This window comes from Microtus pennsylvanicus, chromosome 2, assembly GCF_037038515.1.
Source record: "Microtus pennsylvanicus isolate mMicPen1 chromosome 2, mMicPen1.hap1, whole genome shotgun sequence".
Taxonomy (NCBI): domain Eukaryota; kingdom Metazoa; phylum Chordata; class Mammalia; order Rodentia; family Cricetidae; genus Microtus; species Microtus pennsylvanicus.
The window spans coordinates 138,857,350-139,122,864 of NC_134580.1; the positions used below are offsets into that span (position 1 = coordinate 138,857,350).

Sequence of the window (265,515 nt, forward strand, 5' to 3'; positions counted from 1 at the left end):
ACCGAGTAAAGGGGGACCTGAAATACCACCAACTGGTTCCACTTGGGGAGAGAGAAACTGAGGCCCAGAGAGTGCCACATGGCACAAGTGGGCAGAACTGTGGAAACACAGAGATTCATCATGATCCAGGTCACCTGGTCAACTGACATGAGTCTGGGGCTCCCAGTGAGGAGCACAGGTGAAGCTGACTGTGGAGAGGAAGAAAGGCGGCTCCCAAGAACCTAGTCTGGGGGCTGACAAGATTGCTCAGAGTGAAAAAGAAAGAATCCCTGTCCTTGGTTTCTAAGAATGCATTCAAGATGTACACACCCCTCCCCCACCATGTGCACAAATTGATTTTTCGCTGGCTGTCCTGGGACTTGCTCTGTAGACCAGGATGGCTCTGAACTCAGAGAGATCCACCTGCCTCTGCCTCTCAAGTATTGGGATTCAAGGTATGCATCATTATACCTGGCTCTGTTGTTTTTATTATTATTATTATTATTTTTAAAGAAAAGACAGTCTCGTTAGCCTTCTCTGTGATTTTTCCTTTCCAGGTTAGCTCATGGTTAAAATTCCAGGAATAGGGTTTGGGCTTATAAACCTAAATCTTTGACCCCTTATAAATATGCAGTTTCCCTGTGGGAAGCCTCATCCGGTGGCCTCTTGGACCTGAGGGTAAGTGAGGTTTGAGGAACAAATCTGAGTGCAGGGAGGCTTGAGTTTGTGGGTGGAGACTAGCAGAGCTGGACCCCGAAGAAAAGTCCTATGGGGAACCTCAGACAAGCTTCTACTTTGGGACCAGTAAAATGCAGAATGCCACAGAACCGGCAGGTGGAACGGATCTGAAGAAGCATTGTCTGGTGAACTTAAACACCCATCCTTATCTTGGATATGTAGTCTTGGATGAGTCCTTTCAGAATTCTCCATTAAGAAGTAAAGGTAAGGAGTCTGGATTGGCAAAGTGCTTACCGCACAAGCTTGAGGACCTGGATTCAGATCCCCAGACATTTGCCTGTAATCTCAGGACTGGCGAGGTGAGGACAGGAAGGTTTCTGGGGTCTCACTAAGCAGTGATGCTAGCCAAATGGGAGAGCCTGTCCCGAAAACTAAGGTGGAGAATGACTGAACAAGACAGCCAAGGTCTGGCCTCCACATATGCGGGCACTAGCACACACATGCGGGCACACACACATGCGTATACACACACACACACACACACGCGCGCGCACACCAGAGCAAAATCGGTTATATAGAGTAGGCATGACATTTGCTAAGTTCACTGATGGAAGTTCTCAGTGGCTATTGCATACGAGTCTGTATCAAGAGCTCAAAATACAGAGTGGACTAAGACAGGCCTGGCCCCTGCATTTGTGGGGTTTATACTATGCCAATGATTACTACATTATGTAACAGTTTGATTGGGACGGATTTAATTGCAACTGTGAGGAAAGATTTGTAGCATAGTTCTATTTTATAGTATTATAGGGGCTAGGGGGTGGCAGACTATAAGTCTGCCAAGCGTTCATGAAGTCTGTCCTGAGGAAGTGATATTCAAGCTGCAGATGTTACCTACTAGGAGCCTGGCACTGTTTTTGATCCCGATGTTGTAACAATAAATAAAACAAAGTCAGTGGCTTCCGGCTTACAGTTATTTTATGTGCATGGATGTTTTGCTTGCACATCTGTCTGTGCACCACGTATGTGCCTGCTGCCCATGGGGATTAGAAGAGGGCATTTAATACCCTGCAACTGGAGTTTTAGACGGCTGTGTTCTGCCACGTGTGTGCTAGGAACTGAACCCAGGTCCTCTGGTAGATCAGCCAGTGCTTTTAACTGCTTAGCATCTCTTCAGCCCTCCCTGCCTTAAAACAATCCTGAGGCTTCTCTGGGGGGGGTGAATTGGAGCAAATTCAGAGAAAGCACCTTCCGCCCCTTCTTAGCAGCTAAGTCTTGGTTTGAAACAAAATGCCATCTCTACAAAGGCAGACAGCTGAGATAGAATGTCCCTTTGACATGTGACATGGAAGGCCATATGGAAGGATGTGGTCAAGACTGGTACGGGAGACAACCAAGGCCCAGGCTAGGAGAGTATAAATGGGAACAGGTGGCATATTAAATTAGGTAAGAGATAAAGATATGACCAGTTTTCATGAGACAAAAAGGACATGTTGGTGGAGGCCCTCTTCTTCATGCCCCTTTGCCCTAAGCTGAGGCAAGAAGCCCTTACGTTCTACACCACTCACAAAATCCAATATCTTTTTCTTAGGGAAACCGAGAAGAGGCTGCAGTGCAGCTAAGCCCAAGGTGGGCCTGTGTGCAGCTAGGTCAGCAAGAAAAAGATGGATTTTGGCTGTGTCTGTGTTCTGCCTGCTGGGGTAAGGATGTGTGTACGTGTGTGTGTGTGTGTGTGTGTGTGCATGTATGTGTGTGTGTGTGAGAGAGAGATCTCCACTTATGCAGACCTATGTCCTCGTCTGTGTAGCAATGACCTTGTCTCTGAGTCTCTGACTATGTTCTTGCAAGGTGTGTGCTCTTGTGCTAAGAGCATTTAGTTCAGTTTTAAATGCAGTGTACACCTTGGCATTTGTATGTAGTGTGTGTGTGTGTGTGTGTGTGTGTGAGAGAGAGAGAGAGAGAGAGAGAGAGAGAGAGAGAGAGAGAGAATCTGAGGGCATATATGCCATGAATCCTGGTCTGTGTGGTTCCTTGTCTCCTTGAGTGCCTCCTGATGGCGTGTCCTTTTCGATGTCTGCCTGTCTCTAAGTGTATCAGTGTCTGTGTGGGTGTAACTGGCTGGGTTGGCTATATTTATGTACAGTGTAAGATTCTGTTCTTGTCTCTCTGCATCCTGGTTGATGTAAGTGCATCCTAAACTCTGTGTGAAAGCTGTTGTGTGTGGCCTTGACCATGGAGGCTGATAGCTGGAGAGGAAACACTTGTATTTTCTTGGTTAAAATTTGCCTTCAAAATGTCTAAAATATAGCTTAAAGATGTATAGAATGCAGATATTAAGGACTTTTATAAACTCAAATTCTAGCTACTTACCCGGTGATTTATTTTTTCACCCATCCATTCATCCATCCATCCACTTCATAGATGGTTATCTTTGTAGTTCTCTCTCAGGTAAATTACTAAACTCAGTGCCTCAGTTTTCTCAGCTATAAAATGGGGTTGATGCAGCTAGAGATGGCTTAGCAGCTAAGAGTACTGGCTGCTCTTCCAGAGGACCCAGTTCAATTCCCAAAACCTATATTGTGGCTCACAATCACCCTTCACTCTATTTTCAAGGGATCCAATGCCCTCTTCTGACCTCCAGGGGCACCAGGTACATGTGTAGTATACAGACCTATGTTCTAGAAAAACACTCATATGTACAAAACAAAATCACATAAAATGAGGGTAAGAAAGGCAGAGCTATTGATAGGGCTGGGTACAGCTGTTGATTGATAGAGCTGTGTACAGTTATTTATTGATAGGGCTGTGTACAGCTACTGATTGATAGAACTGGGTACAGCTATTGATAGAACCAGGTATAGTTATTCATATGGCTGGGTACAACTATTGATACAGCTAGGTACAGCTTTTGATACAGCTGGATACAGCTGTTGATACGGCTGGGTACAGCTATTGATTGATAGTGCTGGGTACAGTTATTTATTGATAGGGCTGTGTACAGATACTGATTGGTAGAACTGGGTACAGCTATTGACAGAATCAGGTACAGTTATTGATATGGCTGGGTACAGCTATTGATAGGGCTGGGTACAGATACTGATTGGTAGAACTGGGTACAGCTATTGACAAAATCAGGTACAGTTATTGCTAGGGCTGGGCGCAACTATTGATACAGCTGGGTACATTATTAATAGGGTTGGGTACAGCTATTGATATGGCTGGGCACAGCTATTCACAGGGCTGGATGCAGTTATTGATAGGACCAGGTACAGTTATTGACAGGGCTGGGTACAGTTATTGATAGGGCTGGGTACAGCTATTGACAGGGCTGGGTACAGCTATTGATAGGGCTGGGTACACAACAATACATATAAAACCGCGTGCTGCCTGCTCCCTGTAAGTGTTCCCTGTATTTACGTTTTGGGTGTGCTTGTGTGTTCCTGTGGAGGCCAGAGGCTGATGTCAAGCATCTTCTTAGATCACTCTCCACCTTAGTCTTTGAGACAAGGTCTCTCTCTGAACTTGGACTCATCCATTTGACAAGGACGGCTGACAAACGAGCTTCAAGTATCAGCCTATCTCCACCCCACAGCCCGTGCTGGGGTTGCAGCCAAGCTGCTATATCCGTCTTCTCACATGGGTGCTCGGGATCGGAACTCAGGTCTTCATGATTGTGGTTTACCAGCTAAACCATCTCCCCAGCCCCTTACTGACCATAGTTACCACATCGTTGTGGTTAGGGCATTTCAGCAAATCATCAACAGTTCACTCAATGCCATCTCTGGGCTAGAAGTTGGTCAGGTCACCACTCCTGGTGTGATCCTGGATAACTACCTTCCTAGGAGATTCCAGGCACACCTGCACTTTCAGATGCACCCAGAGCTGTGCAGTCACAGCAGTCGAGAATGCTCCAAAGCCTTGGTGTTGTGGAATAATCTTTTTGTATACCATGAAGATGTGTCACTCTGATTGGCTTAATAAAAAGCTGAATGGCCAATAGCTGGGCAGGATTTCTGGGCAGAGAGGCCACAATGGGGAGAAAGCTGAGATGCTGTGAGATGCAGAGCAAGCAGGATGGGCTCTACAGAGATGAGGTAATAAAGCCAGGACATAGAAAGTAAATTAATAGAAAGGGGTTAAGTTATAGGAACTAGTTTAAAACAAGCCTAAGCCTATTATAAATAATAATAATAAGTTTCCATGTCATGATTTGAGAGCACATCAAATCATGTGCTTTAAGAGATGGCACAGAGAAGGACTCACGGCCTCAGACTGGCAAGGACTATATAGTCATTTAGATGGTCAGGCCCATTCTACCGCAGGGCTCAGTCTGTTGCCTCCAGCTGCCTCCAGATGCCTCCTTCCTAACACTCTCCATCTCTCTTCTCCAGCATCCGTGAGATGCCACAGGCGAGGACACAGTTCCTCCTCATCTCCAATGCTGGAGTCATCACTTCCCATTTGATGAAAGGAATGGAGTTAGGGTCACTGCAGACTCGGTGGTTCCGGGGCACAAAGCTCCCCCAAAAGGATGGCCACTGTGTCCAGGCCATCTTCAACCGACACACACACTGATGCATGTGAGCACACACATGTGCTCAAACACATCCTTACATATGCCCTCAAAACTATGCCACACAAACTCACAAGGTGGAGGAAAAGGTCTAGGTTCAGAGGGGGTGGCTTCTGTCCTTGGGTACACTCCAGTGTGACTTTAGGCTATGCTAAATCACATCCATTTTGATCTTAGTTACCTCATATGGACAATATGCTCAGAGACCTCATTCTGTGGTGTCAAGACTAACTGGGATCATAAATATAAATGTTTTAGGAATAATGGAAAATTTTGGGAAAGAAACTTTGCAACCTAGAAGAAATATGGAAAAGTGGGGTTGTGGAAAAGAGGAAGAATAATGAGGTGATCACCACACATGGCAGCTTAAAAAGTTAAATTCTCTTAATATAGATACAGCTCTTAAAAACAGTATTAAAAGGCCTTGGTGGCCGGGTGTGGGGATGCACGCCTGCTCTTTATCCTAGCACTCCAGAGGCTGAGGCAGTAGGAGGATGAGTTTGAAACCAGCCTGAGGTACACAGTGAGACCCTGACTCCCAGCCCTCAAAGTCCCTCTTCAGTTTGGAGTGGGGCCTGGAAATCATCCACTTCATCTGTGCAGAGTGTAGGCTGGATTGGTCTTGTACAGGTCTTGGGAGGACGACCCTCTTGGCAGTGAGTTTGTAAGGGACTGGGTCATATTTCACTGAAGACATGTATGGATTCTTAAACATAAAGAAAAAATTTGAATGTTCTTGCCACTCTGAAATACGAAGAGAAACCTGAAAAAGGTTGGTTATCATTACAGCTAATGACTTATCTGTGTTCATTAAAACAAGAAAAAAGTGAGGCATTGTTTTAAAAGCATCTGCTCTTTGACATTGTCATTCGTGTATAAAATGTATTCAGGTCATTTTCACACACCCGCTCTGCCCTCCACCATCCCTTCCCCACCCCTGCTGAACTAACCTTCTTCCCAATGAACCCCTCCAACTCTCATGTCTTTTGTTGCTGCCGTTTTGTGAGCCTCTGTGTTTGATTAAGGTTGCTTGCTTGAGCATGGATTAGGTGTTACTGGGGCATAGGCAATTTACCAGCGGCTATGTCACTGAAGAAAATAATCCCCCCCCTGCTCCAGCAAGCATTCACTGCTAATAGTTCTTCAGGGAGGGGGTCAGGGCCTCCTGACTCCTCCACCTTCCGTGATAGACAGTTGAAGGGCCTGGTCTTGCTCAGGCCTGTGCCGCTGGCCACTGCTGCCGTGGGTTCGTGAGTGCCAAGGCCGCAGTCAACAGCATTCCACAGCACCCCTCCCCGTCCTTGGTCCTTACCATCTTTCTGCCCTGTCTTCCACAGACTTCCCTGAGCTTTGGAGGGAATGGAAGAGATGTCCTATTTAGGGCTAAGGACTCAATGTCATTTATTCTTGGTATTTTATGAGCATTAACTGCTATCCTCGACAAGCAGAAACTTCTCTGACCAAGGCCAAGAGCGGCACTAATCGATTACTGGCTCTTGCCTGAGCTCCCTTGTGCTCCTTCCTCACCACTGAAGGATCTTCTGCTCATTTCCAATCCTTCATCCTGAGAAAGAAGAAATGACTGGCTAGCAAAGAGCAGTGAAGTCAAACCGGTCTTGTTAACATTTATCAAGATACTTAAATCTACACGCCACTCACCTGAGCAATTCGCCATTGAACGCAGTGACTTCCAGGAGCTTATTCTGCATTCTATAGATGCGCTTGCACATGTGCACAAAGATAGTTCATACACGTATGTTTCTGTGGGGCTGGAGAGATGGCCCAGCCGTGGAGAGCAGGTACCGCTCTTCCGGAGGAGCAGGCTTTGTTTCCCAGCACCTATTTTAGACAGCTCATAACCACACATGCGTGCACACGCAGCAAGTAGTCAGTGTCAGTAATGACTGAATAGCTGAGGGATTTTGTTAGATCGTGCTTGGTTCTTGCACCCTATTCCATATGGCATAACCCACTGTATGTGCGTATAGATACATAGGGCCCACAAATGTATGTATTATGTACTTATATACTTTTAAGGCACGTTTATAAAATGATCTTTCCCTATGACTTTTTCAAACACCCTTAGTGTTATTTATTTATCCTCCGTTCCTCTTCTGTATTAGCCTTTCTCTCCCTCCGTCTTAGTTAGGTTTCTATTGCTGTGAAAAGGCACCATGATCACAGCAACTCTTATAAGGAAAACATTTAATTGAGGGTGGCTCACTTACAATTTCAGAGGTGGAGCATGGTAGCATGCAGGCTGGAGGAATAGTGGGGAGTCCTACATCTTGTAGGCAATAGGAAGTTGAAGGACAGTCACACTGAGGGAAGCTTGAGCAAAAGAGACCTCAAAACCCGCCCCGACAGTGGCACACTTGCTTCAACAAGGGCACACCTCCTAAAAGTGCCACTCCCTTTGGGGGTCATTTTCTTTCAAATCACCACACCCTCCCAATTAGCCCATGTCCTGATATTCCCATTACCCCTTTGCAGTACCTGTTGCCTGATCTGGCTAATACATTTACTCCTGAGTACTGAGGAGAAATCCCCCTGAGATGAGGAGCCTTGTCTGGGACACACAGAGTGAAGGAGGAGACAACCCAAAGAAGCAGGAGTATGAACAGCACAGAACAACGGCTTGACCCTGCTACTGGTCCCTTTCTGCTTCCTTCTCTGTCCCATGATGTGATGGAGAGAATGGCTAAGCTGGAGGAAAGAAAGTCATTTTTGTCATATTACCCAGAGAACATTGCTGGAAATGTCACATTTTCTCCACTACTGTCCCCTGCCCTTTATTTTTCTTCTGTCCATCAATCATCTAAGGAGACATTTAATGACAGCATCCTACTAGGGTCTCGTGACCCATGGTTTGTTTTTTTTTTCCCCACCATCCACCTTTTCCCACAGCAAACACACCTCCCTGTCACTGTTTTAAATTATTGAATAATTCCTTGTTATTTAGCTCACCTGTTACTATTGGATACTTAGATTATTTCCAGTCTTTCGCTCTCCCGATAACATTTAAAAAAATAGTCTTACTTCAAGGGTGCTGCCTACCCTGCAGAGCAACCGTGGGGCCAACTCGATGACTGTATTGAAGGCTTTTCATAAGCGATGACGCATTTCCTTTGCTAATGGGAACCAAGCTTCCCTCTCTCTGGGGGCAGATGACATTGTTCCTCATGCTCACTCTCAACGTCTTGCTGTTTTGCTTTGTGATTTTCCTTTTGTCTGTCATCAGTAACCCCATGACTTGGTACTTTTCATTCCCCACCGAGAGACACCCACACACTCTTGATCTATTAAATTCGTGAATTTAGACAATCCAGTCTAAAACCTTTATTTACACAGGTGTATCCATAAACAATGTATAATATTGCTTTGAAAGAAACGTGTGTGTGTGTGCCTGCATGCGTGCGTGCATATAAGCGCTGATATGTACATGTGGAGGTCAGAGGTCCGTGTTTAATGTCTTCCTCAATCCCTGCCCACCTTATTTTTTAATTTTTGAAAAATTTACATTTGTTTATTTATTGTAAATGATGTGTTTGTGAGAGTGTGGGTATGTCCATGCCACCGCACGTGTGGGGACCAGAGGACAAGCTGTAAGAGTCGCTTCTCTCTTTCCATTATGCAGACTGCAGGAAACAAACTTGAATCATTAGACTTGGTAGCAAGTGCTTTTCCCCACTGAGCTATCTTGCCAGCTCTCACCTTATTTTTGAGGCAGGGTCTCCCACAGCATTTGGAGCTAGCTGTTGCAGCTAGAAATGGCTGGCTAGGCAACTCCAGAGTCAACCTGTCTCCGACACCCGGTGCCAGGATTGCAGGCGCCTGCCATCACATGGGGCTTTTTTCATGGGTGTGCAGGGGACCAACTCAGGTCTTCAGACTTGCAGAGTAACCACTTTACCCACTAACCCGTCTTACATGCCCTGAAAAGACATTTTCAATGTCACATATGCTATTGCTATTACACTATAGAATTTATTCTGCTGCTTTTTGTTCAATCGATACCATTTTTTAAAGATCTATGTTAATTTACATAACGTGGAAGTATTCACTTTGTTATTTGTTTCACTATTGAAAGTTATTTTCAGACTGCTGTCGTGTGTTGCCAGCACTTGCTATCGCAAGCAACAGCACACTGATCATCCTCATACCTGTGTCTTTGTTTCAGACAGGGTCTCTCTACACAGCCCTGGCAGTCCTGAAACGCACTGAGTATACACCTGTATCTTGAATTTTGCTAGAGTTTCTATATAGAAATTGAACTGTTTGGAGGGCAAGGATAGCACTCATTTCCTAATTACTTTATTCAAAATTTATATTGTTACCTTCAATAAGAAATTTGTTTACATTATCATCTGGTAAGGTTCCCTACACACACACACACACACACACACACACACACACACACACACAGAGGTAATTTTTTTTTCATGAAATAATCACCCTTATGGCAAGAAGAGCCTTGCAATGTGTCTCATTTTGTTGAGTTCAACTTCACGTCAATTGAAACCACTGGTTACTTCGCAGTGTCAGAATGTGAGGAGGGATGGATGAAAATTAATTTGGTTTTACTGAATACGTTAAGGCAGCTTGTCAGTACACTATAAGACATTAGATTCTCGTCTCTCTACATCGCAGGCATCACTGTGAAGTCGTCCATTTCAAACCTCAGCAACATCACAATGATATTTCTCATTTCTACAGGCATGATAGTTTCCCATTTGTTTGGCTGTTCTGCCTTATTCAAAGTTTCCTCTGGTGCTTAATACTTTCTGGGTGATTCCTTTTTTCATCCCTCCTCCTCGTATTTGTGTTCTTTTGGTTTTTCAATACAGTGTTTCTCTGTGCAGCCCTGGCTGTCCTGGAACTCCCTCTATAGACCAGGTTGGCCTTGAACTCAGATCTTCACCTGCCTCTGCCTCCTGAGTCCTGGGATTAAAGGCACGTGCCACCACCATGCCCAACTATCTACTCTTCTTTTCTAAGAATACTTTTTTTCCAAATAAAAGGTGGGAGTATCTTCTTGTGAAAGCGATAGATTCTAAGACACTTAACTGTCCTGGCTCACGCCTAGGTCTAGATGATCCCAAGTACCTCTGAAGCGTGGATTCGACAAGGTCAAGGCAGAACCAGGAAGACACGGGTCAGAAGGGCAGTTGCCAAGAATGTCAGACTACGGCAAGTGTCAAGCACCTCTGGGACTGGAAAACAACTTGAGAAATAAGATGAGATTCAGAAAACCATATTGACCTGACTTTTTCCCAAGGCTATCGCTGCACACATTTGAAGATAAAGCTTTTAAACACTATGGGAGAAGATGGTGTCAAACTGCACGCTGAGGACAGCATGCGTGCATAACCACAGGACTGGCTCCACCGTGCCATTATGTGAGCTTGGAGCCAGAGCCGAAGTACTTTAAAAGAATGCTAAGCGTCGACCCAAGTCGTCTTCCTTCTTGGTTATTTCTCATGCGCCACTCAGGCTGTCTTCTAAACACTACGGAACAAACATTTAGAGCAAAATGAGTCACCCGCTTATCAGTCACTCTGGAGACCGGCCTGTCTTAGGATAGCGAGGTCTGGGGTGGGCGGGATGATCAGACAGCTCTGGTGAGAACAAACCTGGAGGCCCCAGGAAATCATGTAGAATGCTGTGGCAGAAACTTGAGGCCAAGGCCAAACAAACCCCATCACAGGAACAATAGGCCATGCCGTTAGTCCAGTGAGTATAGCATCAGCCCACATCCCAACAGGGAGACGTGGGAGAAGACCTAATCATCCGACACCCACACGGAGAGAAACAAACAGCCAGTGTGAAGGAGGAAAGCAGGTGACTGCACCGGCAAGCTAAGCAACAGTCAGGGAATGTCTCCTGTCCACTTAGCCAGGGCTGGGTTTCCCCCTCCCCTCGCCTCCTCTCTCTTCCCTCTGCCTCACTCCTTCCTTTCTTCCTAGATATTCACTGTTGAGAAGATGGTAAGGGCACTTCCAGGCGCAGCTGGTAGTTCTATGAGTTGGCACAGCTTTTCTGGAGGGCAATTTGGCAGACTATTAAAAAAAAAATCCTGAAGACAAGCTCTCTTTTTGATCCAGCAATCCTGCTTCTAGGAATTTTTCCTAAGGAAATAATTAGAAGTGAACACAAAGATGATTCTAGTGGCGCCACAATTACGGAGAGTTTGCGCCCCACCACGCGATATGTCAGCGCTTCGCTCTTAACTCTTTCAGCCCTTATAGCAACAGATGACATGACATGTACTGTCAGGTCTGTGTCTACGTGTGGAAACTGAGGCGGAGATGAAACAAATGGGGAAACTGAGGCTGTGATGGTGTAAATTGCTAAGTTCAAGGAGCTTGGCCTGGGATTGCACCCTGGTCTCTTTAATCCCCAAACTGGAAACCCTATATTCTGGATCAAGTTTTTGTCCTGTTTTCTGGAACATTGAACTCAAAAGATGCTGCACCCAGTCTTGTTTAAAATACCAGCCAATCAGAGATGAGTACAACATGCAAGAACCAAGGATGGTTAGATAAATGGTGTAGAGTCATATGGTTAAAATGCATGATTGGTGGTAGAGTGCTTTCCTGGAATGTGAGACCCTGCGCTGGATCCCCACCGCGGCAAAATAAAGTACCTTGAAGGAATGAAGACTGTAGAAATTTACCTGAGTTACTGAGTAAAGATGATGTAAAACACCTGCATCCTGTTTTAACTTTGTGCATGTGTGTGTGTGATGAACATGTATGGATGGACATCCATGCTTGCCAGAAGACAGTGTTGAGTGTAGCTCTTTGGGAGGACCAACCATCCTCCTTATTTTCAGACAGGGATTCTACAGGTAGGCAAGTTTGGTTGGCTGGGCAGCAAGCCAGGGATCTGCCCCGGTCTTCCCAGCACTGGGAATGCAAGCACACACTGCCACAGGCAGCTTGGCTTTGGGGGGGGGGGCTGCAGAGAGAGAGGTTTGGGTCTTTGTGCTTGCAAGGCAAATACTTTGCCAACTGAGCCATCCCCCTGGCCCCAGCCACAATCCCATTCTTACTTTTTAAAGATTTACTTTAATTATGTGTAGGTGTGTGTGTGTGTGTCAACATGTAGCTATGCACACATGTGGGTGCCCATGTATCCCCTATAGCTGGAGTTACAGACAGTTGTGAGCTACCCACTGTGGGTTTCTGAGAACTGAATTGGCATCCCCCAGAAGAACAGCAAGTGCTTCTAATGGCTGAGCCATCTCTCCAGTTCTCATCCTCATCTTTTAAATGCCTACTAGTCATTTTTACCAAGTTCAAAAATCAGAATGCCTGGTCAGCGGAAGGAGGATGTAGACCAGGAAGCTACTGGGTATTTGAATATAATGACTCTCCAACTGGGTTGTCATCACATGGGTGTCTACACAGTACAAATGAACCCAGTCGTATAGTTACGTGTGCTTTATATAGGCTTACATAATTTATATCTCCCTAAAAGAAGTGCTGAGGTGTATAGAAATACCCCGGAAGCAAAGAACAGAACAGTGTCAGCCATGATGAATTCCAAGCACAACACAAATTACATTACCTTCCATATACTGGCTGATATTTTTCTTTTCTTTTACAGTGAGCTGCACTGTTCTCGTATTAGAAAAGGATAGCGTTGGGTTCTTGAGAACTGGGTGGGGGAGGGGAGTCATGCACGTGAGAGCCAGTTAATCCTGGAACCCTGGAAGTGGTCAAGTCTGCTCAAGGTCTTCAGCACTCTGTGAACTAAATGTCAGGGTCCATGCCTGGAGAAAAAAAAAAAGAGGAGAGAAGGCCAACTCTGGCTGGCTTGGTAGGGAAGGCTGCGGGAGAGGCCCTGGGCATCAGGGAGTGGACATAAAGCAGCACCCTTAACACGTTCCCTCCGACATTTAAGTCCCACTGTGCAGGTGCTGTGTAGAACCTTCCTGGCCGAGGAGACAACTCACTGTTCAGCTGCTGGTTGGATGGCTTGTTGCTCACTGGTGGTGACATCAGGCCTCCTGGGAGCCCTTGGCTGTCAATCAAAAGGCTTTCCGAGGCAGTGAGCCATCTCTGCTCCTCTCTCTTTTAAAGGGACAGCTTCTCCCTGGATGAGGGTGCCAGGCTTAGGTCACCTTGATGCTCTTTCTCGGAAGAGTCTGATTCCAGAATAGTGGAGACACCAGAGAGAGATGGGGGAAGCGATTAGCATAATTCCCCAGAGCCTGGTGTTTAACCATGGCTCTACAATGCTGACAATGGAGAGGAAGATACAAACAAAAACAAAGTATTTAGAAACAACCAGGCATAGCGGCACACCTGTGATCCCAGCACTCGAGAGGCTGAGGCAGAATTATGAGTTTGAGACTCTGAGACATACGGTGAGACCCTACCTCAAAAAACAATTAAATAGTCAGCATGCAGAAAGATTTAGCAGAGCTTGGAAGTAGCTTAGTGGGTAAAATCCAGGCTGCACGGGCCCAAGGACTAAAATTCAGATCCCCAGAATCCATGGAAAAGTTGGGTGGGTAACAGCTCACTTGAAATCACAAGCGGGGACTGGGCATCACTGGCAAGTTAGCTAGACTAACCGAATTAGTAAGTTCCAGGTTCAGAGAAACCCAGACTCAGTAAAGCAAGGAGGAACATGATCACAGAAGACACACAGGGTCAACCTCTGGCCTTCGCATGAACAACGTGTGACATACATGCAAACACACAAGCAACACATCACAGAAAATGAGGAATTACAAGACTGGAAAGGTGACTCAGCAGTTAAGAGCACTGGCTGCTCTTTCAGAGGACCGGGGCTCAATTCCCAGCACCCACATGGCAGCTCACAACTGTCTATAATTTCTATCCAGGGGATCTGACACCCTCACACAGACATACATGCAGGCAAGACACCAATGTACCTAAAATACAAATAAATAAATTATAAAATGAGAAATTACAACTGTGAGGTTTAACAATTCTTTAGCTATTTTTAAAATCATTTGTATTTATAGATATAATTTATGTGTATCTAAATGGTCCTGAATGAGTATACGTGCGCCATGCGCTTGCAGAAGCCCATAGAAGCCAGGACATGGCATCAGGTCCCCTGGAATTGGAGTTATGGATGGTTGTAAACCACCATGTAGGTGCTGGGAAACAAACATCTCCGAGCCATGTCTCCGGGCCCTGTGCATCTTCCTAAGTAATAACAATGTTAGAGCCTTCAAATGTATCTAATTTGGAAGAAAAATGCATTCCCTAGCCTCTGCTGCAGCTAGAGGCAGCATATAATAGCTACGGTCAAGAGATCCAGGCTAGGAATTTGTGGGAAACTTTCCTTTTCTGATATGGTAATTTTTCTCATTATTCCTGAGGAAAACAAGACCATGCTGGCTGGAGGTAGAATGCCGGCCGGTTTTGCACTAGGGAGGAAAACCGAAGAACTGCAGAGAGCCTGACATTCTCAAGGTATAGAAACAGCGTCCGTGTGTGCTGGCTGGCTTTATGCCAGCTTGACACAAACTAGAGTCATCTGAAAGGAGGGAACCTCGATCGAGAAAATGCCTCCACATGACCCGGCTGTAGGGCATTTTCTTAACCAGTGATTGACAGGGGGGAGCACCTAGCCATTGTGGGTGGTGCCATCCCTTTGCCGGTGGCTTGGGTTCTATAAGAAAGCAGGCTGGACAGGCCATGATGAGCAAACCAGTAAGCGGCAGCCTTCCATGGCCTCTGCATCAGCTCCTGTCTGCAGGTTCCTGCCCTGACTTCCTTCAGTGAGGGACTATGATGTGGAAGTGTGATCCAAATAAACCCTTCCCTCCCCAACTTGCTTTGAGTCCTGGAGTTTCATCACAGATATATAGCCCTGACTAGGACACCGTGATCACCTGAGTCATTCTCATTGCAGCCATAGTAACCCTGACTAGGACACCATGGTCACTTATCTCACCTCTGTTCCATGTTTATTTGTCACAGGGTTGCTGGCTTTTCTATAAGCCATGGCTAATGGCAGCCTTTAACGGAGTCACTCAACCATATAAAAATATTAATGCAGTTGACAGAGAATAGGAAGTTTGGAGACAGATGAAAAACTACAGCGCAGCAACACCAATGTTGTGTTGAAGGTAGTCACCACCTGAAACCGGAATGTACACCTTAGGGTGCACGAGGCTCTGGGCCCAGTCTCCATAGCTGAGAGGAATGAAAGAGAAAGAAGAGAGGGGAGAAGATCGACAGTTAAAGCAGGGTCAGCTGCAGCCTGTTAGTGTATTCTAGAAGCATACTTAACTGCTAGCTCCCTGGAGAGGTAGGGGTGCAGGTTTGTGGAAGCCAGATTTGGGTATCGCCTTCCATGACCCTCCACGTTACCATTCTAGGATAGGGGCTCTCCCTGCACCCAGACTTGACTGATGGATGCATTCCTGAGCTCTGTCTGCCTCCACCAAGCCACACCCTCATGTCACATCCCCATCCATGTCCACTCCCACACTCCACTCCCAGGCTCCAAGCGGGGGTTACAGATGTGAAAGGCTATGCCTGGTGATTTTATTTTGATTTGTTTGTTTGTGTGTGTGCACGGGTATTTTGCTTGCATTTATATCTGCATCACGTATGTGTCTGGTACCCAGGGGGGGCAGAAAGGGACATCAGACCCCTCAGATCTAGAGTTGCGGGTGGTTGCGAACTGCCGTGTGGGTGCTGAGAATCAAACCTAGGTCCTCTGGAAGAGCAGCCAGTGCTCTTAACAGTTGAGCTGTCTCTCCAACCCCAACACCAGGCTTCTCGACATGGGTGCTGGGATCCAAACTCAGGTCCTTATGTTTGCATGTGAGCATGTCCTGACTGAGCTGTCTCCCCAGGGCCAGACTTTTTGTTTGATTTTGCTTTTAAAGTCCAAATTTTTAAGCAAATGTGGATTTACAGGAAAGTTACAAAACAGGGCCCAGAGTTCCCATCGGAAGTTGGCTCTTTAGTCCTCCTGCTAGGACATTAACATCTTACATAAGCACTGTACATCAGTGACGATTAAAAGATGGACTTGGTGATCAGATTGGAAGTCTATTATTAACCATTCTACATATTTAATTCAGATTTTCTAATTTTTTTCCAGTGATGTCCTTTTCTCTCCTAGTTTCTTAATTAGAATGTCATCCTGTGTATAGATGTCCATCTCTTTGGCCTCCTCTGGCCTATGAGCTTCTCAATTAACTTGGGTTTCAACCCTTGACGGTTTTGAAGGGTAACGGTCGGATCTTTTCTAGAATGTCTCTGATTTGCCGAGTCAGAGGCTGGGAACGAGACTCCCTCCACGGGAGCCACAGGCTCGCCTCATCACATGACCTGGGAGGATGCGCAGGGCACACGGGGCTCTTCTCAGGCCACGTTTCTGTCTGGCTTTCCCATATTGCTTACCACGAGTTTGCGAAAAGAGAAAAGTCTGGAGACTTCCACCAAAGTGGGAGGCGAATTTTTTATGTGAGAGAAGGAAGCGATGTTCAGGGCTTGGCTGGAGGAGCGAAGGGGAGATAAGTATAGCTATGCTATCAAGGTTTAATCGGTCTGGAGTCTGGCCAGGGTGCGGTGGAGATGACCTTGAGAATTGTGTGACTGCCGCCAGAGTGAAGAGGGCCTTCTGGAGATATTTTTAATACCATGTTATTTTCCTTTGAACTCATCTCCCCGAGTGAGAGTGGAGCTGCCCGCGCAAGCTCTTTAGCTTTCAGCTGACTCCACTGTAGAGTAAGTCAGGTGGGCCAGACACGGAGCATCATGGTCTCTATTGCAGGTACCTCTCCTTGTTTGCTGTGTCTCCACAGTTCTGCTACGTAACTATAGCAACCCTCTCTTTTTCATATGGAAACAGACTCCAAAAGGCAAACGATTTGCCCCAAACCAGACGTATTTTGGCAAGTGGGGATCCATCAGACCGTGATCTGGGAGGCACAGCAAAGTCACCAGATGTCTGTGACATCACACCTGTGCTATTCCTCTCCCATGTCACACCGCACGCTTCCCAGGAAGAGCTGCGGGAATCCAACCATGGGCAAGGACAGTGAATCCGGACCATTCTCCCAGCTAGAAGAGTCTTTGCAATTTCTTGGCCTCTCCACAGACACCCCTATCTACTGGAAATCTTAGAAGCTACAACCAAAGAACCCCGCGAAGCTGGGACAACTTTCCCCTGACTCTTCTTGGCAGGACACCACTGTGCAGGGAGAAACTCAGAAAGGAGGGTTGGGCCAGTGAGATGTTTCAATGAGTAAAAGTACTTGCCATGCCCAATCCCCAAACTCAATGTGGAAGGAGAGAAGTTGTCCTTGTAAAAGTTGTCCTCCTATGACACACGTGTGCCTGAACTCACACACACATCCTATACACACAATAATAACAATAAGTAAAAGAAAGAAAAAGCAGGTGGGTGGAGAGAAAGAGAGACACAAAGATAACACTTGGCTTTCAGATTCCTCCTTCTGCTTAGCCCAAAATCCAGGTTGCATTTTGTGCCTGTAGGGCTGGATTTTAGCTAAAGAAACAGCCTTACTTATTGAAGCTACTTCTAGTTCGGTTTTTTTGTTTTGTTTTGTTTTGTTTTTTTGGTTTTTCGAGACAGCGTTTCTCTGTAGCTTTGGTGCCTATCCCGGAACTAGCTCTTGTAGACCAGGCTGGCCTCGAACTCCCAGAAATCCACCTGCCTCTGCCTCCCAAGTGCTGGGATTAAAGGCGTGCGCCACCACCGCCTGGCTCTAGTTAGGTTTTTGCAACTTGAAACTGGCATCTCCTGATGGACACTTTCTGCCCACTCCGGTCTCTTCTCTCCCAGGGTGTCATCATTCCTGTGGGCTTTTCCTGCCTGGACCCCCAGATCTGTCTCATGAACGCAGCCTCTGGAGTGAGGGATTGGAGCCCAGTCCAGCTAGATGGCCTTGGACAGACTTCCACTCTTTGAGTTTGTTTCACGTGGTAAGCGATTACTGCAAGACAGACATAAGTATGAGACAAGGTAAGTGCACAGCGTGCTCCAAATTTAGCTGAGCATTGACTGTTTGGTAGCCATGATTAATATTCAACTCTCTTTGCCAAGTGCCTGTAATTTTCTTATTTCCCAATTCCATGAGACATCTGCTGACTGAGGCCATTTTTTTCCCCTATATGATTCATATACCACTGGAAGCTTCTAGAGAAGCCTCTCCAGAACGAGGCTTTGTGTAGTCAGGAGTAGAACTGTATGGTCTGTGCCCAGCTGTGTGTTGGCAACTATTTTTCAGAGATAGCATTCTCATGCCATCTCATACCAATGAGTTATTGAGTGACTTCTCGATCAACACCATAGAGTTCCTTTTCTTGTCACTGTGGCAAATTACACAACAGAAGCAACTGAGGGAGGACTTTATTTTGCCCAGAGCCTGCAAGTTCAGTCCATTGTGGCAGAGAAGGCACAGCACCCAGAGCAGAGTGTCAGGAGCATGAGGCGGCAGGCACGGCATCCAAAGCGTCAGAAGCTTGAGGCCGCTTGTCACATTGCATCCTTAGCCAGGAGATGACTGTCAGCAGAGAGTACTGGTGTTCACCTCACTCTTTCCGTCTTCTTCAGTCGGGGTTTCCAGCCCAAGGTTGATGCTACCCACTTTTAGATGGGCCTTCTAACCTTAGTTAACGTAATCCAGAAACTCCCTCGTAGACATGTCCAAAGAAAGGTTTGTCTCCCGGGTGACTCTGGGTCCTGTCAGGTTGGTGATAAATATTAATCAGCAGAGAGATGGAAAAAGCAGTGAAGGACAAAAGAGAAAACATGATTTAAAAAAGTCCTGCTGTTCCTGCTGAGTCCCAACCCCACAGAGGGCACCACGTCCACTAACCTGACAGGGTTGCCTAGGCGTGAGACAAAGGAGCTATGAGGAGTGGGGAGGAACTTCTCAGCCCTACTCAGTCAGGGCACAGGCTGCCTTTGGGGATGAGAGTCACAAGAAAGTTCCATTGGCTGAGGGGAATTCTCAGAAGGGGACAGCTGGAACCTCTGAGTTACCAAGTGTGACAGAAGCTGGGGGCGGGGCAGGCCATGTGGGGAAGGCCATCGAGCCAAGGCCTTAGTGTGCGTCAGTCTCTGGCGGTCACTACTCTGATGACCATTTTCGTGGGGAAAGCGAGAGAGAAAGAGATGTCAGATGTTCTGCTGCTGTTGGGGCTGGTGTGGCGGAGGGAGTCTGAGGCACTACGGAGGTGGTGCTGAGAGTGACGATGTCTACGGCTACGTGCTGGTTACGGGTGGGAGTAAAGGTCACAGCGCCCACGTCCCTGTTTCCTCAAGGTTTGCCTCTTTCTCTCATGCTTTGTGTTTCTTCAGTGGCCCCGGGGAACAAAACGACTTAACATTTCCTCTTATCAAGACACGCAGATGAAAAACATGACAGAGAGAATAGAAACACATTCACCCTTCCTGGGCAGACCTGCTGTGTGTATTTTTTAAAAAATAATGCACACATTCCCAGGGCTGTCATTTATTCTATTTGCTACTGTGTGTCATGGTTCATTGTGAACTATAGGGGGCGTGGTGACTTCAGGCTGCTTAACATGTCAAACCTAGGGGTGGAGTTTAACATGCTAACATTGTGCAGGGAGCCCTGGAGTTGCTGGCATGCACCTGCCCCACCTGAGACATTAAACTATGGGTGTAGCTGCAGTGGTTTTCCTGGGAGTATGAGAGCTATGGACTGTACCTGTGGGTCAGCAAGTCAGCATGCTAACGGGGTATGTTTACAGTGTAGGCCACTGTGCCTCTCTTGGTGTGTGCCAGGGTCTCTGCTCCCTTCCCTTCTCCCTTCCAAAGTGATGTCGCCAGGCTGGCTACCGCTCCAAGAACCCACCACTGGGAGATGCTCTAGAAGAGTTCTCTGCACAGGAACTATCCTGGGCACTTGTAAAGTTCATCTGTTCGCACAACTGAGCACCAGTGGATCAGTGGGGAGCCGGACACTACGGGTGGGGCTGGGGTGCAAAACTCCCTGCCCTCCCAGACACACAGGCTAGTGGGTTTTAAATATGACCCATTCAGGCCAGCGGTGGTGGTGCGTGCCTTTAATCCCAGCATTCAGGAGGCAGAGGCAGGGGGATCTCTCTGAGATTGAGACCAGACAGGTCTACAGAGTGAGTTCCAGGACAACCAGGGCTATACAGAAAATCCCTGACTCGAAAGACAATAAATAAGTAAATAAGTAAATAAATAGATAAATAAATAAGACCCATTCTGATCATAGGTGGGGAAACTGAGGCTTAATGAATCTGATAAAGGTCAGGGAGCAAAGGTCAGAGCTAAGATTGTAACTGGGGTCAGCCTCATCCCAAAAGCTCGGCATGTTAATTCTGTACTGGGCAGTGGACAGTGTGTCTGCCAACATGCCTGCCTGCCTGTCTGACCGTCTGTTTGTTTGCTTGTTTTCTCACCCCCACTTCCTCCCTCCATTCTTCTGGTACTAGAATAATTAGTTGCTTTCAGAAACCCACTCTCCACAAGGCCATCTACAAAGTACCAGCTGCCTTCCTTCACTGAGGCTACACGGTCTAATACAGCTTCCACTTGCGAGACTTCCCAGAGCTGGGGCTTCCGGTGAGCCCGGCTCTGTCTGCCAGCTTTGCTTATGGTTCTGTGCACCTGCCTGAGATTCTTCCATCAAGCGATATTTTCCTCCAATTATGTGGACTCGGTTGCTGTCGCACATAATGCAGTACCTGGGCTAACAGAGTATGCACCCTCCATGCTCCTGTGCGGGTCCCAAACAGGTCTTGGCATTGCCTCACTCTTTGCCCCTGCCTCACGGAAAAGACCGAGGAAGGAGAGCCTGTTTATGTGAGCCAGGCATTGCCAACATCCCTGCTCTCTAGCCTCGTCTTCAGATTAGAACCTTCCGAGAAATGCTTCCTAGTTCTGCATGACAGCCTCAGGCATGCAATGCGGCCCACTAAGCAGGAGTGGCGGCGAGGTCTGAGCTGTTTTTGAGCTTCTCTGCTTACACGCAGGCGCAGCGTCCTGTGCTCTGCTTGACGGGGACGGTGCTAATTACTGCACTCTTGCTCATAGCTCAGCTAGGACAGGTGATAGCTCAGCAAGTTCAGGATCACAGCCCCAGCCAACTCTTCCTCCCTCGTGTCTATTTTTGGGTCACCCCAGGTACTTATTAATGCCACATGCCAGGGCTATAGGTCAGAAAAGAGACATTTCTGGGATAATATATCAGTCAGGATTGCACTGGGTGGCAGTAACAGAAATCTGACCAAGTAGTAGCTTTCACCTTCTCACCTCATGAGACACTCTGGGCAGGCTCAGAGCCTGAAAGAAATCCTGTAGGACAGAAGTTCCTTCTGCTGCTGCCACTACCTCAGTCCTTAGGAAGGGGGTTCTCCTCCTCCCCGTCACAAGATGGCTGCCTCGCTTCCAGAAAGCTCACCTAAATTCCAGGCAGAAATCAGAGCAAAAGGAAAAGGGAAATGGCCTGTGCTGGCTGAGGAGTTATCATAGGCATTGTGTCATGTAGGGTCATCCCCTCGCCCCTAAGGAAGACTGGGCTTCCCAGAGAGCACCATCATGGTGCCGCTGATGTCTCTTTGTGCTATGAGGGCCTCTCAGCTCCGTGAGGGAAAGAACTCAGACAAAAGACAGACAGTTTAAGCAGCAGTTTATTTAGAAAGCAAACAGCCAAAGAGAGACTAGAGGGGGCTGCCGGGGGCTCTGCGAGACTGGAGTGGGCTGCCTCAGGGAGCAAGCATCCCTGGGGGCTCTGTAGTGTGGAAATTTTTATGAATATTTATGAGATGGATGGTAGGCTTACAGGGTAAGGTCAAGTTTTTGCCATCCCAAATCATGGTGGTATTAACCCGGGATCAACAGCCTCATTGGTGGACATTAAAGCACATTTTATGAACCTGTTCCTATAGCCTGGGGTAGAAGTTTGGACCTTAGTGTTTTTGAAGTTTTCAGTATGCCAGTACTTCAGATTTACAGCCGTCTGTCTCCTAGACCAGAGCTGTGAGGCAGGGGGGGTTCTCAGTGCCAACAGAATGTTGAAAGCCAATATTGACGACCAGAAATAGTTGAGTACACCTTTAATCCCAGCGCTCAGTAGGCGGGGCAAGCAGGTCTCTGAGTTCAAGGCCAGCCTAGTCTCCAGTCCAACTAGAGCTCAACAGCGAGAGAAGGAGGAGGACGAGGAGAAGAGAAAGACAGAAAGAAATCCAGGAATGGAATTTGTCCACCAGAGGTTTTGATGAAACTAGGTGAGGCTTGGAGGTATTATTTTTAATATCTTTTAATCTCTATTTTTAAAAAACAAAAGATGAAATTTTTATTAAGTGTGTGGAGGGTTGTGGGGTGTCTCTGCAACCACTACAGGCAGTGGAGCAGCGATCCGAAGGAGGCAAGAAGGCATTCAGTTCAACCCAACTCAGTAGATGGTATTGGCTCATACTCCAAGGGTCTGACCCCAAGTCATTCATTTTAGGCATATTTAAGCACAGCAGAGTTGGGTGAGAATTTTGCTGGTGATAATTAACTCAGCCTCACGTGCAAAACAAAGCCAAAAAAAAAAAAGGAAAAAGAAAGAAAAGACCCGAGAAGAATAGAGAAAGGACTGTATTCTGTTCCTTTGACTTTTGTTCAAGCAGAGTTTTTACAGAGGCATCCCTGAAGAGAAGAAGTCAAAATAAATGAACAAGACAGCAAAGCACAGCCCTTAGTTTTGGCACACAGGCCTGTGCCAATGTTCCCCTTTGATGTTGAACTGGGCTCTCCAGAACTCCGTCTCAGCCTTCAGACCCAAGAAGCTGCTTTCCAGCTGTGTTTTCTCGACTTGTCGTCCACTCAAGTACTGCAGCTGTGGGAACTGTCGACGATGTTCTGGGGTTCTGGTTCTAATGTTCCTCGCTGTTGCTGTGGAGGAACGTGAGATACACTTGCTCCCACAGACACCGGCCTGTGTGACACTTCCTTGTCTCTGTCGTGGATAGTGCTACCACGGGAACATGTGTCTGTGACAGTCTGGCTCTCGGGACTGGGAGATGAATTAAATCCTGGATCTGACCCCACGGAATTCTCTTTTGTGGGCCTTCCATTTGAATCTTCTCATCTCCTCCCATCTCTGTAAGCCCAACTGGATGACAGGTCACCCTCAGTGTGAGTGCACATGGGCCCCACGGTGACACCTAGTGGTGAGTTCCTGTCTTTGTGCTTAGTGAAATAGTCCATTGCTCTCATAAAAAAAAAAAAAAAAAAAAAAAAACCAAAAACGTAACAGCAAGAATCCAGATTGCTGCCTCTGACAGGCATGGTTCAGAGGAAGTTGGACCTTAGTGTACGGACTGGATGCACCTGAGTTGTAAATTCTCTACAGTAACCAAGGCTGCCGGCCTACAGGTAAACATAACAGAGAAAGGGGAGGCTGCTCATCCCGTCTACACGGCAGGGTTTGACACTCTCTGAGATGCTATTCTTAAAGATGAAGTTCTGGGCTGCAGTCACCTGCCTCTCAGCTCTCTTTCCTGTGCATTGAGAATAGCTAATAAATAATAATAATAATAATAGAAATAACCTGCTTGAGTCCCTATTATTCATTTGAAAGGTCAAGACAATGTTTTGATTAATTACAAAATTAAAAAATAACTGTAACAAATGTACAGTTTGGGAGCTGAGAAGATGGCTCGGCGGGTAAGAATGTTTGCTGAGCAAGCATGAGGATCTGAGTCCTCACCCTGCACTCAGGTCAAAACTTAAATCGAACCACATAAGCCTGGAGCCCTAGAGCTGTGGTGGAGGGCGGTGGAGACAGGGGAATGCTGAGAGCTTGCTGACTGACTCCCAGCCTAGCTCCACATCCAGTGGGCACTTTCTCAAGTGACAGAGAAGGACACCTGATGTCCCCCTCTGGCCTGTACATGTGTGTGCACAGGCGCATACGTACCTCCACACACTGTCAACTACACCACACACACGTATGCACACACATACACACACGTACATGCATGCACACCACATTTTAAAAAGCAGATGTGCAGTTTGACCCTGTTTGTTTAAAGTTAATTATGTATGTATCCTTACACAATTGTCTCAAGAAGATTACAACCCTGTGTATCTTTTCATCTGAACATCTCCGTATCCATTCAGGCCTTCTAGAACGTAGTTTGAAAGAAGCCAGAGAGGAAGAGTGGGGAGCCTTGACTCGTACCTGTTTGTGGTGTGAAGCCCCTGTCTTCTGCTCTGTGTGGTGACACACCCTTCTTACTCACCAGAGCTGTGCTCTGCAGTGTGCTAGCCACGAGCCACGTGCAGATATTTAAACTAGGGAATGTTCAGTTCACATCCATACTAGCCACATTTACAGTGTTCGGTGGCCACACATAGCAGTGGCTGACTGCCGTACTGAGCTGACTGCCGTACTGGGTAGTGTATGATATGCCCCACGTTGCATAGAGATCTGTGGAATAGGGCTGCTCTCGAGCAGGTGTTGGCAAACCCTGCCGGCCACAAGGTCTCTGCTGTGTGTGTTTGTCTCTGTCACTGTGGCAGAAGGGCAGCCACAAACAATGCATGGAGCACCTGCTGAGACATGTGGCTGTCATCCAAAGAGACTTGATTTAGGAGCCCTAAAATACAAACCTTACATCATTTTCAATGTCATAAAATATTACTGCCCTTTGGAATGCTGTCCCAAAGCCATTTGAGAATGTAAAACGATCCTCACCCTGTGGACTGCAGATAAATTAGCAGTAAGCTAGACTGAGGCCACGGGTCATCATTTGTTGACCCCTGTCTTAGTAAATTGTCTTTCTACAAGATCTATGGCTGTTATTCCAGGGAGTTCAGCGAGGAACCAAAGGCTAACATACGCAAGGCCTTTTCCCTTTGAACCCAGAAGTCTGTTCATCTGGTCAGGGCCTGCCTTCCCCTGCACTTGGGATGGATGGGCGAGGACCCGTCCTTCCTAGGCATTCTTCTTCCTGTGTCCAGGACATTGTTAGAAATCTGGCAGCTCTCAGCTGCCCCTGAAATAGACTCCTGCCCACCAGCCACCTCCTGAGCATCATTTGACTTTTCCCTTGGTTCTGCCTTCAAGCTGAGGAGACGACGCCTGTCTGCTCAACCATTTTATTTCTCGTTATCAACAAACACATTGACATTCCAATTTTCCACTAGAGTCCCAGGAGCTCGGCTCCTGTGCTTCCACCTCTGAGAAATGACAGCAGCTCTCATGCTCTGCGGCATCCTGGTCACAAAAGCGTAAGCTGCAAGCGGATGCGATAAGGAGATGCTTGAAGAGAGGGGATGCGACCTGGAGAGTGTCAATACCTGGAGAGTGTCAATACCTGGAGAATTTCAACACTGGAATCGCCCTCTCCAAGGTGAAGATGAGAAAGCTTCATAGAACGTTAACGTTTCCATGATTCCAGGAGAGAGAGCACTGCACGGGGCTGGAAACCAGTTGAGCGGGACAATAGCCACAGGCTATAGTGAAGATACCCGTGCTCCTGCAGCACGGTTACCTGGGAGGGCTGCTGACTAGGAGGAGCAAGAGGGAAGCCTCTGGTGCCCTGGGGATGCTCCAGACCTTCATCCATTAGTGGTGCCACATGTGGAAACCACTTCCACAGCGCTTCATCTGTGCTTGTAACATAAGGCCCTGTCCTGCGTAGGAGCTGTTTTCTTAATTTTAAAAATGGAACGAAGCTGGTCATTATGGAAATGAGAATCAAAACCACAGTGGGTTCACTTCATGTGGATTAGGATGGGTGACTGGGGAAAACCAAAGAGTGGGTGGGGAGACGCTGGTAAAAGGCTTGACGGGAAGGCGTGAGGACCCGAGTTCTGCTCACAGGCACCCGCAGTTACCTGGCATGACACACACATCTGTAACCCCAGACGAAGAGAGGTAAATGCTTCAAGTTTTCCAGCCAGCTAATCTAGCTGAATCAATGAGCTCTAGGTTCAGTGAGAGACCCTGTCTTAAAAAACAAGGTAGAGAGCAATCAAGGACTGCAGCGAATACCAGTCTCTGCCCTCTATACCCATAGTGCACATTTGCACATATGTACACATGCACTCCCCATACTACAAACACATAAACACATACACTTACATACAACACATGCCCAGCCAAAAATAAAACAAAATAATAAAGGTGTTAGAGAATGTAGATAAAGTCGAGCCTTTTGGCCCTAGTGTTGGAAATGGAAACAGCCACTAAAGACAAAGTAAAAATAGAAGGACTGGAGAGACAGCTCAGCAGGTAAGAGCTCTTACTGCTCTTCCAGAGGACTCAAGCTCAGTTCCCACCCTCAGAGGGTGGTTCCCAATTGCTTAGAACTCCAGCTCCATGGGCACCAACCCATGCGTGTGCGTGTGCACGCGCACACACACACACACACACACACTCATTAAAGATAGAGTTACCATATAATCCATCCATTCCCATTCTGAAATTGACAGAGCTGAACTCAGTGACTGGAGCGTTAGCTCACTGGTAGAGCAAGCACTTGCCCAATGTTTGGTCCCAGCAATGAAAGACAATTACAAGGGGAAATGAAAGCAGAGGTTTGTTTTTGTTTGTTTGTTTGTTTTTAGTTATAAACTGATTGGCCCATTAGCTCAGGCTTCTTATTAACTCTTACAACTTATATAACCCATTATTCTTATCTATGTTAGCCACGTGGCTCGGTACCTTATTCAGCGGGGCAGTCACATCTTGGAAAGCAGAGGTTTTGAAGGAATACTTCTCCCTACACGTCCAGCAGCATTGCTCATGATGACCAGCCGTAGAAATGGCCCAAGCGTTCACGTGGGATGAATGAGTGACCAAGCCTAACATAAACTCACAACAGGATAGATGCAGTGCAAAACAGAGGGGAGAGTGAGGAACAGCTTGCATTTGCCAACTTTATGAGAAGAAACGGAACTACAAGTAAGTACATAAATATCAAACGGTCAGAGATGAGAAAACTGTGCGGAAAAGTGAGCTTTAGGGTGCAGTCAGAACTTCTTGCCCAGCGTTTTGTCTAGGTCCCTTTAGGCTGCTCTAACAAACTGTCATGAACTGCACGGCTTGTAAACAAAGGACTTATTTTCACAGATCTGTAGACCAGGAATCCAAAACCAAGCAGAAAATCTAGTGTCTTGTGGCTTACCTTTGGGTATGCAGACAGTGCCACATGGTGGAAGGACAATTTCTAGTGGTCCTTTCCTACGAGACCAGTTCCATTTACAAGGTCTCCACCCTCATGACCTCATTTCCTCCCAAAGCCCCAGGTCCCCAATACCCCACATTGGCTCTAGGATTTCAACAGAGGGATTGATGGGGCGGGGGTCCACAAGACTCAGACCACAACACTGTGATTTATAGCAGAAGTCAAAATGATTACCAAGGTGTCCCTGAGGGGTGGAACTGGAGCTGGGAAGATGCCGAGAGCTTTTCACATGAGAGTCTCCCGTGCTGTTTAATGTGCTATTGTGTATGTTTAGCAGTAGGGGGTGATAGGGACTGGACCTAGAGCCTCGTGCATGGTAAGCTATGCTCTGCCACTGTGCTGTATCCTCAGCCAACTCTACACTTTTTTAAAATCTTGAGACAAGTTCTCATGAAGTCATCCAGCTGGCCTTGAACTCTGAGTTCTCTTGTCTCAGCCTCCCCAGTAACTGCGACTGCAGGCCCGACTTCCGATTGTTGTACAGATGTTTGCAACCGTCTGTTTCAATCAGTACAACTCTGACTCACATCTGCAAGCCTTGCCGTAGCAGGCAAGTGTCTTCTTTACTTCCCTGGTTTCCTCTTCCTTGCGTACAAAGCAGAGCAATGCCCTTTATCGCCTGGACCCTTACAAGCAAGGTGTGATAGTTAACTTCATTGCCTTGACAATATTTATAACCACTTAGGAAACAAGTCTCTGGGCATGCCTGTGAGGATGCTGAGGTGGGAAGAACCTCCGTGGACATAAACTGCACCATTCTATGGCTTCGAACTTCAGCTAAACAAATAGGAAACAGCAAGGGAAGAATAGGAAGAGCAAGCATTGTCTCTCTGCTTCTTGATTGTGAAGCAAAGTGACCAGCAACCTCACATTACTGTACTGTGACCAGCCACTCACTCTTGTGTACTGTGACCAGCCACCTCACACTTCTGCACAGTGACCAATCACCTCACACTTCCACAATGTGACCAGTCTCTTCACACTTCTGCTGCCACACCTTTCCCGCTGTATCTTTAAGCCATGATAATAACCTCTTGCACTGATTTTTTTCAGGTAATTATCACAGCAATAAGTAACTAATTCAGAAAATTGGCATCAGGAGTAGGGTTGCTGGTGGTAGACCTGGTCAGGTTTGCAGGCCTTTGGAACTGGTTTTGGGGAGGAATGTGTAAGATTTGAACCTACAAGCCAGCAAACCACCTGAATGCCCTAAGCAAATCAGAAGGCAGACTAGACTACTGAGAGAAATGTGGACAATTGATGTGGGATTCCCCTCTGTATGCTGTGAATACCATTGGTTAATAAAGAAGCTGCTTCGGGCCTATAAACAGGGCAGAATAGAGCTAGGCAGGAAAACTAAACTAAATGCTGGGAGAAAGAAGGCGGAGTTAGTGAGAAGCCGTGTAGCCAATGCCAGGGACAGACAACTGCGCTGGAGCCACCAGCTGAAACTTTGCCGGTAGGCCATGACCTAGTGGTGATGCACAGACTAATAGAAATGGGTTAACCAAAGATATAAGAGTTAGATAGCAATATGCCTAAGTGATTGGCCAAGCAGTGATTCAAATAATATAGTTTCTGTGTGATTATTTTGGGGCTGAGCAGCCAGGAATGAACTAACAGCCTTCCTACAGCAGACCATGTAGGCCCAACTTATGAGAGTTCAGAGATGGACAGGGACCCCCACTCAAACCTGAATCAGAGGTCATTTATGTTATTTTATGGCAAGGAATTGACTGCATTGTCCCTCTGTCCTGAAAAATCTGAGTGAAACTGGATTTAAAAGTAATGTACAGATTTACTTGTCAGAGAAAATTCCAGAAGCAAGTAACATCCAGTCTATGAAATGGTTACTACTTACTTACTATTTACTTACTCTTAGTCAGATCTACAGTGAGAAAAAATAGAAATATACCAAAAAATTATGTAATTTGGCCAAAAAAGACACATAAGCAAATCTAAAGTTGCTAACAAGGTAGGCATGCAGAAACCAGCTGTAATTGTTCCAGAGTTCATTCAAATCCTAACGAGAAATCTGGAGCTCTACACTCGGACACTAGGAAGATGCTCTGGGGCAAGACTCTACCATCAAAGGTTCCAGCATGATGAACGGACGCTTAAAAGAAATCCCACACTAGCTCATAATTGAGAAATAGATAGTTATTTAGGGATAAACTCAAAATTCAGAATTCTCTGCTTGAACGGTGGACAGAGATGGAATCCAGCAATCCGAACGAGCAGCCAGGGCAAAGGAAGAAGGGGCAGACGCAGGCTCTGCGTCAGCATATGTGGTCTAAGAGGCCGTGCCCCAGTCGGTGGGTAACCACAAGCTGTAAGATTTCCTGCAGCAGGAGAAAGCCTGGATTCAGAGCATGGTGGAAGAGGCTCCCAACAACGTCACTGGGAAATATTTTTTCAGGTTCAACCAGTACAATACCCAAGTCCCTACAGTGGTAGTAGGAGGGAACCAAGTTTTCTCTGGAGCTGACAGAACTTGCACTGTTTGTGAGCGTGTAGAATACAGTAATGATGCAGTCACATGGGTTTGCACCGAGGTTCCAGAAAGCCGAGGAGGACAGGTGATGTGTAGCAGGGTCATAGTTGTGGGGACCCACAGTTGTGAGCCTGTTCCACCTGGATGGAGGTCACAGAGTTGCAGCTTATTTTTGTTCTCTCCAAGTTGTTGACAACAGGTGTGGCTACAAATGAGGGATTTCTGACCTGGGGTGTGGTTAATCAGTATTTCGGGTGGAGAGGTGGATCCGCTCCACCTGGACCAAAGGGCAGAGGATTCAAGTCTAGTTCTTACATCATGTTAATGAAGTCTGTTGCATTCTCCCTCCCGTGTGGGGGTGAAATATATAAGCGTGTGGGAAATAAATGAGGCAGTTTCAGTATTCGCTGAATGTCCCTCCCGATACTGTTCTGTGTCTTACAGCTCTGCTCCTTTTGCTTAATAATTCTAATCCTCATGCTCCTACCCTGTTGAGTTTTGTTGAAGCTGCTCTTCGAAGCACAGTCCCAGCAGGAAGTCTCTGGGAGGCCACTGTATGAGCTGTGAAGGTAAAGGGCTAAGGGCCATGGAGGTTCTAGGATGTGGTAGCTGAAAGGTCCATAGGATGCTCACTAAGGGAAGCTGTGGGCACAGAGAGGATCCAACCCCAGAGAGAGGCTACCTATGCTCCAGGCAGCAGAGCTAAGGGGCAGGGCTGTCTGTCTTAATTGCTCCTCTATTGCTATGATAAGACACCATGACTAAGGCAACTTATTAAAGAAAGTGTTTATTTGGGGATTATGGTTTCAGAGAGTTACAGTCCGTGGCCATCATGGCAGGAAGCATGGGAGCAGGTAGGCAGGCATGGGGCTGGAACAGTGACTGAGAGCTTACATCTTGAGACACAACCATATGACAGGAAGAGCTAACTGGGAATGACATGGACATTTGAGACCTCAAAGACACACACACACACACTGACACACTTCCTCCAACAAGGCCACACCTCCCGATCCTTCCTGAATCGTTCCACCAACTGGGGATCAAGCCACCACACTATCCAGTTCTCATTCAAACTGTCACACTGTCCAAGTCCATTTGAGTCCAGGGGATGCCACCGGGAGCCCACAAGAGCTGAAAGTCTGGTATTCGCTCTGCTGTTTCAGTCTTGATTCATCTGACTTTCTTTGCTAACTTCCTGTTTTCCGCCTCTTAGAATCGGAATGTTTACTCTTTACTGCTGTATGTTGGAAGCGTACAACTTGTTTTTATATATTGAGGCTCACAGATTGCCTTCAGTCTCAGGAGAGATGTTGGGCATCTGAATGACATTGGGCTGCTAGAGGTTGTGGACACTTTGAGCTGTGCATTATGAGATGAACAGGAGAGTCAAGGTTGGAATGTTATGATTAAGTGATGTGTTTATTTGTCAAATCACCAAGGGTGAACTTGTGATGTCAAGTTGATGGGGGTTTAGAATCACTTAGGAGACATGTACTGGCATAGCTGGGGGGCATCTGTAGAGAGACTTAACTGATGTGAGACGGTCCACCCTGAACAGGGGCAATCCCATTCACTGACTGGATAAAAGTGAGGAAGGAAGCGAGCACCAGCACTTGTCTCTGCTTCCTGACTGAATACAATGGGACCAAGCTCTCTGCTCCTTCCTCACCATGATGAACTGGCCGTGTGAACTGTGAGTCAAAATAAGCCATTCCTTGAGTCACTGCTGTCCGGCGTGTCATAGAAGCAAGAAAAATAACTAGTATCCCAGTTATTAGTTAGAGCCACGTGTGTCAGGAGCCTGGCATCATGACTGGCACATGACAAGCACTGGCTAGGTGAATGCCACCCAAACTGACTTCAGACCTGATGTGGGAGTGTCATATATCAATCTGTTGATTTCTCTGGTTAAGCAATAAAGAAACTGCTAGGCCCATTTGATAGGCCCACCCTTAGGTGGGTGGAGTAAACAGAAGGGAAGACTGGGAGGAAGAGGAAGTGAGGGCAGACTCCGCCGCTCTGCTCTCTGGAGCAGACGCAGGAGAGACGCCATGCTACCTGCTCCAGGGAAGACACACACCATGCCCCAGCTCCGACCCAGGATGGACTTAGGCTAGAATCTTCCCGGTAAGCGCACCTAGGGGCGCTACATAGATTATTAGAAATGGGCCAGAGCAGTGTTTAAAAGAATACAGTGTCCGTGTAATTATTTGGGGCATAAGCTAGCCGGGCAGGGCAGGCGGCTGGGGTGTTTGGGGACGCAGCCCCGCTGCCGCTCCATATTACAACAAATGACGCCCAGACGTGTGGCTAACTAAACCCACTTACAAAACCTGAGAAGGCTTAAAAATAAGGGAGAGAGCATCTAACACAGATTTTTGCTGTTTGTTGGTGGCGTGCTGTAGAGAGATTTCCTGATTCAGCAATAGCAGCAGAAAAAAAGCTGCGTTATTTTAAAGTGTGGCTTCCTGGGGCTATGCCGCCAGTGCAAACTCTGGCTTTATGTTGTGTTCCCACTTGGGATCGGAAGGAGAGTGCTCTGAGACGGTGCGATGACTCAGAGCTTCCCGCCTGCTCCTGGGCAGAAGGCAGAATCAGGCTTAGGCAGGCGGAAGAGCATGGCGGATTCCTGCCGCCATACAGGGACGTGTTTTCAGACTGCACAGTGCTCTGCATGTCAGATTTTGATGTAACTTGGATGAAAAGAATTTCTGTGCTGCATGCTCAGTCTCAGAATTAAAGTGCTGAGTGCCGCTCCTACCTGGTAGCCCCAAGAGGCTTCCTGACTCGGCTTTAGCTGCAAAGCCTGCAGCTCATTAAGAGGTCCTGCCACGAAACACTTAAACGGTGTTGACGAAAAGCTGAACGCGTGCTTTTCGGTTTTCAGCCATAGCAGAAAAAAAGCTGCGCCGCTTAAAAATGCCGGCTTTCTGGGCCATCCTGCCAGGGCAAACTCTGACTGTTTGAGGCAGGAGGGCCGGCTACCGAGAGAGGATTTGAGTGTTGTCTGTTGTAGCTCGCTGGCTGGCAGGGACCTTGAAAGGCCATGAGGCTGGAAAGTTAAGGAATGGACTGGATCTAGCTGGCAAAGCCACGCCTTCAGTCCTACTGATATTGCTTGGTAAATTAAAGACTCATGTGGTCAGAAAAAGAGAGATATACAGTAAAGAGAGATTCAAAGACAGAGAAAATTTCTGAATGGTTTACTGTGTGTTAAAAATATATGCAGACTAAAAGTTAAAATTCTTAAAGTAAACCTCAAGTAAACTTCAAGGTGTGGTAGCACACGCCTTTAATCCCAGTGCCTAGAAGGCAGAGAGAACAGATCTCTGTGAGTTCAAGGTGTAGTAGCAAACACCTTTAATCCCAATGCCTGGGAGGCAGAGACGGGTGGATCTCTGAGAGTTCAAAGACAGCCTGGTCTACAGGTCAAAGATTTACGCTCAAAAAGCAAAAAGTTAACTTAGGAATGTCTCAGCTTAGATTCTTAAGCGCCTAATGATTTAAAGGCGCAAATCAAAAGTGCTCCTGGATAGTAAAAAATTGCAGATTCACAATAGGACAGATTCAGACCACTGAATGAGTCACACTGTTGGATGAATGTACGTAGGCTTGGGAGAGAGAAGAAAAAGAATATAGAGAATAAAGTTAATGGTTTAAAAAGAAAAAAGTAAAAGTAAAGTCTTTAAAGAGACAGAGTACAGATAGTTATAGATATAAATAAAAATAAGCCGCGTAAAGATGGAAAATTCACAGAGAGTCTGGATTATGTACATTGTGTTTTCTTTAAAATTTTTGACTGTGAAGGAGCTAAGTACAGAGAGACATTTCATTACATGGGCTGCCAAGCTAAACCAGAATGGATATAAGGGTATTACGATTTCAGAATTTGGGTCTAAGGATATGATGCTTTGGAGAGAGTCTTCTTTTGTTTTCACAGAGGATGAGACTCTATGGATTTCTTCTATTCCGATTTGGTATGATGGACCACGTCCTCCTGAAGGGTTGCTGTGAACATCTTCAGAAAATTGCTTTGCTCAACTGCCAACTGAGATAAACCTGGCATACAGGTTACACCCTAAATAATCTGATTAACGACGCCCCCATTCAGCAGGAAGCAGTTTGGAGAGAAAAAACTGCGCCCATGTTCCCAAATATGGTTTATAAATGTTCTTTTACATTTAAAGGGGGATAAGAATGATATAGACATGAATAACTGGCATTAGTATAGATTTTGCTTTATTGATAGCGATTTACGGTCAATTTTGTTATATGTATAAATGTTTCTGATGTAGCTTTTACTTGATAACTGTTTTGTTATATGTAATTTTGCTATGTTAAAGTTAAAGCCTTTTTTTTTTTGTTTAAACAGAAAAAGGGGAAGTGATGTGGGAGTGTCATATATCAATCTGTTGATTTCTCTGGTTAAGCAATAAAGAAACTGCTAGGCCCATTTGATAGGCCCACCCTTAGGTGGGTGGAGTAAACAGAAGGGAAGACTGGGAGGAAGAGGAAGTGAGGGCAGACTCCGCCGCTCTGCTCTCTGGAGCAGACGCAGGAGAGACGCCATGCTACCTGCTCCAGGGAAGACACACACCATGCCCCAGCTCCGACCCAGGATGGACTTAGGCTAGAATCTTCCCGGTAAGCGCACCTAGGGGCGCTACATAGATTATTAGAAATGGGCCAGAGCAGTGTTTAAAAGAATACAGTGTCCGTGTAATTATTTGGGGCATAAGCTAGCCGGGCAGGGCAGGCGGCTGGGGTGTTTGGGGACGCAGCCCCGCTGCCGCTCCATATTACTACACAGACCCTCTCTGTGTGGGAGACGTCCGGCTTCTGAGTCATGATATAGAGGCGGTGACCTCAGGTACCTGGAGCCCACCCAACCTTCTGCTTGTGTGACAGCTGAACCCGTGTGGCTATGGCTTATGCCTGGCCGCAGGAGGAATCGGACTGCTGGGCTAGGCCTGGACTGGACTCCTGACTTTCAGGCCAGGTCCTGCTGGCTGCTCCTGCCACGTCTGAGTCATCCGTGGTGCTTGGCTCGGGGCACAGGGAAAAGAGAGCCATGGGGAAGGCATTCCCTCCTGTGCAAATTGCTCCTCTTTGTACAGCAAGTGCAAGGTGTTCAGATAGAGGTCAAAAGTATGTATTTTCCTTAATATTCCTGGGAAAGGAATGGGACAAATACAGGGGTGGGGTGAAGGAGAAAGAGGGGAGAGTGTTGCCAAGCTGGATAGCAGAAAGGCCTTCTGATTAAAGGAAAGGGTCATCTGGGGATGGCATAAAAACAGCCTCTGTTTTTCTATCAAAACCAGCAGAAGTTATTATCAGAAGTATCGAGAGATGGTTGAACAGGTGGGCCAGGCACTCAAAGCCATGATTTGTACATCTTAGTCCCTGGCAACCGGTCTCCTCCTTCTTTGTTCTCATCCAAGCTCTGCGAGTCCCCTCCCTTGGGCTGTGCCCCCCACCTGGCCTGTCTGAACCTAGCTTTGTGGCCTCCTCCAGGCTGCCCCTTGCTCTCTGGCACGTCACACCATGTCTTCCTGAATTGTATTTAACGAACTGTGTCAATTGCCCTTTGGAGCCATCTGTTTGTCCCAGTAAGACTGGAGGTCATATCCTGGCCTCTGCTTGGAACAGGAATTCAGAAAGAATTATGTTTTCTTCTTCTTCCTCTTCCTCCTCCTCCTCCTCCTCCTCCTCCTCCTCCTCCTCCTTCTCTTCTCCTCCTCCTCCATGATGTTTCTGAAATGTTTTATATTCATTGCCTCAAAAGTAAAAACAGAAACTTCCACATAAAAATAAAAACCCCAATGTCTGACTTTCCTTGACAAATCGGAAACCAGGCAACATGGGCTCTTTTCTCTGCCCTCAGAGCAGTGCCCTTGTGAGAAGAGTGTGCCTTCTCCGTTGTTCACAGTCCCCACCACACCCTACTATCTCCTGGCAAGAAAGCCTCGTGCCAAAGGCTGCGTGTCACCATGAGCGCATTAGGGGTCTCTCTTACACTGGATTGAGAAAAAAGCTAGCGGTTCCCTTTACCCACGTTTCTCCCTCACTTCTCAGATTTCTCTCTCAGGACTCGGTCCTGCAGGTGCCTGAGCTTCTGTCCCTTGGGCCAGGGATAGCTGACCCTCAAAGACAGAGTTGGAGCCTTGCTTGTATGTGCAGTTCTGACAGCCTGCAGTGGGCTTCTGGAAAGATGAAGGCAACTCTTGCTCCTGTTCCCACAAGCTCTTTCTGGATTCTTTCCTACCCTCTCAACAGACTTAGGCACTCAACAGATACTTGCAGGACCTCAAGTGGTATGTATCTCCGTGGTAATGAGCCGACCTAGCTTGCTGGGGCCTGTGTTCCAGCCCTAAACTGAAGTGGGGAGAGGGGAATCACTGGGCTGTCTGTGGACCTACTTCCAACACACAGTGTGCTCTGTTATCTTTGGTGTCGCAGATTCTCTGATGCCCCCCCCAAAGTGAAACCCTCTCCCTAGGTGCTATTTCAGGCACTTCTTACAAATCCACCTCTTAGCAGTTCTGTTGGGGAGCATCAAGAAGACTCATTGACTGGTGGTGGTGTTAAAACTGGCAGGAGACAGCTACTAGGAACCGAAGTCTTATGGACCAGGAACTGTACATCTGGTTTTTCAGTCATGGTTTGCAACCCCCCTGGGGGTACCACCCACCCGGTCAATGATCATGGCTATCAGTTCCAAGTAGCAAAACCAACAGGATAATAGGCAGCTTCCTAATGGCTAAAGGATACAAGTTTATGTAACTAAAATCTCAAGGAGGGAGCACAACTCAACCTTAAGAGTTGAGCCGTGGCATTTCTTTTGTCTTCCAGGCGGGGCTTTCCGGGAGGAAGTAACACTAACTACACTTTGCAGGTGGGAACACTTGAGTGCCAGGATTGCAACAATGTTACTGATATGGTCTGGCTGGATCGGTGCTCTTTACTCCATGTCGTCTCTACCCGCTTGCTGTGTTGAAGAGAATTGTCTACTTCACTGGATTCCTTAGGACCCAGAGCCCAGTTAGCACCAAGCATGACAGAAAATGATGCATTCCCAGCCACCAAGCATCCCTGGCTCTTGGAACATGCACATGCAACTGGATCTGCCAACCAGCTGCTGCTCCCTCGGACTTGGACTGGAAAACTACGCAGGAGGATGTTACCTGGCAGGTATGGTGGAGGCAGAGAGGTCATGTTCTTGTGATTCAATGGCAATCAGGTTGAGGGCAGCATGATATCTGAGGCTGGGGGACACCTGTATGCCAGGGCCAGTGTAAATATGGGCGCCATTCTTAGATGCTCAACCTAATTTCTCACACTTTAAAAAAGTTTGTATTCTGTTTTATCTGCACATATATCCATGCATGCCTAGACCCCATGGAGGCCAGAAAAGGGCGTTGGATCCCCTGGGACTGGAGTTACCAATGGTTGTGAGCCACTGTGTGGGTGCTGGGAATTGAATGTAGGCCGTCTAGAAGAGCAGTCAGAGCTTTTCACTGCTGAACCATCTCTGCAGCACTACCTCTCAAACTTACTCCACCTCTTCCGACTCAGGATAGCCCAGTGTTGACAACTGGTGTGTGTATGGCAAGGTTTGCCTCCCCCCACTGCACACATCTATGTTTAAATTCTGCTCATAAGTCTATAGTTGGGTTTTTCTTTCGGCTGCCAACCAGCTCCCAAATAAAGACATAGAGACTTATTATTAATTATGAATGCCCGGCCTCAGCTTAGGCTTGTCCCAGTAGCTCTTTTAACTTAGTTTAACCTGATTCTAGTCATCTATGCTTTGCCTTGTGGCTTTTTACCTTTCTCTTTCACTCTGTATGTACTACTTCCCTGCTTCCTCTGTGTCTGGCCGGCCTTGGTGTCTCCCTGGTGTCTCCCTGGTATCTCCCTGGTGTCTCCCTGGTGTCTCCCTGGCGTCTCTTTTTCTTTCTTCCTTCAAGCATAAATTCTACCTCCTACTTACTATCCCTGCCCAGAAGTCCCACCTATGCCTCCTCCCTCGCTATTGGCCACTTAGCTTTTTATTAGACCAACCATGTGCCTTAGGCAGGCAAGATGAAACAGCACCACATCTTTACTTAATTGAACAAATGCAACACATCTTTGTATAGTTAAACAAATATTCTACAACATAATTCCTCAACATTCATCTTATTTTCACATTTTATTTATTTTAATTTGTGTGCATGTGTGTATGTAGTGTGTGTGTGTGCGTGTGTGCGTGTGGGTGTGTGTGTGTGATGCCAAGGCATGCTTATGGAAATAGAGAACAACTTTCAGAAAGCAGTGCTCTCCTTCTACCATGTAGGTTCTGGTGATAGAACTTGGGTCACCACACTTAGTGGCAAGTGTCATTACCCACTGCGCCATCCCATTAATCCATATTTATTTAACTGTACTCTTTAGGGTCTTGTTATGTTAACCAGACTGGACTTGAACTCACAATCTTCATGTTTCAGCCTCCCCAGTGTTGGGGTTGCAGGTGTCTGCCTCCATGCCCACATTATTCATTTTAAAGGACACTAACAGTGGGTGTCAGAGGGTGCTTGTGAGAAGGGTCTCTCACCCATATAATAAGCTTCTCTCTCTCTCTCTCTCTCTCTCTCTCTCTCTCTCTCTCTCTCTCTCTCTCTCTCTCTCCTAACAGGATTTCATGTGGCCAAGACTACTTCAAATTCATTATTTAGAAAGAAAGACCTAGAACTTCTAGTCCTTCTGCCTCTACCTCCCTCCCAGTGCTGGCATTGCTGGCATGCACCACCACACCTGATTCATGCAGCATTGGAGACTGAACCTGGGCCCCATGCATGCTAAGCAAGAATGCCAGCAAACCAGCTACAGCCCATTCCCAAACTCCTCTGCTTAGGTGACCTTCAGGCAAGCTCATTTCCCAGAGTTTGGGAGTCCATGTTAGACAGGTGAGGGTAGGCACTCACCGCCCTCATCCAGGCCTGGCATCCTGGCATTCAGGTGGCTTGCTGGTCTGTCTGCACAGGTCAAGGACCTGCATAGTCACCACTGCCTGGAGCTCTAGAACCCAGGTCCCCTCCTCCCTCCTCCCACTTAGCCCTTCAACTCCCCTTTGCCTTCCCTTTATGGATTTTCTTCTTCTTTCTCCTGTGTGGCAATTCTAATGAATCTTAGATCAGTGCCCCCTGAGAAAAGCTGCAGATAGTCTTTGGGATGCCCTCAGTGGTTTTGCAAAGAAGCCATTCACTCTCTGACTCAGTTTCACTCAAACAAAGCAACCCAGAGCATGACTTGGCACCATCCAAGAAATAGAAATGAAACCACAGTTAGAACTTGCCTGATCTGCCTTTCAACATTCTAGTTGGCTGTCGGGGACCTTTTTTTAAAAAAAAGATTTATTTATTAATTTATTTATGTGCACTGGGATTTTGCCTGCATGTACATCTGTGCAGGGATAACAGATTCCATGGAATCGGAGTTACAGACAGCTGTGAGCTGTCATGTGGGTGCTGGGAATTAAACCCAGGTCCTTTGGAAGAGCAGCCCGTGCTCTCTACCGCAGAGCCATCTCTCTAGCCCCTGTCAAGGCCTTTTTAAATTTATTTTTTCCTTTTTGTTTTCTGGTCACCATGATACTTTAGACAGGATTTAAAACTACTCTTTGTGTGTAGTCAATGCTCGGTAAGCATTTTGGGGGGGGCGGAAAGATGGAAGAATAAGTGACGGAATAATCTGCATTTGATGGATGGTTGATGGAGGAGAATGGAAGGCGATGATGTGCACCTGTAAAAGGGAGCGGATGCGGCTTTGTGTGCTTTATGCGCCGGCGCCACCTGCTGGACATAAGTTAGAATACTAGGTCAATTTCCGCTGCAGGGATGGAAGAAAAGGCCGGCCTATGAGTGAAAAGGAAAGAACAAAACAATCCCATCTCCTCTGCTCTGGATCTCTTGGCTATTCTATCGATATTATTAGCTTTATCAAGCATCATTTTTATCAAAATATGCATATTATTTCTTGTTTGTAGCACTTGACACATGCCCGACACTGAGTTAAACATGTGTGTCATTGTTCATCCTCAAAGTAACTGCAAAAGGCAGATACTGTAATTAGTGTAGCCTTACATACCAAACTCTTGAGATTCACAGAGGCTTACAGTGCTTTAGAATGTTTAGTACAGCACTGAAGATCGCAAAGATAGTCTGTCTGGGAAAGGACAGAAAGCCAGGCCCACCTCCCATCAGAGTGTGATGTCCATGGGATTCCCAGAAGGAAGACTGCAGGATGCGGATCTGCAGGCAGGAAGCCTGTGCCCTCAGCAGGTGCCAGCTCATACCTGGTGTAGACGGAACAGGGATGGCAAGGAAGCAGGAGCTTGACTCATACATACATCACTCTTCCGGAGATGGGCGTGAATTTGGCCAGTTGCTCTTCTTGTCTGAATCAGTTCCCTAGACAGCCCCAGCTAAGAGCTACCATCAGCCGGTACTCGACATCCAGGCAAATAAGCCTGAGTCCTGGAGTGGCAGATGGGTCAGTGTGCCACAGTGCCCTTCACGAAGTCCATGCACCTGTCCTACCTGCCCAGTGATATATTGCATGGCTCAGAGCAATTCGGGTGGCGTGAGGGTAACTGTTACGCTGACAAAGACAGTTATGGATTATGGTATTAAGGAATTATAATGGAGACAGTAAGATGGTTCAATTGGTATAAGCACTTGCCAGGAAAGTGACTATCTGGGTTCAATCCCCAGAGCCTACTACGGAAGGAGAAACTGACTCCTGTAAGTTGTCCTCTGGCAATCACACAAGCATGATTTGTACACACACATGCACACATGTGTATGCATACACACATATGAACACGCAGTACACGCACATGCATACACACACATGCACACATGTGTGTGCATACACACATACATAAGCACACAAATAAAATAATTTAAAAAGAAAGATTGATAATGGTCTGCCCATATCCAACCAATGAACTCGTGAGCCAGACACATTCTACTACAATAATCAATGAATCTGGGTGAATTTGCAGTGAAGGAATAGATGGATAAAGAAGGAAAAAGTGAAGTGGCCATGCAAGTGACTGGTGAATTCTTCAACATTTTCAAGTAGTAAAGAAAATTTTGAACCCCACAAATAAATTAATACATTAGAGCAACTGATTACAACAATTGTGTTGTAGATTCATTTTCTTCCTTCCTTCCTTCCTTCCTTCCTTCCTTCCTTCCTTCCTTCCTCTCTTTTGTAACAGAGACTCTTAATGTAGCCCAGAATGGCCTTTGATGCCTAATCCTCCTAGATCCACCTGCCAACTGCTGGGATTACAGGCGTGTGCCACCAGCCTCGCTAAACTGTTTGAAAACAATTCACTCCGCCCATTCTCCTCCTTGCCAGCCTACAGCTTAGGGCCAAACCCAGCCAAGCCTGCTGAGCCCATGAAGATCAGTCAACTTGCTGAAGCATGAATGAGAAGACATGGTTGTTAGTGTGTGTCACTGAACCTTGAGGTGGCCTGTCATACCTCAGCCGCCGACAGGTATGAGTTTCTAAGATTTTACAGAGTAACATAGGGATGTGTTGGAGCTAGTACTGTGACTTTTCTTTTTCTTTTTTTTTGGTAAAGGTTATCTTTAGAACTGCTCCTTCTAGATGTGATTCCTGTGTTTTCATACAGCAAAAGAATTGGGCCAGGCACCTTCCTTTCCTTTCTTAAAACTAGGAATATTTTTTTATTTGTTTTTCAATGATTTTGTACGTGTATGCAATGTATCTTAATCACAGCCACTTCCATTTCCCCTCTCCCACTCCCCCCAGGCCCCTTCAACACCCCCCACCTTCACGCCCTCTGCTTTTGCTTTGGATGCCCCGTTTAGTCTAGTGCTGCCTGTATGTGCACAGGTGCTGCACCAGCCTCCAGAGCACGGGAACCCACCAGCAGCTGCAGTCCTAACTAAAAATGACTCCTTCATATCAGTCCCCCATAGTTCCTCAACTATGACTAGGACCTTATATGCCCCTCCCCCATTCATGCCACAATGTTGACTGATAGCATCTTCTGCAGGTGACCACAGGTGCATGAATGACCGACCGCGTCTTCTGCAGGTAACCACGGGTGCGTGAATGACTGACCACACCTTCTGCAGGTGACCACAGGTGTATGAATGACTGACCACACCTTCTGCAGGTGACCACAGGTGCATGAATGACCGACCTCATCTTCTGCAGGTAACCACGGGTGCATGAATGACTGACCACACCTTCTGCAGGTGACCACGGGTGCATGAATGACTGACCACACCTTCTGCAGGTGAGCACAGGTGCATGAATGACCGACCGCGTCTTCTGCAGGTAACCACGGGTGCATGAATGACTGACCACACCTTCTGCAGGTGACCACAGGTGCATGAATGCAAGGGTCCTGCCATGTCCATCCTCCTACTCCTATATTCTTTCCACCTCCTCTTACACCTGTTGTCCTGTTTACGGCTGAGCACATAATCCGGTGCTTTGCTTACATCTGTGGCAGATACTACAAAGTGGCCCCTACGAAAACTCTCTTTTCTCTTTTACAAAGCAATGAGAAATCCAGAGTCCATGAATTATTGAGAAATGGGGTTAGGGGACTGGAGCGTAGACTCAGCCATTTTTTTTTAAGATTTATTTATTATGTATACACTGTTCTGTCTGTATCCTTTCTGGCCAGAAGAGGGCACCAGATCTCATTACAGATGGCTGTGAGCCACCATGTGGTTGCTGGGAATTGAACTCAGGACCTCTGGAAGAGCAGTCAGTGCTCTTAACCTCTGAGCCATCTCTCCAGCCCCTCAGCCATTTATAGCACTTGCTCTTGCAGAGGACCTGAGTTCGATTCCCAGCACCCACACAATGGCCCACACAAACCATAACTCTAGTTCCAGAGGACCTGATACCTCCTCCTGACCTCTGTGGCATCAGACATGCATGCAGTGCACATACATACATGTAGGCAAAACATTCATACGGATAAAAAGTTTAAAATGCAAAAAAAATAGTTTTAAACAATGAGACTATAGGGGCTGGAGAGATGGCTCAGAGGTTAAGTGTTGGCATACAAAAGAGTTCCACAATAGCCTAAAACAGAATATAACAGAGGTTTATCTGGGGATAAACTCACAGAAAGAGCAGCGATCTGCAGCCCTCTGCGTGTGCGGGGAACTGGAACCGAATCCAGCAGCCAAGAGGCCTGTACACACTTTTTGTCTGCATTTATAGTACATGAGACCATGCCCAAAGTGAGAAAAGCATCCCTTCGACCATCCACTCCTGTTAGTATTCAGGCATCTGTGCTAGCCTGACCTAGGGGTGTACGTCCTCAGCTGCAGCCACTAAGAGCACCGCCTGTGCACAGTCACTATGTTCCCTTTTAAAAGGACCCTGCCCACCTCCCATCTCTCTCTCTCTCTCTCTGTCTCTCTCTCTCTCTCTCTCTCTCTCTCCCTTCCCGTCTCCTTCTCTCCCTGTCTCTGTCTCTCTGTCTTTCTCCCCTCTTCTGCCACTCCTATCCCCAAAGGCCAGTCTCCCCTCTCCCCTCCCCCTTTTCCTTTTCCCTTTCCCCCAATAAAAACCCCTCCACCTGAGCTCTGCTGCATGGGATCTTTCTCTCATGCACCGCTGATTTCAAATTACAACGCCTGCATCAGATAATGTTATAACCAAGTGATGGAACTTGTGCCCAAACCAACACTCTCCATCCGCCATGATTGCCAGAAGAATCTAACTCTCCACAAACTTCTGCGTCTTGGCCTCACTCATCTCTCTAATGAAGAAGACAGCCGAGCAGCAGATTGCATAGCTTAGTTGCAAGGGAGTCTGGGGAAATTAATTTTTTTTAATTCGAGCAAAAGCAAAACACAAATATATAAAGTAAAAGTTAAAACTATCACTGAACAATTCAAAATGTTTGAGGGCTTTAACAGAAGAAGTTCTCACAGTTCTAGAGGCTGCGTGTCAAAGGTCAAGGTGCTGGCATAGCCAAGTGAGGGCTCTCTTCCTGGCTTCCAGATGATCACATTCCTACTGCATCCTCACATGACAGGAAGAGAGAGAGTGAGGTAAGTGGGCATGCAAGAAAACATTTGAACCCATGCCAGTCACTCCTGAATGAAGAGTTGTTAGCAGTTTGACCAAGCATACTATATCAGTTACTTCATTCCTTTCTGGGACAAAATGGCTGACAAAAACGGCTTAGAAAAGGGCAAGTTTCCTTCGGCTCAAGCTCCAGGGAACGGTCCATCAAGGCCGGGAAGTTCTAGCCACACGGTCTTGGGACAGTTGAGTAATTGCATCCAGTCAGGGAGCAGAGGGCAACAAATTCTATTGCCCAGCTAGTTTTTCTCCTTTTTATTCAGTCCAGGGCCTCCCCCCACAGAATGATGCCCCCTACATTTAGGGTCACTCTTCCTGCCTCAGTTAACCTAATCAAGAGACTCCCTCACCGACATACCCAGAGATTTGTGTCCAAGATGACTCTGGATGCTGCTGACAGTTAATATAAGTCATCACGTATGTAACAACTGAGTTTTAGGATGGGCATGGTGATACACACCTGCAACCTTACCACAAAACGCTAAGCAGGAGGATTGCCACAAGTTTGAGGCCGGCCTGGGTTGCATAAGTAATGCCAGTACAGCCGGAAATGCACAGCAAGACCATCTCAAGACAAACGAAAAAGGTCTTAAAATCAACGAACCAAATATACCATTTTCAACAGCCACAAAATGGTGACATTCCTAGGGTCTTGAAAATTTACCGGATTGTTAAAAACAAAACTATAAATTTTTACCGTAAAACCGCACCAGAAGTTCTCTATGCATTACCTTTCTGCGTGTTGAAGATATAATACCAAAGGGAAATTGGTTTTTCCCAAAGTGAATCCACACATACAACGCAATTCCAAGAAAATCCTTCAATATCTTCTAGACTACCTAGAAATCTGATTCAAACCTGTGTGAAGCAGTAAATGTTCAGGCAGAGCAAATGCAGCTTTGAAAAACAAATAGAACAGAAAAACCTTGCCAGATACCAAATCTCACAAAATACTTTAGTAATTAAATCAGTACTGAAATGTATAAATGTTTCTGTGAAACCAGAAGCCAGAATGTGTAGCACAACTAATAAAAACTCAGAGACAGATATTGGGGTTCAAGATGAAGATCAGAAAAGCAAAGCAGTCAAGTCACTAGAGAAATCTTACCTCTACCAAGGCTCAGACAAACAAAGGGGCGATTTCGTCCTCATTGTGACTGCAGCTTGCAATGTTCTCCACCAAACCTCCTACTGCAACTGCCTCCTCCTGCCTTATATTCCTCTCCCCACCCAGCCATGTCACTCCTGTCTCTACTTCCCTAGTGCTGGGATTAAAGGCAGGGGATCCCAAGTGCTGGGATCACCTTTGTGTGAGCTCTGTTTCTTTTTTAGACAGAGTCAATCTTGTGTAGCCCAGGGTGGTCTTGAGTCCTGGGATTAAAGGTGTGTGCCACCTCTCCCTGGCCTCTAGTGGCTTAGCTCTGCACTCTGATCTTTAAGCAAGCTTTATTTTTTAAAACACAAATAAAAATATCACTATAAAGATGCATACACGGGGCTGGAGAGATGGCTCAATGGTTAAGAGCACTGCCTGCTCTTCCAAAGGTCCTGAGTTCAATTCCTAGCAACCACATGGTGGCCCACAACCATCTGTAATGAGATCTGGTGCCCTCTTCTGGCCTGCAGGCATGCATGCAGGCAGAACACTGGATACTTAATTAATAAATTTTTTTAAAAAAAAGAATGCACACACTGGATTTAGTGTATGTTACCTATTATCTCTGTATGGTAGAACAATTGACTATAAACAATGGATCAAAGTCCTAACAAATAAGTCCTAGAAAAATAAGGGGCTATATTGATCCTTTGTGAATAGGAAGGCCATCCATGAACATGATGCAGGACAAAAACTACACAGGAAAAGACTGATTAAATTATCATCTCACAGCAGCTGTGGTTGCCTGCACAAGATCCATACAGGAACAAGACAGTCAGTGTTCCTGCGTTGCTGGGAGACAGATTCACAAAGCCCCAACTCCTAGCTGAGAAAATTTGACACATGATGGCTGCTGGAGGAGGGAGAGCCAATGTTCTCTAGGGTATAGCCCCTGGTAGATGACCATACGCCAAGGGTGGGCCTGTACCCTTGTGCTAACGGACACCATTGATTGGACTCAGTGTCTTGCTTTTAAAATAAACTGAAAGCATGACTTAGGAGGGGGGGTCTCAGGGGAGACAGAAGTAGAGAGCGGCGGGTGAATACGTGTCAGAAATTCTCAAAGAGCCAATAAAAATGTATTTCACATTTAAATAAATGAACTACTGTTTTGAAGTTTTAAGCCTTTCAATGACAAAACAGACAAACAACACAAGCAGAAAACAAGTCGTCTTTCCAACTCAGTGGCAAAGCACACGCACAGACATCAGAGCAAGGGAAATGCTGTAAAACAGGAATGTTTCAGAGCTAGTAAATGTGAGAGGGCACTGATTGCGCAATGATGGGAGAACGCAACGTTATCATGGACAGAGCAGTGCAAACTGAATCTTCGTTGAAGTTCCACTTTTCACCTACGATATTGGCAAAGGGCTGGACGTTTTCTCTGGAGGGATGAGAAGAGTGTGGGGTGAACACCTCCTGGCTGCCTCTCCATATTTGCTCCTTGTCTTCCTCATGTTCCTCTGCGTCCCAGGAGGCAGGCTTGCGTGGACAACATCAACAGATTCTGCTGCCATCTGGTTGAGGTCAGCCCAGTAGGAGACAGAGGGAAAGGGTGACCCAAGACATTTACTCCCATAGCTCCTTCCCGGGGGGGCCACATTGCACTGGTTTCATCTCTCGCCCAACTTGACTCTTTTTCTACCAAATTCTATGCGCTCCTTGCTCCCAGAGCTTTTGGAAGAGTGCTATCCAGTCTGACCTGCCCCCCTCACACCACCTTCCGCATTCTCCCGGTGAAAATACTGCATTTAGTTTGGAGATGAGTGGGCCCAAGGCCAACGGATGCCTGTCCTTGAGCACATCACACACACACACACACACACATACTGGCAGATATCTGCACAGAGGGTAAGTGGAAGGCTGTTTGCAACACCCTTGTTTACAAGAATCAAAAATTAAAGCCGGGCGATGGTGGCGCACGCCTTTAATCCCAGCACTCGGGAGGCAGAGGCAGGCGGATCTCTGTGAGTTCGAGACCAGCCTGGTCTACAGAGCTAGTTCCAGGACAGGCTCCAAAGCCACAGAGAAACCCTGTCTCGAAAAACCAAAAAAAAAAAAAAAAAAAAGAGTCAAAAATTAGAAGCTGATTAAATGCCTTTACACAGAGAAACAGTTAAACAAAATTTATTGGTAAAATAACTATATTCATATAGCATGGCATGCTATACCACTGATTAAAAAGGAGGCTGGATCTACTTGTATAACATAGAAAGACTTGAAACATGTTAGTACGTAAAGAAAGATTGTAATGAATTACATGAGAGTTATAATTTCCATAGTTCCATGTGTTTCTCTGCTTTTCCACAAGGAAAGATTATACACCCCCACCCCACCGAAGGCAGTCAGGTGTGGCCTTCAGATTTGCTTTGAGTGACAGAGACGTGGGAGACTTCCCACCCATGTCCAGAAACACAGCTGAAGCCAACTCACAAAAATATGTGCAGAATACAATGTAAGTAAGAGGCTGGGGAGATTGCTCAGTGGATAACACATTGTCTATTCAAGTCTGGTGGCTGGAGTCCCGATCGCCAGCATCCACATAAATGCTGGGTTGGTAATGGCCTCTGCCTGTTACTCTTGGCCTTTGGAGGAAGTGTCAGGGGAAAACCCTGGGGATAGTTAGCTAGCTAGAGTAACCAAATAAACCGGCTCTGGCTTTAAGTGAGAGACCTGGCCTCGGTGAATAAAGCGGAAAGCGATCAAGGAAGACGTTGACATCAACCTCTGGCTTCCGCATGCGCATGCCCCTCGCATGCATGCACACTCTCCCTCAACACACAAAGGCAGAGACCTTCATGACTGTGAAACCCTGAGGTTTGGGGGATGCCTGTTACTGCAGCACAGCCTCACCTACAAAGGCTGGTTGACCCTGCTATATACTTGGTCTGCAGTTCCTTCTGGTGCAGGGGGAACGCACTGGAGGGGTGATGATCACGGGGGACTTTTATATTTATTTTCATTTTCTTACACTGAAAATATATTTATGCATCACCATATAATAAAAATACATCACTTAAAAGGAATATAGCAGGTGTTTCCTTACTTACAACGAAATGCTAAAAAATATCATTCTTAAAATACATACATAAATGCCCTATAAATTAATGGTCCTTCCTGCCCATCTGGTGCTCTGAAGATGGAGACTAGAGGCAGAGAGCTCTGTGAAGCTTCTAGAGAAGAGGAAGTGCTGGAGCATGACAGTGTCTTGTCAGTCTCTCTGCAGGTAGGAATCTACAGAGCCTAGACACACCAGGAAACTTATTTCTGTCCAGTTATCCTGAAATTGAAACATGGGTTGGATTCGAATGCTTTTTAAAATTGCATTTTTAATTATATACATGTGAGGGTGGGTGCACATGAAGACCAGAAGAGGGCAGTAGATCCTCAGGATCTGGAGTTACAGGCAGTTGTGAGCCACCCAACGTGGGTGCTGGGAACCAAATTCAGGTGCTTTTTAACTACTAAGTCCATCTCTTCAGCCCCCAGAATCTTTTATTTATTTTTACATCTGTAATGTTTAACTTTCCAGTGACCTCATTTTCATGACCAACTCACTTCAGGTAATCTAGGAAAATGCTGGTCTCCTCGGCACTGCATCCTCTTGCCTAGCAACATCAGTAAGAACTACAAAACTCTTCTGGGCTTCTGAGTCCTTGTGGGCTTCTCTGAACCAGAGAAGACAGAACTAAAAGACCACATGCAAACTGCCGTGTCATAGGCTACCTTGAAATTTCTTGCTTCTCTCCCAAGCAAAATAGGCAGCCCTTCTCATCACGATAACCGCCGAGCGCATATGGTGACAGCCTCAGAAGCAGCAGCAGCAGCAGCTCCGACCTCGCAGTCACAGCTTTGCTGACTTGGAAACAAGAGTGTCCCTAGACTGCAGCTCTTGTCTAGAGTTCACAAGACCTAACTCCCTGGGTTCAAGAACTTCTTGCTTCTAATACCGAGGATGGTTCCCATGTTCATGCCTTGAATGCAATGTGACCAAGTAGAGTTTGGAAAAGAAAGAACATCCACACAGTAGACCACGAGACAAAAAGATGGAAAGCCGGAGGGTTAGAAATCAGAAAACTATCAAGGGGCCAAATGCCTGAAGAGTTTAAGCCCCAGGAAGTGAAAATGTGGAAGCTAGAGAGACAAATGAAAGATATTGTCAAAATACAGTTTCACACAGGCACAATTGCAGAAGTGCACGGGACGGATTTTCTCATTGGGTGAGCTCACTGAGGAGCGGATGACAGTGCTCTCCCCCTGAGATGGTGCAGCAGGAAGTCTGCAATTCCACCTGCAGAGGCCCTCAAACAGGACTGGGTTCTAACTGAGTCTCTAGATAGCATTATCAATTTATAACACGTCCAAAGGGTGCTGTCATATTTTCAAACACATTGAGGAGCTGAAGGTTCAGCAGTCAAATCCAGATTCCACTCCAACAGTAAACCACACGGGGAAGGGAGGCGGGATGCCTACTTAAGGAATCCAGCATGAAAAGCCATGTCTGAGATAGTCAGAGGAACTAGAGCTAGCTTGTGTAAAAATCACTGCCAGTTCCCTTATGTGCAACAGTAGGATACATGAAGCCCAGTTTTTAGGTTCTCATCTGTCAGAGCTGTCTAATGTACAAAAATTGCTATAAAATACTGCTTACTCGCCAGAAAAAAAAAACAAGCAATAGAAACATGTAGGTTTATTCTATCCTTCTCTGTTTGGTGCTTACTTAGAATTATCATAATTTTTTTTAATGAAAAGCAAAGTGCAACAAAGCATGTCGGCCAAAAGGAAGAGGGCCGAGTCCTTGGCCCAGTGTAGAGTGCTTATCTGTGGGCAAGGCCCTTGGTGTAGGCTGTGGAAAGACCTGAGGTCAAACCCCCAGAAAGCCAATGTGGTAGCACGTGTCCATAATTCCAATGTTCCCATAGCAACATAGGAAGCAGAGAAAAAAAGTGTGTTGATGTTCACACACCCAGTAGCCTGTGCAACAAGAGACGCTGACTCAGGCAAGGTGAATGTTGAGGACCAACACCCAAGGCCTCTGACCTTCACTCTTTCTCTCTCTCTCTCTTTCTCTCTCTCTCTCTCTCTCTCTCTCTCTCTCTCTCTCTCTCTCTCACTCTCTCTCTCTCTCTCACACACACATGCACAGACACTTGGTTCTAACATACACACACACCCTTGGGTATGTTGTGCGGGTAGCAGGGCAAAGTGGTTTAGAAAAAAAAAGGAAAGAAAGAAGGAAGGGCAGACACTAATGGATATTTCAAGGTCATATTCTAAAATACCATTTAACATAAGTTTTCGAACAGTAGGTCCAAAAGAAGCTTGGGGACAAGAATAAACAGTTTGTTACAAAAGATCCTGAATCAGTCAGATGGTGGTGGCGCACGTCTTTAATCCCAGCACTCGGGTGGTAGAGGCAGGTGGATCTCTGTGAGTTCCAGGCCAAACTGGTACACCTGGTTACAAAAGCTAGTTCCAGGACAGGCTCCAAAGCTACAGAGAAACCCTGTCTCGAAAAACCAATAATAAAATAAAATAAAAAATAAATCCAGACTCACAAAGGGGACCAGTGAGTAAAGGCACCTGCCACCAATCATGATGGCTAGAGTCTGAGCCTCAGGACCCACGCTGTAGGACAAAATTCACTTCTGTGACTTTTCCTCTGGCCTCCACAAGTGCCATTCATACAGAATGGCATTAGCCCTAAACACACACACACACACACACACACACACACACACACACACACACACACCACATAAATGTGAAAACACCTTTTAAAAGATCATAAAGGCAGCCAGGTAGTGGTGCACGTCTTTAATTCCAGCACTTGAGAGGCAGAGGCAGACGCAGGTAGTTCTCTATAAGTTTGAGCCCAGCCTGATTTTGAACAGAACAAGTTCCAGGACAGGGAGGGAATCAGATTTTGCCACAGCAATACAGATGCTTGAGAAATGTAAGAATAATGTCATCACGGTTGTGGTGGCCCACCCTTGTAATACCAGCATTTGAGAAGCAGAGACAAGCGAGCTGAAAGCCAGTTTCATCTACATTAGAGAGTTCCAGGGCAAGTTGAGCTACAGAGCAAGACCTTCCCTGAAACAAAATAAAACAAACAACAACAACAACAACAGGAAAAGCAAGTGTGGTCTCCTGTCATTCCAGCACGGAAGGGAGTTGGAGGGTTGGAGAATCAACAGTTGAAGGTATCAACTACGTAAGATCAGGCCAGCCTAAGCAGTTCAGTGAACCTTGTCTCAAAAAGTATAAGAGGGCTGGGAATATAGCTCAACAGTAGAGTTCTTGTGTGAGGCTCCCACTGTCAATGTTCTGTACTCAAGGAAGGGAGAAAGTTAAATTAGGGGGAGAGGGTAGGGGGAATTTAATACTTATTTGTTGGATGGATTAATGTGCTGGAGAGAAAACATGGTACACAGAACAGCCCTCCGAAGATGTTCACACCCCACACTGCCGTCTATGAGTGTATCGTGCTGCATGACAAAGGGTCTTTGCTGATTATTGAGATACAGTCCCTTAAAGTAGGGAAGAGCATTCTAGACTAACTGAACAAATCAACCGTGATCAGAAGAGCAGCCTACCCACAGGAAGCCTTAAAAGCTGAGGAGTTTCTCTGCTGGAATGACAGAGATGGCAAAAGAGGAAGGTAGAGAGTAGAGAAGTGACGTAGAGTGCCAAGAGCAAAGATTCCAGGCCCCTGTTGTTGGGGTGGGGTGGGCGTGGAGAGGAGTCCTTACAAAGGAATGCAGACAGCCTCCAGGAGCAAAGAACCCAGAACACAGCCCAGAGGGAAGAGGCTACAGGAATTTGAACTCAAGCCACAACCTCCTGAGCCTGGAAATGGATTCAAAGCTAAGATCTACATCACTAAGGATTGTTCCTCAGCTGACACTCGTGCTGTGTACGAGTCTCAAAGCAGGGGAGGGGATCCAACTGACTCACACTGGACTCATTCTTATCTCTTGAACCATGAGATAAGAAACAAATGGGTTTCGGGACTAAAGGTGTCAGTGAGTGACACAGCACTTGTCTAACTCGCTTAAGTCCTTGTATTCCTGACACTGTCAGAAAAGATAGGGAGAGAGAGAGAGAGAGAGAGAGAGAGAGAGAGAGAGAGAGAGAGAAACAGACGTTGTTTCAAGGAACAGATTTTGCAAGAAATTGTTGAAGCAGCAGTAAGAAAAGTCTTTGCTTCCTTCCTGTATCTGGGATAAAACACTCTGACGAAAGCAACTTAAGGGAGGAGGGGTTTGTCTGACTCACAGCTCAAGGTACAGTATATCACGGTAGGGAAGTAAAAAGGAGCTCAAAACAACCAGCACCTGTTGGCGGAGGCTGTCCATTCATTACCAGCTGCTCACACCCAAAATAAGTACACAGAAATTGTATTAATTAGATCACTGCTTGGCCTATTAGCTTATGCATATTTCTAGCTAGCTCTTACATCTTAAATTAGCCCATTTCTAATTATCTGTGTATTGTGGCTTGGCTGTGGCTTAGCAGCAAGGTTCTGGCTGGCAGCTAGCATCTTTCTCCAAACCCATTGACTCCACCCACTCTCCCCCTACATCTTTGTTCAGATTTCCTACCTGGCTCTACTCTGCTAAGCCATTGGCTGAAAGCAGCTTTATTCATCAATCAATAAAAGCAACACATATACAAAAGGACTTCCCACACCATCACCCTTTTTTATGTCCAAATAAAAAGGAAGGTTTCAGCTTTAACATAGTAAAATCACATGCAACAAAACAGGTATCAAGCAAGAATTACAGCCATATATTTATATCTACTTTATCTTTTATCATAACTAAGGAAAACTATAATTATAACTATCTATTCTTCAACTCCATCAAAGACTCCAGAAGGACACAATATTACCTAAGTTAACAGGAAGTACATTATAAGCAACCTCCAAAACTCTAGAATTGACAGAGTTATCTTACTTCCTGGACAGTCACTCAAAGTTCTTCTGTGACATTGGGGCACCCATTTTCAGCCTACTGGCCCATAGTATCTGGCAGACAATTCCATGAAGCAGGAAATTTCAAAGACAGTTCCACCTATATTGGCAGTTTGTCAGTCACCCTCTTCTGTGTCCTGCAGAATGTCTGGCAGACTCCCTCATGAAGCAGGAACCCCAAAGGACTGCCTTACCCTTAGGCAAGTTCAGCAGTCATTTTTCTGTGGGTTCTGCATGGCTAGTTCATAAAGTATGAACATTAAGCAGTCCAGGAAAGAACAGTTTCATGTCCAAATGGCTAACAAACTCCATAACGAGCCTCTTCAATGCCCATCTGCCTCTTGAAGTAATTGGTGCTACCAGGAGCAGACTCACTGTCGAGAAAAGTCCCAATTTCTTAAACATTCTAAATGCCATATTCTGTAGGACTCCAAAAAGTTTGAAGACTATCTAACTGAAATACATCTCTATACATCCAGAAAACCCAACCGACATGACTACAAGCTTGGCTATCACAGATGATCATTTATTAACTTTTATTTCTTAATTATACACTACATTTCTAAATGAACTGCACAAACACAACACCTCAATCAAGAGCAGAAATACACATAACAAAACTGACCCCAAACCTGCATCAACAAACCAAGATTCACACCAATGCAAAGTATTCATCTCTATAGTATATCCCCCTTTACATGTAAACAAATATTTATAAACAATCATTTAGGGAGTTTGGGCATTGTTGTCTAGACTACTTCCTGCTGATTGAGGTCACTGTTATTCAGGTCTGTCATGGAGTATCCTGTGTGGTAGGTCCATCTCAGCCAGTAGTCCTGAAGCTGTCATGGATGTTGGACCATTGTTTTAAGGGGTCTTGTTTTCAAACCACAGGTTTGATCTGGAAGGACTCTACAGGTTCTTATCTTCTGTGGAAACAAAAACAGAACTTCTTTTCCAAAGCAACATATCCTTGGACCCAAATTTTGAAGTCAAGATACCTTTAAAATATATGTGTTGGTTTAGCTTAGCAGTTCATACAATAAAATGTCTCTCTGTTCTTAGCTCATTCACAGTCAAAAAATTTGAAAAAAACACAATAAATACATAATCCAGACTCTCTATGTATATTCCACCTTCACATGACTTATTTTTTACTCTATTACTGTTTTTATAAATTTAATATTCATTTTATTATCTTTACTCCTTTAATCTATGACTGTTTGTACTCTTTTATATTATAGCTATCTATACTCTTTTTCCTCTCTCTCTCTCAAGCCTATGTACATTTATCCAACACTGTGACATATTTAGAGATCTTTTCCAAATGGATTTGTCTTTATTGTGTGCATATTTGTAATTATTTTTTGACCAGGAGTGCTTTTTTTTTCTTTTAAATATTAAGTGTGCCTGGCTAGGACCAACTCTACGGTCCTGCCTGATTGCTCAGCCCTGTCTAAGATGTTAGAGGCATGTTTGCTGCCTCTGAGAGTCATTCTCTCTGCCCCAGATCCAGGGTCACAGCAGGTCTGAGTCACCATTAAGCAATTTGTAACACACTGCTCACAGACCTCATTTAAGTGTTTAGTTTCCTGAAGGAGCCAGAGCTGTATGTGCAACTATCATGAACTAGGAAGCTACCGTTTCTTGAAGTTGCATAGTTTTGTTTTGGTGATAATGCTGAATCAGGAAGACCCTTCTTAAGTGAGCTGAGGCACCCATGCTCACCCATCCCCCCAAAAAATGTGGCTAAACTTTGTTTTTTGTGTGTGTGTAGAATTTTTTATAAGCTCTATCAGGTTTTATGCGGCTTTAGCTGGCACACATTGATGCACCAATCTGTTGGTGGAGGCTGCTCATTTGTTCCCAGCTGCCCAGACCCAAAATAATTACATTGAAATTGTATTAATTAAACCACTATTTAGCCTATTAGCTCATGCATATTTCTAGCTAGCTCTTACATCTTAAATTAGCCCATTTCTATTAATCTGTGTATCACCACATGGCTGTGGCTTACCGGCATGGTTCTAACTAGCATCTTTTTCCTCTAGCAGCTACATGGCATCTCACTGACTCCACCCACTTTTCCCCTACATCTCTGTTTGGATTTCCCACCTGGCTCTACTCTGTTAAGCCATTGGCCAAAAGCAGCTTTATTCATCAACCAATAAAAGCAACACATATACAGAAGGACTTCCCACACCAGGCATCCAGTCGGGAAGCAGAGACCACGAGGATGCTCAGTTCTTCTCTCCACGTGTATAGTTCAGGACCCCAGCCACAGAATGGTGCCACCCACAGTGGGCCAGTAATCACACTTAAACTAGATTAACAGAGATAAACCCACAGGCATGCTCATATCCCAGGTCAAGCTGAAAATAAACAGTAACCATCACAGGAAACCAGCACGGTAGGGAGTGACTAGTAAGGCCTGAAGGCACTCTGGCCTGCTTGAGCGTGTTGGCAGGGCTCCAGCAGCCCTTGCCCTTCTCCTCCCACCCCACCCCCATTCCCTCTGCCTAGCCAGAAACCATTAGATAACATTCCTAAAGCTAGCCTTCAGGGTCTATTCCCTTATTTGATCACTTCCTCCTCCTGAGGCTGATTACCAAGGATCAGCTATCAAAGTATTGAAGCTCAACAATCAAAGGCCCCTTTTGGCTCAACTAATTGACATGCTCAATTAAAATTAAACACCTCATCCTAACACAGGGTTTCCCTTTTACCTTTATTTTCCTGTGTGCTATGTCTGACTCCCCTCTATCCAGAGGCAGCTCTTTGTCCCTCTCAGACAAATATCCCTTACTCCTCTCCCTTGCCCCTTTCTTCCCTCTCCTTTGTTCCCTCCCCTTCTCCCTCCTCCTCTACCTCCTGTCTTTGTCTCTTATCCCCTGCCTTCTATCCCTCTGGGGCAAATAAATCTCCTTTGTGCTGAGAACTTGGTCTTGGAGTCCTGAGATGACACTTTTCCCTTCCATGAGAATATGAAAATTGAGTAAAGAAACAAAAGCTTTGCTTCTCTTTAGGACAACAGAAATTTACACAATAAAGAGAAAGCTACCAAGGAAATACAGCAAGGCACAATTTTGTTTGCCTGTTTTCAGTCACTCTGCACACACGTGCACACATGTAAACACTGAATATGGACTTGGCTAAAATTATGATATAATTATTGATGTAGGAGTCCCCTCTGTGTGCTGTGATTACCATTAATGAATAAAGAAACTGCTTTGGACCTATAGCAAGGCAGAACTTAGGTAGGCAGGGAAAGCTAGGCTGAATGCTGGGAGAAAGAAGGGCAGGGTTAGTGAGAAGCCATGGAGCCGTCACCAGAGTCAGACATGCTGAAACTTTGCTGGTAAGCCACTGCCACATGGCAATACACAGATTAATAGAAATGGGTTAAATTAATATGTAAGAGTTAGCCAATAACTAGCTAGAGCTAATGGGCCAAGCAGTGATTTAATTAATACAGTTTCTGTGTGGTTATTTTGGGGTTGAGCAGCTAGGAATGAAACTAGTAGCTTCCTTCAACAAATTACTGTGAAAGAAAGTGTGTGGGGGAGGCAGAAATAGGTGTTTACCTGGGGAATTTGTTTTAGCTCTTTGTCTTTGGGAGAGCTGAAGGAATATTATGTGGGGTATATAGGTAAGAAATTGAGCATTTAACAAACCACTCAATAGAAATTTCCAAAAGCATATGAGTCATGAGCTTGCAGACAAAATGCATAGTTCTGGAATAAGTAGCAGAAGGGACCAATTCAGAGAAATATAGGGGTACAAGAGACTTTTGAAAACATACATCTTAAATCAGACCGCAAATGTGTGTGTGAGTGTGTGTGTGTGTGTGTGTGTGTGTGTGTGTGTGTGTGTGTAATTTTTTCTTGGGGGATAGGGATGTATCTCAGTTGATAGCACAAACCTTGGATTCCCAGTATGGCATAATCAGGCATGGTGATACGTGTAATCCCAGTAAGAGGATGAGAAGCAAGGTCATTCTTGGCTACATAATGAACTCCTAGCCAGTCTGAACTAGAGACCTTGCCTTGTATCTTAGTTAAGGTTTCTACTGCTGCAACAAAACACCATGACCAAAAAGCAAACTGGGGAGGAAAGGGTTTATTTGGCTTACGATTCCACATTGCTGCTCATCACCAAAGGAAGTCAAGACAGGAACTCAGGCAGGAGCTGATGCAGAAGCCATGGAGAGGTGCTGCTTACTGGCTTGCTACCCATGGCTTGTTTAGCCTACTTTCTTATAGAATCCAGGACCACTGGCACAGGATGGCGCCACTCACAATGAGCTGGGCCCTCCCACATCAGTTATCAAACAAGAAAATGTCCCAAAGCCTTGCTCACAATCAATCTGGTGGGGTCATTTTCTCAACTAAACTTCTGGTTATTCCCAGTCGAGAACAGGACCACTGCCACAATTTAAAGCCAAATTTGAAGCAAGCTTTGGCCAGGTGGATGTGCTTTGGTCAGGTTGGTCTCTGGGTTCCCAGAAAAATGCCCCCCCAAGTCATGGTTTGCAGCAGTTTAAGTATTCCCCCTTTAGGTCCAATCAGGGACAAGCATACATCCTGATGTATTTTCTGCCTGTGAACCTCCCATCTGATGGAGGAAGGTCATTGGTTAAGTAATAAAGAAACTGCTTGGCCTCATAGGTTAAAACATAGGTGGGAGGAGTAAACAGAACAGAATGCTGGGAGGAAGAGGAAGTGAGCTCCCAGGCAGACGCACACGATGAAGCAAGCCGCCAGGTCAGACATGCTGAATCTTTCCCGGTAAGACCGGAGCTACACAGTTTATTAGAGATGGGTTGATCGGGATATCAGAATTAGCCAGTAAGGGCTAGAGCTAATGGGCCAAGCAGAATGGGCCAAGCAGTGTTTAAAAGAATACAGTGTCCGTGTAATTATTTTGGGTATAAAGCTAACCGTGAGGGCGGCTGGGTGGCAGGACACAGCCCCGCTGCTCATATTACAACACCCACCCACACGTGATCAAGCACATTCAGTGTAGATGGGACAAACAGACTTGTTTAGGAGAGTGAGAATACATGACTTGTTATCTCCCATAAACAATAGCTTCCAACATTTCAGGAACTATCTGCCCTTGTATAAGAAGCTTGCAGATCATAGGCTTTTTTGTTTCATGGATCTCTTAAGTATGGTAATTAAAACTTAAAATGTAGTTATATATAGCAGGAGGCCGGGCAGTGGTGGCTCACACCTTTAATCCCAACACTTGGGAGGCAGAGGCAGGTGAATCCCTGTAAGTTCGAGGCCAGCCTGGTCTACAAGAGCTAGTTCCATGAGAGCTAGGACTGTCACACAGGGAAACCATCAGGAGGCCGGATCAATGGCTCAGCAGTTAAGAGCACCGGCTCCTTATAGAGGGCCAGGGTTTGATCCCCAAATCCAACATGGCATCTTACAATCGTCTATAACTCCCCGACCTCCAAGGGTACCAGATACATGTGTGGTGCACAGACACACATGCAAGCGAACCCTCATATACATAAATTAAAAATGAATAAATCTTTTAAAAAATAAAGTAAGCTGGCATGATGGCACACATCTTTAATCCCAGGAGGCAGAGGCAGGTGGAAATAAGTCTGAAGTCAGCCTGGTCTATAGAGATACAAGTTCCAGGACAGCCAGCCAGAGCTACACAGAGAAATCTTGTCTGGGGGGGAAAATAATTAATTAATTGAAAAAATTTTTAAAATCAATGTTGATTTTATACATAGAATTGTAAAAAAAAAAACACAAAAACCAGGAAGCTATGCATGCTTCAGACTCTATAATCAACAGTAATGCAATAATACTGTTACAAAGCCACACTGTTCCCTGGCCGCAGTTCACAGATGAAGACAATGTTTATGAACCACCAGCCAACCCACCATGTAAAGTTTGGAGTTTGCTGGATACCACCTTTGGAATGGCAGGCAACAGGCAAAACTGTTACAGTTCTTTGGCTGAAGCCTCCCCGGGGTAACCTCGGTTTCTGCTATCGTTCAAATCCTTATGACATCACCAGATCATATTCCTCAGGAGGTAGAGGGGCCATGGAATCTACAGAATAATAACTGATCATTACAGCTATCAGATTCATCAATGGACAGATGCTCCTGTCCCTGATTTTACTCATTCGGGGACAGGTGCAGCAGCCTCCGCACCCAGCATAGGCTCGGATGTGGGCGCCATTTCTGTTCTCAAGATGATGATGAGCTGGGCATCTATTAACTTGTACAAAAATCTAACGTTTAGCTTCAAAGTGTTGTGCTTTTTTTAAAAAATTCTCCTCTAGGCCAATGAAAAATTCACTAGAATGACTCCCAATTTCTGCTCAGATTGGATGTCAAGCTCAGAAGGTGTGATTCCATCTCCACAAGAGAAGCAGAAGCAAACTGAAGGTGGCAGCTCTTCTCAGAGCCTTTAGAGAACTGGGGGAGTTTCCTTGGAAGGGAGGCCTCTGCCACAGAGAACACCGTGATCTGGAAATGAAGAAAATGAGGCCGAGGGGGAAATTACTGAAAATGGGAGTGATTAGAGAGCGACAGAAACCCGGCTTGCCGGGGCAGCCTTCACTGGGCACAGCCAACAATGTGTTTAAACCATAGCTGGGAGTCACTGGAGGCTGAGTGTGGCTTCCCATCCCCAGAGCGCTCCACAGTGAGCCCAACCCGCTTCACCACAAAAATCTAGGCGAGAGGAGAGGGGAACATTTCCTTCACTTCCAGATCACCTTGTCCTCTGTGGCAGAGGCCTCCCTTCAAGGAAAACTACTTTTGCCAGAGCCTTATCTACCCAGCAGAAAGCCAATTAGACATCTCCAGCCTCCTTCAGTTTCGTGCCTCACAAAAGAGAAGAGGCTAAAATATATCCCGAGGTTACAGTCTAGGGACTCCGGCCTACTAAAATGCATACCCCACACACACAAGACTTAATTCCAGGATTATAGAAAGCTTCACATCACCGTAACCTTCCACAGCATTAAGGTGCCTTCAACATAAAAACAGGGGATTACAACTGAGAAAACTGTGAGATGCAAGCTCTCATTCAAAGGAGTTTCCAGGGAAACTTAGACAAGGGAGCCAAATTGAAGAGGAAATTAAAGCCTTTGACATAGTTACAGTAAGCGGTAAACACAGCCTAACTCAGGCTGAGAGATATAAAATCAGCACAGGCCTGTTTACCTCAGTTTCTATTACACAGTACATCAAGTCTGAGTACTAGAAAATTATAAGGCAAGCTTAAAACAAGAAGGAAAAACCCTGAAGAGACAAAGCAAAAGCTGGGGCTATAGCTCAATGGTAGAATACTTGCCTTGTATGTGGGAGGCCCTTAGTTTTATACCTACAACTGCACAGTGTGTGTGTGTGTGTGTGTGTGTGTGTGTGTGTGTGTGTGTGTGTGTGTGTGTGTGTAAAACAGAGAGAGGCAGGGAGAGAGACAGAGAATCAGAACCAAACTCAGACATGGCAAAGACGGCATTACTGAACCAGGAATTTAATATTACTAGGATTAGTATTCTAAGGGTTCTAATGGAAAGAACAAGCTACACATAATCCTAATGCTGAGGTGTTCAGGGGAGATGGTTGACCCCTGAAGCTCACTGGTCAGCTATCCTAGCCAACCAACGAGCTCCAGATCCAGTAGGAGATCCTGTCTCAAAAACTAAGATGAAGAGAGATGGGGAGACACCTAACACTGCCCTCAGACCTCCATAGACACCTGTAAATACACATGCATACCCCTGCACAAGCCAGGACACATGAGTACATAAATGCAACACACACATGCCCCACGCACATCTAGACACAACCCTATTTGTTTCACCAATAAATTAGCCCTTGCTGGGCGTGGCAGCAAGTGGCTCTAGCCCCCCATTTGGGGTGGAAGCAGGAGGCTCAAGGTCATTCTCTGCTACCTAGCAAGTTTGAGAGACCAGACTGGGCTACATGCAACTTTGTCTCAACAAAAACAACAAAAATGGATCCTCAGTGGATCCCAGTGAAAATTTAATCCCCAGTGGATTACAGATCTAAATGCAAAATACAAAACTATACGACTTCCGGAAGAAAACACAAAGAAAAAACTTTGGGTAACCTTGTGCTTGCAGTGAGTTTATAGATACAAAAATATGATCCATGGGGGAAAATAAAAGGTAAGTTTTAGTTCATTAACTAAAAAATTCCTGCTCTGGGAAGCTACTGCTAGGAGAGTGGAAACCAAGCCAGAGAAGAAGACAACCTGAGAAACACCCATCCGATACAGACAGGCATGCTGGATCTACAGAGAAGCCCAACATTTGAGGACAAGAAACAAACAACCCAATTTAAAATGGATAAAAAAGAAAACAAAAGAACAGATTGTGTGTGTGTGTGTGTGTGTGTGTGTGTGTGTGTGTGTGTGTTTCGGGGCAGGTTGTGGCTCAACAGCTAAGAGCATTTGGTTCCCAGGACTCACATGGTGGTGGCTAACCATCCACAGCTTCAGTCTCAAGGGTCTGAGGGCCGCTTCTGGCCTTCACGGGCACCAGGCACATGTGTGACATACATACATGCATGCAGACAACACACAGGGAAGAAAAATAAATAAATCCTTTTTTTAAGGGAAGAAAAGGAAATTGACACTTGAAATAAAGAAACACATGATAAATGAGACTGTGAAAAGTTCTCATTAGGAGACTGTAAATTAAGACAGTCATGAGAACCAAAGCACACTAATCTCAGTGGCTAAAATCTAGAAAACAAATCAACTAAAGTCTGCCATACCAGATACAAGCATGCTCAGGAAGAAGCACTCTTGCTTGCTGGTGTAATATAAAACATGTGGCCACCTTGAAAGATACTTCCATAGCTTCTTAAAAAGTCAGACATGGCTTTGGGGCTAGGGAGATGGCCTCGTCCATAAAGTGTTTATAGAACAAGTATGGTGATCTGAGTTCAGATCCCTAGGACCCATGTGATAACCCAGACACAGCAGGACATATTATTAATCCTAGGACTCTGGAGAGAGAAACAGGAGGATTCCTGGAGCTCACTGGTCAGCCAGCATAGATGAATCAGTGGGTGGCAGCTTGAGAGGGGGGGGGGGGTTGAAGAAGACATGCTGGGCTGGAGAGATGGCTCAGGGGTTAAGAGCCACAAAGAGGAAAGCAATGGGAAGGAAGCCAGTAAGCAGTATCCGTCCACAGTGTCTGCTTCAGTTCCTTCAGCTTTCTGTCTTGACTTCCTTCAATGATGAACTATAATGTGGAAGTGTAAGACTGATAGAGTCCTTCCTTTCCAGGTTGTGTTGGTCATGGAGTTTTATCTCAGCAGGAGAGCAGCAAACTGGAATACACATCATATCTTACCTTTGAATCTGTCAGTGGTGGGGGCTGGAGAGATGGCTCAGTGGTTAAGAGCATTGCCTACTCTTCCAAAGGTCCTGAGTTCAATTCCCAGCAACCACATGGTGGCTCACAACCATCTGTAATGAGGTCTGGTGCCCTCTTCTGGCCTGCAGACATACACACAGACAGAATATTGTATAAATAAATAAACAAATAAATAAATAAATAAACATTAAAAAAAAGAATCTGTCAGTGGTGGCTTGCTGACCTCTGGCCTAGAATGCAGAGATGGCGAAAGGACTTAATCCATGCAACCCGTTAGCAGGCACCAGGGGAGGCCTGACAAAGAGCATGTCTGTTCACTCCACATACTGGTGATGTAACCTGTGGTGTAATCATTCTAAGCCTCTAACCCATTAGGCCACTTTCTAGATGGGGGCATGAGACAGGGCTGTCACATTAAAGCTAGTGCAATCTGAACAGACTCTGGATTAGACACTGGGCTTTGGGCCACCAAAGACAAATTCCCATGGGGTACTTGTGGTATTAAGAAACCCCTCCAGTATTCTAGTTCAGTGGTTTTCATTAAAATCCTTTTTAAAATGTTTAACATTACACAACACACTCAATCCTGTTCAAGTTAAAAGTCACTGTGTTTGGTTCAGGACATGTGATGAAGTCTGAGTCTTAAGAACAAATGTCTGTACAACCAAGGATGTCAATGAAAATGGCCCACAGACTGGGAGAAGACCCTTACACCCTGGAACGTTTGTGCATATATATCCAATTTAAGCAAACAGTCACTTTACTCTGTGGTCTCAGCTGCCACATGGAATGTGAGATTTTTTCTAAGTTGGCAACTGGACTGGGGCTATAGTCAGTAGGACCCTTGCCAACGTGCATGATGTCTAGGGTTTGATATCAAGAACTGTATAAACTAGTATTGTGGCACAGCCCTGTAATCCCAACCCTCAGAATCTGGAGACAGGAGGATCAGAAAATTAACTTCACCCTTAAGATGGAGGCTGCCCTGGGCTCTATGAGACAGAAAGGGCAGCAGTGGTGCAGGAGAGCTGGCTTGGCGCTTGCAGCACTTGTTCCGTGCCTGTGAAGACTGGATTCTGTTTCTCAAACAACACAGAAATACCAGGTGAGACACGACTCCCCACCTCTAGTTCCTGCCTTGGAATGCAGAGGTAGAGGAGTCCCACAAATGACTGGTCTGGGAGAATCCTATACTGATGAGTTCTGGGTTTGATAGAAAAACCTTGCCTCAGTGAAAAAGGTGGAAAATGATGGAGAATGATTCCCAACATCAAACTCAACCCCTCCCTCCACATATATACATACACGAAAAAGAAAAAAAAAGTCAGCATCTGTACTGGACAGTTTTATGTCAACCTGACACAAGCTAGGGTCATCAGAGAGAAGGGAAGCTCAATTGGGAAAATGTCTCCCTTAGATCAGGCTGTGGGCAAGACTATAGGGCATTTTCTTTTTTATATATATTTTTTACCATTTTTTTAAATTTATTTATTTATTAAAGATTTCTGTCTCTTCCCCGCCGCCTCCCATTTCCCTCCCCCTCCCCCAATCAAGTCCCCCTCTCTCATCAGCCCAAAGAGCGATCAGGGTTCCCTGTATAGGGCATTTTCTTAATCAGTGATTGATGGAAGGAGATGGTGCCATCCCTGGGCTGCCGGTCCTGGGTTCTATAAGAAAGCAGGTTAAGCCAGTCAGTAAGCAGCAGCCTTCCACGGCTTCTGCATCAGTTCCTGCCTCCAGGTCCCTGCCCTGTTTGAGTTCCTGTCCTGACTTCCTTTGATGATGAGTGATTTGGAAGTATAAGCCATATAAACCCTTTCCTCCCTAAGTCGCTTTGATCATGGTGTTTCATCACAGCAATAGAAACCCTAAGACAGCAATTATCTCAAACTGTTTATAGACACTGGCACAGTACATTGGGGGAATAGGGCGCTACATAAATGAATTGAGGTGCTGAGGATCGCTAAGGACAGCTTCTGGGGAGCTCTGACTGTCACACTCATGGAACTATAGGTTTGAGCCTACAGTTCCAGACACACATTGAAAAAAGATCACTTGGTACTTGATGGGGGCAGGGCTCAGAGTCAAGCGGTGAATTAGAAGTCTATCATTAAGTTAAATAAGGGAGAAATGACAAAAGCCTTTTTGTTCTTTCTCCTAGAGATTGTAAGCTTCAAGACAGCAGGGCGACCGTCTGTCTTGGCTCTTGCTGTATTCTCCAGCATTCAGAAAGCTGCCACACAGAAAGCGAAGAGTGCTGATAGTTATTTTGAAGGGCAAGGTTTAAGAGTCAACAGGCTTGACTGGAGAATTAATACAATTCAGGTAATGGCGAAAACCGTCTAGGGAGGCCTGGAGTTCCGCCTTTGAGGCTTTCTTATAAATGATATTTGGGGACCAGGGAATCTCAACGAAGAAAGGATGTACACTGGTTGTTTTTCTTAAAACCTTGAGGATGTTCTGTTCCTGACACTTGATGTTGCTTCCTCGGTCTCGGGAAGGAACAGTAAGTACCTTTTGAACTGAAATAGGAATTAATTGAAAATGTAGGGCCGAGCCATTTCTGTTCTCCTTCGGTTACAAGCAATCCCTTAGCGCACAGCTAATAGAACTGCTAGCGACTCCGATCCCGTGAGGATTATTTTCAGGGTGGGGTGGAAACATATGACCCCGAACCTGGACCAAAAATGCTCCAAGCTTCTGAACCATCCGTCCTGGAGCTCGCCCTGTTCTCACACATACCAGCCCTGGGGCGGTCACCTCAGCTCCGCCCTCTCTCCTTCCTCCTCTTCCTGCTCCCCCACCCCACTTCCTTTCTCTGCGTCCGCCCCCTCCTCGCTCCCACCAAGGCCCTGCGCCCTCCCACGACCGCTCCCTCTGGGCCCTCCGTGACTTCCCCTCCTCCCGGCTATCACCGCCCTTCTCGGGAGGACGGGGCAACCCCGTGCCTCGCTCACCCAATGAAGAGCCGACTCAGGGTGGGGCGGGACTTGGGCTAGAGCGGAAGTGGTGGCCGGAGCGGAAGTGCAGCTGCCTCCACCGCCGCCGCCGATTCCGGAGCCGGGTAGCCGCTGCCGCCGCCACTGCAGCTACGGTCGCCGCCACCGCCGCAGCCGCCACCACCGCCTGAGGAGTGGGCCTGGAAAAGACGTAGTCGCCACCCTCCGAGCTTCCCGGAAGCGCCTTTTCTCCCTACAGTCCTCCACGGTGAGTGCGGCGCGGCTCCCAGGGGCCCCAACGCGAAGCCCCTTCTCGGGCGGCGGCCGCGGCCCGTCTCGCCACCGCCCCTCCCCGCTTCCGGCCGGGCCTGCGCCTCCGCGGGAAGCCCGGGCTTCTCTCTCAGAGGGCCGTACGGGGTGCGACCGTGCACGGCCGGGCACAGCTGGGCTGCGGACTCCCCCCGGCAGCTCCTCTGCTCGGCGCCGCCCCTGCCTGCTCCCCTCGGGCCCGGAGCCATCCCTCTGGGCCTGTCAACCTCGCTCCTTTGTGGCTTTCAAAAACTGCAGTGTAGCCGAAGGCGAGCGAGTTCCCCCAAGCCGCGACGCCCCTGCTGCGCTCCCCTGGATGAGTAAGGGTTTAACCTTGGCGACAGCTGAGGCGAATCCCTCTCCCACTTTGCAGTAAAGCTGTTTCATCATCGCTGGTGTGGGAAACCCTGCTGGACCCGAGATTCTCTCACAGCAGGGTTGAGGTTTGAATCTAGAAATGGAATTGTCCGAATCGTTTTACTGACTCAAACTGGATTCCCAGTGGGGCGGGGGAAGATCAGGCTGAGAATTGAGGCTTCTCATGCTATTTGTCGTCATTTTACGGACATAATCTCGTGTGTCTGCGCCCCGAATTCCTCCATACATTTTTGTTTGTTGGTTTTGTCTTTTACTATTTGAAATTGGTGGGGAAGGAGTGGGCAGGATGTGGACCCTTATCTTTCCAAGATGAGCGCATCTGGGTCTATTGCAAATGGAGAACTTGCGTGCAGGGAGGATTCCAAAGGTGGCAGCGTTTATGAGCATTTGCCAACCTCTCTGTAAAAATACGCCTTGTCCTTGCCTTCAGTACATTCTCTCTGGTAAGACCAGATAGCATTCGACCCCTGATTTTACATGTCTGGTGTGGGAGGTGGAATCTGCAAGATGCTATGAGTCTGTGATATCACGGGCCAATGCAGAAAGGTGCAACCCTTAGGAGAATATGAAAATTATATTTCTCGCTGTATCTCAGGTGTTTCTGTGAAGCCGCACACATACAGGGTATAGGACTGAACACGTGGTTACTCATCATTTTACATTTAGCTGCTGAGAAATTATACAAATATTTGGCTCTTGGTGGATTTCTTTTTGACTGCCTCCACCCAGCTAGCCTCATTTCTTAGTTTTTTTTAAATTTTTTTTTAGAATCATTGTTTTTAGTAGCATATAGCTGGAGAATATTGGTTATTTCTTCTTCCCCACCCAAGTTAGAATTTTAAGCATGGCCTTAGAAATGGAAGACTGAAAATCCAGTACCAATTGCTAAATTATTTTTCCTACTTTTGCCTTCAAACAAGATGAGAAACCATTTTACAAATGAAGTCTTTATGAGAAATGAGGTGATTGGCCTAAACCACACACCTACTTTCAGATTGAATATCCTCTCTCATCTGTGGCAAGTATTTATGGACTGTCAGCCCCAGGAGTATGGCTCTTACCCTGCTATCTTCTGTGCATTTCCCATCATGCAGTGCTTGTGCTGTGTTGAAGCCATTTTAGACTTGGAGCTGTATGGATCAGGGAGGCAGCCTGTGTGAAACCAGGGCGAGCACATTCCCATGATGCTTGTTCCCTAGGCAGAGTCTCCAGAGATTTGGGCTGCTGCAAAAAAGTGCATTTTTTTTCCCACTTGGCTGTGGATCCAGAAACAGAGCGCTGAAGTTGATGTTAGGTAAATTTGATTCGGTTCTTTCCCTGTACTGTTTCCTAGCAGTGGTCATCTCTGGTTCTTAGCTTCCCTATCTCCACAGTTGTCTGAGACCCTTTGTAAACTCTAAGTTATTAAATATAAGCCTTTGATTTTGTTGCATTTTAATGGTTGAGTTCACTTCTTTCTCCCTTTCTGATAAGACACAATCTTGTTTTGTCCACTTGCTATTAAAAATGATACATTATATAACTTTACATATAGCAAATCCAGTTTTTCTCATCTGTACTGTAAAATGTTCCCTCTTCCCCACCTCTGTGTTACGTAGCCCAATCTAGTCTCAAGCTCACTGCTTCAGTCTTCTCTCTGCCTTAGGAGCTGGGGTTACAGGTGTGCACCTCTGTACTGGGCTGGCAATACAACATTTGGATGTGTGGTGGCAGACTGAATTCAGATAAGTTTCTGGGATGTTTATTTCTTAATACAAGTAAAATTAATAAAAATAAATTGAACATGAATGGATATATACTATGATTACTGTGATGTTTAAATATATGTATATATTGTGTAATGTTTAAATAGCCTATCTCCTCAGACATGATTTTTGTTTTTAATTTTTCAAGACAGGGTTCCTCTGTAACAGCCCTGACTGTCCTGAAACTCACTCTGTAGACCAGGCTGGCCTTGAACTCACTCAGATCCACCTGCCTCTGCCTCCCGAGTGCTGGTATTAAAGGTGTGCACCACAAACCTCCTGCCAGATATGATTTCTTTGTGGTGAAAAATAAAGTCTTTTCTTTTAGCCCATTGAGAAACACAGCACACAGGGTACATGTTAGTGTAGTCAGGGTACAGTGCACAGCACAGCTGAACTTGCAACACCTATGTAACATAGTGGCCATTGAACAGCTGTTATCTTTTAGAGTTATTATCAGATTTTTGACTGTACGTGAGTCTACATTTAGATTAGGTATTGCATATGTGCCTATAGACAAGTACAGAATCTACCTGCTGTGACTTAGTCGATAGCCTCTAAGGATCATCAGGTTAAATGGCCTGTGGTCACACCGTCCCCACTCGTAGCACTTCGTATGTGCCAGGCTTCGTCGGAAAGCACTTTAAGCATTATTTAGTCTTCAGCCAATGAAAGGTAAGTACTGTTAGCCTCATTGTATAGACGAGGAAACTGAAGTGGAGAAATTAAAATATTTTTCAAGGAGACACATACATGTAGCACAGAATTAACCGATAAAATCAGGAATTATGCCTAGGTCGTTTGACTCTGGGTAATGATTTGAACAACATAGGTATTCCATGAGCACCTTACTTTTTTGTACCTGCATCCTGTTAACGTGTCGAAGCTGTAATTTCATCTGTTCTTAAAGGCGTATGCAATGCTGTTCTCGTGTAGGGAGGGCAATATTGCTGGTGAAAGCTGCTGAAGAGTCCAGTGTTTGGGTACTTGCTTTCTGCTAGGGAGGAAGTCTGTCAGGTGCTCTGCAGAAAATCACCCTAGGGTCTGGTTTACTAGATTTTAGCTATAGCCATCATTTAGTGTTACTTACACCACTTTGTAGTAATTTAGGTTCTTATTTTGTCTGGGAGAGGAAAAAGAGAGTCTATCTCTTCCTGTAAGTAGGGAGAAGCTACTAAGTTACTGCATCTGTAAAAACCGTGCTCCCTGCTCTTTCAGTGGCATCAGGCAAAAGCAGTTTTGTCAGCAAGGAACCTTAGAAACTATAACTTCTTTGTAAACTGAAGTTTAAAAGATCCTTGGTTGCCCCAGCATGACTTTGCCTTTAATCTCAGCACTTGGGAGGCAGGGACAGGCTGATCTTTATGAGTTTGAGGACAGTGTGATCTACATAGTGAGTTTCAGGATATCTAGCGCTACACAGCAAGACTCTGACTAAATAAATAAATAAATAAATAAGAGGATCCCTGCTTCATTCATTCACCTAAGGACATGAGAGTTCACACTAGAGGACAGGAGAATATAGTTACATAATGACTCTTAAACTTTAGATCTGTCTTCACTACATGAAAAGGATTCTAGTAGACCTGTGTTTCATAATGAGAAACAGTTGGAGGTAGACTCAGAGGGGATTTTCTTAAGGAGAACATTGAAGAGATACAGATTTAAAGTACTTTTCTGTTCTGTGATGGCTGCTTTCTGAAGGACAGTTAGATGTTTCTGATACTTGTAATGAGATGAAAGTGAGTGACGGCCTCACAAAAGCAAGCTATTCTGGGAGATTGTAAGTAAATTTTTTTCCCCTTCAAGTTCTGGCCAGTTCTTGATTATGTAAGTTTTCCTATTGTGGTTGTTTATTTCATTGTTTTCCTTAAAGACTCAACTAGAAGAGTTATTTCTGAATGGCCATGACAAACAGATGAAAAGCCAAATGAATTAGCTATAAGCCTGGTCTGTTATTGTTTGTCTTCATGAAGAGAGCCTTAACACTAGAGCTCGTGTGAGAGTGAGTATAACGACTGTAATAAATTATTTCTTCATCACAATTCACAGTTATACATCTAAGTGTTGGGAATCATACCTTATCTTAGAAGCATTTAACTTCAGAATTAAAGTTGAGGGGCTGGTGAAATGGCTTAGCTGTTAAAGGTGTTTGCCACCAAACCTGAGGTTGAGGTTTGATCCTGGTACCCACATAGTGAAGGAGAGAACCATCTCCCTTAATTGTCTTATGACTTCCATGGGCACACAAAAGAAATGTCAAGGGAGCTGGAGATGGCTCAGCGGTTAAGAGCACTGACTGCTCTTCCAGAGGTCCTGAGTTCAATTCCCAGCAACCACATGGTAGCTCACAGCCATCTGTAATGAGATCTGGTGCCCTCTTCTGGCCTACAAGCAGGATACTGAATAAATAAATAAATCTTTAAAAAAAAAGAAATGTCAACAACTTTTTAAATTAATATTGCGGACTCAGGAGACAGCTTTGTTGGTAAATGCTTACTATGCAAGCATAAGGATCTGTGTTTGGTCCTCAGCACCCACAGGAAAACGTGTTGTGCATCTATAATCCCAATTCTGGGAATGTGGAAACGAGAGTGCCTGGGGCTCTGTGGCTGGTCTGAGAGAGATCTGTCTCAAATACAAAACATGAACCCCCCAAGGATGGCTTCTGCAGAGTGACACTCAAAAATTGACCTGTGATTTCCACACATACATATTGAGCTAGATTCCCAGCTCCGCCCTGGATAGCTAGCTGTGTGACCCTGAGTAAGTTATTCTTTACATGTGTAAAAGGAGGTGGTGCCACCTATCTCACAGGTATCCAGTATTGTATGAATTGATACAAATTCCTAAGTGCTTTATCCATTCAGCGGAACATAAATGATAATGTTGTTACTTAGCCTTTTAGCTGTTCTGGGGTTTGTGTAGGTGCCTGATACTTGTGTATGGATATTGTTTGAAAATATTTTAGGGACTTGTTGGAATCCAGTTTGAATCTCTCTTTTAATTATTTATTTTTATTTTATATGCATTGGTGTTTTGCCTGTATGTCTGTGTAAAGGTATCATATCCACTGGAACTGGAACTACAGACAGTTGGGAGCTTCCATGTGGGTGCTGGGAATTGAACCCATGTCCTCTGGAAGAACAGTCAGTGTTGTTAACCGCCGAGCCATATCTCCAGCCCTCAGTTTGAATCTCTTAAGTATGCTTGGTAGCTGAAAAATTAGTAATCAAAAAGCCTAGTGCTATGTCTTGAATGAGGTGAGGTGGTACTTTGAAAAGTCCAGCTGGATATGGTGGTTCACACCTCATAACCCCAGCATTCAAGAGGTTGAAGCAGCAGAATTGCCAAGAGTTTGAGGCCAGGCTAGGCTGAATAGTGAGTTCCCAGCTAACTTAAGTTACAGAGTGAGACCAACAGCAACCAAAAAAACAGTAGTTTAAAGTAGACTGTATATGCAGTCTGTATTTTATAGGTCACATGTGACCTGCCTGCTTCTGTCCACATGGAAAATAACAGCTTGTTCACTTTTTTTAAATCAATGATCGAGAAATGAGGTGCATATTGAGTGTCCCTTACTCGCTGACTATTAACTTCTGTGTGGAATGTTGTCATTGCCATTGACTTGAGTGCTTGCAGGCTCCTAACAAGTTAATTGTGAACTAAATATTCCTTTTAAATGACTGGGTATAGATGATTTATACCTTTAAAATTATTTAGCAATGGGAAATACTGTTTATTACCACTGATTCCTACAGATAACATTAGAAGCATTGAAGCAGGAGTATAAAATAGGACTCCAGTACCTGGAGCAGTAATTTACTTTGGATTATCACTATGTTTGCTTCTATGTGCTTTCAAATCTAGTTAAATGGAGTTGGGGTATTTATTTTTGAACAGTTAAATAAATGACTACCATAAGCTAAAAAGTTTGAGTTCTCATTATGTGTAATTCAAGTGCTTGAACATTATGCAAAATTCTGTAGGTATCATATGACATCTCCTAATAAGGAGCTCCCCTCCCCATGGATGTGTGTTATTTACTGGTTCAGAGATGACTTTTAACCAGTGGCTACACCCCTAAAGGAAAATGACTCCCCCATGCCACCAGCTATTCACTGCCAATAGCTCCTCAGCTAGATGTGGGGCCTCATTTGCCTTGCCCCCATCCATCCTAGAATGTTAGCAGGCCCTGTCTTGTTCAGGTAACCACAGCTGATGGAGGTCATGAGTGCAACAACCACATCATATCTAGAAGACAAATTTCTCAGCCCTTCTTCATGTCTGCAGTGTTCCCAGTCGGGCAGTAACTTATTTTCAGCACTTGGACCAGTTGCAAGTCTGCATTATCCACTGTCCACTGCAAAAGAAGCGTTTCTGACCAAGGTTGAGATGAATACTAATCTATTAGTATAAGCATAGATATTTAGAAGATAGTTTGACAGCATGTGTGTTTAATAAAACAATAGTAGTAGCTTCCCTCCAGGGTCTAAACCTCCTTTTAGCAGTGGGCTTTGGATTCCTCTGGAATCCATGCCCTCAAATCTAATGGGAAAGTGATTTTGCTCCTGTTGTTGTTTCTGTTGCTGTGGTAAAATATCTGACCAAAAGCAGCAGAGGAGAAAAAGTTTATTCAGTTTAAAATTCTCTCCAATTTCTCCCAAACCTTTGCACCCTCAGTAGTTCTACCTTTGTCCCCTTCTTCCCTCCCACTCTCATGGTCCTCCTAGCTTTCTGACTTCCACAGACACTTAAACACACAAATCCAAGACCAGAGCTGGGGTCTGGGCCTGGGTTACCTCACTTAGTGCGATAGTTTGCGGTTTCGTCCATTTTCCTATGACTTTTGTTATTTTCTTCACAGCAGAGTAAAATTCATTTCTTGTAAATATGCTTAGTAGATGGATACCTCGGCTTTTATAAAACAGCAGGAGTTAATATGGATGTGCAGGTGTGTCTGGAAAGATAAATTGGTGAATTGTATTGAGTGGCTTCATTATAATGGTGGGGTAGCCTTTGAAGTCTGTTCATAGGGTCAGTATCGGGCACCTTTATCAATCAGGATTGGCATATGTCTTTGGATTGATCACTTACAGCAGCAGATCAGTTTATTGTTGTGCATGCTATTTATTCACATTGGGACACCACTTAATACTGGTGGGGTTTCTTGGTTGAGTTTGGTGTTTGTGTGTTTTACTTGTTTTTCAAGACAGTGTTTCAACATTGGTGGTTTTTAAGTTAAGTATTAGTTTGTTGGGCATAATTAGTAAAGATAGTTGAAAACCGATGTGAAAGATGGGGCCTGGGCATGCTTGTAATCCCAACAAGGGCATAGGAGGCAGGAGTACAGGAATTCAGTTCAAGGTCGTATTATAGTTTTGTAGGGAGTTTGGGATCAGCCTGGGCTACCCGAGACCATCTCAAAACAAACAACAAAACTCCGTAACTGCTGTGGAAGAAGGAAGGGATTTTGTTTTTTTCTTCACAGTCAGTGTTTGCTGAACATAGAACTCTTGTGTTTTAGATATGCTGTTTCTGTTTCCAGCAGATACTCTGTACATGTTTGAATGAAATTAAAGTTTTACAAGACTACATTTTGTGCGTGGAATGGCACAGAGACATTTTGGAGGAGGTGTGTTCATGAGTAGTTTCCTTTGAGAGCCAGGAGTGCTTGATTTGTTTCAGGATAACGCTACCCACCAGCTGACCCCGACTTCTCCCTCCCTCCCAGAGTAGGTAGCTGGCATGCTCGCTTTTCTTCAGCTGTGATCTGCTTTATGGTGCTGGGGCTGCTGCAGTTGGTGCAGCCCCACCCAGTCACACTCAGCCTAGAGCTCCTTATTCCCCACCATCTCCAGTTCCAGAATTCACATCCCTTTAACCTCTTCTCTCTGAGTGTAGTTGGTTGACTTTCCAAGGAGATTCGGATGTGCTGCCTTGTGTTTTTGTCATAGTTTAGCTTGAGTATGGGGCACTCTGCTGGGAGTTCTTTTTTTTTTTTTTTTTTTTTTTTTTTGCTTTTTCGAGACAGGGTTTCTCTGTGGCTTTGGAGTCTGTCCTGGAACTAGCTCTGTAGACCAGGCTGGTCTCGAACTCACAGAGATCCGCCTGCCTCTGCCTCCCGAGTGCTGGGATTAAAGGTGTGCGCCACCATCGCCCGGCTTGGGAGTTCTTTTCAACTCATCTGAGTGAATTTTCCAAAGAATTCTTGGACATACTGGTTACTTGTGCAGGTGATCCAACTCTGAACTGTAGCATTTTGTTTGTGAAGTGCCTTAAAAGACAGAATTACTTGTTTGTGAACCTTCACTCTGAGCACAGTCTAAGCATCTGGTGTGTATTATCCTCTTTGTCTGCTCTTAATGTTTACTTTTAACACTGCAGAAACAGGTACTAAAGTGTGAGGAAATCACTTCATTGCTTTATATAGTTTCCTATTGGTTCTATGTAGGGCTTTCCTGACAAGAGAACCATGTTTTCTATAAAGTCAGATGATTCTTGACATGTAGTAGATAATGGATCCACATTTTAAAATATTTGTTTGTTTTGTTTTTTTGACACAGAGTTTCTCTGTGAGACAGTCCTGGATAGCCTGGAACTCACTCTACAGATGAAGCTGGCCTCGAACTTGCAGAGATCTATCTACCTGCCTCTACCTCCCAAGTGCTGAATTAAAGGTGTTTCACCACCACCTGGCTCACATTTTAAATTTTTAACAAGTTGTTACACTCAAACTTACTCTTTTTTTTTAAATTGATATTTATTGAGCTCTACATTTTTCTCTGCTCCCCTCCCTGAATCTCCCCTCCCCCCTTCAACACCCCCCCCAAGGTCCCCATGTTCCCAATTTACTCAGGAGATCTTGTCTTTTTATACTTTCTACTTCCCATGTAGATTAGATATATGTAAGTCTCTTTTTTTTAACTTATTTATTTATTTATTTTGATGTATAACAAAAGAGAGGAGGAAATTTATTTTTCATAATGAAATAAAATTTTTAAAAGCCAATAAATTACAAACGTTGGCTGACTTTATGTAGTTCAACAAACACCAATCCAATAATTAAACACCTTGGAAATTTGCATTGTTTTTAATCAAATCTTAATCATTGTTTATACCAGACAGCTTATTTTTCCCTATGGAAAAATAGGAAAAAATCTTTCGGTCATAATTTTATTATTTGGAAATGCCCATATTATACATTTTTATTTGACATGGTAGCTTGTAGTAACTTGGAAAATATAGGTTACATTAAAAAATGTCAAGTTGAGTTCCCAAAAATAACAACTTGTAACCCCTATGCTGAGATTCATAAACACAAGACTTCTTTTCTTGCCCTTAGAGCTTCTGTTCTTTTTAAATGTTAAGAAATTAACACCATCTGGGATGTAAGTCTCTCTTAATGTCCGCATTGTTGTCTAAGTTCTCTGGGATTGTAGTTTGTAGGCTGACTTTCTTTGCTTTATGTTTAAAAACCATCTATGAGTACATGTGATAATTGTCTTTTTGTGTCTGGGTTACCTCACTCAAAATAATGTTTTCTAGCTCCATCCATTTTCCTGCAAAATTCAAGATGTCATTTTTTTTCTGCTGTGTAGTATTCCATTGTGTAAATGTATCACATTTTCTTTATCCATTCTTCAGTTGAGGGGCATTTAGGTTGTTTTCAGGTTCTGGCTATGACAAACAAAGCTGCTGTGAACATAGTTGAGCACATGTCCTTGTGGCACAATTGAGCATCCTTTGGATATATACCCAAAAGTGGTATTATTGGGTCTTAAGGAAGATTGTTTCTAATTTTCTGAGAAATCACCACACTGACATCCAAAGGGGCTGTACCAGCTTGCATTCCCTCAAGCAATGCAGAAGTGTTCCCTTTTCCCCCACAACCTCTCCAGCATAAGTTGTCATCAGTGTTTTTGATCTTGGTCATTCTTACAGGTGTAAGATGGAATCTCAGAGTTGTTTTGATTTGCATTTCTCTGATGACCAAGGATGTTGAACATTTCCTTAAGTATCATTCAGCCATTGCAGATTCCTCTGTTGAGAGTTCTCTGTTTAGGTCTGTACTCCATTTTTTTTTTTTGTATTGGATTATCTGTTCTTTTGGTGTCCAATTTCTTGAGTTCTTTGTATATTTTGGAGACCAGACTTCTGTCTGATATGGGGTTGGTGAAGATCTTTTCCCGTTCTGTAGGCTGTCGTTTTGTCTTGTTGACCGTGTCCTTTGCTTTACAGAGCTTTTCAGTTTCAAGAGGTTCCATTTATTAATTGTTTCTCTCAGTGTCTGTGCTGCTGGGGTTATATTTAGGGAGTGGTTCCCTGTGCCAATGCTTTCAAGTGTACTTCCCACTTTCTCTTCTGTAAGGTTCAGTGTGGCTGGCTTTATGTTGAGGTCATTGATTCTTGGACTTGAGTTTTGTGCATGGTGATAGATATGGGTCTATTTTCATTCTTCTACATTTTGATATCCAGTTATGCCAGAACCACTTGTCAGACTTACTCTTTTACAATTGAAAGTGTTCTCTTTTTGTGAAAATATTGTTAATGCTTCTAAAAGCTGGTTTTCATATTCAACTTTTCTTTCTTTGTAGTAACTTTTTAAAAGAATATATAGATGAGTGTAGTGATCGTCTGTTTCCTTGACCACTCTGAAATGACTTCTCTAAATTTTGACTGACCTCTAACTAGAAAATGTCCCTTAGGAAAAGCATTAGCCAGAGGAATGAGATTGGCTCACACGTACTCTTAGAGCATTGGTTAGCTGAGTCAGCACTTCTTCTGTAGTCACTTTAGTATTGTATTTTGAAATGTTCTTGTGGAGTTCGAGACCAGCCTGGTCTACAGAGCTAGTTCCAGGACAGGCTCCAAAGCCACAGAGAAACCCTGTCTCGAAAAAAACCAAAAAAAAAAAAAAAATGAAATGTTCTTGTGATCTCAGCACTGGGAAGATAGATGGGCAGGAGGATGTAGAATTCCAGGCTACCCTGGGGTTACTTGGTGAGAACCTGTCTGAAAACACCAACAAGGGTTGCAAGTAATGACTTGGCCAGTGTGCCAAGTCTCTGGTGGATTCCCCAGTACTGTCTTCTTCAGAAAATTATGGAGTTGGAGATTTGCCCATAGAGGTTAGAAGACAGTATCTAATCCCCTGGAGCAGGAGTTCAAGGCAGTTGTGAGCCACTGGATAGTGTAATCCAAGCTAAGTCCTCTGAAAGAGTAAGAAGTGTGCTAAACATCTGCTTTACAACCACCACTCCCTGTAGCTTGGTTTTGTTTTGTTTTTTAACACTTTTTATTATTATAAGACAAAATAGGCTGTTCCTCTAGTGCCTATCACAGGCTGTGTTCTTAGGAATGGACAGGGTTTTAGAGTTCCAGGTCCTGGGCCTCGTTTGGTCTGTCTGTGTTGTGACTGAGACATGGGATAAAATGATTTTAAAAGTAGGAGATAGTCAGGTGTGTTGGCACACATCTGTAATGTGAGCACTTGGGAGGCTGAGACACATTGTGAGTTTCAGACCCTGTCTCCAAAAGAAAGAAAAGTCAATTTTAAAAATAAGGATTATAAAAATTTGCCACCTAGAGATAACACTGAAATTACTACCCTTAGCGCCACCTTCCCCTCCTTTTTTTCTTTTGGTGTTTTGAGACAGGGTTTGTCAGGGTAACAGCTCTGACTGTCTTAGAACTTGCATCCAGGCTGGCCTCTAACTCAGAGAGATCTCCCTGACTCTGCCTTCCAAGTGCTAGGTATGTACTACCACTGCCCGACTACCCTTAGCCATTTTGTATTGACTTTTCTAATCATGTGTGTATGCTCTTTAGGAACATTTTAGGAAAGTACTTTGTACCCCTTCATGCACAGCCCTGTACATCTTAAATTTATCTTTTTATACAGCTTTCTTGTGAGGCTCCTGCAGTCTGTACTGTTGACTCTTCTTTATTAAGCATCTCTCTACTATTGGATATTTGAATTGTTTCCAATATGTCACTAAGCATTTTGTTACATTTATTAGCAAATGCCTGCCAGTCCTGTATCTTAATGATTCCAGTGGCCTAGAACAGACAGATTGACACCCATCGTTACCATGTGGGTGTTCTGAGAACTTTTGTTCTCATGCATGTCGGTGCCTTCCTACTGGCTCACTGCCAGTCTAGAATGGCCTCTCTGTCCTGGTAGAAAGCAAATAAAGGCTGTGACCCTCATTGAAAGTCTCAGAAGAAATGCATGCCCTTCTGATAAGCTGCCACTGCCTACTAATTCCAGAAATGTCTGATTGGCAATTGCTAAAACATCACTGTTAACATGTATGTCCATTTTGAACTCACTGAGAGAATGAGTCTCACGTTAACATATAACTACTTTCTGTGCAAAGTTCAGCCCAGACTCACTTCCTCCTTCTTGTTTTTTTTGTTTATTGTTTTGATACTGGGGATTGAACCCATGGCCTAGTACACACAAGGCAGATATTCCTTCACTGAGCTAACACCCTTAACATTTTTTGAAATTATGTATTTTTTAAAAAGTTTTAAAAAGCTCACACTTTGGGTTAAAAAATGATATATGGACACTTGGGAAGAACTAAGGACCTTCAGATTTGTTTGTGCAGCATGTATTTCTAAGAAAGATCTCATATCTGTTGTTCTTTAATGCCCTGTTCCTGATGTTCACAGCAGCTCTGCCAAGGGAGATTCCATTGTCTGCTTTGTAAACTGTAAGGCTTGAGTTTAACAGGATCCTTTTCTGTGTGATAACACAATGTGCTTTGACATATGGTGCCTGTTGTCTTTCTGTGTGTTCTTTGTTCTCCCAGTCATGTGTGTTGAAAAACTTAACAGATGCTTACTTGAGCAATCGAGGCATTACGTGTGAATCCTTCCTTTGAGAATAATGTGTGGGGAAACCAAGTAGTCTACCATAGACCAACATAAAGAACTGAGACTACTGTGTAGCAGGTTCCATGTGTATTGAGAGTCCTGTATCATAGACCAGCATGGACTGTGTAGCCTTAGACAGGTGGATAGAGTTTGTATAGGTGGGAAGCAAAATATCCAGCAGAGCAGTCTAGACGAAGAGACCTGCATGTTTGAGCAAGGTGCTTACAGGGTATTTGGGAATGAGTACCTGAGACAAGATACCTGTTGAAGATCAGTGGATCAGAAAACCTCACAGGCCATGTTCTGAAGGACTTTGAAAGGTTTGGACTCAAGTGATGAACTAACTAAAGGGGACATTGCTGGAGTGGAAGACACTTGAAGTCCTGAGTTCAAGCCCAACCAGCTTTAAAAAGATAGGTACCAAAAGACAAGTGAAACTAACATTTTTTAAATATTCAAAATATCATGGTTTAAAAGGGCAGCATTAAATTACAGTTTCTAGTGGCCGGTGACTATTGGAGCATCTTGGGAAGGGCGATGTAGGGGCTATGTGAAGGAGAGCCGTGGCCTAGTGAGAAGACAGAAAAGCAGACATGAAGATAGCTGTTTTGATGAAGGACATGTTGTGAAAAGAGGGGCTTGCTGTCACTTGCTACTCTTTTCACTGTTCTACTACTGCCTGTGGCAAGGGACTGTGGACTTTTAATCAGGAGGTGTCTTTACTGGGAATTTCAGAGGATGGGCCTGATATCAGAGATGTGAACTAGCTGAGGTAATGGTGGATGTCACTACCGATGGAGGAAGAGGAACTGTTTCATTTTCCTTGTCTGCTTTCCTCCAAACTGCTAGATGTTGTGTAACCCATTTCCTGTTGAAACTGGCCTAGCTGCTCCAAAATCCATGTTATATAAGTCTAGAGTTACATAAGCAACAGGCATTGGGACCTTTATTTTAATATGTTTTCCTGTTTCTTTGTATGTATAATTGAAAGTTTTAGAAACTGATAAATGAGTATCAGTTTTCTTTTTAAAGACATACATTTAGTCTAAGGTAACATGATGGTTTTTAATCTCAAAGAACTCTGTGACAATGTCAAAGAATCTTGAAATAGTCCCAAACCAAGAATGGCTCCATTTGAGTTCAGATTTATTTATTTTTATCTATATAGGTGTGTATATGTACCTGCATGTATATCTGTGCCCTGCTTATGTGTGACTGTTGCCCACAGAGGGCATTGTATCCCTTGGAATTAGAGTTGTAGATGGTTGTGAGCTACTGTGTGTGTGCTGGGAATTAAACCCAAGTCATCTAGAAGAGCAGCCGGTGCTCTTAACTGACGAGCCATCTTTCCTCCCAAAAGTTCTTTTATGTACTGCATGTGCAGTGTAGCAGAGTCACTCGGGAACTTGGGCTAGTAGAAGACCACCCTTTGAGGACTATCCATGGACTTTTAGGACTGCTGTAACTGAAGAGGGGCTATGACCTGTACTTAGTGTGTTCACAGTTTGGGCCTGGAGAACTCTCATTTCTGCCGACATCTCATCAGCAGAAGTATTGGCTGTTTGACTCTTAGCTGCTGTGGGATGCTGGGAAGTGGACAATGAGAAGACGCTTCTGTATTACTGGGTGTTGAGCTAAGGCTGCTTTTTAAGAATAAAATTTTATGTGTATGGGTTTGTGTCTATATTTATGCCTGTGGAGCACATGCATGCCTAATGCTTTCAGAGACCAGAAGTGGGGTGGGGTGGTCAATCCCATGGAACTGGAGACACAGGCTTTTTTTGTTTTTCGAGACAGGGTTTCTCTGTGGTTTTGGAGCCTGTCCTGGAACTAGCTCTTGTAGACCAGGCTGGTCTCGAACTCACAGAGATCTGCCTGCCTCTGCCTCCCAAGTGCTGGAATTAAAGGCGTGCGCCACCACCGCCCAGCAGGCAGTTTTGAACTGCCATGTTGGGAATTAAATACAGGTTCTTTGGAATAGCAGGTGGAAGTGAGTACTCTTAACCTCTGAGCCATCTCTCCAACCCCAAATTAAGGTCATTTAAAAAAAGTTAAAGAACCTGTATGTAGCATAACTTAAAAACGATTGTTTCAGGGGGCAGGGGGACTGTCAAGATGGCTTTGGCAGGAAAAGGAGATTGCTGCCAAACTTGATGACCCAAGTTCAGACCCTGAAACCCACATGGTGGGGGAGAGAACCAGCTCTTGACAGTTGTCCTCCCATGCCCATGTGTGTACTCCCATGTGCACATAAGCAAATGTTTAAAAGCAAATAGTTTTTAAGTAGTTTCTGTATGTTGGGAAGGATGAACAAGCTCTAGAATTGGACAGGCCAGCTAGAAAGCCTTGACGCCTCTGTGTTCTACTTGCTTTGCTGTTTTGGGTACATCATTTTCTTTAATTGTGTTTTCTAAGAAGGTGGAAGGATTATTGAGAATATTCCTACCATGTAGGATTGTTGGTAACAATTGACCAAAATGATTTAAAGGCCTCAGCCCAGTCCTGACTCTGTCGATGTTCAGTACATGTCCACATTCTTGATGGCATTGGGGGGTGCACTTCTGAGAATGTCAGAAGCCTGACATTGCTTTCTCTGTGCTCTTGCTGTTATAGGAATGACCATGGACAAAAGCGAGCTGGTACAGAAAGCCAAACTTGCTGAGCAAGCTGAGCGCTATGATGATATGGCTGCAGCTATGAAGGCTGTAACAGAACAGGGACATGAACTCTCCAATGAAGAGAGAAATCTACTCTCTGTTGCCTACAAGAATGTGGTAGGTGCCCGTCGTTCTTCCTGGCGTGTCATCTCCAGCATTGAACAGAAAACAGAGAGGAATGAGAAGAAGCAGCAGATGGGCAAAGAGTACCGCGAGAAGATAGAGGCTGAGCTGCAGGACATCTGCAATGACGTACTGGTGAGGGCAGCGCTTCTGCTTTTCACTTCTGTCTCTAGGCTCCACGAGTGGTCCAGATACAAACTCTAAAAACAGCTTAGGAGAGAGTGGAGGTGTTCCACTATACTCCAAAGCTGAAAACCATTTGTAATTTATCTAAAGGAAGTAATGTAATTTTCATCACTCTTTCTTGATCACTTCATCTTTTCTAAGATGTTTTCCTTCTCTGAAAAAGACCTGCAACAAACAGGAGCATTTCATCAACATTCCTCGGGTTTTCTTTAGATATTGAGGTTAGATGGAGAGGGTAATCAGAAAGGGCACTCAGTAGTAGGCTGCTGTAGTAGTCTCGGGAGTGAGTCGTCTAGAAAGGAAGAGATGTCAATGTAAAGGCCCTTCAGCCTCTCCTTGGTCATGCTCTCACGAAGTGTAGAACTTTGATATTGAAGGTTAGGCACACCTGCCTGCTGCAATGTACTGTCCAAAGCCAAATCAGAGGTGGTATCAGGCTTCTCCTGTGTGTTATATACACTACGTCAGGTGGTACAGCCTTCTTAATACATTTGGGGTTGGACGGGAGGATTGGTTGCCTATCCTAGAATACCTCATAATTATATTCTTGCCCACTGGGAATGATTATTTTCTCTGTGGAATCAGGTAAACATTAACTGAAGGCTGCTTTAAAGAGAAAAGAGAGTTAACACGTACTGATTTCCTTCTTACCTGCTGTCTGTCTCTCCAGATACTTCCTTTGACATCTGCTTTTGAAAACCAGTGTAAAGCTTTTCAGCTGTCAGGCAGCACTCCTCACCCCTAACCCACAGGAGTTACACCCTCTATTACACACAATATTTTAAAGCTGCCTCTTGCATACTCTAAGACTGATTCATGAAATCCTCGATAGCTGAGCTTTGCTTTGAGCCTCTCTTTTTTATTTTATTCTTGGTATAAGATAAGAGTTTCATGGTTAAACTTGTTGCCTGTTGGTTGTTTGGGGGTTTGTTAATGGTGCACTAATTCCTGAATGTTAGGTACATCTGGTATTCAGATGAAGTATGGCATGCATTCCAAAGGCAAGAGAGTTCCATAATTCCTGAAATGTAGACCAGCTTTTAAGAGCATCTGAAAGAATGTGAAGAAGAGCATGGTACTTACTGCCTCTTAACCAGTTTTTCAGGATGCCACATTCTAAAACAACTCTTCGAAAATATTGCTCTGTATACGAAGCTTGGACTCCTTCAGAACTACTTTTGTTGTAAGCATAAATGTTTAAAGGAATTTGTTATTAATAATAGAACTAGACTCTGAGTGCTTACTACGTGCCAAGCAGCGTGTTAAGCACTAAATGTACGTTACCTTGCTTGTCCTTATAACTGCCTTAGAAGGTGGCCGTGCTGGTCTCCTTTCCCCTCCCCACTGTACAGCCAAGGACTCTGAGGCTTGGGGTCCTAAGTCTCTCCAGGGTCGTGTGGAAACACAGTAAGCATCAGAAGGTTTTCTTCCCAGGTCAGATGAATTTTAAACTTAGTTCTTGGCTGTTTTGTTCTATTGCTGCTTTTTTGTTTTGTTTTGTTTTTTTGCTTCCCAGAATGGAAAGACCCACACACACTCACAATTACAGAAGTAATACAAGTGTAAATGGGGGTTTTGTTTGTTTTTAAGAAACAACAGAGAGTTACAGAGTAAAAGTTCCTTCTAGTGTTATTATCCAGAGAAGCGTTATTAATGGGCTCCTCCAAGGCTTTCCCCATGTTTTGTGTGCATGCACCCACGCTTGTTTTAATATTAAAGTGATGCTTTTGTTGATGGTTCTTTCCATTTAGATTTATGTTAGCAGTGTAGTTCTGTGCCATCCTTTTTACATCGCGTTCCACTGTAGTGGCTGCATTATATCCAGCTCTTACAGTGTCAGAGTGGCTTATAACTCAAGAGTGCAGGGGTCCGCTCTTAGGACTTGGCTAAACAGTATTTAGCAGCTTGAGTAAAAATTGGTTGGGTTTTTCTCTTTGTTTGTTTAGGATTTTTTGCTCTTAGTCTTCAGAAAAATCAGTAGTGGTAGTGCATATCTTGAATCTCAAATGTAATTTTAACACCTCAGAAGCAATTCAAAATTCTTAATGTGAATCACTTTTTAGGAGCTGTTGGACAAATATCTCATTCCCAATGCTACACAGCCAGAAAGCAAGGTGTTCTACTTAAAAATGAAAGGAGACTATTTTAGGTATCTCTCTGAGGTTGCATCTGGAGACAATAAGCAAAGTAAGTAAAGTTGTTTAAAAAAAATACAGTCAGTAGGAGGGCTAATATTTCATAGTGAAATCCATTTTTACTATATATACTAAGATCACAATAATGAGATGTCACAGATTTGTCATGCATGGGGTCACGGAGTTAGCAAATCTCCTTATATAATAGACAGATATGAAGGATATTAGAAGTTTGGTATGTATGTATTTGATGACCTCTTACCTAAGAATTGATGGTTGTCTTTTTATGGGGAAAACTGGAAAATATAGTAGTTCACCTTGGCCATGACTTTGCTTTACCCAGTTTTAGTTGCTACAACTGTAGCCTGCAGTCTAAGTGGAAAATTCCAAAGATATATGAGTCATAAATTTTGCCCCGAGTTACCCTGCATGGGCTAGCCACCTATTACTTACCTAGTTGCCATATTGGTTACTTGATTGACTCTTCTAGCATGGTACTGCTTATGTTCAAGTCATGCACTGATTTCCAGATTACAGTGCTTACAGTGTATTGGTGGAGTTACCTTGAGCGCATCGGATAGGTTTCGGGTGTCTACAGAAGAGCAGCACTACCGTGTGAGACTGCCACAGGGATGCATCTCTTTCAGAATACAGCTTACCATGATGTGATTTAGCTGCTTTATTGATTGCTGTGTGCCAAATAATTGGGGTTGCATTATCCTCTTTGTACTTTGAATTTGGGTGTCTCACATTTTTCCAATAAAAGGTTTCCAATAAAAGTCAGGGTTCACGTACTGACTTTTTGCTTGCTCTAGTCCACATACTGGGTGAGTTAAGTTGAGAATTTGAGCTTGTTTTTGCTAACCTTAAACCTCATTATTTTTTTCACTAGAATATATTTTCTACAATTAGTCTTATGAAAGGCTGTATCTGTATTTCTTGGCTGCTTTAATAGACTTCATAATTGTCTGTTTTCTTCCAGAGTATTTAATATAGTGCTTAGCAGAAACATTTAACAAATATTTAAGTTGAGTAGTGAAAACATTGACCTTTATTTTGATAGCTCATTTGCTTAGACTTGTGTACTAAAGTAACTTATAGTGGATCCCATGTGTGATGCAGAAGCTAACCCTTTCTATCTTCTTTCTAGCCACTGTGTCGAACTCCCAGCAGGCTTACCAAGAAGCATTTGAAATTAGTAAGAAAGAAATGCAGCCCACACACCCGATTCGACTTGGCCTGGCGCTGAATTTCTCAGTCTTTTACTATGAGATTCTAAACTCTCCTGAAAAGGCCTGCAGCCTCGCCAAAACGGTGAGGCTATTTCTAAGAACTTCCTTCTGTTTTATGAACAGTCCTCACTGCCTTGGATTTTTAAACATTTTCTGGGAGTCAGGTTTTAGGAAATAAATATAGAACTGTTACTAGGTGCTTTTATGTGAATATATGTTAACTTTGGTTTTGCTTTGTCTGATTACTGTTGGGGTCTTTGGTAGAACCTTCAAGGTAAAGTAGTGGTTCTCAACACGCTTTGTCTGATTACTGTTGGGGTCTTTGGTAGAACCTTCAAGGTAAAGTAGTGGTTCTCAACACGCTTTGTCTGATTACTGTTGGGGTCTTTGGTAGAACCTTCAAGGTAAAGTAGTGGTTCTCAACACGCTTTGGGCGTTGCCATCTTGTGCCAAGATAGGAAAGACATAATGAAAGAAATGAGATCCCATTTTGTGTTTGTGTGTGTGTTTGTTTTTTGAGACAGGGTTTCTCTGTAGCTTTGGAGCCTGTCCTGGAACTTGCTCTGTAGACCAGGCTGGTCTCGAACTCACAGAGATCCACCTGCCTCTGCCTCCCGAGTACTGGGATTAAAGGCGTGTGCCACCACTGTCCGACCTGAGATCCCGTTTTGTTTGTGCTGTATTACTTCCAGTCATTTGGGGGGAGCTTTCTCTCCTATGCATGAAGCTTTAATTTGGAAAGGGTGCCTGCAGTGATTTCTACAACTTGAACCTCTGACATAAATCAAGCTTAGTGAGGTGAGCTTTGCTGTTCTCTTTGACCTTTGTGTTCAGGCCTTTGTATTTTAAACAAAAATAGAAACCACTTTGGCAATTAAACTTGAGTGAGCTTAATAGACTAAATGTGCTAACAGTAACACTGTTTATCCTTGCTGGTTGGTGCTTTATACGTGTTATACATTTGAAACAGCTGGCAGATGTGAGAGGAGATCAGGGCGATTCCCATCCTCTTACCTGTAGGAAGGGTAGCACTAACACTGAGAATGTCCAGATCTTTCTAATAGCTCTTTGTTTTAGGCATTTGATGAAGCAATTGCTGAATTGGATACACTGAATGAAGAGTCTTACAAAGACAGCACCCTGATCATGCAGCTGCTCAGGGACAATCTCACTGTGAGTACTCTGGAGGCTGTTCACCTACTAGTCCACTGTTACCCGGAATTTAAGTTGAGTACAGTTTACATTGTTAAGTTAACCTATATCTTACTGCTGACTTGATGCCTTTGCAGTCATCGTCTGTCGTAATGAGGAATCTGAGTAGTTGAGTGGGGGACCTGGAAATAGGACTGTGGTTCTCAACAGTCCAGAGGACCCAGGTTCCCAGCACTCACATAGCAGCTCACAACCTTCTGTATTGCAATTCTAGGGGGCGTGGTGCCCTCTTTTGACCTCCTAGGGCAGTAGGCATATAAATGATGCACAGACATACATGCAGGCAAAACACCTATACATGTAAAATGAAATGGGGGAAAATGTAGTAGTTGAGGTAAAATATACTGGGCCACATCTTGAAGAAAATTTTAAATTATCTTTTATTATAGCTTTCTGTTTCTTTTTCTCTTGCAGCTATGGACGTCAGAAAACCAGGGAGATGAGGGAGATGCTGGAGAGGGCGAGAACTAATGTTGTCGTGCTTTGTGATCTGTCTGGTGTCACTCTGTATCCTCCACATTATAGCCCTTTGTGCGATAAACAAAAACAAAAAAATCGAATGTTGACTTTCGATTTTTCACAGCCTAAGCCTAGCAAAAATGGTCCCTGGGATAAACAGCTGGTATTTGTACCTAAAACTCAAACTGGTCCCTTAAATGCCATGGCATTTCTGAAATCTTGACTTTGATCAACATTGACAAGGATTATTGTGTGTTTAATTTTTACAAACTGAACACTGTGATTATGGGGTTTTTAACTTAGCAGAGCTCTTACTGGTAGGAAAAATAGACCTGAATTATGTATAACTTTTTAGAAAGTTTAATCTGATATCCAAATAGTTACTGAAAAAACAATTCTGTTGTAAAGTTGTACAGAAAGTTGTAGAGATTCTGTTATGATGCTGACTTAGGGTGAGATGCTCACCATCGGCATGCCGAGTTTGGTAACTCTGCCTCTGGTTGAGGGCTTACCGACACTTGATCAGTATGGGCTGTTGCCACTCAAAAGTTCATGACCACAAATATCTGCAATGTCTTCTCCTGAGGAAACTCAAAACCTGAAAGTGAAGTTCTTTGGCTGATAATTGGGCTGTGACACCACAAAAAAGGTCCCGTGCGCATACACATATGAGACTAAACCCCTTCACTATAGCAGTGTGTTCCTGATTAGCAACTTGTGAAAATAGAGTGCTATTTCTGTTACCCCCTAGCTAAAGGAGAGGAAAAAAGAGCGGTGTATCTTCTGAATGGCCATATGAGTTTACTGGATAATTCCCTTAAGGTTAATGTTCTGTGGAGATGATCTCTGGCCTGAGGAGCACTCAGAGTCTTGGGGTTCTTCCTAGCTTGGAGGGCGGGAACTTTGAGATTTAACATTCTTTCCGTCCTGACTGCTGACTTTGATTCTTTTCCTCTTTAAATTTACAGCTTTCTGCTTCCTTGTGTGCTTTCTTTTGGAAGCCTTTGTTTGTCGTTACTGTCCGGACAGGAGCGAGGCACTGAGCACAGTTGTGAGCAAGCCTTGCTTCTGGGTGCTGGGAAAGAAGGCCTGCCCGCACCGCCACCCTGTCCTCTCCAGTCCTCAGCACAGTTGTTCTTCATTCCATGACTCGAATCGAAAAAGTATTTTTAAGTATCCATGATTTCTCCCTATTGCAACAGCCCTGATAATGCTTGTTAGTGCCTGTCACCAGATCCTCCCAGTGTACTCATCCAGCTCAGTTCTCAGACACGTCTAAACAAGACCCTAGAGCACGGGGAAGTTGCATGGACACTACAATAGAGAGAACCAGGAACAGCCAGGCCCGTCACGGTCACAATGTCACCCCTACCTTGACATTCCATGCAGCTGCAGAGTCCGTTGGTTTGTCCATCTGCTGAAATGAGAAAAGAATTCATGCACTGATTTAAAACCAATAAAAAATTTAAAAAAATTAAAAAAAATAAAAACCACCAAAAAAAATCCCTTGTTTCTAGCTGAACAAAAATTTGCAGTTAATCTTGGCGCTTGACGACACGGTAGTGGGTGTGGAACCAAGCCTGTCTGTGCATCTGGTAGCTCTTTGCTCTTTTTTTTTTTCCCTTACCAGTATTCTGCCTAACGTTTGCTTCTGTGGTGGTTATATTTGCCTAGCAAGCACACCTGTGGTTGTGAAAATAGTATAGCAAAAAGAAAAAGAAAAACCCCAGTTACTGATGTGCTAGATTCGTGTATGTCTTTTAAACATTCTAGTTTCACCTCACACGGAGTGATCAGGAAAATGTAAAACTCAAAAGTGAAATAAAACATTTTATCAGTTAGTTGCCTGTGGATTGATGTGTCACCACTATCTGTCACTCTCAGGGCTATTCTGAGCACACCTATTTTGGGCTTTTTTAAAAAAATACTTTTATTTAACCCCTTTAGAGCCAGCAGTAAGACTGTGTTTCTGTTAGGTTGGATGTGATCCTTGCCATCGTAAACCAGAGCAGGTGTGATCAGTTACCTGTGCAAGGCCTGCACCAGAATGGGCACGTTGTTTGTTTGTCTTGGGAACGGGGCATATTTGACAAGATTACGTAAGCACTTTGGCTGGCGACGAGCACAGATGGCAGCACTGCTGGTGGCGTAGCTGCTTCTAAGTGGTCCAGGGACTTGACAGTGATGCAGCTGCCTGTCAGTATCCCAATAAAACTTAACTAGTTTGCCAGTCGACTTCCTTTCTTTAGTCTCTTAGTATCTTCCCTATCTATATCTCCCTAGGAAAAAGCCCTGTGATACTCGATGCAACAAAACCAAAGGCAAGTCTAGGAGGAGCAGATAATGGCCCTTAGCTATAGGTGATAAGGCATACAACTGAGCCAAGTGTCAGAGGAACCCCCAGGTGACAGTTTTTGTCTGTAACAGGGTCTGCCAGGTAAGGAATGTCCCCCCTCCCCAAGTAGCTGGTGGACAAGTATGTTACAGTCCCTGAAAGCTGTGGATCAGGAATGTAAGCAGGCAGTTGTGTGGCCTGTGTTGTAGGTAACAAGACATGCAACTGAGGCCACACTGTCTGCCCAGGGTGGCTTTATAGCGAAGGAGTTAGAGTGGAAAGAATGGCTGTTACCTACTGTTAGCCTCTGTGAGTTAAATGGGAGAAAGGGAAGGAAAGGTAGAGAGGGATTGCTTGTCATACAGCTAAGAAGTGCAAATTGAGTCTGTTTCTGGGATCCAAAAACTTGGGAAGCCATGGGAAGAGTTGGTAAATACAAAGGAAGGGAAGATCCATGACTCAACATGTTGGTGGCCTTAGAGATGGTTCAGTGGAGGAAAATGATAATCAGAATACTCTGCCTCTGAACAGCTTGACTGGGAGGGACTGAGGTGGCTCCATGGGAAAAACAGACAATGTATCTGCTGCTGGACCTGGGGACCTGTCATGGCGGAAGGAGAAGAGGGAAACTGTCCTCTGACCACACATACACCCTGGCGTGTATGTACCCATATACACACTACAAACAATAACAACGACAAAAAAGACTAAAATAAAAATTTTTTAACCATTTGTCTTTTGAGACTGGGACATGGGGGAGGGTGATGGGGTGAAAACTCTTAATTGTAGGTGCCATGAAATGGAGATTGTCACTTGTCCCTCCTTGAGATAAAAAGTGTAGTCTGACACAACGGAATCAGACCATCAGCTTGTATAAACTATTAGGGACGTCTGGTTGTTTCTTGAGGTGTTTGTGAATATTAGACACTAGAAGGCAATAGAAAGGGCAGGCATTACTGAGAACTGGGTGTGAAGGAAATGCATGCTACATAATTCAACACCTAGATAAGACTGTTGACAGCAAAGTTAAAAGCTAATTTAGCAGTGACCTCAAGACTGGACTGGCCCTTTAGGTTTTCTGATAATAGTAGGCTACATGACCTTTGTAATGTAGGAGAGGCCAGCAGGTCTGTGAAGAATAGCCTGCACACCGGGCGGTGGTGGCGCACACCTTTAATCCCAGCACTTGGGAGGCAGAGGCAGGCGGATCTCTGTGAGTTCGAGACCAGCCTGGTCTACGAGAGCTAGTTCCAGGACAGGCTCCAAAACCACAGAGAAACCCTGTCTCGAAAAAACCAAAAAAAAAAAAAAAAAAGAATAGCATGCGCATAGGGTTAGTGAGTGCTAAAAACCTCGAGTATTTGGGGAAAGGAAACCCAAGGAAGGTCTTTGATAGTTGCTTAAAACCAAATGAGGGCCTATTTGTATTGGTTGAGTTCGAGTCACAGGAAACCAAATTTGGTGTTTTTGAGCCTCTAGAACAGTAGTTCTCAACCTGGGGGCCACAACCCCCTGGGGGAGTTGAACACCCCTTTCACAGGGAATCACCTAAGACCACTGGAAAACATTTACATTACGATTCATAACGAGCAAAACTACAGATAAGAAGTGGCGGTGACAATTTCATGGGGGTCAGCCACAACTTGAACTCTATTAGGGGGCTGCAGTGTTGGGAGGTTTGAGAAGCAGCTAAAAGGATGGCTTCAGAGCCCAGCCTCAGCTCACTCCGAGGTGTGAATGATGGCAGGGAGGGTGGGGGTGGTGGAGGATGATCAGAAGTGACCAAGATTAAAATGAGCATACAAAGGAACTAGAGGCCTCATGAATTGCACATCTGTCTAACCCTTATTAGTGTGTAAAACACGGACTGTGGTACATACTGGGGCTAACCTTGGCAACCCTCAGAGGTGCCAAGGACTAAGCAGCACTGAGCAGATTGAGAATGGCACAGGTAGGTGCTGTTTGTCCTGTGGATGGCTAATTCTCTGCCCACGGGCGCTGTATGTTTCTCCCTCCCCAGTTGGTAAGTGTACTGCCAGGGACACTGCAGACCACTTGGGAAAGTTTCTACTTGGTGTGAATTTTAAGGCAGACATGTCTGGTTGGGTGAAATGAGAGCTGTAAAGTTTGACCTCTCGTCCATGGGCAATAAATAACCAAACAAATAGGCTGCCCAGGGTGTGTGTGACAAAGCTACAGAAACCACGAAGAATTTTTAAAGGACAGAGTATCCAACCAGCAGCAAGCAAACACTCAGCTGTCCAGTGTGGCCTGTAAGGGAGCCAGATGGAGGCTGGTCATGGTGCCATGCATCTTTAATCCAAGCACTTGGGAGTCAGAAAACCATCTTAGTCTCCGTAGTGAGCTCCAGGACAGCCAGGACTACATAGAGACCTTATGCAGCAGCAGCTGTATGGGTCCATTGAGGTGGCTCATTGGTGGGGGCTCTTGTTTCCAGGCCTGAAAACCTGAGTTTGATCTACAAGGCCCACCCACATGGTGGAAGAAGACAGCCAACTCTTCAGATGTCCCCTGACCCTGACATACATGCCAGTGTGCACATGCATGTGTGTGCATAGACACAGTGAATAGGTTAACAATAAATAATGATGTTACAAAAAAAAAGCCAAACAACTCATGGGTAATGGCTGAATTACAAAGAGCTAAATAGAGAAATGCCATTCCTGGCCATACTGCTGAACCCAGAGCTGGTCTCTTGAAAACAGTGCAAGTGGTGAGATTTCCCTATTCCCCTGGCTGCTGTATCCCCAACCACCTCTCCCTTAGCAGGAGCAGCCTTTGGGTGCTCCATCAAGGTTCCCTCCAGAGCCCCACTGTCACAGGATTGTTAGCACGTTCAGGGACAAAATCCTGGATTAATGTACCTTCAAAATGTTCATGCTCGGGCTGGAGAGATGGCTCAGAGGTTAAGAGCACTGACTGCTTTTCCAGAGGTCCTGAGTTCAATTCCTAGCAGCCACGTGGTGGCTCACAGCCATCTGTAATGAGATCTGGTGCCCTCTTCTGGCCAGCAAGCATATAGACAGAACACTGTATACATAATTAATTAATTAATTTTAAAAATGTTCATGCTTCCTTAAAACTTTATAGTTCAAGCCGAGCATGCCCAGAGGCACTCCTATCCATCACTTTAATCTTAAAATGTGTTTCAGCATCTTAGAAACTGAGTGTGCTTAGGAGGGGGCCGCATCGTCTTGAGTAGCTACAGTCTTATGTAAAACTCACATGCTTCCTTCATCCAAGGACGGCATTGCTTTAGGATGCAAGTGTGTGGTCACATGATGGTACTCCAGGAAGATGGCTTCATTATATAGATGATATGGTGCTAGCCTTGAAGCGTCTTACAGATGTAGAAACACCTTGAAGATGCACAAACCAAACCTAAGGAAGAAAGTGGGATGTTAATCTACACAGTGTGAGGTCAGCTGAGATTTTTTTTTCCTTTTTGAGACAGGGTTTCAAAACTTGCTTTTTTAACTCACTGAAATCCTGCCGCTGCCTCCCAAGTACTGGGATTAAAGGCATGTGTCACCACCGCCCAGCCATTTGAGAAATTCTTAAGAATTTTATGGTTGGGTAAGACACATATGATCCCTGACAAGGTTATTGGCCGAATTCCGTAGTATTTTCTGGACATGATTGTTGTTCTCAATGAACTCAAAGCAGCTATGGTGTGCACAGGATCAAGCCAGTCAGCATTCTAGCACAAATGGGGAGGGGTGTGAGCCCCTTTACTGCTGCTGGGGAGCTATTGACAGCCATGCTGCTAGGAGAGGAGTCCGTTTTGCTTAGGGGTGTGGTCCCTGGTAAATTGACCATGCTCTAATAGATGGCTACAATCCCATACATATATTCATAGCACTATTGAACTCAGTGGGTTATGAAAGGGGGGGAGGCATGAAGTCAGGAGGGGAGTGAGGGTGGATATGAGTAAAAGACATTGAATACATGTATGAAATCATCAATGAGTGAGTAAAAACTAGAAGCTGGAAAGATAGCTCAGTGAATAAGAAGAGTATATGCCCTCACAGAAGGCATGAGTTTGGTTCCCAGAATCCACATTTAGTGGTTCCAGCTGCTCAGGACCAACAGCTCTGACCTTAATGGGTGTATGCACTCATATACAGATATCTACATACAAACACACACATAATTTTAAAAAATAATCTTAAAGCTAAAACAAAAATAGTTTTAAAGAATTCTCCAATAGCCTGTGCCTAAGAATGTAAAACATAGCTTGGTGGTGGCACACATCTTTAATCCCAGCACTCAGGAGGCAGAGGCAGATGGATCTCTGTGAGTTCAGGCTAGCCTGGTCTACAGTGCAAGTTCCCGGACAGGCTTCAAAGCTACAGAGAAACACTGTCTCAAAAAAACAAAACAAAACCCAAACAAGAACAACAACAACAACAAAAACCTAAAACAGATATGGGTGTTTGGGAGCTCCTTTTTGCTGATGCATTTTTATCTCGTTTTTGTTCATTAAGAAGAAGTTATTTGTTTGGGCTGGAGAGATGGCCCAGCAGTTAAGAGTACTGGCTGCTCTTCCATAGGACCTGAGTTTGATTCCCAGCAACCCACAAGCTACAGACAGCCCACAACTGTAACTTCAGTTCCCTGGGACCTGACATCTTCACGCCAATGCACATGAAATTAAATAAATTTTTTTAAAAAGACTGTCTAGATGCTAGATTTGAAACAAAAAGACTTGCTTGCTTTTATTTCAAGTGTATGACTGACTGTTTTGCCTGCATGCATGTATGTCCATCATGAGCATGCAGTGACCCTGGAGGCCAGGAAAAGGTATCAGTACCGCTGGAACTACAGGTACAGATGTGGGTGCTGGGAACTGAACTTGGGTCCTTTGCAAGTGGCATTTCTGTGTCCTGCCTTCCTATGGTTAGAACTTGATTTTTAAAGAAAATAAAAAAGGAGAGTCCAGGGGGCTGGAGAGATGGCTCAGCGGTTAAGAGCATTGCCTGCTCTTCCAAAGGTCCTGAGTTCAATTCCCAGCAACCACATGGTGGCTCACAACCATCTGAAATGAGGTCTGGTGCCCTCTTCTGGCCTTCAGGCATACACGCAGAAAAAAAAAAAGGAGAGTCCAGCCTGGTCTACAAGAGCTAGTTCCAGGACAGGCTCCAAAACCACAGAGAAACCCTGTCTCGAAAAAAAAAAAAAAGGAGAGTGACCCATGTGGAATTCTTTTAAAAAGACCTAGAGGCTTCTGAGGAAATTCCAGAGGGCTGCAGATGGGGGCTAGGCAGAGCTGACCTGAGCAAGCTGTCCCAGTAGGATCCTGGCCCTAGTCATGGAAAGGAGTCCACCACTAAAGTAACTATCGCCAGCCATGGACAAAGCATTGCTACAGCTGGAATCTGCCGCTGGTTCCACTTCAGTAGCACTAAAAGCAACTTCTCCAGCTAAGGATAGAGTGGAGAGCCTTGTGGCCTAACCCGTGAGGGTGACCCAGCGTCTGGCACCGCGAAGGCAGTCCACACATTGACGATACCACATGGTGTCTGCAAACCCTGCCACCCATGCCATCCAGGCTGTGCTGAGATCCTCTCCAGCCACTGACTCTCCCTCTCCTGATACCTCGACCAAGAGTCAAGCTGGAAAAGGTACAGAAAAGGATGCTCCCCACATCTGTAGATTCCTGGTACAAGCAAGATGCTGCTCCAACTAAGGTCACCAGCCAGTAATAGTGGCTACTGCAATGCAAAGCACACGGATGCCAAGTGACTAGAGAGGAGGGGAGGAGCCAGGGGCCTGAGTGCAGAGCAGATGAAACTCATCCTTCAGCTGTCTTCAGAGGCTTGACTCTAGGTGGCCCAATGGGTCAAGGGGAACAGGGGGGAGCTGGACAGCCACAGAAAAGAGCAGATTTGGAAATACATAATACAGTTAAGTTAAATATGTATAGTATATAAATAAATAATTGTATATGTTTATAAATATAATCGATATATAAAACATACATATTTAATATGTGATACAAAAGCAGAGCCCATTGTGGTTTCCTATGTAACAGCCCACAAGCCCCAGATTGTCACATGCAGCCTTCAGTCCCATCAGATACAAACCCCTCAGTGCCGAAGGAGAGACTGAACCCGGATGAGAGAGAAGGCTTTTCTGGAGGCAAGATAAAATTGTTTGTGTGCAGCTGCTTGTGTGTGCACGTGACTGTGTGTGCAGGTGCGAAGGTCGGAGCGATCTATAGCTCACCACCTGTTTTGAGATAGTTTTCTTATGCTGAGCCTGAATCTGCCTGTGTTGGCTAGATCCGCTGGCCAGCAAGCCCAGGGATCCACCTGTCTCCATCTCCTCTGGGCTGGGGTCACAGGTGCCCATCGCCGTTATACTTATTAGCTTCTACATTGACTTTGGGGATCTGACTCTGGGTCCTCCTGCTTGCATAGAAGCACTTTACCCTCTGGGCCATCTCCCCAGTCTCAAACTGTAAAATCTTGAAGCAGTATTTCTGTAAGAATCCTCTGGTTTGTGCCTGACGGTGGTGGTGCACGCCTTTAATCCAGCACTTAGGAGGCAGAGGCAGGGGAATCTCTGAGTTCGAGGCCAGCCTGGTCTACAGAGTGAGTTCCAGGACAACTAAAGCTACACAGAGAAACCCTGTCTTGAAAAACAAAAACAGAGCCGGGCGATGGTGGCGCACGCCTTTAATCCCAGCACTCGGGAGGCAGAGGCAGGCGGATCTCTGTGAGTTCGAGGCCAGCCTGGTCTACAAGAGCTAGTTCCAGGACAGGCTCCAAAGCCACAGAGAAACCCTGTCTCGAAAAAACAAAAAAAAAAAAAAAACAAAAAAAAGAAAAACAAAAACAAACAAAATTCTCTGGTTTGTACTGAAACCTCAAAAAGTCATCTCCTTTAATGGTTCCCAAGAGTGAGTGGTCCCCATTTTATAGAGTGAGAAAATGAATGACCTGAGGTTCAAGTCTGGACTCTGCCTCTTCTAAACAATCCCACCCACGACTCCTCTTGACAACCCTGCCCCAAGCCTCGCTGACCTGTGGCCTTCCCCCTAAGGCAAGGTAGGCGATGACAGCCACCTGCGCCTTTCCCAGCCTGAGGACTCCCAGGTGGGTGGGGCTGGGCGCCGGGATTGGCTTGCAGGCCTGGTAAAGGCAAGGAGCTGGCAGAGTCAGCACTACTGGCAGAGCCCCGCTGTGACCACCATCGCGATTGCCAGGCCCAGTGCCCTGCGAGCTGGGGCTGCTTGGTGACCCACTTCTGGGTGCCCTGCACACCATGGACCCCAGTGGTCAGGGCTGCGCACTCTCCTCACTCTATGTGGGCGATCTGCACCCCGATGTGACTGAAGCTATGCTCTATGAAATGTTCTCCCCCATCGGCACTATTCTGTCCATCCGTGTGTGCCGGGACGTGGCTACCCGACGCTCCTTGGGCTATGCCTACATCAACTTCCAGCAGCCTGCTGACGGTGAGTCCCAGAGAAGAATAAGCCCTTGCTTTTAACATCCCTGGGCAAAATAATGCCCTTTTGATAACTGCCACCCTAAGCTGGAAAGCTGGCAAGTTTATTTCAAATGAACTTCTATTATCTAAGTAACAGTGGTTTTCTATCTTTCAGGTCGAAATGGTCCTGTGACTAATTGTGGGTATTTAGCGTTATAGATCCTAGCCAGGGAAGATAGGGCAGCCTGCGTTTCCATCTTCTGTATCATAGTTAGGGAAATTGAGGCCCACAGACAGGAAGTTGGAAGGCAGGCATTCGGAGAATAGGCAGTTACTGCTGGGTGTACTGGTTGTTGCCGGGTGACTTTGGTGTTCAGTAGACCTGGATTAGGAACCCAGGATCTGTGTGACGTGGAGCAAGTGGCTCAACCATCCTGAACTCAGTTGCCAGAGTGAAAGGAGAAGCGGAGCTCTGCCCTCCTCCAGGAGTGGTTACCTAAGAGATGGAGAGCACCTGGGAGGACGCGGCCCAAAGCCTTGCAGGTGGAGAGTGCGGAAGCCTAGGGGTTCCTGCCCTTCAGTAGACACAGGGCCTACACCAGGTGCCTTACCTTTCAGATCCTGGCAAAGCTGCCTCCTCTCGGCTTTGTCGGCCCCTGTTGGGTGAGAGGATTGATTGGTAACTGTCAACTGACCCCGTCTGGGCTCCGCGAAGAATGGAGGACCAGGGTTAAGAACCATGGCAGGAACATGAATTTGAGGCTAGCCTGGGCTACATGTTGAGACACTGTCTCAAAATGAAGAAAGATTCCGTAGTTTCAGGCCTCCTGGGTGAGTTGGGAGGTTTCCAAAGTCCAGGAAGCTCTATTCCTTGACTACACCCCACTTCTGCCTCCTCTTGCCCCTCTTCAAGGCTAGTGAGTGAAACAGGAGCTAGCCCTCCGGGCCTATCCATAGATGGGACATCTGAACTGTAGAGTTATGTTCCCGGCTGGGTATGTTAGCACTGGACGCTTACAGACCTCTGTGCTTGCTTTGCTCCATCCCCTCGGCTGCTTCTGTGCCTCTGAAGCTAGCAGGGTCTCTGAAACAGGCAGTTGCAGCATTGTCTGCAAGAAACAGGCTGCCCAAGGAGAAGGATGCCGTTTGCCAAAGGCCTGTTCTCTGTGTAGTACAAAACACGACTACCATTTGTTGCATGCTTTGCTTTCCAGCCTGCCTGACTGCCTGGCATTTGGTGGCATTGCCTCCATTAGTGTGGGAAGGAAGGTACCTCACTCACAGGTGGAGTGAGGGACTGGAGACGGGGGGTTTGCTTCCCCTTCCGTACATGATCGTCCTTGCAATGCCCATTCAAGGCTAGAATAGCCTGGCTCTGCTTTTCCAAGCTTCAGTCTCTGCGTCTGTAAGATGGGGATCCATGCTGCTTGTTGAGAGATAACCTTTCTGGAGTGTGCGAGGAATGCCATGTACAGTAATCCCTTCAGCTTTAATCCACCTGAGTCTCCAAGCGCATCTCTCAAGGGAGACCCAGATCATGGCTGTCCTTTCCTTGCTCCTACTCAGCACCATGGAGACTTGGGGTCACAAATGTCACCTAACTTGTTCCTTTCTCTCCTTGCCTCCTCCCCAGCGGAACGGGCACTGGACACAATGAACTTTGAGATGATCAAAGGCCAACCCATCCGTATCATGTGGTCCCACCGAGACCCAGGGCTTCGAAAGTCTGGGATGGGCAACATCTTTATCAAAAACTTGGAGAATTCCATTGATAACAAGGCTCTCTATGACACCTTCTCCACCTTCGGGAGCATCCTCTCTTCTAAGGTGGGTGTGCCCCTCAAGTTGAGTCAGTTGGCGCCAGACACCTCTGTGTTAGATTGATACCAACCGGCACCCCGCAGGCTGTGGGTACAGCAAGCAATTGCCCGGCAGCTGCTCATGATTTTATCTTCTTATGACCACTAGAGGTCGCCCCCGTGCCTGGTAGCCAGCTCCTGAGATAATCACCCCATACAGTTTATTTAGTTTATGTGGGCTTGGTCGGCTGTCAGTTGAAGCATCTGGGATTTCCTCTGTGTGGTTTTCCATGCTCCTGCAGACTAGCCCAGGTCTTTCTCACAGCTGTGCCAGGTCTCAGACAGCTGGGAGTAAAGATTCACAGGCTACCTGTAGCTTCAACTCAGAATCGGGACCCCCTTTATTCCTACTGCTCCCTAGAGACCAAAGCCAGTCCCAGACCAATCCACATTCAAGTGAGCATTAGTTAACAACCACAAAACAGAATTAAGTGTATGGTTATAATAAAGGTATCAACTGGGGACATCGCAGCAATCAGCAGCCACATCTTGCTTCAGGCTTCCCTTGCTGCTGGAGATGAAGCATGTCATGGCCAGCCCCCAACATGGCTTTTTTTTAAGATATTTCTTCTATTAGAACATAAAGTCCACCTGAGTGGCGGTATTATTTCTCATCACGGCTGTGTCTCCGAGTCTGTCTTGTGTTCAGTTTCCTGCATGCACGAGCAGACCTAACTCTCCCCCATCATGACGTGCAGTAAGTACTAGATGGATTACGGCTTTTGCAGGGTTTGGTTTAGTTCTTTGACCTTATATATGAGACTGCGCAGGACTTGACAGCAGGTCCGTGTAGAGGGCTAAAACCTGGGTGTTATGCCCCAGATGTTACTGAGGATGGCCAATGAGATCCCCAGAGGTCTTTAGGGGGGCAAAGGCAGAGGCACCATGATCTCTGGGTTTGAGCCTTTCCAGAAAACCACTATGAGCCCACTATAGTACCTGAGAAGCTGGGGGTTGGAGTCAGCATGGTTGAGTCTGAAAGACCTTGAACTAAAAGTGAAACAACCATGCTTAGGGGTGGAGAGGTAGAGGAGTGTGTGATGGGTATGAGACTGAGGACTGTATTTATTTATGTATATGTGTTTGTGTCTGCTTGTCTCTATGGACACTATGTGCAAGCAGTACCCCTGGAGGCCAGAAGAGGGCGTTGGAGCCTCTAGACCTGGAGCTCTCCAATATGGGATTAAACCTAGGGCCTCTGAAAGAGTAGCAAGTCCTCATAGCCACAGAACCATCTCCCCAACTCCATGAGCAATGCTTTGGATGCAGGATTTGTTGTGCAGGGCCCATCAGAGGAGCCTCAACCTGCCAAGCTGGCAGACTTCTGTGCATGGCTGAAGCCATTGGTGGTTAAAGGACCTAGGCACAGTTGAGTTTTAGGAAGAGCAGCCCAGCAACTGGCATGGAGATGAAAGGGTAGACGGTGGCACTGAGCTGAGCCAGGTGGTGGGTCTGTGAAATTGGGGTCATGGTGACCTTAGAAACGGGACCTAAGTCCTTAATTCAAGTTCATTAAGAGCTGAGAACCATCTGAACTCTAGGTATGCTTTTATTCTCCATTTCTGCCCTCTCAACTTGAACCAGATGCATTACAGAACAGGTATGGAATGTTCTGTTGCAACATGGAGGTGAGTTTGCTGTTAGAATAGTATAGGAATTGGTAAAATTCAAACATAAGACTTGGCATGGTGGTGCATGTCTTTAATCCCAGTACGCAAAAGGCAGACCGCAGGTGGATCTCTGTGAGTTCAAGGCCAGCCTGGTCTGCAGAGAGAGTTCCAGGACACAGAGAAACCCTGCTTGAACCACCCCACCAAAAAACAAAACAAAAACAAGCCCAAAAAAAAAACCCAAAAAGCAATATAAAAGAGAATAAACTAAACACTTCCCAGCGCTGGTCACCAGGAGCAATCACAGTCAATGGTTTTTTGAGGTGGGCACAGGGGCACACACTTGTAATCTAGCATTTATAAAATTGAGGTAAGAAGGATTTCAGTCTGGACTAAAGAGCAAGATCCTGCCTCAAAAATCCCGCCCCCCAAAAATCTCCCAAACAAACAAAAGTCAACAAAAATAGGTGTGTGTGTGTGTGTATGTGTGTATGCACGTGTGTTCATATATGTTTCAAAACTTCCTGCTTGTAGATCCCACTTTACTTCAAATAGACTTGATTTCTGCCTACCCCTTTTTTTTGGTGGTGTGAGGGTTTCGAGACAGGGTTTCTCTGTATGTAGCCCTAGCTGTCCTGGAACTCATTCTGTAGACCAGGCTGGCCTCGAACTCACAGAGAGCTGCATGTCTCTGCCTTCCAAGTGCTGGGAATTAAGTTGAGCGCCACCTGGCTAGTTATCTCTTTCAAATAACTATCAGCCTCATAACCCACCACATTCTCTGCAGCCTGTCGCCAGCCGTAGACCAGGCAACTGTACACAGCTTCTACAGCTGGCCTCCTGGGATGTTCACAGTATCCCCAGTTTGCTGTCAGAATTAGGGGACAGCTGTGGGGTTGGATTCCCAAGTTCACTCCTTATGCTGTCACCTCAAGCAAGTCCCTCTAACCTTCCATTCTCCCATTCTAAACTGGGGCTGTTAGGAGATTAAGTCTCGGACTCCCCCCAGGAGGAACCCAAGGTCTAGTAGTGACCGCCAGAGCCTGGCACTGAGCTTCATCTACATAACTGTCTTTTACGCTCACCAACAAACATTTGTATGCTGGTCATGACCCCCTTCCCCGAAGTCCCTGTTGAGTGGTCTCTCTGCCATTCCTCCCTGTGACCCAGGTAGTATATAACGAACATGGATCACGGGGCTTTGGCTTCGTACATTTTGAAACTCATGAGGCTGCCCAGAAGGCCATCAACACCATGAATGGGATGTTGCTGAATGACCGAAAAGTGTGAGTTCCCGGGCCTGTGGAGAGGGTGGAGGCTGAAGGACGGAGCGGTGCAATCAGGAGTGTTGCTTTTGTGACTGTCTAATGGGTACAAGGTGCTGGGCAGAGCTCTTCCCTTGGGGTGTAACTCAGGAGAGTGGCTCAACCTCTCAGAGATGCTTTCCTTCTGTAAAGTTGAAGTCAGTAGGCATCAAAGGACTATTCTAAGCAAAGGGTGAGAATTCTAGAGAGAATAGCTGATGGCCAAATCATTGACGGACTTGACGATTTCAATTTCCGTTTTTCAGTCTGCTGGTATGGCTTCGGATTCATTTCTCTCTCTCTCTCTCTCTCTCTCTCTCTCTCTCTCTCTCTCTCTCTCTCTCTCTCGGTATCATCCCTCTTCACAGATGGGAAAATTGTGCTGCAGGTCCGGAGAGAACCTGTTGTGGGCTGCTCCTTCCCCATATGGAATCAGCCCATCTGATGGCCCAGCCACCACACTCGGTGCTGGGGAGGGAAGGCAGCTTTTCTGTGTTTTCACAGGGGTCTCATACTCTACAGCTGGAGATGCTCTTGAACTTCCCATCCTCCTGCCTCCACCTTCTAAGTACTAAAATCACACATGTGAACTACTTTCTTTTCTTTTAAGACTTATTTACTATGTATACAGAGTTCTGCCTGCATGTATCCCTGCAGGGCACCAGATCTCATTATAGATGGTTGTGAGCCACCATGTAGGTACTGGGAATTGAACTCAGGACTTCTGGGAGAGCAGTCAGTGCTCTTAACTTCTGAGCCATCTCTCCAGCCTGATATATGAACTCACTGGAGAGGTAACTTTGAGTTGCCAGAGGCACTAGGTTGTTTGATCTGGAGTTTCCCTGGGGAGGGACCTATATACTGATCTTACTACTTTGTTCTGAGATTTCCTGGATTCACAGATATTAATGACAACCACTTCCCTGTATGGACCACTGATGTTCAACTCCTGGTGTCCGTTCCAACCTATTTATGACATATCTGCTCCATCTACCACCTGCCTTTCCTATGCCTGGCATTTGTTAATCAAGAATTCTTTTCAGCCAAGTGCAGTAGTGTGTGCCTATTGTCCCAGCTACTGGGGAGACTGAGGCAGAAGGATTACCTGAGTTCAGGAGTTTCAGGGAATCCTGGGCAACATAGCAATATCCTCATATTCTCTCTCTCTCCCTCTCCCTCCTTCCCCCTTCCCTCCCTCCTTCCTTCTCTCCCTCCCTCCCTCTCTTCTTCTTTCTCTCTGTCTCTGGAAAAAAAAAGATTCTTAGAAGTGTTTATGTAAACTTGAACATTTCTAGATTTTTCCTCTCCTTTTTGGCTATGCTTGGACTTGAACTAGGGGCTCACCCATGCTAGGCAAGCACTCTACCACCAAGCTACATCCCCAGCCCAGAAAGTCTAGATTTTAAAATGAATGTCATATTTTAATGGTGTCAGTCTATCTCCTGTCTGTCACCAGTGACCCTGGCACTGACCATGTCTGCCTAGCTCTTTGCTTCCCTGGTACTCTCTCCCAGCTTGTTCAGTGAATAAGCAAAGTCCCCATGTGTGAAATGGACCCCAGATTTACAGACATGACACGGAGGCTCAGAGAGGTTCAGTAACTTGCTTAGGATCGTACAGCTAGGCAGCTGAAATGAGGATCCAGACTTGAGTCCAATTCAGATCCATGCTCTTCTTTCCTGTGCTCTCAGCTTCCCAGTCAAGAGCATTTATTCTGTACGCATGTGCCACTAAAGTTCCTGGAACCTCATACAAGGTGGAGTTCTGGAATATAGCTTCTTGCCTAATGAAAACAGCTGGGCTCTGGACACAGTCAGTCCATGGAGTATGACCCTGCCTGGGTTCCCAACAACAGACAGGAAACTGAAGGATAGTAATCGGTCCAAGTGACCCAGAGTTGCCAGGTGAGCCCAAACGAGGATGAAGGGGTGATGAACCTGGAAGCTTTTATTCTTTTGATGTGTCTACAGCTTCGTAGGCCACTTCAAGTCTCGACAAAAGCGGGAGGCAGAGCTGGGGGCTCGGGCCCTGGGGTTCACCAACATCTACGTGAAGAACCTGCATGTGGACATGGATGAACAGGGCCTCCAGGATCTCTTCTCCCAATTTGGTGGGTGTGTTCTCCAAAGGAGAAAGGGGAACACTATTATTCTTCCATGCCCGGGTCTGGTGGGAGGAGGGCTTCCCTGGGATTTCCTGGGAACTTATAGGAAGGAAGGGAGCATGCTGGCCTTTTCCCAGCTCCCTGCTAAGCCAGTTTGGTCTTTCCTAGGAAAGATGCAGAGTGTCAAGGTGATGAGAGACAGCAATGGCCAATCCCGGGGCTTCGGCTTTGTCAACTTTGAGAAGCATGAGGAAGCTCAGAAGGTAGGTGCCTCCAAGGCCCTGCTCCAGTAAAGAGGCACAAACCCACGACTGGGAAGCCAGAAGATCATGAGTGGGCTTGTTACGTGGAGGGCAAGAAAGCACCCTTCCTGGCCCAGGATGTAAGGAACAAAGGCGCTAGCATTATCTTTTCTTGTTGGCTTCTAGGCCTAGAAGTTGAAAGAATTGAATATTCAGGCAGGGAAGAGAAAGTCTTCACTATGCATAAATATTTACTAATAATTGGCCTCTTAAGCAGCCTCTTTACCCTCAAATATTTCTCCCCACACTGGTTTAAAAAATTCTCAACACTGAGTCAGTATGCATCTGGGTCTGACTTCTGCTGCTTTCTGTGGATAAACGAATGGGAATTTGGTTCTCCAAGTGCATTACAAAAAGAACCTGGTTGGTTCCACAGGATTCTACACCATCCAACAGGTTTGTGCCATTTAAGAGAAGAAAAGGCTTGGGGCCGGAAAGATGGGCCAGCAGTTAAGAACACTTGTTGCTCTTCCAGAGATCTGAGTTCAGTTCCCAGCATCCCCATCAGGGAGCTCACAATTGACTACAACTCCGTTCTAGGAAAATGGCACCCTCTTGTGGCTCTCTGGAGACCTATCTACCCACAGGTGGCATACTCACACACAGATATATTCCATACACATGCATTACAATTTTTTAAATTTATTTATTATGCATACAATAGTCTGTCTGTGTGTATGTCTACAGGCCAGAAGAGGGCACCAGACCTCATTACAGATGGTTGTGAGCCATCATGTGGTTGCCGGGAATTGAACTCAGGACCTTTGGAAGAGCAGGCAATGCTCTTAACCACTGAGCCATCTCTCCAGCCCTGCATTACAATTTTTTAATGTTTGAAAAAAAAAAGGTTGATGCAGCTGACAGATGGTTAAGAACACTGTGGTTAAGAACATTGGCTGCTCTTCTGAAGGACCCAAGTTCAATTCCCAGCACCCACATGACAGCTCACAACCATCTATAACTCTAGTTCCAGGGGATCTGGGCACCCTCTTTTGGCCTCTATGGTCACCATACACAGACAGAAATGCAAACACTTATACACATAAAATAGTAAATAATAATAAAAACATTAAAGAGAAGTTGATGGTATTTTTTGAGACAGGGTTTCTCTGTGTAACAGTCCTGACTGTCCTGGAACTCACTCAGTAGACCAGGCTGGTCTTGAACTCACTGAGATCCGCCTGCCTCTGTCTTACAAGTGCTGGGATTAAAGGCGTGTACCACCGTTGCTTGGCCTATTCTATTTTTAGAAAATAAAATCTTAATCAAAAATTTAAAATCCAGCTGGGCAGTGGTGGCACATACCTTTAATTCCAGCACTTGGGAGGCAGAGGCTGGTGGATCTCAGTGAGTTCAAAGCCAACCTGGTCTACAGAGTGAGTTCCAGGACAGGCTCCAAAGCTACAGAGAAACCCTGCCTTGAAAAACCAATAAATAAATAGTTTTATGACACATCTTTAAAAAGTGATTGTCCTGTAAGTGGCCTTTCCCCGGAATGAATTATTCCCAGAGAGGAAGGCCAGCCTTGCAGGTATCCTTTTCTGGCCCCAGAGGCACGACTGGGGACAGGGCCACACCCACACGGTTCACTGTGTGCCGGATCCTGCTCTCCAGGCCGTGGACCACATGAACGGGAAGGATGTGAACGGGCAGCAACTGTTTGTGGGTCGGGCCCAGAAGCGGGCAGAGCGGCAGAGCGAGCTGAAGCGCAGGTTTGAGCAGATGAAGCAGGAGAGGCAGAATCGTTATCAGGTGAGGCCAGGCCTCATGGAGGCTGCAGCTCCTGTCTGAAGGGGGTTTGGGGGTGGGGCACTCTGAATTTGACTCCTTCCTCTTACCACCCTTCTTCTAGAAACATGGCTCAGGGCCAGAATCAGATGAGCTCTGGGGTAGGTAGGCATCACCACCTGGCTTGTAGACCAGGCTGGCCATGATCCTCCTGTCTCTCCCTCCCATGTGCTGGGATTGCAGTCAGGAGCCACCACGCCCTACAAGTTAGCTAGTTAAAGTTAATAGTCTGACTTTTTGGAGATGAACCTCTTTAAGTTTTTTAGTAAGAGTTTTAGATTTTATGGAGAATGTCCATAGTGCTCACATACATGCATCCATACGTAACAGTTCTCAGTGAGAGACCGCTTTCTTCTCGCTGCAGAGACACTTGAGAATGTCTAGACCTTTCAGTTGTCACATTCCAGGGGCAGGGGATGCTGGCAAGCCTCCTATGGTGGGCAGCACAGTTCATATACAAAGAGCTGGCCCAAAAGGCTGTGATGCAGTTTTGATATCACTAGGATGGGGCTCAAAGTTTCCTTATCTTAGGGTTGATGCAAGAAAGGGTTTAGAGTCATGTCTTTCAGCAAGTAAGATAGTATGTCGTGCAGGCAGATGGTGGAGTGGCAGCTGTCCCGTACTCTGTGACTGAAACAGAATTGGCTGGTCAGGCATTCTGCCTAGAGTCATTCCATATGGCCTCCTAGAGAGCTGTGTGGCTGAGCTCTGAGACTCACCCAGCCTGCTCTAGGTCTGAGGCCTGCCTTCTGTGGTCCCCGCGTGTGGAATGGGAGGCTGGGATCTGTGCAGGTGTGTGGGAGCAGTTGAGGGTCTTAGACGTTACGGGAGCTGCAGTAACTGGGGATAGGCAGGCTGATTGGCTACATGAGGCTGAGCCCTGCATGTCCCTTGCGGCCCTGCCAGCCACTGACCCCACTCCAGGCAGTCTGGGACAAGAGGGGAGGGGGCATTGAGCAGTATCCCTTCTTCCAGGGTGTGAATCTCTACGTGAAGAACCTGGACGACTCCATTAATGACGAGAGGTTGAAGGAAGTTTTCTCTGCCTATGGAGTGATCACCAGTGCTAAGGTGAGAATCGGAGCACTCCCTGCCCTGCTCTCCCTGCCCTGCCCTGCATGCTCTCACCCCTGCAGAACCCCCAGCTTCACACCTCCAGCCTCTTGCTTGGCTTCCAGGGACTTTGGGTTGAGTTCCTCTTTCTGGTTCTGGCCCACACCTTTGGAGGTCTATCAGCAACCTTGTCTGGGTGGGATGGGAAGAAATTAAACATACACTCTAGCTGTAGAACTGGGCTCGATGCACTCAATATAACCTTGTTATATTCAACATCCATAGATACCATATATGTCAGATTCCAGAAACTTACCCTATTTCTGGGCCTCAGTTTGCCCATCTGGAAAACGAGCTGTCACTTGTCCCCCTTCACTCATTCTTCCTCATTTGTTGAGTGCTAGCTGTGTGCCCAGTCCTGCGAAGTCCCTAAGAGGTGACAAATGGCTGTTCTGCCCAGCAGTTCCATGATTGTGAAGGAGGCTGAGTCTATGTCTCATTCACAAGATGAAGGTGAAGCGTGGCCTGTGTGGTTCACAGCCCTGGCTTCTCATCCGGGTCAGACAAGAAGCACGGAGAATTCCAGGACATGACCTGAACATTTGATTTTTCTTTTTTAACTTAAAACTTTATTATGTTTTATTATATATGTGTAGGTTGTCCTCTGGTCTCTGTAGACACTTGCATGTTAACCTGCACACATATGAACATGTGTTTCTGCACATGCGCACATACATATGCATACACGCAGATGATGGGAGGCAGTGCTGGAGATAGAGATGCAGGGCTCAGGGAGGAAGGAGGGGGCTTCCTGGAGGAAGTAGAGATAGTCTTTGGCTTGACTATGAGGAGATAGGGAGCAGGGGTAGGAGGGGGATTTGTCTAATTTTTTAGATTTATTTATTTATTATGTATATTGTATTCTGCCTGCATGTCAGAAGAGGCCATCAAACCTCATTATAGATGGTTGTGAGCCATCATGTGGTTGCTGGGAATTGAACTCAGGACCTCAGGAAGAACAGCCAGCGCTCTTAACTACTGAGCTACCTCTGCAGCCCCAGCAGATAGATTTTCAAAGGGAAGAATAAAGTTTGTAAAGCCTGAGTGAAATTTACTGTGAACTTGCCAGTAGCTTATTTACAGCAGGCAATGTACTCACCTTTGTTCATTTAATTTTTATTGCATTTTATATAAAATAGAAAATATAGAGCCGGGCAGTGGTGATGCACACCTTTAATTCCAGCACTAGGGAGGCAGAGGCAGGTGGATCTCTGTGAGTTTAAGGCCAGCCTGGTCCACAAGAGCTAGTTCCAGGATAGGCTCCAAAGCTACAGAGAAATCCTGTCTCAAAAAACATAAAACATGAAGGCAGAGGCAGGCGGATCTCTGGGAGTTCGAGGCCAGCCTGGTCTACAAGAGCTAGTTCCAGAACAGGCACCAAAGCTATAGGGAAACCCTGTCTCGAAAAACCAAAAAAAGAAACCCATAAAACAAAACACACACACACACACACACACACACACACACACACACACACACCTATCTGCTAACAGAAATTCTTAACAATATTTTTGCATCAAGACTTGTGGTCCCTGAGTTGGAGAGAGGGTAAGAGCACTTTCTGTGCAAACATGAAGACCTGAGTTCAAATCCCCATAGCCTGTGTAAAAACCTAACTCTGCTAAATATGTGCTTGTAACCCCAGTACTATGTTGGGTGGAGACAGGAGGATGGCAGGGCCTGGATGGCTTCCAGCCTACCTTCAGGTACAGTGAGAGATTCTGTCTCAAAGGAATAAGATAGAGAGTGATAGAGCAGGATGTCCAACATCCTTTTTCAGCCTCCGTGTACACATGACACACACCTGCATGCACACATGTGCACACCCCCCGCACGCACACACACATGCAATGTACATACCACATGCAACACACACCGCATGCACACACATGCACACACACATGCAATGCACGCACCCACATGCACACACATGCAATGACATCTGGTCCTGATGAGTTTTTGGTCCTCTTCTAAGAGTATTTTGCTTAGAACAAAATTAATAAGATTGTCAGAGCCGAGCAGTGGTGGCGCATGCCTTTAATCCCAGCTGTGCCTCCCTAATCAGGAGTCCGGGTGTGAGCCACAAAGTCTCGTGAAGTGCGGGGCATACAATAGGCCTCAGCAAACGAGGAGAGTGTGGTTCGCCCCTCTATCGCAGGCTGTCAAAGGATGTGCTCAGTGCTGGATGTGGTCCCAGGGGAGAAGCTTGTATCCCCGGAGTCATGCTTCCCTGCGCCCAGCAACCCTTGTCTTATCTTGCTTTTAGGTGATGACAGAAAGTAGCCACAGCAAAGGGTTTGGCTTTGTCTGCTTTTCCTCTCCAGAAGAGGCAACAAAGGCTGTGACTGAGATGAATGGGCGCATCGTGGGCACTAAGCCTCTGTATGTGGCCCTGGCGCAGCGCAAGGAAGAGCGGAAGGCCATCTTGACCAACCAGTATAGGCGGCAGCTGTCGCGCCCTGTCTTGAGCTCCTTCCAGCAAACTACCAACTACTTAGTGCCTGCTGTGTCCCAGGTGACAGTGTGCCTACAGCTCCCACAGGGGCATGGAACTTCACAAATATAGGTTCTGTTGAAAACACCTTGGGCAAGCTGCTCCAACCCCTTGAAGTCTCGCTAGCCCCATCTTTAAAGGGGCAAAGCATGCTATCTTGTCTTCCAGTCTGTGTGAGGTTCCTGTGTGTTGTATGGAAGGGACTGTGTGGTTAAATGAGTTTGGGAGGTCTTACACTAAGTACTGAAGCCTAAAGTAGGGTGGTGGTGGCACACACCTTTAATCCCAGCCTTCAGGAGGCAGAGGTAGGTGGATCTCTGTGAGTTCAAAGCCAGCCTGGTCTACAGAGCAAGTTCCAGGACAGCCAACATTATACAGAGATACCTCTGTCTCAAAAAAAGTAATCTTAATTGCTTTATTGTATACATTATCTTCTCCAGTTATGTCAGAATCCATTGGCTCTCCTAAACAGCCATAGTGCTTGTAGCGTTTTCCCAGCTCAGACAGATGCGTCTGCACCTTGGCATGACCTGACTGTGTTCTGAGGAGCATGGCTAGGGGAATGACACCCTAGAACTTAGAACAGTGGAAAGATATGCATGACTGAAGACCACTGGCTTGGTAACATCCTTTAGCAATTGGTTGTGCTTTCAAGACCTGGAGTAAGTAACATACTTTATCTAGGTCACTGAGCTAGGGTAAGGAACAATGGTTGAAAGAAATCTGTGATCTTACCCTGAGGGGTGTAGGGATAAAGGACACCCTGAGATGGGAGAATGGAACACTCACATTAGCTTTGTAGGCCTGAGTTATCTCCTGCAGGGGATAGTGCAGTTCTTGCCATGGTGTCCCTGAGAAGATGCAAAGCGCCTCTCACCTTGGGTCCTCTTCTCCCACAGTCTACAGCACAGGCCATGTACTATGGTTCTGGCTCCATGGCTCCCATACAACCTGACCCCAGGTGGACAGCCCAGTCACACGGACATTCGTGTAAGTGACCCAGCCTTTCTATGTTCAGCAAGGCTTGTGGGTGTAAGCCTCAAAAGAAGAGGTGGTGGCAGCACATGTCTTTAATCCCAGCGCTTGGCAGTGCACTCAGAAGTGAGTTCAAGGCCAACCTGGTCTACCAAGTGAGTTCCAGGACAGCCAGGGCTACACAGAGAAACCTGTCTCAACCCCTCCCCCCCCACATCCCAAAAAGGAGACAGTCTATAACTTTGGGGCCAAGCCTCACTTTGCATTTCTCAGAGTTGGTTCCTTCCCTCCTCTGAGCCTCAGTTACCCCTTTCCAACTTGGGACCAAATGAAATGTTCATGTAGCGGCAAACGCTGTGGCAACCCTGACAAGGACACAGTGTGGCTATTGTCGGTTATCTCCAAAAGCTACTCTGATCTGGGGCTGAAAATTCTTGCGGAGCCAAGGAAAAAAATGAAAAACTCCTTTGGCTAAACTGTTGCTGAGTGGCCTTCTAAGCTCCAAGCTTACACTCAGGTCTCTTGGGACTAAAGTGTAGAATCAGAACTTCAGGGCCTGGAGAGATGTGAGCAGGTTTCGTCATTTGCAGGTTTCTATTCAATCTCCCTAGAGTTCTTGGTCTAGGTAAATCGATTCTCTTTCTCTGCTGTGACGTTCTAGTTCCTCCCCAGCCCTGGGAACTTCAGGCCACAGTGTGCTGCTTTGACAGTAACCCAAACCCTCTGTTTTTCTCTGTGCTGCCTGCCCTCCAGCTGCCTCAGTGGTCCAGTCTCTAAGCACTATGCAGCACTCCTATCTTCGCCTGGACAGTGCCTGCCAGGCCTCCAGCCATATGCCTCACTTGCAGAGCGTAGGTGAGTGTGAGTGAGCAAGGCCGGGATCTGGGATTGGAAGGGGGTCAGTGGGGGAGCAGAATCTTATCCCTGGGCCTGGAAGTGGAGGGGACTGTAGATCAGGCTCCGTGGGGGCTCTGCTTTCTTGGTGAGCCAGGCCAGCTTTGGAGGCTGTCTGTAACATAAATGATCTTGGGAGTCACTTTGTGCCCCTTGATGATCGCTATCTCTCCAGACTTAATCTTTAAATAGGGATACAAATAGTAGGCCCATTGTTCTCAGAGTTGGTGAGTTCCCAGATGGGAGGATTGGAGTCTTAGTAAGTACTGAAACTGCTGTGGCTCGAAGACAAGAGTATCTGTTGGCCAATATCCTCACATCTCTGTGCTGGCCCTCCGTTCAGCCCTGGGGCTTCTTCGGGGATTCCGCATGAATGAGCCAGATGAAATAAATCCCTGGTCTTCTGTTGTTGTCAGGCTTCAGCATACATGCTCCTTGTTCTATTTTTCAACTGTAGTAAAATATACACAATATAAAATTTACTGCTTTATTATTTTTTTAAAAAAATATTTTTATTTTTGGTGCATGAGTGTTTGCCTCCACGAATGTATGTGCACCATATGCATGCAGTACCCACAGAGGCCAAAAGAGGGCGTTGGATACCCTGGAACTAGAGTTACAGTCAGTTTTATGTTGCTATGTGGGTGCTTGGAAGTGAATCCTAGTACTCTGCAAGAACAGTGAGAGTTTTAGTACTTTCTTCAAGTGTTCGTGTTTTATCTGTATGCGTATCTGTGTGAGGATGTCAGACCCCTTGAACTGGAGTTATAGACAGGTGTGAGCTGCCATGTTGGTGCTGGAAATTGAACCCCGATCCTCTGGAAGAGCAGGCAGTGCTCTTATCCACTGAGCCATTTCTCCAGCCCTGAGCATTGCTATTTTTAAGCCCATAGTTTAGTGGCATCCAGTGTGTTCCCACTGTGGAGTGTGAACTGCAGTATTTTCCGCAATCGTCTTTAGAGCCTTCTGGCTTACAACTGGACTCCCCATTAGCTGGAGTTCTTCATTTTATCCTTTCTGGCCCAAAAATTGAAACCACCATTCAATTTTTGGCTCTTTGAATTGTCAGTGGCTCTTTGCCAAAAGGCTGAGAAGCAATGGTCTCTATGAATTTGAGTATGGTTACTTCATGCAAATGGAATGGGACTGTCAGTCCTTTGTGACTGGCTTTCACTTAGCACAGTGTCCTCAAGATTCAGGGATGCTCCAGCATGTAGCAGCTCCCTGCATCTGGAGATTCTGGCTATGCATTCATTCACCTGTGATGAGCACACAGATTGAGCTCTCGTCCATGTGAGCTCACTTCCACCTGGGAGCTCTCACCCGTGAATACTGCTACTATAAACACGGATTTACAACTATCTCCCTGAGACCCTGCTTTCAATTCTTTTGAGTACATATCCAGAGCTGAAATTGCTGGGTGTGTTGTACATTGTATTGCTATCATTGCTGTCTACCCGACATTCTTGTCTAAGGTACACAAATTTCTTTACTGCTCCACTGAAATTTGCTATCTATTTTTTTCCAAGTGGCTACTTGAAACTTTCTTCTTATATATATATATATTTTTTACAGTCAACATTGGTACTCAGACCACAGGCCCAGGTGGGGAGGGATGCTCTATTCCAGGCCAGTCTCTCCTGACACATAGAGGACCTTCATCTGCACACAGTGCCCATGGGGTAAGGCTGCCTACTCATTGTGGTCTCTTGATTCACAACTTTGGCTAAAGTGTTTTCTCTCTGGCATTTGCTTTTCTTGGCTTATAAAATTTCATTTACTATTATGTGTAATCAGTCAAAGAGCATTCCTACTAACAGGGGAGAAAGAACCATGGTCACATTTTATTGGTTGCAAACTTTTTGACTAGGTTATTGCCAAAATGAATTTGAATTTCCTGTATCAGGAAAAGGAATTCTAAGAACACACTGAGTACTGAAGGAATGAGATTAAGCTTCAAAATAGGACTAAAAATGTTTATTATAATTAAACAAAAGGCCATGCTTCTCTTTATTCCCCTCCAAAGGTTTCAAATTCAACATTACTGAAGCATGTCTAGAATTTCAATATGTCTTGTTCTAATGATTTCTTGCAAAACGAACAATAGTATTTAAACAGCAATACCTACTTTTAAAGCAAGACATAAGAGGCCTGAAGGAGGAGGCAAGAGTTCTAGGCCAGCCCAGGTTACCTAGTGAAGCCATCCTGAACTATATAGGTCTGTCTCAACATACCCGCACACACACATGCACCACTGAGATGTACGCTTACTGCTGATGTCCGTAAAGCTCGTCAAGAAGAGTGCTTTATTGGGCTCAGTGGTTAGTGAAGTGTGGCTGTCGTGTGGCTGTATGACTGTTTTTAAAGGGCCTTCATTGGGTCACAGCATCTCTGAGCGTAACTTTGTCTTCTAGTCCACGCCCCTGTTAGGGATTCTCTGTCCCACCTGATTGTGCAGACATTGCTTCCCTCTTCCAGAACCTTTCTTGGAGGTTTATGTTCACCTGATGGGGTAAGTGCATGAGGCCTTTCTCATCCATATGGTTAAGGAATGTGTTCCTGGCACCATGTGTAGGTCCAGGAGTCGGCTGTATATGTCCCTGGCCATCAGCCTCTGACTGTGTCCATGCTGGCTGCCGCACCCCTGCATGAACAGAAACAGATGATTGGTGAGTGGCTGGCTCCCCCATCCTGGGGCAGGTAGGAGGGCTGAGAGCTGCCTAGCCTGCCGGGAACAGCTTGAGTGAGGACAGACTTGGGAGCGAGGTAGTTTCATCTCAGCTGCCTTGCTAAGCCTGTGCCCTCTTGCCTTAGAAAACTAGTGGCTGATTCTCCCAGAGCTTTCTCCAGCTGATGTGGACTCTAGGTGGGAGATACCTGCATGTGGAACAGGGCCAAGAAGCAGAGTAGGAGAATGCCCTTGGGTTTCTACTGGGAAAACAGTCCAGGGTGGTCATTTCATGTCTTCACACCTCTTCCAGGGGGTGCCCTGGTCAGATTTCACCTGTCTCCTGGCGCCCACTGCAGGAGGTGGGAAATAACCATGTGGTGGGTAAACACGGGTGGTTCCCTCTGAACTCAGAGCTCCAAGTGCCGTTCCTCTCTAGCCCTGGAGTTTCTGACAGGCTCCAACGAAAGATGGCACTCGTGGGGACTGGGGAGATGGTTCAGTAGGTAAGAGTGCTTCCTGTGTAGGCTTGAGGACCCGAGTTTGAATCTCTAGGTCCTATAGAGAAGCTGGTCATGGCTGTGTGCTCCTGTAACTCCAGAGTTGTGGGATGAAGACAGGAAGATGGCAGGAACTTTTTGGCCAACGCGCCTAGCAGAACAGGCAGCTTCAGGGCCAGTGAGGGGCACTGTCTCCAGGGAATAAGGTGCAGAGGGATAGAACAGGATACCTGATGTCTTCCTCCAGCCTCAGAGACACAGACCTGCACACACACACACACCACATGCACGCACACACCACGCAGGCATGCACATGTACATGAATGTGATGTTACTAATGCTGAAATGAATGAGCAACCTGTATCCTGGTTGGCACACTCTCCGTGACCACGCAGACCTCGAGCCCCTTGGCTGAAGGCCCTCATTGCCACTGCCACTACCCACTAGGTTTTGTCACTTTATGTCCCTCAACACAGAAGAAAATTACATACGCCTAATGTCTGTAAACAGTGTCACTCTTTATGGGAAGACCTTTCTACACCCACGTAAGCACCCTACTCTGGAGTGTTCCCCCATTTGTTGTCAAGATGGGCAGACACCAAAACTAGGTTGTACTGCTAGAAATACCTGATGGTGTGTTTACCTCCCACACCCCGAAGTCTCAAGTTGAGCATTACATCCTGTCTAGAATCCCAGTGTGTCCAATGAGAACCGCTTCTCCCAAATGGAGTCTTGAAACTTAACTGACTTTGCTGTAGATCTCTTCACATATAATATTCCCCTCGGCCCTTTAGATATTCCTCTGAGGCGGGTTTGCGATGCCCACTTCATAGAGGTGGAAAGAGAAGTTTCCAGTAAGGTTAAATGACACAGCTTGGGGTGACAGGTTCTAGGGCGAGATCCCAGACACCCTCATTGCTTCACTCCATGGCTGCCACCACTCCCGGGTGCTGGGCTTTGAGGCAGGCGTGTGCATAAGCTCTCAGGTTGTTCCACACAGGGGAGCGTCTCTACTCCCTCATCCACGATACCTGCGCCCCACTGACTGGCAAGATCACAGGCATGCTGCTGGAGATGGACAACCTGGAGCTTCTGTTTTTGCTGGAGTCCCCAGAGTCCCTCCATGCCAAGGCAGGTGGAGGCTGGGTGGCAGCGCAGCGAAGAGGAAGGGCTGTTCTCGATAGCTTACGGCAGGCAGTCGACACCAATCTGCTGGACTTCAGACGAGCTCTGTGTAGCCCTCTAGCGAAGCTTCAATACAAGTAGCCGCGTTCTGACTGTATAGAGTCATGTCCAGCAGTGGTACCTCTATCTGAGAAGGTGGCAGTGGGGCTGGGATCCTAGGCGTGGCAGAGTATGGGGGCTCCATGTATGCTTTACATGCTGAGGCAAAGGGAAGTCATGGCTCTTCTGGAGCCTTATTGGGCAACTGCTCTAAGCCCCTCTCTTTCTTGTGTCCCATAGATAGAAGAGGCGCTGGAAGTGCTGTGGGCTCATCAGGAACTGGAGTCAGCAGAAAGCAACAGGAACTGAGCACAGTGGGTGGCTGGGGGTGGGAGGACCCACGGCAGAGCAGCTGAGTCGCTGTCAGGAGACCCTGGAGAACACCCCGCGGAGGCTGACATTCAAATGCTGGCTGTGATGTGTTGGTGGCTTAGGAGTCGGGTGAAGCTGACCGAGTCACAGGAGACACGCACAATAACTGGAGTGTTCTCATGCCAGGTGTCCCCCAGGCCTCAAGGTTTACTGGCTGGCTCCGTTCACTCGTCTGAAGGCCTGGCCTGCTGTGAGTCAGTCTACCTTCTTAAGACTGGGTGTCTTATATACTTTGGGAACTTTTTTTTCCTTTCCCCACTGAGATTGGAACCTGCACTCCCTTGACTTCCGAGGTCAGCATTTCTGCTCATGGTTCTAAGGTCCTGTGAATGCTAACTTATTTCCTGAGTGGTCTCTCTGTTCTTGAGCTTTAGATGTGGAATGAAGGCTGGACAGTGTCCACTGCTAATTTTTTTCTTTTGTATATTAAAAAATGCTGCAAAATCTGCCTTGCCTCCCAGGAGGCTTTCTTGTGTCTGACGGAAGGTGGGGCAGAGAAAAAGAACCCCAAACAAGTGCCGAAATACACAGACTGTGCATATTAGATTGAGAGCCCTACAGGGAGCTGAGCTCGGGTATATGAAAGCTCCAAACTACAAACTGGCCATCAACAGCAGATGGTTAAGTGGGGACCATCATGCAATGGACTGAGCAAATGGACTAAGGCTCAGGGCAGCCATATCTGAAGTATGTGGCATCTCTGCAGGTCAGGTAAATACCACAGAAGTCAGCAACTGCATGTAGGTCTCAGCTGACCAAATGCTGTGTAATGCAGCTAGGAATCCCATAGAAATATACTAGATGAACATACTAGATTTAGAAAGACAATTATCACACGTACTCACTCATAAAGTGGTTTTAAAACAAAAAACAAAGAAAACTAGCCTACAAATCACAATCCCAGAGAACCTAGACAACAATGAGGACCCTAATAGAGACATACATAGATCTAATCTACATGGGAAGTAGAAAAAGATAAAATCTCCTGAGTAAATTTGGAACATGGGGACCTTGGGAGAGGATTGAAGGGGAGGGGAGAGGCTGGGAGGGGAACGAAGAAAAATGCAGAGCTCAATGAAAATAAAAAAAGTTACAGATAGTTGTGAGCTGCCACCACGTTGAGTACTGGGAATTGAACCTGGGTCCTCTGGAAAGGCAGCCAGTAACTTTTTTTTCTTTTTTGGATTTTTCGAGATAGGGTTTCTCCGTAGCTTTTGGTTCCTGTCCTGGAACTAGCTCCTGTAGACCAGGCTGGCCTCGAACTCACAGAGATCCGCCTGCCTCTGCCTCCCGAGTGCTGGGATTAAAGGCGTGCGCCATCACCGCCCAGCGGCAGCCAGTAATCTTAAACGCTGAGCCACCTCTCCAGTTCCCTACAACTCTACAACCCCATTTTCAATTATACTTAGTTGAGGAAGCTCCTGGACCACAGATCTTATGCCCTACCTACCCTTAGTTCTTAAGACTCTCAGTAACAAGTCCAATTCACTAAAGCCATGTTAATGGCTTAGAGCTCCCCAACCCTCTGGTTTTGTCTTCAAGTGTTCTCAGCAAAGTCTCCCACTGTCATTCTATTCTAAAACCAAGGTCTCCCCACTCATTGTCATTTCCCTTCCCTCATCTTCCATATGCAATCCATCTTCCCTCCTCTTCAATTCTTTCTACCTGCAACCAGGTAATGTCACTCTCCACAAAAATTTGGTGACCTGAGTTTGACACCTGGAACTCATGAAAGGTGGGGGAGAAACAACTTCACAAAGCGGCTCTCTGATGTCCACAGGTATAGACTGGGCACACACATGCTGTCACACCCACTATGTGCACATTTCGGGCATTCACCTGTTGATGGCTGTCTATGCTGATTCATTACATCTTGGCTTTTGTGAATGCTGCCACAATAAACATGGACGTACAGTTGTCTCTAAGGAGTGGTAACTGCTAGGTGGATTTTTTTTTCCTTTTTCGAGATAGTTTTTTAAAACCTTTTCTCAGATTTTTATTTATTATGTATACAGTGTTCGATCTGTATATATGCCTACTCACCAGAAGAGGGCACCAGATCTCATTACAGATGGTTGTGAGTCACCATGTGGTTGCTAGAAATTGAACTCAGGACCTCAGGAAGAGCAATCAGTGCTCTTAACCTCTGAGCCATCTCTCCAGCCCTCAAGACAGGTTCTACACATATCCCCAGAACTCTCCGAGGGACCGCTATACTAATTTCCACAGTGGGTAGCTTCCCCCTTTACTTTTTATGGTGCAGGGTCTTGGACCCTGGGCCTTGTGCATGCTAGGCAAATGCTCTATCACTGAGCTATATCTCCAGCGCTTAGCTTTTTCTTCTGATCTCAGTTCATGCTGTACTTACCAGTGGACCTTTACCTCGTCATTGGAGGCAGGCAAGACAATAGTTGAATGCTTGACAGCTCCATGATGCCTAAGTCAGGTGCAGCTTTATACGCAGGCAGCTATTTGATTAACCATCTTCTCATAGGGCCACTGCCCTGAGAGCAGGGACCCATCTTGTTACCCTGTTTCCCTTGAACTATACACAATGTCTGGGCTGTTCCAAAAATTTGCTTTGTAAACAGATGAATGTCCAAAAACCAGTGGCTGTTTTTTTCATAGACCATTCTATATTATTAAGGAAATAAGTGAAAATATATTTAAATTAACATGTCTTTTAAAGGGTTGAAATTCAGCAATAGGAAAGGTACATGTAAGATGTAGCTTGTTTTTATTTTCTATTTTGTGCTACAGTCAACATAGCACAATTTTTATCACTACTGAGTTTCTAGTGTAAGGCTGAGAAGACAAACGTGCAAAAGCCGATTGTACAGAAGAAAATCTTTTAATGCAACAGCAACACACAGTCCAATAAAATCAGTTCAATTAACTTCAACATATTAACAACAACAACAACAACAACAACAACAACAAAGAAGCCTGAGGGGCTGCTGTTGGGGGAAAGGTCAGTTCCTGCTCAGACTGGAGGGACACGAATCTCAAGGAGGCCTCTCTCCCCATCCCAGGAGGAATTTGGGCTCTTTGAACCGTAGGTAGCTCCATACAGAAGGCAACAGCACAGAGCCTCCAAGGGTCAGGCTCTGCCTTCCCACAAAGGGCCTGACTAAAGGCACTGGGGCTCAACACAGGACACTGTGCCAAGGACAGGGTGCAGATAGCAGCTGTACCCTTGGGGAAATGGCAGCCTTGGAGAACCAGCTCAACAGGCCGCTTCGGGTGTAGGTAAGCCAGCACTTTAGCCTGTCAACACTACCCTCCCAGTTCAGATTAACTGAAGAGGTGTGCTGTCTTGGGACACCACAAGGGCAACAATCGGTCTGCGGCACATCTGGGTCATGACAATCGCCAAGTACTTTGTTGACAAGGACCAGGCAGAAGCAAGGGGATGAACCCAGGGCTGTAGCTTCACACTTTAGCTCCAATGGGGACCTTTCTGAAAAAAAAATGTCCTGTGCTTGTCTGTAAATGGACTTAATTTGAACAAGCGAAGCTTCTCAGGTGGAAGGCTGCTACCTCTCCAAGGGGCCAAAGTGGGGTTGCTTTTTCACTCCCTTAGGGGCATGCTGGGTTTTGGGGATAGATGCAGGGGAAGCCCCTAGCTTCTCTGGGAAGGTCAGGTAGAGGGTTCCTGTTGCCCTCTTGGGGTTTTAGTTCATGTTCTGGTTGACTTCCTGCCGTAACTTCTGTGCAGGGCCATTCCTGGGTTCAATTTTTAGGAGGCTGCTAATATCTGCAAGGCTGGATTTATAGTCCTAGGAGAGAGAAAAGAGAAGTTGGGAAGGGACCAAGGAGGTGAGAACAGCTGGAGAAGCAGGAGAATGTTTCCAACCCTAGAATGGAGTCAAGGCAGGGCCCGGGAGACAGAACACAGCAAGTGCCAGCATCAGCATACATCTCTGCAGTTACGGCTGGGCCTCTGGGCAGGGATCCTTTACCTTCAGGGCCTTGTAGGCTTGAGCCCGTCTGTAAAAGGCCTTCACATTCTTCCCGTCCAGCTTGAGGGCTTCTGTGCAGTCCTTTACTGCCTCCTTGTACTGTTTCAGGACCAGATGGCAGAGCGCTCTGATGTGGAAAGACCATTGCAGAAGCTCAGTCACTGTGGATCCCCACATGCACGATGGAGGCAACTGGGGAGGACCTGATTTGCTAAGTACCCATTCTGTGCTGTTGCTTTCCACCTCAATCCTCTCAAGTCTTAGCCTTACCTCCCAAGATGGAGGCTTATGTGTGCATGTGACTGCCACATGTGTGCTGGTGCCTAGGGAGGACAGAAGGTGTTGGATCACCTGGAGTTAGAGTTACAGGTGGCTGTGAGCCACCATGAGGAAGCTGAGAACTGAAACCTGGTCCCCGGGAAGAGCAGCCAGTGCTCTTAACTGATGAACCATTTCTCCAGCTCCCTAGCCTTTTCTGCAGATGCAAAGGCTATGAGAAGCTTCATCACCGGCTTAGGAGTCAAGGGACTTGTCCAAGACCTACTAGTGAGGGGCAGAGCTGAAGCTCAGACCAGTGGGTCTGAAGGAACCCTGAGCCTGGCCTTGCCCACTTCTGCCGTTCACCACCCAGCATCAGGGACTTTAAGCAAAATCTCCAAAGCACTTCCCTCAACAGAGAAAAACAAGTGCATGAATAGTAATCCTAATTAACTGTGCATGCTGGCGTTTCAGGGGTGGAGTGCACAGATGTAAGCAATCACTTTGGAACAATCAACAGTAAGATGGATTGGGCCAGGGACAGAATACAGGTCAGCACTGGATAGGGTCCCCAGCACTGTGTATCAACTAGAGAATTTAAATGTTTGTTTAAGGTACTTACATGTTTCCAACTTCCCATACTTTGAAATGTCTCACAATAAAATGTGGAAAATACCCATTGTGATTTCTCATCATCCAAGCCTGGTCCTTTCTTCAAAGACAATCACTAGAATGAAGCCGTCACCTTGGCCCCTCACCACTGATTCAGTGGCCACAGAGCACTCACTAGTTGGATATGGCATCATTTGTTTTACCAAATACCTCTCTGCAAGTATTTTCACTGTTTCCAGCATGTTAAGTATAGAATGTCGCAGTAAACTCCCTTGGGGAGGAGGCTGCTAGATCAAGAAACACCAAGAGTTCAAATTTTGCTATTACCAGGCACTCTGAAGAAGTTACCAAGAATCTCTTTTCCTATAACTGTAACAAACCTGGGCCTCAAATTTTAATTTCTGTAAAGATGGAAGAAAATGGTATTTTAGTTACTTTTTTCCTGGTCCTGCTGGGCACAACACCCAGGGTGTTGTGTTGGTTGCTATAAACATGAAAAGCTGAGCATCTTTCTATTAGGCGTTTTCTTTTTTTTTTATATTTATTTATTTATTATGTAAACAATATTCTGTCTGTGTGTATGCCTGAAGGCCAGAAGAGGGCACCATACCTCATTACAGATGGTTGTGAGCCACCATGTGGTTGCTGGGAATTGAACTCAGGACCTTTGGAAGAGCAGGCAATGCTCTTAACTGCTGAGCCATCTCTCCAGCCCCAAGGCGTTTTCATATAAAACCAAAGCTACCCAATTTATCCTTACTACTTCTGTGGGGTTTTCCTTCTGCGCTGTAAGGTTCTCCCACAATTGTTTTGTTTTTACATTTGACTTGCGTTCTTCTAAAACTTTATTTAAAAACAGAAGAATTTGTATTTAACCCCCACATAGCCAACTCAATCTTATTTATTGAATGAATACCTCTTCTCCCCACACTTAAACCAAATGTTCATGTTTTTATTTTTTCCTGATAAATTCTGGAATCATCACAGCTAAAATGCAAACACAAAACAAAAATCTAACCGGGCTGGAGTACAGGTCAGTGGCAGAGTGCTGGCCTTGCATGCATGAGGCCCTCAGTATGATGCCTGGCACTGCACCCCCACCCAAGGGGAAAGACCACTTATTAAATGAGCATATTATAAACAAAGGAAAGTGGAGCCAGATACATTTGCTTAAAGCACAGTATGTAAACAACATTCTTCCAAGCCATGGTAAAAAGACAATTATCTGTTTAGAAGGATGAGCTAATGGGTATCTTGGAGCATCAAGGCCAAGGAGCTTAGAGAAAGGAGGGAGTTGATGCCACAAACATGGAGCAAGTGTGTCATAAGCTTCCTTTACAAGTTAGCCTAACACAGGAAGTACCCTGGTTCAATCAGCTCAGAAAGTCACAGGCCCAAATTTGATCCAAATTTAAACTAAAAGTTCTCTTTTCAACTCTTAAGAAGCAAAACCAAACGTGAGTGAGCTAAATCTACTGAATTTCTTATACCATCTCCTGTGAACAGGGTTTCCATGGTTCACTGAAGAAGCACTAGCTGATTTCAGTACACTGCCTTGGCCTCTGCACAAGTGTTTCAGTAGGTGCATCAAAGCACCCTGCTATAGTGTGAAACATGATTCTTAAATTTTCTTCAACTAAAAACTATTGTCTGTGTACATGATATGTGCACGTGGGTGCCTATGCTATGATGTACACGTGGAGTCAGTTTTCTCTTTTCACCTTTATTACATGTGGGCTCTGGGGACCAGAACTTGGAGACTTGTGTGGTAAGCACCTCTACCTGCTGGGTCATCTCACTGCCTGGAAACACATTTTATCTTAAAAGTTTCCTAAGGAACAAGGAAGTTCTATCTGATCAAAGATTTTTGGAAAAGATTTATTGTCTTTGTGTCTGCATGTGTTCATGTGTACCATGTGTGGGCAGGTGCCCAGGCAATGGAAGTTATAAGTAGCTGTGAATTGTTCAATATGACACTAGGAACCACGCTCTTTACCTCGGCCAGCTCTCCAGCTCCCAGATTAAAGGTGTTCTACACTGGCCAGGCGGTGGTGGTGCACACCTCTAATCCCGGTGCTCAGGAGGCAGAGGGAGGCGGATCTCTGTGATTTTGAGGCCAGCCTGGTCTACAGAGTGAGTTCCAGGACAGTTAAGGCTATTACACAGAGAAACCCTGTCTCAAGCCATCCCCCCCAAAATGTTCCATAATGAATGCGTGTGGGTATCGATAATAAATGTGTGGATGAGACATGGCCTCTTGCTGATTTATCTAGCCTCTGACAATACAACCAGTGGGTTTCACTGAGGCCAGATTCCACTTCTGCACCACCATGTAAAGGCTGTCAGAGCTTAGACAGTGCCTTGATTTTTCTCAACTTTAAAAACCAGTAATACCTGTCTGCCACCTACACCGCTGAGCATCAGTGTAGAACAGTTAAGTCCCACTCAACAGTGTGTGTGTGTGTGTGTGTGTGTGTGTGGACACGCGTGTGCCGTCTCTGCCACCTACACCACTGAGCACCAGTATAGAGCAGCGAGTCCCACAAAAGGGGGAGAGGTGCTTTGGCTCCTGGGCTTTCACTCCTGTAGCAGAGCCTGCTACAGGCACAAGAGTCTGCACTCAGTCAGATCGTACCCTTTCTTCCTATTCTAGCCAGACAATTAGTTACTCCACTCACGGGGCTCTAGGCCAGAAGGGACAGAAATAGGTGGGTAAGAGCAGCCATGGGCAGAGAGCAGGCAAGGGAGCTGTGTTGACAATGAAAGCTTAAGATTCTGGGATGAGGGCTAGGACAGATAATGAAGACGACAGTTGAGCATCTCTTTAATCTCCACCCCTTTATCGGTGCCACTGTCAATTCCTTGCTCAGTACTGAAGGAGGTGGGAATGCACACGACTACCTGAAAAGACCCAACGCCTCCACAATCAGGAGTCCAAGTATCCTCTGAGCTTCATCCCAATTCCTGGAGCCCACCGGAGGCCAGCACTCCCCCAGTGAGCCACACCCCAGCCTTCAGAAAAGCCTTTGGAGAATCCCCGAGGCCAGCAGCTGCGCAGAAGATACCTGTTGCTGTACGTGGCAGATTCCAGGCTACTAAACAAGAGGCTTTCACTGTACTTCTCAATAGCTTTCTTATGGTTGCCCTTCTTTACAAGCTCATTGCCTTCTTCCTTCAGAACTTTGGCTCTCTCCATATCCCCAGCAGAAGGCACTAGACACAAATTCAGAGAGGAAAAAACCATGTATCAGGGGCTCAGATGAGATTGGCATCATCTGTTTTAAGCCAGGGACTGCCTGGGTGGCTGCAAACCATTCTTTCTGACTACTCGGTCCTCTAATTAGTGGCTTCTAGTCAATTAAAGGTTTTCATTAGAAGATGGAGACTTACAAACACACACATGCATATCATATACAAGATAAAAAGCAGGCCAGGTTTACTCATAGCACTGCCACTGGGTAGCTGGAATGTTCTGCATGACCCACTTAACTTCAGTACCTCAGTTTCCTCCCCAGTGTGAAGGGCTATGTCAGGATCAGCTGTGAGACTAATACCGAGAAGTGGAGAACAGCCTACAAACTTAATAGAGGCATCCAGGAAAGGAAGGCTATGCCTTCTAGGTTTCAGAAAGGGGCTGAAGAGGGCTTGTCCTGCTTTGTTTGAGTATCCACTTTCACCTGCCACACGCAGCTCTGCTCCAGCCCTTAAGGGGAGAGAGCAGAGAACAAGGAGAAATCCACGCTGCTCACACTACAGTGTTGTAAGGTCCTTCGTTGTGTGGCTCTAATTAATTGTCCCAGTCTCATTCCACAGCATCACATTTAATCTTTAAAAACCATCATGGTAAACAGTCAATATTTACAACCAGGGCAAAGTTGTGGGAATAAGATTAACGCCCCAACACATCCCCTGCTTAGGAGTTATTACTAGGACCCAAAGCCCTGTGGATTCTCCTCAGCCCATCCACTCTTGAAAGAAACTATTCTGATTCTGTGCTTCCCCCTCCCATAAGCTAACCATCCCAATCAATATAAAATACATCTATGGATACAAATCACCTATAACCCACTCGCCATGGAGCTTCATATAAGGAAGCAAGTATTTCTATATAGTCATTTATGGCTTGGTTGTTTCCCCCTCAACATCCTATTCCTGAGATTCGTCTGTGTTAATACACGGACTTGTAGTTGATACATTTTCACTCCCAAAATTCCAGGAAGGATTTGTCCCCTGTTTGTGGAGACCTGGGTTATTTCTAGTTTTGTTCTGCTATTACCAAACATTCTGTGGCGAACATTCTGTATGGTGGATGCATGCAGACTCAGTTTCACTTGGGCTCTGAAATATTCTCCCCACACCCCGCAGCCATGTTTATTTATGCATTTCCCTTCTCTAGTTCCTTCCATTGCTTCTGCCCCCAATTATCCTCCCTAATGACCTCATCCTTTAAGCTCCAGCTCAAGATATCACTTTTATCACCTGCCCCAGAGTGAACCTTGACTTCTCGATTTAAACTTCCCAAACACTAACAATTCCATGGCACCTGCTTTTCCTCCATGTATCATAAAGCATCATCACTATAACTCAGTTTCTCACTAGGCCAGGAGCTCCCCTAACGAGTTGTCCCGTGCTCCACTGCTTAGCACACGGCCTAGAACACATGTTCAGTGATCTAGAGGAACAAATACAGTCAGGTATCTTGAGGACATCTAGTTCATTAGCATTCTGCAATCTCCTCAAAGTGGAAAGCAACTACCTGGCTCTCACATGCTGTACAGGGAGCTTCCTGCAGGGAAGAGTCATGAGTGCCTTCTTCCACTACCCGAGACTGACTTATTGATAAAAGAGCCCTATCCCTGTCCCTTCTGTATTCCCGTCTTGACTCATGCTTGCTGGCCCGGGACAGTTCTCCTGGACCATTAGTGAGAGCTTTCCAGCAGACAATCTCCTGCAGCGGTTGCCCAGCTCTGTCTGTCTGTTTATTCACCCTTCTCCAGGGTCACCCAGGACAAGTGCTCTCAGGGAGGCAGCACTTTCTAGTTATAAGGATGCTCCAAAGGAGAGGGGGCTGAGACAGTTACAAAACTTCATTTCCTGGTCACAGGAGTCGGTGACCAATTAATTACACCAGGACACTCGGAAAATAAAAGCTAAGTACATAGAATAAAGTATCTTTTAAGTAGTGAGCTGAAAAACAAACAGAACTAGTGAGTTGTGGGGTAGGTAAAAGTGGGATGGGGTCTGGAATGACACGTATAATTCTGAGCCAATACATGTTTTTCATTATTCTGCCATGTTAGAAGTTCCTGTTCTTGTAATCAAAAACATTCTAAGCAACACACTCCAAGTACTGCTAGAGAATGAGAGCTAGCATGTGCACCCGTGTGCCAGGCTAGGTTTACATATCTTGTATTACTTAAGCCTTTCACTGATGACATCACTGTACAGTCAAGGAGACAATCTCTAAGAAGCTGGACCTTTTAATCATGTTTTTCACTTCATTTATTTCCTAACAGCTAAATGAGGCCAATTTCTAGAAGGCGATTCTAAACTCCTTAGAAAGAGCTCACCTCTGCTCTTTGTAGCTGTAGTTTCTTTGGATTTGTTTTTAGCTGTCTCTTTGTGATTCTCCGAAGGCAAGGAATTCCATCTCTTCTGGGCTGAAACAGGCACCACAGGAATAGGGGGCAGCTTCAGGCGCCACTCAGGCCCAAGTGAGTCCATGAGAGCTCTAGTGATTCTGGAAGAAGAGGCGGAGTCACTGGTGGTGTCTGGTCAGGTCACACCCAAGGGATGGAGGCTCCTTCACAAGGCAGGGCATACTCCCCCATTCCCCATCGTATTTCTCACATGCTCTAGCAGATGAAGAGTCTACTACCCATCAACTCCTTCTTAGATCTGACACCACACGACACTTTCCTTAGCCTGACTGCCATACGTGAATTTTAATGTCCCCTGCTACTTGTTAAGATAAAGTTTACATATACACCACCTCCAAGAAAGGATCCCATTAAAAATACACACATATTTTATCAATGAAACTAGTACAAAGCATGCAAACACTTATTTGCTTACTGTTCAGATTTTAAGTGTCAACCTTAGCCCATTCAGCAATATTAAAAATTGTCAGTGGTTCCCATGTTGCAGACTAACATGGCTGGTGAGCTCTGGCTCTCTCCCTTCTCTCTATTCCTATTGTGTGTCACACCAGCCCTGGTCCTCGGCTAGCTCAGTGCTCGGCTAGCTCAGTGGTCTGGTGTTTGCCAGGCACATGCAAGGCTAGGTTTGATCCTCAGCACTGCAAAAACAAGCGAGCAAACAAGCTTCCCCCTCTTGACCTTTATTATGCACATCTTTCCTCTGCTTCCGTTTCCCATTCCTACTCTGGAGATCTAGCTAACTCCTGCTTATTTCATTTTCAACTTAAAATGGTGTTCTTTGCCCATGATGTCCGTGTTGTTAATGGAAATGGATTTTCGGCACCTAGCACATCCCCTGGCTCTCACCAGGGCAGTGTTTCCTACACAAGAGAACAAAACTCCTACAGCCATGTTCCTGTGTCACAAGAATGAAACCACACAAACTGAAACTACAACAAACTCACAGCCTCTCACTAGGCTTTGGAGCAGTTTCCTGCTTGGCTCAGCTATCCCAATTCTTTGCAACCCTATTCCCTAAATTTTTCCAAAGCATTCTTCCTTATACACCAAATAAAAACCCACCTGCCTGGGTGCTTGAGATGGTTAACCTTAATTGTTGGTGCTGGAGAGATAACTCACTGTGTTAAGAACACTTGTTTGGTTTCCAGCACCTACACGGTGGCTCACAACCACCTGTAATTCCAGTTCCAGGGCATCCCACATCCTCCTTTGACCTCTGAGGGCACCAGGCATGCAAACACTCATACTCATAAAACAAATAAACAAACATGATGTGGAAACTATCAACTGATAGTTTCAACCAATCACATTTAGTTAGGGTGTGGCCACCCAGAACCCAGGTAGAAAAACCTGGGGGTGCAGGTGCCCGCCGGACCTCTCGGATTTCAAAACTCCCATTCTTACAGTGTAAGTTTCCCCTCTTTAACCATTAAAGTATTCCTGTTACTCTTGAGCTAGCCTGGTTACTTATCATACCGACCGAATTCGCAACACACCCTTAATTGTCACCTTGGTGAGATCTAGAACCAGCAAAGGAACAAGAGTCTGGGTAAGTCTATGAGGGATTATCTTGATTAGGTTAACTGATGGAAAACCCACTCCCTCTCTGAGTTTGGGTCCTAAACTGCATACCATGGAGAAGCCAGCTGAGAATCAGCATTGACCACCTGCTTCTTCTTCATTTTTTTTGTGGCCAGAGAGACAGCTGTGGGTGCAGGGACCGAGACCCCCTGCTTCTTAACTGCAGGTGCAACGTGACAGTTGCATCAAGCTCCTGCTGCCATGATGGAATGGATCCTTTAACTGTGGGCCAAAATAAGCTTTGACCTTTACAAGGCTTGTCAGGGTACCCTATCACGGCAACAGGAAGAGCAGTTCAGATAGTGTTCAATCATCCCTACTTCTCTCCTGTCATACAGAGCCAACTGTTCCAAGTAAGTTCTGGGTCCCATCCCTGCTGCTCTCAGGGAGCTCACCCGGGCAGGGCAGCACCTTTCTCTTCCACCTGCGTCACGTCTCCCAAGTGACTCCTCCCCTGGACATCCCTTACCACCCCAGCTATACTGCTGTCTCCCTTCATAATGACATCACTACTGTTGGAACTGAAGTGCTTCTCTCAGCTTCACTAGTGACTTCACTGTGAAAAGCACAGTCTCCTCCTTCCCAGCCATGAATCTCCTGCAGCAGCCTGTGCTGGCCACTCCCATACTTAACGCTGCACTGACTGCACTGAGCCTGGGCAATACTGACTAGTACTCCTGCCAAGGCCAAGAGCTATGTAAAGACAAAGTTACATCTCATGCAGCAGGTCCCTGTGCAAAGTTTGGCACAGAGCTGGTAGTGTTCGATAAATGACAAAAGACTCAAAGAGAAAATTGGGTATTGACAAAAGTCAACCAAGAAACCAAACATAGATCACATTAGATCATTACTCTGGGGCTGGGCTTTCTAGCAGCCCACATGAAGCGGAACCATGATCAAATATACAAACAAACAAGGATCTAGGAGAAAAAAACTAGTCATGGCTCAGGAGACCAGAGAGATGCTTTCACACTTACAACATCCCATCCAGCAGCAGTCTAGCTCCTGTGTCTCTTACTCTCCAGTTAGAGTTAGCACTCTGAACACAAGTGGGGTCTTAATCTCTTTTCAATTTTGCTATCCTCCACTGAGCCTCCTACATTTTAAAAAAAATCTCAAAAAATATTAGTGCATGAATAAATGTGCACATGCAGACAAAAACAACCATCAATCTCAGTAACTCTGACTTCACTATTTTTAACTAAGTATATTTGTATGAATCTGTCCACTGGAGCGAGTGCCATGGATGCATCAGTCACTTTGGAACTAGAATTATAGAAGGTCGTGAACTGGCCAATGTAGGTGCTGGGAATTGAACTCAGGTCCCCTGCAAAAGCAGCAAGGACACATCTGCTAAATACTGCAGTAGACTATCTTTATATACTGTAGACAATACTAAAGAGTTTTCCAAGTCTCTGGGGCCAGCCTGGTCTACATAATGAGTTCCAGGCCAGCCAGAGCTACATAGTGAGACTGTCTCCAAAACAAAGAAACAAACAAGACTTTTCTCAATAAATGGAGCACAAGAGATGTAAGCATTAGGGCCTGATTCTGACTACTGAGCACTTGAATAAAAAGCTCAGCATGATAGTGTATGTCTGTAATAGTCCCAGAGAGGCAGACAGGAGGGTCTCTGGAGGTTGCTGGCCAGTTAGTTTAGCCAAATTGATGTGCTTTGTCAATGAGAGACTGTCAAAAAAATATGGTTGGGAGTGATAAAGGAAGACACCCATCAACCCATGGCCTCTACATGTACACACACACACACACACACACACACACACACACACACACACACACACGTTTTTCAAGCACAGTCAAAGGGACCACACTCAGAAAACAACTGAAGCAGCCCAAGGCCAATCAAGGGAGCTGGTTCCATGTTCTATGGAGAAGTTCTATAGTACACTGGGCTTACCTGTTGATGCCTTCCAAGGCTGATGCCACACTGTTATCAATCTGCAGCACAGTCTTATAGTCGACATAGGCCAGCGTGTACTTCTCCAGGGCTTCATATGCAGACGCTCTTCGCAGCAAGGGTTTGATGCTGAAGGGAACCAAGGCCAGCGCTCTAGAACAGGATGCAAAAATGTCACCTGTCTGCTAGACCAACAGGGTTCCCCAACAGTGTACTGATTCAGGCAGGGTCAAATGCTGCAGTCAGCATGAGTTTAATTTCTGGCAGAAAGATATCATTTCTAGGATAGGTAGGGAATCCTCAACTTAGACGGAAAGGGAAAGAAGACAGAGAACTATTAATGGAAGTTATGTGTATCTGTGTCAATTTCCACGCCCTCCACCCCCAGCCCAATGAAGAGTAGAAGCCTCACAGTTTTCACACTGTGGTCTGCACTGTAACTATACAATAGCCATGGGACCCCAGGCAAATCACTTTATCATCCCAGTCTTTGGCAACTCATTTTGCTCTGGGAAGGAGGATAAACTTACCATCAGAGTGAATACCCTGTGAAAGAGAAAAAACCTAGCAGACTCCACGAGTGTGCCTCTCTCCCTATTCCTCCCATGCATGTAAAACAGCATCACATCTAGGATTAGCCAGATGAACCCAGTTAGCAGACTAGTTTATGCTAGCTAGTTCAGCAATGATGAACAAATGGGATAGGAAATCTGTCCAATGTCCTGTACAACTGTTACTGACAGATTTTTTGCTTCTTTCTTTCTCTTGCCCCTCATCCACCACCTCCTTTTGAGATAGGGTCTCACTATGTAGCCCTGGCTGGCCTGGAACTCATACAGAACAGGCTAGCCTTGTTCTCACAAAGATCTGCCTGCCTCTGCCTCCTGAACACTGGGATTAAAAGTGCCCCACCATTTCTGCTTCTTTAGATGGTTGGTTAACACCTGTCCCCTTTTATTCTTCCCTCCCACATCATCCCAGGAAAAGGCCTGAACAAGTCAGTCCTGGTAACTGTATCTTACCTCACATCAATGTCACAGAGGCTTTATGCCTACCTCTAACTCCCTATCCTACACCATTCTCAGAAGCACCGAGCCAAAACTCAAAGACAACAAGGACCTAGTAGGGTCTGTCATTCTAAATGGCCTGATACTTAATGACACTTTATAAGATCTGTCACAGAGCCGGGCGGTGGTGGCGCACGCCTTTAATCCCAGCACTCGGGAGGCAGAGGCAGGTGGATCTCTGGGAATTCGAGGCCAGCCTGGTTTACAAGAGCTAGTTCCAGGACAGGCTCCAAAGCTACAGAGAAACCCTGTTTCGAAAAACCAAAAAAAAAAAAAAAAAGATCTGTCACAGAGAGAAATGGTGGGATTTTTCCAAAGAAGAAACCTGGCTTGCTCTTTGGAAACCCTCAGGCATCCCAGAGCCTCCCTGGGCCACTTACGAAGTGCAATCTTTGATGCAGTCTGTGCAGTTCCCATCCTTCAAGTAGCACGCTGCACGGTTGGAGTACAGAACGCTTTCTTCCTCGGGGTCTGCAGAACCTGCCCAGATGGAGGCAGGAAGAGCAAGATCATGAGTTGGGAGGGAGATGTCAGAGGACACAGGGATGCACCTCACACCCGGAACTCTCTAGGCTATGGGAAAAGGCAGCAGAGGTACTGTAGCCTAATAAGGCTTCTATCAGGAAGGATAGCACATTTGCCATTCTTGTCCCACAGTGGGGAAATCGAGATTCTGCCATTTACAAGAACCTTATTTATTCCCCATTAAGCACTGAACTTGGTACCAGAAATAAGGACTAACATGAAACAGCTGCTTCTTGCCTCAGAGAAAGCAATGCCTAATTACTTGGGTGTGTGGCTAACTTTATTATAGAAAGCAAAGGACAATAATAAATGCCTGAAAGAGGGAGTGACCCAGAGTTGGAGGGAAACGCAAGCTAGAGAGCAGTTAGTTAAATCAGACAAGACTTTCCCAGAAAAGCGGTAACAGGGCTGGGCCTACCAAGTCTACTGGCAACTCAAAGTGAACTACCCAAAAGGGACAATTATCAGTCATTTCTCTAAAGCCAATGCTTACTCTCAGCAGCCACAGAGGCTCAAATCTCTCACTGTAACTATAATCATTTGAGCTTTTAAAAATTTACTTTGTGAGCCGGGCGACGGTGGCGCACGCCTTTAATCCCAGCACTCGGGAGGCAGAGGCAGGCGGATCTCTGTGAGTTCGAGGCCAGCCTGGTCTACAAGAGCTAGTTCCAGGACAGGCTCCAAAGCCACAGAGAAACCCTGTCTCGAAAAACCAAAAAAAAAAAAAAAAAAGAAAAGAAAAAAAAATTTACTTTGTGTACATGCGCCCAATGCACGCATATGAAGGTCAGAGGACAACCTGAAGGAATCAATTCTCTCCTTCCACTACGTGGGTCTGAGGAACAGAACTCAGACATCAGACTTGGCAGCAAGTGCCTTTACCTGCTGAGCCACCACACAGACCTCCGATTTTCATTAAAAGTATTTTTTTATTGAGAATTTTGTTAAATGTATTTTGCTGTTATCAGCCCCCACTGTCCCCAACCTCCTGGACTCAACTGCACTTCTACACTCCCCAACTTTGTACTCCCTTTTTTTATCCCTGTGTTTTCATTTTTCTTAAAGTTTACTTTTATTTTATTGGTGTTTTGCCTGTATGTATGTCTGTGTGAGGGTGTTGGATCCTAAAGAGACAGCTGTGAGCTTCCAAGTGAATACTGGGAATTGAACCCAGGTTTCTAGGAAGGCCAGTCAATGCTCTTAACTGTTGACCCATCTTCCAGCGCCCCTCCCTTGATTTTCATTTTAAAAGAAATTTTCAACTACATTTTACTCATTAGCATGGGTCACAAAATATTCCAAAACATAGAAAATAAGAAAACAATTAGTGGTGACCAGATTAACTACTAGGTATATAGTTCAAAGGTCTTATTGAAAAATTCAATTTAGGCATTAAACTGTATGATATTCAGTATTCACTACTTTAGCAAAACTACTTGTTCCCATCCTAGTCCCTTTTTCTGGGTCAGGCCTCACTATTCAGGTTGGCTTTGAACTAGCAATTCTCCTGCCTCCGCCTCCCAAAGTACTGGGGTTACTTGATTCATGCCACCACACTTGTTTCTTTTCATTTCTTTTATTTATTTATTTATTTATTTATTTATTTATTTATTTATTTTTTAACTCAGAACAAATTGCTGGTGTGGTGGCATAAGCCTTTAATCTCAACACTCCTGAGGCAGAGGCAGGAGACTTCCATCTGACTATGTGGAGAAAACTAGCCTTGACCTTCCACCAGCCTTCCTGTTCCACCCTCCTGAGTGCTACGGTAACAGGTGGGCACCTCCACACCCTCACTTGTTCATTTACTCTGGAGCAAGGTCTCACTATGCAGCCTAACTGGCCTGGAAAACGCTACACAGACCAGGCTGGCCTCAATTTTATTTTTGAAATGGCTAAAGCTCAATCCATCCTCATCCTTGTCCCTGTGCTCTCTTTCCCTGGAGGCCAGCACAGTCCCCAAGCTGCTGTGTGAATTCTCAAGGGCTGCCCATTTTAGTACACACCATTAACAGATAAGATACAGTATCATTAAAGGGTTTCCCCAGGGGCATCACATTGCATTGTCTATCCGTTTGTAACTTGCTTCAGGAAGTACGATACCATTTTGCCACTTGATATCTTTCATTCAATACTAACAATAATGAACATAGTAAGTTTATACCCCTTTCTCTCGTCTCTTGGGCCAGAAAATACAGAAGTAAGCCTTGCCATTTACAAAGTACAAGCACTTAAAAACCAGTAATCTACCAAGTCAGCAAAGCACAGAGTTGCTCACAAGCGGCGGGGGTGTTGGGAAGGTTCTTAGACCCACAAGTGGTTTGGGTAATTAATCCAAATCTTCTGAGCACTTGTGCGCAACTACATTTGAAGGCTTCCCTGTGACCTTTTTTTTTCTTTTAAATAACTTATTTATTTTTATTTTATGTGCATTGGTGTTTTGCCTGCATGTATTGTTTGAGGGTATTGGACACCTAGAACTGGAGTTACAGACAGTTGTGAGCCTCCATGTGGGTCCTGGGAATTGAACCTGGGTCCTGTCAGTGCTCTTAACCACTGAGCCAGCTCTCCAGCACCCCTCCTTCTTAAGGCCAAGGAAACTGATCTCAGAAGTCAAGAGAATTGCCAGCATTCTCACATAGAAAATCAGTTGTAGGGGCTGGAGAGATGGCTCAGTGGTTAAGAGCATTGCCTACTCTTCCAAAGGTCCTGAGTTCAATTCCCAGCAACTACATGGTGGCTCACAACCATCTGTAATGAGGTCTGGTGCCCTCTTCTGGTCTGTAGACATACACACAGACAGAATATTGTATACACAATAAATAAATAAATATTAAAAAAAAAAGAAAATCAATTGTAGGATCAGAACAAAAATCCAATAACAGGGTTATTTTAGGGGTCTCAGAATGCACTCCTACAAAAGCTTAGCTTTTCTGGGCTAACAGTGATTATGTTTATTCAGGGAAGGGGGCTCTGAATGAAAGAAGGCAACTTGAGAGTCCTCAGCAACATCATGATGTGGGGCTGACATAGCGCGAGGAGCCCAAGGTTTCCAGGAAGAAAAACCGGGTAGCTTGAAACTATAAAAAAGATGAAATGTTGAGAATTTACGGAGAAGTCTAGCTAATGATTAAAAATTTGGATTGACTAGCCAGGCAGTGGTGGCACATGCCTTTAATCCCAGCACTCGGGAGGCAGAGACAGGTTGATCAAGGCCAGCCTGGTTTAGAGAGCTACTTCCAGGACAGAGGCCAAGGCCGCAGAGAAACCCGTCTCTAAAAACCAAAAAGGAGGTGGGAGGGCTGTGGGTTGAATGCATGCACTTGAGAGGACCAGAGCTCGGTTCCCCCCATCCACATCAGGCAGCTCACAGCTGTACCCCAGTCTCAGGCAAATGGTATTTTATATGCATCATTACCCTCCCCCACACATGATTACAAATAAAAACAAAAACCCCTGGATTCAGAAACCAGACAATTCCATATTCAAACCCTGGAGCTGACGTCTTCACTGGGCAATCCTAGTTAGGCAATTAACTCTTCTAAATTTCCCATCTACAAGTGTCTAATCGATTTGATCATGAAGATGAACAATAAAATATCTAGACAGGAAAAACAATCAACAAACACCATCGAGAAAATGAGAATGAGGGCTTAGCAGCTCATACTGTTTCATCTATCTGGATCCTTCCTGATGGTTCCCTACACCTGGGATGCTCAGTGTCCAAAGCATTTGACGCCGAGTTTCTCACGGACATCCCCTCAAATATCTCTTGAGAAGCTGTCCATGATTTCCTTTGTGAGGGATCCAACTCCACCACACTAACTTGTCCTACTAGCTCTCAGAGGTCTCCTCTACTTATTCACAAACATTTGACAACTGTCCCCAGGAAGTTCGACCCTTGAAAGGACGCCATCTCGTCACATTCAGTCAATATACGAAAGGTGTTCAACTGAATTGTAAAATGAATAGATGTGGGTTAGAGGGCGTCAGCTACATCCTCAAGGATCAGAGGGAGGCAGGCCTGAGGAACTTAGGATACAAGCCAAGAGGACAATTAAAAAGCAGCCGGAAAAAGAGCCAAGTAAGTTTTTCATAGGATGCTAAAGCGGGGAAGATGCGGGATTGTGGTGGGAGAGCCTGGAGGGCGGTTGGCCTGGGGAAAAGACCCAGAACACTAGGTCAACGTGAGGCCGGGGCGCTGAAGCGGGTGCGTGACGCCTGCAGGCCCGAAGGGAAAACGAGGGGCGGGTTCCTACCTCGCGCCTGCAGCAGTCGCAGCGCGCGCTCGTACAGCGCCGAGGCCTCGGCGTACTGGCCGTTGCGGAAACTCTGGTTGCCGGCAGCGCGGAGCTCCTCCACAGAATCTGAGAGTTTGGGGGCCATCCCGGGAGACCAGCAAACAGGGACCACCTCCGTTCCCCGCAGAGAAGTGCGCAACAGCTTCCGGCCGGAAGCGGAGGCTGCGTGCCCTTAAGGCCCGCAGCCGACTGGCCTGGGGGGCGGGGAGCGGGGCTAGATGGGGGTCGCAGCTAGGTGGCGAGGAACAGGAGGAAGCGCTGGATCAAGCCCTGGAGGGGGCCTGGTGTGGCGGTGGGACTAGGGGAAAGGAAAGCCCGAAGGCTGAGCCGACGTGAGACCCGGTGCGGGGGATGCAGGTGGAGGACGCAGGCCCGGAGGGGAAACGCGGGGCGGGTTCCTACCTCGCGCCTGCAGCAGCCGCAGTGCACGCTCGTACAGCGCCGAGGCCTCGCCGTACTGGCCATTGCGGAAGTTCTGGTTGCCGGCGGCGCGGAGCTGTTCCACCGACTCTGAGACTTTGGGGGCCATCCCCGGGAGGGCTGGTAAACAGAGACCAACTCCGTTCCCAGCTACCAGATGCGCAACAGCTTCCGGGCGGAAGCAGTCGCTGCGTGCCTTTAAGGCCGGCGGCTGCCTGGTCTCGAGGGGCGGGGCCAGAAGGGGTGGGGCTAGTGGCCGGTGGGGGGGCAGGCGGAAGCGTGGGCTCAGGCCCTTAGTTCTGGCCTCTCATTGTTCTCCAGGGGTGGGGCTAGGAGGGGCGGGGCTAAGAGGATCGTAGGCGGGGCCTTTGAGAACCAGGCCCTCTGCGCGTGCTCAGTCTGGGATTTGCGCTCCAGGTTTCTTTCGGGATTGCGGAGGCGACCTTGGCTGGATCTCAGAAGGAGATGGGTTGTTATCCTTCGTGGGGCTCACAGTTCGGAGGGCCGGGGAAGCAACTGATCCACGACCAAAAGAAGATGGACATTTCATCAGTAGATTAATACTATGAAGAAGCAAAGCGCACGGTGATGGAAGGCTAAGGCCGTTGGCTCCCAGAGCCTTCGAGGACTGCATCATTTATACACAGTGAGACTGATGAAAAAGACCATACACACGAAAGAATACAATACACGTCCAAAAAAGGAAAAAAAAAGAAGAAATTAATAAACTCCAAAGCAGCCAGCTGGGTTTGGTGGCTCAGGTCTGTAATCCCACCACATGGGATTCTGAGGCCAATATAAATGAGCCGTTTTAAAACAAAACCAAGAAAACACAATTATAGTAAACAACGTGGATGCTGTTAGACATGAGCAGGCTAAAGAAAGCCTTTGAAGGTAATTAAGTTGAAACCTGGAATGTAAGGCACAGGATTCCAGACAGCTGGAAAGTACCTGGCATCTTGTGGACCATAAAATGAATGTGTGAACACAGATGAATCAAGCGCTTCCATGGTGGCTGACTTCACTTTAAAACAATAGTTTTTAGTAGGCATGTGTGTGTGTGTGTGTGTGTGTGTGTGTGTGTGTGTGTGTGTGTGTGGGGGCACCTGTAGTTACATAGTGTAACTACAACAGGAGACTGCAACAGGATTGTCAGGAATACCAGGCCATCAGGTCTATAATAGCGAGAGACTCAATAGCAATGAATACACACCAATACATGCTAATTAAAAACCAAAACAACAAAACTGCTAACAAGCAAAAAATGCCCCAATTTGGCCCAGCATGGTGGCACGTTCTCCCAGCACTTGGAGGACAAGGAAGAGCAGGCGGGTCTCTGGTCTGTTACAGGCCATCCAGGGATGTATACTGAGATACTACCTCAAGCAAATCCCTACAAACCCAAATTAGAACAAAACAAAACAAAAAACCCCATAGCCCACAAATGAGCTGTGAGGGCACAGTGAAGAAACCACAGACATCTGTGCGCTTTGCTCTATCTGCCACCATTTTTTTAGTCCAGCTTGAGCTTAGCCTGATTGTCATTTTGGACCAAGTCACTGGGTCTGCTCTTTTTGGGGGTGTGACATCCAAAGGAAACCCCCATCCCCCGCCAAAGGACAGGCCTACTGACTAGGTCCAAGATGACAGTTTAGGCTCAGCTTGTGCTGAATATTGTCAGGGTAAACAAGGATTACTGGTGGACAGACTGGTGTACTCCTCTGGAAGCGAAAGGAGCAACTTCCATTACCTTCCTTTGCCTGTGCAAAGGCTACCGGTGGCTCTCTGTTGACAGTAGCAGTGGTTACACATCAAACCATAGTAACCTCCAGGCTCCTTGGGTCCTTAGTAACAGGTACCTGTTATGAATATCAAAGCCCCCCACACTAGATGTATTCAGCTAGCTCACTCCCCTCTGCGGCAGCTCTGCTTTCTAGTAATGGTAAGGTCGTTTTCTTCCGACCCGCAAGTCTCTTATTTTTTTCCTGTCTGCTTTTTCTCTCCGTTCTGGATTCTTTCGGATGTCTCTGGCTGTTCTTATCTACAATAAAAACCTCCTTAATCATGGAGCCGACATTTCTGTGGTTTTTTTTTTTTTTTTTTTCACTGCGCCCTAGCTTACAGGGTGCTTTGGGCTTTTCCCTCCGGCCCTAGAAAGAGTTCAATTCTCATCAAGGCCATGCTTTGCTAAGCCTCACTACGCTTAGAAATAGGGGAACCCTCAGGCAATCAGGCAGAAAGTACTCAGTCCAAAGGCAAGTCAAGGCGAGGCTGTCGCTAACACTTGAGCCACTAGAGGCCGCCCGAGAGGCGCCGCTGCGGTTTCTGGCTTCCACATGCGCGCCACAGTACCACGTGATCCACGCCGCTCAAACCCCCCTCCCGCCGCTTCCGGTAGGGGCGGAAAGCGGAAGTGTGGGAGGGTTTGCAGGGCGGGCTTCGGGAGGATGGAGCATTGAGGCGGTCTGGGCGGCTGCCGGCAGCACCATGGAGACCGTGCAGCTGAGGAACCCGCCGCGCAGGTGAGGGGGCCGTAGGCTAAGAGGAGGAGAACTGGGTGGGGAGGCATGGCGCGAACTTGCTGAGGGGAGACACCCGTGTGTAAGCTCCGGGCGGAGAGGGACCGGCGAGGCAGGCGACCCTGCTGCAGGAGCACCTGCTGAGTGAGGGAGCGTCTGCTGACCGGGATAGAAAGTGGGTTTGGTCAGAGGGAGCACTGTCTGTGGGGGGACTCTTCTGGGCAACCTGCGGACAAGTTAGGGAGACACTTGCCGAGGCCGGGGGAGCCCCCCCCCCCGAAGAAGAGACCCGAGGACTTAGCGTCCTTAATGCTGAGGGTGAGTGAAAGCGAACCCGCTGGGGATGGTGAGGACTCACTGAGAGGGTCCTGAGTCCCACAGACCGTGCGGTGGGAAGTTGCATTGCTTCTGAGGGAAAAGTAGGTAAAAAATTAGTTGGAGGTCCCATGGCTAGTCAGAGGGTTAAGCGGGAATTTTGTGTTCAGGTGGTCCTGTCCAAAGTTAGTGCTCCTGCCTTACTGTGGAAGTACCCGAGTTTCATGGGTCTAGTAATGGACAGAGGGTTGTGGAGGTAGAGTTCCCAGGGGTGTTCTGGGTGTCATCCTCATGTGGGGGTGATGATGGTGGTGTTGATGGGGGTGGGGGCTTTTGTTGCTGATGTACCAATTTTCTTATGTCCTCCTCCGCCTTCCAAACCCAAAGTTGGGACATAGATAAGGAAAGAAAATACTTGAGGCTGGCTGGGTAAGCTGAGATCCAGTAAGTAGAGTTTAGACACAGGAGAGCCAGCCAGACTGTCTTTTCCAGTTTGTCTCAATACTATCAGCTTCAGATCCTAGAAGTACCTGGGATTGTTTTGGGTCAAGATGACTGACTCCAGGAAGTCCGTGCTCCTGGACTGGTTGATGTTCTGTGTGTTGGACCACTCCCCCTCACCTGGAGAAAAGAGCCTACAGCCTGAGGGAGTCATACTGCTCTCGGATGCAGCTAAAAACTTGGGTTTCACAGAGAAGACATTTGACTTCCTGTAGCAGAATGAGCACGAAAATAGGAAGTGTTCAGAATAAGGGAGTGCCCAGCAACTGAGAGGTGAAGGGAGGGGGTTGGAAGCCTGGGGAGCCCTCTTGGGGGTTGTTGGAAGTACACGAAGCATGGAATAAAACAAACAGCTTGTTAGTGTGGTGTGCTGAGACTGTAGTAGCGACCATCATTAGCTACATCCACAGAGCACTTGCAGGGTGCCAGGCACTGTTTTAATTGCTAGCCACTTCGCCTGTTCAACCATATGACATTGCTGGTGCTTGGTCACTTTTGAACTTGTTGAAAATGGTACTTCAGAATGGACAACTTACTGACTCATAAGGAGGATATCCTTGCATCCCTGTTTCGCAGATGATAAAGCCAGGGCACAGACAGGCAGGTCATCTGTTAGCTGCTGCCTAGCTGGTAAGAGGCAGAGTTGGAATTTTAATGTCTGGTAATCTAGTCCAAAGCCTGGCTCTTATAACTTCCCTACTCTGACATCTCTGAAAGTTACCTGCTACTTTGGGTCTTTGTATATGTTTATCTCAGCAGAGAGTTACCGTATGTGTGCAGTCAGTAACCACTAGATTCGTTCTTTCTCTTTGGCTCCTTTCTCCACATACCTTCATTTAATTAAAACGAGAATTGGGAATGTGAGTTTTGTTTCTCTCTTTGTGTTTGGTGGTTTTAAGCAGGGGTGATTTTTCTGTTATTGTTTTGATTTTGCTCATCCTTGTATCTTTTGGACTTTTTATTTTTAAATTGTAATTTTTTAAAAAAGGAATTTATTAGCTGGGCAGTGGTGGCGCACACCTTTAATCTCAGCACTCGGGAGGCAGAGGCAGAGGCAGGTGGATCTCTGAGTTCGAGGCCATCCTGACCTACAAAGTGAGTTCCAGGAAAGGCTCCAAAGCTACAGAAAAAAACCCTGTCTCGAAAAACAAAAACAAAAAAACTACAACAAAAAAAGGAATTTATTTATTTACTGTGTATATAGTGTTCTGCACCAGATCTCATTATAGATTGTTATGAGCCACCATGTGGTTGCTGGGAATTGGACTCAGGTCCTCTGAAAGAGCAGCCAGTGCTGTTAACTGATGAGCCATCTTTCCAGTCCTTACTTTTTAATTTTTTTATTTTTAGTTTTTCAAGACAGGGTTTCTCTGTATAACAGTACAGGCTGTTTGGAACTTGCTTTGTAGACCCAGGCTGGTCTCGAACTCAAAGAGATCCGAGTGCCTCTGCCTCCGGATTGCTGGAATTAAAGGCGTGTGCCCCTACAGCCCAGTTTGCCTTTTGGATTTTGTGTGAGAGAAAAACATTGCAAGCCCAAATTGTTGGATGGTTGGCACTGTCTTGTTCATTGTAACTAGTGAAATGCCGGGCTTTATTATCATCAGTGTTAACTGGCTTGGGTTGCCGTGACGAATACCACACTTGTATGGTTTAAACAATAGAAATTAACTTTATTTAAGCTTGAAATCAGGTGTCTTTGGCTTACAAATGGCCATCTTTTCCCCACATCTTTATGTGGTCTTTGCTCATGTCTGTCCCTGCCCCCACTTCTTCCGCTTACAAAGTCACTTATCTCCAGTAACAATCTCACATTCTGATGTTCTTTGAGTTAGAATCTTAATGCTTGTGTGAAGGACAGGGCATAGTTAATTTAGTTACCCTTTTGTTTGTTTTGAGACGGGGTCTCACACGATCGATCGCTCAGGCTGGCCTCAAACTCACTAGCTGCCTCAGCCCCCTTAGTAGCAGGCAGGAACCATTGGACCTGACAGCTTTGTTATTAAAACTTTTCCGTTTATCTTTTATTTTTGCTGTAATCTGTAAAATTCTGTTAGAGGGATAAATATGCATACATACAATGGGCCTCTGGGAGTTCTGACATGGGATAGATGATTGAGAATCAGCCAGATCTGAGCACCAGTTCATACCGTTTCTCGTATTTGGAAAGATACAGATGTCTTCTTGAGAGATTCGGGTGGTGTGCTGCTCAGCCACCTCTGTGCAGGAAATACTCTTTGCATTCATGAGCTTGAAGTGCGTGCGTGACTCAGGGACTGATGATGGATGGTGTCTTGCAGGAGTCAGTGATTTTAAGACATAAGTTACCATTGGGTAATGGTGTAGTGGAAGGCTTAGGGTGCATTCCTGGGATGCTGGCCATTCTTGTGTCGGCTGACTTAGGATAGGGACATCACCAACATTTGGTGCATGTGTAATTGTATTTATTGGCCAGGCCTGTTCATTATGAGTAAGTAAAAACTGGTGTGGAATGTCACCTCTGAGTGAACTTTATCCCAGTTTCCCAAAGCAGACCATTTGGGTAATAGTCCTTGTCCTTGAAGATTCAGTCACTTAGCAGATGTTTTGTAGAAATTTTATTTGTTGGTAGCCTACTAGTTGTTATTTTAGATCCAGTTTTATTTCAGTGCACCTTTAATCCCAGCCTTCTGGAAGGCAGAGGCAGACGAAACTCTGAACTTGAAACCAACCTGGTCTACAGTGCCAGTTGCAGGACAGCCAGAGCTAAGAAACCCTGTCCCAAAAAAGAAAAAGAAAGAAATCCTATCCTGACACCGCAGAGAACATAGATTGCTACTCAGGGTCATGTGATTGCCACCCTACATTGGTTGATCCATTTGGCAAATACCTTCTGACCAGCTCTTAGTTTTTTGGCAACATAGATAATAACACTTCTTCATGTTTAAAGTGTTTTAAAAATTCTAGATGCAAAACAAAACTCCCACATAGGTTTTCTAAAAGAACATTGTGAGCATTTGTTTAAAGTTTGTCAGTCTTATCTAGTCTAGCAACACAGTCTCTTAGGGCCCAGGCAGTTTCCTTTGTTATTCTGTGGTCTCTGAAATAGCGACTTTGACTTTTGTTACACTATTAAGAGTCAACTCTTGAAAGAGAATCAGATCTCCTTTATATAAGCTGTGTTGAGTTTATTCTTGATGAATGAGGTATTGTCCATTGTTTATACAGCTATGATTGGGGATTTTACCAAAAACCCCTGGCATATTAGCTGTTCGCTTTAGTTTCTGAGGTCGTAGAAATATCACTTCTGAAGTTTAAAAGGAGTTTCACTTCAGCCCTTTTGTTTTGAAGCTGGGAGTTTTTTATGAAGTCATTGGGATTTCAATTTTAGGGTCTTTTGAATCTTCAAATGTCAGTGTAGCCAGTGTATTTTGTAGCTCTTCAAATCAAGGCATTAACTTTCTGTGGTTCTCCATTTCTTATACAATTCTGCAAGATTGTTTCTTTGAGGTCACAGCTTGTTGGTAGTTAGTTGTACTTCATGTGGTCAGGCTTTTTTGTTTGTTTGTTTTCAGTTTTATATTCTGGTTTTTCTATTTTTATTTAAAATCATTTCTTTTAAGAATTAGTATTGTTTAACTAGTTCAAGCCTTTTTCTGCTTAAGAAATTTACGATGTGGCTGCTTCCATATTTCACCAGTTTCCTGAGCTGTCTTTTCTTTGTTGTCTTTTGTAGCTTCAGGAAACCATTGTGTAGAACACACACACACATTCACACACACATTCACACACACACACACACACACACACACACACACACACTTGCTCCACAGCAAACTCTTTAAGCCTGTTAAAATGTTTTATTAGAGGCCTCAGAGTTTTAAGTTTGCAATGTTGCTTTTTAACCTCCCCAGTGTCTTATGATTGTGTAGGGCTGCCGCAGAGTCTGAGATGTACAGGAGTAGTGAATGACTCTTTCGCTTCTCAGCGCTAGTGAAAGGTGCATGACTGGCTGATCATGGCAGGAAGGTTTTAATGAGATTGTTTAAACTCCCTGCAGTCAAGTCAGTTTGTACTTTTGGGTCTGTATAACTGTCTGCTTCCTACTTGCTGTTTCTGTGTTACCTATGGAATTTAATGGGTAGATAAAATGACCAAAACATTGCCAATAGAGGGAAAAGGTCAGCTAGTCCAATTCAGGCTTAAATATACAGTCTTTCATTTAAATGTCTTTTTGAAGAGGTAGCTATGCCAGTTAAATTCATAGAAATAATTTACCTAATGTTTGACTCTATACTATAACATTTTAGTCACATAATACTTTATTTTCCGTAAGTTTTCTAACTGTAGAGAACTTGGTCCTCTTAAGGTAGACTCAGCCACTATAGGGCAGCTTCTCTCATTAGAAAATTCATATATATGTTGAACTGAAATTTGATTCTTAGCAGCTCTTCATGTTCTGGTCTAGAATGTGCTCTTTGGGTGACCCAGCAAAAGTAGAATCTCACTCTTAAAAGAGCCAGGGATGGTGGAGCACACATATAATCCTAGCATGTGAGATGGCAATCCTCAGGCAAGAGGATTTTAAGTTTGATGTCAATCTGGGTTACCGTAGTGAGAGTCTGTCTTAAAAAAAAAAAAAAACTCTTAGCTTGTCTTTACTGTTAGTTACCAGTAGAGAAAGTAGACTTTGTAGAGCAATCCCTAGAACCGTAACTGTAAAATAAACAATGTCCTTTATTTGTTAGTTGTAAGTAAGACACATTTTGTGCTTATATTCTTCACCCACAGGCAGCTGAGGAAGTTGGATGAAGATAGTTTAACTAAACAGCCGGAAGAAGTGTTTGATGTCTTAGAGAAACTTGGAGAAGGGTGAGTACAGATAGAATCTATGTAGACTGCTGGGTCCGCCTTTCTCTTGGCCTACTAGCTGAAGGATGTGAGCCTCTCCTGGTGTAAAACTCAAGCCTGCACTAAAGAAAACGCCACATATTGGCATTGTTCCAGGGCGTGTGGGAGGTGCATCTACTGCTTGCAATGCCTTTTCAGTCTCCTTGTTACTAAATTTTGTGGTTTATCACTAGATCTAGTGATTTTCAGTCTCTTTAATGTTGTTTTTATTGTCTTCTCTTATAGAATCTGTGATGTGTATGATTTTATATAGCTATCAAAAAATGTTAATTAGATTATGATTTATTAAGGTTTTAAAAAGTCAGCCGGGATGGTGGCCTATACCTTTAATCCCAGCACTTAGGAGGCAGAGGCAGAAGTAAAAAGGAGTTAGACACAGGCAACTTTATATGCTGATCAGAATTTATGACGAGTATTTAATTACCAGTCAGTAAAAAAATTACAAAAATTCAATGTGTTTGTTGCAGCATTGTGAAAAATAGCAAATGAACTAAGAACTGTTTATGTCTTCTCAGAAGATTCAGCATCTCAGGTTGGGAAACAGTGGGCTTCTTAAAGTGCCTACTTCTAGTGGAGGTCCTGAAGCGCTGCTGCATGGATGTGGGTTGTGACTGGTTTTCTTTAATATAGTAGGACATTGCATCAGAGTTTCTTTTTTTTGGTTTTTCGAGACAAGGTTTCTCTGTGTAGCCCTGGCCACCGTGGAACTTGCTCTGTAGATCAGTCTGGCCTTGAATTCAACAGAGATCCGCCTGCCTCTGCCTTCACCATCACACCTGGCTATATCAGAGTTTCTTATATATACTTCTACATACCCTTATAATTTAATTCTGTGTATTTATTGCTTCTTTTGTAGTGATCAGTATATTAAAATACTAGGGATATCTTAAGTGTTTAACTTTTGAATAGATAATAAATTCATGTGATTCAGAGATAGTTATTGCATATATAAATGGGCATTGTTGTTTATGAAATTTTAATCCCTCTGGAACACCTCTGACTAATGACCGACTGACTGAATGCTTTTTTCTTTTTCTGTGGTGCTAGGGATTGCGCCCAGGTCATACGCATTGCTAGGCAAGCTCTCTGCCTGAGCGAAGCCTCCCCTCCCTTCCCCTCCCTGTTTGAGAGTTTAGTGTTATTATATTTAAACACAGATCTGTAGTCATGACAAATGCACTTCTGGATTGCATGGAATAGATTCATGGATTACCTCCTTGTTAAAAACATTAGTCTTCAACTTTCTGTTAGTTGAAAAAAATACTCTTTGGGATCCATCAAAAAATCGAGCAGAGGAAGGAAGGAAAAGAACATGAGTTGTGACTCCCCGGGACAAGCCCAAGATGGTGGAAGACTGCCAGCTAAATGGCACCAGTAAAGGTATGCGGTGGCCACAGCCACTCCTTATTTTTTGCCTGGGGTCTGTAGCTTTTGCTTGGCATTCTTGCTATTCTCCTGAGGCGATTAGTCCATGCCCCTTAATTTAACAATGTTCACAGATAGCTTTTGGAATATGTTATAGATTGGTGGGCATAATTGTATATGTAACTAACTTTTTTTATTTTTAGTAAAAGCATGCTAGAGTAATAACACACTGAAGTCACACAGACTTGGGTTAAAAGCCTTGGTATCCTATTTATTAGCATAGCAGATGAGCTTATATTTTCGATCCTCACAACCTTCATCTACAAAGTAGGGATAATAACAAAATCTGTTACGTGGTGTCATGGAAAATATGACATGACCTAATGGATGTTAAGTACTGTGGTTGTTGCAAAGGGAATGCTCAGTAAGACACAACTATTGTTTTTGAGTGTATATGCTGAAGCATTTTTCAGACCTTATGTGAAATCCAAGATAAATCTTAAGTCTTAAAGTACAGTTAGGTATTCTTATCAGGGACCCTGCTTGCTGGGCTTGATTTAGAAAATATCAAAATTATAGTTGGAAAATGTCAGAAATATAATGTGGGGAAAAGCAAGCTAACTATGTTTTGTTTTGTTTTTAAATTGTGTTTAGATACGGATGTCTTCAGCAAAGAACTTGGGAATTTCCCTCTAAAGAGCCTTCCTCATGCTGACGTCTCATTGAACTTTTAAATGACACCCCAGACACTTGGATTTTTGTCATCCTGACTTAATGAACCTGGACAGGTTTCATGGAACAAGCATGATACTGAAGGACAACCTTCCTTTCATGTACTTCTCGAATGCAATGCACACCGTCTTCAGATGTTCCTTCAGTGAATGGGTTGCTAATTCTCAGGGACTTGTGGCCTGTTTTCAATGCTAACCCTGCCGGAGAATTCTGTTGGGTTCTGGAGCTGTGGTCATGCTGTTTTGAAGAAGTCCTGTGGCTCTGTGTCAGGGCAGAGTCACAGCCTGAGCCAAGAGGAGTGGAGAGCACCTGGGATGTTTAGAGTGGAGCCTAGCATCCTTTTGCTTCTGTTACTTCTAAATTTTACACATTGGCTCATTTTTTCTTTTCTTTCTTTCTTTTTTTTTTTTTTGTTTTTGTTTTTTGCAGGCTTAGATTCTCATGTACTTTAGGCAAGTGCTCTATGATCGAGCTACATTCCCAGCCTTCATCTAAGTTTTTATCATAAGATGGTAACAATTTATTCTCATAGTTCCACAGCTAATGAGTAGTGATGACTAATGAGACTCGTGCGTGTTTGTGTTGGTCTCAGATACTGTTTGTTTCCATCTTTCTGCATTCACGCCTGCTTTGATGGTTATGTGAAACAGCCACTTCGTTACGTTCATTCTCTGAAAGTTAAAGCTCACCGAATCTTTTAGTTAACATTGTAGGAAATTGGGTCCTAAGGGACTTGCGTGTATGTGGAATTTTAGCTATTTTTATTGTTTTGATGGAATACCTGATGAAAAAAACTTAAGAAAGGAAAAATTGTCTCAGTTTGAGAGTGTGTAATCCAAGATGGTGGAGAAGATCATGGTGGCAGGCACAGCTTGCAGCTGTGGCAGTGAGAGCCTGGGGCGACTAGGGAACTAGATAGAGGAAGTTCTGAGGTGGGGTATGAACCTCAAGGCGCACCGCTCACCAGCTTACTTCCAGCTTGGTCCCACCTTACAAAGGTCCACAATCTCCCTAAACAGCATCGTCTTCTAGGGACACATGAGGCTGTTAGGGACATTTCACTGTCAAACCATAACCTTGGACATGATTGTCAAAGCCTAACTTCTTCAGATTATGATCAGAGTGATACGTGGGATCATGAATCTTTGTTCATTATTCACAAACTGTAGGAGTTTCTTTGCTATCAGGATAGTGTGGGAAGTAGGGATATTGTTTTGGTCATGAACTAAACAAGTCCTTTTGGAAAGTTTGCTTTTCATTCTTAATGCATAAGAATAATGAGTAAAATCTCTACTAAATATTTAATTGTAGAGCAAAGGCATTAGCTTATTTGGTGAATAAACTATTTATAGTAAAATTGTAGACTATTAAAACATGAAAAGCTGTGAGAGCTTTTCTCTGAAGAATTTTGCTCTAGTGAAAGCAGACTTTCAGAAGCAGGGTGTAGGGAAACTGCAGTACCAGTGCCTGAGGGGAAGAAGAATTTTGCACCCAGCAAAACCTATTCCAGCATGAAGATATTTTTGCACATACAGGGTCTAGAATTTCAAAAAGGCCTTTGATCGCAGTAACAGAACACCTGCCAGCAGTGGCTAACTATGACGGCATTTAGTGTCAAACTAATAAATCTCCCAGAAATGGAGCGTTGACTTGCTAATGGTTGGTCTGGACAGTTCTTATGGTCACAAGATGGTTATATTAGTTTCAAGTGCCATCCCTCTTGAGAGTAACCAGGGCAAGGAGGAAAGTGACACATGAAAATAGCCTTATGTCCTTGTCCTACCCAGGAAGAAAGTCTTCAGCGTTCCTGCCATCCAGTGGCTAGATCTAGGTTAGATTTTGCTGCTGGTTCAGTCACCGGCAGAAGAGAAGCGGAGTACCGTGACTGGCAGAGCCTATCACGATTTCCCCAAGGACTAACACACTGCTATCCTAATTGAGAGTTATTTTAGCAAGGAAGAAAGGACAGTGGCTGGGTCTCCCACATGTCAGCAGTTGTATTTCTGTGGCAAAACAGGATTTGAGACTCTTGGAGCATCTTTTTATTCCTTTTTACGTATAAGAGCTTCAAATAGAACTTTACATGTGCTCCACATTCATAGATATTTCTTTTTTAAAAGATGTTTTTAAAATCTACTTTGACATTGAGATAATTTATTTTTGGAAGTGGAAATGTTATTTTGACATCGTAGGTTACATTTTTTTATTTTTATTTTTGTTTCACCAAGATAGTATGTAGAAACAGATGTGTTTGGGAAACTTAATTATTTTAGCCTTTTCAGTTTTTTGAGACAAGTTTTCTCTGTGTAGCCTTGTCCAGGAACTTCTCTGCAAACCAGGCTCTCCTTGAACTCACCGAGATGCACCTGCCTCTGCCTCCCAGGTGCTGGGATTAAAGGTGTTTGCCACCACTGCCTGGTGTGCTTGGGAAATTTAAAAAATGATTTTCTCATATTTCACTGAGAGCTGCCCTGGACATTAATGAAAAAAATGTATGCAAGATTCTGGTGGCATCTCACTTGAGTACTGTCTTGTGAAGGAGTTTGTTGTAGTTTTTTTGGTCGTCTTGGAAATGAGACAATGTAGGCACAAGAGCGCTAACTCAGGTGTTTACAACAATGTGTAGCAGTAGTGGGAAGCAGTCTTCCCTCTTTAGCTTCTAAACCTGATGTTCTTGTAGCACCCAGACTAAATGAACATATTGGTTTTGATAAGGAGCTTTTCAGGGAAGATGAGACAGAAAGCAAAAAGATTTGCATATGTACCATTCATCTGATACTAGCATGAAGGAGGCTTAGGTCTTGGTGAGTTTGCATAGCATGTGAGAGGAATAGGGCAGAAAGACAATGGCTGTTGGAAAACACATGTGTTGTGTTGATGTGGAGAGAAAACAAGCATTGTGTTCAGAGTTCGAATTTTAAACTCATAACTTATATGACCTCTAAACTGTTAATTTTTACTTGTAGAATAATCACCTCTTTGCCTTTAATTTTTTATTTTCAAAGGATAGGCCCAGATGTATTTCTTTATAAAGCAGATATCAGGGATGGTGCATAGAAGCTGTTACAGTCATTTGATAATCATAATTATCAGATAGGCCTAATAACTCTGGGTGCTGGGGTTAAACCCAGTACCTTGCAATGCTAGACAAGTGCTCTTCCTCATATGAACTTTTAGGGTGCCATCTTTTCTCTCAGGTACTTAAGCCATCTCAGTTTTGCAAATGTAGTTAAACTTGTCAGTGTTAGGCACTTGGAATAGAAAGTAGACCTGTGGGTTGATTGTGCTAACCTGGTCTTCTGCTTCAGTGCTGTGGCTTTATAAACGGTCTCCTTCCCCAATTGCAGGTCTTATGGCAGCGTGTACAAGGCTATCCATAAAGAGACTGGCCAGATTGTTGCTATTAAGCAAGTGCCCGTGGAGTCGGACCTGCAGGAGATCATCAAAGAAATCTCCATAATGCAGCAGTGTGACAGGTAAAGGCTCGAGGGATCCTTTGACGGAATGTGTTTACTGGGATCATATAGTTTGACACCTACAGATTGACTTGCTGAGATGTTTGCAGAAGGCCGAGGTCAGTGGAATCACTGTGTATTTTCTGAAAAATGTGAGAAAGCTTGTATGTTTTTGTAGATAATTGCAGTTTCCTTTTTTGTGTTTTTTTAATCAATTAGTTCTTTTAGAGATGAGGAAGAAGAGACAGTGGTACTTTCTTCCTCTCTCTCTCTCTCTCTCTCTCTCTCTCTCTCTCACTCACTCTCTTACTTTCTTTTGGGAAAATTTTCTGCAGAGCTAGCTGAGATAATTCAAATACCTTTTAGCCCTAGAAACCATAGAATATCAGTTTGGTCTATAAAAAGGGAATATGTGTTTAGATATTAACCATTCTTTTTATTCGAGTCAAGAGTTCTTAAGTGTTTTAATTTTGAGGAACTAAGATTTGTCAAATGCTATAAGCAGGAAGTTGGCCCCAGAGTCAACCACAGAAGAGCACGTGATCTGTGTGAAGTTCCATGACAACATGAGTTGGCCACTGATGGAGCAGGCAAACCCAGCACTGTCTAGATGTGAGAGACAAGTAAGGTTTGGGCAGTGCTAGGTCCGGGGAGTTGGAAGTGAGGATGGAGAGTTTTGCACTTGAGATGTCATCTGTCCTGAGGCCAGTTTTGTGAGACCAGTGTTACTTCCTGTTTGTCAGGCTTCAGCCTTCAGTGGATTATGTGGGGGCAATGAATCTTGTTATTTTACAGGGACCTTAAATCTGCCCAGCTTTGAAGTACAGCCACCACTCCTTCTTCCCATTGTATTTTTTATTTTGTGGTTATTGTTTATTGTTCAAAAGCCTCCATTCCCCCCCCCCGCCCCCCCCCTCCACTGGGTTGGTCAGAATTAAGTTAGCAGTTTTTGTTTTTCTCTGTATGATTTACTTTACTCAAATGCTTTTTAATTGGCAAATTGAGACTGTATATAAAGAGTATGGAAATGCTTCTAAGTAAAGTGGGTCCCCCCCCCCCCCCCCGAGACAGTGTTTCTCTGTGTAACAGCCCTGACTATCCTGGAACTCACTCTATAGACCAGGCTGGCTTTGAACTCAAAGAGAATTGCTTGCCTCTGCCTCCCCAGTGCTGGGATTAAAGGCATGCACCACCACTGGCCAGCATTTTTTTTTTAAGATTTATTTTTACTTTTTTATGCATATGCCTGCATGAATGTATGTGGACCATGAGTCCCTGAAGACAATGGAGACCCAAAAATGGTATAAGAGCCCTGGGATTGGAGTTATAGGCAGTTGTGAGCTGTCATGTGGTTGCTGGAATCAGAACCTGGGTCCTCTGTAAGAGTATCATGTGCTAAGAAGTGATGCTTTGAAGATCCTTCTCTGCATTCAGCTTTCTAAGAAAAAAAAAAAGACAGGGCAGAATCCTTGTGTCCTGGGGGTTTGTTTGCTTCTTTTATTTTTATGTCACTGTCTTTTGAGTAAGGGGAGAGTATAGGGGACTTTTGCCTGATTTACTAGAGAAAAGCAGCTGGAGTAAGAATATCAGAAGTTTCCCTCCATTTTCTGGGCATTCACAGGCTAGGCATGTATAGTTCACGAGAGTACAAGGCTGCAGAGAACAGATCCCAACAGTGTGTTTGGGCAATAAAGAAAACGGCTGCAGGAGGAGAGGGAAGAGAGCACACAGGACAGTTGTGAGCCACAGGGACTCAGTTACCTGTGCTTTGACTGTTTTCCTTCTGTCCTTGTCACTGGCATATGTTCAGGAAGCCAGGGTAGTTTTAGCATCTTTGGTTGCTATGCAGCCTGGTTTCCAATAGCAGTCCTGCTGTTAATGCTACAAATTGTCAGGACAGACTTTCATTTTACTAGGGTGTTTGAGTTCTCAGAAATTTAAGACCTAAAGTTCCAGTTTTGATATTAAATATTCTTTCTTTATATTATATAGTGATGATTTTGTTACTCCCAATTATATTATGACTTTTGGAGAAAAAAAAGATTGCTTTCTTTTTGGTAAAATCATCATTGTTATATATCCCTTGGCACATCTTTCCTTGTCTTTGTGGGGGTTTAACTGTGATTACTGTATTGTTTTATAGCTTATCTCTCTCTTGTAAACAGGACTCACACATACACACAGATGCATAATTTTTTTTTTTTCGTTTTTCAAGACAGGGTTTCCCTGTGTAGCTTTGGAGCCTGTCCTGGAAGTCACTCAAACTCACAGAGATCCTCCTGCCTCTGCGTCCTGTGTGCTGGGATTAAAGGCCTGCACCACCACCGCCCAGCAAGCTGCATAAATTTTATGTATATGGGTGGTTTGCTAGCATGTATATCTGTGCACCACTTGCATGCCTGGTGCCTGAGGGTAGAAGAGGGTGTCAAATCTCCTGGAACTGGAGTTACAGACAGTGGTGAGCCACCATGTGGGTGCTGGGAACTGAACTCCAGGTCCTCTGGAAGATCAGCAAGTATTCTTAACAGCTAAGCCATCTCTCCAGTCCCAGGACATATTAATGTTACGTATTAAATATTCCTCTAACATGTTCTAGGGACTTGTGGTGCCATTATTTCTTAAGCTTCCTCATAGTGGATGGTCATTTAAATTGTATCTATTTTCTCTTTTATTACCATTCTGTGTTGGTAGCTAATTTTTTGAGAATCTGTGATTATTTTCTGAGGATAAATTATATACTTATACATTTCCCTTGTTTTGAATCTGTGTTATTCTTAGGAAAAGTGATCTAATTTCAGGTTCTTATCAGGAGATTGCTGTGTTAGTTCTAACTAGAAATAATTCATTTTTTGAGATGTGAAATTACTTTTAATGCATTGAACAGAACAAATTGAAATGTTTAAAGGGTGTTCCACTAATTTGTATTGTGTTTCTCTCCAGCCCTCATGTAGTCAAATATTATGGCAGCTACTTTAAGAACACAGACCTCTGGATTGTTATGGAGTACTGTGGGGCTGGTTCTGTATCGGATATCATTCGGCTACGAAACAAGACGGTATGTTTACCTCCTAAAAGGGCTGCTGGGCCAGCATTTTTGCCATCCTTTGTCTTCACATGCCGCTTCTGCACCTAGAGAAATGGCTGTCAGAGGCTTCCTTTTCCTTGGGTCTTTGCTCCTTTTTCCTCTCCTCCTTCCCACCTCAAACAAAGACAGAATCTCAGTCTGGTCTTTTACTTTTGATCCTTCTGCTCCAGCCCAAATGTTTGGATCGCAGGACCTTGGTACCATGCCCAGTTCTCTCTTAAATGCGACAGTTTGATATTGACTCAGTCCAGTGATTCTTGTTTACTTAATTAGGTGAAACAATTATCAAATCGTGGTTTGGTGATGAATTTTTATTTTTTGAGACAGGGGTTTCATGGTGGAGAGTAACCTGGAACTGACAATGTAGCCCAGGCTGGCCTTGAGCTCACACTCCCCTTAAGTGATTCTCCTTACTGTATCTGGCTGTTATAGGATAACTTTTAAATAATATTTGATTTTTAAGAATTATGAGTCTGAGTAGGTTTGTGTATATGAGTATGGGCACTCATAGACGCTGGGTTCTGCTTACCCTACAGCAGGAGTTAAGAGGGAGTTAGGAGCCCCACAGTGGGGGTAGTGGGAATCAAGCCTGGGTCTTCAGGAAGAGCAGAGTGCTCTCTTAATGGCTAAATCATCTCTCTGCCTCTAGAATGAGTTTTAAGTGTTTATTTTTGGATTTGAATTTGTCTTCCTACCAAGTATAACCACAGAATATTTTTTTCTACTTGCTGTTGAACAGGGTACTATAAAAGAGTAGTTGTTGCGCAAGCTAGTTCCAGGACAGGCTCCAAAGCTACAGAGAAACCTCTTTAAAACACACACACCCACAAACCAAAATCAAAACCGAAACAAGCAAACAAACAAAAAAGAGTATTGTGCCTGAGATTGTAGGATTGGACCTAAGAGTCATGGATTCTAGTGTTTTGTTGCAGAATACTGCTGTAGGCATTAGGGATCCAGCAGTAAGGTAAGAGACCACAGCGTATGGTGTATGATGGCGGATGGTGCTCTTATGGCAGTACAGCTTCTAGTGGGGAAACAGTAAGCAAACAGGTGGCAGCTGGGAAGGAAATGCGAGGCAATGGGAGGTGCTCTGGAGAGAATCAGTAGGGATGGTGATGGGAGAGTGGTAAAGAGTCTTGGTGGGCAGAGCAGCAGGAGCAGACTCTCCCGCAGGGACACTGTAGGTAGGAACCGGCCAGTGTGAAGACTCCAGGGCTGCAGTGTGTTTGGTATGTTTGCAGCCACTGGAATGGGGGATTAGACAAAGGGGACTTTAGGTTTGAAAGGTGGACAGGCTTGATGATGTTGGGTCTGGTAGGTCATGTGGCTCTCAGACCCAACTGATGGGTGACTGTTTTCCAGGTACAGAAGGAGCATGTCTAGATTCTAAGAAATGAGGGAGTCATCTGATAGGCTGTTTGAAAAACAGCTCTAGTTTCTGTGTAGATTGTTGAAACGGGAAATTTTAGCTCTCGGTGGTTTTGTTTTTGGTTGTAAGAATGGGAGTGGTCATCTCCATATCAAGTATTTGGAATGTTGTAAAAATTAGCTTAAGTATGAAAAAGTATACTGTAAATCATGAAGTATTATATAAATTATAAAATGGGACTGTATTGAAAGTCAAGTTATAAATTTTTGTATCATATTGTTTCCTTTTCTTAATTTACATTATTGGGAATTTGTATGTTTTCTTTATTAGACAGTAAGTTCTTCAGCCAAGAATAGTGCTCTGACATAATATATATTTCTCGTTCCAAATGGTCAGTTCTGAAAAAATGTATACAAGTAACATGCAGATGGAGGAGGTTATAGTTATGTTTTAGGAATATTATAAATATGTATATATATTATACACACACACACACACACAACAACAACAACAATGATAAAAGAGGCCAGACGCAGAGAGCAAAGACTGAGAGGCTTTGGAGGGAAGAAAAGGAGGGAGGAGATTGATATATTATAGTCTCAAAAAGTGAAATAAATAATTTAAGAGATGTTGAAACCTTGACTAATTTGTTGATTTAAAATTGAAACCCCAAGGGGCTAGAAAGATGGCGCAGAGGTTAAGAGCACTGACTGCTCTTCCTGAGGTCCTAAGTTCAATTCCCAGCAACCACATGGTGGCTAACAACTCTGTAATGAGATCTGGTGCCCTCTTCTGGCCTGCAGAAATACATGCAGGCGAACATTGTAAACATAATAAATAAATCTTAAAAAAAAATTGAAGCCCCAGGCTGTGTGCAGCACCAAGTTGTTTCTGGTCTCTCAGCAGTCTAGAACTAACTCTGTTGGTGATTTCTGTAACTTCTGATATCTTAATACTAGTTTATTAGTCTAGGTACTTAATTAGTTTGCTGTGTGTTATATAAAAACTAGGGTGATAGCCTCCAGCCACAGGGGACTAGAAATATTGTTTAAGGTTGAAGAATTATGACCATAGAAAGACATAAAACCTTTAAATATGTATCATGATAGAACCTGTCTCAAAGAAATAATCATGTTGGAATGATGATACAGTGTTCAGTGAGGATGCCCAGGCCAAGAGCCACAGACACCACACGCTCTCTCTGACGTAGGTCTGTTCTGATGTGGATCGTAGCTTCTAATGTTGTGGAAGTGCTATCCACATGGGGTAGGGGGGTAGGAAAGGGCCCATGAGAGGGGAAAGCCTTTATTTTAAGCAGAAAATTACTGTATAATTAAATATAGGTAGGTGTTAGATGGATTTAAAACCTAAAAAATTCATGATTAAGGTCTTACCTCCTGTGAGAAATTTTAAATTCCTGATTGTGTTCTTTTAGGAATTGCTGTTCAAGTTCACTTGCAGGTGGCTTTCCTCTTCTGGTTGTTAGCGCTGCTGCTGCTGTGGCATTCTGTTTTTGTGTATTTCTTCATGTTAAACTACTTCCACTGGATTTCATTTTTGTTCTTGTTTGGATGCTTTCCCTCTTTACTAGTTCTCATTATGCAAGTTTAAAGCTTGGACTAAAGATAAAGGAAAGTGTGCCAGAAGTACAGGCTGGGTCTCGCTAACCCTGGATCCTCTTGTCCACAGCTTACTCCTGAATGTGGGTTGTTTGCCAGACCAGGAATTAAGTGAGAGTTGGATGGATTTTGCTTAGGATTTGGGTGTGATCTGCAGAGTCAGCATCTGATCTGATCAGAAGCCCTGTGCTCATCTTCAGCAGTCAGTCACTCTAGCCCAGTGGTTCACAACTCCCTAATGCTGCAACCCTTTAATATAGCTCCTCATGTTCCCAGCCATACAATTATCCCATTGCTACTCCATAATTGTAATTTCACTACTGTTATGAATCGTAATGTAAATATCTGATATGCGATTCCAAAGGGGTTGTGACCCACATTGTTCTAGAACTATTTCTTGGTGCTTGGGATACAAAAGTAAGCAATAAAAGACATTTTTTAATGACGTGTGTGTCTGTATTAAGGAAGACTGCATAGTATGTCAGGTTGTCTCTGTGCTGACAAGATAAGGAAACAGAATGACCAGGCGTGGAGAAGGAAAGTCCTCTGCTGTTCTGATGAGTAGACAGACAGTGAAGAAAGCCGGAGTTCAGATGTGTGGATGAAGAGGAGAGCCATAAGGAAGAGGGAACAGGCAGGGAATCGGAGAGAGAGGGACCGGAGTGTGGCCAGAACAGCTGTGCGTCAGTTTGGGTGTAACTGCTCCCTTTTCTGATGTGTGGTGTGAACAGGGTTGGGACATCTTACTGTTTTTTTGTTTGTTTTTTAGTTAACAGAAGATGAAATAGCTACAATATTGCAATCAACCCTTAAAGGTTTAGAATATCTTCATTTTATGAGAAAAATACACCGCGATATCAAAGCAGGAAATATTTTGCTGAACACAGAAGGCCATGCAAAGCTTGCAGATTTTGGAGTCGCAGGTCAACTTACAGTAAGTAGAAATGGTGACTGGTACCAGTACTTTAGGCTTCTTCTCCAGAAGGCAATTTCATTGAGTGACTGATTTTATGTGTGTGTATGTTTATGTGTATGAGTGAGTGAGTGAGTGATATATGTTCATGTATATGCCTGTGAATATGCATGTGTGTATTTGTGTTGTCTGGAAGCCAGAGTCCATGTTGATTGTCTTTCTTAGTTAGTTGTTCTCCACTTTACTTTCTGAGACATGAGATACTGTCCTTCACTGACCTGGAGGTCATTGATGCAGATAGGGTGGCTGGCCAGTATGCTCCAGGAATCTGCCTGCCTCTGCCTCTGCCTCTCCAGTTTGGGATTGCAGGCGTGTGCTTTAGCATCTGGCTTCTTGTGTGGAGATGGAGAACTGTACTCAGGTTGTCATGTTTACATGCAAATGCTTTACCAACTGAGACATCATCCCAGCCCCTATTTATTTTAAAAAAGAATTACTTAATCTAATTGTGTTAATACCAATTTGTAGAATTTACAAGTAATTACCAAATAGCTAATAGGAGTTTTACATCTTTTCTGGGGTTTGGGTTCACGGTTTAGCTTGTATAAAAATGGAAACTAACGTAAGACATGAATATTAATTTAATTCTAATGCATCAGGGACATAAAGGAAGACAGATTGGAGCAGGCTGCTTTCCTTCAGCAAGGCAGAGAGCCCCAGCCAGCCTCCAGGCAGTTCAGTCACTGTGCTGGAAAAACTTCCGCTTGCTTCAGTGCTGTCTCTCGCTAGTGCTTGCCAGGGAAAAAGAAAGCTGTTCAAAACAGGAGGACTAGAATGGTCTGGCTTTGTAAAATAATCAGCTAAATGTAAATGTCTGTGCAGAAAAATATTCTATGTAGATCAACACAAGTCTCCAACAGTATCTTGCCGAGGGTTTTCTTCGTGAATATTGAATGCTTCACCATCCCTTCTCCACAGCTACAAACTTGTTTGTTTGTTTGAGACCAAGTTTCACTGTAGCCCTGACCAGGCTGGCCTTGATAGAGGTCTGCCTGTCTCTCTCACCCAAGTACTGGAATTAAAGGCGTGTACCTGGCTCCTGTCCAACTTTTTAAGTAGGTGATGTCCAGTTTCTTTTGTCGGTTATGCTTCTGGTGCTGTAGCTAAGACATCATGACCTTGTGCAAGATCTTTATGTATTTAGTGGTTTTAGCTCTAACATTTGCTTTGAGATGAGTTAATTTTCATGCCTTGAGGTAGGTATCCAGATACATTCTTTTGTGTGTTGATAACTGGTCATTGACCATTTCAATCACTTGTTGCTAAACCTTAAGCTTTTCTTTTGTTGAATTATGTATTGGTACTTGCTGGAGATGAGTCTGGGTTTATTTCTGGAACTTTGGTTATATTCTGTTGTCCTGTATGTAGGTCATTATGTCAGTACTTTACTGTCTTGACTTTTACAGCTCTGGTTAAACGTGAAACCTTCAGTTTTGTTCTCCTCTTTTAAGACTGTTTTGGTTCTTCTGGGATCCTGCATTTCTCTCTGAGTTTTAGATTAGTGGTTTATTTTTGTAAAAGAGATCATTGGGATTTTGGTAGATACTGCATTGAGTCATAAGTCAGTTTTAAAATTACCATCTTATTATTAAACCATCTAATTCACATACCCAAAATGTTTTTGCACTTACTTACATCTTTCATTTACGCCAATATTATCATTCGTACAGTAAGCATTGTGCCTTAATTTGGCTAGTTCATTCTTTAGTGGTTTGTTCTTTTTGATACTATTTTAAGTAAAACACTCACACTTTGTTTTCAAATTGTTCATTGTTAGTGCATGCGAGTGTGGTTGTTTTTTGTAGAGCTTCTTTTAAAAAATAAATCTTTATTATGTATACAGTATTCTGCATGATGTACGCTTGGACACAAGATCTCATTATAGATGGTTGTGAACCATGATGTGGTTGCTGGGAATTGAATTCAGGACCTCTGGAAGAGCAAGCAACCAACGCTTTTAACTGATCCAGACCTTTGGATCAGTTAAGTCCTACTGAGCTTGTTTATTGCTAGTTTTCATTTTTAAAAATTGTGTATGTGGCCGGGTGGTGATGGCACGCGCCTTTAATTCCAGCACTCGGGAGGCAGAGTCAGGTGGATCTCTGTGAGTTCGAGGCCAGCCTGGTCTACAAAAGCTAGTTCCAGGACAGGGTCCAAAGCTAGAGAAACCCTGTCTCGAAAAAACAAAAAAAAAAAAACCCAAAAAAACAAAAAAAAAAAAAAAAAGAGAGAGAAAAAATTTGTGTGTGTGCAGATGTATGTGTACTTGAAAGTTCATGTGTGTGAATATAGTTTGTGAGGCCTTGCCTTCTACTTTGTTTAATGTTTGATACCGGGATATTTGTTATTCCTGGTGCATATACCAGCAGTTCTCTTGTCTCTACCTCCCATCATCTCCCACTGGGAGCACACGGATTACATATGTTCCACCAAGTGTAGCTTTCACTGGGTTGGAACTTGGGTCCTCCGGCACTTTACTGTCTCCAGCTTCTAATGATCACCCCCACCTCGAAAGAAACCCCTCAAACTTCTACAGTGAACATGTATTGTTTTGCTAAAGAGAACAAACCCGAAAGTTTTGTGTTTTTTGTTTGTCCATTTGTTTTTGGATTTAGAGTGCAGCTGTAGTCTGTCATGAGCCAGCTGGGCTTCCAGGACTGTTAGGTCGGGGTGACTTCACACTTAGCATGGAAATGCTCTAACATTGTTCTTGACTTACAGTGCTCCCCCAACTTCACTGTCAGTGGCCCTCAGTTTCTCTCTCTAGGGAGAGCATGTCCAGTCTAATGTAGATCAAGCAAGGGAAGCCCTTTTTCTTCATGTGAGAGCTGCTTTGTTTTATTTTATATGGTTCATTTTAAAAAGGTTTTATTATTACTTTTTTATTTTTTTGAGACAGCGTCTTACCATAGCAAGTTTTGCCTGGAGATTGCTATATAGACCAGGCTGTCCTCAAACTTAGATTTGCCTGCTTCTTTCTCCCAAGTGCTAGGACTAAAGGCCAGTGCCACCACAGCTGTCTTACTTTTATTATTTTTGTTTATGTGCATGCATATATTCTGTATGGGTACATGCACCTGAGTGTAGGTACCCTTGGGAGGGAGGTCAAAGGTGTCAGAACTGTGTGGAGTTGGGGTTACAGGTGTTTGTGAGCTGCCTGATGTGAGTGCTGGCACCACACTCAGGTCCTCTGACAGAATAGGAAGTGCTCTTAATTGCTGAGCTCTTCCTCTAGCCATCCTTATTTTGTATATGTTGGTTTATTTTTGTGAAAGGGCTTTGCAGTGCAGCCATGGCTGGTGTGGGTCTCTTGGTTCCCTTGCTTCAGCCTCCCGATGCTGGGACTAGAGAGATGCTTGTGCCGAGACGCCTAGCTTTGTGAACGCTTCAGAGTCCTTCAGTCCCGTGTTGTTGTGAGGTCCACTTTATCATCCTCAGTGCCAACAGTTTCTAAGCCATTTGGAAGGGTCTGTGCTCTCAGTTTTCCCAGTGACTGATTTGAGTCCTTTTGATGTCTGTTCAGCTAGTTGCTGCGTAGCCAGCCATCTGCTTCTCAGCTACAGAATTTTGTGGTTTCAGACGGTTCTGGGAAGAAGTGAAAATAAGATGTATTTGTCCCGTATGTCATCTTTAACAAGAATCTGTATTTAGTTTCTTTTTCTGCTTTGGAGACAGTCTTCTTTAGCCCAGGCTGGCCTTAGACTCCATCCCTCTGCCTCAGCCTTTCTGGTTAGCAGCACATGATTGGCTCTCGCCCAGTTTCTGGTGCAGCTTGGGTTTTCATGTGTGAATGCGCCGTGATTCCTTGAACGACTCCTTTTGTACACTGGGTGCTTGCTGATGTTGTTTTCATAGTTCCTACCACCACAAGACCCTTCTGTGCTAAACATCAGGATGCCTGTGTTTTTAAGTATTTCTTTGGTTTTGTCCTTAGGATAATGTCCTTTATGTTGTTTTCTTTTTTTCTTTTTAAATATGTGGTCTTACTGTAGCCCTGGTTGGCCTGGAGCTTGCTGTGTAAAACAGGCTGACCTCAAACTCACATACACTCTTGCCTCTGCCATCCACGTGTGTGCATCGTCATTCTGGGATTTCTTCCAGGTAGGCACAGTCTCATCCTGTAGCTAAGGTTGGCCTGGAATTCACTGCTGCCTGGTCTTGAAATTGTGACAGTCTTCCTGCCTCAATCTTTTGAGAGCATTTGGATTACAAGTGTGCAAGTGGAAACTGCACTTTCATTCCTGGCCAGGCGTGAATATCACACAGAAACTATATTAATTACAACACTGTTTGGCCAATAGCTTAGCCGTATTCCTAGCTAGCTCTTATATCTTAAATTAACCCATTTCTATTAATCTGTGCATCACCATGAGGGTGTGGCCTACTGCTAAGGTTCCTTTGGCAGCTACATGGCGTCTCCTGACTCTGCCTACTCTCTCTCTATATCTCTTCCAACCTAGCTATAATTCTGCCCTGCCATGGGCCAAAATAGATTCTTTATTAACCAATGGTAATAAAACATATTCGTAGCATACAGAGGGGAATCCCACATCACAAGTGTGAACTAATACCCATTGAAAAAAATGTATTTATTGGTCACAAGAGATGGTTCAAGTGGTAAAAGCACAAGCTTACAAGCCTGACAGCCTGAATTCCATCCCTTGGATGTGTGTTTATGCACACATATTCTCTCTCTCTCTCTCTCTCTCTCTCTCTCTCTCTCTCTCTCTCACACACACACACACACACACACCCACACCCACACCCACACCCACACCCACACCACACTTAAGTTTATTAGAAGCGTGAATACACGAATACACCCCCCTTTCCCCCCAGCACTAATAGGGTTTTTAGAAGGGTGAACACACACACACACACACACACAGAAATTTGTTAGAAGGGTTAACCCAGAACTAAGACATTGCTAAATTGTTAACTCCTTTGCTATTGTTGAAACGGCTCCCTTTGCTTTTTGCCTTCTACTTTGGTGTGGGTTTAAAAAACACAGAAGTCTCAAATTTGTATTTTAAATATTTATTTTTGTGTGTGAGTGTGGGTGCCTGTTTAGGCCAGAAGGAGGCACTGGAGTTACAGGTGGTTGTGAACCACTCCACATGGGTGCTGGGAGTCAAATTCAGGACCTCTTCCTCTTCCTCCTCTTCTTCCTCCTCTTCCTTCTTCTTGACAGGATTTCTCTATGTAATAGTCCTAGCTATCCTGGAACTCACTCTGCAGACCAGTCTGGCCTCAAATTCACTGAGATCCACCTGCCCTGCCTCCCAAGTGCTGGGACTAAAGGTATGTGCTACCATCACCTGGCCTGATTTCTTTAGTGAGGTGTATCATTATGTCTCGGGTATTGCTTTTAGATGTGTTTCAAGTACAAGCATTTTTAAAAACGTTTTTATTTGATCCTTTAGACTTTTAACAATATATTTCAATCATATTTTTTCCCTTCCCTAATTCCTTCCAGTGTTGACTGAATTTTTCTGTCCTGCTCAGTTCCCATCATTAAGTCCCAAAGAAATCACACAGAGGTCTACATTAGTTATAAACTGATTGACCCATTAGCTCAGGCTTCTTATTAACTCTTATAACTTATATTAGCTCATTATTCTTGTCTATGTTAGCCACATGGCTCATACCTTTTTCAGCGAGGCAGTCACTTCTTGCTTCTTCTGTGTCTGGGCCAGGACTGTGGGCCAAGATTTCCTCTTCCCAGAATTCTCCTGTTCTCATTGACCCACCTCTACTTCCTGTCTGGTTTTCCTGCCTATACTTCCTGCCTTAATTAAATTTAAGCGAAAAGTAATTGGTCATTCTCATAATGTTTGTGCCACTCTTGTACTACAGGGCATAAGCAAAGCATTTTTTAATTTTCAAAGTGTTTTCTTTTTTCTCAGTAGTTTTCATGCTTCGTGTTGGTCTCTCCTTTCCATTTTAGGATACAATGGCAAAGAGGAATACAGTGATAGGAACACCGTTTTGGATGGCTCCTGAAGTGATTCAGGAAATTGGGTACAACTGCGTGGCAGACATCTGGTCTCTGGGAATAACTGCCATAGAAATGGCTGAAGGCAAGCCCCCATATGCCGATATCCATCCAATGCGGGTAAGGAAACAGCCAGGTGGATGATCAGTTACTGATTATCAATAGAAAGTTAGTGCAGCTTCCTTGGTTATATTCCAAACAAGAAGTGAGCTGATTTTATACCATGATAAATGCTACCATAGCTGATATTCTTCCCTGGCATTGAATCTGAGTCAGTCATTAATCTGAATCTAGTCCATTCTGCATTCTAGAGTGTGCGTCTTGATAGTCTCCTTGAAGGACATAGACGATAGAAATGTGTAGATCGACTTACATATTATATACATTACATACACTTTTGATAGCTTAGGCAACTACCTCTCTGGCTCTTCATTGAATCATTTTCCGTGGCTCCCCATCGGTCTCCTGGTGTCAGACCCCACCTACTGCAGTGTCTTCTTCAGTTGCACTGACAGCACCAACTACCCATTGGTTCACAGATTGCCTTTTTCATGCATGGTCTCTGTAGCTGTTTTGGTTTGTGCATCCTCAGACTCTATCAGGTGTCTGTGTTCTCTCCAGCCTGCATCCTGTGCCCACTTAACGTACGGCATTATGGCTCACAGGCTGCACCTCTCCCAACCTTTCTCAGTGCCGATACCCTAAGAAGTTCCCAGGCTTTACTTATTCCAAGAACACACAGCTCTCTTGAAAGACCCCCAGTCCCAGAGGCTCCACAGCTTTCTTCACCCCCACACCGGTTTTTCATTGTCTTTAATTAACTTATTCTTTCACTAAAAGACTTGAGATATATTTAAAAAGTTTTGTATACCCAAAGACAAATTCCTTCCCTTTTTTTGTGGGACTGAAGAGTCAAGGAGGGGGGAGTTTATGTGGTCATTCTTTTAGATTTAAAAATACAGCATAAATTGTCTAATGCAGAGTTTTATCTTTCATCAAGTAGGGGTTTCCATCATTTAAATTTCAACAATTAGTAGTCTTTATAAAGAAAGATTTATTATTTAATTATGTGGTACCCCAGAGGCCAGAAGAGGATGTCAGAGTCCCTGAAGCTGGAGTTGTAAGTGGTTGTGAACTGCCTGACATGGCTGCTGGGAGCTGATCAGCCCCTCTGGAAGAGCAGTATGTGATATTAATCACTGAGCAATCTTTCCAGCCCTTAGTAATAACTCCAGTCTTTGTAAAGTAGAATTTGATTGTGCTTTACTCTAATAGCTTGATTTTTAGTTTTTCTTTTCTGCGGAGTGAGGATTTGAGGGGCTGGAAAGATAGCGGCAGAGCTCCTGCTTGTCATCCCCAGTACCACACACTCTTGTCTTTCTCCTCACCCCCACGCCCCACACTCACACCTTCACACATGATTAAAAAAACGAAGATTGGTTGGACAGTGGTGGTGCACTCCTTTAACCCCAGCACTCGGGAGGCAGAGGCAGGAAGATTTCTGAGTTCAAGGCCAGCCTGTCTGCAGCGTGAGTTCTAGGACAGGTACCAAAGCTTCACACAGAGACCCTGTCTCGAAAAAACCAAAAAAGAGAAAAACCAATGAAGATTAACGAATATCATTTGGTTTGGCTTGAGGCTGATAGCTCCCCTGTGACTTTCGGGACTTTGTTGATGATCGACAGTCATCGCTGACATGCGTTGGTGACTTTGAAGGGGGAGAGTTTAACAACCATGGGGCTAAAGTTGTCTTCAGGGTACAGGTACTCATAGGTGGTGTCTTTTCACATTGAAACCCACTTGATGTTGTTATCCCAAACTTGTATGAGGCTGAAGAGATGGCTCACTTGGTAAAGTGTTTGCCTTGCAAACTTGAGGACCTGAGTTCATTCTCTAGCATCGGTATGAAAAGCTATGTGTGATGATCTGTGTTTATAATCCTAGCACCAGGAGAGGAAGTCAGGCAGATTCCTAGGGCTCCATGGCTGGCTGGCCTGCCTAACCTAACCATTGAGTTCCTGGTCCCAGTGAGACTCAAAAACAAGATGGATGGTTCCTGAGGAGCCGCACTCTTGTTATTTTGTTACTAGTGGGGATTGAACTTAATGTCTCATTTATGTGAGGCCCCACTGAGCTACCTGCCCTCAGAAGTGACACTTGAAGTTGGTCCTTGACTTCCATGCATGCATGCACACATGCACTCATACCTGTGTGAACACGTGTATGACTACCACACACACATACACACACACAAGGAAAAAGTGGGTTTTTTTGTTTGTTCTTTTGAGGAGCATCATTAGGTTTAGAAGAGGGCTGCATGTGAGCGAGGGAGGGAAAGGGAAGAAGCAGGTCTCTGGTCTCTGTACTTCACGTGGACACGCTTTATGTTTGGGTAGAAACATAGAGTAGAAAGTCATCTTACCAAACAGATGTACTTGTTTGTATTGGACTGTCATTTTCATTTTATCTATTTTTTTTTTAAATTAGGCAATATTCATGATTCCTACAAACCCTCCTCCCACCTTCCGTAAGCCAGAGCTGTGGTCAGACAACTTCATGGATTTTGTGAAGCAGTGTCTGGTAAAAAGCCCTGATCAGAGAGCTACAGCCACTCAGCTCCTGCAGGTATGTGTCACCTCTCTGTGCTGTCCCACACTGCTAAGCCACTGCTTGGACATAGGAATGAGGTATAAGGTATTCATTCCGTGCTGCCAGGGAAGTTTAAAACTTGAATAGAAGGACGTAGAAAATATTTAACTTGAAGAACATAGTGGTAACAAAAGGAAGTGTATCACGAATGAGTTTAGAATTAAGAGCAGTAAGAAGCTCAGAAACATTTCTCCCACCAGGAAGAACAGTAGGTGGGTAATAGCTCAAGACTGGTGTCAAGTCATAATAGGCCAGATGTGCGTGTGTCCGGGAAGAGTGGAAGGAAATGACCTTGAGTACTTTGCAAGTACAGAGAACAATGTGATGTGGCGTTCTTGCTCTTCTAAGGGTGTTACCAAACCTGCCCAGATGAAATGACGGAGACCGAGGTTTATGGAAGAGCCTGTGTTCTGCTGTCCCACCACGTGCTGAAGCACCCTTCCAGCCTTTAGAGTACTTAACAAAGGCTTGGAGACCTTTGCCCTGTTGGTGATGGGAAGCAGGGATGTACGGTCCCTGCAAGGAGGAAACATGGGTTACTACCAGACTAAGTTTGGATATATAGGCAACTCCTGCGAAGAATTTCTCTATGTAACTTTAGCTGCCAGGGTTTCTTGTTGCTCCACAAAGGCAGGAAAAACATAAGATGGGGCTGGTAAGGTCTCGGAGGGTAAAGGTCTCCGAGGCTCCAGGTCTGCATCCTGAATTCAGACATTGGGACTGATGTAGTGGAGACTGACCCTTTCAATGAAGTAAAGAAGAAAAGGACCTCAAGGTGAGACAGAGAGCAATGGCACAGGTCCAAATGGTCATCTGTCTCCTTAGGGTCATGAAGTGGGTGTGGCTTAGTTGCTCTAGGTGTGAAGAGAAAAATTAGACCACTGATTCATATGACAAACGCGGCCAGGTTTCTACCATGTGCCATGCACTGTTTGAAAATAGACTTGTATCTCTTGTTCTCCGTTTTACTTAAGCACCCATTTGTCAAAAGTGCCAAAGGAGTGTCGATATTGCGAGACTTAATCAACGAAGCCATGGATGTGAAACTGAAGCGCCAGGAAGCTCAGCAGCGGGAAGTGGACCAGGATGATGACGAAAACTCAGTGAGTGGCAGGCGTTGTGGTGGCTTCAGGAGTAACTGCTTGTTAGGTCATGATGCCCAGCGCTTTGTCCCAAGTCTCATTCAGTGTTGCTGGACCCTGGATGGGTCTGTGTCACTCGAGACACTTACGTTTGACTATTTTGCCCCCATATTTTTTTTCCCCAGTTTATCTTTTTTAGAGGGAGGCAGGGGAATTATCTCCCAACTTGGAGGCTTGGTTTTCCCAAGCTCTTTTAAAATTTTCATGCTGTATTCTAGAATCACTCACAACCTTTTAGATTCCAGGGGTCCTTGTGTCTGTGCTGCTGGAAATCGAATGAGAAGGAAGGGAAGAAGGTCCTTTAGGTTAGATACGCAGTTGTCACATGGTGACTTTGTGATCATCTCTGGTTAAATACTTGCTTCTCAGTTCCTAAGGTATGTATACAGCCTGGAGAAGTATCAAATCCGGAAAAACTTTTGCATCAAGATGAGTAACAATAGTTCAGAAAATTTAAGATCTTTTAAACAATTATCTCCAGGTTGAATTTTTTTGTTCATTTGCAGGAGGAAGATGAAATGGATTCTGGCACAATGGTTCGAGCTGCTGGTGATGAGATGGGCACTGTCCGGGTCGCCAGTACAATGAGTGATGGAGCCAACACTATGATTGAGCACAATGACACATTGCCATCACAGCTGGGCACCATGGTGATCAACACGGAGGATGAGGAAGAGGAAGGAACGATGAAAAGTGAGGCTCTGTCACCTAACTGATCCAGATATAGGTTCTCCTGGCTCATGTGGTCTTAGCCCTGGGCTTGTTCTGTCGCCATAGCTAAGTGCCTTACTGGAAGCGATCTGCTCAGTGGGTTGTGTTTGGAGGACTGTGAGGAGCAGGGGCTGTGGAAGGATTTGCTTTTGAACCCCAGTGGCTATTCTCTCATTGACTATTGTCACTGAAGGGTTCTCCTGAAGGAGGGCATATACGTTGTTTTCATACATAATTCATCTCCGTTAGTAATGAAATTTGAAGTGCTGTACATATCTACAATCCATTTTCATGATAGTGTCTGTTTAACCAAGACAGTCAGTCAGAGATGATTGAGCAGGTTTAAAAATCCTATCACATCTCCTCAAAAGAATCTTCCCCCATCCCTGCTGTTTCTTTTCTTCTTTCTCCTTTCCTTTCTCCCCTACTCTCTTTATCTCTCCCTTTTACTTTCTCTGCTGGTTATTAAACCCCCGAGCCTCACACATGCTAGGTAAGCACTCTGCCACCGAACTGCACCCCTACCACGGCTCTGTCTTTTGAGACAGGGTCTTGTATGTTGCCTGGTTTTCTTTCTCTCAAACTTCTGGGTTCAAGCTGTTACCTGTGGTCAGAGTCTAGGCCTGGTGTCTCCAGGCTTTTGCCATTGTGTTCAGGAATGAGATAAAAGCCCACATAGATTGTAGAGTAGCATGGCAGCTCTTTAGGCAGAGCACAGGTCAGAATACACTGCAGGAGAGAGGTAGGCCGTAGAAGGCACAGGTCAGAATACACTGCAGGAGAGAGGTAGGCTGTAGAAGGCACAGGTCAGATACACTGCAGGAGAGAGGTAGGCCGTAGAAGACACAGGTCAGATACACTGCAGGAGAGAGGTAGGCTGTAGAAGGCACAGGTCAGATACACTGCAGGAGAGAGGTAGGCCGTAGAAGGCACAGGTCAGAATACACTGCAGGAGAGAGGTAGGCCGTAGAAGGCACAGGTCAGATACACTGCAGGAGAGAGGTAGGCCGTAGAAGACACAGGTCAGAATACACTGCAGGAGAGAGGTAGGCCGTAGAAGACACAGGTCAGAATACACTGCAGGAGAGAGGTAGGCTGTAGAAGGCACAGGTCAGAATACACTGCAGGAGAGAGGTAGGCCGTAGAAGACACAGGTCAGAATACACTGCAGGAGAGAGGTAGGCCGTAGAAGACACAGGTCAGAATACACTGCAGGAGAGAGGTAGGCCGTAGAAGACACAGGTCAGAATACACTGCAGGAGAGAGGTAGGCCGTAGAAGACACAGGTCAGAATACACTGCAGGAGAGAGGTAGGCCGTAGAAGACACAGGTCAGAATACACTGCAGGAGAGAGGTAGGCTGTAGAAGACACAGGTCAGAATACACTGCAGGAGAGAGGTAGGCCGTAGAAGGCACAGTTACTGCCTCAGGCTTCTTTCTGTGGGAGCCTAGAGGAAGGAGGGCCTGGTTTCTAGGGAAGTAGTTTGGGTCGTTTTGTTATGATTGATAGATTCGTTTATATGATCATTTCCCCCTACTGTGCATGTGTCTTTCTCTAATGCAGCTGAGTTATAGGGGAGTCTTGCCTCCCTAAAAGTTCATTTGAGGACACTCTTGTGCCTGGCTGTGCATGAATCTAAAACTGGTGCAGGCCAGATTTGCAATTTCTTGTCTTGTGCTTGGACATGAGAAAAATATGGCTGCATAGTGTTTGTCTAAGTTTGATGGTTGTCTAGGGGAGGAGAAACCTATTCCATTGTTCAGAGTAGGGTGTGTGTACCCTGGTCAGATGGGGTCTAAGTTGCTAGCAGGTTGCTCGATGCATTTTGCAGAGAGGGGTGCGTGTGAGTAGCAAGTGCAGGTAAAGGGCCTACCCAGGCTGCCAAGTGAAACGAAATGGAGTCCAGGCTACTAAACTCTTTCTAGTACTTGCCTGCCTCTAAGTGCTTCTCTTGCCGGAGCCTCCCAAGTAGCTAGGATTATAGATGTGTGCTACAGACCTGGGTTTGCCTTCCTCTTTCCTGCCTGATCCTTCCTGTGACTGGCCTCATTCCTGTGTTCGGCTCCTCACTTAAGAGTCTTGCATGCTACCTTTTAGTACATTGAGCTTATAGGCCAACTCACAGAGGGAATAATTTGAGAGCACAAAATATTGACTGAGGAGGATAGGTTCAATTTAGCCTAAACTTTGCATAAGTTTAAAGACCTGGGTCTTGTTGGTTATCTTCTTTTCTTCCCTTTAACTCTCCACCCCATGCTAGGGTCCAGTTCTGGGCTCCACATGTGCTGGTCTACTGCTGAGCTCACCTCAGCCTCCACTTAGAGTACTTAAGCCTTTCTTGTAACTCAGGGAACGGCAAACCAGTCCCTAGGCCCATCTAGTTGGTTCCCTGCTTTTGGTGGTAAGGCTCAGCTGCAGCACAGCCACAGCCATTCCACTGCTTTGGTGCCTCTGTACTGAAAGTCTGCTGCCTCCAAGGCCTAAACTATCTTCTGTCTGCTCCTGTACAGACAGAGGAAAAGTTTGTTGGCTAGTAGAACACTGGGTTTGATCTCTAGGGAGGGGGCACAATTAGAAAAACAAAAAGATGACCAAGCAGACCTGGGGCTTTAAACCTAAGTGGAGAGGCCAGGCTGTACTGGAATGGCTTCCCTGTAGGATCTGGATTTCCAGCAGTGGCTGGCTGCAGACTGGAGAGGTGGAGAACTGGACAGTGCTCAGTTCCCACAGCTGGACGTCACAACAGTCCCAGGCTGGCCCTGAGGGCCTGGAAGATTCCTAGAGACTTATTGGAGTCTGATGCCGGTGAGGGGTGGCAGTGATGGTGACTGCAGCAGCAGTGGGGACAGACGGGTGTGCCAGTAAGAAGCAGAGACAGGCTGGCAAGAAGACTGCTTTCCCCTCAGACCTTTCTGTGTTGGGCTGTCGGGTGATGCCGTTTCCTTCAGCCGGTCCTTCTCGTAAATGCCATCACTGACAGACTCACTGTTGTACCTCTTAGTTGATCCCAGATGCCGCCACGCTTAGTGAATGAAATGTGTTCCAATACCGGGACAAGCTGAGGGTGTTGTCAGAGTACAGTAGAGGGTCTTTAACTTGTGCTGGGGCTCCTTATAGAGCAGCTGCAAGCTTGGCAGCAGGCAGGCAGGTTGGAAGTACTCTGGCAGAGGGAGCACTTTACACAAGAGCCTCACCAAGAGCTTGGTGAGTTGAGGAGCTCAGGTAGCTTCTTGTAGCTGAGGGGGACATTTGCAGGGCAGTGTTCCCACGCGTCTCTTCTGCTCCTCATCTTTCAGGTTATGGTTTGCGTGGCAATCACTAATGTCTCATTTTCAAAGGCAAAATAGTTTCCCTTTGTCTGTTCAGGAGCTCAGATTCATTATCTGTGAGGCTGTAAAGGAGTGGTATTGTTATTTATTGGTAGATTCATAAATTGATAAAACTTCTGGAATGCCTTGTGTATCAGGCTTTTAAAAAGTTCAAATCTGGGGCTGGAGAGATTGCCCTGCAGTTAAAAACATTTTCTGTTTTCCCAGTACCCATATCAGGTGGTTCCAGCTTCATGGGATCAGTAGCCTTTTTGGATGTTGCAAATACCTGTAGTCACACATAAATAGACCTCTTGCTATGTACACATAATTAAAACTTAAAAGAAAAGGTCAAGCCGGGTGGTGATGGTGCGTGCCTTAAATCCCAGCACTTGGGAGGCAGAGACAGGTAGATCTCTGTGAGTTCAAGGTCAGCCTGATCTACAGAGAGAGTTCTTGGACAGGCTCCAAAGCTATACAAAAAACCCTATCTCAACAAAAACAAAAACAAAAAACAAAACAAAACAAAAAAGGGGCAAACCTTTGACCCAGTAAATTCCACTATTAATAAACAGGCCCAAGAAAATAATTAAAAATAATAGATAAATTATATTCAAGAATTTTTTCAAACATGATTTTTATAGATAGAATACTGTATATACAAAAACATTAGGTACAGTCCCAGTCCTTAGTCGAAATCTGAAGAGAGAGGACGTTAGCTAATTGTACTTGTCTGAAAACATATTGGTAATTCTTGTTAGCTTGTAGAATACATGCAGGGCAGGGAAGACTCACCTGTTATTTTTAAATGAGGATTCTAGTAGAATTTCTCTTGATCTCAAAAGTCAAGGTCAAATTCCTGTGTTGGAATTGTTGTACTTCTTCTATGCCAGCAGAGGGAGCTCTGTAATAGGATATTGAAATTGTGTTCCCATTCATGCTGTCAAGCCAACTGATATCCTTTCTTTTTGGATCAAGGATATATTTATTATATATGTACCTTTAAGTATACATGTATATTTTATTTTATGTGTTTGGGTGTTTTGTCTGTGTATGTATATCTGTGCACATGTGTGCCTAGCACCTGCAGGGATCAGAAAAGGTTATTGAATCTCTTAGAACTGTAGTTACTTTGAACTACCACGTAGGTTCTGAGAGTTGAACCTTATTCCTCTAGAAGCCAGTGCTGTTAACTGCTCGGTCATCTCTCCCTTCTCACCTTTATTTTGAGCCTGTTTGGAGTTACCACAGCAACACTAGGGCGTTGCCTTTATTTCATTTAGTTAGGAGATTGGACACTTGGCAGAGCTGAAGTCTGAGTCAGCCAGCGCACCTCAGCACAGTGTCTTTCCTTCCGAGATCTCTTGCAGGCTCTGGTTGGAATTGGTCTTGTTATTCTTCAGCATGGTGCCACACATAGCTTTTTAAAATAGCGTCAGTCTACGTGGTCTTAACCAAATAATGGAATAAAATTTCAAAACAAAATAGCTCGTGCAGAACTTATTTTGGGGGAGTTATACTATGCATAAAAACAAGTGTTAAAGATACTTTATAGCCATTTGTTGTTTGGTACATCCTGGTTTTGGTTTTGGAAGTGCAGCAGCTGGAACCTCTGGCCTCGTGCATGTCGGGTGTGCAGTGCTAAGCTGCACAGCGCCTCACTTTAATCTGCCTTATGTTTATATTTAAAGTAGAAAGGGTCATGAGTAACCTTTTACTGATTGCAGAATTTCTTTGTATTTGGAAATTGACTTTTTTGGCATATGGATTGTGCAGTGTAATTACTTTATCCTAGCTCATGGCTCTTGCTCTTAGCTTGGCAACTTTTTTTTTTTTTTTTTTTTGGTTTTTTGAGACAGGGTTTTTCTGTAGCTTTGGAACTAGCTCTTATAGACCAGGCTGGCCTCAAACCCACAGAGATCCGCCTGCCTCTGCCTCCCGAGTGCTGGGATTAAAGGTGTGCGCCACCACCACCCGGTCTTGGCAACCATTCTTAATAACTGTAGTTTTCATGACATCAGATTGTTCTGAATTTTCTCATACTGTATAATTTTTGTGTTCCTTAAGAAATATCTTTTTACCTAGATATGTTTCAACAATAGTTGTAAAGTTTTACTATACACAGTTGTTCTTTATATATCATGAGTTTCTTTTTGTTTATACTGTGAGCTATAGTCATCTGCTCTGTTCTTTCCATTTGAAAACCTTATTTCTCCACCACATCCAATTGTGTGATCAGTCACCTTTCCATGTCTTCTGTGACCATTATCTAAAATAGATTCCTTGTTCCTTCTTACTTTTCTTTTTTTAAAATATTTATTTATTTATTTATTTATTATGTATACAACATTCTGTCTGTGTGTATGCCTGAAGGCCAGAAGAGGGCACCAGACCTCATTACAGATGGTTGTGAGCCACCATGTGGTTGCTGGGAATTGAACTCAGGACCTTTGGAAGAGCAGGCAATACTCTTAACTACTGAGCCATCTCTCCAGCCCTCCTTCTTACTTTTCTTTACAGTACAGATTGCTCCTTGAAAAATCTCATGTCAATATCAGGATCAGTGTATCCAATTTTGCAGAATACCACCGGGATTTTACTTGATTGCTCTGAATGCATAATCTATTTAGTCAGGCAGAGTTAGTGTCTCTTCAGTATAAATTCTGTCAACAAACAGCTACTTGGTTTATCTGTCATATCTGTAGAAACTTTATTCACAGACATGCTCTATATCAGTATGTGTTTGTGTGTGTGTGTCTGTCTGTATTTTCTTTTTTTTTTTTTTTTTTGAGGAGGCCTTTTTATATAGCTCACGCTGGTGTCAGCTTTCAATCCTCCTGCTTCAGACCTCGTGAGCACTGCAACTGTGGGTGTGTACTCTCATGCCTAGCAGTTCTTTTGTGTGTGTTTGCTCTTGTGTAGGTCAGAGGTCAACCTCAGGTACTGTTTCTTTTAAAAATATTTTATTTTTAGTATTTGAAATTAAGTGTATATGTGTGGGTATGTGCATTTGTACAGATGCCCCAGGAAGTCAGCGACTTGGATCCCCTGGAGCTGGAGGTATAGGTGTTTGGTTTTAAGTCACCTGATATAAAGACCAAACATGGATCCTCTGAAAGAACAGAACATGCTCTTAACTGTTGAGCCGTCTCTCCAGCCCCATCTTGTTGTTTTAAGACTGATTCTCTCCTTGGCCTAGAATTCAGCCAGTAGGCCAGGCTGGTTGGCCCCTGAGCCCGGGGGTTCTGTGGTCTCTTCTGAGGTCACATACCTGCACAGTGCCTGGCTGTTTCATGTGAGTTCCAGGGATTCAGCTCAGGTTCTTGTCCTTGTTTGGCAAGCACTTAACTGATTGAGCTGCTTCCTCAGCCAGCCTACCACATTAAAATAGTCTATTAAGCTACTAAATTTATTTTCAAAAATTACCCTTTTGTTTATTGTGTGTATGTGTGTACACGCACACATGTGGGGTCAGAGGACAACTTGTAGTAGTTGGCTTTCTTCCCCACCATGGGGGTCTGGGCATCGACATGAGGCTTGTGGCAAGTGTCTTCTCACTGAGCTCCAGATCTTCTGTTTTCAATGCTGGGGTTTTGTTTTGTGTTTTACTTTTATAGATGATTTGTTGATGTTTTTCGGTGGCTGCTTTATTCATTATCCTATGAGATTTGAAATTTGTAAGTTTCCTTTTTTATTTTTTACAGAGAAGGTCTTGTCTGTGAATTATAACTTTAGTTTTTTCCCTTTTTGATCCATGCGCCCTTTTTTCTGGTTCACTCAGATTTCTAGTACAGTTAGAGCTGGTGTAACCCTGTTTGATTTTCTTGCTTACGAGTCTGATTACCAGTAGCTTTTCCCTTAGCTCTAATTCAGTACCACTCCATTATCTGTGTGGTATATGTGGTCTTTGTTTGTTTCCTTCACGTTCACCCTGTGGTGCCAGGCATTGACTTCAGGGACCTCATCACACTGTTCAGGCGGTCTTCGTGGAGCTGCATGCCAACCTCAGATAACCATTTTATCGGTTAGAAACAGAGTTTCATTCACTATGTAACTCCTGCCAGCAGCCTGGAACTTGCCATGTAACCCAGGCTGGCCTCAAATTCAAAGTCCCCTTGCCTCTACTTCTTGAATTCTGGAATTATGAGCATGTGCCACTATGCCCTACAAATTATTCAGAAGCACTTCTTTTTTTTTTAAACTACACGTGTGAAATTTTTTAAACTGCCCATTTCAATTACGGAGAATTGAGGTTGAAAACATGGTCTACATGGTAATAGTTCTTTGGTACTTTTTGAGACATTTGTGGCTTGGCATATTTGTTGTGGACTTTTGTCAAATAGTCTCTGTGTGCTTAAACAAGATCGTATTTTCTTCTTTTGAAAATGTTTAAAAGCTCTGTGTATGTGTGCCGTAAGCCATGTGTGGAAATTAGAGGTTCTGAGAATTCAGCTTAGGTCAATAGGCTTGCATAGCAAGTACCTTTACCTAGTGGGTCATCTTGCCAACCCAAGAGTGTGTGTTTTCTAGTTGTTTGTTACAGGAATTTATATCTAGTAAACTTAATTTGTTAATTACCTTTAAATAGCTCATTCTCCACCAATTTTTGCTACTTGATTTTTCAGAGACAAAAGTAAACAGCAATAACAGAAAAATTTGGAAGAAGGGTATTGGTCTGTTTTGTACAACCATATAGCTTAGCAGTTTCGTGCTTTTGCCCTGTACGAGGAAATGACAGGTCTGAAAGGTAATGGATTCCTGTCTGCTGAAGACTTGACACCAGTGCCTCTCCCTCTCAGTGCTCGTGGTGCCTGTCCAGGATGTGCATGTAAGCTGCTCTCTCCTCCTCTCCAGGCTGATTTGTGGTGGAGGTAGAAGGTGAAATAGTATTTGCTGTGTTCTCGTCCTTGGCTTAGGCCTTTCCAGTCAGACCCTGTGAAGTGAGGGGAGTGAGGTGATTTCTTCTTAAAATTTGCACTTAATTCCCAGTAGTCTAACTTGTCCCCTAGAGCCATAGCTACACTATGTCTCTTTGAGACAGAACTCCAAAGCATAGCAGCCTGGCTAAGTTCAGGAGGCTCTGTGTCTGTGTCTGAGGCATCTGTTGTTGCTGTGTTTCCTCCTTTAGAGCCACAGGCCGGGCTCTTGTTGAAAAGATCTCATTCCAGCACTGTCAGGCACACAGTCAGCTGCTAAGAGAGGGACTCTTGACTTGCGGCCCATGTCTTTCCACCTGCGCTGTCTGAAGGAAGTCCTTGTGTTGTCCTCATCCGTCTGTCTTGGATGTAGCACCAGCAACCATGGTAATTAGAATGTCAGACCTCCACGTGTCTTAGCACCCCTTTTACAACAGGAGCTTCATTGTCTAGTCTAGTTTCTGATCGCCTCAAAACGCATCAGCGAGAACTCAGTGCTTGCATGTACCTGCCCTTCTGAATTGGCACCACAGAAGGTTCTGGATAGCCAAGCTGTTACATGCAGCAGAGTGAAAAGCTGTAGCATTTACTTGCGCTGCTGCTGCGTTTCTGAAGGAGGGAGGATGAAAGAAAAACCGTGGAGTGATTTTTGGAATCAGCCTTTGGCTTGGAGTATATTTCTGGTGTCCTAGGTGGGGCCTCCTTAGGGAGGCCGTTCCCCTTTTGACCCTCAGTTTCTTAAACTTTTAGAAAAATAGGGCACAAAAAGTTTTATTTTGTAGTTTTGCCAAACTAATTAGTATAAGGTGCTACATGTATAACACTTAGTGTCTAAATGCTCAAAGATGAAAGTACTATAATAGCATTTATTTATTCAGAGAGGGAAAGAGAGAGAGAGAGAGATTGATTCCCTGGCAGTAAGATGATAAGATGATAGCTATTTTAAGAACTAGTTAAACAATTCAATACACAAGATGGCAGATTTAAAGAAGGCCGGCCTTTGGGTCCCACGAGCTTTCTTCTTTTATGAGGCTTCTAACCCTCATTTTAGCACTGGCATTCATTACTGGCCGCCTTCATTCCTATCCCTGAAAGGCAATCTCCCGGGGAACTGCTTTTTTATGAGACGCTCCCTCCTGGGTGAGCTTTACAATAGAAAAGTAGACATCTTGGCACTTAAACTTTTCTCACAGTTTCACGAATAGCTCAAGGTCATCCTTGCAGAATGGAGACTAACTCCTAATTGTTTGTGCAGTTACTCTTATTGTGTCCACATGTCGGGCTCACTTTTATCTTTGGAAACCATTAACATTCTTCATTTCTTTGGGATGAGCCAGAAAACACAGACTCTTGGTGCCTGAATATTCATTCAGAGAGCCCAGCCAGACCACATGCGAGGATGTGAAAGACCAGGTCTCCATGTGACCTGGGCGATGGCCTCAAGGCTGTATTTTTTGGAATATAAGTTACTCCAGTGTGGTTATGTTGGTCAAAGGAGAGCCAAGATTTTCCCAAAGAGGGCAGTGGTGCAATAGTAGCTAGAGGAAAGGAGAGTGAACCCAGAAGCTTGGCTTTGGCTGTTGGTGTAAGAGGTGTGGGTAGATCAGCTTGGTCCAATGGTACTGTACCTCCAGGGCCCTTCAGACTCTTCTTGCTTAGAAGGAAGTGGAGATATACTCTTCAATCTATAAGAGGAAGTAGGTGATTTTCTGTAAATATGTCTCTTCTAAGAGGTGACAATTTCAGTATTTGTTAAAAACGGTTTTCTGTAATGCACAGGGACCAGCTGGCACATTTGCTGCTGACAACTCCCAGGTTAAACGTGAGATGGTGTCTCAGTATCACTACCTAGAGTGCACATGCTGCCTCTGTGCTTTCCAGTCCTGCGCATGTGTAGAACATACCCAGATCCTGGCACTTGGCAGTGATTAGCTGAGGAGAAAGGCCCTCTGCATATGAAGATCACAAAAACTCGATGAAAGGCTGGCGAGTTACAGAAAAGGTTAAAGGGTTTGTGAGAAGAATGGTTAAAACTTTAATTACGACGGCCAGCAGAGAATACTCCAGGCAGGTGCACAGCCAGAAAGGTGGGCAGTGTATATTGAATATTGAGGTTGGCCAAACAGATGTAGGCATTGCTCAGCTTTTAAAAGGACTTTGAGGACCCACATATGAAGTTTGAACTTGACACTGTTGTTAAGGGAGTGTTCGAAGACACTCTGGCCGGAAAGGGAAGACACTGTCTCAAGAGATTCCTGCAACACCAAGGTGTGGATCATCCTTTTCCGGTGGCTGTCCCTAGTGCTTTAGCTGGGAGGCCTTGGAATTTAGAGCTAGATCTCTCCTGTAATCCATAAGCAGCTCATGGGCATCAGGTGGCTTGCGAGCCACTGTCTAAAAAGCATTTCAGATCATACAGATGCATCTGCTCAGGCTGTTTACTAGGAAGAACGTTTTTCTGGGCTCCGGGCATCTCACAACCTGTGGTTCTTAGTGGTTTCAAGAACATTTTAAAGTTTATGGTTACATAGACTTTATGTGATTCAGTGACTTGATACATCTGAAACTCATAGATGCCCCTTAACAAAAACAAAACCCAGAAACCACAATACAATAAATGTTAGATTAAAAAAAAACAAATCAAACCCACTATGATGCATTTACATTATAGCACATTATTTTAAAACAGAGGGAAACACTGAGGCATTGCTGGAGTTTTTGTCTTGCAAATATTTATGCATGGAGCCCAGAAGAAAATGTAGGCTTGTGCCCAGTTCCTTACTTTGAGCAGAATTAATTACTGTTTAGATAAAAACAACTATTGTGGGAATTAAGGAAAGGCTAGGTTGACCATTGTGGGTTAGTTAGTTTGATAGTGAGGTCTTGGGATGGAAGGGTCATCAAGTTTGAGGTCTGATAGATGTTATTCCAAAGGATATGTCGGCTCCAATTTTTGGTTAAACTCATTTCTAGCATGCCCATCCCGGCATTATTTTATAGTTCTTAGAAACCCAGAATAAGAGCACATCATAAAGGAAGGTCTTCTTGATTTATTTCAAGATTGAGTTATTAACATAGTTTATGTACCATTTTATGGGTCATAAATTTATGGAGTTTTCTCATTTAGAGTTATACAGTGATTTTTAGTATGTTTGCAGTTTTGCAACCACCACCAGTATTTAATTTTTAAAGTTTTGTTATTTTAAGCTGGGATATAATTCGAAAAGTTTACCATTTTAAAGCATACATTTCAGGGGCTGGAGAGATGATGGCTCAGAGGTAAATAGCACTGGCTGCTGCTCTTCCAGAGCTCTTAAGTTCAATTCTCAGTAACCACATGGTGGCTCATCTGTAGTGGGATCTGATGCCCTCTTCTGGTATAAAGGTGTAGATGCAGATAGAGAACGCACATAAAAATTTAAAAAAGCATTCAGTTTCATAGATTTTCTTTTTAGTATATTGACAAAGTATTACAAGAATAATGACTTCTAAATTCTAGACATTTTGATCACTTCCAAAGAAATACTCATTCCATTGTCAGTTACTTCTTCCCCTTCCACAATCAACCATTTATCTACTTTCTGTCCCTGGATTTGCCTGTTCTGGATATTTAATGTAAATGGATTCAGACAGTATATTTCTCTTTTGGTCTGGCATTTTTTGTTTTGTATAATTCTTTCAAGATTTATCCATGTTTCAGTGTTTATCAATGTTATATATAGTACATATAATAATTTGATACATTATATATAATAAACTTTCATTGATATATGTGAACATGCTTGTCTGCGTGTGTGTGTGTGTGTGTGTGTGTGTGTGTGTGTGTGTGTGTGTGTGTGTGTGTAAGTAGGCCAGAGGTTAACACTAGGATTCTGCCTTGGTTTCTCTCTACTTTTACTTACTGAGCTCATGGGTTTGACTCAGCTAGCTGGCTAGTGAGCTGCAGGGACCTGCCTATTCTCCTGTCCTGTGTTGGGGTACAGATTGGTGATTGGTGCTGCTGTACCCATCTTTCTTACGTGGGTGCTGAGGATCTGAGCTCATGTCTTCACGCTTCTGTAGTAAGCACTTTACCAACTGAGCCATCTCCCCAGCCTTCGTCTCTCAAGTTTTTATTGCTGAATAAGTTTCCTGTGTGTAGTTAATAACACACGCTTGGCTCATATCTTTTGCTTTTCTGTAACACTTTTCTGGAGGAAGACCGGGACAAAGCACAGGTGCTCGTCGTTTCCCTCCCTTGCCTTTGCGTTTAGACAGGTTGTCCATTCAGTCTATAAGTGGGGCTTACAGAGAAGGAGGCTATTATAGTGTACGAGTACATTGATGTCCTGCATCGGATGAAAGAATCAAAGCAAGATGTGGCTGTTTTAATGGTTTGTCCAATCCATTCTCCCTCTGGCTTCAGGTTTCCTGTATTATCATCCATCTGAATGTGTTCATTTCCTGTGATACATCTGAAAAAATACTCTTGTTCACATTGAAACAAAACATCCCCTGACCAGCTGCAGGCCTGCGAGTGGGAGAGGACAGGACAGCCTAGCCTTTAATTACTGGGAGTGATCCTCTTCTGCTTTTCAACTCTGACAGGCTGCTTCTCAGCACTTGATCATCTAGCTCAAGGTTGCTGAAAGAATGGTTCAAAGAGAAGGGTCCTGGGAAAATTCTGTTCACTCGCTCTTTCCTCACCCAGCTTAATGGCAGTGCTAACATGCCAAGAATCTTCATTTTGGTTTTAGAGAGCTCACTATATGAGGTACAGCTCGCCAGGCTTAAAACCTGATGACTGACATTCACATTGGTCCTTGTCAGAGCTATAAAATCTCAGGCAAATGTCTCATTTGCAAAGCAGGAGTCACAGTCCTCCAAAAGATTCTGCAAGGATTTGATGAAAATCATTCATGCTAAGTGTGGCACTGGGCAGGTGTCTAGTATGTACAAGTCTTCTTTGTTCCTACCTTCTGTGGTGGTCAGGAAGTAGGGATAAAAGTCGCGGGAAAACCCCAAACACAGGTGTTTAGCAAGAGTGTTGCTTGAATTTGCACTTGGGTTTCTAAGGGAAATGCTTTTTGTGGACTAAAGTGGTTTGCCAGTGAGCAGGTAGAGAGAAGATGGTTAAACCATTTAGCTTTTGCTGCATAACAAAGCACTCCAACATTTAGTGGATTAATATAGCACTATTTTATTTAAAGCATGATTCTATAGGTTAGCAAATTTGCACTTAGATATTTCTTTTGGTCTGGTTCGTTTGGCTCAGATCTGTGGTCAGCTAGTACAATAGCAGCTGGGCTGGCTTGTGTTAAGGCTTCATCTAAGACAGCTGCTGACTAGTACCCTTCCATATGGTGTTTTACTACTGGGAAGCTCACTGAAATTTATTAACACTGAATCCAGAAGATTTTGAATGTCTCTGCTGGCTATGTATAGTCAGGACCAGAAGTTTAAATCATTGTACCTTCTGGGATAGGGGCTATCTCTTTCAATAATAATAATAAAATGTAGTAAAATGTGCACATTATAAAACCCCAGGCTGGGAATTAGTCTGTTGTGCTATTTCCAAAATCGTGTTTGCGGGGTTAGGGGTGTAGCTCAGTCTGTAGACTGCTTGCCTGGCATGCACAAGGCCCTGGGTTTGATTCCCAGAAACACCAGACCCCCAGATAACCCCAATAACCTGATATCATCTTTAGCTTTTTGGTAATTTGGTGCATGTAAGCTTTTACTGATTGTTTAGCTATAACTAAATTCCTAAAAAAAATTTCCAGTTTATGTCTGAATATATGGTTAGATTAAAAAAATTGTCTAATCCTAAACATAGTTTTGAGGGGCTCTGAACTGTGGTTCATGGCAGGGATAATCAGGTCCCTGGCATTGGTGGCACACGATGAAAGCAAAGACATTGTTAGAATTTCTTATTTATGCTTCTTAGTTGTTGAAAGATACAAAGAATAGTTGTTTTAGCTCTAAAAATATTAGGAATCTTTTAAGGAGTTGTGAAGGGCTGTTGTTGTCAAGCAAATAATTGAAATATGAGGAAAGCAAATGTTGCCACTTTTTCATCTAAGCAGTGATAGAAGTGGACATGCTATATTCTTCTGGTAGACATTCTTATGGGTTGATTTAAAATTAAGCCACAAAAAGTCTCATCCCTGACTTAAACTTTATGTATTTATTTTGCATTACATTTAATTTATTTATTTTGAAACAGAGTGTCACTGTAGTACAGCTTGGCCTGGAATTCATCCTGTAATATGTAGCCCATGTGATAATGTGTTGTGTTTGGTGTCATATTTTGGTCCTCAAATTAGTGGTGGTGGTTTTCCCCTAGGTACCTCTTAAATGCCCATTAGTTTTTAAAAAGTGAATCTTTAATTGGTTAGAGTAATCTTAGTTTATTGCACTAGTAATTTATTAGACCTCCAAATAGCCCAGTTTAGTAAGTGTTTGAGCATTTATGAAAAAATCACACCCATTAGCATTTATAAAGTTGCGGGAGACATGCTACAGACACTTCAGCTAGATGGAATTTCCCCAGTTATTAGGGCCCCAGATTCAACTTTTCTGAAGAAGGATGAGTTGGGGGTGTCAGGTTGGCCACATCAAACACTGCTGTTGGTTGCTTCTAAGAGGATCTCACACCAAGGTATGTGCCGGCCTGTTTGCTACCAGTCTTAAATCAAACACTGTCTACTTCCTTTTCAGGGTATCCTTTGAGTTAAAAAATAATATTTAAAATACTTTAAAAATGCATATTAGTTTCTTATCTCCTCAAATCCATAAAGTATCCTCAGAATTCTCATTAATTCAATCTCTCTCTCTCTGTTTTGGTTTTTGGTTTTTTTTTTTTTTTTTTTGGAGACAGAGTTTCTCTGTGTAGCCTTAACTGTCCTGGAACTCATTCTGTAGGCCAGACCGGCCTTAAACTCACAGAGATCCATCTGTCTTTGCCTGCTGAGTTCTGGGATTAAAGGTGTTCACCACCACTGACTGGCAAAACATTTTATGGTATTTGTTACAAATATTTTCTTTCCATAATTTGTCTTGTATGTATCTTATGCCATTTGTAAATTTAAAATTTATGCTGCTTCCTTCATACACATGAAGTAGCCTATTTTATATATAAATATTTTTTGTCTCATTTGGAAAACCTTTCCTGCATTTGGGCTTTAAATGCATTCTTATATTTTCCTCTAGAGTTTATAGTTTCTCTTTGCAGCTCTTGTTTATCCATTTGGAAGTTTTTTTTAACTTTATATAGTACTTTAATTATAATTGAAGGCGTAAAGATTGGTTAGGAGGTCAGAGAATGGAGAATGTCAGAAAAATATAATTACAGAATGATACGAAAATTCAATGTGCTAAAAATTGTAAGCTCGCAGAACCCCCAAGTGACCTCAGTCATAAACAAAATAGCATGTGCAAAGATACATGCACAAATACCCCTAGATATATGAACACCAAATTGATTCAAGAGCGAGGAAAACACCCATTATACTCCGAAGAATAAAAGTATAATAAGGCGTCTCTTTTTCCTTATTCAACTTTTTTATATTTACATTTGGAAGTTTTTTGTTTTGGGTGTGAGATACTTATCCAATGTAATCCTTCCCCAAACAGCTATGTAGTAGTTTGGATTTTCTGCATTTTCTAATCTGGTTAGCTGCCCAGTGAATTTAGGGTATTTTGTATGTACCATGTTCTGACTGTGTCAGCTTGGCAGTCTCCAGACTGGTTGGCACTAGGTTTTCTGATACTCTTTGTTCATGTGTAGGATTAGGGGAAAGGTCAATGTGCAGCTGTCTCAAGCCAGTCCTTCCCATTGAGTTCCCAGAGGAAGGGACTGAGCATAGAGCTTCCTGTCTCTTCAGTGAATCCAGTGTTTCATTTTCATAGTTTGTTCTATTGCAGTTCTTGTAGTACTTTGGTATGCAAAAAATGAACTTTAACAGTTAACAAACCAAGCATAAATACCTAATGTCTACATAGAACACATAAAACAGTACATCATGTTCTTGGGTGATTGGCAGGTCTTAGCAAATCCTATATCCACTTCCCCTTAGGAAGGAAGTAGCAACATGGTAAGTGGGCAGTACCCAGCAGTAGGCAAACCTGGGATTGATTGGAATGGTTGATGATGAGAAGGAAGACAAATGTCTGAGAGGTTTATTTACTATTTTGGTCTTTTTCTCCTGTGTATATCATTTTACAGAGTTTAGTTTATGCCATACATATGATATGCCCCATTTAAATTATTCATAAATAATATTTTAAAAGTTATTTGTGGGCCACACTTAGTGGCATGTGCCTTTCATCCTAGCTCTTGAAAGGCAGAGGCTAGAGAATCTCTGAATTTGTGTCTAGCCTAGTCTGCATAGTGAATTTCAGGCTAGCCAGGGCTACAGCATGAGACCTTGCCTCAAATGAATAAATAAACAAAGAGAAGAGAAAAGAAAAAGTTATATAAGCTTGGGGTATAGTTGAGGGGAAAACGTGCCTGCTATATACAGGGCTTTGGTCTTGGTCCTCATCACCAGAAGAACCCTATGAAATATTTCACAAATGGAAGAGTCGTTTTCAAGTATATTTGTCTCCTCCTTTCAGCTAGAACATGAGCTTATTAAGGAGTCTCTTCCTGTATCATCCTCTGTCTGCTACAGTGTTATAGAGAGTAATGAATATGATGGCTACAAGTATTTTTAGTCTAAATTTTTAGTCTAAAAATTATTTGCTATAGGAAACCAATAATAATAAAAAGAACAACAATAATATAGTTATTATTGATTTCTCAGAATCATTGAAGTACTCAAACCTTTCTGTTTAGAAATAAGAACTCTGGGGAAACATTTGCATCTATTACAGGAGACTTCAGAATCTGTTTAATTCCATAAGAAGTATTTTAAGTGAGAATTTTTTCTTTCCTTTTAGCTTTATTAAAGACTTCTGTAAAATCTTTAATTTAAATTTTAAACTTCATTCCAGAGAGAGAATTGACCTGGAGACTGTAGCCCATGTGGGCATCCTGACTGTAACTATATGTTCCTTTTTACCTTTTATTTTTCTTGGTTTTCAGGAAGAGATGAGACCATGCAGCCTGCAAAACCATCTTTCCTTGAATACTTTGAACAAAAAGAAAAGGAAAACCAGATCAACAGCTTTGGCAAGAATGTATCCGGCTCTCTGAAAAATTCTTCAGATTGGAAAATACCACAGGATGGAGACTATGAGTTTGTGAGTAGCTGGAGCTGAGATGCTTATGTCTTCTGGGAGGGGTTTGCAGGACCACACAAATTTTGAGTTGTGCCACTTGCTCCTTCATGTTGCCTGTGGAGTTGTCTTTAACGTTTTGTGTTTTTTTTTTTTTTTGGTCCTTTTGAGACAAGCTTTCTCTGTAGTTTTGGTGCCTGTCCTGGAACTAGCTATTGTAGACCAGGCTGGCCTCGAACTCACTGAGAAAGCGCCTGTCTTTACCTCCTGAGTGCTGGGATTAAAGGCATGCACCACCAGCGCCTGGCTTTCAATGTATTTGTAAAGATTGATTTTTTTTTTTTTGAGCAAGCCTGTTTGAATCCCATCATGGTTGCCATGCACTGAGTAAGAGCTTTTAAATCTGTACTCCTATCTGCTTTTTCATTTTTTAGATGCTGTAGAAATAGTAATCTTGAGATTTCAGGTGCTTAAATGCTGCCTCCATTCTTAGGTCAGTAGTTCTAGCATTTGAAGAGTTCCTTTCTCGTTGTCCTGGTTTTTTCAAACTGAGTCATTAGCAGAGAGCTTGGTTTGACAGGCCAACTGTTTCTGCAGAGGCTTCCATTGGTCCTCAGAGAATGCTTTATTGGGAGAATGTGATGGCTAGAGGGTGTTGGACCCCATGAGTGAACAGGCGAGCTTCTGTCTACTCTACTTCACCCAAGACTCTTGTAATCCACAGGCTGCAGCTGCAACAGCTCATAGACCCTTCTGTGTGTCCTGTTCAGTATTAAAAAATTGAAACTTGCCGGGCAGTGGTGGCACACGCTTTTAATCCAGCACTTGGGAGATAAAGACAGGCGGATCTCTGAGTTGGAGGCCACCCTGGTCTACAGAGCGAGTTCTAGGTCAGCCAAGGCTACACAGAGAAACCCTCTCTCAAAAAAACAAAACAAAACAAACAAAACCCAACAAAAAAACCAAACTGAAACTCAGTCGCCCATGTCTAAAACTTGATTTTACATAAGATACTGTACTCCAGCTGGGCCTGGAACGTGGAGGGTCTGGCCCTAGTGCTTAGAGTGCTGTCACTACTGGATGATGGTTGTCTGGGCTCAGTACAGCTGCCCTGTTTTAGCGTGGCTTCTCCAGTTCTCCATGTACCTGGTCAGCGTCACTCTCTTCAGCTGATGGTCTGATCTGTCTCACTCTTAGATATATTTGATGTTAGGACTTTTGTTCTAAATCCAAATAGAAATTTGGATTTATATATGAGTGAGCCAACCTGTCATGATAAAATTTCTGTTTTTACCTTCAGATTGCCAAGAGAATTTATTAAAGGTACACATACACACCACAGCATGCATGTGGAGGTCAGAGGACAATTTATAGAAATAAGTTCTCTCCATCCACCATGTAGGTCCTGGGGATCCCATTCAAGTGCATAGGCTTGGTGGCAAATGCCTTTACCTGCTGAACCATCTTGCCAGCCTGAATACTCATCTTGTAAAATGAGTTTATTTTTTAGTTTTGATTGTTTATGTGTGGATCTGTGTGAGAATATGTGCACATGAGCACATATACACATAATACAGTGCCTACAGAGGCCAGAACAGGATACCTAATGCCCCGGAGTTGGAGTTCCAGGCCACCTGATGTGGCTGCTGGAAAATGAACTCAGCTTGTCTGCAAGAGCAGTGTATACTTAATTTCTAAGCTATTTCTCCATTCCCCTGAGAAGTGGTTCTTTAAAATTCTCTTTAAGAGCATTTCATATTTGAGTAATGAAAGAAGATGGAATTAAGATATACATGAAATAAAACTGAAGGTCAAGTGAAAACTGCCTCTAATGCCTTGGTATTATAGCCATTAATACAATCCTAAAGCAAGGGTTTGGAATGGTAGTCCAAAAGGTGGCACACAAGGTAGTCCCCATCCCAGCAGTTGTCACTGTCATCAGGAGATAATTGAACTAGATTCTCTGAGGGCTGCACCAGGTGGTGCTTCAGCTTGCCCTTCTAGTGACACTAACCCCGAAGGTCTTGTCGAAAAGATTTTTAGAGTATAGTGTATCATTATACAAGTTTCTGTTTTTCTTAGGAGGTACCATAATTCAGAAATAGTGTGTTAATAATTTTGTTAATAGTGTTTGATTTTTTAAATTTCTTTCTCCCTTTTGAGTCTCTTATACTTTAATTGGGAATATCAAAGAAATACATGGAACATGGAGAATGTATTTCTGCAAATCTCTAAGTTGTAAAGGTGCACTGGGTTGAGGTAAGTCCCAAAGCCTGGGCAGTCTTTGCAAGCTTAGGAGATGAGTGTCTGGGAGGCTAACTAATATGTTTACCGCAGCAGCTTCAAAGAGAGGCTTTCTGATTCTAGACAAGCAGTATATAATTGTGAAAATGATACCCTCTTTCCTCCTGCGAGGGCAATTGCTTTTTTGAAATGAACTTTTTGCTCAAAATGGGAAATAGGAAATAATTTAATCAGAAGTGGCAGAATTTGATACTTACCAAAAAAAAAAAAACCTTCATATTTTCATCTGAAATTGGATACTTCTCCCATTTCTAAAATTGAATTGTCTTATTTACTAAGTGGAAAAAAAACCTTCAATGATTCCCTGTAGTGTTTAAGATATGTAGTGATTAAAGCAAAAAACAGTGCCCAGAAATGCAATATTCTTCAAAACTGATACTTCTATAAACTGATATTTTATAAACAGATCACATTTTTTGAAAAGAATATTCTTTTTATGAGACTTCACAGTCTCATCTTGCTATTCCTAATGCCACGAAAAGTTTTAAATTTAAATTCAATTTGCTTCATGAATCTTCAAAGAAAATTAAAACCTCCCATAATATTTTAGTTTAAGATGACGTGCATGCCCAGGGTGGATGCACAAGACAAAACCTTTGTTCTTATGGAGTTCACAATGAGAGAAACAAAGATAAACTCAGCAAATTCAGTAAATGACATCAGATAGGGCACCACAGTGGTAACTTTTGTAAAGCATGGTAAGGGGAAAACGTGGAAGAGGCCTATGTAGATAAAAGTGTCTGTATAAATACAGTGTGAATCTGTAAGTTGCTACTTGGGACGCCTAGGCGAGGGGTCTAACTTGGCCAACATAGCAAGACTATATCTCAAAAACAAACAACATAATGAAACAGAATTCAAGACAAAAGCATTATATGGGAAGAAAACTGCTTTATATTGCTATTGGGTACAGAGGAGCTGTAGCAGATCAGAGTCGTGAATCTATGTGAAACATTTATCTGTTGATGGATAGATAGATAAATCTCACTATCCAATTACAACATGCAACAGAAATACAAAGAACAGTGTGAAAACTGCAAGCATAGTAATGACGTAAATATTATTCTCTCAAAAATGGACACCAGGAACTAGAGATGTAGCTCAGTCAGCAAAGTGCTTGAGGACCCAAGTCCAATCCCCAGAAACTCATTAAAAAGAAAGGGAGGGAGGGAAGGATGGAAGGACGGAAGTCAGTCAGTCAGTCTAGGGATTGTGATGTATGTTTGTAACCGCCATTGGTGAGGGGGCAGGGGGGCAGACAGATCCCTGGGCTCACAGCCTGTTTTACATAGTATACTCCAGACCAGTGAATGAATACCCTGTCTCAAAAACAAACAACAACAAAAATCCCAAAGCCACAGTGTCTGAAGCACAGGAGTCGACGATGTTTTGCCAGCCACCATATCCATGTGCACACAAGTGCAGTCACGTGCACACGAGCATATGCACACTCTGGACATTTCGAGGTGGTGCTCTAGCTCAGGGGTAGAGTTCATACTTCATGTATTCAAAGACTGGGTCAGGTCCTAGCACCAAAACAAGCACAGCTTTCAACATTTATAGCACTGGGATACTTTTCAAATGAATATTAAACTTTAAGAACAGAAAATGTTTACAAGACTTGCCCATCTTTTAAAGTGCTAAAAGAGACATCTCATTCAGTATAGAAATCTTACAGACAATATATTTTGTCTATAATTCAATAGTTTAGAAATTAATAATAAGAAAGTGACCAGAGACATGTTGTCATACTTGACAATGTACAAATGTATCCCTAAGTAATCTTGGCTTTAAAGATAAAATCAGGCCAGGCAGTGGTGGCACACACTTTTAATCTCCTCACTCTGGAGGCAGATGTCTGTGAGTTCAAGGCCAGCCTGGTCCACAAGAGCTAGTTCAGACAGGTAGGGATGTTACACAGAGAAACCCTGTCTTGAAAAAATCAAAAAAAAAAAAAAAAAAAAAGAAAAGAAAGAAAGAAAAAAAGATAAAATCAGTATAGAAAGTATAAACTGTTGAGAATTGAACTCTATAGAAAGTTCAGATTTCTGTGGTTCAACACTGAATGCTAGGGGTGCAATAAAGAAACTGCTGATATGTCTGCTTCATGGCATGGTTAGGATCTTTCTTATGAGTAAGAGAAAAAACATCCAGAGGCACTCGGGAGAGTCCAGAGCAGAGCGAGAAAGAAGCAGACTGGACATGGTCAGGGCTGTCTGTGAGAAGGCAGAATAGCCGGAGATAGAGAATGAGGGAGAGTGATGAGACAAGGGGAAAAACTTGGTCGTCATAAAGAGAACAGATGGGTATCTGGGAGGAGGGAAGCCTGGGGAAGCTGGTGTGGACTTTGAAATGTAAAATACTTACTGAGGGAGCCTGGAGGGTGGCATGGACTTTCATATGCATCCACAGGTACATGTCGTCAATGGAACCGTGTGTCCCTTCTGCCTGGGGTAAGGAAATGACTCCTTTTGGTAGATGGGAACTGATTTCTTAAGTTCCTAAGAAATGCTGACTTTTCTCTAAAGCCCAGAAATCCTCAGGATGAGCTGGGCCTGGATTCAATTTGAACCTAGTCGGTGGGCCTGCCCTATTTTAAGAGAGAATAGGGTGCCCCTGTACCTGATAGGAACATATTGAATACAACAACAAAAAGTGGTACTCTGGAAGATACACAATTTTAGCATGCAAGAAGGACTGTAACTAAAGCATTAAGTAGGGTAAAGATAAGAGCAGAATTTAGTGAAATGGAGAAAAAACATTGATCCATGAAACCAAGTTAGTTTGTGGGAGGGGCTTGGCTTTGATCGAGTGTGACAATTATGTAATTGCCCATCTTAACCATCCTCACTGCATGGCCTCTCTCTCGGCTTTTACAAAATGTTTTGGGGCTGGAGGTGTGGCTTAGTGTTAGAACCTTGAATATAACCTCAGCCTGTCGAACTTGCCCAGAGCTCTGGCTTCAGTCCCAGCACCACATACGAAACAGTGGGAAGCTGTGGCAGGTGGCGTTCCAGCTTGAGGCTAGCCTATACTACACAGCAAGTCTCTCTTAGAGAAGCAAGAAACGTGGTGGGTGGGTAGTTCAAACGAGAGCAGGAACCTCACCGAGAACCAAGGAAGGTACCAAGAAACCTCCCTTGAAGAATTTTTCCTTTTTTTTTTTAAAAAAAATTAAGATTTATTTTTATTTTATATGTATGGATGTTTTGACTGCATGTATGTCTAAGCACCACGTGTGTACAGTGCCCAAAGAGGTCAGAAGAAGGTGTGAGATCCTCTGGAACTGTAGGTATTCATTGTTGTGAGCCATCATGTGCATCCTGGGAACTGAACCTGGGTCCTCTGGAAGAGCAGCCAGAGCTCTGAGCCACCGAGCCGACTCTCTGTCCTCTTCTTGGTTTCTTTTGACAAGGTCTGACTTCCTCTATAGCCTTGGCTGATCTTGAGCTCACAATCCTGCCTTAGCTTCCCTTATGCTGGGATTATAGACATACAGCGCTGTGTCTGGCTGGAAGAGCATTTGGAAGGTGATCGGGCTTTCTCTAGCTAGAGGAGAGAAAAGGTGTGAGCTGAGAAGGGCAGCTCAGGGCTGTGTAGACCGTCTATAGTAATGTCTGGAGTGTGGGGTGAAGCCATTAGTGCGTAGAGTGCTGTGTCCTTCTTCTTAGTTGTCTTGGATTTTTCCTGGGTATTTTGGAGAAAATAGACTCCCAAGGGAACACAAGGATATAGCTCGCTGAAACCATGTGATAATTGGTCCACCGTGATGTTAAAAACCACAAATTGTTAATTCAAAATAATTTTTATGAAAGTACCAGGACCTGAATATTGATTGTTCAGATTCCCTGGATAATCATAAGCTTACAGTTGATGTTTTGTAGGAGGGAAGGATAAATTTAAGCCCTGAGTTTCCTCCAAGAGGCTAGCAAGAATTTCTTGAAACTTTATCTTAACCATTTTTAACTAGATCAGGGCTCCAAGCCTGATTGTAAGTTGAGATTTCTTTGGAATTTTATAAAGAGGCTTTACTGGATTGTCACAACATGGTCGCTCTCTCAGTCTTCATTAAGTTTCACAGTTTGCCTTAAACTATCTATACTCCTTAGAAATTAGAAACTGGCTGGGAGGTGAGGCTCACCATTGTCCTCTCATCAGCATGATTGACTGTGGCCGGGGTGCTTTGGGCAGTCATACTCAGTACTTTCAAGGGCACATTGTCATGTTTCTGGGAACCCAGATAACTACAGTTTAAGTCTTTACCTTCTATTTTATGTAGACAAAAGTTAAACATTGTGTTTGAGCTTATTTTCCATCTACTTCAAAATGAATTTTAAATATTAGCTCATGTTCTTAAGCATGCCAGTCTCCATGATAAGATAAAATCTAGTGAGCGTTGTCATCATGTAGCTGCAGGAGCCAGTTCATTCTTGTTGAACCCTCTTTCCCAATCTCTACCCTCACGCTTGGTTAGTTTCAAGTAAGTCAAAGGTAGGCATGTATTATATTATTTCTAAATATTTTATATATGTGTGTTTCTATAAAATATCTAAAGACTCCTTTAAATATAGTAACTCAGTGTACCTTTAAAAATTAAAAATAATTATTTAATATCATAAAGTACTTGTTACTGTTTAGTTTTCTCCAATCATACCTTTTAAAGTTTGCTTTAGAATCCTAACAAGATTCTTTTTTAAAAATTATTTATTTAATTTTATTTTATGTACCTTGGCATGAGGGATCTCTTGGAACTGGAGTTACAGACAGTTGCGAGCTGCTATGTGGGTGGTGGGAATTGAACCTATGTCCTCTGGAAGAACATCTAGTGCTCTTAAGTGCTGACCCATCTCTCCAGCCTCCAATAAGATTCTTATGTAACAATTGTATTAATTAGGGTTCTCTAAAGGAACAGATTTAATAGAATGAGCATGTACACACACACTAAAACCAGGCAGTTGTGAGAGATTTTCCTTGGAGATATATGCATGTATGTATGTATACACACATATATAATATGTATTTTTATTATCTAATATGTACATAAATGCATACCTCCTGTTTTTCTAAATTAAAGTGGCTTATAGGCAGTGGTCTGAGTAGTCCAACAAGGGCTGTCTCGTGATGGAAAGGCCCAGATCTGGTAGTTTGGTCCATGAGACTGGATTCCTCAGCAGTCACAATCTGGTGCTGGAGTCCCAGGGAAGTCCTAGAGAGGTTCTGATTTCCAGTCTTTGATGGAATGTTGGAAAAGTAGATTATAGCACCAATAAAGGGATGTCTCAGCAACAGGATATATGGACTTTCTAGTCAGAGTGAGGGCAAGCAGCAAAACAAAACAAAACAAAAACCATACACACACACACACACACACACACACACAGGATATATGGACTTTCTAGTCAGAGTGAGGGCAAGCAGCAAAACAAAACAAAACAAAAACCATACACACACACACACACACACACACACACACACACACACACACACACACACACACACACACACACACCAAAAGAAGAAAGCTCCCTCTTCCACACTGTTTTATGTGGGGCTGCCATCAGAAGGTGTGGTCTTATACCTCCAATAATCCAGCCAAGGAAAATCCTTGCAGGTGTATCCAGCTGCCTGGGTTTAGTTAATTGCAGATGTAGTCAGGTTGAACACCAGACTGGCTACCAGTCATGCGTCTCCTGTCTCTTCATTTACCGTCTCCCGTTCCCACACACTTTGCGACCCTGTTGGGTTAACCAGTGGTTGTTCCTTACGCTTAGCCAGACTCCTGGATATTGCTGATCGCGTGCCCGTGGTCCTTTTAGTCGTGTTCAGTGTATAGCAGGAGTTCTCAGGATCCCTTCTTGTTTCTCAGAATTATTGAGGTCCTCAGACAGCTTTTATCTGTGTGGGTTTTACTTCTTGATGCTTGACAGAATTAGAAACTAAAACAGATAATTTTAATTTTAGCACCCTTGCTCAGCGTGGGTAAAGCCCTTAGCCTGAAGTATTCCTTTCCCTGACCCCCCCCCCAAAAAAATCAAACCAATATTAAGAATGTTATTCTAATGCAGAATAAAATAATTTCTTGATTCATTTAAGATAGCCACAAACCTATTATATATTAATATAAATATTTTTATGGAAAAATCATAATCCATCCTATAATAAAAATGAGTAATAGTGACTGTGTCAACTTGTTTTCAGATCTGTATGAATGGGAGATGGCTAGATTATTATATAAGTATTTGCATTCAGTCTGTCATACATTGTTCTATGTGGAGAGTGCCAAACAAAGATATGTTATTAGAAAAGGGAGATGCATCTTAATAGCTTGTTCATATAATTATAGATATTTTTATCTAACCTTGCATGGGGGTAGTTTTCCTTTTGAAAAAGATTTCATTTTTGTGTGTGTGTTGTATATGGGTATATAGTTAGGAGAGGAGACAGACATCTGTAGGAGTCAGGAGAAGGCTTTGGATCTTCAAGAGCTGGAATTATAGGTGGTTGTGAACTGCCTGACTTGAGGGCTGGCGCTTGAACTTGGGTCGTTCGAAAGACCTGCAAGTGCTCTTCACTGCTGAGCCAGCTCTCAGCCCCAACAGTGCTGGTTTCTTAAAGGTTAGTGATGGAGAATCTGAGGCCATCAATTGCTCATATTCCGGTACTGCATATAGGAACCCATTGATTTATTCTGTGTTTGAATAGAAGGTTTACTTGCATACGGTTTTGTAACACCATGGCTTGGTCATCTGGAAAACATTGCCTCAGTAAGTTACAGAGATCTGCCAAAGTGTTGGCATTTCACTATAGGGCATAAGAAGATTATGTTCCTTGACATTATAACCAATCTCATCAACAGAGTGTCTATGTAGGGGAAGCTATCAAACTCACCATGGCAGTCAGGTTTTCTGAAGTTCTAATTTTTGTTTGAAAGTTGGAATTTTATCATTGGCAGCAAACACTGTCAGCTGTTTTATGTGCCAGACTCACTTTTTCATTTTTAAAGGAAATGTCTGCCAGATACCCAAGCCTACATAACCACAATTTGTTAATATTTCTTTCAAGTGAAATTGATGTTCCATGGAAAAAGCAGCCGGTTGGGCTCACAGCTTCGATTGCATAAGTACTTTGCTTAAGACAACCATCGATTTCGGTTAAAAAAGTGCCTTGTGTGAACCTCCCTTTTCATCGTGGATACCATTTTAAAAAGCTGTAATAAAATTAATACTTCTGCTTTACCTGAGACCACCCTAAAGGAATGGGCTTAGGTTTTTTGTTAAAGGTTTTTCTAATTTAACTTTACAGTAAGTAATTTGTAGCCATAGAGAATACAGTCACTGCTAATGCCTGCTGGTCCTGCTTCTTGATTCATAATAAAGTTGGCACGTCTACCTCCCATCCTTGCTTCGTACCTCCAGTGCAGGTGTCAGCAAAGGCAGCTAAGGTCTTAGGACTGTAATGAACAGTTTGATTTTTCAGAGATGCCCGAGAGAGGGTTCTGTGGGCCATGACTGAGGAACTGCTAATGGGTCTCTCAAGTATGGTTGGACTCAGGTTCAGCTTTTTGGCAAAGGCATTTCCTGGTGTATATGTGTTTCTCATCTGGAGGTTGGTAGGGTCTGCATTTGTGTGTAATTTTCTCTTTTATTTTGGTGAAAGCTACTGAAGGCAGTTGCCTAAATGCGATTTCGCTCAAGGATACAAGATGGTACTATCTGACCACTTCTCTATTTATCACACGAAGGTCCTCTAAAGTGTCTCATTAATGATGTGGATACTCCCAGCTACCGTCCATGTATGACAGACAGAATTTATACTAGATGTCCCCATTTATTTGCTGTTTTTCAAAATAACTATTTGGTTAACTATCAATCTACAAAGACAATCATTGATTTTAAAAGGTTTTGTTTTTTTTTTGTTTTTGTTTTTACTTTAAAAATTTATTTTTGGTTAGTATACAAGGAAATGCATTCTAGTGTGACATTTTCTTTCTAAAAATTTACATGTATGTGTATATGAGCACTTATGTAGAAGTCAGAAGACAAATTATGGGAGTTGTCTCTTGCTTTCCACCATGTATGCTCTAGGGTGGAGCTCAGGTCGGCTGGCGTGGCAGCGATGACCTTTGCCCCCTGAGCCGTCTTGTTAGTCCTACTGTGACATTTTCACTACAGCTCCAGTCTCATGCTGTGCTCCCCTTTGTCCACTTTGACCCTGGTTGTCCCCCACGGTCCAACCCATCACCTCCTCCTGATTGTACCCTGCCCTTCTCATTCCCTTTCTGCTGTCATGTCCTGCATCTCTATATGTCTTTCTGAGTCTGACTCCTTTGCCGTCTCCCCCAGATGCCTGTCTTTTTCTTTATAGTGAGACAAATCTCTCTGTCTGTGTGCCACGTCCCATTATCTATTCTCGTGTGGGTGGTGTCTAGGCTGACCTGGGCAGTGCAGCAGCAAGTACTGATGTGCAAGTGTTTCTCTGCTGCACTCACTTGGCTCCTAGATACAGACCCAGGCTGAGTCATACTACAGTTGTGGCTTTAGTTTTTAGGGGTGTTTGTTTGTTTGCCTTTGTGTTTTGAGACAAGGTCTTACTTTGTAGCCCAGGCTAGCCTCAAACTTGTAGCAGTTCTCCTGTTTCAGCCTCCTAAGTTCTGGGATTACAGTGTGAGCCCACCAAACACAGCTTGAGTTTAGTTTTTAAAAGTGCCTCCATGCTGATTTACATAGTGGCTGCCAGTTCACACCAGACCCCACAGAAGTATATAAGTTCATCTTTGTATACATCCCCACCAGCATTTGTTTTCTTTCTTTAAGATTTTTTTTTTAAATGGAGAGATGGCTCAGTGGTTAAGAGCACTTGCTGTTCTTCAGAGAACTTGTATTCAGTTCCCAGCACCCACATGGCAGTGTAGTTCCGGGTATCTTGTATCCTCTTCTGGCTTCTGAGGACACCAGGCACGCGTGCACACACACACACTTAAAAAATAGAAATAAATCTTTTAAAAGCAAATAAACATTTAAACAGGGTGTGCCTGTTGGAATTTATGTGTCTCCCCTCTGTGCAGTTGTCCTGGGTGGCCAGAAGAGAGTGTTGTATCACCTGAGACTGGAGTGACAGATAGACATGATTTGTACTTTTTTTTGAAGAACCGTTTATTCAGTTAATTAGCCCATTTATTTATTGGGTGATTTATAATTTTGATCTTTAATTCTTGGCGTTACTTAGGGATTATAGATAGCAGTCCTCTGTTGGTCAAGGTTGTCGCCCAGTATAGGGTCTGCACACTCTCCTGGCTTTCTTTGTTGTGCAGAAGCTTTTTGTCAATCTTAGGATGAATTCCTGAACTTTTGGAGTCTATCTCAGAGAGTCCCTGCCTGTGTGGAGGTATTTTACTTGTTTCATTTCAGGCTTTATATTAAGGTCTGAATCTAGTTTCATTTTTTTGTAAGTGTGTGATCTGTGCATGGGTACTTGCTCATGTATGTGCATGTGTGGAGTGGGTGTATTTTGCCATACTAGAAAGCAAGGAAGTTGTTGCGAGCTACTGCAATGCGCATAAAACATACCCCAGCAAGCCAGTTTTAAAAAGAACTGAGTCACAGTGTTGGGACCATTTACATTTTTAATTGAAATGCATAAAATATTCGGAAACCCATGAATTCCCAATGATTAAAAAAAAACCTACGACTGGAATGTGGCTCAGTGACAAACCACTTGCCTAGTATGTATGAAGTCCGGTTTAAGTCCCTGTAGTGGAGTGGGGTGCTGCAGAGAAGAAGGAGGACAAAGAAGGAAGAGGAAAAAGGAAGGGGGAGGGAGGAAGAAAGAAAAAGAGGAGCGGGGGTGGGGGGGTGACTTCTGTCCAGTGGTGACAGTGACAGCTGTCTGACTATGAAACATGATGGCTACCTGTGTCCAGGAGTTCAGGGCCAGCCTGGGCAACATAGTGAAGCCTGTCTGTCTGTCTGTCTCTTTCTCTTTGGTGTTTTGAGACAGGGTTTCTCTGTGGAACTCTCTTTGTAGATCAGACTGCCTCCCAAGAAGCCCTGTCTCTTAAAGAGAAAGTAGGAGGAAAGGGTGGGGAAAGGGAAAGGAAAAGAGAAGGCGTCCTGTGCTTATATCTGAGTTACTTAATGCAGTAAAGACAATCTTGGTTGAGGGATGTGCAGGGAATTAATTGAGACCCTGTACATGTTATGGCCACACTCTGCCCCTGAGCAGTAACCCCAGCTCCAAATAGTCGCTTCTTGAACTCTGGCTGAATTGCACGTATGGCTGATTTGAAAGTAATTCCCGTTATGAGACAGACTTAGGACTGAGTATGATGTTTTCTAAGAGCCACCATTTCGCATTCCTAGGTTTGGAGAAGGAAAGCACACACATCTGCTGATCCTTGCTTCTCTGTAGGACTGTGAGCACTACTAAACAGTTCTTGTGCAATAGTCAGGTAGAGTGATGGCCTCTCTGCCCTCAGCTGCACTTGAAAGAAATACCAACAAATTATAGTCACTCAGACTTGAATATCAGCAAATTTTTAAAAAAATTTTTAAAAATTAATTCCCACTGAGAATCAAAAGACTTTTCTTAAAGGTTGGGCTTTAAATCTTTAAAGAGACTTTAAATCATTATAAAGATTTAACTTTTTAAAATTTATTTTTATTATTTTCTGTGTATGAGTATTTTGCCTGCATGTTTTTCTGATCACCTTGTGTGTGCGCCTGATGTCCATGGACATCAGGTGGGTGTTGGATTCCCCTGGAACTGGAGTTACAGATGGTTGTCAGTTGCCATGTTGAAACCTGGAACTTCTTGAAAAACAGCCAGTGGTCTTAACCACTAAGCCATATCTGCAGCCCTTTAATTTATTTTTTTTTTAAAGATGGGGATGATAACACATACCTGTTGAGGGAAGAGGATTCAAGGCCATCCTGAGCTACACAGTGAATTTGAGGAAAGCCTGGGCCACATAGTGTTATCCTGTCTTAAAACTAACACCAACAGCATGGTACTGATTTAAAAACACCTATGTAGCCGGGTGGTGGTGGCGCACACCTTTAATCCCAGTACTCGGGAGGCAGAGGCAGGCGGATCTCTATGAGTTCGAGGCCAGCCTGGACTACAAGAGCTAGTTCCAGGACAGGAACCAAAAGCTACGGAGAAACCCTGTCTCGAAAAAAAAAAAAAACCAAAAAAACAAAAACACCTATGTAGACCATGGAACAGACTGGAAAATCTAGAAAGGAACCTACACAGCTACAGCCACTTAGTCCTTAGCAAAAATGAAAGAAATAGCCTCTTCAACAGCCCCCTTCCCTAAACTGAAAATCATAATGAAGCTAGGAGCTGGGGGACAGTTCCACGCTAAAGGGCTTGCCTCACAAGCCTGGAAACTTGGGGTTCAGGTCCCCAGCAACTATGTAAGTCAGTTGTGGTAGCATGTACTGCTGCTAATGCCAGAACTGGAGGAAGCAGAGACAAGAGGCTCTCTGGAGCTTTCCAGTCAGCTAATATTGCTCGACTGGTGAGCTCCAGCTTCTGTGAGAGACAATAAATAAGGGGGAGGTGAATCCTTCCTCTCCCAGTAGCCATTAGTGGCCTGGAGTTCTTTGTCTGGGGTTGGATCCCACGAGAATTCCTCCTTCCATGTTAACATGTCTGTTGATGTTGCCATTGTTTTGAGGGAAAAAAATAATGTTAAAAAAGAAGAGGAGGAGGAAGAGAGTACTAGAGGAAGATACCCAGTGCCAATCAGTCTCTGGCCTGCACACATATACAGAACCCAGGAACAGACAGCACTTTAAGAAGCTCTTGGTTCCTCTTAGTAGGAATGGCCTTTAGAGACTGCTCTAAGACACAAAGTGTGCTCCCTGCAGTCATTTTTCTAGGCCTCTTCAGTGAACAGAACAAAGGCAAATGTTTATTTCACCTTCTAGGCACAAGCTGGATGCTTGGTGCCTTATTTAACCACTCTGATCTGTGCCTGCAATTCCTTTCCCCTGGCACGGCCAATATTTGCTTTATCTTCCACAGTGAAGATGCCGCCTCTGAGTGACAACACCAGTATTTCGACTCTGGGCACTGCCACAGGCATTTTTGCTAAGTCCCCTTGGACTGATTCCACATGGTTGTTCTTCAGTGTGCACACAGATCTTTGTTTAACGTTGCTTTCTGTTTTTAGGTTTTACTTTTTGAATTTTCTGTGATTATACAAACTATATAGTTCCAAGTGGAAACCCTTAAAACAAGGTTACTCAGCTGTTAGCTCATGTCCATACCCCCCAACACCTGCTTCTTCCCCCTTTTTTTGTTGTTATGTTCACAGTTGGGGGCTGAAAGATACACACACACATAGTGCTCCCATTCTGGAGTAGAGAGCAGTAATGGACAGAGCATACTTTCCTCTGCCTTTGTTTACTTTATGTGCTCAGTATATAGCAGTCTGTAGGAAGAACTGGGAGCCTGTTCTTCCTCATGTGTGATGTCTTATTGGGAGGATACTCTGCAGTTAGTACAGCCTCTCTACGGCCACATGTTCAGTTGCTGGTGGTGACTTTAAAGTTGGTTAATGTAGGAACCTACTCATAAGTTAGGAATTATATGCATACATACACATATATTAGAAATTTTGCTTTTGGTTTTTAATGTCTTAATGTTTTAAGTGGCACTCTATGTTAGCTGCCTATTTAGGATTTTGTTTTTTCAGAGAGGAGTAGATTTTCTCAGAGGAATCTCCTCTGCTAACCTGTTGCTATTTATATAAAGTACCTAATTTTGTAAGACTAATTTAATCATAATACCATGTGCCACAGGAGAACGAACAATCAGTGTCCTGGCCAGACATGGTTTGCTTGCCCCAGACATCAGTCAGAATACTGCCAAGTGAAGAGGTCCCTGGGGGCCTAGGATTCCTAACTGCTGCCATCAGAGCCTGACATCTCAAAGTGTGAATCTTCTAACAGTCAAGGCCAGATCTGGTGGAGTTACTTTAATGTTGTAGTTTGAAGTCAGAAAAGAAAAAGAACTAAATTCAGTGTTGTTTATTCATCCAGAAGTTTCCAAAGGTTTCAGGATATTTTAAGTGTATATTAGCTATTGATCTAGAAAACATTTTTAAGTTTGTCTGTGTTTAATTATTTCTTTACTACTGAGATTGCAGCCTTGAGTTTTCATTGTGATCTTGTTCGCCTGAATGCAAGTTTTCCTTACTTTCCTTGGCTTGTCAGAAATACCTTATCCAGACTTTGCAGCTTTGCATCCTATGTCTTTTCTCATGTGGCTCTTGATAGTTCATCTGTGTTAGAGGTCCAGGTTCCTGGTATATGAGATGCTGAGAAGAGTAAAGGAGAGATTTAGGCCAGTTTTCTTCTATCCAAAGTAAGAGTCTGTTACAACTCTGCCAGCAGAGATGGAGGCAGGAAGATGGTGCTCAAGGCTGGCCCAGCTCTAAATGGAGGGCCTCTGAATGAAGGCAGTCCTGTCAAGGAGAGCTTATTTCAACATCAAGATGTCCCCTTGCGAGGCGGTCTCCCTGTCCCAGTATGATCACTGTTTAAAACGCTTGCCTCTCCACTCCCAACCAGGCATACCGTAACCAGCCTTGTCTACAGCAGATGTCCGTTTACTCCTCTGACAACCCTGGGATGAAGGGAGATCTATTTTCCATGCTTCCTGTCAGTGTTCGAGTTTGAGTACTGAGATTTCAAGATGGCAGGGTGGAGAAGAAGTGGTATTGAGATGAGTCAAGGGGAGTTCACTGATGGGCCTTTATTTTGTTACATGCAGGAGAAGGCACAACCAGCATTATTGGTGGTTCTACACACCCAAGACTGGGGGTTTTTGACTGGAAAATGTTAGATTAACATTTATTAAAGATTCTATAAAATTGCAGTTGGGCCTCTGCATGGGAGTTATTACCACACATACCAAAGTGACTATTCCTCTAATTAATATGGCATCGAGCCAGTCAAGAGTTGGGCTTTCAGTATCAGGTCCTGACTTAACTGTGTGATGAGTAGCCTGTCTTGTTTCTAAGATGGAAGGGATAATATCTGGAGCCCAGAGGGGAGACTGCTGATGTAAGGAAATAGGGCAATTTATCCGATGTAAAAGGCACTTGGTAAATGCCATCTCCCTTTGTTTCTGTCTGCCTTCGCTTCCTTTCTTGATACATTATCCTTGGAGTAAACCTGAGTTGCTTAAATCTTTTCCTCAATGGTTTGCCTGGACTCCCTGATGAAAGTAGAGATGCCTTTCCAAAGAACACTTACTCCCAAATGGGCTAATTTACAAAACAGAGGAATTAAAACTTTGCTAGTGGGAAAAACCCAAGTTGTCTTATGTATTATTTTTAGATTAGCTCAGCCCATCCTGCCTGTCCTCCCTCTCTCCCTTCTCCCCACCACCTCCTCCCTTTTGTCCCTTTTACGAATTTATTCCATGTAATTCCCCCCATTTCATGACCTTTCAATCCTTTCGGGATTTCTTACACCCCAGAGTTCTAGTACATACCTGTGACAGCACACTTTGGCCAGCAGATGCCACCCTTTTTCTTCTTGTGTGCCGCTACTGTGTGCAGTGCTGTGGCAGAGGCTGTCAGTTATGCCCAGTGCGTTTCAGAATTAATTTACCAGTCTTGAATTTGACTTTGTATGAAGTAACATTCCTTGAAAATGAGTACCTCATCATTTAGACCCATAGAACAAACATCAGATTGCCTGATAAGAGAGATCAGTGACCTTCGCCTTAGCTTGGACCTTAATTGAGTGGCTGTCCTCTTTGAACTTGAGATTTGTGGTTTGCAGAAATCAAGCATGATACCATCTGTCCTGATTTTTTTCTTTGGGGTTGGAGAAAGAAAAAAAAGAAATATAGATTGGATTTGTGAACCAAATTTAAGATCCATGGTAAAAATTCTGTTAGCATAAAATTTTAAGGCTGTTTATGTTTGAGTTATATATTATTATTATTTTATTTCTAGTTCACATTTTATCATTGTAAAAAATATTGTTAGCTCTTTGAGAGATGAGAGATAATCCAGGGACAACAGAAGGTCAAAGCATTGGTAAGCCAGACACAGGGCATGCCCAGCGATTGTAATGATGCCATCATTTAATACAAAGTCTAATGCAGTTAATGTATAGCTATGCTCTTTTATTTAAATGATATAGTATTTTGTGAGAGAATAAGATATGGTTTCATAATAGCTTGAGAAGTGAAGGCCCAGAGACCTTTTTATTTATTTTTATTTTATGTGTATATCTGTGTGAGCACATTGGATCCTCTGGAACTGAAGTTACAGAGAATTGTGAGCTGCTATATGGTTGCTGGGAATTGAACCCAGGTCCTCTGGAAGAACAGCCAGTGACCTTAAATGCTGAGCCATCGCTCCAATCCCCAGAGACTTTTTATAAAAAAGTCAGTTTTCTCACTTCATGCCAGAATCAGGTCTAGAACTCACCATCCCCAGATCATTTCCTGGTTCTGTTAACTCTTGGATTCTTCCTGTTACTGAAAATTGCCAAGGCTGTGAGCCAATGTTAGGTACTTAGTTTGTGTTACAAGCCAGAAAAAAAAGAATCATTTTTAATACGTAATGGGAGCAGACATAAACAGGGAGGATGACAGCAGAAGGATATTTCTCCTTGACTCAAAGTGTGCTTTTCTACTTATTCAGAATACAAAGAAGATGGACATACTTCATTTTATTATTCATCTAAGTTGAAACAATCTTTTGCTACTCTATATTACTTTGTAACTGTGGGCTTTACAGTAATATGTTGTCAGGAAATGTCATGCCAACTAAAAAGACATTATTTTAGGTATCCTTTTGGCTTTGACCAAGTGTAACCTCTGTCAGAACAAAGATGCCTATTGTAGGGGAATCTTAATGGCTATTGCAAAGACTTGGACGGCTTTTCTGCTGATACCTCTGTCACAATGTGCCTACTAAACTTGTTCATGAATTTGCCCAAGTTTTTCTTTCATGCTCTCCTCTCCTGTCTGAAAGTATGTGCTTTCCTGCTAGTTCCCCTCCCGCCCATGCCCCATCAGTAATAGATACTGAATATTTTTAACAGTCAGTGTATGTGTTGATTATTCACTGGGATACTTGCTGCCTTCAGACTAGGTTGTAGGGGCTGGTGAGGTAGCTTAGGGGTTAAGGACACTTGCTGTTCTTAGAGAGGACCTGCACTCAATTCCTAACAACCACATGATGGCTCACAATCATCTATAATTCCAGTTCCAGGGGCTTTGACATCCTCTTCTGGCAGGCAAACATGCATGCAGACAAAGATTCCCATATGCATACAATAAACATAAAAAACTATGGGTTGTAGAGTTTGGATAAAAATGGCCATCAAAGTGCATATTGTGTTTATGCCCATGTAAACTTTTTATCCCCTTCATTTCTCACACTGTCTTCTCAAAGTATATCTTATCCCTACTCATTTGGTAACACGGCTTGGAAGCACAAGGTGATTGTATGGCTCATGTAGAGTACGTGACTACTAAGTGATGAGTTTAGGCTTTCAATTTCCTTATGTGGAGCCTGTTACTGTCCTTCAGGTAACATGCTCTTCTGCCTGGGAAATGCCCATTGTGTGCTGCTGCTGCTGAGCCTCTGTTTGATTCAGGTGCTGTGTGTTTCTTTCTCTGATGTGCCAAATGTTTGGCAATAGCCACAGCACACAAGTGTTCAGAATGTGCTATTTAATTCTGTCATTTTAGCCCATTCATGCATTCTTTGCAGAACTGTTATTTATTTGAGATTTTCATGTTGAAATAGCTTTTCACCTGTGTCTATAGGACCGAGTTAATTAGAGTATAAATATGACAGGCCTGGATTGAAGTTGGGTGAACTATGTTAAGTGTTTAGGAAGTGCCCAGTAGTCTACTCTATTATAATATTGGGTTTGTTTTTACAGTTCAGCTTTACATATATAGAGAGTGGTGGGTTAGGGATCAGGGTTCAGGTCTGACAGTGGCCAGCTTTGGGTTCTTGTCAGGCCCCTTACCTTCTAGTTTTAAAAATTCTTCAAGCACTCTCAAAATCTTTTGCTCTTTACTCATCTTTAAAATGGAGCTGCTGTATATTTTTCACAGCAGCCGTCCAAGCCCGGAAGAACTAGAGATGGCCTGCGAAAGATGCTTAGGGCCCTCACGTTTCTTTTGGTGATGGCTTGGGCTTCAGAACATTTAAGCAGACACCTGCGTCACAGGAACTGAGCAAGAACAGTTGTCTCATGAGGTCTGTAACTATGGCCAGATGCTTAGCATGGAACAAATGTCCTGACTGCATTTGCCTTGGGGTTATTGACAATAATAAATTTAAAATGCTTTTAAAGTACTTAGCAGAGTAAGCATTTAGTAAATTTCATGTTCATTATTTAATACTTACGGTGGTGAAGATGAGTGAACCAGCAAAAGGAAAGAAGGGTTAAATGAGGTGAACCACCCCCAAAGGAAGGTGAAAGGAAGCTCTAGCGCTCTCTTTAGTTCTCTGGCGGTTCAGACTTGCCTTGAAGTGCTTCTTTGTAGTGTGACTCAAAAAGCCCAGAGACAGAAGCTGGGGTTCAGCCCGCAGGTCAAAAAGCAAAGTGGCCAGCCACAGGCTCTTACCTCGACTTCAGTCCTAAACGGCGACCCTGCCTCCGGGAATCTCAGGGTGAGACTGAGCAAGAGCCATCTCCTCCCCCTCTGATCATCCTTTCTAGTGCTGGAATTAAAGGCATGCACCACTACCGCCAGGTTTCTATGGCAAACTAGTGTGGCTACTGGGATTAAAGGTGTGCGTCACCATGGCCTGGTCTGTAAGTATGGCCAGTGTGGCCATTTTACTCTCTGAACTTCAGGCAAGCTTTAGTTATTAAAATACAAATGAAATATCACTACATCACACAGCTGAGTTCTGGCATTCATGTTCTTAGGGTTTAAGTATCAATCATGCTGATTGACACACTGACAATCTGGTTGTTTTTCTGACCAGCATGCTTCCCTGCTGTGCTTCCCCCTGAAAGCCGGACAGTTCTCACATTGACACTCTTTTTCAAAGCAGTTCTTATTTTGATGGCACAGTATGAAGGGGCGTGGTGGGGTGCGCAGGACGGAGACAAAGAGCTGCCCTGTTTGTGTCTAAGCTCTTGCACAGCCTGGGCTCCCGAGGGGCCAGTTACTGAGAAGGAGCAGACTAATGCCCTCTTACAGACTCATTGCCCTCTCCCATTTGCTCTTTATTTAGAAAAACTGTGGCAAAACTATTCTAGGATTTTATAGCCTTCACACATGGCTGTGTGTAGTTTGAGTTTAAAATATCTTAGGGAGTGGTGTTTAAAATGAGTACAGTCGAGAATTTTGCTACCCCTCCCAAGTGCTCTTTGCAGATGCAGCAGCGAGCAAAGGCTGTTTTCACACGTTGTAGGGAAATGTTCCATTCCAGATTCAGTGAAGAGTTCCCACTTTCGGGAGAGCTGTTGAGACTGTGATTACAAACTGCAGCCGTTCTAGGAGTAATTGAAAATAGTTCCTGGGATGAATTAAGATCTCGCAGTAAAAATACCATACACAATCTGCCACATTATCTGTGGCAGCCTTCCCTGAGCCAGCCTGGCTAATGAGGAAATCAGGTGCCCAGAAGTTTATTGCCGAAGGAATGTTTAACAAGGCACCCTTCGTGTGTTTAGATGAGATAGTGTTTGGGTTCATGGTATTTGGTCAATGTGTGAATTTTATATTGAGTCATGTGGAAACTATGTGAGACACAGGAGTTTATCCTTTTCCGGTCTCACTACCTCTCCTCCTGCTCACAAGTTTTTTCCTGTGGAAAAATGAAAATCAAAGAGGATAGCCAGGCCCACTCTCCATTGCCTGACTGCTTTCTGGTGCAGTCCTGAGGGTCTGTGACACTGATGCCATATCAGTGACATCCTGTGGGCACTCAGTTGTGACAGAATAGATAGATGGGCAGTCAGCATCCAGAGTAAATCCTCACTCAGCTGTGTGGGACTCGGGACAGGAGAGCTAGTTTGGCCCATGGCACATAGGATGTGTGTGACTCAGATTACTAAAGTGAGCTCTGGTACACCACAAACACACCTCCTGAATATCCATTATACTTGAGTGTGGGACTTATTTCTGTAAGGCTGCCACACCTGCCCAGCTTGTGTCATAGTGCTGAAAACATTTGTGTTTGTGACCCATGATTTAATGAAGCTATAAAGTTAGGGACATGTTGGAGGTGTGTGTGTGTGTGTGTGTGTGTGTGTGTGTGTGTGTGTGTGTGTATATTTATATATAATTTAACACAATACTTTCTGACTACAGTTGTCCCTCCCTCCACTGCTCCCAGTTCCCCTTCCCCTCTTCCCTCTCCCTGGGATTCACTTCTCCTTCATTTCCCTTCAGAATAGAGCAGGCCTTCCAGAGGTTAACAACCGAGCATAGTAAGATACAATAAGACTAGGCACAAACCCTTATACCAAGGCTGGGCAACCCAGTAGGAGGAGATAGGTCCGAAGAGCAGGCAAAAGCATCAGAAACACCCCCACTCTCACTGTTAAGAGCCCCACAGAAGCACCAAGCTATACAGCCATAACATATATGCAGAGGACCTAGCCCAACCCCATGCAGGTTCTGTGGCTGTCCCTGCAGTCTCTGTGATCTCTCTCCTATAAAGCCCTGCTTAGTTGATTCTGTGTGCCATGTTCTCTTGGTGTCCTTGACCCCCCCCCCCACTCCTACAGTTCTTCCTCCTCCTCTTCTGCAGGCTTCCTTGAACTTTTAATATTAGTAAACATTGTTTTAAGGAACTTCGTTGCATATTATGCCCTTAGTATTAACTCCTGCAGGTGGAATTATTGAGTCAAAGTATAGACTAGAAATTGTGATAGTCTTATTTCCCCTGTTATTTTTGTAAGGGAATTGACAGTTTGTTACTTAATTTTCTTTGAAATTTTGATTTTTCAAAAAAATTATTTATTGCGTAGGATCAAAACCCCGTGCCATTGTCCTTGGCTTCTCATCAGCCGTCATTGTTCACCATGTTCAGAGAGTCCAGCTTTAACCCATGCTTTTTCAGTCACAGTCCAGCTGGCCTTGGTGAGCTCCCAGTAGATCAGCTCCACTGTCTCAGTGGGTGGGTGCACCCCTCGTGAGCCTAGCCAGTTTGGATGTTCACCTTCCTAGATATGGACAGAGGGGGGAGGACCTAGGACTTACCACAGGTCAGGGAACCCTGACTGCTCTTTAGACTGGAGAGGGAGGGGGAGAAGAGTGGGAGGAGGGGGAGAAGGGTGGGAGGAGGGGGAGAAGGGTGGGAGGAGGGGGAGAAGAGTGGGAGGAGGGAGAGGGAAATGGGAGGCTGGGATGAGGTGGAAACTTGTTTTTTTTTCCTTCCTTTTCTCAATAAAAATAGATAAATAAAAAAAATTATTTATGAACTAAGATACAAACCCAGTAGCATATGTGATAAAGATATGTCTCAGTTTTTTAAAGTGTGTCTATGTGTTATGCATGTGTGTTTACATGTGACGGGAGCGCAAAGCTAACAAAGTTGCATTTGCTTAGGAAGTGACTGCTCACTGCTTGTTGAGGTAGGATCGCTTGCTGAACTCACAGCTTGCCACTCTGGCTAGTCAAGCTTGCCAGCTTGCCCCAGTGGTACACTTGACTGTAGGTAATTGCCATACCCTCTCGGTTTCCATATGAATTTTGGGGTCTGCACTCTGGTCCCCATGCCGTGTGTTAACTGTTTTAGCCACTGAACTAAGTCTCCAACACTCTTTGCAGTTTTAAAAACTTGATTTGTATATATTAACTATTCAGACATTTTGAATTTATGTATTTTGATTTATTAATTTCCATCTGTTGTAGAATGTCATCTCATTTAGAAAATATTTTCATATCCTAAGACTACAAATATTAAGCCCTGCTTTGTTTTAGTTTTTTTCCCAGTATGTAATCTGTTTGGAATTTGTCTTGGTAGAAGGAGTAAGGTAGCCACCCAGCTTTTATCTTTCTTAGCTTCTTTTGCTGACAACCAAGAATTTTGAAAATGTGTGGTTAATTTAGAGGTATCAGCTCAGCGTGGCATCTGTATGTAAAAGTGGCTTGTTTCTGCAGATGGAAGGTTCCTTCTTGGGACTTGGTGTTTCAGTCATCCTGTTTTTAAAAGCCCCCAGAAAGGAACTGTGAAACACCATATTGATTTTGGCATTGATTTTAATGCATCTCAAATAGGCTGATTCCACAGAACTTGATACAGAGTGTTTCTTCTATGTCTTGATGCCTTTTTGCCAAGCAAAACTGGTTATTTCTGACCAAAAGGCGCTGAACTGAAAAAAAGTAAGGTGGCCTCTTTGGCTTCATGATTTCACTTTGGATGCATTTAATTTTCCCCTTAAGCTCTACTCATCAGCAGTGGTCTTGTGTTCTGTGCTCGGGGCTGTTTGGAGGGTGCATTCCGTGCTGTCTCTCCAAGTCCTGGTGTTAATAACTGTATCTTTAGATGTGTGTTTGTTTCCTTGGCGTTTCAATGAGTAGATATCTGGGGTTTAAACCCCCGGCAGTCATTGCTAGTTTTCTCTTGTATCATGGCATTTGCTGTGGTTGGGTTTGTTTGCTGGTGTGTTTCAGATGTGGTGATACCTGGCCCTGTGCATTGTTTGATTAGAGGTATGTTTATTCCAGTCTGACAACTTCTCTGAGTATCTAGGACAGTGGTTTTCAACCTGTGGGTCACAACCCATAAAGGGGTTGCGTATAAGGTATTTATTTATATTACGATTCATAATGGTAGCAAAATTCCAGTTATGAAAATTTTCATAAATGAATGAAAAACTTTTGATGAAAAGGCAATGAAAGACTTTTATGGCTGAAAATGAAAAAAGGCAATGAAAGACTTATGGGTTGGAGTCGCCACAACATGAGGAACTGTATTCAAGTGTTGCAGCATTGGGGAAGGTTGAGAACCATTTCTCTAGACCTTTGCAGATTTGTCCTTTGTAACCAAGAGTCTCCTGAGCTATTATGGCACCATTTAAAATAAGTTTACCAATGAAGGAAATAAATTCTGCCAGTGTGGTCGAAGGTCAGACTTACACACAGTAATTAAAGCCTTTGGAGTCTTTCTGTTAGCCTCGGCAGCCATCTTCATCACCATTTACATCACCAGCTTCACCTTCTGATCTGTCAAACATGGATAAAAATCGTATTTCCTGAGGCTGAAAAGGTGGCTCAGTGGTTAACACTCGCTGTTCCTCTAGAGCACAGGGTTTGATTCCCAACACTCATCTCAGGCAGCTCACAACTGTCTTCTGTAGCTCTAACTCCTGAGATCGGTTGCCTTCTTTTGGCTGCTGCGGCTCCAACATACATACATACATGCGCGCGCACACACACACTACACCTTTTTAAAAATTACACTTTTCTCATGGACCTACTGAGTACCACCTGATGTAATGTGTATAAAATATGTAGACATCCCTGGCCTATATTAAGCATTTGATAAATGTTATTTTCTTTCTTGGTTTTTAGTGTTGCTGTGATCTTCTAGGATATCACACTGCCTCCACTCCAGTTATAAAAAGAATGCTTTGTGCCCATTCCAGGAAGTTTAGGGAGGGAGGAAAAGCTTAGATACCACTTGTTATTTATCATCCTCAGTGACAATTGCTTTGATTTTGAGGTATTTCCTTCTGGGTCTTTATTATTATAATCTTAGATGATTGAAGTCTTTCTGCATGTAGTTATTATTTTTTCATTTAATATAACCTGCCTATTTTATTGTATAATTAAAAACATTTGTAGAACCATCTTTAACAAATTATTGTTTTAAATTGTGTATGTGGGCATGTGCACGTGAGTACAGGTGCCAACAGAGGCGAGAAGTGTTGGATCCTTGGGACTGGAGTTCCAGGCACTGGGAATTGACTTTAGTCCTCTGGAAGAACAGTGCACACTCTTAACTGCTGTGCCAACTGTCCAGACCTCCTAGAACTATCTTTTTAAAAAATTTTTTTTTTAGATAAAGTCTGGCAGTAACCTAGACTGACCTCAAATTCATAATCCTCCTTCCTCAATTTTCCTTGGAAATATAGCTAGGTATTACCATTCCTGACTTTAATTACTTGTTTATGGTCATATAACAGCCATAATATTGCATTATTTTGATTGAATTAATCAGTCTCCTTTATTCGACACTTAGTATTTGAGACTTTTTTTGATTAGCTTAGATCATTCCAATTTATTGAGCCAAGAATTCTTCTTGCTCACATGAGAGAGAGGTTCAGGATTTAGTTTTTGTCCTTGCTTTTATTGGTGGGGACTCCTCCTCGCCCAGTGTGAAGTAGTCAGGATATTAACCATTGAGACTGTGCTCTCAAACTCTTTGCACTGTTTACTTTAAAAACATTTTCAGGTGAGAAAGAAAAAAAAACCGTTTTTTTCCCCCACAGGCCTGGGCTAGAAGAAAGCTGAATGGAGACTGAGTAGTAGTTAGGTCATGGCCTGATGGTGCCATGTGAGTGCCCACGAGTAGCCAGGGTAGATGCTGAATGGAGACTGAGTAGTAGTTAGGTCATGGCCTGATGGTGCCATGTGAGTGCCCACGACTAGCCAGGGTAGATGCTGGTTGCGTGTTAATGGGTCCTCACTGGGGACGATCATGCTGAGCAGTTTCTGGTGAGAAGACTCTGCTGAATGGTCCCTGACAGGACACACTGTTTTTGTTTCAACTTCTTGTTTTTTTTCTATACAGCCAGTTTTAAAGTATGTTGAGACTGAACTCATTTGTGCTTTGGAATATGAGATCTTGTGCTCTTTACTTTGAGAAACCTGGCCAAAAATAGCAATCTGAAAAAGACGTGTGTGTCAGGCTTGCCAAGGAGAGCTGCTGTGTAGATATGCTTTCTGAAAAACCCCACAACTAGTGAATGTCGTCTTTGTCTCAGAACCCACAGCCGCCTGCTGTCTGCTGTGATTGCAGTATCGGATCTGAGCTTGGTTTTTAACAGTTACTGAGATGGCACTGGAAAAGGGACTTAAAACGCTTGTGGTTTGTGACTCCAGGGGTCACTTAAAGCACATACAACAAAAGTAAGAATGCACTGAAACAGAAAGCCTCCAAAACAGCATTGCTATCAGCTAGATGTTCTTTTCATTTGCTCTGCTGAGGTCTGAGACTGCCTGGTCCATGGTTGCATGGCTTCTTTTTTAAAGTTCATGCTTCTGTCCTGCCATTCTGGTGTTGAAGGATAATTTTAATCTCAAATGCTAGATATTGGAGTGCAGACTGGCTCAGAAATGGACACTAAAAACTGCAAACAAGTATCTTGGCACCGTGGGCACTATGAGGCCTTCTGAAGGCCACTTCCCTCTTCTCTGTGACCTTACAGGGCTGACAGTCAGGAATAGCAGTTTTTCAGGAGTAAGGGGACTAACGACCTGTGCTCTGCTCCTGTTAGAGGTCTGGCAGAGGTGTTATGCAATGCTTTCTTGACCACCTCTGGTCATTTCTAAGAAGTGGCAGAATTCCACAAGCTGGTGGATAGGCTGTATCTTTGCTCAGCTCTGAAGAGACTGCATTTTAAGTTTTCAACTAAAATTCTTCCTCAGGGAACTTCAACACACATAATTTTGATTTTCTTCACAAATTCTCAGGTTAGTGGGGGGTTACCTGGATTTTCCATGTTACAGATGGAGAAAGCTGTAATATCTTGCCTCTAGCCACTTTAGTGTTGCCATAAATTGGCTTGGACAGAATTTGGGCATCTGTATGCTAGCTCTTTATTACTGAATCAGGCAGCCAGTTCAAGCATGCTCTTATTATATTCCAGTGCTGATTAGAACATGGGTGTTGTTTGTTCCGTGTCTGAGATGATGAGGGTGAAAATTTCAAGAGATGTGGGATGATTATTTCATTAAAAGTACAGACTCTAGTCTTAGACACAGATTCTGTTTTAGTCTTTGTTGATGTTTGCTGGCTGTAACCTTAGAAGATAGGATTAATTATGTAATTCTTCACATCTCAGATTCCATCTGTAGAGTCATATTAAGAATGTTAGTTGTTAAGACTTAGTGATGGTCAGATGAAATGAGTATGTATGCTGAAACATTAATACATGGCCAGCTGTGAAGACAGTTAATAAATGTTAGAATGGCTCTATGCGACTGCCCAGCTGTAGTCCTAGCACTTTGGGAGACCAAGGAAGGAGGGGTGCTAAAGGTTGGAGGCCAGCCTGGGACCCTGTCTTAAAAAGAAACTTTTACCATATAGCTGAATCCTTGAATTTTGCCTCCTCGTTAGAACAATGCCGGTAGGGTTTCTGCTTGCTCTTTAGATGGTTTCCCTTCTGTATGTGTGTGTGTTTGTTTTTCTGTCTGTAGGTCTGCTCTGGGGTTCCTTTTACTTTATTTGCTAAGGATAACAGCAGTATCATTATGACAAGAGCTGGGGTAAATGGCGTCGCTGGACTCCTCTCACAGTCAGTAGCTAGCCATATTGCCAGCACGGAGTGGTTAGGGCAATAGCTTTTCTCAGCTTACAGAGAAAACACTTTGCTCAGTAATGCCATGGTTGTCTCTGTGTTAGGCGTCTGTGACTCATTTGAGGATTGTCGTAGTTAGAATTTCTATTGCTGTGAAGAGACAACATGGCAACTCTTTAAAAAAAGGAAAACATTTAATTGGGGTGGCAGCTTACAGTTCAGAGTTCGAGTTTATTATCATAATGGTGAGACGTAGCCACAGGCAGGCAGGCATGGTGCTGGAGAAGTAGCTGAGAGGCCTACATCTTGCAGGCAACAACAGGAAGTGGTCTGTATTACTGGGAGTAGCTTGAGCATAGGAGAACTCAAAGCCTGCCCCCACAATGACACACTTCCTTCAACAAGGCCACACCTCCTAATAGTGCCACTCCCTTTGGGGGCCATTTTCTTTTAAGCCACCACAAATATGGTTTTAAATCTAGCTCGTCATACTTTGTCATTGCTGTCAGACTTTTTAGTCCTCAGTCTTGTTTCATTCTAGATAAATCTGCATCTTGCCTCCTTGAAATTTTGATTTTGTTTGATCCAGATTCTGTGAGCTCCTATGAGCCCCAGTTAGTTGTTTTTGTGGGTTCTCTTTTGATGTCCTGACCCCCCTGGATTGTACAATCCTTCCTCCCTCCCTTCATCAGGATTCCCCAAGCTCAGCCCATTGCTTGGCTGTGAGTCTCTGCATCTGTTTCTATCAATTACTGATGAAGGCTTTCTGATGACAGTTGGGCTAGTCACCAATCTATACGTATAGCAGAATATCATCAGGCATCATTACATTGACATTTTTTTCACTTCAATCCTGTATGGTTCTATCTTAGGTCTCTGGGCCATCCAGCTTCTGAGTCCTGACACTCCAGGCAGTGTCAGGTGTGGGCTCACTCCTGTGGTATGAGTCATTGGTTGACCACTCTCAGAACTTCTGTGACATCTTTGCCCCCACCCCCCACCCGAACAATACAGACTGTAGGTCAAAGGTTGTGTGGCTGTATTGGTGTTCTGATCTTTTCCACTGGAAATCCTGCCTGGTCACAGGTGATGGCTGGTTCCACCATTTCTAGGCGCCTTAGCTGGGGTCATTGTAGATTCCTGGGAGTTTCCCTTGCACCAGGTTTTTACCTGACCATGAAATGCTGTCCTCTCCCCCTTCCAGTCATCTCTTTCAACACACTTTCCCTTTTAATACATACACGTAAGGTTGTAAAATTCCCTTAAATGTTATCTTACCACCGGCAACTTTTGATATGTAGGTCTTTGTTTTATAAAGTCTGGTTCATTGAGATTGAATTTACATAATATAAAATTTGTTCCTGTTACTTATAGGTTGATGAACTTTGACAGATATGTACAATTTTATAAATAACCATAGTTAAGTCACTTTGAAGTTTCCCCATGACCCAGTTTTTGTCTGTGCATATGCCCTTTCTAATTTATATGAATAGGAGCATATTTTTGGCCTTTTGTGTGTGGTTTATTTAACTTAAATAGACGGTTCTTCTGAAATTTGTCTATTTCATCCATCTTACTGCATTTATCTGGGTTTTGTTTTCTGAGTTCCTTAAGCTGTATGGATACTATACTTTGTCTAGTCAGGTGGAATTTTCAGTGGAAGAAAGTGAGAATATTTTGATTCTGTGCTTGGGCTATGTTTTAGTTGGGGTTACTGTTTTGGTGATGAAACACCATAACCCAAAACAAGTTGGGGAGGAAAGGGTTTATTCTGCTTACACTTCCACATCATAGTCCATCACTGAAGGAAGTCAGAACAGGAACTCAAACAGGGCAGGCACCTGGAGGCAGAAGCTGATTCAGAGGCCATGGAGGGGTCCTGCTTACTTGCTTGCTCTTGATAGATTGCTCAGCCTGCTTTCTTACAGAACCCAGGACCACCAGCCCAGGGATGGCTCCACCCACAAGAAACTGGGCCCTCCCCCATCAGTCACTTAGAAAATGCCCTACAACTTGCCTACAGCCAGATCTTATGGAAGCATTTTCCCAGTTGAGGCTTCCTCCTTATAAGGGTGTGTATGTGTGTGTACGTATGTGTTGAAACTAACTTTGAATTTTTGAGAGCAAAAGAGAGCTTTTCTATGTAGCCCAGACTGACCTTGAACTGAAACCCTCCTGCCTCAGCCTCCCAAGTACTCCTGAGGATTATAGGTGTGCACCGCTGTACCACAGCCTGAGTTTGTGTGTTAACAGTCAGACCTTGTGTAGGATGCTTTGGCTTCTTTATCTGCCAGGAAGAGAGAAGCAGCAGCCTGACCTTCCTACTCTCTTGGAAATTTCCAGCTCAAGAAAGTGCACAGAAGCCATAGTCTGTCGGGATTGTTAAGTGATTAGCCAACCCTTTCCTTAAATTATTAAGCTGCATTAAAACAGCAGTTTGGTGTACTTGTTATTTTAGGTCTTTCTCTCTTCTGAAAGATTAATGTCGCTACAAGAACGACGTTAATCTCAGTGTCTCCCTTTAGGGTTTGAAATGTCAGGAGCTTCTCATCCTGTATTGTTCTTGCCCCCCACCCTTTAGGCATTCATACTTATTCTACAGTGTTTAGTGTGTTTATTAACTTCTGGAGGTTTTCCTCTGAAAGTTTGACCTTCTTAAGTATGAACTTTTTGTGTCATTCAGAGCTACTCTTAGAATAGGTTATCTTAAAGAGCATTGCAATCAAACAGGACCAAGACAATCTTTTCTTCGGAGTGCTAGGAGTCAAGTCCAGGGTCTTATAAATGGAAAACAAATGGTCCACAGAGGTAAATCCCAGTCCAAGGGAACTGTTTTGTCCATTTTCCTTGTAGCTTTATTATAATCAGTACACTGGACGAGCTGTTCATTTTGATTTAGAATGCATGGGTCAGTTTTGAGCAATTGATATAATGTTATTTAATGACTTAAATTTGTTCTCTTAGGCCTATGTATTTATTAATTATTTACTTTTAAAGCCTCTGAACAGCCCAGTGTCTTCCTAGTGTTTGAGAGAGTCCAGTAAGACATCGGTGACATCGGTGTCACTTTCAAGTAGAGGTTTACAGTATAAGGATATATTTCTTAATTAAATTTTTATTAAGAACTTTTTCCTACTGGCTTGGGAATGTGTTTGGTCTATTGACTCTCAGATGGTTCTCAAGTTTTCAAAGAAAGGTATTAGGGGGCAGAGAGAAGTTGGAGTAAGGGCTGGAAGGCTGGATGAACATTCTCCTATGCAGAGGGCAAAGTTAGCAGAAGTTTGGAGGTGCAGAGGTCAGTGTTTTCACAGACCTGAGAAGTCCCCAAATCTCTTCATATCTTTGGTCATTTCTATTTATATATTTTCTTTGGATCTCACTATATAGGTCAGGCTGACCTCAAACTACAATCCTGCCCCTGCCTCCTAAGTGCTGGGTTATAAATGTGTGCTAACGTACTCAGCCCTCCCCCATCCGTACAGTAGTCTTGCTGTGTAGCCCAAGCTGGCTTCCACTTCTAGATCCTTCTGCCTTTACACACCAAGTATTAGAACTATGAACACAGGCCACCACACATGACATTAGGAAGATTTTAAAGGGCCTAATGGGAGCATGATTTTCCATGACTATTATTTGTTTTTTTTAATTCTTATTTCTTTTTTTAAAGATTTATTTATTTATTATGTATACAACATTCCTTCCATGTATGCTTGCAGGCCAGAAGAGGGCACCAGATCTCATTATAGATGGCTGTGAGCCACCATGTGGTTTCTGGGAATTGAACTCAGGACCTCTGGAAGAGCAGTCAGTGTTCTTAACCTCTGAGCCATCTCTCCAGCCCCATGACCATTATTTGAATCAGAGGAAATATTTCATTAAAGCTCTTCCAAGTTTCATTTAAGGAGCAAGTTCTGTTGGAGTTGATGGTGCTTACCTAACCATGTGTTGTGAGACAGTCCTTGGCTTCTCTGCTTTTGCCTTCATCTGATGAATTAGTTGATTACTTGGGAATGTCATCGTATGAGGGATGCATTCCCTGCTTCTAGACAGAGCTAGTTTGCATGGAATGGAAGCATCTCTGGCGCCCTTTGGCTGGGTGTCTAGAGGCTGGTATGTGATTGAAGGTATGACGTGGCACAGTGATACCTTCATCTACTCTTTAGCTTTTATTAAGATTCCTGCAATTTCACTAAATTCCAAAAGGTGGGTTTTTATCCTTATTTTTGGCTCTGATTGAGTCTAACCTGTCCACTCAGTGGGGATCTGCATCTGAGAACGGTTAGTGCTCAGGCATGGTGTGTGTGGAATGCGCATCTCCTGATACTGTTTGCACAGTCCGCTATGCAGGCGAGAGTTTCTGGAAGTAAGGAACTTAAAGCAGGCTTCAACCCTGTGCCTTGGCTGCAGATTCCTGTTTGTGTACTGTGGAGCTTGCTGTGGAGGCAGGATGAAGCTCTGCTGTCATTTTTGGGTGTTTAGTTTACACTGTCCTTGTTGATTCCAGATAGGCTATTGTCTGTGTAATGCTTGTTAATTCTTTAATTGTGCTGAAGCGTCAGCTGGAGGTTTTGTGGATCTGAGCCAAGTGGTGCATTGACAGTGGCATGGGGTGCTTCAAAGCACTGGAGTCAGAGTTGCTAAGAGTATTTTGAGAGGAAATTGGTTCTGAATTGCTCCTCATACTAGAATCTGAGGATTTCACTGTGGTCTCACCCAGAGGAAATAAGCCAGACCTATCAGTATTTGCTAGAGATGCCTCTGTGTTGTTAAGATGAACTTTGAAGGCAGTTGTAGCCCCTGTTTTATTATCTGCTTTCTCCTTTCTCCAAGGAGTTCGAGGCAGTAGCTTCTTCCCGTGCACTTGTCCTGGCGTGCTCCAGGTATTAGTGTGTGTACCGTAAAGAGTCATACACTAGATGACCTGCCCATTACTGTAGAGCTATTAAGGACAGCTTAGAACCCCTGCTCTTGCCCCTAACAGTCACTCCTCTGGTGGATGTTTTGCTCTTTATTTGTCTTGCCCAACAGTGTTCCTGACTTAGTAGAGATGTAGTAAAGCTGATTGGTTGGATTTAAATGTTCACCTACTGGTTTGTGTCTGGTCACTGCACTTCAGCACATTCACGCAATAGACACTTCCTAGTTCCCCAAGAAGACAGCAAAGCACCAAGCACACAGTTTTATGGATGAAGAAACTAGTTCAGAGAGGTGAAGTAACTCGCCTAAAGCCACACGACAGCTCTAGCAGCAGCATTTTTAATGCAAGGGTCACTTGACCTTTAATGTTAGTTCAGTTTATAACTTCGGATCTCTTCCACACTTTTCATTGCCTCATTTTCAGAATTCTTGCTTTTTCTCAGTAACTTGTATTGTGGACAACTTCCTTACTCTTTTAATTTTTAAGATGAAATTTTAAAAATATGTATATGTGTGTGGGTACGTGCATGTGAGTGCAGACATCCTTGGGGCCAGAGGTGTCAGATCCCTGCATTGACCTCTTCTGTAAAGGGAGAGCAACCATAGTATCTACCTAAAAGACAGGTTAAATGGAGCAGATAATAGATGGTGCTTAATACATGGTGAATAGGGAAGTAATTCGTATATTTTTACATGCACAAGTGTAGAGTCCAGTAAAAAGGTAACATCGTATCTTGCTTAAAGATTGAACTTTAGGCTGAAAACAAATCTAAACACACTCAGAAAGCAGTTGTTAAGAGAAACAGCACCCGAGCTTAGGTTGGTGAAGTGGCCCTTGAAGAGATAGTGTACACAGTCAGGCAGGGAAAGGCAATGGCAGTGAGGTTTGGGCGCCTGTGAGACTGCAGGGGTGCAGCCACAGAATCGATGCTGCCTACCCGTTCTTTTCCATCAACCCAGGACTGATGTGTTGATGAGCCTTAAGGTGACCCCAGAAATCCTAAATGCCCTTGATCAAGAGATTAATTCTGTGTTCTCCGTCTAAAATGAGAGCTTTTTTAGAACAAGAGCCTATTTGTGTATTGTCTGTTCTCACCTTTAGTAATGAGCCTGTGGCTGTGATGTGGCCATTGATTTAGTCTTGTCCAGAGGGTCACATTTCTTAAGGTTTTGATTATTTTATTTTCTCCAAGGAGTATTGTTATATCAGAAGTTGTGTTTAGTCTGAGGGAAAACCCTACATTAGTCATGCCCTTTACTCATGGCTGACCTGAGACTAGAAACTTGCAGCAGAAAACACAGAAATATTCATTGAACTAAGGTTTTCTTCAAGGATGTTATGGTTTGTGTGTGGTTTGCCCCCATCCCCAGTGCCCTGCACAAAGGCTCACATGGAGCTGTTATCAGTTACTGGGTGCCAAGGTTGATGACTTCATCATTGGAAGCCATCAACAGAAATGAACTCATTCTCTTATTCACCTCTTCAGCCAGTGAAGGCTTAGCAGATAGGATAGATGAGGTGGTTTCATTCCCTCACAGAACGTACATCCTAGAAAGAACAAGTAAAGAAAGTAAAAATAATCAGATGTATTTTTATGAGCAGACGTATTTTCTTAAGAGAGAATGCATGCTACAGCCTTTGCCTGGTCATGAAATTAAAGTACTCTGGAGTTAGCAAGGAAATGAAACAGAGTATAGGAATTTACAAAAGTATTCGTATTGTTCTGACAAAAGTGACTGAATGGCTTAAGTTTTATGTACTTCAACAGACTCAAAATAAAATTAACCTAATCATTTATATTTCTCCTCTGATTCAAGTTCATTGAACCGTGATGTTAAAAATTAAAAACATTAAGTGGTACTTTAGCCCCTCTGGATAATCCAGTCAGAAAAGTTTTGTGATGTCTGAGGAGTGAACATCTGAGCGGAAATCGGAAGACTACAGATGCACTGAGCACAAGTCACATGACAAAAGGACTGTGCTCTTGACCCTGGAAGCTGCAAAAGTGTGTCTGTTGGAGGACTCCCACGTGAACTGTCCATAGACCAGACAAAGGGTAGGGCTGTGGGGAGTGAGGCTGGAGCGAGAGGTGAGGCCTTTGTAGGGTAACAAGACATGGTTTACTCTGGCTTTGTTTTTGCTGTGGGTTGATAGTGGCTTGGACTCAGGGACAGGGCAGAAACAGAAAACACCAGCATGTCAGAGATGAGCTCCATAAAACTGCTGAAGCTTGCGTATGGGCAGGAGGGCGGTGAGGGACAGCAGGGGCAGGGTGAGGTGTGCAGGAAAGCAGAGTGGGGCTCTAGAGCTTTCTCTTTGATGCAACTTGCAATTTCTGGTGAGATACCAGGAACTAAGATAGCCAGGAGGACCAGATCTATCCTGTATCAGGCATCTAGAGTCCAGAGGTGGATCCTATATTACAGATGGGAGTGGGAGTCTCTGCACAAAGAGCATATATAAACCCTAGCGGGATATTCATGTTGAGTTCCTCCTGGCTGGTGAAAACTGTTCTGACTTAATGTACTTTATTGCTGATTTGAGAATCTGATCCTTTGGATTCTGGTTGTAGCAAAACTGCAGAACCAGATATTTATTGTAAGATTTCCATTTGAAATGTATTTATGTCACCAAGGACCAGGAAGGTGAAATGCTATACCTGGCGCCATAAAACCATTGTCTGAGCTTGTTTTCAGAAAAATCTGTATCTGGATGGTGTGATCAAATCATCATCCATACCCTGCTGGCTGTGTCCTATAAGGCAAGCATAGCATAAGCTCCAGAGGACTCCAGGCAACCCTGATTTAGACTCTAGGTGGCTGGGTTAAAACAACCCCAGCTTTGAATCAAGAACAGCAGAATGGCTTAGAAATTACGAACCTTGAAGGAACCTTAGATCAAGCAACAGTTTTTTTGCTAGCAGATAAATAGGCAGATGGAGAGTTGTGCTTACGACCCTGGGGACGTATAAGAAATACTTGAGCAGTTTCTCCGAAATGCCGGGCTTCCCCTGGAGTCTGTTAAAGTAGCTCTGTGCTGCTACTCAGGACCATCATTTTCATGGGTGATTCTGATGCAGGTGTTCATGGAGACACCATGAGCTGGTGAGGATGTCGGAGAGCCACGTGAAGACAGAGGTCTTCAGGGGGAAAGGGGCTAACCTGCATCCGCAGAGCAAGTCAGGTTCTCAGCGCAGTTGCCTTAGTTTCCATTGCATTCTGCCCTGATGCACGGATGAGAATTGTGTCTGCCTGCCAAGCCCGAGTTTCCCTTTCTTTCTTTTCTCTATCTTTTATCAGAGCACGCGTCCTCTCTGACACGAGGGTGTTTTCTGACTACTGTGTTTGTCGAAACTTGTCTTGCCTCACTAGAATGTAAACTTCACAAAGACAGTAGCTTCTGTTTCTTTCTTTTTCTCACTTAGGTATCTGTGCATCCGCAATAGTGAATATTCCTAAATGGACGAGTGAAGCATTTTGTTAAACAACTGTGAGCTAGTGAACCTTGTGGAAAGTACTAGCCTTTAGGTATTGTTAACACAGATGAGTAAAATAGGCTTTCCCTCTTTCTTTGTGTGATTCTGCTTGAATCAGCGGTTTGAAGAACAGCTTGCATATGGAAGGTTATTAGACTGCACTAGGATATCAGTAGTAACAACTGTGAGCACTGGCAGTTCTTGAGTCAGGGCTCACTATTTGCTAAGCATGCACTGTAGGAAGTTAGGAGCCAAGAGTGCCACATCCATGGCACCCGTGGTCTCCTGAGTCTCCTGACTTCCCATTTGGGGAGGGACTAGAACTGGCTGTGTTTTTGAAGGAGACTACGGCTCAAGCCCGAAGTTGCATCTTCGGGGTTACTTAGCCAACACAGACAGTGGTCTAAGGATTAACTTCTAGTTACGTTCAGTTTTGGGCTTGGGGTATTTTATTTTAAAGGAAGAATTGAAAACACTAAAGCCTAGGTAAGCATCAGTCTTCAGGGTGTCCCTGAGCCAAAAACATCAGCCTCCAAGGTGGCATAAAACCACAGCCTGGAAAAAAAGACAGTTTTCAGCCCAGCTTTCCAGCATTTCCCTGTGCCTTAAAGTCTTTCCATTCTCTTTTTATAAAGAACCTTTCATCTTAAACTGGTAGGCCCCTCTCACTTCTCGGAAAACTTCCCTGAAACCAGCCAAAGAAAGTTCCTGTGGTGACAGGTCACACTAAGCCATTTCTAAGGAGACCACTGTAACACTCATTCACACCCTGCCTCCTGAGGAAGGTGGGCAGAAAGGGGCTCCTTCACCCACCTTCTGTAATGCGTTCCTGTGGAGGCCTCAGGAGGGCCTGACTGAGGGATATGATAGGTTTATAAATGTGGGTGCACAACAGAGCCCTTGTGAGCCTGGGTGAGCCTTTGAGTTCTAGGAACACTGTACTTCTTAGGAGCAACAGAGTGGATCTTACCGCCCAGTGTGGATAATGATGGCATTCAGTCGCACCTCTGCCAGCTGGGGCCGCTCTTGTGTAAATCAGCAACTCTTCACACTCGGGAAGCAGACTTGGCTTCCTTCTTACGGTGTTCCTGATGAAACCTCACTGCCTCTTTCTGTGGTGACCAGCAGCTTAGGGAGACTGGGAAATTGCTTTTCTTTTCCGTCTTTCTTTTGAGATAGGTAGATTGTAGTCCAGACTGGCCTGGAGCTGACTGTATGAATTAGGCTGGTCTCCAGCTCTCAGTAATCTTCTGCCTATTCCTTCCAAGTTCTGGACTGACAGCTGTGTGCCCCCAAGTGCTAGGCTTACTGCTGTGTGCTGCCGCACCAGCCCAAGACCATAACTTGTCAATCTCCTGGCATTTGCGAGACCCCTGTTTGAAACACGAATTGTTGCAAAGGGCTGGCCTGGCCTGGCCTGCCTTTCTGCAAAGCTGGCTCAGCGTGAACTGTGCAGCCATCCTGCTTGGGTCTGTGTTCTGATGCTGTCACTTACTAACTGGGAGATGTTGGGCAGGTTACTTACTTAATCACTCCTCCTTGGCTTGTCCATCCTGTAGCATGGGGCCAACAAAACACTCTTATCCTTTCTTACGAAGATTGGAGTCAGTGTGTTTGGGTCACAGAGCTCATCATGTCAGCACTAGCCATTGTCATTAATTTACATTTCAAATGCTTTCTCTCTGTTTTTAATATTAACCTTGGAAGTTTCAGGGTTTCTCCAGCCAAAGGTTGTATCCATATGTTCAGGAACCTCGTGTAGATGACCCACACAGAATGCGTGGCTTTACTTTCATTCTAGTGAATGTTAGTGGGGATTAGTGTGGCTGTGCATGACACTGGGGGTGGTGGTGGCAGGGGAGGTGGCTCACTTGCACTGAATAGTGGCCTCCAGGGTAAGTTTCAGAGAGAGTCATGGGCACTGTCCCTGCTCCTCTCATGGACTGGGCAGGAAGTGGGAAGCAGCCATTAGTTTTCATACAGTGAGTTACTATATATAATGACTGTGCACTTTACCTCTTGTTCAGGGCACATTAGATCAAAACAGTTCTTTAAAGTTTTTCCGGGAAGCATGATCATTGGAGCCAGTTGTCACTCTCCAGCTCTCACTACCCCTTGACTCTGTTGGCAGTATCCTCCTCCTGCCTGCCTTCCCTCTGGATGCTGGAGGAGGCTGGGCTTCTCAGTGTAGACATCTTGGTGACAGTCCTCTCTTCTCTTCTAGCTTAAGAGTTGGACTGTGGAGGACCTTCAGAAGAGGCTCTCGGCCCTCGACCCCATGATGGAACAGGAAATGGAAGAGATCCGGCAGAAGTACCGGTCCAAGCGGCAGCCAATCCTGGATGCTATTGAAGCCAAGAAGAGGAGGCAACAGAACTTCTGACGACAGCAGCCCAGGCCTTTGGTGGCTTCTGGTTGCTAGTCTCACGCCTATTAGCCAACACTTCTGCGCTGTCACTTCTCCACAGCACCTTTGTGAGCTCAGGAATGCGCCAGTGGGAAGGGCTACCTTGGCAGTCATTGTGCCATCCGGGTGTGTATTTACATAGGCCTGCTATGTCTTGAAGGGTTTGTATTGGCGCCTTTAACTCAGAATTTTAGATCCCAGGAACAGAGATTCCTAGTAGAGTCATAGCTGGGAAACTTTTACATTATCTCTTTTTGTTTTCCTTCTTGTAATAGTTTTTGGTTCTCTCTCTGGAAGACTTTTTTAAAAAATATATAAATATGCATATATATATAAATTATAAATAGACTCCCCACTCTGTGTGGTGGTGTCTCTGTACAGGTACAGGTTCAAACACTTGCCTCTTTCTTGTGAGGTAATGGTACTGTAGAACAAGAGAGCAGAGGCACTTAGGTGGTCACCGAATCCCTGGAGTCAACCTCACCCATTGCAGGACTGCCTGGAAAAATTAATCTTGGGATAGTTGTGCCACCACAGTGACGAGCCTCATATGGACGCCAGGGAACGGCCTGGAGAACTTGAGTTTGCTCCGTGAGTCCTGAGAGAAGCCCGACACCCTCTTTGCAAATTAGCCTTTGCTGTTTCAGCGCCTCTCATCCATCCCCACTCGCCCGGCTGCCTACAGTCACATCCCAGATACTGCCCAGTGCCTTAAGAGGGGACACAATCTGGTGAAAGGACAAGCCCAACAAGAACTCTCCAGCAAACAAGGCTGTGTCCAGTCCAGACAAAGGAAAGGCTTTGTGAAGATCTCACTGTTCATGTGGAAAGCCCATAGCATTGGGCTCTGCATTTCTTACATACAGGGTAAAGGGCATTGCTTTTGTGGTCCACTTTCAATTTATGTCATTGTTTTATTTTTTCACTCACTGTGGAGTTTCTGGCAAGGGTCTGATGCTTGCTTGCTTATAGGAGGCTTAGTTAGACCCAGAATGCCAGAACTGGAAGGGACTATAGCAGTCAATGGTCTGACCTTGTATTGGGCAGGTGAGAAAATGAGGAGAGAGGTGACATAGCCAATGCCACAAATCAAGTTAGAGTAAAAGCAGGGATTGGAACTCAGGCCTCCATTCCTGGACCATTGAACCAAGAGCCTCTTCACTGAGAGAACAAAACTACCGGAGTCCTTCAAGCTGTCCCGGTGACTCCTACTTTGCCTTGCCTTTGGTATTTGAGCTGCTACGGAAAGGGTCCCCAGAGGAGCCTCAGCATACCAATGGGTTCCTTGCAGTGTCCCTCAGATACAGGCAAGCACTCATGGAAGGCCGGAAGCAGAGTAGAGGACTTTGCAGCAGACATTTACAGAGTTATGCCCTGCACCTTTGGCTCAGAACTGCAGTCTGAAGAAACTGGGAAAGACAGTTGCCCTTTTATTTTCTTCTAATCTCTTCTCTCTGATGGGAGCCACGATTGGGTTGCACCTGAGGATGCTGAAATCCAACTCCATAATTGCTTTTGTTCCCTAACCTGAGAGTCGATAAAAAGGAAGGGGATGTTCTCCTCTGTGGCCAGATTCTGTTCTTTGCAGTTAAAGCAAGCTTTAAAAAATGCAAGAGGCAGCTGGTCTGCAGGAGTTGGCTAGCAAAGGAGCTGTGTGGCAGAGAGAATAGGAAGCCAGTTTGCAGTTCATGCTGGAATGATACATGGCAGCCAGCACTCCCCGGGGAGCACGTGTCAGACACTGAGCAGGTTTCAGAGTGATCCTGTGGGCTCATCAGGTTATGTCTCATAGGATGGGACGAGTGTGAAGACCCCTTCCCACACCACTGTGGGTCTGGGTCCATGGCATCACATGGCTAGTCACAGACACAGGAAAGTCCTCAGTGCTTAGAACGAAGTGACCACTGCTTCTCATGAAGACTAAGTCTCAGTAGTAGTGGCTTTTTTTTTTTTTTTAGGTTGAAAACCAGTTGAATTAACAGTCACACCCCCCAGTCAAGTAAGCTTTTAAAAACCCAGTGCACGGGGCATGCATAATGTTTGCTGCTTAACAGCCCAGCCCCGGAGCTCTTCCCTCTCGAAGAAAAGTGCTTTGGGCTTGGCCAGACACAAGAAGAAAGCCCATGGCTCCCTTCTGAAGCAGGATCCAGCACAGGGAAACAGTTTCTCCTGTGCCGATTCTGCCGCTGTCAACCTAGATCTGGAGTTTATCTGGTTTCGAGCTTGTCTGCACCGCACAGCTTGGTACAGCAGTCAGCCGCCCGGCAGTCCAGTTGTTCTGGATTAACAAACTTTCCTGGCAAGGTGCGTGTGTTGCCCAGTGACAGGCAGGGGAGCGAGCCATTCTTTCCTGGAGAACCAAGTCCCAGGAATCACCTCTTGCTTCCCTGGAGTTTGAGCATTTGTGACTCAGGCTTCCAGAGAACTCTGGGTTCTCTACTTCTAAGAAGCCATGACCCACACCTAACATTTCTTTTAAAAACAAACAAACAAACAAAACCTCATTGTCTCTAAAAATATATGAGTTGTGTTCCCATTTATAAATTTGAAGCACATTCCCATTTTTTATTTTTCTTATATATTTTATTTCTTCAACCTCAATTAATTGGATGAAAATTTGACTGGCTGGGATTAAAAAAGGTTATTAGGTTAGTGGATAGAGAGAAGTAATCTGAAGCCTCAGGCATTGAGTCTTAAGGTTTTGATACTGTAGAGTAGCACCTGGCAGATGCCAGAAATTTATTTTACCATTTAATACTCAGTACCCCCGTCTAATGTCAGAAATGAGAGAGATGGCCTCATTCTAGACCCGCAGATGCTCAGAGGCTGGTAGCAGACTATTATGAAGAGCTTCATGTGGATGTGTTCTCCAGCGTAAGTGAAACGACAGCTGTGAAGTAACAGAGCGAACTCAAGAGCTTGGTAGCTCTGAGAGCTGTGGGCGTCTCTTCATTCTGTGGCCCAGGAAACTGTTCTTTGAGGTCCACCAGCAGAGTGTGGCCTAAGCCAATTCTTACTCCACTGTCCTTCCCAGCATGCTGTGCGGCCTCTGAAGATTGCAGTTCTTTATTTTGGGGAAGTTGTTCTGCCCAGACCACACCCATCACTCTCCTTGCCCCTCTTTTGAGCACTGTTTGTGTTAGGATTACCTTCATCATCCTTGGAATCCATGTTCTTTGGGTTTAGGGGGAAGTCTCTTCCACCAACCTGCACTCAGACCAACTTGGAGAAAAAAAAAATCTTAAATGCTGTTGCTGATGTACAATTTAAAAATGTGAAGTTTGTAGCTTTAATGTTTTGTAACAAAAACTAATAACACCGGCTTCAGTGCTGACTTGAAATGCTATTTTGTAAGGTTCGGATGTAAATAATCAAGGTCAGCAGTTTGTATATGTGAACCATAGCTTCTTCCACTGCCATTGTTTTTAACTTGAGGAACTTCCTGTTTGCTTTTCTGTTAGAGGTGTTCTCCCTCGTTCTGCCCCAACACCTGCCATCTTTGTTTGAAATAAACTGTCCTTCAGACCACTGACTATCCCTTTTTAAAAATGAGGGGTTTTTGTTTGTTTGTTTCTAAATAGGTGTCAGTACCATGAGGTGTTGTTGGGGTTGTTGATGTTATTGAGTGTATTCTGAGGAGGGAGGCAAGCTGACTGACACTCACGACAGAGCTGGTTGGCAGTGCTACGACAATAGACTGAAGTGGACACAGTTATTATTTTAAATACAAATGCAATAACGTTTTTATTAGACACATAATATAACAAGGTTTTAGGAACACTACCACATCCCAGCTGCTTACTGTACTCCCAAGGAGCCTATGTTGTCTTATTGTTTGACAGTTTCATACATTTACATAATGATTTTAGTCATTTTTCACCCCTCATCCCCTCCCTCCTTTCTTCCGCTGGCACCTTCTGTTCAGTGAGCCCCCTCTGTGTTCTTGTCTTCCTGTGTGCACGGCTCACTGCTTGAATGTGGGTGGGAAGTTATTCCATCAGGCAAGGCTAGTGGAGCTGCAGCTACACTACTGAACAAAGTGGCCTTCCTCCAAGCATTAGCTGCCACAGTTCCTCTAGAAGGCATGAGGCACCCTGTGCCCTTCCTCACCCATGAAGCATTGATGGATCCACGCTTGTGTCAGACTTAGGCAGCAAGTTCATGAGTGCCGCAGCTGTGCTGTGCACAGATGTCTCCCCATCCTCACCTCTTACACTCTTTCCTGTCCGCTCTTCTGAGATGTTCCCTGACTTTTGGTGGCGTATCATAATGTCCCATGCGGGGTCAAGCATTTCTTCTTCACTCTCAACACCTCACCCAGTTACAGGTTTCTGCATTGCAGTAAGGCACTTTTCTGATGACAACTGGACACTGTGCTAAATGTGGGTATAAATGTATTTAGAAAGCAGTTTGATCACTTGACTGTTTAGCAAAACAGTAGTAGTAGGTTTCCTTCTGGGTACCTGAGGAATGCCAGGTACAGAAGTGCCACCTGCAGAGTCCCACTGAGGGTTGTATCCAGCCTGTGCATGCTGAGAGGAGAGACAGTGCTGCTGATGCATCAGGAAGCATCTGGAAACTTGAAAAGTGAGGAAGAAGGCATCCCGGGAGAGGGTAGGGAGAAAGGGAGGGAATGAGCCTGTGGACAGACAGGCTGGGACAGGAGCCTGTGTGGGACTGCTTGGGAATCCTCAAACAGCCAGGTCAGACATGGGCCAGCATCCAAGATGAAGTTGTGGTTCCACACCCTTGGATGGTGCATCCTTATCCAGGAATTGCCCAGCCCCAGATTCTCCTTAGTCATAAAAGTTCACCTACTAGCAGGAAGCGGACAGATTGATGTGGAAAAGCAAGTGCAGATCTTGCAAGTCGAGTTGTTCAGTAATATTTAATGCTGTCATTCTGCGCTGCTCTGCTTTTCTTGGGGTGGAGAGATGGCATTTTTATTGTTGCCTAATGCGTTCACTCCCTGAAACAGTAAACATACCTTTCAGACTCTGCCAGGGTTGACTAATATTCCTATTGGTCGGATTCTCAATCTGAGCAGAGAGAGGTGCAATGCTGTAATTTAATATTAGGTGGTTTGCATATGACAGCCTTTCAGGTGTTCAGCTTCCTTTCAGTAGCTTCATTATTCTCACAGCCCACAGAACTCTCTGCTAGGGTGGTTTTGGAAATGCATGGGAATGTTTCAGAGTGGTGCTACAGAAGACATCCCAGTGCCTCTCAAACAGAGACAGATACGCTCATTGTCCTGTACAATGTTCAAATTTTTTTTTATAAATAGCCACGAATAAGCCAAGTCTTATTTACAACTAAGCATAAGTACTCTATGTTTACTGTGGATTTAGAAAAGGGCTGTGTAGAAACGCAGACACTCAGAGTTCCATGTTGGAGCTTTGGCGAGAGATGGCCTCCATTTCAGAGAAATCACACCCTCAAAGACAGCGATGCTCCTGAGTTTTGAGTCACTAGTGCAGGACAGCACACTGCTTGGTTTAGTTTGTAACTTGTATCCCTAGCAAGTCTATTCAACAAGTACACGTGATCGTTTGCAGGGTAGGATACTGTGCTGTAAGGAGAGCGAAGTAGGAAGCAGCACTGAGAGTGAACCCCTGGGAGGGTGCTTGCTCGGGTAGTACCCTGGGCAGGTAGGTACAGCCTGTGTGTGTGTGTGTGTGTGTGTGTGAGAGAGAGAGAGAGAGAGAGAGAGAGAGAGAGAGAGAGAGAGAGAGAGAGAGAGAGAGAGAGAGAGAGGAGATTCCCATCACAAGTTTTTGACCAAGGGACTGGTATGAAAAGATGCATGTGTTTGCAGTGCCATTATGAGAAGAGTAGTCAGCTCTAATCAGAACATATCAAAAACAGGTGTGCTGGCGCTGCACACCCACCTTAACAGCTCAAACGGAAGAGAGGACTGGAAGGTAGGTGAAGACGTGGAGCCGGTGAGCTCTTGAATACTGGAAATGAATCAATAGCTGTTGTGGCAGATGCAAAGGCTGACCAAATGAGAAAAACAAAACTCGTTTATTTAGAGCTCTCTCTGTCACACTTATCCTTGTGCAGAGACTTAGAGGCAGAAAGGAGGGGTTGGGAACCTCACTCTACAGTGGGGAAACATGGAAGGCCTTGATTGGAGGCTGTGGTCTATGGACGCTGTAGGCCAGCTAGTGACATTTCTGTACTGCTGGTGGTCCTCATTGGAAATGGGCAGAAATTAGGGAAGCCCCAGTACTAATCAAGCCCTAGCCTTGGTAGGCTGGTTGTGACAGAAGTCACAGTTCAGCTTTTTTTAAAAAAAAATTTATTATTACTTTATAAATAATAGGAATCAAAATTTCCACTTCCCTCCTCCCACTTTGTAGTAATTGGAGCAGCGGGGCTGCGTCCCCAGCACCCCAGCTGCCTGCTAGCTTATGCCCCGAAATAACAACACACAAATTGTATTCATTTAAATACTGCTTGGCCCTTTAGCTCTAGCCCTTACTGGCTAATTCTGATATCCCAATCAACCCATCTCTAATAAACTGTGAGCACCGGTCTTACCGGGAAAGATTCAGCATGTCTGACCTGGTGGCTTGCTTCATCGTGTGCATCTTCCCAGGAGCTGGGAGCATGGTGTCTCTCTGAGGCGTCTGCCCCTGAGAGGAGAGCTGTGGAGTCTGAGCTCACTTCCTCTTCCTCCCAGCGTTCTGCTCTGTTTACTCCACCTACCTATGTTCTAACCAATAAAATGGGCCAAGGCAGTTCCTTTATTAGCCAATGACCTTCCTCCATCACCACTTCCTTCCTCTTCCACTCCCCCTCCCCCTCCAGTCCTAAGAGAGGGCTGGGTACCCAGCCCTGTGGGAAGTCCAAGGCCCTCCCCCCTCCATCTAGGCTTAGGAAGGTGTGCATCCAAAGAGAATAGGATCCCAAAAAGCCAGTACATGCAGTAGAGACAAATCCCATTGCCATTATCATTGGCTTCTCAGTCTGCCCCAATTGTTAGCCGCATTCAGAGGGTCCAGTTTGATCCCATGCTCGTTCAGTCCCAGTCCAGCTGGCTTTGGTGAGCTCCCATTAGTTCAGGCACACTGTCTCAGTGGGTGGATCAACCCCTCGTGGTCCTGACTTCCTTGGACATATTCTCCCTCCTTCTGCTCTTCAACTGGATCTTGGGAGCTCAGTCCAGTGCTCCCATGTGATTCTCTGTCTCTCTCCATCTCTCGTGGTTCAGCTTCTTAAATTGCTACCAGAGACAGCAAGCTGGCTGCCTGTAAAATCTGGCCAGGGCAGGCTGCCTCCTGGGCTGTTTGCTGGAAGAATGGAGTTGGTTTCTTGGGTAATTTGTGGTGGGTGGAAAGTCATAGCTGTCAGTGTGAGTGGTCTGTCCATTGTCTTGTTCGTTCAGTTTCTCACTGTACACAAAAGCCTGGCTGATCTCTGATACTAAAGTGAGACATGTCTATGTTGGATGAGCTGACAAACACGATTTAGATGTGTAATGGACATTACTCAGTTCTTTAAGGGAATTCTCATACACGTTACAACATGGATAAACCCCAGACATTATGATAAATACAATAAGCCAGGCATAAAAGGGCATACATATTCTTTCACTTGCAAGGCCCAAGAGTAGGCAGTAGGGGACTATTGTGGCCAGGATGCATTGCTGTGTCCAGGGCTTGAGAAAAGACTCCGTAAGACTCATACTCCAGAGCCCTTTCCCCTGTGGTACCCAGGGAATTAGGTTTGCCAAACAAAGTGGTTATGATGGGAATGTGGTACCAAAGGGTGTAATCCTGCACCAGGAAGCCTCCACTGCTTCTAACTTTCTAAGGACTGTTTATTAATGATAATGCTGTTTCACGATTGTCCCTGTTGCCATTCACGGTTCTTACAAGATGTGTATTGGAAAAGTGGGCGTGAAACCACTTTCTGGATTGCAGAGTGCCACAGTTGGTTTCACCAGTGCATCTTCACTCTGGGAGCCTAGGAAGGTAGATAACACTTCAGAAACGGATCCACAGCCATACCTGTTTTCTAATGTGATCTCCTTGTGTATTCGTGCTTTTCCAGCACTGTGGCTCGGGTACCCACGAGCACAGCTTAAAGGAGAGATCTGTACTGCTCATCCGCAGTTCCTTTGCAAAAGCATCATGGTGGTCATTTAGACCATGTGATGGAAAGGCTTCAGAGGTAAAGAGGGGCTGAGACAGGAACTAGAGGGTCGAGACAGGAACTAGGTATGACCTTCAAAGGAGTAACTAGGGAGTAACTTCCTTCAATGAGGCCCCGCCTCCTAAAATTTCCATTACCTCCCCAAACAGCACCAAACTGGGGACTAGGCATTCAGAGCCCATGAAGGGCGTTGCATATTTGAACTGTAACAACTTGCTTGGTTTATATTTGAACTGAAAAGGGACTCAGGTATGGAATTATGTGACCATATAGACTTCTCTGGCTCTTTGACTTGTAATATGGGGGCTGAAGAGAGGAAGAGCTTAAGTGAGCGCATCCCTACGGAATTACAAAATATTATGTCTTTCACAGTAGGGAGGGTCCTAGCAGGAGGTCACAGTAAACAGGGAGAAGCTGTTGTTTCATCATTGACAAGCACAGCACAGCCCCAAGTCCCAGTCATCCTGATCTGTCCTATGTACCCTGCCAACTGTGAACCAGTCACTCCTGAACTTTTCTTCCACTTTGTAAATGAAATTGAGGCCCCAGAAAATAATATTTCTAGGAATAGCTGTTTCTCTTTCTCTCCTTTGATTCTCTCACTGGTAATGGTTTCGCATGGTGAAAATTGCCTGCTAAGTCATCACAGACCTTACTTCCTTGTCAACCCCCATTGAGAGATGCGGACACCTCCCTGGAGCTGTGCTAATCCTGGAGTTTAAAGCTAGAACTGGGGACTTCTCTGGGGGAAGCGCTATAAGATGTGTGATTGGCAGATGCTGGCAATGAACTGGTACCGCATGGTGCTGAAGTCGGTCTTGCTTTTCTCTTGTTTCACTTCCTGATGCTGCTGAGCGGAGTCATCTGTCTACTGTTCTCTCCCTGTGGTAAAGGATATACTCACTTGGGACCCTTTACCCTCAGATTAATGAAAGCAGTGCACTTTCCTTAGGGAGAAGGGAGATACTGCAGTTAGTATCCTGGTGGGAACGTCTGTGATAGCTGCTCTTATCGGTCCCTCAGGCCATCTGAACTGTGTGGGATCCCTCAAGACTAGTTAGACTTACTCTTAAGGAAATTTTAGCTTGAGCAGAGTGATCCAAGTGGAGGCAGAAGTCACTCGGCTGTTATATGGCGTCCAACGTTGGGCTATTTTGCCCCCGACTCAAGTGCGTAGCCCGCTAGCTAACACAGCATGCTCCCTGGTGCTGTTTTTTAGTTCGTGACTCGGGCCCCAGTGCCGAGTCCGAGACACTCGGCCACACAGGCCCATTCTGCCTGCCTTGGCTAAGTTTGCAGTGGAACCCCACTGCCTGAATTAGCAGAAGCTCAAGTACCTGCGGTTTTGCAACAAAAGCCGCCACAGCGGCAGATTTGGTCCGATACAAAGTGACTTGGCCCGGCGGTGGTGGCACTCGCCTTTAATCCCAGCACTTGGGAAGCAGAGGCAGGTGGATCTCTGTGAGTTCGAGGCCGGCCAGGCGGTGGTGGTGCACGCCTTTAATCCTAGCACTCGGGAGGCAGAGACAGGCGGATTTCTGTGAGTTCGAGGCCAGCCTGGTCTACGAGAGCTAGTTCTAGGACAGGCTCCAAAAACACAGAGACCACCACTAGCAGGAACCGATCATTGCAGGTAAAAAATTTTTCTTTTATAAATAAAATGTCTGAACACGTTACTATTCAAGAATTTAACAGTTTTTTTAATTGTACCATGTGGGAGATTTTACAAGAGGTGTCTATCACCCCACATCTATGGATCCTTCTGGGATTCGTAGTTTTCATTGGCACTAAATGGTTTGATAATAGAAATATGAAATAAAGAAAGAATATTAAGAGCTGCAAAGGAAAAGGGTCAAGTTACTTATAAGGGTAAACCTATCAGACTTACACCTGACTTCTCTATGGAAACCATGAAAGCCAGAAGGTCCTGGATAGATGTACTTCAGAAACTAAGAGACCATGGATGCAAGCCCAGACTACTATACCCAGCCAAGCTTTCGTTCACTATAAATGGAGTGTAGTAATAGGAGCAGCGGGGCTGCGTCCCCAACACCCCAGCCGCCTGCTCGGCTAACTTTTGCCCCGAAATAATTACACAGACACTGTATTCATTTAATCACTGCTTGGCCCTTTAGCTCTGGCCCTTACTGGCTAATTCTGATATACCGATCAACCCATCTCTAATAATCTGTGAGCATCGGTCTTACCGGGAAGATTCTAGGTCGGAGCTTCATCGTGTGTGTCTGCCTGGGAGCGGGGCATGGCGTCTCTCTGAGGCGTCTGATCCCGAGAGGAGAGCTGTGGAGTCTGACCTCACTTCCTCTTCCTCCCGGCATCCTGTTCTGTTTACTCCACCTGCCTATGTCCTAACCAATAAAATGGGCCAAGGCAGTTCCTTTATTAGCCAATGACCTTCCTCCATCAATGGAGAAATCAAAATTTTCCAGGGTAAAAACAAATTTAAACAATACGTAGCCACAAATCCAGCCTTACAGAAAGTAATAGAAGGAAAATCACAAACCAAGGAGTCCAACAATGACCACAATAACTCAAACATCTAGAGACCCTTCACCAGCACAACTCAAAGAAGGGAAACACACAAACTCTACTACTAAAAAAGTGACCGGAGTTAACAACCTCTGGTCATTAATATCACTTAATGTCAATGGACTCAACTCACCTATAAAAAGGCACAGGCTAAAAGATTGGATACGAAAACAGGATCCAACATTCTGCTGTTTACAAGAAACACACCTCAACCACAAAGACAGGCACCTACTCAGAGTAAAGGGCTGGGAAAAGGCTTATCAAGCAAATGGACCCAAGAAACAAGCAGGTGTGGCCATACTAATTTCTAACAAAGTTGACTTCAAACTTAAATCAATCAGAAAAGATAGAGAGGAACATTTTATACTCATAACAGGAACAATCCATCAGGATGAAGTCTCAATCCTGAATATCTATGCCCCTAATATAAAAGCACCCACGTACGTAAAAGAAACATTGCTAAAACTCAAGGCTGCCATCAAATGGCACACACTAATAGTAGGAGACTTCAACACTCCTCTCTCACCAATGGACAGGTCAATCAGACAGAAACCTAACAGAGAAATAAGAGAATTAATGGAGGTAATGAATCAAATGGACTTAACAGACATCTATAGAATATTCCACCCAAATAGGAAAGAATATACCTTCTTCTCTGCAGCTCATGGAACCTTCTCGAAAATTGACCACATACTCGGTAACAAAGCAAACTTCCACAGTTACAAAAAAATATTCGTAACCTCCTGCGTCTTATCAGACCACCATGGATTAAAGTTAGAATTCAACAACAATGCTACCCCCAGAAAGCCTACAAACTGATGGAAACTGAACAGTCAACTTCTGAACCACACCTGGATCAAGGAAGAAATAAATAAAGAAATCAAAGTCTTCCTGGAATTCAATGAAAATAAACAACCTATTCAAACTTATGGGACACTATGAAAGCAGTCCTGAGAGGAAAGTTCATAGCACTAAGTGCCCACTTAAAGAAAACAGAGAAAGCACATATTGGAGACTTAACAGCCCACCTGAAAGCTCTCTACTCACCTAGGAGGAGTAGAAGACTTGAAATAATCAAACTGAGGGCTGAAATCAACAAAATAGAAACACAGAAAACAATCCAAAGAATCAATGAAACAAAAAGCTGGTTCCTAGAGAAAATCAACAAAATTGATAAACCCCTATCCAAAACTAATCAAACGGCAGAGAGAATATGCAAATTAATAAGATCAGAAATGAAAAGGGGGACATAACCACAGACACAGAGGAAATTCAGAGAATCATTAGAGCTTACTACAAAAGCCTGTATGCCACAAAACTGGAAAATGTAAAAGAAATGGACACATTTTTAGATAAATACCATATACCAAAGCTAAACCAGGACCAGGTGAACAATCTAAATAGACCTGTTAGAATTAGAAGCTGTCATCAAAAACCTCCCTACCAAAAAAAGCCCAGGACCAGATGGTTTCAATGCGGAATTCTACCAGAACTTCTAAGAAGAGCTTATACCTATACTCCTTAATGTATTTCACAATATAGAAACAGAAGAGTCATTGCCAAATTCCTTTTATGAAGCTACAGTCACTCTGATACCAAAACCACACAAAGACTCAACAAAGAAAGAGAATTACAGGCCAATCTCACTCATGAATATCGACGCAAAAATCCTCAACAAAATACTGGCAAACCGTATCCAAGAACACATTAGAAAAATTATCCATTATGATCAAGTAGGCTTCATCCCAGAGATGCAGGGCTGGTTCAACATACGAAAATCTATCAATGTAATCCATCATATAAATAAACTGAAAGAAAATCATATGATCATTTCATTAGATGCTGAAAAAGCTTTTGACAAAATTCAACATCCCTTTATGATAAAAGTCTTGGAGAGATTAGGGATACAAGGGTCATATCTAAATATAATAAAAGCTATTTACAGCAAGCCGACAGCTAACATCAAACTAAACGGAGAGAAACTCAAAGCCATCCCACTAAAATCAGGAACACGGCAAGGCTGTCCACTCTCTCCATACCTCTTCAATATAGTGCTTGAAGTTTTAGCAATTGCAATAAGACAACATAAGGGGATCAAGGGGATTCGAATTGGGAAGGAAGAGGTTAAACTTTCATTATTTGCAGATGATATGATAGTGTACATAAGCGACCCCAAAAACTCCACCAAAGAACTCCTAAAGCTGATAAACAGCTTTAGTAATGTGGCAGGATACAAGATCAACTCCAAAAATTCAGTCGCCCTCCTATACACAAAGGATATGGAAGCAGAGAGGGAAATCAGAGAAGCATCACCTTTCACGATAGCCACAAATAGCATAAAATATCTTGGGGTAACTCTAACCAAGGAAGTGAAAGATCTATTTGACAAGAACTTTAAGGAATTGAAGAAAGAAATTGAAGAGGATACCAGAAAGTGGAAAGATCTCCCTTGCTCTTGGATTGGGAGGAGCAACATAGTAAAAATGGCAATTCTACCAAAGGCAATTTATAGATTCAATGCAATCCCCATCAAGGTCCCATCAAAATTCTTCACAGATCTTGAGAGGACAATAATCAACTTTATATGGAAAAACAAAAAACCCAGGATAGCCAAAACAGTCTTATATAATAAAGGAACTTCTGGAGGCATTACCATCCCTGACTTCAAACTCTACTACAGAGCTACAGTATTGAAAACAGCTTGGTATTGGTATAAAAACAGAGAAGTTGACCAATGGAATCATATAGAAGACCCAGATTTTAACCCACAAACCTATGAACACCTCATTTTCGATAAAGGAGCTAAAAGTATACAATGGAAGAAAGAAAGCATCTTCAACAAATGGTGCTGGCACAACTGGTTTGCAAAAAATTAAGACACAAAAAGCACAAATTAGGAGAGATCGCCTACGGACTCTTAATGACTTTCAAAGACTATTAGGAGACATTTCCAGTCTACGACCAGCTATTGGAATAACACCTGATCTAATAATTCATTTGAACAAAACCTTGGATGGTGGTAAAGATTTAAACAGTCCCAGAGAATTAACAGCTGAAGCAGAAAAGGAACTGACAATGATTGAGGAAAAATTACAACAGGCACATGTGGACAGGGTGAATCCAGAGCTCGATCGTATTCTCGTCATACTACCATCAAAAATTTCTCCTACAGGAATTTTAATGCAGAGAGATGATATTATTTTGGAATGGATCTTTTTACCACATAAACCAAGTAAGAAACTGAAAACTTATGTGGAAAAAGTCTCTGAGTTAATTATAAAAGGCAAGCTGAGACTTCGTCAACTAGCAGGCATAGACCCAGCAGAAATTATAGTGCCTTTCACTGCTGATGAACTAAAGAAATTATGGGAAGATAATGAACCATGGCAAAGAGCTTGTGCTAATTTTTTGGGAGACATTAATAACAACTATCCAAAAAGCAAGAGGCTTAACTTCATAAAGAGAACTTCTTGGATTCTTCCTCGAATCATCCGTGATGCTCCAATAACTGGAGCCCGTACATTCTATACTGATGCCAATAAATCAGGGAAGGCAGGTTACAAATCAGAAGACTTGGGTAAGGTGGAACAAAGTCCTTATAATTCTGTCCAGAAGGCGGAATTATATGCCATTCTTATGGTGCTAAGGGATTTTAAAGAACCTATTAATATAGTCACTGATTCACAATACGCAGAAAGAGTTATTTTACATATTGAAACTGCTGAATTTATACCTGATGATACAGAACTAACCTCATTGTTTCTCCAGGTTCAAGATTTGATCAGGAACAGGCTTTGCCCTATGTACATAACACACGTCTGATCTCATACGGGTCTGCCAGGTCCTCTAGCACAAGGTAATGCAGAAATTGATCAATTATTGATTGGTAGTGTGCTACAAGCCTCTGAATTTCATAAAAAAGACATCATGTTAATAGCAAAGGCTTGAAGAAAGAGTTTTCAATTACATGACAACAAGCTAAGGAGATTGTAAAGAAATGCCCTACTTGCTCTTTCTATAACCAAATGCCACTGCCTGCAGGGGATAATCCAAAGGGCACCCAAAGGAATGAAATCTGGCAGATGGATGTGTTCCACTTTGCAGAATTTGGCAAATTAAAATATGTTCATCACACCATTGATACTTATTCAGGCTTTCAGTGGGCAACTGCTTTAAGTTCAGAAAAAGCTGATTCAGTAATCACTCATTTATTAGAAGTCATGGCTATCATGGGTATACCTACACAAATAAAGACGGATAATGGTCCTGCTTATGTCTCTAGGAAAATAAAATGGTTTTTTGATTATTACAATATTGAGCATGTTACAGGTATACCATACAATCCTACAGGTCAAGCAGTCATAGAAAGATCAAATCGAACTATAAAGGATATGTTGAACAAACAGAAAGGGGTGGAAAACACCCCCAGAAATAGGTTACATAATGCTTTGTTAACCTTGAATTTTCTCAACGCTAATGAGAAGGGAACAATGGCTGCAGAAAGACATTGGATAATGGAAAAGTCTACTGAACTAAATCAACCAGTTTATTTCAAGGATGTGCTGACCTCACAATGGATGCCAGGAGATGTGCTACGTTGGGGAAGGGGTTTTGCTCTTATCTCCACAGGTGAGGAAAAATTGTGGATACCGTCAAAATTAATAAAGGTTCGGTTTGAAGAAGAGAAGCCACTTGGAAAAGATAAATAACAATTCTTTCACAAGGATGGCGAGCATACTGATGGTAAGAAATAAAGATAGGTTGGAGGCAGGGTTCTTTTCTTATCTCCACAGGAAAATACCCATCTTCAAAGAAATTAAGGGACCCTGAATATTTAATTACTGATGGATGGACACATTTTGTAAGTATTAATTATATATATATATATATGTCTTATTAAACATTTCTTTATAAATATGTAGAGCTGTTTTTTTTTTTTTTTGATTTTTCGAGACAGGGTTTCTCTGTAGCTTTTGGTTCCTGTCCTGGAACTAGCTCTTGTAGCCCAGGCTGGCCTCGAACTCCCAGAGATCCACCTGCCTCTGCCTCCCGAGTGCTGGGATTAAAGGCATGCGCCACCACCGCCCCGCGTAGAGCTGGTTTTGAAGTTGGACTCTGGCTCAGTCCCTCTCCAATTCCAAGCCTGTTAGTAAGAGAAAAGCCCAGAACCCAGGACCCAGGACCCAGGACCTAGGACCAGAAATTTCAAAGGCAGTCACTATCTGCTTGTCCTGAAGAATGTCTTGCAGACTCTTTCATGAATCAGGAACCCCGAAAGATCATCTCACCTTTAGGCAAGTTCAGTAGTCCTCTCTCTGCGGGTTCTCTTTTTCCAGTTTATGCAATAGTCCAGGCAAGAGCAGTTTCTTGCCCAAATGGCTAATAAAAGTGCCATTTATACAGACTCTTAGCTTTGGTCTTTGATCATTAATAGAAGTCTGCCAAAATATATGTTTACTCTGTCCTACTGGGTTTTTTGACTCATCCTCCATACGTAATTCATCATTTAGACCAGTATTACTTTTTACAGCAGAAATGGGAGCTTTTAATTTTCTTGGTGAGGCACATTCTCCACTGTGACTGGGAATGACTGGCCACTGTTGGCTTGGGGGCCTGCGAGAGGCCCCTCAAGGAGTTTCCTGATGATATCGGATTGCCCTGTCTGTCTGTTGTTGACCTGTCATTGGACCAAGGACCCAGGACCCAGGACCCAGGACATGCTGAAATTTCAAAATGGAGGACATAACATTTTGTGCTAGCTCTGGGGCCGCCAGGTAGGAGCGACACGTAGCACTTTAATTCTGAGACTGAGCGTGCAGCACAGAAATTCTTTTCATCCAAGTTACAGCCAAATCTGACAGGCAGAGCACTGCGCAGTCTGAAAACACATCTCTGTATGGCGGCAGGAATCCGCCATGCTCTTCCACCTGCCTAAGCCTGATTCGGCTTCAAAAAAAGAGTTTGGCAAGACTCTTATGTTTCTATAATGTGAAACACATTAAGGAGTATAGGTATCAGTTGTTCTTGGAATTTCTGGTAAAATTCTGCATTAAAACCATTATGTGGTCACCAGGAATCAAACTTCTGACCTTTGGAAGGGCAGCCAATGCTCTTAACCCCTGAGCTATCTCTCCAGCTCTTCTTTCTGTAGCCAAAAGAGGTTGCCTTGGCCTTGAGGATCAGAGGATAAGGTTTTCACCTGTTGGCCCACTTGACTGTTGGGTGCTAAGCCTCCAGGGTGCTATTGTATAAAGGGCTTCTTACCAGTGACTAGAGGTCCATGTCTCTGTCTCTCTGTCTGTGTGTTTGTGTATTTTAACCTCTAGCCCCTTGCTCCTAGCTCACAAACTGTATGGTAGCACATAGAGTGCAGACAGGCATTGTGTGCTGCTCACCTGGTCTTGATTTAATTTGGGTATTTGGATTTTATCTAAAAACAAGTCCATCTCTTTTACATTTTCCAACTTTGTCACACATAGGCTTTTTAACAAGGCCCAATGATTCTTTGAATTTCCTCAGTGTCTGTTGTTATGGCTCCATTTTCATTTCTGATCTTGTTATTTTGCATGTTCTCTCTCTTCCTTTTAACTAGTTTGGATAGGGGTTTGTCAATTTTATTGATTTTACTCAAAGAACTAGCACTGTTTCCTTCATTGATTCTTTGGATTGCTTTCTGTGTTTCTATTTTGTTGATTTCAACCCTCAATTTGATTTTTCCAGTCTTCTTCTCCTCCTTGGTGAGTCAGCTTCTTCTTCTTCTTTGTTTTTTTAGAGCTTTTACCTGTGCTGTTAAGTCTCTAATGTGAGTTTTCTCCATCTTTTTTTAATTTGTGAATTTAGCGCTATGAACTTTTTTCTTAGCACTGATTTCATAGTGTCGTATAGGATTGGGTATTTTGTATCTTTATTTTCATTGAATTTAAGGAAGACTTTAATTTCTTTCTTTATTTCTTCCCTGACCCAGGGGTGGTTCAGTAGTTGACTGTTCAGTTTCCATGAGTTTGTAGGTTTTCTGGGGATTGAATTGTTGTTATATTCTAACTTTATTCCATGGTGATTCGATAAGACACAGGTGGTTACTAAACTTTTTTTTTATATCTGTGGAAGTTTGCTTTGTTACCAAGTATATGATCAATTTTCGAGAAGGTTACATGAGATACCGAGGAGGTATATTCTTTTCTATTTGGGTGAAATTTTCTATAGATGCCTGCTAAATCCATTTGATTCATTACTTGTTAGTGGGGCAATCAGGCAGGAAATAGAAGCAGGGCAGGAAGAACATGAGGATTGTGGGAAGAGGAAAAACGGTCTGCACTGTCACAGAGGAAATCAGACATAGAGGAAGCAAAATGAGAATGCCTCACTAATAACAGTACCAAGCCACATGGCTAACATAGACAAGAATTATGGGTTACTATATGATGTAAGAACTAGTTACTAAGAATCCTGAGCTAATAGACCAACCAGTTTATAATTAATGTAGACCTCTGTGTTTTGGGGGAGCTGATAGGCTGTGAGATCGGCAGGATGGAAATCTCTGTCAACAAATGTATAGACTTCTGTGTGTTAATTTAGGACTGAATGGCTGCGGAACCAGGTGGGACAGAAATCACTTTCAACAGAAGGTTCCATTGGGTGTTGAGAAGGTATGTGCTTTTGTATTTGGATTGAATGCTCTAGAGATGTGTGTTAGGCCCATTCGATCCATAACATGTTAGTTCTTTTATTTCTTTTTTAACTTTATGTCTGGCAGACCTGTCCAGTGGTGAGAGTGGGATACTGAAGTCTCCCACTATTCGTGTGTGGGGCGTGATGTGTGATTTAACCTTTAGCAATGGTTCCTTTTACAAATGAGTGTACCCTTGTATTTAGGGCATAGATGTTCAGAATACAAACTTCATCTTGATGGATCTTTCCTTTGAAAATGAAATGACCTTCTTCATCTCTTAATTAATTTTAGTTTAAAGTCTATTTAGATATTAGGATAACTACACCAACTTTTTCCCCCCAGACCATTTGATTGGAAAATCTTTTCCCAACTTGTTACTTTGAGGTAATGTCTGTGTTTGAAGTTGTGGTTTGCTTCTTGTATGCAGCAGAAGAATGGATTCTGTTTTTGTATCCAATCTTTTAGCCTGTGTCTTTCTGTAAACAAATTGAGTCAATTGATATTAAGGGATGATAATGACCTGTGATTGCTAGTTCCTGTTATTTTTGTTTTTGTTGTTGGTGGTGATATTGTGTTTGTGTGTGTGTTTCTCTTAGGAATATGCTTGTGTGGCAATGTCTATTGCCTGTGTTTTTGTTGATATATCTAACTTCCCTGGGTTGGAGTTTTTCTCCTAGTACTTTCTGTTTGGCTGAGTTTGAGAATAGATATTGCTTAAATATGGCTTAGTCATGGAATATCTTGTTTTCTCTGTGTATGGTGATTGAAAGTTTTGCTGGATATATTAGTATTTGCTGGCATCTGTGGTCTCTTAGTGTCTGCATAACACCTGACCATGACTTTCTGTCTTTCACTGTTTCCACTGAGAAGTTGGGCTAAATTTGAATAGGTCTGCCTTTATATGTTACTTGGCATTTTCCTTTGCAACTCTTAATATTCTTTCTTTATTCTGTATGCTTAATGTTTTAATTATTATGTTTTGAGGGAATTGTTTTTGGGTCCAGTCTATTTAGTGTTCTATAAGCTTCTTGTATTTTATATAGGTAAGTACTTTTAGCTTGGGGAAGATTTCTTCTATGATTTTGTTGAATTGATTTTCTGTGTTTTTGAACTAGACTTCTTCCCTTTCCTCTATGCCTATTATACTTAGGTTTGGTATTTTCAAGGTGTCACAGATTTCCTGGATAGTTTGTGTTAAGAATTAGTTGGATCTTACATTTTCTTTGAATCTATTTGCTCTATGATATCTTCAACTCCTAAGATTCTCTTCTGTCTCTTGTACTCTGTTTATGCTTGCATCTGTAGTTCCTTATCATTTACCCAGATTTTCCATTTCCAAAGTTTTCTTGGCTTGGGCTTTCTTTATTGCCCCCTTTTCAATTTTTAAGTCTTGAACTGTTGCCTTCACCCGTTTGACTGCTTTTTTGGTTTGCTTCATGGGAGTTATTGATTTCTTCTTTTCTTCCATTTGTGTAAGGGATTTTTTTTTCATTTCCTCTTTCAGTGCCTCAGTATCTCCATAAGGTGATTTTTAGTGTTATTTTCTTCTACTTCATCTGAGTTGGGATGTTCTGGTTTTCTTGCTGTAGAGCCAGAAGTTTCAATAATCCTTTAATTATAGTGATTTTTATGCATAATCTTGGCTTTGGTCTTTGATATCTTTTATAGAAGTCTGCCAAAATATACATTGCCTATGTTCTACTGACACTTTTGATTCATCCTCCAGGATTTTCCTATTGTCAAAAGGAATATGTTTTTTACAGCAGGCACTGGAGTTTTGCATTGTCCTGGGGAGGCATGTGCCCCACGGTGACTGAGAATGACTGGACCACGTTTGAACTGGGGTCTGTGAGAAACCCCCTAAGGAGTTTGCCAGTGCTGACAGCTTACATTGCTTGTCTCTTATTTATCTGAGTTTATTGGTGCAATGTCGGCCTTTGCCTCATCTTCTCTATAATTCAGAATATTGAGACTGTTTATTTTTGTTATTTCCACAAGAAACATTATTTGTATGAATGCCCTCTCTACAATCCTTTCTCAGATGGCCCATTCTACCACAATAAAAACATTTGATATTTTGATGACTTTTCATACCTTTGGCAATTTCTTCTCCTACCCAAGCCTCAGTCAAGCCTCAGCCTTATTATAATCAAATGACTCAACATTGACTGGGTGCAGGATCCATTTATCCATTGGTACTGATCTGACCTTTCATGGTCCAAGTATCATTTTGCATTCTAAGTTGGCATTTTCAAAAACCAGAGATTCAGTAAGTACTTGTCTAGCTTCTGGATCTGTTACCCCTATTTGTACAGCTTAGCTAATCTTTGTAAAAAGTCACTACAAGATTCTCATGAGCCTTGCATGGCCTTAGTGTATGATTCAATTTTCTTCCTAGTTCTTGAATCTGTGTCCCAAGCATTCAAGGCTGCTGTATGGCACAGAAATAAGATGTATTCATTGTATATAGCTTGACTATCTGGATCAGTGTAACATTCCTCACCAAGAATTTAATTTTGGGAGACCTCAATACCTCCAGTTCTACCTTGATGATCCAGGGCTTTAGCCTCTTCTCTCCAATAACACTTCCACTGTAACTACAATCCATCTTCTAGCTTGGGTGAGACTGATTGAAGCCAATCATTTTGAGTAACCATATTTCTTGAAGCCTATGTCTTTAACAACTCCCTCACATATGGTGATTGCATGTCATAAGATACTAGTGCTTGCTTAATCTTTTAGATCTTTCAAATGTATAGGTTTCAATTTACATTCTGTATATCCTTTTGGGTATTGAGAATTTAATGGCTTTTCAGCGATAGTAACAGGATCAATAGCTAATACTCTTGGAAAGTCATGTCTGACTCTGAGCTATTGGCAATGCTAAATCTTTACTACTGTCCTTTGCCTGTACCTCCTCTCCTTGCTTATCAGATCTGAAAAGGTCCTTGATTGATTCAAATCTTTTTATCACTGTCTTTTGTAAAATCTAAACCTCTTGACCTCTGAATATTTCTAATGAGTTCCTCAAATCAATTAATTTCTAGTTCTCATTCTGCACATGTTATTTCAAGGTTTTAAATTTTTTCACTTATATCTTCTTATCCATAGATATTATTTGGATGGCATGTAGACTGCCTTCCTGGTGGGATGTTCTATCTCCTGGCTTATCATACCTTTTTAACAGATGTTGATGGTCAATTTCAAAAGTATGAATCTTTACAGATATCTTCTCATTATGAGTCAATAAAGACTGTACCATTTCTAAAAGTCTCTCATTCTTGACTCTGTTATGAAACCATTTCTTTAGCGATATCATATGAAAAAAATAATAGCCACCATGGCCACAAAGATATATGTACCTGGTAGGTCATACAGCTTCGTTCTTGCATCAATCCATTCATAGCAGAAACAAAAATATTATTATATTCCTGGGCAGTGATATTGTCTACAATTATCTTGGGATTGGTTTACAATCTTCAAATTTATTTGTTTATTTATTTATTTACCAATCAATCTGATACTTAGGTATCAAGTTAACTTACCTCCCTTATAATTTTGAGAAAATTGTTGTAGGTGTAATACTGTGGATTTTTCAGCAGGTGTCACAGTTGTGGCAGTAGGGCAGGTCCTAGATCAGGGCCTGAATCACCTGAGACTCAGCAAAAATTTTTAAAATTAGCACACCTTCACAGGGAGAAATTTGAGCTTCACAGGCAGAAGCTCAAAGGACTCAGAGCTTGCAGGCAATTGTGAGCTGTGAAGTTGCTGGTGGATTTTGGGTCAGTGGTTCTCATGGTTCCAATCTGGGAATGCAAGCCTGTGTTCTAGGTGCAGGCATAGAGCTCAGGCTGATCAGAGCAGGCCAGACAGCAGCTGGACCTGAGAAGCAGACCCTAGCTTGGGTAGCAGCAGTGAGCCACATGGGTCAGAGGAGCCACAGAGGAGTTGCCGCAGGAATCTGCAGGCATCAGTTACTCAGCCACTTAGCTGGCAGGACTGAGCCACACAGGGGTAGGAGGGCTAGAAATTACCAAGTCCCTACTGAGGATCAGCCAACCCAAACCTTGCTCAGCTTTCAGGCAGTTGAAGTACATGAGACCACACCCAGAGTGGGCCAGTATCCTAAAGGCTATTGTCTGGGGGAGTTCCCGCAACACAGGGGCTGCTGGGACCAACAAGTCTGAGAGCTGGGATTCTGACACACAAGGCGGCAGTCACTATGCAGTTCAGAGGTTGGGGACAGAGCAGCTTGTTAGCTAGAAGAATCTAATCATTCATAAAAGAAATATCTTTGAGTGTAACTAATTCATGGGAAAACCCAGAGCATTTTAGTTGCTGAAACAAGATACCAAAGCGGGTGGAGGAAAAGCCATGCACAGTTCTACAATAAAGTGAAATGTGTCCTTGCAGATCCGAGAACTCATAAATGGAACACTGTGTATTTTAGCCAACCTGAGCTTTGGGTGACCTGTGGTTAACGCTAAGGGGACTCTGTATAAGGAGAAATTTGCCCAAGGTGAGTTTCAGATCTTCTGTGCTCTTTATTTGGACAATGGCACTGTGTAGGGAGTGGGCATCTGTTTTGAAGGTGTCTCATCCCAGAACCAGTTCTTAGGATTCAGGATATTGGCAAAGTCACACCCCTTACTGAAGCGAGGGTTTGGGGCCAAGTTACTGTTGAGGAGAGGGCATGAGAGGCCAAGTTCACAGGAGCCAGAAGCTCTTGACATTACTCTCCTAGTTGGGACACACAGGGTGCAATCTACCACCCCAGCAATGAAAGTGTGAAAGACTTTCTTCCAAGGAGCTGCCCAAGCCCAGGGCCAGGGTTATGAGTTATGCAGGTACCTAACTGCATAGCGCACCCCAAATGCAGATACCCACAAGTATAGCAGGTCTCAAGTGTGACGTGAACTGTTTGTAAATGGTTGGGGCATGGAGATTCATTCTGTGATTCTGTGAGTGACAGAAGCGCTCTACAAAGCCTCATTTGCAGACTCCACCCAAAGTTCCACTGTGCCAGGCAGCATTTCCCAGGAGAGTCGTAGGCTGCTGTGTTCATTCTTTTCTGCACCAAACCCAAGGGGAGCAGGAATGGGGACATTTTTTATATTTTTCTTTTTTTCTCCTTCTTGTAGGACTGAGGTTAAACTCAGGGCCTTGTGCATGTGAGACAAATGCTCTGTCACAGAGTTGTACCCAAATCAGTTTTCTGTTTAAATATCAAACATCTGTAGCTTATCAGGCTACCTCCCTTGGCTATGGTGCAAATGGCCAATAAGAAACCTGTTTAGCCATCTCAGACAAGAGTAAGCCCTAAACACCAGGATGGGAAGTATATGTGTCTGAGAAAGTCAGCATCAACCTTTGTGGGTCCATTATTAGCTGTAACCTCTGTCAAACTTTAAGCTAAGTAAGAAAACACAGGGGATTTGGATTGGAATTTGTGTACACTCTAACCTCAGCTCTCTTGGTGTATTAGTGATGGAGGAGGGTCATCTTTCTATCTGTTGCTTTCATTGGTAGTTTCGATGAAGACAGCTTGTATTTAACAAGGGTACATACAGAAAAATATCGAGAAGGTGGTTAGAAATACCTCACTCACAAACTAAAAGCAAAGACTCTCCCATCATTAACTCTGTCTTTTAGGAAGGACATCTACCAGACCCACCTAGGATAAGGGGACAGGTAATTATTCTGTTCTGATGTCTCAGACTATTGTCTATAAATTGTTTGTTTTCCATCTCTGTGCCTTTGTAAGTTTGAAAATTGACAAATTTGTGTTTGATCAAATTTGATTTATTCTGTGGTGCTTATATAGTTGTGATTTCACCAGCATAAGAGGCCAGGGCTGCTTTGAGCATCAAAATACTTGAGATACAGGTGGGAACAAACATTGGAAGCCATCAAATAAATGATCTCTTCTGCTTTCAGAGGGAAAACCCAACAAGCCCAGAGTGAACAAAGAAAAACATAACTGCCCTGTGACCTTCTGCCATGATGTCTGAGGCCCTCATCTGAAAATTGTTAGTTGTTCATCTCTGGCATGTTACTTTTAATATTCAGTGATAATAAAAATGGATTTTATCATATGGCAACAACCCATGTAATGGAACCTGTCTAAGAAGAAACATATGGTATTGTGTATGGAGATAAATTCTGCTAACATCTGGGACAAGTGAATTATGACAGTGAAATCCTTGATTGAAGCTACCAGTCATACCAAAAGAGCTTCTAACCTATTGTCCCACCCCAGAATAACTGAAGCTGCCTGTCACATAGGAGCTTTTAATTCACCATTTTACCCAATAAACATGGAAGCCATCTACCACCAGAATACCTTTATCAAATCTTGAAGATGGCATCTATTGCAATGAATACTTCTTTTCTATTTCGCTGATTTTTCATATCCCCCTTTAATTTCAAATTCTCTCACAGTTAGCCACTCTTCATTGTCGGACTTTATACTTTTCATATGGGTGTCAGTAAGACTCCTGGCCCTGGGTCCTGGGTCCTGGGTCCTGGGTCCTGGGTCCTGGGTCCTGGGTCCTGGGTCCTGGGTCCAGGACCCAGTGTGGCTTTCTCTCTTTCTGCTGCCTGCCAGTCCAGCTGCAGAACTCCTTATTCAGTACCATGTCTGCCTGTGTACCACCTTCCTTTCATGCTTCTTTCCATGATGACAGTGGACTAAATCTCTGGACTGTAAGCCAGGCCCAGTTAAATGCTTTACTTTATAAAAGTTGCCATGCTCATGACGTCTCCTCATAGCAATAAAACCATAAGACAAGTCAGGTGGTTACTTATTCTTCTGCCTGGAAAGTCAATGGTCTGAGGTTTCAGTGAAAAGGAAAACTTACTTTTTGCGTCTTTTGATATCATTTGATCAGAGAGGGTATTGTAGTTCTCAGAGCGTGCAGCAGAGTTCAGTTACAAGTTAGCAAGGCCCAGCTTGTGTGATGGAGCCTTTGATTTCTAGATCCATTGAATGATATCAAAGGAAAGTCAACTAGGTTAAACCAGATAATGTTTTGGTTATTTATTTCAATTTGGCACAAAATGAAGAACACTTCTGTTCTATGGTAAAGAATAGCCTAAGACTTGGAGTAGAGCCAAGTTAGAATTCCAAAGTTGGCAGCTGATTGTTGCTGAATTCGCACCTTTCTGGAGTTTGGCATTGGTAGAGTAGGATTGTAAGAGGCGTGGCCCACTGAGAGTGTGGGAGAAACCCAAGGCCCTATAAAACTCACGCAAACAGCTCACAACCTTTCTCAGTGTAAGAATGCACAGATTCCTACTTGCTCAAGGTTGCTTGACTGAAAGATGGAATTAATTTGGCCTGGAAAGCTAAAAATGATGGGCAGGAAAGACTCTCTGGCCCAAACAGGATTGCAAAAACTTGTTAATTGATACCATCAGCTGGGGGTATATTGGTGGAAATAGATTTTGTGTGTGTGCTTGCGCCCTTGAGTGTGTGTGTGTGTGTGTGTGTGTGCATGTGTGGTTTTTGATTCAGTGGGGGAAATGTAATTTGGGGTGAGTCTGATTTTGAGATGGCATCACTTACTGGAGATTCGGCCTTCTCTGTTAGCTCCAGGAGCTGGCTGGGCTCTAGCAATTGGATGAGTTGGCTAATGAAACTTGGACCAAGGGCTAGCCCACATGAATTGGGCCTTACAGAATCCAAATCCTTTGGCTTCCTGAAGAGGAAGGGAATAAAAGATTTCTGAAGACAGCATGCTGGACTGGACTTGTTTGTGCTTTCTTCCTGTAAATCTCACTAAGTATGGCCTTCAGTGAACCCAGCATGTTTTTACCCTTGCTCCTGAAGATTGTCCAGGTCAGGAGTGCTTGGGCGGTCTCAAAACACAAGGTGTAAGCAACCATGGAAGACACATGACATCAACCTCTGGTCTCTGTGTGCACACATGCACACATGTGTTATACATATACCAGAAAGAGGAAGGAAAGAAGGGAGGGAAGAGGAGAGAAGAAGGGAAGACAGGAGGGAAAATGACAGAATTTCACTGATACATACATACTGGATTTTGTAGTAATAGGAGCGGCGGGGCTGTGTCCCCAGCACCCCGGCCGCCTGCTAGCTTATGCCCCGAAATAACAACACACAAACTGTATTCATTTAAACATTGCTTGGCCCATTTCTATCTAGCCTCTTCTAGGCTAACTCTCGCACCTGGACTAGCCCATTTCTAATAATCTGCTGTAGCCCACGAGATGGCTTACCAGGGAGCTTCTAGCCTACGTCCATCCTGGGTCGGAGCTTCATCGTGTGTGCCTCAGAGAGCAGAGCTATCCCTGCGTCCTCCCAGGAGAGGGGAGCATGGCGTCTCTGCTCCAGTGAGCAGAGCTGTCTAGTCTTAGCTCACTTCCTCTTCCTCCCAGCATTCTGTTCTGTTTACGCCTCCCACCTATGTTTTAACCTATGAGGGCCAAGCAGTTTCTTTATTGCTTAACCAATGAAATCAACAGATTGATATATGACACTCCCACATCAGGATTTATCTCACACTTTGTCAAAGGCACATACTCTTCTTGTGTAATGGGTTCTGCTGTCAGATTCTGCCTTGTTGGGGCTTGAAGAAGAATGTCAGGCTAACTATAGACATCAAGTAGTCACGTGTTTAATGGTTCCCAATGTAAACTGGGTACTGTGCCCTCCTCCTAGGCACAAAGTCAAGTGTGCCTGGCAAGGACTGTAACACCAAGTGCAGTCATGAGTTCTTGTGGACGATGGATGTGAGCTGGTGCACAAGAAGGTATTCACCATTGAAGAATCATATGTGTCTTCTAAAGAAGCACAACGATCCATTTGCAGAACCATTGCCTCCTCTCTTAATGACTTGAGTTTTGCAAACTTCGAGGTGTTGGTACCCATGAGCAGAATGCTTCCCTAATGGATACAGCAGTGAGTTCCCTGAATTGGAGATTCACTTGGACAAGTGACAATTGGAAATGTCCCTTGGGCATTTCTGATCTTATCCCTATGAATACCAATATAAAGGGAGTTCTAATGCTGACCTGGGTGAACAACTGTACCCTGGAGGGGAAATTCCATGACTGCTACTCAGAGAAAAGGCATCAAGGATTTTAGGTAACACCAGGGCATTCCCTGAGGCATCCTTCGGCACTTTCAGGGTTCAGATTCTCTAGGAATAAAGGGTTAGGTCACCCTATCAAATAGTGACTCTCAACAACTGAAACACCAGCCAAAGGCAGGGTGAACGTGACATGGCAACATAGTCTCAGCGCCCCAGCAGCCTCTGAGCATCACAGGGATGGGACAAAGCCGTGGATTCTTCCTCATGACAGGGGCTTTCCTCTCCTTTTCTCCAGTCTCATTCACAGAGCATGCTGGTGACAGTCCGCTTGCTGGTTACAGAATATTGAGATTGGATGAGTGGCACCAGTAGAAGATTGAACTTAAGAGCTGGGTCCGTTAACAGGACATGATTTTGGGGGTGCTTTCACTTCAGAGAGGGGATCAGTGTTGTTATATGTGACAGTTTCTGCACGTGTGTGGGTGAGGTGTGTTGAGAAACCCAGGGTTGGACTGTAGTGGACACCTGTTGTTTTTGACCCTCCTTTAAGTGACAACATGTAGGCTTGTCTTTGAATTACTAATTTCATTCCATCTGCTGTACTTGTAAACCTGGCACTCTACCCTCCAGCCCCATGAGAGAAAGGCAGATGACTCAGCCAGACCACCATCCTTCCTGGAGGGAAACCGGATCCATAAGCAAAGAGATGCAGGGGAACGGGTCTGGGAGATGGTTCAGGGGTTAGGAACACTTGCTGCTCTTCCCGAGTAACTCCAGCTCTGGGAAAACACACACACCGCATACACACACACACACACACACACACACACACACACGCACGCACACACACGCACACACACACGCACACACATGCACACACACGGTGATGAGAGGTGAAATGCCTTCAAGGCAGTATCCCTAGACAGAAGGATTCTGGACTGCGACTGAGGTCCCCAGAACTCTCCTCATGTCTCCGTTGCCTCGGGCCCTGTCAGTCAGTTTTTCCTTTGGGTAAACTTGATATAGTTACTTCACTTCCGCGGATTGAATGGTGGCCTTAGATCCCTCGCAGGGATCTCCGGGACCTGTGAATGTTACCTTATTCAGAGTGCGGGTCTTTGCAATTGTGATTAAAGGGCTCTTGAGATGACATCATCTTGAATCACCCCTTCAGGCCCTAAATGCCATCAAAAGGCTCTTTATAGGAGAAAAGTTTTGGGAAATTTAGCACCCAGCGGAAAATGTGAGGAGATGCCAGGGGCAGAGACGGGAGCGATGCCAGCTGCCGAAGAGGTGTGTGTGGGGTTGGGACTCTCCTACAGTGCCCAGAAGCGGAGTCCTGCTAACAACATCTTGATTGTAGACTTTTGACTTTGAGAATTGTGTAAGAATAAATGTGTTGTTTTAAGCTGTTTAGTCTGTGGTAATTTGTTACAGAACCACTGAAAAAGAATATACCTTCTGATTCTTTTTTTTTTTTTTTTTTTTGCTGGTTTCTAGTGTTTGCAGCCAAAGACTCATGCCTGTTGCCGTCACTCATAGGTTTGATTGTTTCATTAACTGTTTTCCTTTTATGTGTTGCTGGGGCCCGAACCCAGGGTCTCATGCATGCTAGCGAAGTGCTCTCTCACTAAACTATAATCTCCGCCCTTGTTATTTTGAAACTAAATTGCCCGGGATGGCCCAGAACTCACTCTATAGCCCAGCCTGAACTTGAAATCTTCCTCGGCCTCCCTAGTCACTGGGATTGTAGGCCTGATGGGTGACACTTTCTGACAATGTTGATTCCAGCTGGATTCTTGTCACGTGCAAGCTGTTCTGGCTGGTGCCACCACAGACAAAGCCGTGAGGATGTGGGCTGTGAGTCACTCCGTTGTATTGACTGCCCACTCTCCCCAGTCACTCAGAGCAAATCTGCCCACCAGCTCCAGGCTAGCAGAGGCAGGTGAGTGGCTGGGCACAGATCTCTGTTGGTGTACCCCTTTCCAGCAATCCACCGGAGCGGGAGAGAGCCACTGCATTGCCGCCTGGATGGCAAGCAACCTGCAGCAGACTCGAGCCAGACGGGTCTCCCCTCATCTGTCCCCACACCACGTTTCCAGTTCGTTTTGAAGGATCAGAAAGTCTGGATGTGTATTAAGCCAGGTCAAAGGAACGTGCGGGAAACTCTCTCTCTACTCTGTCCCTCGAGCTGGGCACAGTTGGACACAGATGTTAGGAGGTGAATATGCTGGAGAGAAGTTTAGCAGGATGAGCTCCCCGGAGGCCTTTTAGCTTAGCTCCTGTCTCTGCCGCAGTCTGGAGACTGGGAATCCATGTGTTGGGTGTTTGTTGTGTACTCTATTTGGAATACTCTTTCCCGGAACCCATTTCTGTCCAGTCGCTATTTGTCCTTACTAGAGCAGGTTAGACTGTCACTCACTCAGGAAAGCATACTCTGAGGGTCTCAGGTGACAGACTCTGGGACAGGGCACATCCCCATGGTTTCCTTCCCAGTAAACAATCAGGAAAGTTTGTGACTTTACTTTTTTTTTCTTTTCTTTTTTCTTTTTTTAGTTTTTCGAAACAAGGTTTCTCTGTATAGCTTTGGTGCCTGTCCTGGAACTAGCTCTTATAGACCAGGCTGGCCTCGAACTCACAGAGATCCGCCTGCCTCTGCCTCACCACCACCCGGCCCTCTTGAACCTGGTAAGCAGTCGGGCGGAGGTCCAGCAGCCAAGGCAGATCTGGCAGGGGTCAGAAGAGGGTGAACTTGATGGCTTGTGTGGGAGGGGACAGAGGAGGCGCTATGGGAAACTGGAGAGCTCATTCCTCCTCCAAAGGCATTGAAAAAAAAGTCTAAAATTACCATTCACCTGAAGGAAACGGGTCTGTAGGCCACACAGGGAAGCCTTAGCTTAGAACTCTCCCAGTAATGATCCACTAAATGAGGTAATGACAAACCACAATGGAGTCATTGTTAAAAGTCCCCAAGCCAAAGCGGGTCTGGGGACAGACTGCCCTGTGCGCCTCCTTTGCAGTGTTGGTCACACCCTTTCAAGAGCAGGGTCTCTCTATTTCCTCTTTCCTCCCAGTGCCTGGTGCCCGGTAGGCTGTAGCAATTGCTCAGTCTAGGCAATATACACCAACCCACCCTGCTCCAATCATGGGGATGAGCCAGACGATGTCTTCTACCTTGGGGCTCAGTGTGATGGAAGAAATGGGAACTGAGGGAGACCCTGATGGTACGGAAATGTGAGCTTAGCTGCACCGTGTTAAAACGTGGGGACTGGACGGACCCCTTCACAACTTGTTCAGCCAAAGGGACAAGAGATTTCACTGGGGAGTACAAAAGATGCACCTCCATCAAGGATGACAGGACCAGGACTGGCCGAGAGGGACAGGAAGCTCAAGCATTTGCCTGGGTGCTACCTCGAGAGCAGGGCTAGAGTTCTGTGGGACGGACAGAAGGAACTTTCAAGGGTGGAATGGTAGCTGTGGTGGCCAGGCTATATTGCTGTGATAAAGATCATGACCAAAGCAACTTGGAGAGGACAAAGTTTATTTGGCTTACGTATCTCAGGTCCTTTGAAGAACGTCAAGGCAGGGACTCAAGGCAGGAACCTGGGGCAGGAGCTGAAGCAGAGACCATGGAGCAACACTGGTCACTGACTTGCTCTTATGCCTTATTCAGTTTGCTTATATACCCAGGACCACCTGCCTAGGAAAGGTACCGCCCACAGGAGGCTGGGCCCTCCCATATCAGTCATTATTCAAGATCCTGTCCCACAGGCTTGCCTGCAGGTGATCTAATGGAGGTGTTTTCTCAGCTGAGCTTCCACATCCCAGATAACTTTAGCTCTAGTCAAGTTGACAAAACCCAAGCAGGACAGGAGCAAACACAGCAGCCCTCTGCCACCAGCCGTTCAAAGCTGAGCTGCTTGTAAGTCCGTGTGACTGATGGGTTAGGTTCCGGTTTTGGGAACAGGGGTTGGCCGCCTTTCCTACAGCAGGTGTAGAGCTAGGTCTAGGTCCCAGAAGGCTCTGTTCAGGTTTGCTCTCTAAGTCAGCTCTAGGAAGCAGAGCTGAAGATGGTTGTGCTATTGATCCTACAGACTGCTTAAGGACTCGGCCCCAGCTCCTTCCAGGCACTTAACATTAAAAGCTTCTTCACAGCAGTCCTGCGACATTTGGGTGAGCTTCAGTTCCTTATCTGTGAAATGGGAATAGTTGTCTGCCGGCACAGGGCTAAAGGGGCTCGTATAGAGACCATCCTCTTCTTCCTCCTGGTGCACACCAGCTTCAAAGGACGTTGATATGTGAGGTCGTGGAATATAGGGTAGTACTATCCTGCCCTGGGTTTTTCTAGAAAGATCTGTAGCCCCCAGTTCCCTTACTCAGGTAGATGACGCCCATGCAGAACTTAAGCAGGGGATGACTCTGCTCTATGTTGGTTGATGCTGAGGCTGTGGGGAGGGAATGTGGAGCCCTGGTTTTAAAAACTCTGAGGTTTTGCAGGCTCACTGGGGGCCTGGGTCTCCAGGTCTGTAGACCGCCCCTCCTGAGAAGTCTCTTGGGATGTTTCCAGAGACACCTCTGACACCCCGTCCACGCTGCTCAGCAAGTCCTCAAACGCCCGCTGCCCGCTGCTCCGTACTGCTGCCTCTAATGCCTTCTGGCGCCGGTAGAAGTGGGAAAACTTGTTGAAGATGATGGTGATGGGGAGTGCCACCACCAAGATGCCCCCCAGGATGCAGCCTGAAGCCGCCAGCTTGCCAGCCACAGTCTCCGGCACCACATCCCCATAGCCCACAGTGGTCATGCTCACGGTGCCCCACCACCAGCAGGCGGGGATTGTGTCAAAGCCTTCGTTTTCTTCTTCAGCGGTGTAGGCCACACCAGAGAACACTGACACACCCACGGCCAGGTACAGCAGTAAGATGCCCACTTCACGGTAGCTGTGCTGGAAAACAATGTATGAACCCAAGTCAGAACCGAGAGAACCACAGTTTATATTTCATAATGCAAAGGATTGGTTTTATGTACATTTGAATTGCTCTAAAGCGTTTCTGACAAGAACAAAAAAGACTGTCTGCCCCACAAGAAAACGGAGAGGGCATGGCTTTCCCAGGCCATCGAAGAACACACTTGTTTATGGGTGCCTGGTTCTCAAACAAAGCAAATCTGCTTGCCCTGCCCACCAGGGACAGTTGGAAACAGTTGGAGACCTTTTTGGTTGTCATAGCAGGGACAGGCTGGTATGTATCCATACGGGCCACAGATAAGGCTTACTATCTCACAGAATGTAAGAGTGAAGAATTGCTTGTCCTGAAATGTCACCAATTCTGAGAATCCCCTAACTTCAGTAGGGTCTCTTAGACTGTAACATAGAGAAGAATTATGTGGGGGATTTGTTTAAAAGACAGAACTTGATTAAGTAGGTCTGGGGCAGAGCTTCCTGGCAAGCTTCTGGGTGTCGAGGAAGCAGCGGATGGTCTGGGACCTCACTTTAGCTCACGTTAGTAGTAAGCCCCTCCCCCACGCCATGCTGTTATGCCTGTGCCTTGACTCTCACAGCCTGATTATTCATCTTCTCCCTCCTTGTCGACAAAGCTAGGAGCCTCTGATTCTCTGCAAACTAGGAAGGTTTGGGCAGCATACGGCTCTTCCCTGGGGCGATTTTGAATTAAAGGGGTCTGGCTAGCATCCTTCCTGTACCTGCTTGGTACCCAAGGGTTCTCCCCAGGTCACATGCAGTGGCTAGTATCCTGGCTGCCCTGCATTAGGACTTGCAAGATGCTGTATCATCAAGGTTGGGAGGGACTTCCGAGCCCCTTTCTGGGGATCCTTCACAGGGTCGCCTAGGGCATGGGAGAGCACAAAAGGCTGGAGCTGGGCACAGCGGGCTTGTTCTCTGGGGTCTGCCACTTATTAAAGAGACTCCCACAAGTCCTGTTGCCTCTTAGAACCTTAGTTTCCACGTCTGTAGTGGCACAAAGCTCCTCAGAGCCCTTGGAACAAAAAAGAATAAAAAACATGGGTCCAGAGTTCCGTGTCCCTCAGTACCTCAACCGCCACATCTCTTCCTGCTGTGCCCCCTCTGCTGACATTCACTCTGCTCCCTTATCTGACTGTGGATACACGTAGATCATGTTGCCTCCCTCCCTGAACCAGGCAAATTTCACCCTCTGGGCAGGACCAGTAGCCAATAAACTGCAACCAGGCTAATAAAACAGCCTAGCCACACCAGGATCTTCATTTACGGGAAGAAAATAAATTATAGCATCTTCCCGAGGAAGTTGTCCTAAGGACTAATCAATAATGAATGTGAAGTTGGCATGGAACACTCATTCTGTGCAAAGTAAGTGTTAGCACTTAGGCTATTCCCAGGCTAGGAGTGACCCAAGACTACCTGACTACCTGTGCCTTCCAATGGTGCTAGAAGAAAGGAACCTGGAGAGAAGCCAGTTAGCATCCTGCTTTGCATATTTCCATGTGTTATGTTTTATTTGATATTTGACAGGCACATCAAAAGCCCTTCCCTCTCTTAATCACTTAGTGATCTCTCAGCCCCATGGTTCACTCCATTTTATTTTCTATACTTAACTTAATATATTAATTTTTCTTTATTCTCCTGGGGAAATATAGGTAGCACCAAGCCCTTTTAAGTTTTTTGGAGATTTACTTTTATTTACATGTAGGGGTGTTTTGCTTGCATGTGTATTTGTGCACCACATGTGTGCAATGCCCGTGGAAGCCAAAAGAGGGCATCAGATGCTCTGGAACTGAAGTTAACAGACTGTTGTGAGCTGGGAACCAAACCAGGATCCTATGGAAGAGTGGTTATTGCTCTTAACCAAGCTACCATTCCTGGTCCGATAAGCCCTTCCTTACAGAGTTACAGGGTTAGATCAGGGTGAATATGAATGTATATCTGGCCTCTAGCCTTATGCCTGGCTCAATAGGGAGCATCTTAGTCCATGGGCACCTGTTTGTGGTAAGGCTATACACGCAGCAGTTAATCCACCCTGCTCTATGTCTTCCCTCTGTCCCAACCTTGCCTCAGCCATCCTACCTTGAGCGTGGCCCCCAGCGAGCGCAGCCCAGTGGAGTGGCGTGCCAGCTTGAGCACACGGAAGATGCGCATGAGGCGGAACACTTGCACCACTTTGCTCAGGTCTCCAAGCCCCTCTCCACTGCTGGCTCCACGCCGGTCACCAAGCGCCACACCAGCCAGCAGTGTGAGATAGAAGGGCAGTACAGACACAATGTCGATGAGATTGAGCGGGTGGCAGAAGAAGTTGCGCGTGCTAGGAGCCAGCAGCAGCCGCGATGAGACCTCGAAGCTGAACCAAGCGATGCAGAAGTACTCGAGGCGGCGCAACACTGGGTCATCTCGCACATCCTCCACGCTGCGCCCCGCAGCCACTGCAGCCACTGCAGCCGCTGCCTCCCGGGCTTGGTACTCCGGCAAGCTGTGGATGCACATGGCAGCGATGGAGGCGAGCACCACGCCGATGGACACACAGCTGAAGAGCTTGCTGGGCAGCGAGTAGCCGGGGTTCTCCATGGTGAGCCAGAGGCGGCGACGCAGGCGGCCGCAGCGTGCTGCACCGTAGCTGGCCAACTCCCGCTGCACGTCGGAGATCTCGTCGGGGCATGGGTCCACGCTGCTGGGCGCGTCACTGTCCTCGTCCCAGGCTCGAGGGCGTGTCACGCGCCGCTCCAGGTACCGCGCACGGCAGCACGTGGCCAGTGCGTTCTCGCCCAGGCCCCAGTAGTCGGCCTCCTGGCCGAAGGCGAAGACGCACAGCTCGTCCAGCACGTGCAGGTGGCCGGTGCGGTAGAAGTGCAGGAGGCCGAGGAAGAAGCCCGGGTGTCGATCGAAGTAGAACTCGCGCGCTGCTGCATCATAATCGTCGCAGAGGCGCCGTGCCTGCTCCTCAGATGCCGCGGCCTGTAGGCGGCCCAGCCTTGTGCCCGGGAAGCGTGCTAGGGCACGCGCACTCAGCAGCCGCCGCACTCCGCCTACATTCACACGCAGCGCCTCATCTCTTGTCCTCCAGGGGACCCGGGAGCCCAGCCCTGGGGACTCGCTCACCATGGCGTAGGTTTGCTGCCCTGTGGGTTAAAATGCTCTGCTCCATCTCCAGACAGGGTGTTGGAGACTGTGTGAAGTGCCAGGCATGTAGTAGATGCTCAGATAGTGAATGACCCCTGGACTCAAGTCAGGCCTGGGGCTGAATATCCTTCAGCCACAGACTTGATGACTTTGACTAAATCACCCATCCTCCCTATGCCCAATTCATTTCCTCCAGGGCACAACAAATGGGGAGGCCTACCTTAAAGGGCTTTAGAAGCGATGGGATGGTGGCATCGACAAGATGCTCTGTAGGACACCTCTCCTTTATTCCTGGACAAGCTTGGGTTTAGGAAGCCAGATGTCTATGGTGGCTCTTCGGAACCTCGGTATACTCCTCCATGGATGGGGCCAGCTGAGGCTTACTACCTAGGATTGTTAAGATTCTTAAGATCGAGAGACTCTTGATTCTCCGAGTGTATTCCCTGAACTAAAAGAATCTTCATCACAGGGATAGGTCAAGGATGCAGTCTGTCTGTCTTGATTTCAATACTGAGAACTGGGGTAGGAGCCTGAACTCTGTGTTTTTATATTGTTTTATTTGTTTATCTATTGTGGAGATAGGATCTCACCATGCAGCCATGGAGCCCACTCAGGCTGATAGCAAACTTTTGATCCTTGTGACCCAGTCTCCTGAGGGTTGGGATTCCAGACACGTACCAGTGCACCCAGCCAGTCTGTTTGCAAGAAACCTGGAGGGTGATTCTAATACCTGTCAAGTTGAGAGTTACTGGGATAGACTATGTACTGCTATGCCTGCGGTGTCCTTCAGACCCGACCTTAAACCTTAGCAGTCACACACTTCCTATTAGGAAATTCTTCCCCAGCGGGCATCAGAATAGCCACTTGAAAGTGAGGAGAAAATGATTGTGTGGGCTAACATCTTCTTCAGGCTCACAGAGGAGTTTGTTAAATTATGCACCTGTGTCACTGTCTTCTGGAGTCAGGCAAACCAGAATTTAACTCTATCCTTAATGGACCTGGCCCTTGGCTACCATGTTTCTTCTCTAGATCTCAGTTTCCTGCAGAACGCACAAAGCAGACAAGAGCACACATCCCAGAGTTAGCCAGGGGGTCCAGATGGTTTATGGAAATGTTGGCTTCACTTGGTACTCCAGAAATGCTAGATTCTTCCACTGTCTCCTGATCCCTGGTCCTCCTGGATCTGAGGGCAGCTGCTGGCTCATCCCTGCTCCATGAAACTGTGTAATTTCATCTGTACCGGGAAAGTCAGTGATGCCTTCTTCCAGGGTATGAGATGGCAGGTACGCCAAGGCCTGGAGCCAAGATGCCCTTCACTAATGTTGGACTTGGCATTAGGGGGTTAGTATTCCATCTTTAGCTTGGCTGTTCTGCTCTGGTCATGGCACTGTGAGAGAATACACGCCAAGTCCCTGGTATACAATGAATGTTCAGTAAACTTCAAAATCATGTCCCTTGCTTTCATCAGATCTGGGTTTGGATCCTGAACTTGCCACTTCCTAGCTGTTGACCTGAGTGGATCCATTGCCCTCTCTGAGCTTTTGGTTTGTTTCCTCCTCTGTAGTCAGGACTACACTGGAGAACCTCTGAGGACTAAAACCAAGCCTGATGCTTAGGGCCGTGCAGCCCCCGCCCCATAATTGGTGCCTCATTGGCATCCTCCACCGGCTTTGGCGTCAAAACATACGGGATTTTATTCCACTTCTGTCACACTTTAGAAGGATGATAGAAGGGGATTTATCTGGCACTCACTCCCCTGCTGTATGAATTCGCATAATTAATTCAGCAAACATTTCTCGTTAAGACTCTCAGTCAGTCAGAGAGACTGAATGACTTGTTCAAGATCACCCAGACTGTCTGTGGGCCTCTCGTGACTGGTTTAGCATGCTTGATACTTTCTGTGAGCAGCCCCGCGTGCTGGCCTCTTCCCTGAGCTCCTCACACAAAACGCACTCGGCTTTATCCTGACACCACCCGGGTTTTCTAAATCCCATTTTACAGAATGTGCAAGCAAGACCATCCCGGTACCGCTATCCCTCTTTGCAGGTCTCCTAGAACGGACTGACTATAGCACCTGGAATCCTCAGGCTATCCCCGCCTCCCAATACCCAGCCACGCCCCTCCTCAAGGGAGGCTCCTTACCTGTCCTGGCCTCAGGGAGTCCAACGCGCCGGTCCCCCAAGGCGCCGTTGGGGCTGTTTTGTGCCCCGGAGGCCCCGCTGCGCCTCTCTACTGCGGAGGCCCCGCGGCCCCCTCCTTTCCTGTGTTCCCGTCCCCCGCGGCTGAGGCCGCATCGATCGCTGCCGGGGGAGGGAGGGAGGCCGCGGGCGGCCGGAGGCGGTGGTTTCTATTCTTGCCTGGGATGGATGGGGACCTAACAGTTGGGAGCATCCTTCAAAGTCAGAGCCCGGAGGGATGGGACGGTTAGGGAATGGGGACGCCCTTGGAGAAAGGTTTTAAACGCTGGCCCAGAAATGGCAGAGATCACGATCTGCTTAATTTAGTGATTAGTAAGTGCCAGGCAGCGTCTCAAGTGACTTAGCCCAGACATTTTTGACACAAACGTGGCAGAGGCAAGCTCTTAAGCTTCTGAATTTATAGGTGACCCCAGGTACTTGCTCAGACTGTGGAGGTCTGCGTTGGGAGGTTGTGGAGGGTGCTTTATCTCCTGGGAGCCCCAGCTGTGCCTGCGTAGGCTCTGGTGTATTCTTCTCTCCAAGTGAGTTGTGAAACCAGTCCTGGTCCTTCTGTCCAGGAGGCTCAGAACTCCCACTCACCGAGAGAATCCGGATTACTTCCTTCCTGGAGGGCTGGGGATGGGGAGGGAGGGGAGGGTTCAGCAGTGCTGATCACTTAGAAACCTCCGTCCTCCAGCATTTCCTGGGTGGCCGCTGTGTGTGCCCCTTCACTCATAACCATAGTCATCATATTGACTGAGCACCTCCCTTGGGCCAGCGCAGGCCCCTTCCTATCAGTCAGTGCGGGAATGCTGGCTGGGTGGGGTGTAAGGCTTGAGAAGCGAGGGACTCTAGGTCACATGACTGAAGCTTACACCAAGTGAACAACAGATACCGACTGAGCCACCTCTGCCGTTTACAGGTTCTGGACTGGAAATGAGGTTCAGTTGGTAGAGTGCTTGCCTGTTGAGCACGAAGCCCTTGGGGTTGATGCCCAGGACTGTGCAAACCAGGCCCTGTTGCTTATAGCTGTAATCCAAGCAGTCAGGGTGCCAAGGTGGGAGGATTGGAAGTTCAAGGTCATCCTTGCTTGGATAGTGAGTTCCAGGCAGGCTGAGACACCTAAGATATTATTTCTGTTTTTTTGTTTGTTTTGTTTCTGATAGCAGCATTAAAGTGAAAAGCAGAGTGCTGGAAAGGTGGCTCAGCAGTTGGCTGCTCTTCTGGAGGTCTTGCTTGAGTTCATCTTCTAGCGCCCACATGGTGACTCACAAACTGTCTATGACTATAATCCCATGGGAGCCGATGTCCTCTTCTGGTGTGTAGACAAACATGCAGACAAAATACCACATACAGAAGCAAACATCTTTTAAAAAACATGATTTTTAAAAAAATATATTTTAATCCAATATATCCCAATACAATTTTAACATAATATTAATAGAGAAATTAATAATGAGATGCTCTCTATATTCACTTTTGGGCTAATTCTTTAGAATGTAGTATGCTAGGTTTTTTTTTATTGCAGCCCTACCTTACAAAATTGTCATCTCACCATTTCTGTAGATCAGGAGTCAGAATGGCATAGCTAGACTCTGTGCTCATTCATGTGTGCTTGAATGTATATGCATGTTAGTATATGCATGTGTATATGCTGTTAGTGTATGTGTGTGCTAGCATATGTATATGCTGTTAGTGTATTGTGTATGTATGTGTGTTAGTATATGTATATGCTGTTAGTGTATGTGTATGCATGTGTGTTAATATATGTGTGTACATGTATATGAGTGTTAGTATATGTGTGTTAGTATAAGTGTGTGCTTGAGTGTATGTGACTTACTGATTTGCTTCTGGAGTATGATGATGACATGTCTCTTCTGTGATTAGATATGTAAGGTTATAATTGCTGTTGACTTTGATGAAGCAAGTTACCATGCTGGAAGAGCAAGAAAATGAGGGTGACCCGTGGCCACTGCCAGCTGGGTGTTTGATTCCTTTGCCCTCACAGAGCTGAAATGCTGCCAGCAAATGCTTGCAAGCTGAGGCCTCTGCAGCTGAAGCTCAGATAAGATTCCCACCCAGGCTGAAGGCGGCTGCAGTCTCAGGAAGTGTAGGATCTGTGCCTCCATCTCTTAACTCAAGGACATTATGGTGTAATGAGTGTGTGTTTAATGCACTTCATTGACAGTGGCCTGTTACTCTGCAATAGATAAGGCCTTTGCCACTGGACCCCTGTGTGACCTTGAACCAAGTGTCTCTCCTTGGCTGGGCTGTTTCTCTTCCTTACTTGCAAAATGAAAACCATATCCAGCTTTTGGATCTCAGAGCAGGTTAGCACATGCTGTGCCATCCCCACAAATAGCTTTCCCTTCCTCTTGCTTTCTCGGGCTATGTTAGCTGCAGGGACAGGAACAGCCTGTCTTTTGCAAGGGGATGCGGCTGACACAGCTGCTCCTGAGCAGCGCTGAAGATCGGGCTCCTCGGGACTCCCTCCTCCGCTCTGTGCTGGAGTCCTCATCCCAGGAGCGCAGGACGCTAGTGCTTCAGGCACAGCCTTGAGGCTGTTGGGATGCCTTCCCTTTTGACAAGCTTGTCCAAGGGGAGAGGGGAAGCCGGAGCTACACTTGTTTCTGCAGTTGCCCCATGAGCTTTCCCCACTGGCACGCTCTTGTGAGCCTCTTCTTCTGGTGTACTTCTCTATGGCATCTGTCACCCTCCACTCCCCCAGGGACACTGCTAAATCAGCACCATCAAATGAATCTGTGTGCCAAGATTCCTACTGGGGGAGCCCAACCAAGACAGTTCTCTAGGTTGTCGGTGTAGCAGCTGCCTTCCAGGAAGTGTGAAGGGTTCATGGGGGGAGGGGGGGGAAGAAGCGAAAGGCCGACTTTGTCAGTGGGAAAACAATGTCTTAGGAAGTAGACTTCCCGTAGACTAATTTCTACTTCTAACTGGCCAGTCTTGAGCCACATGGACATCTCAAGCTGGAAGCCAAGAAGGAATAAAAGTCTTTTAAAGTTAATTTAACTTTAAATCAGTACGGAATGTTATTCAAGTACACAGATATACAGATGTGGCTGAACTAACCTTTCAAGTTTCTGCCTCTGTGTTGCCATGGGCAGCATGTAGAATGTCATAAGCATACCAGGAGCTGAGTGGTATGGACAATGTTTCTAAACGGGGAAACTATTGTTGGATATGGGGGAGGGGGAATGGATGACTGGCGTGTTGCACTTTCTCACTTCTGCTTGGACAGCTTCTAGGATGAATTAGGCCTCTATCATGGCCTCCTGTCTGCTGGCAGATCTTTGAAACCTGGTGTATATCATACAGATTCCTAGCTAGGCCTTTGTCCCATCCACTAGAGTGTGAGGCAGGGCCTGCAGCCTATAGCAAGTGCTCAGCAAACACTATTGAATGAGTAAGGACAGAAAGCAAGATTGGCATTTGTAAGGGAACCAACCAGGTTCCCAGAATGCCAGGAGACTTTCCCTGAGGACAGTGGAGAGAGGCAGTGGGTTTGCAGCAGGACTTTAGCTGCTGAGGACGGGAGAGATGCTGCAGAGACAAGGCTAGTCTCCAAGAAGCAGATGGTGAGTGGGCCAGGAATCGGGCTGGAGGGAATGTATGGCCATTCCCCCTATAATTAGAGAAGCCACAGCCTGTGACCTGGCACCTCCTGTCCCTCCAGGGATCTAGCTCAGAATCTGGAACCTCCAGAGAGCCACGGGACCACTGACCTCCAAAAGTTAGTTGGCTTATATGGGAGCTTCCTTCCTGAGCCTCGGAATTTTCATCCTCTTCTCCCTGGAGAATGAAACCCAGGGACAATCAGGTGTGAACCAACAGGCCTCTGACATCTAGGATTGAGCCTGTTCACAGAACCTTCTCGGGACTGTGCGAGAAGCCTCATTTTTTTCATCTGTGGACACTTGTTAAAGCATCCACCTACTGTAACTACTTACTAGGGATATAATGAATTGGGACCCAACCATTCCGGGTTGAATCCTAGCTCTGGTTTGTATGGCTCCTTGGGTTTGTCCAAAGCCACCTCTTTATCCCTCGGTTCTCTTCATATGTGAAACGGAGAAACGAAAGCTACCCAGTAGACCTGTGAGGGTGCAGTGGGATTGATTGATTGATTGATTGATTGGCCGTGTGAATGAAAGGATGTGGGGCACAGGGTGGGTACCTGTCATGTTCCCCTCTTGTCTGGGTTTATCATTATCCAAAGGAGATGCTGGAGTTTAATTCTGACTGCATCACCTCCTATCACCTCCCAGCTAAGAGCTGGG

The 265,515-nt window shown here is 44.5% G+C and overlaps 6 protein-coding genes across 9 annotated transcripts in view; 3 read left to right on the forward strand and 3 right to left on the reverse strand.

Annotated features, from left to right (window-relative positions):
* The first annotated feature begins 65,609 nt into the window (after positions 1–65,609).
* On the forward strand, positions 65,610–88,707 carry Ywhab (tyrosine 3-monooxygenase/tryptophan 5-monooxygenase activation protein beta). The gene is made up of 6 exons (XM_075962993.1): positions 65,610–65,814; positions 81,476–81,777; positions 83,892–84,015; positions 85,114–85,277; positions 86,273–86,368; positions 86,822–88,707. The coding sequence occupies exons 2-6, from the start codon at positions 81,478–81,480 to the stop codon at positions 86,876–86,878; spliced, it is 741 nt and encodes a 246-aa protein (XP_075819108.1). The 5' UTR covers positions 65,610–65,814; positions 81,476–81,477; the 3' UTR covers positions 86,879–88,707.
* Positions 88,708–96,491: 7,784 nt separating this feature from the next.
* On the forward strand, positions 96,492–115,803 carry Pabpc1l (poly(A) binding protein cytoplasmic 1 like). Its single transcript, XM_075962857.1, has 14 exons — positions 96,492–96,684; positions 98,293–98,486; positions 101,299–101,414; positions 103,403–103,542; positions 103,705–103,799; positions 105,453–105,590; positions 106,602–106,697; positions 109,006–109,254; positions 110,133–110,217; positions 110,929–111,063; positions 112,678–112,784; positions 113,678–113,771; positions 115,271–115,401; positions 115,735–115,803. The coding sequence occupies exons 1-14, from the start codon at positions 96,492–96,494 to the stop codon at positions 115,801–115,803; spliced, it is 1,842 nt and encodes a 613-aa protein (XP_075818972.1).
* Positions 115,804–118,698: 2,895 nt separating this feature from the next.
* On the reverse strand, positions 118,699–136,501 carry Tomm34 (translocase of outer mitochondrial membrane 34). Of its 2 annotated transcripts, none has more exons than XM_075962995.1 (7): positions 135,709–136,501; positions 131,305–131,404; positions 129,858–130,010; positions 126,269–126,438; positions 123,764–123,911; positions 119,829–119,955; positions 118,699–119,645 (listed from the first exon to the last, which is right to left on the reverse strand). In XM_075962995.1, the coding sequence occupies exons 1-7, from the start codon at positions 135,833–135,835 to the stop codon at positions 119,541–119,543; spliced, it is 930 nt and encodes a 309-aa protein (XP_075819110.1). In that variant the 5' UTR covers positions 135,836–136,501; the 3' UTR covers positions 118,699–119,540. The 2 variants fall into 2 exon arrangements, with proteins under 2 accessions (XP_075819110.1, XP_075819109.1); XM_075962994.1 differs by having other exon boundaries at positions 136,153–136,425.
* Positions 136,502–138,572: 2,071 nt separating this feature from the next.
* Stk4 (serine/threonine kinase 4) lies at positions 138,573–227,037 on the forward strand. Of its 2 annotated transcripts, none has more exons than XM_075962997.1 (11): positions 138,573–138,692; positions 144,276–144,356; positions 149,840–149,968; positions 152,888–153,002; positions 156,793–156,957; positions 162,944–163,111; positions 165,479–165,616; positions 166,615–166,743; positions 167,289–167,475; positions 184,786–184,943; positions 223,322–227,037. In XM_075962997.1, the coding sequence occupies exons 1-11, from the start codon at positions 138,658–138,660 to the stop codon at positions 223,478–223,480; spliced, it is 1,464 nt and encodes a 487-aa protein (XP_075819112.1). In that variant the 5' UTR covers positions 138,573–138,657; the 3' UTR covers positions 223,481–227,037. The 2 variants fall into 2 exon arrangements, with proteins under 2 accessions (XP_075819112.1, XP_075819113.1); XM_075962998.1 differs by lacking the exon at positions 138,573–138,692 and adding an exon at positions 138,989–139,007 and having other exon boundaries at positions 223,322–223,627.
* A 27,431-nt stretch (positions 227,038–254,468) lies between these two features.
* Positions 254,469–261,772, reverse strand: Kcns1 (potassium voltage-gated channel modifier subfamily S member 1). Of its 2 annotated transcripts, XM_075962999.1 has the most exons (4): positions 261,186–261,771; positions 259,264–259,430; positions 257,997–259,042; positions 254,469–255,884 (listed from the first exon to the last, which is right to left on the reverse strand). In XM_075962999.1, the coding sequence occupies exons 3-4, from the start codon at positions 259,023–259,025 to the stop codon at positions 255,417–255,419; spliced, it is 1,497 nt and encodes a 498-aa protein (XP_075819114.1). In that variant the 5' UTR covers positions 259,026–259,042; positions 259,264–259,430; positions 261,186–261,771; the 3' UTR covers positions 254,469–255,416. The 2 variants fall into 2 exon arrangements, with proteins under 2 accessions (XP_075819114.1, XP_075819115.1); XM_075963000.1 differs by lacking the exon at positions 259,264–259,430 and having other exon boundaries at positions 254,475–255,884; positions 261,186–261,772.
* Positions 260,076–265,515, reverse strand: part of LOC142844422 (WAP four-disulfide core domain protein 5-like) — a 12,883-nt gene continuing 7,443 nt past the window's right edge. Inside the window, exons 4-6 of the mRNA XM_075962858.1 lie at positions 262,184–262,249; positions 261,186–261,343; positions 260,076–260,083 (exon numbers count right to left, since the gene is read on the reverse strand). Of these exons, the coding sequence (XP_075818973.1) occupies positions 260,076–260,083; positions 261,186–261,343; positions 262,184–262,249 (232 nt within the window). The remainder of the gene's footprint in view (positions 260,084–261,185; positions 261,344–262,183; positions 262,250–265,515) is intronic.

What these genes read in the sequence shown, in the direction of transcription:
- Ywhab (XM_075962993.1), top strand. Translation starts at nt 81,478, where the DNA reads ATGACCATGGACAAAAGCGAGCTGGTACAGAAAGCCAAACTTGCTGAG. An exon ending in ATCTGGAGACAATAAGCAAA is followed by an intron (nt 84,016 to 85,113) that starts GTAAGTAAAGTT and finishes TCTTCTTTCTAG; the next exon opens with CCACTGTGTCGAACTCCCAG. An exon ending in CCTGCAGCCTCGCCAAAACG is followed by an intron (nt 85,278 to 86,272) that starts GTGAGGCTATTT and finishes TCTTTGTTTTAG; the next exon opens with GCATTTGATGAAGCAATTGC.
- Pabpc1l (XM_075962857.1), top strand. Translation starts at nt 96,492, where the DNA reads ATGGACCCCAGTGGTCAGGGCTGCGCACTCTCCTCACTCTATGTGGGC. An exon ending in GGAGCATCCTCTCTTCTAAG is followed by an intron (nt 98,487 to 101,298) that starts GTGGGTGTGCCC and finishes CCTGTGACCCAG; the next exon opens with GTAGTATATAACGAACATGG. An exon ending in TTGCTGAATGACCGAAAAGT is followed by an intron (nt 101,415 to 103,402) that starts GTGAGTTCCCGG and finishes ATGTGTCTACAG; the next exon opens with CTTCGTAGGCCACTTCAAGT.
- Tomm34 (XM_075962995.1), bottom strand. Translation starts at nt 135,835, where the DNA reads ATGGCCCCCAAACTCTCAGATTCTGTGGAGGAGCTCCGCGCTGCCGGC. An exon ending in GCGACTGCTGCAGGCGCGAG is followed by an intron (nt 131,405 to 135,708) that starts GTAGGAACCCGC and finishes CCATCTGGGCAG; the next exon opens with GTTCTGCAGACCCCGAGGAA. An exon ending in AAGCCTACAAGGCCCTGAAG is followed by an intron (nt 119,646 to 119,828) that starts GTAAAGGATCCC and finishes TCTCTCTCCTAG; the next exon opens with GACTATAAATCCAGCCTTGC.
- Stk4 (XM_075962997.1), top strand. Translation starts at nt 138,658, where the DNA reads ATGGAGACCGTGCAGCTGAGGAACCCGCCGCGCAG. An exon ending in AGGATGATGACGAAAACTCA is followed by an intron (nt 166,744 to 167,288) that starts GTGAGTGGCAGG and finishes GTTCATTTGCAG; the next exon opens with GAGGAAGATGAAATGGATTC. An exon ending in AGAGGAAGGAACGATGAAAA is followed by an intron (nt 167,476 to 184,785) that starts GTGAGGCTCTGT and finishes CTTGGTTTTCAG; the next exon opens with GAAGAGATGAGACCATGCAG.
- Kcns1 (XM_075962999.1), bottom strand. Translation starts at nt 259,025, where the DNA reads ATGGTGAGCGAGTCCCCAGGGCTGGGCTCCCGGGTCCCCTGGAGGACA. An exon ending in CGCTGGGGGCCACGCTCAAG is followed by an intron (nt 255,885 to 257,996) that starts GTAGGATGGCTG and finishes ATTGTTTTCCAG; the next exon opens with CACAGCTACCGTGAAGTGGG.